Raw genomic sequence first — 288,358 nt, forward strand, 5'->3', positions numbered from 1 at the left:
GGGTTCATCCGGCCTCCAAAGTCCCCTCTCTCGGCCCCGGTCCTCTTTGTGAAGAAGAAGACAGGGGACTTGCGCCTATGCTGTGATTACCGCCGGCTAAACGCCATTACGGTGCGGAATCGCTACCCCTGCCGCTCATCCGGAGCTACTGGAAAGGTTGCGGGAGGCCACGATCTTCACCAAGCTCGATCTCCGGGGCCTACAACCTGGTGCGGATACGAGAAGGAGGCGAATGGAAGGCGGCATTCGGCACCCGATACGGACACTCTGAATACACTGTCATGCCATTTGGGTTGACCAATGCTCCCGCCGTTTTCAGCACTTCATGAGCAGCGTGTTCGAGACATGTTGGATCGGTTCGTGGTTATCTACCTCGACATCCTGATTTACTCGGTCCAGGAAAGCCACCTTCGACACGTCAGTCTGGTTCTGCAACGCTTGCGGGAGCAACAACTCAATCGAAGCTGAAATCGTCTTCTTCCGGACTTCCATAGAATTCCTCGGGCATATCATCTCGCCCGAGGCATAGCCATGGACCCATGTAAAGTAGAAGCTTTGTGTAGCTGGGAAGCCCTCGTCGGGTGAAGGATGTTCAGCGCCTACTGGGCCGCCAACTACTACGGACCTTCATCCGGGCTTCGCCACACTGACAGCTCCACTTACCCAGCTCCTCAGGAAGAAGGTTGCATTCGGTGGGGTCCCCGCAGCAAGAAGCATTCACAGCCCTCAAGAAAGCCTTCGTCACGGAACCCGTCCTGAGGCATCCCGACCCGCTCCGGCCTTTTGTGGTGAACAGACGCGTCAATGTGGCTCTGGGAGGCGGTGCTGCTACAGGCTCCGGCGAATGGTGGCACACTTTTCCTGACTACTCCCGGAAACTCAACCCTTCCGGCGCAACTACACTATCTGGGAAAAGAGTTGCTGGCTATCAAGGCTGCATTCGAGGCTTGGCGACACCATCTGGAGGGCCCGACATCAGGTGGAGGTCGAGCGGACCATCGGAATCTCGAGCACCTCACCACAGCTCGGAAGTTGAACCAGCGGCAGATCCGGTGGTCGTTGTTTTGCCGGTTCAACTTCCGCGTGACCTACATTCCCAGCGGTCACAACCGGAGGCGGATGCCCTGTCCCGCAAGCCAGAGTACCTCTGCGCCAGGACCCCCTTCCTCCACGGACAGTGCTGCGGCAGAAGCCTTGGCCGCAGCACGGAGCCAGTGGACTTGCGGGCCCAGGTGCGAGGCGCAGCGCCAGGGCGCCTGGTCGCAGCAAAGGAGGCGGAGGTGGGCCCCACGTCTCCTTGGACCTTGGAGGAGGACTTACTCAAGTTTGGGCGATTATATGCCCACAGGACCACTCCGAGCCCTCGTCATGACCCAGTGCCACGACAACCCTGCAGCAGGACATTTTGGGTTCTTCAAGACCCTCCACCTGGTGACACGGACCTTTGGTGGCCCGAGTGCGGCATGATATACATGCCTACGTGACATCCTGCGTACCGTGCCGGCAAGCCAAGACCGCCACGGGGGCCCCTCCCCGCCTCCTCCAGCCCTTGCCGACACCCCACAGACCCTGGGGGGCGCTCTCTATGGGTTTCCTGAGACCTGCCGCCGTCCTCTGGGTTCACCACGGTGCTGGTGGTGGTGGACATGCTCACCAAGATGGCACACTTCATCCCATGCCGCGGACTGCCCACAGCCGCAAAAACGGCCCGTCTCTTTCTGCAGCACATCTTCCGCCTCCATGGTCTACCGGACAGGGTGGTTTCGGACCGGAGTTCAGTTCACAGCCCGCTTCTGGAAGAGCCTGATGGCGCGTTGGAGGTGCAGGTATGTCTGTCGTCATCGCACCATCCGGAGACCGGCGGGGTACAGAGAAGGTCATCGGTATACTGGAACAGTATCTCCGTTGCTTCATCAACCAGCAACAGGACAACTGGGCCGACTACCTGTCTCTGGCGGAGTTTGCTTTTAACAACTCTCAGCACACCTCTACTCAGATGACCCCGTTCTTTGCCAATGTGGGGTACCATCCGCGGCTCTTCCCTTTGGCACCACGGACTCTCCTGTTCCCGAACGCAGACCTTCCTGACGGAATTGCATGCGGTCCAACAGTTGGTACGTCAGCAGCTGAATCGGGCAAGGAGGACTACAACGGTCCGCTGACCGCTCCCGCGGCAACGCCCCGCTGGCAGTTGGAGACCGGTGTGGCTCTCACCAAACACCTCCCGTCCGACCGCCGGTAAAGAAGTTGGACCACCGATTCATCGGCCCGTTCCCTGTCGAGGCAGTCATCAACCCGGTAGCCTACCACTGACCCTGCCACGATCATGCGGATCCACCCGTTTTCACGGTCCCTTCTGGTTCCTGAGGCCACCGAGTCCCCTTGTGCCCAACAGCACCCGTCACTGTCGCCGAGGGCGGGTCGGAGGAATCTGAAGTCCACAGCGTCTGAGACTCTCGCTGGCTAAAGGGTCGTTTCCAATATTTGATCGCGTGGAAGGGATACGGGACTGATTTCTCCTGGGTAGATGCCTCCGGCGTTCATGCCCCTGACCTGGTGCAGGCCTTCCATGAGCAGAACCCAGCCCGACCGCATCCCGATCGTCAGCCCGGGGAAGGGCCCTGCGGTGAGGATAGTGTTGTGACCCAGGTTCCTGGACCCAGACTCCTGGACTCGGATGATTCAGAAAATGAGGAGAAGACCTGGCAAGCCCTGCTTCTCTTGAGCCCTCTCCTCCCTGGCACCCACTCAAAGGGAGGGGAGGCCGCAGCCTGATTCTCCGGGCCTTCTTCTGATTTGTAGCGCCCAAGAACAGTTTTGGAGGGCGCAAGATTACGAAGGCTTGATCGGCGTGCGCAGCAGCGGAAGAGTTGGGACAAAGCCAAGTCATAATTGTCATGCAGTGACATCTGCAGAGACTATAAATAGGGCGGGACTTCCTGGTTTTTGTCTTGGACAAAGCAATGAATTTGGCGAGCTAACTATTTCATGGAGGAAGAATATATTCGTGAGTAATTCTGGCCTTATCTATAATTTCCTCGTTATCTCCAGAAACTTGGCAGGCCCGTGGGTAGACGTGGCCAGGACATGTATCTATGTAAATAAAAGGAAAAAAAAAGGAAGGCCTCTGACGGACTCTTTGCTGGGAGTATTGGGGGAAGGGAAACAGAACAAGTAGCTAGAATTGTATTTGCACAATATTGGAAAAGCAAAGAGATTCCTCCTGAAGAGAAGGTGATTAGGAAAACATTAGAATGTGCAGAAATGAATAGGCTAACACTAGCAATTAAAGAGAAGGAATAGATTATCATACGATATGGGAAGTATTTTACCAGTGGTTAGAGCGGGGAAAAAGGGAAACTGGAAATAAAAGAAGAAGACAATAAGAATATAAAATATATTAAAATAGAGATAAGAATAAAATGGCAATTGATAATATGAGTGTGATGAGAATAACTATGTTTAATGTTATTATTGTATTTGTACTAGAAGATATGTTATGAAGGAAAGGAAGAGTTACACAAGGTGTAATTGTTTAATGTTGGAAGGATGTTGCATAAAAATATTCGTACTCAGAGGACACACACACACAAATGGAAAATAAATAAAAACATTCATTAAAAAAGATTGCCAGAATTGGGTATGTCTAGGTCAATGGAAAGAAGGACTAGGGGTGACATGATAGCAGTCTTCCAATATCTAAGGGACTGTTCCAAAGAGGGAGTCTGCGAAACAATGAAGGAAGGAAGCAAGCAAGGAAGGAAGGAAGGAAGGAAGGAAGGAAGGAAGGAAGGAAGGAAGGAAGGAAGGAAGGAAGGAAGGAAGGAAGATGGGAAGGTGCTACATCCCATCCTATGATTTAGTGACATCGATTCAGCATTTAGCAGTTCAGTTGTGTGTAAACCTGCACCTGATAAGTGAAATGCATTCCATCTTTCCTCTCCCATTCTTCCAGAATTAAACATCCTTACTATTATCTAATCGAGGAGTGAAGCAAACTAGAACTAAGGAGAAATTTCCCAACGGTTATTTTTTTTTATTTATTTATTTATTTTTCACAACAGTATATATAAGCATAAGCATGAAATAACTATACAATATATAAGCATAAATATAATCATACGTATGTAATAACTATATGAAATTGGATAGAATCAAAGGAAGCATTAGGACAGGAATGGTAGGCACATTGGTGCTCTTATGCATGCCCCTTACAGACCTCTTAGGAATGGGGTGAGGTCAATAGTAGATAGTTTTTGGTTAAAGCTTTGGGGATTTTGGGAAGAGACCACAGAGTCTGGTAGTACATTCCAGGCATTAACAACTCTGTTACTGAAGTCATATTTTCTGCAATCAAGATTGGAGTGGTTCACATTAAATTTAAATCTATTGTGTGCTTGTGTATTGTTGCGATTGAAGCTGAAGTAGTCTTCAACAGGAAGGACATTGCAATAGATGATTCTATGAGTTAAACTCAGGTCATGTCGAAGGCGGTGGAGTTCTAAATTTTCTAAACCCAGGATTTCAAGTCTGGTGGCATAAGGTATTTTGTTGTAATCAGAAGAGTGGAGAACTCTTCTTGTAAAATATTTCTGGACACGCTCAATTCTATTAATGTCCGAAATGAGGTGTGGGTTCCAGATAGGCGAGCTATATTCAAGAATTGGTATAGCAAATGTTTTATATGCTCTGGTTAGTAGTGTAGTGTTTCTGGAGAAGAAGCTAAACAAGATTAAGTTTACAACTCTTAAAGCCTTTTTTGCAATGTAGTTGCAGGATTTGATAGGGCACTGCCTATTTTGACCACTTGTTGTCTGTTTGACAGGAACGCTATTATCCAATTATGGAGGGGTCCAGAGATGCTGTAGGATTTTAGTTTTAGAAGTTTGTCATGCACCACAGAGTCAAAAGCTTTACAGAAGTCTATGTAAATTGCATCTATTGCTTTGCCCTGATCAAGATTTGTAGTCCATATGTTTTTGCAGTGCAGAAGTTGTAAATTACAGGATAATTTTTTTCTGAAACTAAATTGTTTATTAGAGAGTGGGCTGTTTGTTTCTAGATTGAGGATAATGGACTGGTTGATGATTGATTCCATTACTTTGCAGGTGACGCAGCATAAATAGATTGGTCTGTAATTTTCAACTAGGCTGGGGTCTCCTTTTTTGAAGATAGGGATCACCATGGCTAGTGACCAAAGTTTGGGAAGTGAGTTGGTCATGAAAGCTTTTTCAAAAATTATGCTTAGGGGTTCTGCTATATTAGTGGAAAGCTTTTTTAAGATGGTTTCAGTTTGCAATTAACCAGTGGAACAGCTTGCCTCCAGAAGTTGTAAGTGATTCATCACTGGAGGTTTTTAAGAAGAGATTGGATAGCCATTTGTCTGAAATGGTATAGAGTCTCCTCCTTGAGCAGGGGGTTGGACTAGAAGACCTCCAATATCCCTGTGTAAGCGCGAACATTTGCGAACCAGTAGGGAAAGTAAGGACCACCCCTGGTTCTTTTGTGTAGACTTCTATCCTGGTACAGAGACTTTGTGATAAAACACTAGGACAACAATTTGTATGTAATGTTTTGGGGGAGACTAATTGCATTGGCCTCAATGCCAACCTCTTTTTCAGTCATGGTTGAGATAGAAACTGGGCCTGAAGGAAATGCCAGCTGAAATAGAGAGAGATATTTATCCTTTCTTCCTATAAAATACTGTCCGTAATAAACCGAACCTCTATGAAAGTCTGTATCACATCCTATGAATTATTGCACAAGGGTTTTCTTTGTAGTTGAACAAGCTACAGCCTCTTGTATTCCTGACTAATGCCATAAATCCACGTAGCTCTCACTCTCTCTCTCCACGCATAATGTGTCTCGTCTTGTTTACTTATTACCAATGATTTATTTATGGAACTGCATACATACATTACCTATCAAAACAGGGGGATCCTTTAAGCTGGAAATAAAGAGCACATTTGCTATGGAAGGGGCTGAAAAGGTATCTGTAATAAAGTATTGCCATTAACTGGTGGAAGAAATGTTCTTCTGGGTTCAGTTCCAAGTGGTGGTGGGGGGGAGAAAGACACTGGAAACATGGTGGCTGATTGGAAAGATGGTTTTTAATGGTGGATAGCAAGAGTAAAATTCAACCGGCTCAGACCAGCTTGGGTGAACCGATAGAGACAATTTGAATCAGTTTACCGAACCAGCAAAAAACACCCCTGGTTGGACCCTGCTCATACCCATCTGCTCGTCCGGTCACTGCTCACCCCTTCCGGCTGCTTGCCCCTTCCGGTCATTTGCCCCTTCCGGTCACTCGCTCTGCCCACCCACCCTTGGTATGTTCTGTCTCCTTTCCCACTTCAGACCCACCAGCTGGCCTTCAGCCAGTGGATTCACAGCTCTTATCAGTCCTGGCCAAGAAATCGCAGCTGCCTGCCAAAGTTCAAACAAATGACTCACGTAGCAAGACTTTCAGCTCTTTTTGAAACGGATCAGCTAAACTTTGCTTCCCGTGGAGTGAGAGCAGTCCCAAAGCTCCTTATATATCCTGTGGGGTGGGACTCCTGCCCCACCCTTCCTTTTGATGATGTCGCCTCTCTAATCTTCTGAAGCGCGGGTCAATCCAGGCTTGATTATTATTATCAGCTGGGTCTGAAGGCATAGCCTGGGGAAGGGAGGAATCAGGGGATGTCGGCCTCATTACGTCCTCCGACTGGTCTGGTTCTGGCTCCTGGAGCTGGGCCAAAGGAATCGGTGCTCCCGAGTAAGCCTTACCAGCCCTTCCCCCTCACTTTCAGAGTCACTTTCAGGCATGGGACCAGGTTCGGGGGCTGGAGTCACAACATGGTGAGACTTTTCTCCCTCCATTCACAGCGGAGTTGTTGCTCCCTTTATGGTCTCACCCAGATCTCTTCCTCCCAGGAACTGCCTTAAAGGGGCAGGCTACAGCAGCTCCTCTGTGAATGGAGGGAGAAAAGTTAGCATTCTCTCTGCCACAGAATTCAACATTAAATGCAGCAGAGAGAATCTGAACTTTTCTCCTTCCATTCACAGCGGAGCTGCTGTAGCCTGCCCCTTTAAGGCAGTTCCTGGGAGGAAGAGATCTGGATGAGACCATAAAGGGAGCAACAACTCCGCTGTGAATGGAGGGAGAAAAGTTCAGCTTCTCTCTGCCACAGCATTCACTCTGAGCCTTTCTCGTGCTCATACACACATTTTTTTTCCTACCGGGTTCTGTGGGTGTGGCTTGATGGAGGGGGGCAGTCATGTGACCAAGTGGGCATGGGCGTGAGTGACATCAAGTTGGCCACACCCACTCAGTCACAGGACCCCACCGCCAAGCCACGCCCACAGAACCAGTAGGGAAAAAGATTGAATGTCACCACTGGTGGACATAACCACATGGTTTTGAGGTCCTGGGCAAAAAACACATGGTTGAGAGAAAGAGAGAGAGAGAGATTTATAACCTCTGTTCCGCATTGAATTTGAGCTTGTATTCTGATTGGTTGTCAGACTCCCATGGGGCCATGCAGGGATAACTTTGCAAGCCTGGTGGTTGACTCTTGCTGGGTGATGATGTAATGAAAGGGCTTTGGGCAATTCCTACTATGGCTCTGCCTGAAGGAGGAAGATCTTTGTTATGTAGAATAGACTGGCCCAGTGTCAGGGTTCCAAGTAATACCCCCAATGAAATCAAACTCCAAGGCTTGCGCTTCCTCAAAGCTAACTTTTAGTAGAGATATCATATTGGCACATCTTGTTGTGCCTCGTCCTCACTCCTCTCCTCAGCTGGGCCCCTCCCATCTACACCCGGGCCTGTTATCAGACTCCGAGTCTGATAATGAAGATGAACGGCCTGTCATGCCTCCAGTCCTAGTTCTAGAAATGTCTAGTTTCATTCTTTTTCCAATGAGTTTACTTACGCTTCTCATTTGATGGCCAAAATCAATAAAGGAGAATATTTGTATCTCAGGGTTGACATGTGGGGTCCTTGGTGCTCTCTGAACTTGCTTGTTTTCTTGCAGACGTTTCATTACCAAACCAGATAACATCATTGATCCTAGTCATCAATGCTAGTCATAGGTAAAGTAAAGGTAAAGGTTCCCTTTGCACATACATGCTAGTTGTTGCCGACTCTAGGGGGTGGTGCTCATCTCCGTTTCAAAGTTGAAGAGCCAGCGCTGTCCAAAGACGTCTCCGTGGTTATATGGCCGGCATGACTCAACGCCAAAGGCGCACGGAACGCTGTTACCTTCCCACCAAAGGTGGTCCCTATTTTTTCTACTTGCATTTTTACGTGCTTTCGAAACTGCTAGGTTGGCAGAAGCTGGGACAAGTAACGGGAGCTCACCCCGTTACACGGCAGCACTAGGGATTCGAACCGCTGAGCTCCTGACCTTTCGATCGACAAGCTTAACGTCCTAACCCCTGAGCCACCGCGTTCCTGAAAATTAAATAACAGATCATAAAAAAAGATTTAAAAAATCTTTTTTTTCTAATCTCTTGGATTTGAAGCCATTTTCCCCCACGTGTTTGTTTTGGGCCCTTTAATTTTCAGAATTAAAAGAGGTAAGCTTTATTAAATTTTGAAATTTAATAAAGCTTGCTTCTTTTAATTCTGAAAATCAAAAGAATTGATTTTGATTCTGAAAAATCAAAAGAATTGATTTTGATTCTGAAAAATCAAAAGAATTGATTTTGATTCTGAAAATTATAAGTGGGTGGCTCCAACAGTGGAAGTTTGTAAAAAGAGATTGGACAGACATTTGCCTGAAATAGTTTAGGGCAGGGGTCAGCAACCCACGGCTCTGGAGCCGCATGTGGCTCTTTCACCCCTCTGCTGCTGGTCAGCTCCACAATTGATAGGGCTTTGGGTTAAGACAGGTAGAGGAAAAAGGATGCTGCCCTAGGAAAAGACTCTATGGTGGGGGAACCAGAGTCCCGGTCAGCAGAGGAAAAAGGACGCTGTGCTAGAAGGAGACTATAATGGGGGAACTGGACTTCCGGTCGGCTCTAGAATTGAATGAGGGCTTCCGGTTAGAACATTTGTGGCTCTTTAAGTATTTAAGGTTGCCGACTCCTGGTTTAGGGTTTTCTGCCTGAGCAGGGGGGTGGGGTGGACTAGAAGACCTCCAAGGTCTCTTCCAACTCTATTATTCAGTTATTATTGCCATGGACCCATCAGCGAGATTATCAAGAGCCAAGCTTCACTTACTGTTGTTACTGTTGCTGTGGTGGGTAAAAAGCAATTGTGAAGTTATTCTCTCTTCTTATTGAATGTGAGATTGGAACGTTGAATTGGTAACCAGAAAGAGCCGTGAGATTAAGTGGGGCAGACAGATAACATTTACACCAGAAAACAAATTCCGTTATATTGCAAGCTCAAAAAGTCATGTTTCGCTGGACTGTAGAGCATCAGCTAAGGGCACTCAAGAAAAACAAAAAAAAATAGACTATGGATTGAAAGCTCTTCTAGAGATTTTTACCAGCTCTGAAGAATCCAATTGTTCAAGAATTGTTTGATGCAAAAGGGATTACTCTCAGGATTATTTCTCCCCAAAAGAATGGAGAATGTGTGGCCTCGTTGACTCCTATTCCGCATTCCTGTGATCACACGCGCACTGGTCAGCTGGCCATCACACGCGCAGGAGCAGCGGAACCCGGAAGAGCGGTGTTCTGGCACACATGTGCTAGCCAGTACCCGACATTCCATGCATCGTGCATGCGCGATGGCCTGACCTGTTTGTCAGGCGTGCTTTCACGCCAGTATCCAGGTGTTTGGGTCCTGGCTCGTGCATGTGGGATGGACCGCCGCTCTTCTGGGTATCGGTGCTCCCACGCACATGAAGGTCAGCAGGCCGGGCATACTTCGCGGAATGGTTTCACGTGCCACTTCCGGCATGCAGGCTGGCACATGGGCACGTCAAAGGTTTGCCATCACGGACCTATACTATTCCAAACAGGGATGCTACTTAGCAGGTTCTGAAAGGTTGTGGAGAACCGGTAGTGGAAATTTTGAGTAGTTTAGAGAACCGGCAAATACTACCTCTGGCTGGCTCCAGAATGGGGTGGGAATGGAGATTTCGCAGTATCCTTCCCCTGGAGTGGGGTGGGAATGGAGATTTTGCAATATCCTTCCTCCAGGAATGGGAAGGGAATGGGGATTTTTCAGTATTCCTTTCCCTGCCATGCCCACCAAGCCACACCCATAGAACCAGTAGTAAAAAAAATTTGGATTTCACCACTGATTCCAGACAACTGGTTGTCCAATCTCTTCTTAAAAACCTCCAATGATGGAGCACCCACAACTTCTGGAGGCAATATTCTCCAAATCTATTCTCCAAAGCACCTTAAGGCAGGATAAGAAGCAATGGATGGAAACTAATCAAGGAGAGAAGCAACCTAGAACCAAGGAGGAATTTCTTGACAATGAGAATAATTAATCGGTGGAACGACTTGTCTCCAGAAGTTGTGAATGCTCCAACACTGGAGGTTTTTAAGAAGAGATGGGACGACCATCGGTCTGAAATTACATAGGGTCTCTTGCTTAAGCAGGAAGTTGGAATAGAAGATTGGATACCGATTTGTCTGAAATGCTATAGGGTTTCCTAACTAAGCAGTGGGTTGGACTAGAAGACCTCCCAGGTCCCTTCCAACTCTGTTATTCTATTCTGTTACTCTATTAGTCTTTGATATTTAATATTCCTACTTGAGAGAACAGCACTCTGGAACTTAAATCACAGATTGTCCTATTTCTGCCTAGGTCCTAATCTTTATATCATGAGCAGATCTGCTGAGTTAGAAACATAGAATGTTTGCCACTCCCTTCTAACACTCCTCACTGGCACTGATGATGTTACCTAGTGGGGTAATGAAACGCCTGCAAGAAAACCACAGTTCAACCCTGAGCTACATATATTTTCTTTTATCCAGTGATGGGATTCAGTCAGTTTGGGCCAATTCGGGCAAACCAGTAATTAAATCCCACCCTTTCCCACAGGGCCCCTTCCAGGAATCCCCACATGCCTCATTTTGGCTCTCAGGTAAATGCAGGGAGGCCTACTAAGCCCAAAAAGAAGGCATGGAGAGACAGCACAACCCATTGCAGCCCGTTTTCACTCCCAGGAGGCTTCACGGAGGCCTCCTAGGCCCCAAATGGGACATGGGGAACAGCACATCCCCCCCCAGCAGCCCGTTTTTGCTCCCAGGGGGGTGCAGGAGACCGAGTGCTGCCTGTCACACCCCCATGGCCATGCCCACCATGGCCACACCCACCATGGCCACGCCCACCCACCCATCCACCCAGCCCGCCAGTCATTTATTTATTTATTTTCATCAAGAATGTGTTTTATGACAGATACAAGTGTAAACATAGTTATAAACACATGGAGGAGGTATGAATAAAACAATAGGACAGGAACGGTAGGCATGCTGGTGCTCTTATGCACGCCCCTTATAGACCTCTTAGGAATGGGGTGAGGTCAACAGCAGACAGTCTAAGGTTAAAGTTTTGGGGGTTTGGGGAAGAAACCACAGAGTCAGATTGTTGTGTCTTGCCCGCTCTCACAGCAGCCGGGGCCTTCTTATCTGCTCCCGAACACGGAGGAATGTATGCCTCCCGGCCCCAGTCCTGGCTCCATGCCCAGACAAGCTGAAGAGGAGGGGGCACCTCCCGGTCCCAGCCCTGGCTCCATGCCCAAGCAGGCTGCAGAGGAGGGAGCACCCCCCGGCCCCAGCCCTGGCTCCATGACCAGGCAAACGGAGCAGCTAGACCCCTCCCCCTCCTCCACAGCATGTGAGCCTGAGGAAAGTTTATTTCCAACAGCTGCTGATTGGAGTGACCCTCGCATCAGAAGACTGGATAGGCGGATGCAACAGAAGGAAGGGAGGGGCAGGCCTTAATGAGTGCTGAGTCATGGAGCCACACCCCATGGCCTATATAAAGGATCTGCTTTCTGGCAGTCTCTGAGTCAGGCAAAGTCGAACTTATCTTGCTGAAGTCACTTACTGATCTCCTGCCTGCTCTGAGGACTTTGCTAGGACTTGGGGCAGACCTGCAGAGGCACGCCTGATTCGGATTTCCCTGACCCGGCCGTCAGCGGAGGAGTGGGACACGACACAGATAGTGCATTACAGGCATTGACCACTGTATTGCTGAAGTCATATTTTCTTCAGTCGAGTTTGGAGCGGTACACTTTAAGTTTGTATCTATTATTTGCTCATGTATTATTGTGGTTGAAGCTGAAGTAGTCATTGACAGGTAGGACATTGTAGCAAATAATTTTATGTACTATGCTTAGGTCAGACCGAAGACGGCGAAGTTCTAAGTTGTCTAAGCCAAAATTTCAAGTCTGGTGGCATAAGGTATTTTGTTGCGAGCAGAGGAGTGGAGGACTCTTCTCGTGAAATATCTCTGGACTCATTCAATTGTATTAATGTCCGATATGCCGTGTGGGTTCCAGACAGATGAACTGTATTCAAGAATTGGTCTGGCAAAGGTTTTGTATGCCCTAATTTGCAGTTCAATAGTACTGGAGAATTATTAGTAGTAGTATTATAATCATTAGGGCAGAGAACCGGTTGTTAAATTATTTGAATCCCACCACTGCTTCTATCCGTAGTTATATTTTTAGAAAGGAGAACAGGATTATTGCCTGCTTATAGTTTTCCCCTTCTTATATAGGTTTCCACCACTATATATTGATATTGATTGTTTCTTGATTGCTTATTTGTACCCTAAGGTAAAGGTAAAGGTTCTCCTCACACATACATGCTAGTTGTTCCCGATTCTAGGGGGCAGTGCTCATCTCCATTTCAAAGCCGAAGAGCCAGCGCTGTCCGAAGACGTCTCCATGGTCATGTGGCCGGCATGACTAAATGCCAAAGGCACACAGAACGCTGTTACCTTCCCACCAAAGGTAGTCCCTATTTTTCTACTTGCATTTTTTACGTGCTTTCGAACTGCTAGGTTGGCAGAAGCTGGGACAAGTAACAGGAGCTCACCCCGTTACGCGGCACTAAGGATTCAAACCGCTGAACTGCCGACCTTTCGATCGACAAGCTCAGAGTCTTAGCCAACTGAGCCACCACGTCCCTTTGTACCCTATTTGTACCCTATGACTATCATTAAGCGTTGTACCTTATGATTCTTGATGAATGTATCTTTTCTTTTATGTATACTGAGAGCCTATGCACCAAGACAAATTCCTTGTGTGTCCAATCACACTTGGCCAATAAAGAATTCTACTCTATTCTATTCTATTCTATTCTATTCTATTCTATTCTACTCTACTCTACTCTACTCTACTCTACTCTACTCTACTCTACTCTATTCTACTCTACTCTATTCTATTCTTAATGAACACTATTCATTAAGTGTTGTACCTTATGATTCTTGATGAATATATCTTTTCTTTTATGTACACTGAGAGCATATGCACCAAGACAAATTCTTTGTGTGTCCAATCACACTTGGCCAATAAAGAATTCTATTCTATTCTATTCTATTCTATTCTATTCTATTCTATTCTATTCTATTCTATTCTATTCTACGAAATTTCACTAGCGATTCTGAAAAGGCCCACCAAAGGAATCCTTGTCTTTCTCCTCTGAACATTTAATCAAAAATGTGGAATGAAAAAGTGGTCGGTCCGGCATCGCCCTTAGCTATCTCGTCACTCAATAAGCCTTGGACCTTGGGAGAATGAAACCCAAGAGGTGTGTTTCTATTTCTTTATCGATACACTTGTTTATTCAGCGTGCACCTTTCACGATCACAATCATTGCCACTTTGAAACAAATTTCAAAAGCGTCTAATCTTTTCATCAAGCTGCATGATGGATTGATTTCCTGTATTCTCCTGCTGGTAGCTCGCTGGAAATACTTTTCTGCTTGGAGGGAGCGGAACGTGTACTATAGCTGGGATCGGATTTGAAGATTGATTATTTAATTAATCAATTTATAAGCTACCCGCTCCCTCCTCCCCCCCACACACACACATCACCCAAGCAACTCTAGAGGACGTGCAACAAATTAGTCGCATGGATTAATTTAAAATTAAAGTTGTCCCATTGTTGTTTGTTTGCCATTGACTCGGGGGGGGGGGAACCCTAATAATTCTGTAATTTGTTCAGCTATAAGGTGCTTTAAAAAGGAACAAGGAACAGGAAAGCCCCTTTTCAACTGAATTTTTATAGATCTATGAATGCTAAATCCAGTAAAGTTATCCTATGACGCTAATAAGAAGGTCACCACTTACCTGAGGCTCTTCTTACCCATGCTGGCATTTAGTAAATCAAACTCTGGTTACAAATTAGAGGAGGAAATTTAATGAGCTCCACAGCCAATGTCTCTGCTTATAGATTGAAAGTTTAAATGCTATTTGGGGTAAAATTTTGGCAGAGTTCCATACTGAAATGAAAAGAAGACCACAGGGATAATCTGATTATATTGTTACATAAGAAGCCGCATTTTGTCTGTCAACTTCCATTGTTTTGTTTTGTTTTTTGCTTGAAAAATAAAAATAAAAAGTAGGGAGATTTTGTTGGGGGGGAGGGGCTGAGAAAGAAGGATTTCTTGTGGGGAGGGGATGTTCACAGAAGAAGTTGAGACAATCCTGATATCACTTTTCTTCAGGGGTCAAAACTCACTGACTTGGTTTCTGGTTATACCAACCACCATTCTTGGTGGTTCTTTTACCCGTGGTTTGCATAAAATAAAGGTTAAATTATGATGCTTCATTATGTACCATGTCTGCTAGGTTTGGAGGAGGGGAAGGAGGAGGAGGGAAAAGGGGAGGAGGAGGAGAAGGAGAAGGAGAAGGAGAAGGAGAAGGAGAAGGAGAAGGAGAAGGAGAAGGAGAAGGAGGAGAGGAGTGATGATCATGATGAACACAATAGTAGCAGGAGCCAAATACTGAGTTAAGTCTAACAGAGCTAGGTTAGTTTTAGACCAGTGGTTTTCAACCTTTTCTTTACCTTTTCTTATTTCTTTAGAATAAGTTTTTTAATTGTCATTTTAGTTTGTATTTATATGTATTTTTAATTGCCTGTGAACCGCCCTGAGTCCCTAGGGAGATAGGGCGGTATATAAATATGAAAAATAAATAAATAAATAAATAAATACCACAGATAAGAAGGAGGAGGAGGAGGAGGAGGAGGAGGAGGAGGAGGTGGAGGAGGAGGAGGAGGAGGAGGAGGAGGAGAAGAAGAAGAAGAAGAAGAAGAAGAAGAAGAAGAAGAAGAAGAAGAAGAAGAAGAAGAAGAAGAAGAAGAAGAGGAGGAGGAGGAGGAGGAGGAGGAGGAGGAGGAGGAGGAGGAGGAGGAGGAGGAGGAGGAGGAGGAGGAGGAGGGGGAGGGGGAGGGGGAGGGGGAGGGGGAGGAGGAGGAGGAGGAGGAGGATCCTTCTCTTTAAAAGTCTTGATGTTTGCTAGATGAAGTGAAAAGGTCTTTAGGACTTGGAATTTTACAAGCTTACAAAATGGAGGCTTATGAAAGAACTTCTCTAGTTACAAAACGTTTGCCACACACATTAGCAGACAAAATGGACGATATTAGGATTATTAATTAATAATTATTAATCTGGGCTGCCAATATCCAGAAAATGAATATAAGGCAGTGAAAAGTTATCGGAAATGATGAACGCCATCTACAAATATCATCCAGATATTTGTAGCCAACACAGGGAAACCATAGGAGGATTGTCCATTACTGGAAATAAAAGTGATCGCAGAAGCTTTTGGGATCGTGGCTATCTGAAATTTTCTTCTGAGAAAAAGTAACTTATTGAGAGCAGCAGTGGGTTTCCAGTATTCTTACCACTGGCTTGGCACGCTCGCTCGCTCACTTTGCACATACACACATGCCTTCTGCGCATGCACTTCGCTTGCTCACATGCCTTCCACTCATGCGCCCGGCCTCGAAAACATCCATAAATGGGATGTCATAGAACCAGGGCAGGAGAGCAGGCCCACCTGCAATCTCTGCTACCAATTCGCCCAAACCGGTACGAACCGGCTGAATTCCATGTCAGGGTTCCAAGGAACACCCCCAATGAAATAAACTCTGAGGCTTGAGGTTCCTCAAAGTTCCAATTGATTACAGATGTCACGTTGAAACTGAAAGCTTCCAGGTTTTCCACACCCAGTTGACATTTCACAGCCCTGCCCCACACCCACAAGTTCATCACATTGTCCAATCAACTCTTCACGCTCAATTGGATACAGTCTTCAGGCAGTCTCCATCAGACGCAGGCAAAAGTCCTTGAATACAGAATGTTGTTATGACTAGCTTTCTACTGCTCCAGCAACAACCCCCTCCCAACTTCAGCAGCTAAAATATGTGGCAGTTAAGAAGCAAAAAAGAAAATTGCCTTCCAAAACTGACATTCCACTTCTGATTGGGAGATTTTTCCCAGAATCTCACAGGACCAACTGGGATGACCAGACCCTAGAATCAGAGTCATAGAAGAACCAGAGTCCATCTTTCCTGAGAGATGAGAACTCCTTGGATGCGGAAATTTCACCACCAAGCTCAGAAAAGCATTTATTCTGCTGGGTTGATATAAGTGAAAATTAGAGGGGTAGAAGCATGTCAGGTGGCTTAGAAGGATATATTGGACAGGATTATCTACTCAAGAGGAAATTATTGTTCCTGAGAAGACAAAATTCTGCTATTACACTTGACAAGCACTTGTGCTCAGTAAATCCTTGGTGCTTACAGCTAAAAATCATTTACCTGAGATCAGTAACATCCTCTGGTGATCTTTAGAGATTATGAGTTCCAAAAATTCAGATGATCCTTAAAGGTAAAGGTTCCCCTCGCACGTACATGCTAGTCGTTGCCGACTCTAGGGGGCGGTGCTCATCTCCGTTTCAAAGCCAAAAACCAGCGCTGTCCGAAGACGTCTCTGTGGTCATGTGGCCGGCATGACTCAACGCCAAAGGCGCATGGAACGCTGTGACCTTCCCACCAAAGGTGGTCCCTATTTTTTTCTACTTGCATTTTTACGTGTTTTCGAAACTGCTAGGTTGGCAGAAGCTGGGACAAGTAACGGGAGCTCACCCCGTTACACGGTAGCACTAGGGATTCGAACCGCTGAGCTGCTGATCTTTCAATTGACAAGCTCAACATTCTAGCCCCTGAGCCACCGCGTCCCCTTAGATGCCAACAAAGTGCTAGAGGTTTCTGCCTCTCTTTGGTACCAGCTGTGCTCATCCTGATATGTTTAGTCCCCTAATTCTCTCCCTATTGGACAACAATGGCTAACCTTTTTGTCGTCACGTGCCCAGAGCGCACCTACAATGCAAAGCGGGTGCGAATCCACCCTTTGTGTGACCCGCTCACCCCACATGTGCGCGCAACCCACCCACACTCCTGCCACCCCCACGAATGTGTGCGTGACCCCCGCACTCCCCTGCCTCCCCTGTTTAGGGAAGAAAAATGTAGGTAATTGTAAGAGAAGAGCAGGCAAAAGTGGGGATGGAGTTAAGTCTGTCATCAGCTTAGAGTCATTAAGTTACCACAAGCTGTCCAAGTCCAACCCCTTGTTGTGACCCAGACCCAAGTAGGTAGTAATAAACTTAGTCCGTGGAAAAACAAACTTTATTCGAACAGCTGGGAATTACTTCATTCCCAGAGTCGTTCAACTCAAAGTAAAACAAATGCCTCTCAACACAAATTCCTCCGTTATCTCACAGACCTTAGTCCAATTAGGCAAACTGCCAAAGGCCCTTCCTGGCAAACGTCCAGAAGCCACAAAAACTAAGACATACATGAAGCAGAAGATGGAGCAAAAGACGAAGCTACAACGTTGTTTTCCGGCAAAGCTGAAATGTCGTTGCTGGTCTGTTTTAAGCCTTATGGGAGAGGCCAATCATCTCCTGGCCTTACTCCTGAGTTGTCCTCTCTGCTTGAGCTGCTTGAGTCGTCCTTTTTACTTCAGCTGCTTTTGCCCTCTTGCAGCTCTTCACATGCGTGCATTAGGAACAGGCTCCTCCTGTTCCTCTGCCTCACTACTATCAGTCTCTGGATGCTCTGGAGTTCGCACCTCACTGGCCCTGGCCTCACCTCAGCCTCATCGCTGTCTGACTCTGTTGCCATCTCCTTAAGCTCCTGATAGACCACAACACCCCTTCTGAATTCTGTTTGACCCATATCTGTTGCTAATTTAGCAATGAACTTAAATTGACTAGATTCTTGTGAACAGGCTGGAATAAGTCTTCTATGCTGCGACCTTATGAATAGTCCTGACTCTTTGCACCTGACAGTGACAGAGATTGACAGTGACACAATATTGACAGGTTTATGCCATTTTTCTTACTTCTTCAGTGGGTTCTGAACAACTCCATATTCAATTAATTACCGAATGAAATGCTTCGCGATTACAAGGTAAATGCAACATCCACTCTTAATATTTGTATTATTGGAGATCGCTAACTGGCACCCTAGCCTGGCTTACATTTGTTTGAATTGCTATTTGGTTAGCTTAAGCTAGCAATCAACATATGTATGTACAGACTCATCATTCTGTTTCCTTGTACGGTAAGTGACACTACAAAAGAGGAATAAGAGATACAAGAGGAAGAGGAATAAGAGTAATACCATAAATCAAGAAAGGAAAGAAGGAAAAGAAGCGATAGATAACTATTAGATAATTGATGGAGAGAGAGAGAGAGAAATGACAGAGATAGATAGATAGATAGATAGATAGATAGATAGATAGATAGATAGATAGATAGATAGATAGATAGATGGATGGATGGATGGATGGATGGATGGATAGATGAGAGAGAGAGAGAGAGAGAGAGAGATGGATGGGTGGGTGGGTGGGTGGATGGATGGATAGATAGATAGATAGATAGATAGATAGATAGATAGATAGATAGATAGATACAGAAAGACAGACTGACAGAGAAAATGATAGATAGATAGATAGATGATAGATAGATAGATAGATAGATAGATAGATAGATAGATAGATAGATAGATAGATAGATAGATAGATCCAAAGAGACAGACAGAGACAGACAGAGATAGAGATAGATAGATAGATAGATAGATAGATAGATAGATAGATAGATAGATAGATAGATAGATAGATAGATAGATAGATAGAGATAGATAGATAGATAGATAGATAGATAGATAGATAGATAGATCCAAAGAGACAGACAGAGACAGAGATAGAGATAGATAGATAGATAGATAGATAGATAGATAGATAGATAGATAGATAGATAGATAGATAGATACAAAGAGGCAGAGAGAGAGAGAAATACAAAGAGACAGAGACAGACAATGATAGAGAGAGAGAGAGAGAGAGAGAGAGATACTGTAGATATAGATATACTGTTGATATAGATATATATGATTGATAAACAAGAGATAGAGATAAAGATAGAGACAGAGACAGTGGGATAGAGGGATAGATAGATAGCTGTATAGATGTATAGGTGGTCCTTGCTGAATGATTGATCACTCAATGACCATTTGAGATTATAAAGGACATCCCAAAAGCCACTTATGATCCTTCCTCAAAGTTACGACCTTCTCTTTCACCGCTCGTGGACACATAGTGCAATTTAAGGCAGCAAGTTCCATTCCCACATCTGAATGGAGGAACTTGAGTCACATCGCTAGCGTGAAATGAAGGAACTGCCTTGCTTGCATTAAGTCGCTAGATCACTCTATTTATACACAGTTCATCTTTCAGCTTAAAGCCTCCAACCTGTTGTGGAGATATCATTACAACAACATGTATTCTATAATTAATTTCCTACTTGAGCTTCGAGCTACCTTTCTCGCACCTAGTCTCTCTCTCTCTCTCTCTCTCGCTTCCAGCTTCTTTTTCTACAAGTTGCTTTAGGAACAAAAAGTGATTTTGGTGGGTTTTTTTTAAGCGTAAGCTTCCGTTGTTTATTCCGAACCAGCTGCCTGTCATTTTTATTTTTGTCTTATTTTTTTTTTAATGGCTCCACAACAGAGTTGTGTATAATTCAATCAATACCTTGGGGCCAGCTCTGTGATGATTACAATATAAAAACAAGAATTCTCATTCTGATGTACTTGGGAGAAAGGTTTTCATTATTGCATGTCACTCCGTTACAAGATTTTATGGGACTGTACACCCCACGGGACCTTTTAAAACGTAGGAGGGTTTTGTGGGGTTTTTTTTTTACAACGATTAAACTCCGAGATAAAAGGAAGCATTAAAATAAAGCATGGAGTTCATTTCCTTTTGTCTTTGATGGATAGGAAAGAGAGAGAGCGGAAAGGGGTGGGAGAACTGGAAACCTCACCATACCTGTACAAATGAATATGTCGCAAATAAACCAGCTGCTTCTCCTACCTTTGGGTCAATGGTGGATTATCGATCAGAATAGAGATGGAAGGGACCTTGGAGGTCTTCTAGTCCAACCCCCTATTCAAGCAGGAGATCCTATATCGTTCCAGACAAGTAACTTGTCCAGTCTCTTCTTAAAAACTTCCAGTGATGAAGCATTTACAACTTCTGGTGGCAAGTTGTTCCACTGATTAACTGTTCCCACTGTTAGGAAGTTTTTTCTTAGTTCTAGGTTGCATCCCTTCTTGGTTAATTTCCTTCCATTGCTTCTTGTCTTGCCTTCAGGTGCTTTGGAGAATAACTTGACTCCCTCTTCTTTGTGAAAGCTTCTCAAATACTGGAACGCTGCTATCATGTCACCCCTAGTCCTCCTTGTCATCAAACTAGGCCAAACCAATTCCTGCAAATGTTTTTCATATGTTTTATTCACCAGGTCTGTAATCAGTGGTGGGATTCAGCCAGTTTGCACCACTTCGGGAGAACCGGTTGTTAACTTTCTGAGCAGGTTGACAAACTGGTTGTTGGGAGACATCATAAGGGCAGAGAACCGGTTGTTAAATTACTTGAATCCCACCACTGTCTGTAATCATCCTAGTTGCTCTTCGCTGCACCTTTTCCAAAGTGTCAATATCTTTTTTTGCAAGGTGGTGACCAAAACTGGATGCAGCATTCCAGGTGCGGGCATTACTAAGGCTTTATAAAGTGGTACTAATACTTGGCGGGGTTTTGATTCTCTGCCTCTGTTTATACAACAAGCACTGTTTTTGGGTTTTTTTTTGAATTTATATCCCGCCCTTCTCCGAAGACTCAGGGCAGCTTACACTATGTTAAGCAATAGTCTTCATCCATTTGTATATTATATACAAAGTCAACTTTATTGCCCCCAACAATCTGGGTCCTCATTTTACCTACCTTATAAAAAATGGAAGGCCGAGTCAACCTTGGGCCTGGTGGGACTGGAACTTGCAGTAATTGCAAGCAGCTGTGTTAATAACAGACAGACAGAGACAGACAGAGACAGACAGAGACAGAGACAGACAGAGACAGAGATAGAGATAAAGATAGAGACAGAGACAGACAGAGACAGTGGGATAGAGGGATAGATAGATACAAAGAGGCAGAGAGAGAGAGAGGAGGAGGAGGAGGAGGAGGAGGAGGAGGAGGAGGAGGAAAAGAAAAGAGCAAACTTTTGTAAACCTTGATGAGCAGAGATCACAATGGCAAGCTAGAAACACAGCTGCATCTGCAACTAAGGCAAAATATCTGTTTCCCATTTTTTTGCCAATAAAATGCAATAATCACTTGTCTTCCTTGTGTTCTCCTCTCTGCTACTTCCTCTAATAGAGACTGGTGTAGGGGTGAAGGGGCTGACCTAGAAACCAGAAAATGCTGATTTCTAGTCAGGCATGAAAACCGACTGGGTGACTTTGGGCTAATCACCAGGAGACTGAGAGTTCTAGTCCCACCTTAGGCCTGAACATTGGTTGGGTGACTTTGGACCAATCAGCAGGAGACTGAGAGTTCCAGTCCCGCCTTAGGCATGAACATTGGTTGGGTGACTTTGGGCCAATCAGCAGGAGACTGAGAGTTCCAGTCCCGCCTTAGGCATGAACATTGGTTGGGTGACTTTGGGCCAATCAGCAGGAGACTGAGAGTTCCAGTCCCGCCTTAGGCATGAACATTGGTTGGGTGACTTTGGGCCAATCAGCAGGAGACTGAGAGTTCTAGTCCCGCCTTAGGCATGAACATTGGTTGGGTGACTTTGGGCCAATCAGCAGGAGATGAGGAGTTTTAGTCCTGCCTTAGGATGAAAGCTGACTGGATGCTTTTGTGCCAGTCACTCTCTCTTAAACCAACCGAATCTCACAGGGTTGTTGTTACATGGTGGAGGAAGGAGCGCTAGGCATGTTCTGTATCTTGAATAATTATAAAGTAATAAAAGCAGGGTAAAACATCTTAGAAAATAAAAAAAAACATTTAAAAAACACCGAAAGCATAATGACCTCACGTGCTTCATGCTCTCATTGTGCTAATGTCTTAAATGTTGTGCAATAATATCCCAAGACAGCCAATATCACACATGCACCCAGACAAGGAAGGTTGAAATTATTTCACTTATTTATCAAATTTAGATGCCACCTGTCTCATTTTCAAAGAGACTCTGAGAGCAGGGGTGGGATTCAGCCAGTTTGCACCACTTCGGGAGAACCGGTTGTTAACTTTCTGAGCAGGTTGACAAACTGGTTGTTGGAAGAAATCATAAGGGCAGAGAACCGGTTGTTAAATTACTTGAATCCCACCACTGTCTGTAATCATCCTAGTTGCTCTTCGCTGCACTTTTTCCAAAGTGTCAACATCTTTTTTTGCAAGGTGGTGACCAAAACTGGATGCAGCATTCCAGGTGCGGGCATTACTAAGGCTTTATAAAGTGGTACTAATACTTGGCGGGGTTTTGATTCTCTGCCTCTGTTTATACAACAAGCACTGTTTTTTGGGGTTTTTTTTGAATTTATATCCCGCCCTTCTCCGAAGACTCAGGGAGGCTTACACTATGTCAAGCAATAGTCTTCATCCATTTGTATATTATATACAAAGTCAACTTTATTGCCCCCAACAATCTGGGTCCTCATTTTACCTACCTTATAAAGGATGGAAGGCTGAGTCAACCTTGGGCCTGGTGGGACTGGAACTTGCAGTAATTGCAAGCAGCTGTGTTAATAAAAGACAGACTTAGTCTGCTGAGCCACCAGAGGCCCTTCCTCTGTTGTCAGACAGAGGAGTAATAATAAGGTTGGAGATGCACCAGTAACATTTTTAAAGGAATCCAGTTTACTGGAGGAGGAGGAGGAGGAGGAGGAGGAGGAGGAGGAGGAGGAGGAGGACAAAAGAGCAAACTTTTGTAAACCTTGATGAGCAGAGATCACAATGGCAAGCTAGAAACACAGCTGCATCTGCAACTAAGGCAAAACATCTGTTTCCCATTTTTTTGCCAATAAAATGCAATAATCACTTGTCTTCCTTGTGTTCTCCTCTCTGCTACTTCCTTTAATAGAGACTGGTGTAGTGGTGAAGGGGCTGACCTAGAAACCAGAAAATGCTGATTTCTAGTCAGGCATGAAAGCCGACTGGGTGACTTTGGGCTAACCACCAGGAGACTGAGAGTTCTAGTCCCACTTTAGGCCTGAACATTGGTTGGGTGACTTTGGGCCAATCAGCAGGAGACTGAGAGTTCCAGTCCCGCCTTAGGCATGAACATTGGTTGGGTGACTTTGGGCCAATCAGCAGGAGACTGAGAGTTCCAGTCCCGCCTTAGGCATGAACATTGGTTGGGTGACTTTGGGCCAATCAGCAGGAGACTGAGAGTTCTAGTCCCGCCTTAGGCATGAACATTGGTTGGGTGACTTTGGGCCAATCAGTAGGAGACTGAGAGTTCCAGTCCTGCCTTAGGCATGAAAGCCAGCTGGGTGACTTTGGGCCAATCAGCAGGAGATGAGGAGTTTTAGTCCTGCCTTAGGATGAAAGCTGACTGGATGCTTTTGTGCCAGTCAGTCACTCTCTCTTAAACCAACCGAATCTCACAGGGTTGTTGTTACATGGTGGAGGAAGGAGCGCTAGGCATGTTCTGTATCTTGAATAATTATAAAGTAATAAAAGCAGGGTAAAACATCTTAGAAAATAAAAAAAAACATTTAAAAAACACCGAAAGCATAATGACCTCACGTGCTTCATGCTCTCATTGTGCTAAATGTTGTGCAATAATATCCCAAGACAGCCAATATCACACATGCACCCAGACAAGGAAGGTTGAAATTATTTCACTTATTTATCAAATTTAGATGCCACCTGTCTCATTTTCAAAGAGACTCTGAGAGCAGGGGTGGGATTCAGCCGGTTCGGAACAGGGGTGGGGTAATTTTACAACTGGTTCACCGGACTGGTAGTTACAAGAACTGGCTGGTCCCACCCACCCCACCCCGCCTCTCCCAGGAGTCTTCACGCGGCCCATTTTGGATGTGAGGTAAATGCAGGGCCCGCATGGAGGCTCTGGGAGGGTGAAAAAATGGGCATCCCAGAAGTTCAGGAAATCCAGAAATGGTCTGATGTCGTGTCCCCCTCCCCCTCCGACGGCCGGGTCTGGGAAGTCTGTATCAAGCGTGGCCACGAAGCCTCTGCAGCTTTGCCAAATTCCTGTCAGAGTTCTCAGGGCAGGCAGGAATCCAAGGTGTGACTTCAGCAAACCAGATGAGACTTTGCCTGACTCAAGGAATGCCAAAAAGCAGATCCTTTATATAGGCCATGGGGTGTGGCTCCATGACTCAGCACTTATCCAGGCCTGCCCCTCCCTTCCTTTTGCTGACGTCGCCTCTCCATTCTCCGGAAGAGGGGGCCCATCCACTGTGAAAGCCAGAAAGCATAAAAACAATTTTGAAAGAAACATGTTATCCATGGTTTGCCCATTCTTACAACACAACTGGTTTTTCATTGTTTGTGTATGAAACCAAAGCATTTAAACAGCTATTACGAGTACTTCCAAAAGGAGATGCTGGGAAAAAATCAAGTAATAATAAGCAGGATTTATTTTTTTTATTAGAACTGGATTTTAAAATTTGAATGGAACAAAGATTTAGCTAGTTTAGTCATGTCCCCCTTGTGTTTTTTTCTTAGAACTTAGAACTTAGAACTAAGGAGAAATTTCCTGACAGTTAAAACAATCAATAAGTGGAACAACTTGCCTGCAGAAGTTGTGAATGCTCCAACACTGGAAATTTTTAAGAAAATGTTGGATAACCATCTGTCTGAAATGGTGTAGGGTTTCCTGCCTCGGCAGGGGGTTGGACTAGAAGACCTCCAAGGTCCCTTCCAACTCTGTTATTATGTTATGTTATATTACAAATGCAAATGCCATTTATTTGTCAATATTGCAACCTGCCTTGTATCTACTGGTAATTAAGAGTCATCACACATGTATAAGTGGTTGATGAAAAGGCTAATCTTCACGGCTAATCGTTTTGTCAAAAATGAGAGAAATGTGAATTTCTGGTACGGTTTTACAAACCCTTAGTAAGACCACATTTGGAATATTGCATCCATATTCATCACAATATAAAAAAGATGTTGAAACTCTACAAAGAGTGCCGAGAAGAGCAACAAGAATGATTAGGGGGCTGGAGGCTAAAACATAAGAAGAATGGTTATGAGACTTGGGTACATCTAGACTAATGAAAAGAAGGACTAGGGGAGACATGATAGCAGTGTTCCAACATTTGAGGAGCTCCTACAAAGATGAGGTGGGTCAACTTATTTTCCAAAGCACCTGAAGGCAAGACAAGAAACCATGGATGGACGTTAACCAAGGAGAGAAGCAACCTAGAACTAAGGAGAAATTTCCCAATGGTAAGTGCAATCAAGCAATGGAACAACTGGCCTTCAGAAGTTGTGGATGTTCCATTACTGGAGACTTTCAAGAACACTCTGGGCAGCCACTTGTCTGAAATGGTATAGGGTCTCCTGCTTGAGCAGGGGGTTGGACTAGAAGACCTCCAAAATCCCTTCCAACTCTAATATTTTTGTTCTATGTTCTACAAATGCTGCAGTAATGTAAGCAAATTCTCTAGCACTCTTTGTTTGGAGTAAAGGCCAACAGCCCACAACCCCCAGGTCCTTCTTACAGTTCTGAGTTCTCCTCCTCCTCCTCCTCCTCCTCCTCCTCTTCTTCTCCTTCTCCTTCTCCTCTTCTCCTCTTCTTCTTCCTCCTCCTCCTCTTCTCCTCCTCCTCCTTCTCTTCTTCTTCTCCTCCTCCTCCTCTTCTCCTCCTTTCCTCCTCCTCCTCCTCCTCCTCCTCTTCTCCTTCTTCTCTTCTCCTCCTCTTCCTCCTCCTCCTCCTCCTCTCCTCCTCCTCCTCCTCCTTCCTCCTTCTCCTCCTCCTCTCCTCCTCCTCCTCCTCCTCTTTTTTCTTCCTCCTCCTCCTATCTTTACCACTCTTACCTCTCTTTACCACCCTTACCTTTCCTCCTCCTCTCCTCCTCCTCCTGTCTTCCTCACTCTTCCCCCTTTGCCATCTTTCCCCTTCCTCCTCCTCCTCACCTCCTCTTTTTTTTTCCTTTTCCCACCCTTCCCTCCCCTCCTCCTTGTCCTCCTCCTCTTCTCCTTAAACTGCCTCTCATTTTAAGGTACACTTTGATAAGAGTACCATTGCCCAACAAAGCTAAATTTGCTACGATCCTGAGATCACATTAAAAAAATAATACAGGGAAAGAATCTTGCACAAGACATGTCTCTGCTACTTCGCCTGGGGCTCCCAGCAATGGGAAGCGTTCTTACTTTACTGAGCTGCCCTCCGGTGAATTCTGCTACTGATCAGGATTTTATGATTTTCAAATTCATTATGGATCTTTTTATATGTTAGTATATTGGTTTTCGGTTGGTTTTGTATTGTTTTTACCTCCTGTGACCAGCCCAGACCCGCTCAGGTGATATGGGCAGCTATACAAATTGAATAAATAATAATAAACACAGCACTGTTGCGCTGACATCTACTTTCCAATTTCTAAAAGCTTTCTTCTCTTGAAAAATGAGCTTTTGTTTTTCTCTTATTTACGGACTACTCTTTTTTGGTCAAATTTCTCTTGGTGGTGTTCTTTTGTTTCTAGATAGGGCAGTGCAGTGGCTCAGCAGCTAAGATGCTGGGCTTGTTGACTGGAAAGCCGGCAGCCGAGGTTCAAGATCCGAATACCACGTGATGGAGTGAGTTCCTGTCCTCGCCTCAACTCCCGCCAACCTAGCTATTTGAAAGCATGCAAATGCGAGTAGATAAATAGGTACCACTTCAATGGGAAGGTAATCGTGCTCCATGACCTCACGCTAACCACATGACCATGAAAATGTTGTTAGACAGCGCTGGCTCAACGGCTTTGAAACAGATATCAGCGTCAGCAACATATCTAGATGTTGTTAGTGCCTAGAGTCAGCAACAGCTACTGGAGTAAAATCCACAGGGATTCCTTTACCATTTTATCTTTTTGCCTCTAGGTATCGCAAGGGTGTCAGAGTTTCTTTCAGAAATCAAATCCAGAAGCACATACAGATAACTGAATCAGCTGGATTCATTGACTTCTTTATATTCATAATAACACATACAATATATTTACAATACCAGCAGTTGCTTCTTCAGCTCAGATCAACAGACATGTTCACACACAAAGGCTTCAGTTTCTCTTTCTCTGCACAGAATCAGAAGCTGCAGACTAAGGCACACCCTGGCTCCAGTCTGTCTCAGCTCCCAATTGGCTGACTTAGTGGCTATGCCTATTCATTGACTGACCTTGTTACCGTGTCTTCCTAGTCATGAATATTCTGACAAAGAGGATGTGGTGGCTCAGTGGCTAAGATGCTGAGCTTGTCAATCAGAAGGTCAGCAGTTCAAATCCCTAGTAACGGGGTGAACTCCCGTTACTTGTCCTAGTTTCTGCAACCTAGCAGTTTGAAAGTACATAAAAATGCAAGTAGAAAAATAGGGACCACCTTTGGTGGGAAGGTAACAGCGCTCTGTGCACCTTTAGCATTTAGTCATGCTGGCCACATGACCACAGAGATGTCTTTGGACCTCTTCAGCTTTGTAACGGAGATGAGCACCGGTCCTAGAGCCAGAAATGACTAGCACACATATGCGAGGGGGACCTTTACCTTTATGGCAAGGGCAGTAGGGTAACATAGAATAACAAAGTTGGAAGGGACCTTGGAGGACTTCTAGACCAATCCCTTGCTCAAGCAAGAGACCCTATACCATTTCAGAGGAGACCCTATGCCATTTCACTGTTCTTTGTTCCCATCTCTTTCCCTACAAGAGAATTGCCTGGCTGTCTATCCGAATTATTTTACCACCAGTTTTGTGGGCGTGGCTTAGTGGGTGTGGTGTGGCTTGGTGGGTGTGGCTTGGTGGGCATGGCAGAGGAAGGATACTGCAAAATCTCCATTCCCACCCCACTCTAGAGGAAATATACTGCAAAAACTCCATTCCTTCCCCACTCTGGGATCAGCCAGAGGTGGTATTTTCCAGTTCTCCAAACTACTTAAAATTTCCGCTACCAGGTTCTCCAGAACCTGTCAGAACCTGCTGGATTTCAACCCTGCTATCTATGCCCCAATGTCAGGTGAGAATCATCAGGTCCACACATGAAGGTCCAATTAAACTGATGTATTGCCACTCATGTCTATGCACATGAATTTCTCTCAACTAACATCGGCACTTGCTTGGAATTAGATCATGGTCAACCGCACTCAAGGTGGGTTGGATTTAGTTTGCTTGCGACTATGTAGGGATTTTAGGCTGATCTCTCTTTTGACTCAGCCCTCCAGGTTCTGCCACCCCTTCTGCTATGTCTGTAACCTCTTAAGCATTGTTGAAGGATGGTTTGATTGAATGGAAACCCAAGAAGCATGTTAGATGCCTAGAAATGATGGTGATGATGGTGATGATGATGATAGCAATAGCCATGGCACTTAGACTTATATACTGCTTCATAGTGCTTTACAGCCCTCTCTAAGCCTATTGAGCCCAACAATCTGGGTCCTCATTTTACCGACCTCGGAAGGATGGAAGGCTGAGTCAACCCTGAACCTGATGAGATTCAATCTGCCAAACTACTGGAAGACGGTGATTAGCAGAAATAGTCTGCAGTACTGCACTCTAACCACTGCGCCACCGTGGCTTTCTGATGATGGTGATAATTTGATGACGATGATGATTTGCTGATGATGATTTGATGATGACTCCTGAGCACCTTATGACTCAATGCCTGTAACCCTGTCACATTCCCACCAGTAGAACTTCCCCGAAATTCTCCTCTTTGTAGAAATTCTTGAACTAATCAGCTTCATAAAACAAAATGAGAACTGATAGAAAGAAACACAGGGCGGCATTGCAAAGAAAGAGCTTAACTTTGGAAGGCCACCGTTATTTATAGCTATTGCTCTATTAATGGCACAGAACCGAGTTTTTTTTGTTTCCATCCTAGGAGAGCTGCAAAATCTAGTAAAAATGTCAGAAAGGTATTTGTGCTTTCAATCATTTCAAGGATACTTGTGATATATATATATATATATATATATATATATATATATATATATATATATATATATATATATATATATATATATATATATATATATATATATATATATATATATATATATCAGAAGGGAGGGAGGAGGAGGGAGGGAGGGAGGTGGAAAGGACAGGGAGGAGGAAGGAAGGTGAGAAGGAAAGAATGAAAGAAGGGAGGGAGGAGGAGAAAGAAAGAAGGAAGGAAGGAAGGAAGGAAGGAAGGAAGGAAGGAAGGAAGGAAGGAAGGAAGAAAGAAAGAAAGAGAGAGAGAAAGAAAGAGAGAGAGAGAGAGAGAGAGAAAGAAAGAAAGAAAGAAAGAAAGAAAGAAAGAAAGAAAGGAAGAAAGAAAGAAAATGGAGCGAGGGAGGCGAAGAGGAAGGAAAGAAGGAAGGGAAGGAAGGTGAGAGGGAGAGGGGGGGAAAAGAAAAAACAAGAAAACAAGAAAAAAACAAAGAGAGAGAGAGAGAGAGAGAGAAAGGAAGGAAGGAAGGAAGGAAGGAAGGAAGGAAGGAAGGAAGGAAGGAAGGAAGGAAGGAAGGAAGGAAGGGCAGGAGGGAAGGAGGAAAGAAATAAACAAAAAAGAGAGAGAGAGGAAAGAAAGAAAAAAGAAAGGAAGGAAGGAAGGAAGGAGGAAAGAAATAAACAAAAAAGAGAGAGAAGAAAGAAAGAAAAAAGAAAGGAAGGAAGGAAGGAAGGAAGAAAGAAAGAAAGAAAGAGAGAGAGAGAGAGAAGGGAGGAAGCTGAAGGAAAGAAGGAAGGGCAGGAGAGAGGGAGGAAATAAATAAGCAAGAAAGAGAGAGAAAGGAAGGAAAGAAAGAGAGAGAGAGAGAGAGAGAAATGTGGAGTGAAGAGGAGAGGAAGGGGAGCAAACCTACAGTACATGATACTTTCGTTTAACTTCACTTGTCCCGCTCTTTTTCCTGGGTCAAAAGGAATCAGAACCCTCCAGGAAGGAGCTTCTGTTGGCCAAACATTTTCCAGCTTTCCCCGGCCTCACTCCTCCCTCCCTCCCTCCTCCCCTCCCTCTCCGTCAATGTGTTCCTAACTTTCAAAACCATAATGAGGTTTTAACGATCAATAATTCCGTAATGAGAAGCTGGTAGGAGGACCACAACAATCATCTTTCGGCCAATCGATAGAGAAAGCAACGTGAAAACCCCTTTGATGAGTTTTGACTCCTCGTCGCCAATATTTTTCCTTCGCCCTCTTCCCTCGAGACAGGGCGATTTCCATCACATACGATAATCACCTAATTAAGCCGTGTGAAATGTGTCCACCTATGACACATAAAATGCAAATGAAGTGGAAGCAATGGATGTGGGGCCTGGGGCTCTTTTATTACAGCTGGAAGAAGAGCATGTAAACTGTCTCAAAACCAGAGAAAAATAAAATGTGTCTCTCTCTTTACAAAAGGAATCAGAGTAGAGCAAAATTGTTGGTTTCGAAAAGGGCTGGCAGAACACACAATGTTCAAAATGAGCCTTTTATGGCGTCCTTTTGCCGTATGCCGACCTTCTATTTCCATCAGTTCTTTTGTTCATTCTACTTCAGTTCATCCTCTACCATAGAAGTATAATTCATCGAATTAAATGAAATGCATTAAATTTATATGCCGCCCATCCCACTGTCAAGCCATTCTTCATTGGGATTAGGATAAAGAAGCTGATGGCTATGGGAGAACAGCTAAATTGGGTTGGATTTAAATTTAATACAGTGGAATTGATTGCCTAACTCAATTTAAACCAGGTTGTTTAAAACCGAAAGGCGGCTCAATTAATTGCACGTCGTTTGCATGGTTCCTCCCTCAATACTCCGTAATTTTTTCTCTTCTGCCTAAAAGTAATATATTAGGGACAGCTCTTCAAAGAGCTGAAGCTTTGGGAGATGGCCTCATCTCGTTTCTAGAGAGACGATAGATAGATAGATAGATAGATAGATAGATAGATAGATAGATAGATAGATAGATAGATAGATAGATAGATAGATAGATGATAGAAAGACAGACAGAACACAGACAGACAGACAATCATCGGTCTGTCTGTGTTCTGTCTGTAGATAGATAGATAGATAGATAGATAGATAGATAGATAGATAGATAGATAGATAGATAGATAGATAGATAGATGATAGATAGGTGATATACAGAAAGACAGACAGACAGACAGACATAGGTGATAAATAAAGATAGAGAGATAGAGAGATAGAGAGAGAGGGAGAGGGAGATAGATAGATAGATATAGATAGGTAGATGATAGATAGATGATAAGTAGGTCGGTAGATAGATAAATAGATAGATAGATAGATAGATAGATAGATAGATAGATAGATAGATAGATAGAGATAGATAGATAGATAGATAAGGTAAGTAGGTAGGTAGGTAGGTAGATAGATAAGATAGATATAGATGGATGGATGGATGGATGGATGGATAGATAGATAGATAGATAGATAGATAGATAGATAGATAGATAGATAGATAGATGATAGATAGGTAGGTAGATAGATAGGTAGGTAGGTAGGTAGGTAGATAGATAGATAGATAGATAGATAGATAGATAGATAGATAGATGATAGATAGGTAGGTAGATAGATAGATAGGTAGGTAGGTAGGTAGATAGATAGATAGATAGATAGATAGATAGATAGATAGATAGATAGATAGATGATAGATAGGTGATATACAGAAAGACAGACAGACAGACAGACATAGGTGATAAATAGAGATAGAGAGATAGAGAGATAGAGAGAGAGGGAGAGGGAGATAGATAGATAGATATAGATAGGTAGATGATAGATAGATGATAAGTAGGTCGGTAGATAGATAAATGATACATAGATAAATAGATAGATAGATAGATAGATAGATAGATAGATAGATAGATAGATAGATAGATAGATAGATGATAAGTAGGTAGGTAGGTAGGTAGATAGATAGATAGATAGATAGATAGATAGATAGATAGATAGATAGATAGATAGATAGATAGATAGATAGACAGACAGACAGACAGACAGACAGACAGACAGACAGATAGATAGATAGATAGATAGATATAGATAGATGATAAGTAGGTAGGTAGGTAGGTAGGTAGGTAGGTAGGTAGATAGATAGATAGATAGATAGATAGATAGATAGATAGATAGATAGATAGATAGATAGATAGATGATAGGTAGGTAGGTAGGTAGAAAGATAGGTAGATAGATAGATAGATAGATAGATAGATAGATAGATAGATAGATAGATAGATAGATGATAGATAGGTGATATACAGAAAGACAGACAGACAGACAGACAGATATAGGTGATAAATATAGAGAGATAGAGAGATAGAGAGAGAGGGAGAGGGAGATAGATAGATAGATATAGATAGATAGATGATAGATAGATGATAAGTAGGTCGGTAGATTGATAAATGATAGATAGATAGATAGATAGATAGATAGATAGATAGATAGATAGATAGATAGATGATAAGTAGGTAGGTAGATAGATAGATAGATAGATAGATAGATAGATAGATAGATGATAAGTAGATAGATAGATAGATAGATAGATAGATAGATGATAAGTAGGTAGATAGATAGATAGATAGATAGATAGATAGATAGATAGATAGATAGATAGATGATAAGTAGGTAGGTAGGTAGATAGATAGATAGATAGATAGATAGATAGATAGATAGATAGATAGATAGATAGATAGATAGGTGATATACAGAAAGACAGACAGACAGACATAGGTGATAAATAGAGAGAGAGAGAGAGAGAGAGAGAGAGAGAGGAAGGGAGATATAGATAGATATAGATAGATAGATGATAGATGATAAGTAGGTCGGTAGATAGATAAATGATAGATAGATAGATAGATAGATAGATAGATAGATAGATAGATAGATAGATAGATAGATAGATAGACAGACAGACAGACAGACAGATAGTTCTTGACTTAAACTGTTCTTTAGTGACTGTTCACAGTTACACTGAAAAAAGGGACCTGACCGTTGCAGCATCCCAGAGGTCATGTGATCAAAATTTGGACTTGCAGCAACTGATTCCTGTTGATGACGGTTGCAGTGTCCTGGGCTCATGGAATCCCCTTTTGTGACCTTCTGACATGGAAAGAAAAGGGGGAAGCCAGAGTCACTTAAAAACCATGCAACTAACTTAACAGCTGCAGGGATTCACTTAACAGGGATTCACTTAACAATGGTCTCGCTTAGTAACAGAAACTTTGGGCTCAATTGTGTTGGTAAGTTGAAGTCTATCTGTATTACCTTGTTATCAGGTACATGGTATAACATACGAGATTGATTGATTATTCCATTTCTATCACCACCTGTCTCAATCAATGACTTTGGGTGACTGATGATAGAGATGATGATGGTGGTGAAGATGATGATGATAGAACATAGAAAATAGAATGATAGTGTTGGAAAGACCTTGAAGGTCTTATGGTCCAACTCCCTGCTCAAGCAGGAGACCCTATACCATTTCAGAGAAGTGACTGTCCGGTCTCTTCTTAAAAACCTCCACCTACACAACTACTGAAGGCAAGCTGTTCCACTGATTGATTGTCCTCACCTCTCATCCAACCCCCTGCTCAAGTGGGAGACCCTATACTTTTCCAGACAAATCGTTGTCCAATCTCTTCTTAAAAGCCTCCAGTGATGGAGCATCCACAACTTCTGAAGGCAAGTCGTTCCACTGGTTGATTGTGCTCATCGTTAGGAAATTTCTCCTTAAGTTCTAGGTTGCTCCTCTCCTTGGTTAGTTTCCATCCATTGTTTCTTGTTTTGCCTTCTGGTGCTTTGGAAAATATTTTGAGCCCCTCATTTTTGTAGGAGCCCCTCAAATATTAGAACACTGCTATCATGTCACCCCTAGTCCTTCTTTTCATTAGACTAAACATAGCCAATTCCTGCAACTGTTCCTCATATGTTTTAGCCTCCAGCCCCTTAATAATCTTTGTTGTTCTTCTCTGCACTCTTTCCAGAGTCTCAACATCTTTTTTATATTGTGGTGACCAGAACTGGATCCAGTTTTCCAAGTGTTGTCTTACTAAGGCTTTGTAAAGCGGTAATAGATGCTCTTTAGAAGGCCAGATGCTGAAGATGAAACTCAAATACTTTGGCCACCTAATGGGAAGGAAGGACTCGCTGGAGAAGAGCCTAATGCTGGAAACGATGGAGGGCAAAAGAAGAAGGGGACGACAGAGAATGAGGTAGATGGATGGAGTCACTGAAGCAGTCCGCGTGAGCTTAAATGGACTCCAGAAGATGGTAGAGGACAGGAAGGCCTGGAAGGGTCTTCATGGGGTCACAATGGGTCAGACATGACTTCGCAACTAACAACAACAATCATTCAATCTGTCTATCATGTATCTGTCTATCCATCTGTCTATCCCTCTGTCTGTCCATCTGTCTGTCAATCTGTCCATCCATCCATCCATCCATCCATCCATCCATCCATCCATCCGTCTGTCTGTCTATCTATCTTATCCATCCATATCTATCTATCTATCTATCTATCTATCTATCTATCTATCTATCTATCTATCTATCTATCTATCTATCTATCTATCTATCTATCTATCTATCTATCTCTTTGAACTCTGGTGCTGGAGAAGACTCCTGTGAGTCCCTTGGACTGCAAGGCGATCAAACAAGTCAGTCCTAGAGGAGATCAACCCTGACTGCTCCTTAAAAGGCCAGATCCTGAAGATGAAACTCAGATACTTTGGCCACCTAAGGAGAAGGAAGGACTCACTGGAGAAGAGCCTAATGCTGGGAAAGATTGAGGGCAAAAGAAGAATGGGATGGCAGAGAATGAGATGGCTGGATGGAGTCACTGAAACAGTCGGCGTGAGCTTAAATGGACTCCAGAGGATAGTAGAGGACAGGAAGGCCTGAAGGACCTTGGTCCAAGGAGTCGTGATGGGTGGGACATGACTTCGCAACTAACAACAACAGCAAATGGATGATGATGATAATAATGATGGAGGAAGCAGGAAGGAAAATGACAAGAGAACTGGAGTCAAGAAAACATCATTCTTCTCTTGAGCATCTCAACAACAATGGCTCAGCTTATCAGAGAATGGAATTGAGTAGACCTTGATTTAAGATTCACACAGAAATTGCATGTTCCTCTTTTATTAAGTAACTACGTCTTGGGAAGATAGGTTATTTTCGTCAAAATGGTTTTTTTTTTAAAAAAAGGAAAAGAAAAGAAAAGCAGGAATAACGTTGAATTACTTGTTTATTATTAGGACAAGGAAATTTTCATTGTTTCTGCCAAATTGGGTGTTCCTGTCTTGAGATTCCCCCTCCCCCGCCCGCCCACCCCGATACCCCTTAACTTTCCTTCTGATTCAAGATGTCTCGGTCTTGCAATGAAATGTCAAATCTGATTTGGCTTTGGGAATGTAAGATACATGGTCGCCCTTGGCAGGAGCTGATAACTCAGCACTCTCTCTCTGTTGAACATGGATTGCCTGAGAGTATCTCTTGAAAAAACAATCTTACTTTGCTCTTCTGTTCAACTTAGAAAGGAGGGAGGGAGGGAGGGAGGGAGGGAGGAAGGGAGGAAGGAAGGAAGAAAGGAAGGAAGGAAGGAAGGAAGGAAGGAAGGAAGGAAGGAAGGAAGGAAGGAAGGAAGGAGTTGAGGGAGGGAGGGCAGAAGGAAAAGAAGGCAGAGGAGGGGAAGGAAGGGAAGAGACATTTGGGAGGGTTAGAGAAGGGAGGGAGGGAGGGAGAGAGAGACAAGAAAGAGGGAAGAAGGAAGGGAAGAAAGAAAGAAAGAAAGAAAGAAAGAAAAGAATGGGAGAGAGGGAGGAGGAAAGACAGGAAGGAAGGAGGGAGGAAAGAAAAGAAGAAAGAAAGGGGAAGGGAAGGAAGGAAGGAAGGAAGAAAGAAAGAAAAGAATGGGAGGGAGGAAGGAAGAAAGAAGAAAGAAAAGAATGGGAGGGAGGGAGGAAAGACAGGAAGGAAGGAGGAAAGACAGAAGGGAGGAGGAGGAAAGAAAGAAAGAAAGAAAGAAAGAAAGAAAGAAAGAAAGAAAGAAAGAAAGAAAGGGAAGGAAGGAAGGAAGGAAGAAAGAAAAGAAACAAAGAATGGGAGGGAGGGAGGAAAGAGGAAGGAAGGAGGAGGAAAGACAGAAGGGAGGGAGGGAGAAGGGAGGAGGGAGGGAGAGAGAGACAAGAAAGAGGGAAGAAGGAAGGAAGAAAGAAAGAAAGAAAGAAAGAAAGAAAAGAATGGGAGAGAGGGAGGAGGAAAGACAGGAAGGAAGGAGGAGGAAAGAAAAGAAGAAAGAAAGGGGAAGGGAAGGAAGGAAGGAAGGAAGAAAGAAGGAGGGGAAAAGGAAGGGAAGAAAGAAAAAGAAACAAAGAATGGGAGGGAGGGAGGAAAGACAGGAAGGAAGGAGTGGGAGGAAAGACAGAAGGGAGGGAGGGAGGAAAGAAAGAAAGAAAGAAAGAAAGAAAGAAAATAAGAAAGAAAGAAAGAAAGAAAGGGGAAGGAAGGAAGGAAGGAAGAAAGAAAAGAAACAAAGAATGGGAGGGAGGGAGGAAAGAGGAAGGAAGGAGGGAGGAAAGACAGAAGGGAGGGAGGAAGAAGGGAGGGAGGGAGGGAGGAAAGAAAGAAAGAAAGAAAGAAAGAAAGAAAGAAAGAAAGATGGGGAAAGGAAGGGAAGAAAGAAAGACATTTGGGAGGGATATGGAAGGAAGGAAGGAAGGAAGGAGAGACAGGAAGGAGGGAGGGAGGAGAGACAGGGAGGGAGGGAGGGAGGGAGGAAGGAAGGAAGGGAGGAAGGAAGGAGGAGAGGCAGGTAGGAGGGAGGGAGGGAGAGAGGGAGAGGGGGAGGAAAGAATTGAAGACATTCTTATAATGACATTATAATATATAATAAAAGACTTATGGTTTGCATGAAAATAATCCAAGTTTCAGGAAAATGGGAGCCCAAAACTATCTGATTTAGATTTAAGCATGAGCCCTAATTGCCCTAGATGGCAAAAAACATTTTTTAAAAAATTAAATATTCAGTACACATAGCTATTCACATTTCACCCCCTAAAGCTGTTCATAAAACTTTCAGAACATTCTACATTTGCAATACCAGACAAAAAGTTTAAACCTCTACCTACCTTTCCTACTTTAGGTATCTTTAAAAAAAAAACAAAAATATCTTCCTTCTTTCGTTCTTTGAACTCTCACTTTCCATATGCAGTTTTAAAATGCAAATTTGCCAGCATAAATATTCTTATTTCAATAAAAGCTACCAGTATTTGCACATAACTTGTCTCTTAAAATATTGTTCAGATGGGCATGTTATAAATCTTACAAAGGACTCAAACAATCAATCAAAAGCTTTCAGCGTCTTGAATTTTTCTAGCCCTCCCACCCTCTCTGTTTCCTTCCTTCCCTTCCTTCCTCCCTCCCTTTTCTTCTTTACCTCTGTTTCCTCCCTTTCTTCCCCCCTCCATTTCATTCCTTCTTTTCTTCTTTACCTCCATTTCCTTCCTTCCTTTCCTTTTCTTCTTTACCTCTGTTTCCTCCCTTACTACTTCTTTCCATTTCCTTCCTTCCTTTCCTTTTCTTCTTTACCTCTGTTTCCTCCCTTACTTCTTTTCTTCTTTCCCTATTTCCCTCCTTTTTTTCTTCTTTACCTCTGTTTCCTCCCTTTCTTCTTTACCTCCATTTCCTTCCTTCCTTCCTTCCTTCCTTCCTTCCTTCCTTTCCTTTTCTTCTTTACCTCTGTTTCCTCCCTTTCTTCTTTACCTCCATTTCCTTCCTTCCTTCCTTCCTTTCCTTCCTTCCTTCCTTCCTTTCCTTTTCTTCTTTACCTCTGTTTCCTCCCTTTCTTCTTTACCTCCATTTCCTTCCTTCCTTCCTTCCTTTCCTTCCTTCCTTCCTTTCTTCCTTCCTTTCCTTTTCTTCTTTACCTCTGTTTCCTCCCTTTCTTCTTTACCTCCATTTCCTTCCTTCCTTCCTTTCCTTCCTTCCTTCCTTCCTTCCTTCCTTCCTTCCTTCCTTCCTTCCTTTCCTTTTCTTCTTTACCTCTGTTTCCTCCCTTTCTTCTTTATCTCATTTCCTTCCTTCCTTTCCTTTTCTTCTTTACCTCTGTTTCCTCCCTCCCTCCCTCCCTCCCTTTTCTTCTTTCCCTCTTTCCTCCCGTTCTTTTTTTCTTCTTTCCCTCTGTTTCCCTCCTTCCTTTCTTCCTTCCTTCTCTCCCTCCCTCCTTGCAATTTTTTTGAAAGTGGGGAAACAGCCATTCTCTCTTTGATTCCAAGTTTTTGCAGGCTTGCAAAACAGGGCGTGGTAAGTGGAACAACCTCCTATATTCCCCCCAAAAGTCTCCATAGACTTTTAACATGCTCTTATATTCCCCCACCCCACCCTCAAAAAAATTCATGGTTCAATTTTTTTTCCTCCGTCACTGGATGCCTACGGAAACAATCCTTAGAAAAGTGATAATATTTCTATTCTTGCCCTAATGCGCTTACCGTATATACTCGAGTATAAGCCGAGTTTTTCAGCACGTTTTTTGTGCTGAAAAATGTCCCCTCGGCTTATACTCGAGTATATACGGCTTATACTCGAGTTTTTTTTCTTTTTCTTTTTTTCACATTATACCGGATGGTGCAAACTTGGCGGGCTTTTGCATTAGCGCGGGGAAGCCCTGCCGGTGCAGTGAGAGGGCGGGGCGGGGGCCTCATTTCCCTCCCTCGGCTTATACTCGAGTCCCCAGTTTACCCCAGTTTTTTGGGGTAAAATTGGGGACCTCGGCTTATACTCGGATCGGCTTATATTCGAGTATATACGGTAGCTGGAATCTCAATATAAACCCCCCACGGAGTTTTCTTGTGCTAAATATTCTATCTAGAGGCAAACCACGGACCACCACCTCCCCCATCATTTTTCTCTCTCCGAATATCAGAAAGCAGAAGCTCTTCTGTATCTTGTTTAGGGCATTTTATTCCTCTGTACTCTGTTGCATTTGAAATGCCGCGACGGTTACAAGACCAAGGCAGCTGTTGCCTGTTAGGAACGTCCCATAAATAAGCATGCAATATACCTGTCGGTCATGCTGGATGAAAAATATGGCGCACACACCTCAATAAAAAAAAAAAAAAGACTGCAGGTTGGTGTACTTTTCCTGAGATAAGGGAGACAGCGGATGTTTTAGTGTGTTTCCACCGCAGAAAAGTCTCCAGACAGTTTGTTTTCCGTTGGGCTAACCATAAAAAAGTATCAATCAATCATCGGCAAGGATAAAAGAACAAGGTTTTAAATTATAGGGCCTCTGGTGGCTCAACAGGCTAATGCAGCCTATTATTAACAGCAACTGCTTGCAATATTGCAGGTTCAAGTCCCACCAGGCCCAAGGTTAACTCAGCCTTCCATCCTTTATAAGGTAGGTAAAATGAGGACCCAGATTGTTGGGGGGCAATAAGTTGACTTTGTATATAGTATACAAAATGGATGAAGACTATTGCCTGACATAGTGTAAGCCGCCCTGAGTCTTCGGAGAAGGGCGGGATATAAATGCAAATAAAAAAAAAATTAACTCAGTATGATTTGGCAAATGTAAGGAGGAGACCTTCTTTAGCTCGGGGTGTGCCACCCGTCCTTTACGTGCTTCCTAAGGGGTTTTCCCTCTTAGTTCCTTCAGGGAATAGATAGAATTAAAAGGGGTTGAATCAAGATGTTGAGACTCTGGAAAGAGTGCAGAGAAGAGCAACAAAGATGATTAGGGGACTGGAGGCTAAAACATATGGAGAACGGCTGAAGGAATACGGTATGTCTAGTTTAATGAAAAGAAGGACTAGGGAAGAAATGATAGCAGTCTTCCAATATCTCAGGGGTTGCCACAAAGAAGAGGGAGTCAAACTATTCTCCAAAGCACCTGAAGACTTAGGACCGGGTTACTTACAGGACCGCCTACTTCCGCCGTTTGCCTCCCACCGACCCGTGCGCTCTCACAGAGAGGGACTCCTCAAGGTGCCGTCAGCCAAGCAATGTCGGCTGGCGGCCCCCAGGGGAAGGGCCTTCTCTGTGGGGCTCCCACCCTCTGGAACAAACTTCCCCCAGGACTTCGTCAACTTCCTGACCTTTGGACCTTCCGCCGCGAGTTGAAGACGTATTTATTTGACATAATAACCATCTGGAGATGCGGTGGCTTAGTGGGTAAGATGCTGAGCTTGTCAATCGAAAAGTTGGCAGTTCAGCGATTCGAATCCCTAGTGCCGCGTAACAGGGTGATCTCCCATGACTTGTTCCAGCTTCTGCCGACCTAGCAGTTCGAAAGCACGTAAAAAATGCAAGGAGAAAAATAGGGACCACCTTTGGTGGGAAGGGAACAGCGTTCCGTGCGCCTTTGGCATTGAGTCATGCCGGCCACATGACCACAGAGACGTCTTCGGACAGCGCTGCCTCTTCAGCTTTGAAACAGAGATGAGCACCGCCCCCTAGAGTCGGGAATGACTAGTATGTATGTGTGAAGGGAAACTTTACCTTAATAACTGTCTTCCAATTATCTCAGAGGCTGCCATAGAGAAGAGGGTGGATCAACCTATTATCCAAAGCTCTTGAAGGCAGGACAAAAAGCAACTGATGGAAACTAACAAAGGAGAGAAGCAACCTAGAACTAAAAAGAAATTTCCCCAGACTGAGAACAATTAATCAGTGGAAGGATTGCCTTCAGAGGTTGTGAGTGCCCCATCACTGGAGGTTTCTAAGCAGAGATCATTTGTCTGAAATAGAATAGGGTCTCCTTCTTGAGCATTGTCGTGTCCCACTCCTCCGCTGACGGCCGGGTCAGGGAAATCCGAATCAGGCGTGCCTCTGCAGCTCTGCCAAAGTCCTAGCAAAGTCCTCAGGGCAGGCAGGAGACCAGAAAGTGACTTCAGCAAGATATGTTTAGACTTTGCCTGACTCAGAGACTGCCAGAAAGCAGGTCCTTTATATAGGCCATGGGGTGTGGCTCCATGACTCAGCACTTATCCAGGCCTGCCCCTCCCTTCCTTCTGACGCCGCCGCCTATCAATTCTTCTGAAGCGAGGGTCACTCCAATCGGCAGCTGTTGGTAATTGACCTTCCTCAGGCTCACATGCTGTGGAGGAGGGGGAGGGGTCTAGTTACTCCGTTTGCCTGGGCATGGAGCCAGAGCTGGGGGCTGGAGATACTTGCTCTTCTTCAGCCTGTCTGGGCATGGAGCCAGGGCTGGGGCCGGGAGGCATGCTAGGACATTCTTCAGCGTTCGGAAGCAGATAAGCAGACCCCAGCTGTGGTGGTGAGATCGGACGAGACACAACAAGCATAAGGTTGGACTAGAAGACCTCTAAGTTCCCTTCCAACTCAGTTATCCTGTTTTTTTCTGAATTCAGCTAATATGCAATCAGTGGTGGTATCTCTTGGTGCAACTGGGGTTTTACTTCCCGGGAAGCTAATGTATGGCATTGCAAATTCATATTTCATTGCAACTCCTCCTATATGCCTTGCATAGGAACCAACCGACTCTAGGAATACCAGTTTGATGTAATAGTTAAGGCATCAGACTACAAACCAGGAGACACATGAGTTCTAATTCAGCCTTAGGCACAAAAGTGGGCTGAGTGATTTTGGGCCAATCACTAGGGGATGGTGAATTCTAGATCTGCCTTAGATATGAAAACTGGGTGACTTTGGGCCAAACACCAGTAGACAGTGAGTTCTAGACTTGCCTTAGACATGAAATCTGATTGGATGACTTTGGATCAATTACCAGGAGACTGAATTCTAGTCCTACCTTAGACATGAAGGCCAACTGGGTGAGTTTGGGCCAATCATCAGGAGACTGTGAGTTCTAGACCTGCCTTTGACACAAAATCCGGGTGGATGATTTTGTGTCAGTCACTAGGATATTGTGAGTTCTACTCCAAACTTAAGGGGAACTGCCAGAGGACTGGAAAAGAGCTGATGTAGTTCCCATCATCAAAAAAGGAAAAAAAAACAGATCCAGGAAACTACAAACCTATCAGCCTAACCTCAATACCAGGGAAGATTCTGGAAAAGATAATCAAGCAATGAATCACCGAACACCTAGAAGCAAACAAAATAATAACCAAAAGCCAATATGGGTTTGTCAAAAACAGATCATGCCAGACTAATCTTATTGCATTCTTTGACAAAGTGACAAAATTAGTGGACCAGAGGAATGCTGTCGATATAATTTACTTGGACTTCAGTAAAGCATTTGATAAAGTAGACCATAACCTACTACTAGATAAAGTAGAAAAATGTGGGCTAGACAGCACCACCACCAGATGGATTCGTAACTGACTGACCAACCGCACTCAACATGTAGTCCTCAATGGAACTATATCCACATGGAGGGAAGTATGCAGTGGAGTACCCCAAGGCTCTGTTTTAGGCCCAGTACTCTTCAACATCTTCATCAATGACTTGGATGAGGGGATAGATGCGGAACTCATCAAATTTGCAGATGACACCAAGCTGGCAGGAATAGCCAACACTCCAGAAGATAAGCTCAAGATACAGAAAGATCTTGACAGACTTAAACATTGGGCACTATTTAACAAAATGAAATTCAACAGTGAAAAAAGTAAGGTTCTACGTTTAGGCAAAATAACCAAAATGCACAGGTACTGGATATGTGGTACCTTGCTCAACAGTAGTAATTGTGAGAGGGATCTTGGAGTCCTAGTGGACAACCATTTAGATATGAGCCAGCAGTATGCAGCAGCTGCCAAAAAAGCCAACACAGTTCTGGGCTGCATAAACAGAGGGATAGAATCAAGATCATGTGAAGTGTTAGTGCCACTTTATAATGCCTTGGTAAGGCCACACTTGGAATATTTGGTCGCCACGATGTAAATAAGATATTGAGACTCTAGAAAGAGTGCAGAGATGAGCAACAAAGATGATTAGGGGACTGGAGGCTAAAACATATGAAGAACGGTTGCAAGAACTCGGTATGCCTAGTTTAATGAAAAGAAGGACTAGGGGAGACATGATAGCAGTGTTCCAATATCTCAGGGGATGCCACAAAGAAGAGGGAGTCGGGCTGTTCTCCAAACCATCTGAGGGTAGAACAAGAAGCAATGGGTGGAAAGTGATCAAGGAAAGAAGCAACTTAGAACTAAGGAGAAATTTCCTGACAGTTAGAACAATTAACGACTTGCCTGCAGAAGTTGTAAATGCTCCAACACTGGAAATTTTTAAGAAAATGTTGGATAGCCATTTGTCTGAAATGGTATAGGGTTTCCTGCCTGGGCAGGGGGTTGGACTAGAAGACCTCCAAGGTCCCTTTCCAACTCTGATATTATTATTATTATTAAATGCAAGCCAGCTGGGTGACTTTGGATGAGGCACCGGGAGACTATGAGTTCTAGTCCCACCTTAGACATGAAGGCCAACTGAGTGAGTTTAGGCCAATCACCAGGAGACAGTGAGTTCCTGACCTGCCTTAAACACTAAAGCTGGCTGGATGATTTTGGATCAGGCACCAGGAAACTTGTGAGTTCTAGTCCCAGCTGGGTGATTTTGGGCTAGTTCACCAAGTTAAAGTTTAAGCTAAATTCTTATTAATTCTTATTAATCGTTTCATAGTTCCCATCACCAATCTCTTTCCACTTATGACTGTATGACTATAAATTGTTGCTGGCAATCCTTATGATTTATATTGATATATTGACCATCAATTGTGTTGTAAATGTTGTACCTTTTGAACGTATCTTTTCTTTTATGTACACTGAGAGCATATGCACCAAGACAAATTCTTTGTGTGTCCAATCACACTTGGCCAATAAAATTCTATTCTATTCTATTCTATTCTATTCTATTCTATTCTATTCTATTCTATTCTATTCTATTCTATTCTATCCTATCCTATTCTATTCTATTCTATTCTATTCTATTATACACTGCATGGGGACATAAAGGTAAAGGTTCCTCTCGCACATATGTGCTAGTTGTTCCTGACTCTAGGGGGCAGTGCTCATCGCCGTTTTAAAGCCAAAGAGCCAGTGCTGTCTGAAGATGTCTCCATGGTCATGTGGCCGGCATGACTAAATGTCAAAGGCGCACGGAACGCTGTTACTTTCCCACCAAAGGTGGTCCCTATTTTTCTACTTGCATTTTTTTTTTACGTGTTTTCAAACTGCTAGGTTGGCAGAAGCTGGGACAAGTAACGGGAGCTCACCCCGTTATGCAGCACTAGGGATTCGAACCGCTGAACTGCCGACCTTTCAATCGACAAGCTCAGCGTCTTAGCCACTAAGCCACCACATCCCTCACATTGGGACATAACATGGATTTTTTTTACCCCTCTGACGTTTAAGGACTATTCCTTGCCAAATACGATTTGCATCATCATTTCATTTCATTTGAGCAGTATTAAACAAGGGCCAAATAAAATAAATCCACTCCTTGGATTCATCAGCTGTCTTTGATAGAGAGAATATCTGAGTTGTAATGAATCCCAGGACACAAATTCTTCTGCAGGAGCATTTCATGCATATAAAAGATTCCCCCCGCCCCCACCATCCGTTTAATGTTTCAATTCTCACTTCAGACTCAGTGGCAACCTCTGGATCCTTTCGATTTGGATAGAAATATATATAAAAAAACATGTGAACTGTCTCTTTGAAAGAAGAAGCTGAATTTCGTCTGGCATTTAAAAAAACAACTAACCAAGTATTTGTCAGTAGAAAGTCTTTTACAAACCATTCTACAGTTCCATTGAAGATGCGTTGCATTAAATCACATCTAAACTTCAACCAGAGGTGAAGCATCTAATAAAAACATGAATGAATAGAAAGACTAAATCCATCAGAAGAGAACTGAAAGGGACCTTAGAGGTCTTTTAGTCTAGCCCCCTGCTCAAGCAGGAGACCTTGTACCATTTCAGGTAAGTGACTGTCCAGTCTCTTGTTAAAAACCTCCAGTGATGAAGCACCCACAACTTCTGGTGGGAAGCTGTTCCACTGGTTAATCGTCCTCACTGTTAGAAAATTTCTCCTCAGTTCCAGGTTGCTTCTTTCCTTGATGAGTTTCCATCCATTGTTTCTTGTCTTGCCTTCTGGTGTTCTGGAAACTAAGTTGACCCCTGTTGTGCCTCGTCCGCTTTCCCCGCAGCCGGGGGCTTCTTATCTGCTTCCGAATCCTGAGGAATGACCTAGCATGCCTCCCGGCCCCAGCCCTGGCTCCATGCCCAGACAGGCTGAGGAAGAAGAAGCGCCTCCAGCCCCCAGCCCTGGCTCCATGCTCAGGCAAACGGAGCAACTAGACCCCTCCCCCTCCTCCACAGCATGTGAGCCTGAGGAAGGTCAATTACCAACAGCTGCAGACTGGAGTGACCCTCGCTTCAGGAGAATTGATAAGCGGCGTCAACAGAAGGAAGGGAGGGGCAGGCCGGGATAAGTGCTGAGTCATGGAGCCACACCCCATGGCCTATATAAAGGATCTGCTTTCTGGCATTCTCTGAGTCAGGCAAAGTCTACCTTATCTTGCTGAAGTCACTTTCTGGTCTCCTGCCTGCCTTGAGAACTTTGCTAGGACTTTGGCAGAGCTGCAGAGGCACGCCTGATTTGAATTTCCCTGACCCAGCCGTCAGCGGAGGAGTGGGACACGACAACCCCCTCTTCTTTGTGGTAGCTCCTGGCTACTGGAATACTGCTATCATGTCCGCCCTAGTCCTTCTTTTCATTAAACTAGACATTTTCTTGGATTCGTCTACAAGTAGTCCTTCACTTACAATCCCAATTGAGGCCAGCATTTCTGTTGCTAAGTGAGACATTTGTTAAGTGGGTTTTGCCCCATTGTATGACCTTTCCTTTCACTTAAGTGGGTTAAGTGAATCACTGCAGCTGTTGAGTTAGTAGAATGGCTGTTAAGGGAATCTGAACTGGTCTCTCCACACATCATCCTTAGTGAAATGTGCAAACCAGTGTCTGCATTTCCTGCATTGGATAGAGAGAAAATCTTTCTCCATCTGTCCTGGCCACTTTTTACAGAGGCACGATTGAGAGCGTTTTAACAAACTGCATCCCTGTGTTGTGCCTCGACCGCCCTCCTCTCCTCAGCCAGGCCCCTCCCATCTCCTGCTATCTGAGCCAGAGACTGATAGTGAAGAAGAATGGCCTGGCATGCCTCCAGCCCCCAGCCCTGGCACCATGCCCGGACAGAATGAGCAAACAAACCTCCCTACAGCGTGTGAGCACGAAGCCAGCCACGAGCTAGAATTGCCAGCAGCTGAGGACGAAAAGACACAGTGGACAGATCCCCGCTTCTGGAGAATGGAAAGGCGACGTCAACAAAAGGAAGGGAGGGGCAGGCCTGGATAAGTGCTGAGTCATGGAGCCACACCCCATGGCCTATATAAAGGATCTGCTTTTTGGCATTCCTTGAGTCAGGCAAAGTCTCATTTGGTTGCTGAAGTCACACCTTGGATTCCTGCCTGCCCTGAGAACTCTGACAGGAATTTGGCAAAGCTGCAGAGGCTTCGTGGCCACGCTTGATACAGACTTCCCAGACCCGGCCATCAGAGGAGGAGGGGGACACGACACCCTGTTTGGTTTGGTGGCAGAAGACGCTCAGATAGAAAGCCCCTACAGAGAGTGATGAGGACAGTGGAGAAGATTATAGGAAGCTCGCTTCCCTTTAATCAGGATGCTGCTTATAAGCTCTATGTGATTCAAGCTCGAAGCATTGTAAGAGATCCCACACACCCACTTTATCGTCTGTTTCTGCTGCTCCCCTCTGGGAGGAGATTTCGAAGTATCTATAGCAGGGCTACCAGATTCTGTAACAGCTTTGTTCTCTAGGCCATCCGTCTGGTAAATTTGCAAAATTCTTTTTTCTCGCCCTGTACATGTATACATCCTGTCGTGTCCCACTCCTCCTCTGATGGCCTGGTCTGGGAAGTCTGTATCAAGCGTGGCCACAAAGCCTCTGCAGCTTTGCCAAATTCCTGTCAGAGTTCTCAGGGCAGGCAGGAATCCAAGGTGTGACTTCAGCAACCAGATGAGACTTTGCCTGACTCAAGGAATGCCAAAAAGCAGATCCTTTATATAGGCCATGGGGTGTGGTTCCATGACTCAGCACTTATCCAGGCCTGCCCCTCCCTTCCTTTTGCTGACGTTGCCTCTCCATTCTCCGGAAGCGGGGATCTGTCCACTGTGTCTTTTCATCCTCCTGCTCTGCTGCCGGCACTTCTAGCACGTGGCTGGCTTCGTGCTCACACGCTGTAGAAGGGAGGTTTGTTTGCTCAGTCTGTCCGGGCATGGTGCCAGGGCTGGGGGCTGGAGGCATGCCAGGCCATTCTTCTTCACTATCAGTCTCTGGCTCAGATAGCAGGAAATGGGAGGGGGGCGGCTGAGGAGAGGAGGGCGGGCGAGGCACAACACATCCAACTGAGTTGTTTCTGAGTTGTTTCTCTGTGTCATAGAATATATGTGGATATATACCTAATCTTGTATTTATTTATTTCTTTTGACATGTTCATGTTGTGTGTATTGGAGGTGATGACCCTTTGAGAGCTGTATGCAAAAAAAAATTCATTTTAATGTATGCCGATTAGCGTACATTCAAAGTGACAATAAAGTTATTATTCGACTCTATTCTAAGTTTGAACTGAAACGTGCTGATTTTATGAGAGTTTGAAAAACATCTGCCCTCCATCTAGCTGGGTGGCTATTATTCACTGTTCCTTGCAGAATGACAAATGGGCTAATACCTTGAAAATGTGAAATTGCGTTAAGCTGACTAGCGTGCACACAATCAAATGCCAAATCTGTGTATCCACTATGAAAGGCAAACCAGCGGTGAAATACAGCAGGTTCTGACAGGTTCTGGAGAACTGGTAGCGGAAATTTCAAGTGGTTCAGAGAACCACCAAATACCACCTCTAGCTGGTCTTAGAGTGGGGTGGGAATGGGGATTTTGCAATATCCTTCCCCTGGAGTGGGGTGGGAATGGGGATTTTGCAGTATCCTTCCCCTGGAGTGGGGAGGGAATGGAGATTTTGCAGTATCCTTCCCCTGGAGTGGGATAGGAATGGAGATTTTACAGTATCCTTCCCCTTGATTGGGGAGGGAATGGAGATTTTACAGTATCCTTCCCCCTTGATTGGGGAGGGGATGGAGATTTTGCAGTATCCTTCCCCTTGATTGGGGAGGGAATGGAGATTTTGCAGTATCCTTCCCCCTGGAGTGGGGAAGGAATGGAGATTTTGCAGTATCCTTCCCCCTTGATTGGGGAGGGGATGTAGATTTTGCAGTATCCTTCCCCTGGAGTGGGGAGGGAATGGAGATTTTGCAGTATCCTTCCCCTGGAGTGGGGTGGGAATGGGGATTTTGCAGTATCCTTCCCCTTGATTGGTAAGGGAATGGAGATTTTGCAGTATCCTTCCCCTGGTGTGGGGTGGGAATGGAGATTTTGCAGTATCCTTCCCCTGGAGTGGGGAGGGAATGGAGATTTTACAGTATCCTTCCCCTGAAGTGGGGAGTAATGGAGATTTTGCAGTATCCTTCCCCTGGAGTGGGGTAGGAATAGAGATTTTGAAGTATCCTTCCCCCTGGAGTGGGGAGGGAATGGAGATTTTGCAGTCTCTTTCCCCTGGAGTGGGGAGGGAATGGAGATTTTGCAGTATCCTTCCACCTGGTGTAGAGTGGGAATGGAGATTTTGCAGTATCCTTCCCCTGGAGTGGGGAGGGAATGGAGATTTTGCAGTATCCTTTCTCCTGGAGTGGGGTGGGAATAGAGATTTTGCTGTATCCTTCCCCTGGAGTGGGGAGGGAATGGAGATTTTACAGTATCCTTCCCCTGGAGTGGGGTAGGAATAGAGATTTTGCAGTATCCTTCCCCCTGGAGTGGGGTGGGAATGGAGATTTTGCAGTATCCTTCCCCTGGAGTGGGGAGGGAATGGAGATTTTGCAGTATCCTTCCCCTGGAGTGGGGTGGGAATGGAGATTTTGCAGTATCCTTCCCCTGGAGTGGGGAGGGAATGGAGATTTTGCAGTATCCTTCCCCCTGGAGTGGGAAGGGAATGAAGATTTTGCAGTATCCTTCCCCTGGAGTGGGGAGGGAATGGAGATTTTACAGTATCCTTCCCCTGGAGTGGGGTAGGAATAGAGATTTTGCAGTATCCTTCCCCCTGGAGTGGGGAGGGAATGGAGGTTTTGCAGTATCCTTCCCCTGGAGTGGGGAGGGAATGGAGATTTTACAGTATCCTTCCCCTGGAGTGGGGTAGGAATAGAGATTTTGCAGTATCCTTCCCCCTGGAGTGGGGAGGGAATGGAGGTTTTGCAGTATCCTTCCCCTGGAGTGGGGAGGGAATGGGGATTTTGCAGTATCCTTCCCCCTGGAGTGGGGAGGGAATGGGGATTTTGCAGTATCCTTCCCCAGCCATGCCCACCAAGCCACGCCCAAAGTACCGGTAGAAAAAAAAAATGAATTTCACCACTGGATCAAACCCTATTAGGGGCAAACTCAAACCTCACCATTTTTTTCCAAGGAGCGAATTTAGGAGAAAGAAATTCAATTCCTGGCTGGAAAAAGGGACAAAACCGGGAAAGAAATTTCCTGAAGAACCCAGATGGCTGCTCAGATAAAAACCCACAGTGGATTTGTCTAGGTTCTTCTGCCCGATTTTAATAGTTTTTTTTTTAATTATTATTATTATTATTATTATTATTATTTAATTTTGTCATAACAGTATACACAAACATTGTGATAAGTAAAAAAAACATATCATGAAGAATATATATATATATATAAGTAAAGAATATGCATCAGCTATATTAATTTGATATAATGAAGGGAACAATAGGACAGGAACGGTAGGCACTTTTGTGCTCTTATGCACGCCCCTTATTGTCCTCTTAGGAATGGGGTGGGGTCAATAGTAGACAGTTTTTTGGTTGAAGATTTTGGGATTTTGAGTAGAGACTATGGGGTCAGGTAATGAGTTCCAAGCATTAACAACTCTGTTGCAGAAGTCATATTTTCTGCAATCAAGTTTGAAGCGGTTGACATTAAGCTTGAATCTATTTTTTGCTCTTGTATTATTGCGATTGAAGCTGAAGTAGTCATTTACAGTAGTTCTTTTGGTTTTACATCCTTGGGTGATTGAAGAGCGCTCTTAAAGCGGGACACACTTCAAATCGAAGAGCATTGGAAAAAAAGAAAGAAAAATCTCTAGAGGCTTTTGGCTCAATCAGTTGAACAGAAGCGAGAAAGAAAAGACAAGCCTTGATAATGTTAAGTTGCTTGTTCTTTTTTTTTCTTTTTCCCCTTCCTCATATAAACTTCGACGCGACTGCATTTTGCCATGCTGGGGGAAAAGTACGACAAGATGTTTGCAGATACTAAAAGAAAGAAAGCCGGCTTGATTAAAAGCAGTAAATAAACTTCAGCCAAAGGCCCCTCAGCCAGAAATCTCTTCCTTCGCCCTCTGTTTAATGTTGTGTCTTTTGCTGGCGTAAAGGATGAGATTAAGGATCACTCATTTTTAGGAGGGAGGGAGGGAGGGAGGGAAGGAGGGAGAGAGAGAGAGAGAGAGAACATGGGATGTAAAATCCATCCTTTATTTGAACCAATTAAAATTCCCAGCCTCCTTAATCAATACATTTTCAGCTATTCTCTACACTGGGTGTCCTGGGCTTTTATTCCACGCGGGAACGGTTCTTTATGGAAAGGACAAATATCAAGATGGTTTCATGGGGCGAGGGGAGAGAAAATTTAAAACCTGCAAGAAAGGAGTCTTATCTTCACTGCCCCTTTACAAACAAAGAAATCAGTTTGTTATTTTTTTAAGGGAAATTAAAAGAGAAACACAATTGGATTTAAACGTGACCGTCAGAAGGTCGCTCCCGTTTTCCAGGCTGCTGTGGTGCTTATTTTCTAGACAGATGCTGGGGAAAAAATTAGAATAGAATAGAATAGAATAGAATAGAATAGAATAGAATAGAATAGAATAGAATAGAATAGAATAGAATAGAATAGAATCTAATTGAATGGAATGGAATGGAATGGAATGGAATAGGATAGGGTAGGGTAGGGTAGGATAGGATAGGATAGGATAGGATAGGATAGGATAGGATAGGATAGGATAGGATAGGATAGGATAGGATAACAGAATTGGAAGGGACCTTGGAGGTCTTCTAGTCCAACCCCCTGCCCAGGCAGGAAACCCTACACCACTTCAGACAAATGATTATCCAACATCTTCTTTAAAATTTCCAGTGTTGGAGCATTTACAACTTCTGGAGACAAGATGTTCCACTGATGAATTGTTCTAACTGTCAGGAAATTTCTCCTTAGTTCTAAATTGCTTCTCTCCTTGATTAGTTTCCACCCATTGCTTCTGGTCCTGCCTTCAGGTGCTTTGGAGAATAGCTTGACTCCCACTTCTTTGGGGCAGCCCCTGAGATATTGGAAGACTGCTATCATGTCTCCCCTAGTTCTTCTTTTCATTAAACGAGACATACCCAGTTACTGCAACTGTTCTTCATATGTTTTAGCCTCCAGTGCCCTAATCATCCTTGTTGCTCTTCTCTGCACTCTTTCTAGAGTCTCAGCATCTTTTTTACATCATGGCGACCAAAACTGAATGCAGTATTCCAAGTGTGGCCTTACCAAGGCATTATAAAGTGGTAACACTTCACGTGATCTTGATTCTATCCCTGTTTATGCAACCTAGAACTGTGTTGGCTTTTTTGGCGGCTGGCTCATATTTAATGCTTGTCCACGGGGACTCCAAGATCCCTCTCACAATTACTAATATTGAGCCAGGTATCACATATACTGTACCTGTGCATTTGGTTTTACTTGCCTAAATGTAGAACCTTACTCTTCGAAGGAGATTGATGCAACAACAATATTGTAGATTACAATAGTCTAAACTTCTCGAGATCTTTCTGCAGCCTAAAAAGGACCCATGGGAGAAAAAAGGATGCAAGCAAACCAGCTTTCTAGCTATTTGAGATGTGCGGTAAAAAGAAAAAAAAAGAACCAAAATTGGAAAGAGAAGTCCTGATTTGTCAACAAACAGAAATCTTATTAGCCAAATTAGGTGGTCAATAGATTTATGCTCTTATAAGAATGTAAATAATGTCACAGGGGTGTGACGGCTCAGTGGTTAAAGATGCTGAGCTTGTCAGTTGCAGAGCTGACAGCCCAGGTTTGACACCCGAGTGCGCATGACAGGGTGAGTGCCCATTCCTTGCCTCAGCTCCTGTTCACCCAGCAGTTCGAAAGCATGAAATCAGTGGGGGAATGCTGTCAGTTTAACAACTGGTTCAGTGAGTGAGCTTTGCACTGAAAATGTAACATTTAGAAGCTCAGCTGCTTACCTTCCAAGTCAGCAACGGTAAGTAGAACAGCGAGGGGGGTGAGAAATCGGTTTTGCTGTGTGATTGAGATGAGCTAGAAATCAGGAAATAAGGAATAGGATGGGCAGGGGTGGGTAGGCGGGGCCAGTTGATTGTCAGAGCTACTGGTTCGGCTGAACCGGTCTAAACCGGCTGAATGCCACATCTGATGCAAAGGCAAGTAGATAAATAGGTACCACTTCAGTGGGAAGGTAACAGCATTCCTTGCACTTTTGGCGTTTAGCGATGCTGGCCACATGATCACGGAAGTGCCTGGAGACAAAAACATAGGAAGAACCATAGGAAGAACCATTAAGATATGGCCGGTCTAGAGAAAAGAAGGACTTGGGGAGGGGGGGGCACATGATAGCAGTCTTCCAGTATTTGAGAGGCTGCCCCAAAGAGGAGTGGGGGAGGTCAACCTATTTTCCAAAGCACCAGAAGACAAGGAACAATGGATGGAAACTGTTCAAGGAGAGAAGCGACCTGGAATTAAGGAGAAACTTCCTAACAGTGAGGACAATTAACCAGTGGAACAGTTTGCCTCCAGAAGTCATGGGTGCTCCATCACTGGAGGTTTTTAAGAAGAGACTAGATAGTCACTGATCTGAAATGGTATAGGATCTCCTGCTTGAGCAGGGGGCTGGACTAGAAGACCTCCAAGGTCCCTTCCAGCAATATTCTGATTCTAATTGTCCATTCCACAAACAGAAACATTTGATGCTCTGCGGAAGGAGTTCTAATATCCTACTTTTTGGAAGCAGGATAGCCAAATCCTCTCTGGGGTTTTAAAAAACAGGGGGAATAAATGCAAGTGTTTGCTGCAGGCCCCAAGAGAAATTCTACTTCATCACTGGAATCAAAGGATCAATTTCCAAATAGGTTCTTTGCTTGGCAAAATTCCACGCTCTCTGCTGTGTTTTCAACTGCCACCGACTTGTCTCTCGGTTCTTTCATAAGTACACAAATTCTAAACAAATCAACGCTTTAATAAACGTGCTCATTTGAACGGGAGGAGATTTATTCTTTTTATCTAGGTTGGAGGATCCCCTTGGGCCAAACCGCAGAGTGTAAATCATGATCCAGTTCCCAGAAATTGCAAAAATGTTGAAAAGGACTGTTTCCTTCTCCTAGAAGACTCATCCTGGATTTTTCTACAGGCTGAGATTTGATACTTGGTGCAAATTACAGACCTGGTGACAGCTTCTCTACTCTGGGAATCTTGAAATGAAGGGGAACTGGCAGGCGGCCTCACCTCACCTAGAGAACCTTTTGCCCTGAAATTGTCACAAAACTTAAGAAAGTCAATTGCAGGCTTAGGAAATTTGTGCATGCAGCATCTTAAGCTTAATTAAGGTTATCTCGGAGGAGGGATGGAATACATTGTGTTTATATCAACAAAAGAGAGAGGGAGAGGGAGAGGGAGGGAGGGAGAGGAAGAGGCAGCAGAGGGAGAGGGAGGGGGAGAACAAAAATGAAAGATGGGGAAAGGGAGGGAGGAGGAGGGATAGCAAGAGAGGGGGGAGGAAGAGCAAGAGAAGGAGACGGGGGGGAGGGAGAGAGAGGGAAAAGGAGACAGAGGGAAAGGGGAGAGAGAGAGGGAGGGTGAGTGAAAGTGAGAATGAAAGAAGGGGAGAGGGAGAGAAAGAATGGGGAAATGGGAGAGAGGGAGAGCAGGAGCAGGAGACATGGGGACGGAGAGAGGGAAAAGGAGACAGAGGGAAAGGGGAGAGAGAGAGAGGGAGGGTGAGTGAAAGTGAGAATGAAAGAGAGGGGGAGAGGGAAAGAAAGAATGGGGAAATGGGAGAGAGGGAGAGCAGGAGCAGGAGACATGGGGAGGGAGAGAGAGAAAAGGAGACAGAGGAAGGGAGAGAGAGAGAGGGAGAGAGGAGAGGGAAAAAGAGGGTGAGAAAGAGAGGAGAGGGAGAGGAAAGAAAGAAGGGGGAAGGGGGAGAGAGGGAGAGCAGGAGCAGGAGACAGGGGGAGGGAGAGAGAGAAAGGGAGACGGAGGGAAAGGGGAGAGAGAGAGGGAGGGTGAGTGAAAGTGAGAAGGAAAGAGAGGGGGAGAGGGAGAGAAAGAATAGGGAAACGGGAGAGAGGGAGAGCAGGAGCAGGAGACATGGGGAGGGAGAGTGGGAAAAAAAGAGGGTGAGAAAGAGAGGAGCGAGAGAGGAAGGGAGGGTGAAGGAGAGTGAGAACGAGAACAAAAGAGAGGGGGGAGAGGGAGAGAAAGAATGGGGAAGAGGGACAGAGAGAGAGAGCGCAGGAGAGGGAAACATAGGGGAGGGAGAGAGAGAGGGAAAAGGAGAGGGAGAGTAAGAGGGGAGAGAGAGATGGAGGGAGAGCAAGAGCGAGAATGAAAGAAAGGGGGAAGGGAAGGAGGGAAGAAGGGAGAGAGTGAGGGAGAGCAAGAACAAGAAGAAAAGGGGAGAGAGGGAGGGAGGGAGAGAGGGAGAAGGAGAAGAAGAGGGGGAAGAGGGAGGGAGGGAGATAAGGAGAGTTAGGGAAGGGAGGGAGAGAGAGAGGGAGGGAAAGAGAGAGAGAGAAGTTAATTCTGTAATCAGGTTTGGTATGTTGTATAGGTAGACCATGACATAAGAGCACAACTGAGCTCAACATTTCTGTTGCTAAGCGAGACAGTTGTTCAGTGAATTTTGTCACATTTTATGACCTTCCTTGCCATAGTTGTTAAGTCCATCTGGCTTCCCCATCGACTTTGCTTGTCAGAAGGTCTCAAAAGGGGATCCCATGACACTACAGTCATCACAAACACATGTAGGTTGCCCAGCGTCTGAATTTGGATCGCATGACCACGGAGAAGCTGAGACGGTCATAGTTGACGGTCACGATAGTTGTTAAGTGTGGGAAAATGGCCATAAATTCACTTTTTTTCAGTGCTGCTGTAAGTTTGGTCACCAAAGGAACCATTGGAAGTCGAGGACTTACTCACACAGGGCAATTGCTACAATGATTTTGACAGTGATGGGGTTCAAATAATTTAACAACCGGTTCTCTGCCCTAATGACCAGCTGGGTAGGCGTGGCTTGGTCGTCATGTGACCGTGTGTGCATGGCCAATTCAACGTCACTCACGTCGATGGGCATTTCGCTTTAGCTGTTACAATGTAATAAGGGTTAACCAGAGAGGCAGTTTCTGTAAGCAGGGCAATAAAGATGAGGCTAGAAACACCACCAGAATGTTTCCTTCCTGCCTTCCTTACAGGATTAGCCCTGTAAAGTAGAAAAAACAAAACAAAATAAGATTTCTTCCAACAACCGGTTCTCCGAACTGCTTAGAAAGTTAACAACCGGTTCGCCCGAACAGGTGCAAACTGGCTGAATCCCACCACTGGATTTTGAGCTCTGTAAGCAGTATAGCCAGTAATGGGATTCAAATCCCGGTGCTACTGGTTCGCTATTGGGAATGTGTGGGCGCACGCACTCGCTTAGGGAACGTGCGGTGCTCCTGCACATGCACAGAAGGTTCTGCGCATGTGCAGAGCATTTTTAATGACGTCTGGCCGAGTGGACGGAGCCGCTACCAGTTTGTCTGCACCGCGGCGAACCGGTGGCAACCCACCCCTGAGTACGGCAAAGCTTAAATCCGAGGGAACAAGAAGCCCACTGAAACCCACTCTGGTTTCTTCTTAATAATGTTGAGGGTCGTGACAATTTTAGGTCACTCAAAGCGGGATTTTTATGTTTATGGGTATTCATTTGAAGCTTATTACACGCCATAAAAAATATTCACGAAAAGAGGTTGCACAGTAATTAAGTCCCATCTCTTCTGTCCGTTCTTTGCACAGGAAGATAATTGCCTTCCCCCTTATAAATCGTCCGCCAAATTCTATCAAGCAAATAAACACGGTACTGTATCTTCGTAATTGTCTATTGACTGCAGTTTGCGGTATGAATTAATTTTCAATTACAAAAACTGACTTTTTATTTTGTCAACTGACAAAGGCCGGGCAATGATCTACAGCGGAGTCCTCGGCTTGTGACCACCACTGAACCCAACATTTTTGTTGTTAAGCGAGACATTTGTTACCTGAGCTTTGTCCCATTTTACGGACATTCTTGCTACGGTGCATCATTGTTAGTAAGCCGGTTGTTAAGTGAATCTGGATTCCCTATTGACTTTGCTTGTTCAGAAGGTCACAAAAGGGGAATGCATGACACAGCAACGGTCATAAATGCGAGTCAGTGGCCAGGCATCTGAATTTTGATCATGTGAACTTGGGGATGGTGCAAAGGTAGTCACTGTGAAAAATGATTGTAGGTGACTTTTTTGAGTGCCGTTGTAACTTTTTTTTTTTTTATATTCAAAAAGTTTTTATTAGTCAAAAAAGGTTTATACAAATACATTTCAGGTATGGTAAATTTTCATTTTTCTTATCTAAAATAAGAATTTTACTCAAATTTTTTAACACATACAACAGCCATATGGCAAGCAGGTGACACGAAGTAGCTAAGTTTACAAATTTTAAATACGTAATAAAGAAGAGTCAAGAATAAACAGAATATCGTACAAAGGAGAGTAAGGAAAACCAACACAATCCCAAATATCTTTATCACTTCCTAGTTTTAGATCTCAGAACTCTGGGTTCAGCCTGACCCAACTCCAGGGCCGCAACAGCGGCAGCCGCGAGGAAAGAGAAGAATAGAATGCGTGGAGAGAGGAAGGGAGGGGGAGGAGAAGAAAGGAAGGAAGGAAGGAAGGAAGGAAAAGTAAAGTAAAGTAAATTAAGAAAAGAAAAGAAAAGAAAAAAGAAAAGAAAAGAAAAGAAAAGAAAAGAAAAGACTTGGCTACGAAATGTACCTTTAAAAATTGGATAAACATTTACAATGAACTCTCAATTCCATTCAATGCAAATCAAGGCAAAGTTTGATGGCCGGCCGAAGATTACCTAAAGGTGACACATTTTTCATATATTTCTGAATTATTACCATTCCTCCTAAAATTTAAAAAAAATGAAGCATTCAATCAGCTAAGTGCATCAGTTTGATAAAAGTTATGCAAATATTTATGCGGGCCCCATCTATTATCCTGACAGTTCAGATAAAGAATTTTCTGCCAGCTTCAAAGAGACAATCTAAAATACTTTTATGTGAACCAAAGCTTTTTCCACAATGCACACACACACACACACAAAGGCAGAAAAAAAAAAAAAATTAAACAGGCAGTTTTTTTTTCTTTTTTTGCCTTGCCTTTACTGACAGTTACAAATTAGGGATATTATTTACTGTCTTCCTTCCACTTGCTGAAATAATTAACATTACCATAACACAATATTATTATAGCATTTGACTGTGGATTTCAGTGGGAGCTATTACACGATCAATTGCCGCAAAGGGATTTTGAACTCTCAACTGGGGGGAAAGACACTTCACACAGAAGAAAAAATCTACCTTGGAAAAGATGGCGAGAAAAGCAGGTTGAGATCTTTCCACTGATAGGGATCCCCATGTGTGCGTTTATATAAGTAGACTTGATATCAGTGGTGGGATTCAAATAAATTTAACAACCGGTTCTCTGCCCTAATGACCGGCTGGGTGGGCGTGGCCATGGTGGGCGTGGCCAGGGGTGTGACAGGCAGCACTTGGGAGCAAAACGGGATGTGGGGGGGGGCACGCCAACCCCCCGTGGCCCGTTTTGGGCCTAGTAAGCCTCCCTGCAGCCTCCTGGGAGCAAAAACAGGCTGTGGGGGGTGCATCGGCCCCCCAAATCCTTTTTGGGGGCTAGTAGGCCTTCCTGCAGCCTCCTGGGAGCGAAAGAGGGCCACAGGGGGGAGAGGCATGTTGCACCTCACCGCGCCATATTTTAGGCCTAGTGTTGTGGCTCCAGCCCCCCACACAAGGGCCTGGCCCCCTGCCAGAAAGTGACTCAGACGGTGAGGGGGAAGGACCATCAGGGCTCCACTCTGCAGGGCCGGCCTCTCTGGCTCAGCTCCAGGAGCCAGAGGCAGGCCAGGTGGAGGAGGTGACGAGGCCTCTGTCTCCTGTATCTCCCCCTGCCCAGGCAACGCTTCCAGACCCAGCTGTGGACAATCAGTCCTGGTTAGATCCCAGGTTTCGTAGACAAGAGAGGCGGGAACAACAAAAGAAGGGGTGGGGCAGGCCTAGAGAGTGCTGAGTCACGGAGCCACACCTCACAGGATATAAAAGCAGGAGGGGCTGCTCTACTACTTAGTGACGGACAAAACAAACTGACTGGAGAAAACTTGAGCTGAACTATTTGACTGAGCATTTGGCCTGGATTGCTGTTTGTTCCTGACTTCCTGGCTGCCCAGTGACGAGCTTCTGTGATGCTGGCATCAGGGAAGAGCTGATAGCTGCCATGGACTAAATTGCTGGCTAATTGAGTCAGTTCACGTGTCTTCTGGACTGAGGTAGGGGGGACAGAACACCTAGGCTGCTTTATTCAAGGAATGAAGGAAGGAATGGATGCTTGATGGTTAAAGCAATAACTCTTTATTAACAACTAACAGGCAAATAGAACAAGCAAACGGCAAGTCCAAGGCAGTATTACCCAGAGAACACAGCTTTCTGTCACAGCTGCTATTGATATAGCAGCTGTCAAACTGTTGGCCAATGACGGCCGCTCATTTCTCCCGCCGGCTGAGGGGAAACATCGCGGCCAATAGGCAACGTTTCTACGTTGCCAGGCAGAGACGTGGCTGCATACGCTACAAAGGCGGCCTCCCTGAAGCTTCCTGAGAACTAAAATGGGCTGCAGGAGGGGGGGGCGCTGCACCCCCCATGGCCCATTTTGGGCCTAGGTGGTCTCCCTGCACTTACCTGGGAGCCAAAATGGGGTGTGTGGGGACTCCTGGGAGGGGCAGGGAGGGGAGCGTTGGGGCCAGCCAGCAATTTAATTACTGGTTTTTCCGAATCGACCCGAACCAGCTGAATCCCACCACTGCCTTTATTGTATTGCCAATTAAAAAGACTCTATTGTAATATCTGTTTGGAGAAGGTTCAACATAATAATAATAATAATAATAATAATAATAATAATAATAATAATAATAATAATAATAATAACAACAACAACAACAACAACAACAACAACAACAACGATAATAATAATATATTATAATGATAATACCCATTATCAGATATACTGCTGGAATTGTAAACTGGACAGGCAGAGCTGGACAGCCTGGATAGGAAAACAAGAAAACTGATGACCCCGCCGCGCTCCCCTTGCTTTTGGCACGGTGGGCCCGATAGCCCTGTTTTTCACTCTCCCAAGGCTCCAGAGCCTTTCTAGGAGCCTAGGGAGGGCGAAAACGGCCTTCCCCACCCCCCTGGAGGCCCTTCAGAGGCCAAAAACAGCTTTTTTCCTGACTTCCGGTGGGCCCAGAAGGCCTGAAAATCAGCTGGTCAGCGCACGCATGCACGCCAGAACTGAAGTCGCGTGCCCACCAATATGGCTCTGTGTGCCACCTGTGGCACGCGTGCCGTAGGTTCGCCATCACGGCCCTACACCATTTCAGACAAATGGTTATCCAACATTTTCTTACAAATTTCCAGTGTTGGAGCATTCACAACTTCACTTTGTGAAGCCCAAGCGATGATCTGATCGTATGGACGACTCCTTGCCTAGTTTCCCAAACCTTTTCCAGAAAACTGGGCAGTCTTAATTTGTCAGCTGACTTTCTTATGCAGGTGGACTAGGTCTGGCTCAGCGTGAACAAAGAGACAAGAACAAGCTTCTCGGAGGAGAAGTGAAATGTTTTCAAGGGAAAAGATCTCCGAAAAACAATTGTGATCCCAATCAATCAGAATACAGCAGGAAGGGACCTTGGAGGTCCTCTAGTCCAATCCTCTGCTCAAGCAGGAGACTTTTTACCCGTGATGGCGAACCTATGCCATGCGTGCCACAGTTGGCATGCAGAGCCCTCCTTCTGGGCGCACGAGCCATCGTCCAGCTCAGCTCCACTGTGGTTTCATGCGCATGTACCTGCACAGGGGGGTCACGCATGCAGGGGGGTGGGCTGGCCCGCCCTCCCACACGGCCCACTTTTGAGTCCAGGAAACTGCAAAATCTCAACCAGCAAATGTTCAGTCTTACATATTGGAAAAAATAACCCTAACATCAAGTACAAACTTGATGGACATTACCTAACTGATGACCCCCACCCTGTCAAAGATCTTGGAGTTCTCATATCAAATGACCTTAATGCCAAAGCCCACTGCAACTACATAGCGAAAAAAGCCCTAAGAGTTGTAAACCTAATTTTACGCATCTTCTTTTCTAAAAATTCTACACTACTAACTAGAGCATACGAAACATTTGCCAGACCTATTCTTGAATACAGCTCATCAGTCTGGAACCCATACCACATCTCTGACATTAATACAATAGAAAGAGTCCAAAAATATTTTACTAGAAGAGTTCTTCACTCCTCCGAAAACTACAAAATACCTTATACCACCAGACTTGAAATCCTGGGATTAGAAAACTTACAACTCCGTCAACTTCGACATGACCTGTGTTTAACACACAAAATCATCTATTGCAATATCCTTCCTATAAAAGACTACTTCAGCTTCAATCATAATATTACAAGAGCAAAAAATAGATTCAAGCTAAATGTCAACCGCTTCAAACTTGATTGCAGAAAATACGACTTCTGTAACAGAGTTGTTAATGCTTGGAACTCATTACCTGACTCCATAGTCTCTACTCAAAATCCCAAAATCTTCAACCAAAAACTGTCTACTATTGACCTCACCCCATTCCTAAGAGGGCTATAAGGGGCGTGCATAAGAGCACAAAAGTGCCTACCGTTCCTGTCCTATTGTTCCCTTCATCAGATCAAATTGATATAGTTAATGCATATATATTTTTTTTAATTTGAATTTATATCCCGCCCTTCTCCGAAGACTCAGGGCGGCTTACACTATGTCAAGCAATAGTCTTCATCCATTTGTATATTATATACAAAGTCAACTTATTGCCCCCAACAATCTGGGTCCTCATTTTACCTACCTTATAAAGGATGGAAGGCTGAGTCAACCTTGGGCCTGGTGGGACTTGAACCTGCAGTAATTGCAAGCAGCTGCTGTTAATAAGAGACTGCATTAGTCTGTTGAGCCACCAGAGGCCCTTTTTATATATATGTATACATTTTCTTCAAAATATGTTGTTTTATCTATGACAATTGTTTGTGTATACTGTTGTGACAAAAAGAAATAAAAAAAATGGGGGAAGGGCAAAAATGGGGGGAGTGGGGGTCGCACTTGCATTTGGAGCAGTGGGGGAGTGTAGAGGAGTCATGTGCAGGTGTGCATGCACAAGGGGGATGGGGGGTCATGCACGCTTGTGTAGGGGGTGCGCACACATTGCATTACGGGTGCCGGCCAATGCCACACGACGAGAAAAAGGTTAGCCATCACTGCCCTATACCATTTCAGACAGGTGGGTGTCCATAACTTCAGTTATGAAGTACCCACCAAGTCTGAAGGCCAGCTGTTCCACCGGTTAATTGTCCTCACTTAGAATATTTCTCAATCCCTGGTTTGCTTCTCTCCTTGATTAGTTTCCATCCATTGCTTTTTGTCCTTCCTTCTGGTGTTTCGGAAAATAAGTTGACCCACTCCTCTTTGTGGCAGCCCCTCAAATATTGGAATACTGCTATCACGTCACCCCTAGTCCTTCTTTTCTCAAGACTTTGTTGTTGTTAGTTGCGAAGTCGTGTCCAACCCATCGCAACCCCATGGACAACGTTCCTCCAAGCCTTCCTATCCTCTACCATCCTGTGGAGTCCATTTAAGCTCACGCCTAGTGCTTCAGTGACTCCATCCATCCACCTCATTCTCTGTCATTCCCTTCTTCTTTTGCCCTCAATCTTTCCCAGCATTAGTGTTGTGCCTCGTCCTCCTCAGCTGGGCCCCTCCCATCTCCTCCCGGGCCTGTTATCAGACTCCGAGTCTGATAATGAAGATGAACTGCCGGTCATGCCTCCAGCCCCCGGCCCTGGCCCCATGCCTGGAGAGGAGTCAAGGAGTGAAAACAGAAACCCAATACAGCTCACTCATACTGTGTGTGTTCCTTCGATGCAGCCGTCAGAGCAGGCAGTCAGCCAAGTGGTGCAATTACCTGGACCTGCTCCCTCTGACCTCTCCCTTTCCCAGATGCCGACAGTAGAGACAGCTGAAGACAATTCAAAGTGGGAGGATCCTCGCTTCCGGAGATCTGAGAGGCGACGCCAGCAGAAGGAAGGGTGGGGCAGGCCTGGATAAATGCTGAGTCATGGAGTCACACCTCACAGCCTATATAAAGGACCTGCTTTTGGCATTCCAACCTTGAGTCAAGCAAAGTCTTATCTAGTTTGCTGAAGTCACAACTTGGACTCCTGCTGCCCTGAGAAACCTTGAAGGAATTTGGCAAAGCTGCAGAGGCTTCGTTGCCACGTTTGATACGGACTTCCTAGACCTGGTCGTCGGAGGGGGAGGGGGACACGACAGTTAGGCTGTCCTTCTCCAGTGAGTCCTTCTTTCTCATTAGGTGGCCAAAGTATTTCAGTTTCATCTTCAGGATCTGGCCTTCTAAAGAGCAGTCAGGGTTGATCTCCTCTAGGACTGACTTGTTTGTTTGCCTTGCAGTCTAAGGGACTCGCAGGAGTCTTCTCCAGCACCAGAGTTCAAAGGCTCTCAAGACTAGCCAAAACCAAATCCAGCAACCGTTCTTCAGCTGTTTTAGCCTCCATGGCCTTTAATCGTCGTAGTTGCTCTTCTTTGCACTTTTTCCAAAGTCTCAACATCTTTTCTGTAATGTGGTGACCAAAACGGGATGCAGCATTCCAGGTGTGGTAATGGTGGGTCTCTTTAGATGTTTAGATGAGATGGGAAGCGTACCTTTGGTAAAGTGACGTCGGATGTTTTTCATTGTAATGTTTTATAGCGAAATTCTTCCTCCCCTTCACCTCCAATTCAGCACTTCCAAATTTATTGCTTTTTTTTTAATGCACACTTTTCAACCTTTTCAAGCACAGAAAAGGTTTAGTGTGTGATCCTCGCTCCGAAAAAGTTTGTGCACTGACTCATGTAAAATATTTATTTATTAGCCCGATCAATCAATTGTGCTAATAAATACATTAATGGAATTAATCAATCACTCTAATTAACAGAAATGTCAACCAAGGGGCAAAATATCTGACTTGGCTCAGTAGGCAGGAAAGAGGATTATATATGGCACATTAAAGTTGCTTTGCTTTATCACTTTTTTTTATTGAAAAGCAAGCTAGAATGCTTATAAATGCATTTTGTAAATGCATAATTTAAAAAAATGAAATAAACATATAAATTGCTTCAACCTTAAGTAATGAGTATTAATGTTTGGGCAATCGTACTGACTCAGGGGTTAATATTAGTAGTAGTTTTCCCCATGAGAAAAAATATCCTGATGGTGTTTTGCAACCTCCTGGTTGATCTTGGGCAGTTTCAAAAAATGCTAGCATCAATTGTGGTTTGTGATTGGATGGGGTATATCCAGTGGTGGATTGCCCCCGATACGGACCGGTTTGCAAGAACCGGTAGTAAAACGGGTGGGAGGCTCCACCCACTGACCCGGACATAATCAGGAAACTTCTGCGCATGCCCTGTTGCGAACCGGTAGTAAAAGTAAGTAGAACCCACTCCTGGGTATAACCAGTGGTGGGATTCAGCCAGTTCACACCTATTCGGGAGAACCGGTTGTTAACTTTCTAAGCAGTTCGGAGAACCGGTTGTTGGAAGAAATCTCATTTTGTTTTTTTTCCACTTTACAGGGCTAATCCTGTAAGGAAGGCAGGAAGAAAACATTCTGGTGGTGTTTCTAGCCTCATCTTTATTGCCCAGCTTACAGAAACTGCCTCTCCGGTTAACCCTTGTTACATTGTACCAGCTAAGGCAAAGCGCCCATCAACATGAGTGATGTTGAGTTGGCCATGCTCACATGGTCACATGACCACCAAACCACGCCTACCCAGCTGGTCATTAGGGCAGAGTACCGGTTGTTAAATTATTTGAATCCCACCACTGGGTATAACAGCAAGAAACATGGGTTAGACTGAACATCAAAGATGAGGTTACCTACCTGGGTAATGAAATATCTGCAAGAAAACAACCAAGTTCAAATGTCTATGGAGATCCTCAGTCATCCAGGTCATGGTTGTCCCAAAGGTGTTTTTTTCAAGAGGCAGCTGAACTTTCTGGTTTTTCTTTGAAGGTGTTTCGCTTCTCATCCAAGAAGCTTCTTCAGCTCTGACTGGATGGTAGAGGATAGAAGGGTTTATACTCCTTGCATTTGCATTCTTTTAGCGGGTCGTTACCTGAAGGTTTATCTGTGTCATTAGGGTCACAAAGTGAGTAATGTGTTACGTGCAGTACAATGCAGTGAGCCACATGCTGATCTGTACTTTGGGGAAACAAAACAACCACTTCAGAAACTCATGGCACAACATAAGAGAACAAATCCATCAGGATTTAGATGCATCAGTCCACCTGCATTTAAGAGACAAAGGGCCACTCTTTTGAAGACAACAAAATTCACATTTTGGATAGAGAGGACCACTGGTTTGAGGGAGGCCATCTATGTCAGAATTAAACAGCCCTCTGTTAGAGGAGGAGGGATATTACAGTAGCGGCCAAAGTTGTGGAAACCTTTTGGGGAAAGTGTATTTTCTAAAACTAACTAATAAAACCATTTTGGGGGGGAGTAGTACCATCAAATTATATATCAACGGAAAGATAATTGAATCAAGAATGTAATGCAATAACTTTTATGAAGGATTTGCTATTAGAATAGCAGTTACAGGACAAAGAATGAAAGTGAAACAGGTAGAAAAAAACGAGATATACAAAAATGATCACCACGTTAATTAATCCTTAGTTGGGTAACCTTTAGCATGAATTACGGCCTTAAATGTCTTCCTATGGAGTGAACCAAGTCTTTTAGTTCTGCAGCGGTTACAATGTGAAACCAAGATTGGAGGTTTACTTCTATTAACTGGGTTTTATTGCTGGGCCGCTTCTGACTAACCAGCTTCTTTAGTCAGCTCCATAGATTTTCAATAATAATAATAATAATAATAATAATAATAATAATAATAATAATAATAATAATAATAATAATAATTTATTTATTAATAATTTAATTTGTATACCGCCCTTCTCCCGAAGGACTCAGGGCGATTTACAGCCAAGTAAAAACTACAATCAATAACACAATACAGATAAAACAATAACTAAAAAACTTATTCAAATTTGGCTCCAATTTAAAATACATTTAAAAACCATAAAACCCAATTAAAAATTAAAAACCCAATAATAACGTCTAAAAATTCTATGTCAGTCCTGCGCGGAAAAATAGGTATGTCTTCAGCTCGCGGCGGAAGGTCCGAAGGTCCGGGAGTTGTCGGAGTCCAGGGGGAACTTAGTTCCATAGGGTAGGAGCCCCCGCAGAGAAGGCCCTTTCCCTGGGGGCCACCAACTGACATTGGGTGAAGGTCTGGGGTATTCCCAGGCCATTCCAGCAGTGGAATAGGATTATCTTGAAACTCCCCCCAAAAAAGTAGTGTTATTAGCCATCAAACTTCAAAAACACACTTTTCCTAAAAGGTTTCCACAATTTCGGCCACTACTCTACATCATGTATCTCCAGTCTACAACACTGTCCTTTCAGCAGTTCCAAGAAGGCTCCACACCCATTTGCACCACTCAGGTGACCCTGAGGACACAGACAAACCTCCAAGTGACCTCAACAACTCTTTAAAAAGGATGCCAATGACCAGCTGTCCGCAAGGAATATAAATCCTTCCATTCCCCACCATCCAGTCAGAGCTGAAGAAGCTTCTTGGATGAGAAGCGAAACGTCTTCGAAAGAAAAACCAAGAATGTCCAGTTGCCTCATGAAAAAGCACCTTTGGGACAGCCATGACCTGAATGGCTGAGAATCTCTACAGACCTTTAATTATACAATTTGGGATGAACACCCTTTGAATGGTGTGGGAGTAGGAATGGATTTCCAGAGGAAAAACTGCAGGCTACAAGAAGCAAGAGCAATACTCAGGTGACATTGAGGACACTTGGAGATAAACCTCCAAGGGCTTCAACGACCTTCTAAAAGGATGCCAATGACCAGCTGTCTGCAAGGAATATAAATCCTTCCATTCCCCACCATCCAGTCAGAGCTGAAGAAGCTTCTTGGATGAGAAGTGAAACTCTTTCGAAGAAAAACCAGAAAGTCCAGTTGCCTCGTGGAGGGGGGAAACAAAGAAGCACTTTTGGGACCACCATGATCTTAGTTGGCTGAGAATCTCCAGAGACACTGAGATTTCTAGGTTTTATCAGTGCCCCAAAGGAAACATGGGCAGAAAAAAAATTTACCTCACGGTTATTATAAACTCTCCCAAGTCCCAAGCTGGTGGACAAGATTGTGTAGCTGAAAACAGCAATGTTATGATACAAAGCCTGGGAGAACCATTTTATAGATCGCACGTTGGCTCAGAAAACAATTTTTTTGTTCACGCTTGAGAAAAAAAAAAAAAGAGCAGCGCAGAAGGAGAACGTGGCGTTTAAATAAGAAGGAGGAAAAATGGGCTTGAGAACAATTCCAGAAGCCGATTAAAAATTAAAAAAGGAAGGAGAAGGCGGAGGCGTCTCAAAAGGCAAACCAGAGCCAATAATTATAATGAGAAAAAAAAAATAAATCCTAAATGCAACTCTCTCCCCGCTTTCCAATCTGCAAGATGCAAATACATTGGAAAGCCTGAACCTATTTTATCTCCTGTTGTGGTGTCATTACAATAAAATGTCCCTCTGCACCAGTTAACTAACACAATAAAAGTGGACAGAGAGAGAGAACGCTCAGTACACGGAACCTGGTTATTAACTGAGAAAATATACCAACCCAATTAAAGAACATTTTTTTTCCCATTAGCATTATGCGCTCCGGAATGGCTATCGACAAAAGAGCTTTGAGATAAATGCAGAAGTTATTCACGTCGTGTTAATTTGTACCCGCAAAAGATGCGACGGTATAAGTAATCGGCGGCCTACCGCTCTAGATGAATTCTCAGTTGTAAAGATAGTCCTCGATTTACGACACTTGATACCAGAATTTCTGTGTCAACCTCTGGAGCTGCCTGACTTTGAGGCTTCAGTGTTGCCTCAATGGAGATTATTATTATTATTTATTAGATTTTTATACCGCCCTTCTCCCGAAGGACTCAGGGCGGTGTACAGCCAGAAATAAAAACAGTAACAAATACAATTTAAAATAAACAGTTAAAAAACTTATTATAAAATTGGCCAAAAATTTAAAACATATTAAGAATTTAAAACCCATTAAAATACATCCAAAAAATTAAAATTTAGAATTTAAAATTTAAGCCAACCCCGCGCGAGTAAATAAATACGTCTTCAGCTCACGGCGAAAGGTCTGAAGGTCAGGCAATTGGCGCAAGCCAGGGGGAAGTTCATTCCAGAGAGTAGGAGCCCCCACAGAGAAGGCTCTTCCCCTGGGTGCCGCCAGCCGACATTGCTTGGATAAGGGTTAGGGGAGCGGGGAACAGAGATAGCTGCGGCAGGAGTGTGTGTGTGTGAATTTGTAGCCAAAACAAAAGTTTCCTCTGGGAACCAAGGACATTTCCACAGGTGGCTGGAGAGAGGAGGAATGACGTTACCAAGCAACCCGACCGAGCTTTGATTGGACCACGTGACTGATTGTTTGAGAAAAGGGGGAAAACAATTACTTTTAATTAGGTGAAAACCGTGGGAATAGTTAGAGTCGGTTTTCACCAGTCCGTGCCAATATAATAGATCTAATAAAACTGTTCTTTAAGAAATCTACTGCCTCGGAGTTCTATTTGCTATGGGTATGTTACTTGGAACCCTGACACTCTGTTGTTAAGCAAGATAGTTGATCAGTGAGTTGTGCCTGATTTTATCTGTTTGGCCACAGTTCAGAAAATCGCTGCACTTGTTAAGGGAATCATGCGGTCGTTAAGTGAATACTGGCTTCCGTCATTGACTTTGCTTATTGGAAGCTGGCTGGGAAGGGTGTAAATAACCCAAATTTGGATGACATGACCTGCAACCGTTGTAAGTGCGAGGATCAGTTGCAAGTCCCTTTTTTTTCAGTGCTGTCGTAACTTCAAACAATTGCTAAATGGATGGTTGTAAGTTGAGGAATACTTGCAGTTGGCTTTATTCTTTCCTGTAAGAGTTAAGTGACATCTGAAGGCCCACCATCAAGTAAACCAATTTCAGAATATTAGCCTAAGAGTTAAGAGATCCTAGATCCCATCACCAATCTCTTTCCACTTATGACTGTATGACTGTAACTTTGTTGCTGGCAATCCTTATGATTTATATTGATATATTGACCATCATTTGTGTTGTAAATGTTGTACCTTGATGAAGGTATCTTTTCTTTTATGTACACTGACAGCAGATGCACCAAGACAAATTCCTTGTGTGTCCAATCACACTTGGCCAATAAAGAATTCTATTCTATTCTATTCTATTTTATTCTATTCTATTCTATTTAGCGTTAGTCATATCAACGTGAAGTGCGGTGCGGTGGCCTAGAGGTGGAGCTCTCTCCTCAAAATCAGGAGGCTGTGAGTTCGATCCTATTAGAGGCAGATATTTCTCTCTCTCTGGGCACAATGAGAATATATCTGCTGAATAAAACTCCGCATTGGTGACAGGAAGGGCATCAGGCCAGTAAACATTCAGCTCCATTCAGTTGACCCGACTCCACCACGCGAGGGATTATGGGATCATTAAAAGAAGATGATATCAAGCTGAAGGGGGTCAATCTGGAACAGAAACTGCTAGAAATAAATCGTTAAATAGATGTTTATATCTGTTGTGACTCGTCCTCCCTCCTCTCCTCAGCCGGGCCCCTCCCGTCTCCAACCGGGCCTTTATCAGACTCCGAGTCTGATAATGAAGATGAACGGCCTGTCATGACTCCAGCCCCCGGCCCTATGCCCGGAGAGGATTCAAGGAGTGAAAGGAGAAGCCCAATAAACCTCACTCATACAGCGTGTGTTCCTTTGGCTCAGCCTTCAGAGAAAGGAAGCCAGCCAAGTGGTGGAATTACCCGGGCCTACTCCCTCTGACCCCTCCCTTTTCCAGACGCTGACAGCAGATCCAGCTGAAGACAATTCAGAGTAGGTGGACCCTCGCTTCCGGAGACGCCAGCAGAAGGAAGGGTGGGGCAGGCCTGGATAAATGCTGAGTCATGGAGCCATACCCCACAACCTATATAAAGGACCTGCTTTTGGCATTCCAACCTTGAGTCAAGCAAAGTCTTATCTAGTTGGCTGATATCGGACCCTATCGCTGAAGTCACAACTTGGACTCCTGCCTGCCCTGATAAACCTCGAAGGCACTTGGCAAGCTGCAGAGGCTTCGTTGCCAAGTTTGTTATGGACTTCCTTGACTCGTTCGTCGGAGTGGGAATGGGACACATCATCTAAGGGTGAGGACAGGAGAAGGAAGGAAGCTGAAGAAGCTTAAATAAAGAGAACTTAAGATTGCACCAAAGCCATTTTATTAGATTTGGCAGATACGGTCAACATACATTATGTTGTTGTAAGGAAAGTGAAAATTTTCGCTCTCTTCCCATCAGGCATTTGAAGTCCGTCGCTGATATCTTTTGAGGACTTTGACTTTTTTCTGAGGTCCAGATCTGACCAGAGCTTGTAGGGCCCCCTTTTTCTAAAAAAAAAAAAAAAGGGGGGGAATCTGTAGGAACTAATTTACTTTAAAAGGGAGGGCCAACTCAAGTTTGGACAAGTTTTTAGAAATGACTCCAAACTTCCGTTCCAAGTTCATAAGCCTTGGCCGCACGTGTCCCTCCATAGTTCTGTTCCTGTAGAGGGACCACAGTAATAAGTGCACAGATGTTCTTCAAAAAACCATTAGACATTTATTTTCTTCTTGTCATTGTGGTTCTGGAAAAGCATTGCCCTCTTATCCAAACTGTGTCTGATAACCGAAAAGTGAGGAACATGTACCCCTGTCCTAGTTTGGAATGGCAATTCTTGATCAATTCATTATCCAATGTAGAACAAAATGACATCCTTGTTTGATGTTATCTTCAGCAGTTTCAGGAAGCAGCTGGATGTGTGAATTTTTTTTTTTTTTTTGCCTTCAGAAGTGATGACGTCTCATTTTCTCCAGTACTGAGTGAGGAAAAGAGAAAGAAAACATTAAGGAACATTTTTTTTTAAAAAAAAAATTCCAATTATATTCAGTTTTGGTTGTCATGATATAAAAAAGATGTTGAGACTCTAGAAAGATGCAGAGAAGAGCAACAAAGATGATTAGGGGACTGGCTGTTTGTTTATTGAACTATACCTTGTGTTTGCTCTGGGAAGTCCTGACAGTTTCCTGACAGTTAAACAATTCATCAGTGGAACAACTTGCCTCCAGAAGTTGTGAATGCTCCAACACTGGAAAAATTTAAGAAAATGTTGGATAACCATTTGTCTGAAGTGGTGTAGGGTTTCCTGCCTGGGCAGGGGGTTGGATTAAAAGACCTCCAAGGTCCCTTCCATCTCTGTTGTTGTTGTTGTCTCTGTTGTTGTCTCTGTTGTTGTTGTTATTGTTGTTGTTGTTATTGTTGTTTGTTGTTGTTGTTATTATTATTATTATATTTATCTTTTACATTCATTAGTGGGATTTAAGCTGAAGTACACTGGGCTAACTAGGAACAGACTCAATCAGAGGAGGGTTTCATAAAATTTTACCATCAGTTTTGCCGCGCACCAAAAATGTGAGCAGCAAAAATGTCTTCCGCTCATGCGCATGGCTTAGAAAATGTGGCTAATTAGGACAGCATAGCGCTGGGATGGGTGGCTGGGCCTATCCGCAAATCACCACTACCAGTTTGCCCGAACTGGTCTGAACTGGCTGAATACCAACTCTGGACTCAATGCTTTCAAACTTAAGGAACTTCTGAACAGTGAAGGTTTTCAAGAAGAGGTTGAATAACCATTTGCCTGAAGTGGTAAAGGGTTTCCTGCTTGAGCAGGGGGTTGGACTAGAAGACCTCCAGGGTCCCTTACGACTCTGTCGTTCTGTTATTATAATCACAGACTCATAGGGTTGGAAGGGACCTTGGGGGTTTTCTAGTCCAACCCTCTGTCTGGACAAATGGTTGTTCAATCTCTTCTTGAAAACCTCCAGTGTTGAAGCACCCACAGCTTTTGAGAGACAAGCTGTTCTATTGATTAATCGTTCTCACTGTCAGGAAATTTCTCTTGATGTCAGGTTTGCCATCTTTGGCCTGGCGCCTCGCTGGCATCCTGCTAACAGACACTATGGGGGATGGGGGGGATGAACAAATGGGCAATAAACCTGTGTCAGTATGTGATGGGAAGCAGGGAGGGTGGGAATGACAGCTTGACAAAGAACAGAGAAACTCAGAACCAGCTTGTGGCAGCACTCAAGGCCATACACCCTAAAGCAGGGGTCTGCAAACTTGGCTCGTTTAAGCTTTGCTGGCTGAAGAACTCTGGGAGTTGAAGTCCACAAGTCTTAAACGAGCCAAGTTTGCAGACCCCTGCCCTAAAGGAATATCTCAGCGTTCTCAAAACATCTAGGTGAATCTTCATTGGCTGAAGACAGACTGGTCACGAGAGGAGGGTTGGGATGAGGGGAAACCTTTTGTATCTTTCAAGTGTGGGAAATTTAGTTCTAGACTGATTTTACTGCAGCTAGCATCTTTTAGTAAAAGAACCTATGACTTCAACCAAATGGAGTCGAGGGTCTTTCTCACCTAAGGGATCGGATTGGGGCAGGACTGACACTTTAGTTCCAGGCTGGATTTCCCTCTGAGGAGTTTCCACACATTGCTTCTTGTCCTGCCCTCTGGTGCTTTGGATAATATTTTGACCCCTTCCTTTTGTGCCAGCCACTCAAATATTGGAATACTGCTCTCATGTCTCCCTAATCCTTCTTTTCTCTAGACTAGTCAAACTCAAATCCTTCAACTGTTCTTCATACATTTTAGTCTTCAGGCCTTTGATCATCTTTCCAAAGTCACAACGTCTTTTTGTAGTGTGGCAACCAAAATTGGTCGCAGTATTTCAGGTGTGGTCTTAGTAAGGTTTTATAAAGTGGTACTAATATTTCATATGATTTCAATTCTATGCCTCTGTTTATACAACCAAGGATTGTGTTAGCTTTTTTGGCTGCTCCTGCACACTGCTGGCTCATATTCAAATGATCATCTACTAGGACTCCATGGTCCCTCTCACAGTTACTGTTTTATGAGCCAGTTTCACCTAAGTTTGCACCTTTTGGTTTTTCCTGCCTAAAGGTAAAACTTTGCTTGTCTCCACATTAAAATTCATTTTGTTGGATAGGGCCTCTGGTGGCTCAACAGACTAAGCAGTCTGTTATTAACACAGCTGCCTGAAATTACTGCAGGTTCTAGTCCCACCAGGCCCAAGGTTGACTCAGCCTTCCATCCTTTATAAAGTAGGTAAAATGAGGACCCAGATTGTTGGGGGCAATAAAAATTGACTTTGTATATAATATACAAATGGATGAAGACTATTGCGTAACACAATGTAAGCCGCCCTGAGTCTTCAGAGAAGGGCGGGATATAAATTCAAATAAAAAAAAAAAAGGGCCCATTTTTCAAGTCTGTCCAGATCTCTTTGGATCCTGAGCTTGTTTTCTGGGGTATTGGCTAGTCGTGCCAGCTTAGTGTCACCTGAAAATTTGATGAGTTCCTCTATAACTGTCTGGTTCGGTTCTGCAACCCAACAAGAAAAACACAGACTTCAGAGGATAATTAGAACTGCAGAAAAAATAATTGCTACCAACTTGCCTTCCATTGAGGACCTGTATACTGCACGAATCAAGAAGAGGGCCGTGAAAATATTTGCAGATCCCTCGCATCCTGGACATAAACTGTTTCAACTCCTACCCTCAAAACGACACTATAGAGCACTGCACACCAGAACAACTAGACACAAGAACAGTTTTTTCCCGAAGGCCATCACTCTGCTAAACAAATAATTCCCTCAACACTGTCAGACTATTTACTGAATCTGCACTACTATTAATCGTTTCATCGTTCCCATCACCAATCTCTTTCCACTTATGACTGTATGACTGCAACTTTGTTGCTGGCAATCCTTATGATTTATATTGATATATTGACCATCATTTGTGTTGTAAATGTTGTACCTTGATGAACGTATCTTTTCTTTTATGTACACTGAGAGCATATACACCAAGACAAATTCCTTGTGTGTCCAATCACACTTGGCCAATAAAATTCTATTCTATTCTATTCTATTCTATTCTATTCTATTCTATTCTATTCTATTCTATTCTATTCTATTCTATTCTATTCTATTCCCTTATCTAAGATGTGCATGGATGATGTTGCCTAGTTGGGTAATAAAACATCTGAAAGAAGGCACCCATTTAATTATTCATGTATTAACTGCAGCTAGACTTGTATTTGCACAAATTGGAAAAGTGGAGAGATTCCCATTGAAGAGAAGGTGATAAGGAAAATATTAGAATATGCAGAAATGAATAGATTAATGTTAGCAATTAAGGAGAAAGAGCAAACTGAATATTTTATGATATGGGAAGTATTTTATCAATGGTTGGAAAATAAAAATGGGAATTTGGAAACGAAGGAGACCAAACTAAGTAGAAAATATATTAAGGTAGAGATATAAAAGATGAAAATTGTTAGCATATGTATGAGGAGAATAATGATATTTGATGTCAATATGGTATTATTACCAAAAGATACTGAGAAGAAAATGAAGAGTTTTACAATATTTAAATGTTTAATATATATTTAATATATTATTTAATATATTAATGTTAACTTGAATGTGAAAGATGTGACAAATGAGGAACGATGTAGCACAGAAATGTTTGTGCCCAGATGACACACTGAATAAGGAAAGATGGATTGTTTTATCTTTGTTTTTTAAAAAATAACAAAACTTTTTTTAAAAAAAGAAAGCAACCACACTCAAAGAGCACCAAGGACCGAACAGTTCAACCCTCAGAGGTGGGTTTCAGCAGGTTCTGACCAGTTCCGGAGAACCTGCCTCTTGTGGCTCAGATTGTTAAGACAGTCTGTTATTAACACAGCTGCTTGCAATTACTGCAAGTTCAAGTCCCACTAGGCCCAAGGTTGACTCAGCCTTCCATCCTTTATAAGGTAGGTAAAATGAGGACCCAGATTGTTGGGGGCAATAAGTTGACTTTGTATATAATATACAAATGGATGAAGACTATTGCTTGACATAGTGCAAGCTGGCCTGAGTCTTCGGAGAAGGGCGGGATATAAATGCAAATTAAAAAAAAAACAAAAAACCTGTACCGGAAATTTTGAGTAGTTTGGAGAACTGGTAGTAAAAATTCTGACTGGTCCCACCCCCATTTATTCTCTGCTTCCCTAGTCCCAGATGATCGGGAGGAAATGGGGATTTTACAGTATCCTTTCCCTGCCACGCCCACTAACCCATGTCCACCAAACCATGCCACACCCACTAAGCCATGCCACGCCCTCCAAGCCACGCCCACAGAACTGGTAGCAAAAAAATTTGAAACCCACCACTGTCAACCCTGAATTACAAACATCCTCTTCTACTGGTGCCCAGTTGATGGCCGCTGAGAATGGAACTTAATTTTCCTAACAGCTTTTCTTAGTTACACCTGTCCTCCATTAGAAGATATGGCATTATCAGGTAGCTCAACCTGTGTTCCTTCAAGCCCTAATGAGACTGTATTTGGTTTCTTTCCCTGCATTGTATCTGGCGAGCTTTATCAGCCTGACAAAGTAGGGTAGAGAAGGAAGGAACAAGTTAACATTCACCTGGCAAAAAACCAAGAACAGAGAGAGCAGGGAAAAATGAATCTAAGTGTGCTCAAAGGGATACTGAGGCATAATACTTAACGCTAAAATAGCTGTTTTGAGACTGCTTTACATGAAATTATCTTGGAGGAATTTTTACAAGCCAGCATAAAAGGCTGGGCAACCTTTTTTGATGGCCTGGAGAATAATTTAGCTTTCTGAAGGGAAGTAAGAGGATTGCCTCTACCCACTCCACAAATGTGAGGAAAGAGGCACCAGATTGATTTTTCTCCTTGCTTTCCAAAGTTGTGCGAAACACGTTTCAAGCTACAGTTTTCGTGTGTTTCTCGCATCAAGGCGCTTATTGCTAATTTATGGTGCCTACTGATAATTTATCATACTTTGTGGTTACTTATTCTGTTTGAAAGATAAGTGATTTTTTTAAAAAAAATAATTTTGATGGTACGCCAATCAAGTCTGGTAAGCCATTCAGAAGAGCTCAGTAGGAGGTGAGCCGGCGGAGTTAAATGTGTCATCGGTTTGGAATCATTGCGTAGCCACAAGAGAACCAAGCCCAGCCTCCTGTAAATTCCCTCGACCCTCATCTAGCGCTAATTTAGGATTCATGTCAGGTGCAAAGAACCAGGAGCATTTCTTGAGTTCAAAGCACCAAAGAATGTATTACAGAAGATAAGGTAAGGTAAAGTAAGGTAAGGTGGGATGAGATGAGATAAGACGATAGGGTAGGGTAGGGTGAGATGAGGTGATAGGATAGATAGTGTGGGTAGAGTAGGGTAAGACAAGAGGAGAGGAGAAAAGAGAAAGGAGAAAGGAAGGGAGGGAGAGAGGGGAAGGAGGAGGAGACGGAGAGGATAGGAGTGGGGGGAAAGAGAAGGAGAAAGAGGAGAAGGAGAAAGAGGAGAAGGAGAAAGAGGAGAAGGAGGGAGAGGAGAGGAGGGGAGGGGAGGGGAGAGAAAAGAAGAGAAGAGAAGAGGAGAGGAGAAGAGAAGAGAAGAGAAGAGAAGAGAAGAGAAGAGAAGAGAAGAGAAGAGAAGAGAAGAGAAGAGAAGAGAAGAGAAGAGAAGAGAAGAGAAGAGAAGAGAAGAGAAATATTTACTGTCATTTTTTACTGTGAGCACACTGGCCCCCATTAGAAATAAAAGTATTTTGCCTGCTCTCAAACTAACTATCTATCTATCTATCTATCTATCTATCTATCTATCTATCTATCTATCTATCTTTCTTTCTTTCTTTCTTTCTTTCTCTGTATCTATATATAGAGAGAATTTGTATGGATATAAATGTCCATACACATACATAACACACAAATACATGTTATATACATTCAGATACATACACACATGTGTGTGTGTGTGTGTGTGTGTGTGTGTGTGTGTGGTGTGTGTGTGTGTGTGTGTGTATGTGTGTCCATTTTGAATATATAGCAGAAAGAGGAAACCTGAGAGAAGCCAATACATCAGAATGTGGTCAGGTAATGATCACAGCTGAACGGGCGCTATGTAAGGGTCAAGAGAATTCATGGGGGCCTGGATTTGGGTTTCTTGTGGCTGCACAATGATTCCAAACCGATGACATGTCTAACACCACCTTCCAGCTCATCTCCTACAAGCTCACAAACTGAGCGGCGCATAAATTTTGTGCAATAGGTTAAAACAATGGCCAATGATTTGGGCCAATGGCATCGTCATGTGCATTCTTTCAGAGACTCCTGGAGCTATCTATATTAAAACCGAACAGCCCTCTCTCAACAGAGGGGAAAGGATATGAAATCATCTATCTCCAGACCACAGAACACGGTCCTATCAACAGTTCCCAGAAGGCTCCGCACCCATTTGCACCCCTCAGGTGACCCTGATGACACAGATGAACCTCCAAGTGGCCTCAACGGCTCTCTAAAAAGGATGCAAACTGACCAGCTGTCTGCAAGGAATATAAATCCTTCCATTCGCCACCATCCAGTCCGAACTGAAGAAGCTTCTTGGGATGAGAAGCGAAACGTCTTCAAAGAAAACACCAGAAAGTCCAGTTGCCTCTTGAAAAAGCACCTTTGGGGCAACCATGACCTGGATGACTGAGAATCTCTACAGACTTTTAGCTATACAGTTTGGGATAAACACCTTTTGAATGGCGGGGGAGTAGGAATGGATTTCCAGAGGAAAAATTGCAGGCTACAAGAAGCAAGAGCAATATTCAGGTGACTTTGAGGACACTTGGAGATAAACCTCCAAGTGCTTCAATGATCTTCTAAAAGGATGCCAATGACCAGCTGTCTGCAAGGAACATAAATCCTTCCATTCCCCACCATCTAGTCAGAGCTGAAGAAGCTTCTCGGATGAGGAGCAAAACGTCTTCGAAGAAAACACCAGAAAGTCCAGTTGCCTCTTGAAAAAACAAAACAAAACACCTTTGGGATTATCTTGGATAGTAGCCGCCAATAGGAAACTATCACGACTTGGTGTGCTGCTCATAATACAGCATTAGAAAAAAAACCCAGTAACAAGTACGCGGCTTCCAGTGATGTTTTCCAGTTAATTAAACTTGATATCAGATCAAGAATCCTACATATTTACTTCGGGTTGGTGGCGATTGGAGTGGGAAGGAAGAGGGAGACTCAAAAACGGTAGGGTGAAACCGAAATTGGCAGGACAGTTGGTTACGCTGGCTCAGATAAGAGCTTTTAATAAGTCTCTGTTTTTGTAGAAACTGTCGACTTCATGAGTCACTGTGCGCAGGAATTAAAGCACCAATTGATTCTTCTTCTAATTAAAAGAAGAAACTTGCCAGCCGGAATCAAGAGTAACACTCAGGAAAATGTCCATGGAGATTAATACTAGAGCAACTAATAGATTTAAACTTAATGTCAACCGCTTGAATCTAGATTGCAGAAAATATGACTTCCGTAACAGAATCATCAGTGCTTGGAATACTTTACCTGACTCTGTGGTCTCTTCTCATAATCCTAAAAGCTTTAACCAAAAACTTTCTACTATTGACCTCACCCCATTCCTAAGAGGACCATAAGGGGCGTGCATAAGCGCACAAACGTGCCTACCGTTCCTGTCCTATTGTTTTTTTTTCTTTTCTTCTTCCTATATATATGCTTATACCTCCTTATATTTATTCATATATGTTTATATACGGTATAATCTTTTGTATGATTCCTACATATATTGTTGTGACAAAATAAAATAAATAAATAAAATAAATAAAAATTCTCAGTCATCCAGGTCATGGTTGTCCCAAAGGTGCTTTTTCAAGAGGCAACTGGACTTTCCTTCCTTCCTTCCTTCCTTCCTTCCTTCCTTCCTTCCTTCCTTCCTTCCTTCCTTCCTTCCTTCCTTCCTTCTTTCTTTCTTTCTTTCTTTCTTTCTTTCTTTCTTTCTTTCTTTCTTTCTTTCTTTTTCTTTTGAAGACGTTTCGCTTCTCATCCAAGAAGCTTCTTCAGCTCTGACTGGCTGGTGGGGAATGGAAGGATTTATACTCCTTGCAGACAGCTGGTCATTTGCATCCTTTTTAGAGAATCGTTGAGGCCACCTGGTGACCCTCAGGACACAGATAAACCTCCAAGTAGCCTCAACAACTCACTGAAAGAATGTAAATGTATGTCATGAAGAGCATAACGTTGGTAGAACAGCAGAACAAGAAGAAATATCTTTGCAGTGAATTTTGTCTCTGGGAGATTGGGAGTTGTAGTTTTGTCTTAGGCATGAAAGCCAGCTGGGTGACTTTAGACCAATCACCAGGAGACCGTGAGTTCTAGTCCTGCCTTAGCCATGAAAGCCAGCTGGGTGACTTTAGACCAATCACCAGGGGACTGTGAGTTCTAGTCCTGCCTTAGCTGTGAAAGCCAGCTGGGTGACTTTAGACCAATTACCAGGGGACTGTGAGTTCTAGTCCTGCCTTAGCCCTGAAATCCAGCTGGGTGACTTTAGACCAATCACCAGGAGACTGAGTTCTAGTCCTGCCTTAGCCGTGAAAGCCAGCTGGGTGACTTTAGACCAATCACCAGGGGACTGAGAGTTCTAGTCCTGCCTTAGCCGTGAAAGCCTGCTGGGTGACTTTAGACCAATCACCAGGAGACTGTGAGTTCTAGTCCTGCCTTATCCGTGAAAGCCAGCTGGTTGACTTTAGACCAATCTCCAGGGGACTGTGAGTTCTAGTCCTGCCTTAGCCATGAAAGCCAGCTGGGTGACTTTAGACCAATCACCAGGAGAGGGTGAGTTCTAGTCCCATTTTAGGCATGAAAGCTAATTAGGTGACTTTGGGCCAATCACCAAGAGACCATCCAGCCCTTTTTTCACAGCCCCAACTCACCTCACAGGGTTGTTGTTGTTGTGGGGAAAACAGGAGGAGGAAGGATATGTTCACCGTGGTGAATTATTTATAAAAATAATAAAGCTGTGCTTTAATGGACTCGCACATAAAGGAGAGCTGGAAGTTACCCTTGTCGTTTCCAAGATCCATACCTTATCTCCAATTTTTGCATTCACCTTCATCATAGTGAAGCATTTCTTGTCTCCTTGAATAAGGTTTGACAATCGGACAAGGAAAAACACAAGAGAGAACATTCCAGAAGGTCTCCCATTCCTGTTCACTCCTAATTTTGAGGGAAAGGAAGTGACCCCAATGGCTATTAAACCGCTTCGATGCCGAATTCCAGCAGCGTTACCTCATAAAGACGTCCTATCCAACGTCAGGGGTCTACATCTGATCTGGAGATTAGCCATCACAGTTCTCAGGAGAGAATCTGGTTGCCTTCCTAAGCCGGCAATCCTTCATTCTGTTAGATGAGCTTCTTGGTCTGGTTTTAGGAGAATCTCGAAGAAGTTCTTACCTGAGCAAACTTGTGGATCTGTTCCACCATCGCTGCAAAGAGCGCATGGACACTTTCGTCGATCAAACTCTGCATGTAGTGGACAGCTTCCTCGTCAGACAGATCCAGACGGAACTTGTCCTGAACCTGAGAAAAGCGAGCAACAAAATGACTCTAGATTTATGGCTACCTCTACAAGATGAGCAGAAAATTTTAATCTCTCTCTCTCTCTCTCTTCCCCCCCCCCCCACAACCTTTCTTTTTCTCCTTCTCTTTCTTGTCCTTGGTGTTGCCTGAGCTAAGTTGTTTTCTTGTAGATGTTTCATTACCCAATTAGGTAACAGCATAAGTGCTAAAAATACATTTCCTAATTGGATAATGAACTGTCCACAAGAAAACAAGCAAGCTCAAAGGCAACAAGGACACCACATGACTCCAGAGCTACAAATATTCTCTTCATCTGTCTATCATCTGTCTGTCTGTCTTCTCTATCTATCTATCTATCTATCTATCTATCTATCTATCTATCTATCTATCTATCTATCTATCTATCTATCTATCTATCATCTATCTCTATATCTTTATATCTGTATCTCTCTCTATCCGTCTATCTGTCTATCTGTCTCTGTCTGTTTCTGTCTCTGTCTGTCTGTCTATCTATCTATCTATCTACCCATCCATCTATTTATCTACCTACCTACCTATCATCCTTCCATCCATCCATCCATCCATCCATCCATCCATCCATCCATCCATCCATCCATCCATCCATCCATCCATGTCTGTCTATCTTATCTTATCTTATCTTATCTTATCTTATCTTATCTTATCTTATCTTATCTTATCTATCCATCCATTCATCCATCAGTATCTATCTACCAGTATCTCTCTCTCTCTCTCTCTCTCTGTGTGTGTGTGTGTGTGTGTCTGTCTGTCTGTCTGTCTGTCTGTCTGTCTGTCTGTCTGTCTGTCTGTCTGTCTGTCTGTCTGTCTGTCTATCTATCTATCTATCTATCTATCTATCTATCTATCTATCTATCTATCTATCTATTTGTCAAACACAACAGTATATATAAGCATGAAATGACCATACAAATTGGATACAATCAAAGGGGACATTAGGACAGGAATGGTAGGCACGTTGGTGCTCTTTTACACGCCCCTTACAGACCTCTTAGGAATGGGGTAAGGTCAATAGTAGATAGTTTTTGGTTGAAGCTTTTGGGATTTTGGGAAGAGACCACAGAGTCTGGTAGTGCATTCCAGGCATTAACAACTCTGTTACTGAAGTCATATTTTCTTCAATCAAGATTGGAGCGGTTAACATTAAGCTTAAATCTATTGTGTGCTCGTGTATTGTTGCGATTGAAGCTGAAGTAGTCTTCGACAGGAAGGCGATTGTAGCAGATGATTTTATGAGTTATACTCAGGTCATGCCTATCTATCTATCTATCTATCTATCTATCTATCTATCTATCTATCTATCTATCTATCTATCTATCTATCTATCTATCTTCCTTCCTTCCTTCCTTCCTTCCTTCCTTCCACCCCTCTCTCAAAATCAATATTATGCTCACCTTCCTCGTGTCAATCTAGAGTCACCAATTCTAGCACAAACCCAACCTTGTGAATGTAAAATCCCCATCAACCCCTCTAAAGTCAGACATTTCTATAGGTGTACAAACATGCAAAAATGTATGGATAGAGATCTATCTGCCAGCAACCTCACTCCAAAAAAAAAGGCTATCTGCAGGAGAGAAGACCTTTGAACTTGAAATCAGTTATCTGTAAAATAAGATGCCCCCTTCATACAACTTACTAATTCTCATAACCTTCTATCATTCATTCTTTTTCAACCAGAAAACTGTTCTCATCCACAGCGACCAAACAGACAACCAAACAGAAAATCACACATAGTTTTCTCTGTGTTTCCTGCAGAAATGAAAAGGAAGGGAGGGAGGGAGGGAAAGAGAAGGGGAAGGAAGAGAGGAAGAAGGGAGGGAGGGAGGGAAAGAGATAGGGGGAGGAAGGGAGGGAGGAAGAGGGAGGTAGGGAGGGAGAGAGGGGAAGGAAGGAGGAGAGAGAGGGGAAAAGGAGGATGGAGAGAGAGAAAGTGAGAAGGAGGAGGAGGGAGGAAGAGGGAGGGTGGGGAGAAGGAAAAACAGAGGAAGAGAGGGGAGGACGGAGGGAGAGAGAAGGGAAGGAAGGAGGAGGAAGAGGGAGGAGGAGGGAGAGAAGGGAAGGAAGAAGGAGGAGGAGGAGGGAGGAGAGGGGAAGGAGGAGAGAGAAAGAAGGGAGGGAGAGAGAAAGGGAAGGGAGGGAGGGAGGAAGAGGGAGGGTGGGGAGAAGGAAAAAACAGAGGAAGAGAGGGGAGGACGGAGGGAGAGAGAAGGGGAAGGAAGGGAGGGAGGAGATGGGAAAGGAAAATACGAAGGAAGAAGGGAGAGGGAGGGGAAGGAGGAGAGAGAGAAAGAAGGAGGGAGAGAAGGGAAGGGAGGAGGGAGGAAGAGGGAGGGTGGGAGAAGGAAAAACGGAGGAAGAGAGGGGAAGGAAGGGAGGGAGAGGGGAAAAGGAGGGAGGAGAGAGAGAGGAGAAAGAAGGAGGGAGGAAGAGGGAGGAGGGAGACGGGAAGGAAAAAATGGAGGAAGGCAGGGTGGGAGAGAGAGGAGGAAGGGAGGGAGAGAGAGGGGGAAAAGGAGGGATGGAGAGAGAGAGAGAGAGTGGGAAGGGAGGGAGGAAGAAGGAGGGAGAGGAGAAGGAAAAAACGGAGGAATAGAAGGGAGGAGGGAGGGAGAGAGAAGGGGGGAAGGAAGGAAAGAAGATAGGGCAGGCAGGGAGGGAAGGAAGGAGGGAAAAGAGAGGGAAGGAAGAAACAATGAAAGAAAGGGAATGTTGTAAACTTGGGTGGGTGACTTGCTTTATGACCATTACAACTTATGACCATAATGGGCAGGCTCCATTACGGTTCTAAGTTGAGGGTGACCTGTTTGTACCTACCAGCATGTGTCACAGACAGAGAGATAAGCACTCTACTTTGATTGCTTTGTAGAACAGAAGAAGTAAAGCCAAGACCCAGTTGTGCACTTGTACTGCTAAATTGGTTGCAACCTCTGTTGTGTCAAGGAAATGTGCAATTAACGTGCGATTCAATTAAGAAGGGAAGAAATTGGCGCAAGGTAAGAGATGATTTCTTTGGGAGGTCATTGTAAGATCAAGATGAATGAGGGCAGATTCCATGTAGGAAATGTCCTACAAGGCAGGTAAAATCTTGGAGAATAAGAGTATAACAGAGTTGGAAGGGACCCTGGAGTTCATCTAGTCCAACCCCCTGCTCAGGCAGGAAACCCTATACCATTTCAGACAAATGATTGTCCAATCTCTTCTTAAAAACTCCACAACTTCTGGAGGCAAGTTGTTCCGCTGAGTCATTGTTCTCACCATCAGGAAATTCCTCCTTAGTTCTAAGTTGTTTCTCTCCTTGATTAGTTTCCATCCATTGCTTCTTGTTCTACTCTCAGGTGCTTTTGGAGAATAGCTTGACTCCCTAAAGACCTTGGAGTCTTAGTGAACAATCACTTAAATGTGAGCCAGCAGTGTGAGGCAGCAGCCAAAAATGCTAACACAATCCTTGGTTGTGTATACTGCATGAATCAAGAAGAGGGCCGTGAAAATATTTACAGATCCCTCACATCCTGGACATAAACTGTTTCAACTCCTACCCTCAAAACGACGCTATAGAGCACTGCACACCAGAACAACTAAACACAAGAACAGTTTTTTCCCAAAGGCCATCACTCTGCTAAACAAATAATTCCCTCAACACTGTCAAACTATTTACTAAATCTTCACTACTATTAATCTTCTCATCATTTCCATCACCAATCTCTTTCCACTTATGACTGTATGTGTTGTGCCTCGTCCTCCCTCCTCTCCTCAGCCGGGCCCCTCCCGCCTCCTCCCGGGCCTGCTATCAGATTCAGAGTCTGATAATGAAGAGGAACGGCCTGGCATGCCTCCAGCCCCCAGCCCTGGCACCATGCCCGGACAGAATGTCAGGAATGAACAAACAAACCTCACTCCTACAGCGTGGGAGCATGGAGCCAGCCACGTGCTGGAATTACCGGCAGCAGATCCAGAGGAAGAGAACCCACAGTGGGAGGATCCCCGCTTCCGGAGATCTGAGAGGTAATGTCAGCAGAAGGAAGGGAGGGGCAGGCCTGGATAAGTGCTGAGTCATGGAGCCACACCCCACAGCCTATATAAAGGATCAGCTTGAGTCAAGCAACTTTGAGTCAAGCAAAGTCTCATCTGGTTTGCTGAAGTCACAACTTGGATTCCTGCCTGCCCTGAGAAATCTGAAAGGAATTTGGCAAAGCTGCAGAGGCTTCGTGGCCACGCTTGATACAGACTTCCTAGACCCGGTTGTCGGAGGGGGAGGGGGACACGACAGTATGACTAACTTTTTGTTGCTATCATTAAGGGTTAAATTGTACCCTATGACCATCATTTGTGTTGTAAATGTTGTACCTTGATGAAGGTATTTTTTTTCTTTTACTTTTATGTACACTGAGAGAATATGCACCAAAACAAATTTCTTGTGTGTCCAATCACACTTGGCCAATAAATTCTATTCTATTCTATTCTATTCTATTCTATTCTATTCTATTCTATTCTATTCTATTCTATTCTATTCTATTCTATTCTATTCTATACTTGTTGTATAAACAGAGGCACAGAATCAAAATTACGGAAGTATTACTACCGCTTTATCAAGCCTTAGTAAAGCCATGCCTGGAATACTGCATCCAGTTTCGGTCACCACATTACAAAAAAGATGTTGAGACTTTGAAAAAAGTACAAAGAAGACGAACTACGATAATTAAAGGCCTGGAAACAAAAACATATTGAAGAATGGTTGCAGGACTTGGGTTTGGCTAGTCTAGAGAAAAGGAGGACTAGGGGCGACATGATAGCAGTGTTCCAATATTTGAGGGACTGCCACAAAGAAGAGTGGATCAAATTATTTTCCAAAGCACCAGAAGGCAGGACAAGAAACAATGGATGGAAACTAATTAAGGAGAGAAAAAGCCGAGAACTAAGGAGAAGTTTCCTGACAGTGAGAACAATTAACCAGTGGAACTACTTGCCTCCAGAAGTTGTGAATGCTCCATCACTGGAGGTTTTTAAGAAAAGACTGGACAACTATTTGTCCGAAATAGTATAGGCTCTCCTGCTTGAGCAGGGGGTTGGACTAGAAGACCTCGAGGTCCCTTCCAGTTCTGTTTTCTATGTAGAAGAACACAGATGGTTTTGTTTTAAGTCTGAGCATTTGTGGAAGCATTTTAGCACAAATCCAAAATAAAACAGCAAGTGAAGAAGGAAAGATTCAAGTATACAATTCACAGATGGTATTTTGCATACTTGGGATTGTGTGTGTGTGTGTTTGCGCGTGTGTGACTTTCTATTAAAACTTAGACCTTCATTTAGATAGCAGTTAAAATTATAAATGCCTTCCTAATAAACAGCATCTTAGAAGGAGAAGAAGATAAAGAAATTGAGATATACCGTATATACTCGAGTATAAGCCGAGTTTTTCAGCACATTTTTTGTGCTGAAAAACGTCCCCTCGGCTTATACTCGGGTCTATACGGCTTATACTCAAGTTTTTTTTAAGCCTCGCTTATACTCGAGTATATACGGCTTATACTCGAGTTTTTTTTTTTTCTTTTTTTCACATTTTACCGGACTGAAGCCCTGCCGGTGCAGTGAGAGGGCGGGGCGGGGGAGCCGCCAGCCTTCTCAGCTGAGGGAGGGAGGGTTTCCCCAACCGGTAGGTGCCTCATTTCCCACCCTCGGCTTATACTCGAGTCCCCAGTTTACCCCAGTTTTTGGGGTAAAATTGGGGACCTCGGCTTATACTCGGATCGGCTTATATTCGAGTATATACGGTAATTTCTGCAGTGCTTCTACAGAGGCTGTTACAATTATCTTTCCAATAGCATCTAATTAAGTATAGATTTTGGACCATTTGTAAGTCCTGACACTAAAGTGGAAGGCCAGAGGAAAATGGAAGATTACAAGTTATTGGTCCAATATTGGTCCCAGACATAAAGAATGATAATTCAATCTTTTCGATTCCAGCCACAACTTTTCCTTTTAGGATTGATGGCTAAAACAGTTAGAAAAGACTCGTGGTAGATTATTTCGGACAAAGATTACTGCAGTGGGATTATTACATACAGAGATACAGAAAGATTTGATGCTATGGAGGAATGGCTGGTGAAGTTGACAGATCTTTTTTTTTTTTTATTCAAAAAGTTTTACAGAAAATTTCCCCTTCCCTTCCCCCCCTCCCCTCCCCCCTCCCTTCACAAGCCCCCTCCCCCCCCGACTTCCCGGAACGAGCACAAGGTATAGTTAAAAATAAAACAAACATATGCTAAAAAATTTTCGTCCCAACTTAATTATACCCCTACAATCATCAATTCCTAACTTCCCCCGAAAAACCTAACTGTCAGAACAATTAATAAGTGGAACGACTTGCCTTCAGAAGTTGTGAATGCTCCAACACTGGAAATTTTTAAGACAATGTTGGATAACCATCTGACTGATTTAAATTGCTCGTATTTATTAATTGTTACGTTCAGCAGTAACCCAATACTGTCTATCTTGTATTTGGTTCTCATTGTATGTATCCCAATTTTCCCCAGTTTCACCCCATCCTGTTCTTTCAGTAAAGCATCCAGATCTACCGACACGGTCTGTTTTATTGGAGGATAGGTGGGTTCAGCTGCATGTCGAGCTGCACACAGACGAACATGAAGCGAGGACCGAACACTCTCTCAATAAACTCAAACTACCCACAGAGGATATAACGTGTAGGACCTACTATCAGATAATACAGAAAGCAGAAAGTGATTTTCCAAGGCTTTAGCGAGTCTGAGGAAACACGGTAAACTGCAAAGACAGCTTTTTAAACTGATACACATCACAACTTCGTGGGATGCTTTCCATTAGTGTCAGTCTGAACTGCAATTTTTGCTCAACAGCTTGGAAGATCCCAGATAATAGAGCTCCCTCCTCAAGCAAAGATTCTCCAGGGCATTTAAACAAAATGAGCCTTTCACCATCTTTCTACTGAACTTGCCTGTCCATATGTGGCTATCAATCCGGTGTTTCTGGAATTACTGATGCCAAGACTGGTTTTACCTATTATTGAAGATGCCAGCTGAATAAACAGCAGTGAATCTGGTTTGATAAAGGTTAGTTCCAGGAAGTAGTTTACACTTCATTCGTTCAGTGGCCTTACTGCTGTATCTATCTATCTATCTGTCTGTCTGTCTGTCTGTCTGTCTGTCTGTCTGTCTGTCTGTCTGTCTGTCTATATCTATCTATCTATCTATCTATCTATCTATCTATCTATCTATCTATCTATCTATCTATCTATCTATCTTTTTCCCCAAAAATAACCCTGTCTTTATTTTTTTGAACCCTGAAATAAGTGCTTGGCCTTATTGCCATGCACTCAAAAGCCTGATTGGGCTTATTATCAGGGGATTTATTTTGGGAAAAACAGGGTATCTATCTATCGATCTCTATGCAGCTCTCATCTCTCTGTCATCTCTCTCTCTCTTATCTCTCTCTCTCTCTCTCTATGCCTACTTTATATCTATCTATCTATCTATCTATCTATCTATCTATCTATCTATCTATCTATCTATCACCTCTCTCTCTCTCTCTCATATCTCTGTCTCATCTGTGTCTACCTACTTACCTTATCTCCCCCCCTCCCCTCCCTCTCTCATCTCTCTCTGTCTACCTACTTTATCTGTCTATCTTATCTATCTATCTATCTATCTATCTATCTATCTATCTATCTATCTATCTATCTATCTATCTATCTAATCTATTCATCCATATCTCTCTCTCATCTCTGTCTTATCTCTCTCTGTCTACTTACCTATCTTATCTATCGATCTATCTTTCTATCTATATCTATCTATCCGTCCGTCCATCTATCCATCCATCCATCCATCCATCCATCTCTCTCTCTCTCTCTCATCTCTGTCTCTGTCTACCTACCTATCTTATCTATCTTTCTACCTCTATCTATCTATCTATCTATCTATCTATCTATCTATCTATCTATCTATCTATCTATCTATCTATCGTCTATCTATCACTTCTCTCTCTCATATCTCTGTCTCATCTGTCTACCTACTTACCTTATCTCCCTCTCTCTCTCTCATCTCCCTCTCTCATCTCTCTCTGTCTACCTACTTACTCTATCTATCTATCTCTATCTATCTATCTATCTATCTATCTATCTATCTATCTATCTATCTATCTATCCATCCATCCATATCTCTCTCTCATATCTGTCTTATCTCTGTCTACCTACCTATCTTATCTATCTTTCTACCTCTATCTATCTATCTATCTATCTATCTATCTATCTATCTATCTATCTATCTATCTATCTATCTATCTATCTATTGTCTATCTATCATCTATCACCTGTTTATGAATCAGTCAATCAATTATATTTAAGAACCGCTCATCTGTCTCATAGAGGGACTCTGGGTGATGCACAATAAAATATGAAAAGTATAAAAACAGTATGTGCAAAAATTGATTAAAAAGGTTTGGGGGGTGGGGGAGGTTTTCAAAACAGCATCCAAGCCCACGGCTAAGTGCTCCTTTGTGTGCCCCGAGCAAGGGGGCAGAGCTATAACATAACATAACATCAGAGTTGGAAGGGACCTTGGAGGCCTTCTAGTCCAACCCCCTGCCCAGGCAGGAAACCCTACACCATCTCAGTCAGATGGTTATCCAACATTTTCTTAAAAATTTCCAGTGTTGGAGCATTCACAACTTCTGAAGGCAAGTCGTTCCACTTATTAATTGTTCTAACTGTCAGGAAATTTCTCCTTAGTTCTAAGTTGCTTCTTTCCTTGATCAGTTTCCACCCATTGCTTCTTGTTCTACCCTCAGGTGCTCTGGAGAACAGCCCAACTCCCACTTCTCTGTGGCAGCCCCTGAGATATTGGAACACTGCTATCATGTCTCCCTAGTCCTTCTTTTGTTAAACTAGACATACCCAGTTCCTGCAACCGTTCTTCATATGTTTTATCCTCCAGTCCCTAATCATCTTTGTTGCTCTTCTCTGCACTCTTTCTAGAGTCTCAACATCTTTTTACATCGTGGCGACCAAAACTGGATGCAATATTCCAAGTGTGGCCTTACCAAGGCATTATAAAGTGGTACTAGCACTTCACGTGATCTTGATTCTATCCTCTGTTTATGCAGCCCAGAACTGTGTTGGCTTTTTAACAGCTGCTGCACTGCTGGCTCATATCTAGATGGTTATCCACTAGGACTCCAAGATCCCTCTCACAGGTACTACTATTGAGCAAGGTACCACATATACGGTACTGGTGCATTTTGTTTTTGGCCTAAATGTAGAACCTTACTTTTTCACTGTTGAATTTCATTTTGTTAGATAGCCCAATGTTCAAGTCTGTCAAGATCTTTCTGTAACTTGAGCCTATCTTCTGGAGTGTTGGCTATTCCTGCCAGCTTGGTGTCATCTGCAAATTTGATGAGTTCCCCATCTATCCCTCGTCCAAGTCATTGATGAAGATGTTGAAGAGTACTGGGCCTAAAACAGAGCCTTGGGGTACTCCACTGCATACTTTCCTCCATGTGGATGTAGTTCCGTTGAGGACTACACGTTGAGTGCGGTTGGTCAGCCAGTTACGAATCCATCTGGTGGTGGTGCTGTCTAACCCACATTTTTCTACTTTATCTAGTAGTAGGTTATGGTCTACTTTATCAAATGCTTTACTGAAGTCCAAGTAAATTATATCAACAGCATTCCTCTGGTCTACTAATTTTGTCATTTTGTCAAAGAATGCGATAAGATTAGTCTGGCATGATCTGTTTTTGACAAACCCATGTTGGCTTTTGGTTATTACTTTGTTTGCTTCTAGGTGTTCGGTGATTCGTTGCTTGATTATCTTTTCCAGAATCTTCCCCGGTATTGAGGTCAGACTGATAGGTCTGTAGTTTCCTGGATCTGTTTTTTTTCCTTTTTTGAAGATGGGAACTACATCAGCTCTTTTCCAGTCCTCTGGCAGCTCCCCTGTGCTCCAGGATCTTTGAAAGATATAGTTCAGTGGTTCTGTCACGTCTGCCAGTTCCTTCAGAACCTTGGGGTGTAATCCATCCGGTCCTGGTGATTTGAACTCGTCTAGGGTAGACAGGTGTTCACTTACCATTTTCTTCCCTATTTTAACTTGTGTTTCTAATCTGTTTTTTGTAGTGCTGTTTTTGATAGGTTGGATTGTTTTTTCCTTTTGTGTAAAGACAGATGCAAAATATGAGTTAAGTAGATCTGCTTTCTCCCTGTTGCTTGTCATCTTCTTGCCACTTTCTCCCAGCAATGGGCCAATTGTTTCCTTGACTTTTTTCTTGTTTTTAACATGTTGGAAGAAGCTTTTTTTATTATTTTTTGTTTTGTAACATTATTACTATGTTTTGACTCTTTTATGGAAGGCCAGGAGAGTGGGTCTGCCTCACCTCTAGGGGTGTAGGTGGGGACAATGATCAGATCCCATCTTAGAAATGAAATTCAGCTGGGTGGTTTTGGGCCAATCACCAGGAGATGGTGAGTTCTAGTCCCGTCTTATGCATTATAGCCAGCTGGGTGTCCTTGGGCCAGTCATTCTCTCTCAGCCCAACCCCACCTCACAGGGTTGTTGTTGTGGGGAAAATAGGGGGAGGAACTTGTGTTGGATACATTGGTTGCCTTGAGTTATTTGCAAAAATCATAAAGGCAGGATATAAGATAGATAGATAGATAGATAGATAGATAGATAGATAGATAGATAGATAGATAGATGAGAGAGATGAGAAGGAAGGAAGGAAGGAAGGAAGGAAGGAAGGAAGGAAAAGAGAGAAGGAGGAAAAATGAAAGGGAAGGAAGAATTGTTATATAGGTTCATTGCCCTGAGTAATTTGCAAAAATCATAAAGGCAGGATATAAAGTAGATAGATAGATAGATAGATAGATAGATAGATAGATAGATAGATAGATAGATAGATAGATAGATAGATAGATGAGAGATGAGAAGGAAGGAAGCAAGGAAGGAAGGAAGGAAAGAAGGAAGGAAGTTAGTTGAGCAAAGACCATTTTAAATGGCAGTGATTAACTAAGGATCCAGAAACTAGTTTTCCTACCTTTGTGACTATCATTTTAACTGAAAATTTATGGAATATTTTGCATGCTGCACATGAACTATACCTGAGCTACAGATCATTTAACTGCATCTAACCAAAGCAGAAAGAGATTTAAAAAAACAACAACAACAGGAAGAGTTCAGATCCGGCCATCTTTGATCTCATGAACACAGGGGGGGAAAAAAAATTAACATTTATCTAACCGACACAGTTCATCTAACCAACGAGGGACATGATTCTCTCTCTTTTTTGTATTTTCAGACATAAGACTGCCCATAAAGCAATAATCTGCCTCAGGGGAATAATGGATTAAGAACCTACAGAATAAATTTAGCTTTCTTTTTCTTTTTCTTTTTTTTTTCCAGACAGAAACTAACAATGCTTGGCTCAGCTCCTCGGGGCAATTTGGTATCAATGTTTAATGACCATATGTCACAGCTTTGGGGTTTTACACACACACACACACACACACACACACACACACACACACACACACACACGAGAGTGTTCGCATCAAATCCACAGCTTGTCCAAAATAGCCTTTAATAAATACCTCCTCACTGGGATATTTCATTCACACAGCTAATTATTAGTCAGTGACTCTGAAAGCTATAGTACCTGTTGCTAAAATGATAACCGTGTTATATTGTGGTGATCCTGGAATGAACGACTTGCTAGAAAAGTCACGACTTTTGCTTGTTGCAAGGCAAGCATAGAACACAGAATAACGGAGTTGGGAGGGACCTTGGAGGTCTTCTAGTCCAACCCCCTGCTCGAGCAGGAGACCCTATACCGTTTCAGACAGGTGGTGTCGTGTCCCACTCCTCCGCCGACGGCCGGGTCGGGGAAGTCCGTATCAGGCATGCCTCTGCAGCTCTGCCAAAGTCCTAGCAAAGTTCTCAAGGCAGGCAGGAGACCAGGAAGTGACTTCAGCAATCCAAGGTAGACTTTGCCTGACTCAGAGAATGCCAGAAAGCAGATCCTTTATATAGGCCATGGGGTGTGGCTCCATGACTCAGCACTTATCCAGGCCTGCCCCTCTCTTCCTTTTGCTGACGCCGCCTATCAATTCTCCTGAAGCGAGGATCTCTCCAGGCTTCAGCTGTTGGTAATTCACATTCCTCAGGCTCACATGCTGTGGGGGAGGGGGAGGGGTCTAGTTGCTCCGTTTGCCTGGGCATGGAGCCAAGGCTGGGGGCTGGAGGCACGTCAGGCCCTTCTTCTTGCTCGGCCTGTCTGGGCATGGTGCCAGGGCTGGGGCCTGGAGGCATGCCAGGACATTCCTCAGCGTCCGGAAGGAGATAAGAGGGACCCGGCTGCAGGGAAAGCGAGCGAGACACAACAGGTGGCTTGTCCAGTCTCTTCTTGAAAGCCAGCAGTGATGGAGCACTCACAACTTCTGGGGGCAAGTAGTTCCCCTGGTTAATTATTCTCACTGTTAGGAAGTTTCTCCTTAATTCCAGGTTGTTTCTTTCCTTGATCAGTTTCTGTTTTTTGGCTTTGTGTCCTAACCTCTGGTGATTTGGAAAATATGTTGACCCTCTCTTCTTTGTGGTTATTGAAACACTGCTATCTCTCACCAGACTAGGAATATCCAATTCCGGCAACCATTCTTCATATGTTTTAGCCTCCTGACCTGGATAGGAAAGTCCCATGGATGATCTAAAAAACCTCCAGTGATGGAGCACCCACAACTTCTGAAGGACAGCCCCTTCCACTGATTAATTAACAGGATAACAAGAGTTGGAAGGGACCTTGGAGGTCTTCTAGTCCAACCCCCTTTTCAAGCAAGAGACCGTACACCATTTCAGACAAATGGCTGCCCAGTCTCTTCTTAAAAACCTCCAGTGACGAAGCACCTACAGCTTCTGGAGGCAAGCTGTTCCACTGGTTAATTGTCCTCACTGTTAGGAAGTTTCTCCTCAATTCCAGGTTGCTTGTCTCCTTAGATTAGTTTCCATCCATTGTTTCTTGTCTGGGCCTTCTGGTGCTTTGGAAAATAGGTTGACCCCCTTGTTCTTTGTGGGAGTCCCCCAAATATTGAAACACTGCTATTTGGACCCATTTTCCACAGAAAAGAAAACACCGGGAGCCACAAAACCCTTCCCGTTGCCTGACTATTTCTTGAGCGGCCACAAAACTAGCATATGTAGTTGAATTAAACATTCTCTTTTCTTCTGAAATGTTTCTTTTCTTGGATTTATCCATAGTTGGCCTACCAGGGGTTGAAAAGCTCAATAAATCACTGGCGGGTGTCGCACGTTAGTGGTTGTGACACTATTTTGAGCGACAGGGAGCCGCAGCAGAGGGGTGAAAGAGCCACATAGAACTCCTGTTCTAGTCCAATCCCCTGCTCAAGCAGGAGACCCTATATCATTTTAGACAAATGGCTGTCCAATCTCTTTTTAAAAGCCTCCAGTGATGGAATATTTCTGAAGATAAGCCGTTCCACTGGTTAATTATCCTCACTGCAGGAAATTTCTCCTTAGTGCTAGATTGCTTTTCTCCTTGATTACGTTTCCATCCATTGTTTCTTGTCTTGCCTTCTGGTGCTTCAGTAAATAGTTTGCCCTTCTCACCTGTTGTGACTCGTCCTCCCTCCTCTCCTCAGCCGGGCCCCTCCCGTCTCCAACCGGGCCTTTTATCAGACTCCGAGTCTGATAATGAAGATGAACGGCCTGTCATGACTCCAGCCCCCGGCCCTGGCTCCATGCCTGGAGAGGATTCAAGGAGTGAAAGGACAAGCCCCATAAACCTCACTCATACAGCGTGTGTTCCTTTGGCTCAGCCTTCAGAGCAGGAAGCCAGCCAGGTGGTGGAATTACTGACAGCGGATCCAGCTGAAAACAATTCACGGTGGGTGAACCCTCGCTTCCGGAGATCTGAGACGTGACGCCAGCAGAAGGAAGGTTGGGGCAGGCCTGGATAAATGCTGAGTCATGGAGCCACATCCCAGAGCCTATATAAAGGACCTGCTTTTGGCATTCCAACCTTGAATCAAGCAAAGTCTTATCTAGTTTGCTGCTATCGCACTCTATCGTTGAAGTCACAACTTGGGACTCCTGCCTGCCCTGATAAACCTCGAAGGAACTTGGCAAGCTGCAAAGGCTTCGTTGCCAAGTTTGTTACGGACTTCCTCGACTCGTGCGTCGGAGTGGGAGTGGGACACGACACCACCTTTGAGGCAGCACCTGGAACGCTGCTATCACAAGCAAACAAGGATACGGTGCTAGAGATTTCAAAAATAGACTGGACAAGCATTTGACCGGGATGACATAAGGCTCCTGCTAGGGGTTGGACTAGAAGACCTCTGAGGTCCCTTACAGCCCTATGATTCTATGTTCCAAGATCACAATTCAGAAGGGGACAGATACTCCATCACTTCATCATCTCTGGTCCTTCAGGACTTATGCACCTGTCGTGTCCCACTCCTCCGCTGACGGCCAAGTCAGGGAAATCCGAATCAGGTGTGCCTCTGCAGCTCTGCCAAAGTCCTAGCAAAGTCCTCAGGGCAGGCAGGAGACCAGAAAGTGATTTCAGCAAGATAAGGTAGACTTTGCCTGACTCAGAGAATGCCAGAAAGCAGATCCTTTATATAGGCCATGGGGTGTGGCTCCATGACTCAGCACTTATCCAGGCCTGCCCCTCCCTTCCTTCTGTTGCCTCCGCCTATCAAGTCTTCTGACGCGAGGGTCACTCCAGTCGGCAGCTGTTGGCAATAGACCTCCCTCAGGCTCACATGCTGTGGGGGAGGGGGAGGGGTCTAGTTGCTCCGTTTGCCTGGGCATGGAGCCAGAGCTGGGGGCTGAAAGTACTTCTTCCTCCTCAGCCTGTCTGGGCATGGAGCCAGGGCTGGGGCCGGGAGGCATACTAGGACATTCCTCAGCGTTCGGAAGCAGATAAGAAGGCCCCGGCTGCGGTGAAAGCGGGCGAGACACAACAGCACCATCCAGGCTAGGAGTGTACAAGTATGAGGATTATATATTTTTGCCTTTGAAGAATGGAGTGCAGTGGGATGGGATAGGATAGGATAGAAATAGAATAGGAATAGCGCATGCTCACATCTACAAACCGTTGCAGGAACTGGGCCTGGCTAGTCTAGTGAAGAGAAGGACCAGGGGAGACAGTTAGCAGTCTTGCAGTACTTGAGGGGCTGCCCCAGAGAGGAGGAAGGGGGTCAACCGATTTGTCAAAGCACCCGGAGGCCAGACAAGGAATAATGGATGGAAACTGGATCAAGGAGAGATTCAACCTGGAAATAAGGAGAAATTTCCTGACCGTGAGAACAATGAATCAGTGGAACAACTCGCCCCCAGAAGTTGTGAATGCTTCAAAACTGGAAGTTTTCAAGAAGAGATTGGACAAGCCATCTGTCAGAAATGGTATAGAGTCTCCTGCTTCAGCAGGGGGTTGGACTAGATGACCTACAAGGTCCCTTCCCGTTCTGTTAATCTGTAAAGTCAATGGGGAAACCAGAGTCAATGGGAAGAAAGGCCATAGAAGGAGGCAAAATACAACTTAACAAATGCCTCAGCCCCAGACCTTTTGGGCTCCGTTGTGGTCGTAAGTCGAGGACTACCTGTCGTCCAGGTATCCTTTCTCTTTATCTCTGAAAAACACCCCCCCCTGAGATGCTGAAGGAGGTGAAGAGGGAACGGCGGGAGCTAAGTTATAATTTTCTCTTTCCCAGCGTTTGAGAATTAAGACGGAGAAATAAACGATCAGCGGCTGGAAAAATCAAGGGACGAGAAAAGTTAACACATAAACATAAACAGAGGGATAGAATCAAGATCACGTGAAGTGTTAGTGCCACTTTATAATGCCTTGGTAAGGCCACACTTGGAATATTGCATTCAGTTTTGGGCGCCACGATGTAAAAAGGATGTTGAGACTCTAGAAAGAGTGAAGAGAAGAGCAGCAAAGATGATTAGGGGACTGGAGGCTAAAACATACGAAGAACAGTTGCAGGAACTCGGTATGTCTAGTTTAATGAAACGAAGGACTAGGGGAGACATGATAGCAATGTTCCAATATCTCAGGGGTTGCCCCGAAGAAGAGGGAGTCAAACTATTCTCCAAAGCACCTGAGGGCAGAACAAGAAGCAATGGGTGGAAACTAATCAAGGAGAGAAGCAACTTAGAACTAAGGAGAAATTTCCTGACAGTTAGAACAATTAATCAGTGGAACAACTTGCCTGCAGAAGTTGTAAATGCTCCAACACTGGAAATTTTTAAGAAAATGTTGGATAGCCATTTGTCTGAAATGGCGTAGGGTTTCCTGCCTGGGCAGGGGGTTGGACTAGAAGACCTCTAAGGTCCCTTCCAACTCTGATAATATTATTATTTTATTATTATTAATTTGTCGTTGTCATATTCGCCGAGTTCCTTCTGGGGTGGCTGCATTTGGACGGCCGCCTCTTTGCTAAGAGAAGCTGGAGAGTTAAAAGACACAAAACTCTGGCGTTATTGGGTTGGAAGGAAAAGCCCAGGCAGCTTCCTTATCATCTGTGCTCTTCGGTTTCGGAGACGAAGCAGGAGTGCCCTCTCGCTGCAAGAGAAGAACGTCGGGAGGCGGTCGGAATAAGCTGAAGCAACGCGCCTTCCGCCTTTCTTTTGTCTGCCCGCACATGCCTCGTTGATCCCCAGATGCTTGCCTATTAAAAGGTCATGCTTACTATGGAAGATGCATGATGACCTATGAGACAGACCGGCTAGGTTAACAAAAAAGAAAAAAAGAAAGAAAGAAAAAAGGAATTCAAGAAATAAGGAAAAAAGAACAAGGCTGGGTAAAGGTTTCCCTACTCCCAGGCATTACCTGGAGATTGATTATTGTAAGTATCTCAGCCGCCCTTTTCTTGGGTAGGCTAAACTATATCTCTCTCTATATATATAGTAGAGAGAGGCAGTTTTGTCTAGTGGATAAGGCAGCAGGCAAGAAAGCAGGAGGTTGTGATTTCATGGCACGCCTTAGGCATGAAAGCCAGCTGGGTGACTTGGGGCCAATTACCAGGAGACAGTGAGTTCTAGTCCCACCCTAGCCATGAAAGCCGGCTGGGTGACTTTGGGCCACTCACCAGGAGACAGTGAGTTCTAGTCCCACCCTAGGCATGAAAGCCAGCAGGGTGACTTGGGGCCAATTACCAGGAGACAGTGAGTTCTAGTCCCACCCTAGGCATGAAAGTTAGCTGGGTGACTCTGGGCCACTCACCAGGAGACAGTGAGTTCTAGTCGCACCTTAGGCATGAAAGCCAGCAGGGTGACTTGGGGCCAATTACCAGGAGACAGTGAGTTCTAGTCCCACCCTAGCCATGAAGGTTAGCTGGCTGACTCTGGGCCACTTACCAGGAGACAGTAAGTTCTAGTCCCACCTTAGGCATAAAAATTAGCTAGGTGACTCTGGCCACTCACCAGGAGACAGTGAGTTCTAGTCCCACCCTAGGCATAAAAATTAGCTGGGTGACTCTGGGCCACTCACCAGGAGACAGTGAGTTCTAATCCCACCTTAGGCATGAAAGCTAGCTGGGTAACTCTGGGCCACTCACCAGGAGACAGTGAGTTCTAGTCCCACCCTAGGCATGAAAATTAGCTGGGTGACTCTGGACACTCACCAGGAGACAGTGAGTTCTAGTCCCACCTTAGGCATGAAAGCTAGCTGGGTGACTCTGGGCCACTCACCAGGAGACAGTGAGTTCTAGTCCCACCTTAAGCATGAAAGCTAGCTGGGTGACTCTGGGCCACTCACCAGGAGACAGTGAGTTCTAGTCCCACCTTAGGCATGAAAGCTAGCTGGGTGACTCTGGGCCACTCACCAGGAGACAGTGAGTTCTAGTCCCACCTTAAGCATGAAAGCTAGCTGGGTGACTTTAGGCCAATCACCAGGAGACAGAAAGTTCTAGATTTCACCCCTGCCTCTCTCTCTCTCAAACCCATGTGTTCAGCTGCCCAGGACCTCAAAATCCATGCGGTCCTATCCAGGGGTGGGATTCAAAAAATTTAGCAACTAGTTCTTTGCCTGGTTGCTGGGTGGGTGTGGCCAAGGTGGGCGTGGCCTACCCGGCCTTCTGCACCATGGTGTGGGGGCTTTTTCACCCTCCCCAAGCTCCAGAGGTTTTCCTCGAGCCTCCGGGAGGATGGAAACAGCCTCCCCGGGCTCCAGACGTCCTCCAGAGGCGGAACTTCTTGGACGTCCGTTTTTCACCCTCGCAGAGGCCCTGCACTTACCTGGCATCCAAAACGGGCCGCGTGGAGACTCCTGGGAGGGGCAGGATGGGGTGGGCGGGGCCAGCAACTACCAGTTTGGTGGACCAGATGTAAAATTATTTATTTATTTATTTATTTATTTATTTATTTATTTATTTATTTATTTATTTATTTATTTATTTATTTATTTATTTATTTATTTTTCGTATTTTTATACCGCCCTTCTCCGAAGACTCAGGGCGGTGTACAGCAGAAATAAAACATAAATATCGAAAAAAATTAAAATACAATAAACAATTAAAAATCTGATTCGATAAGCTGAAGAATTTAAAAATTTCTAAGTAAAAATTAATAAAATAGAATTAATTCCCTTAAAACCCCATTAAAACACTCAATTAAAAACTGTATCATTAGGCCAGCCCTGCTTGGTGAAAAAAGAAGGTTTTGAGCTCGCGCTTAAAGGTCCGAAGATCAGGGAGAAGACATAGCCCCACAGGTAGTTCATTCCACAGGGCCGGAGCTCCCACAGAGAACGATCTCCCCCTGGGGGTCGCCAGCCGACATTGTCTGGCTGACGGCACCCTGAGGAGGCCCTCTCTGTGGGAGCGCACAGGTCGATGGGAGGTTACTGGCGGCAGTAGGCGGTCCCGTAAATATCCCTTAGCATCCAATTCTCCTGAACCGGTCCAAACTGGCTGAATCCCACTCCTGGTCCTGTCCATCAGTACATAATAGGAATAACCCTCTACCAACTAGCAGCAGAGCTCATCACACTGCACAATCTCTTTGGAAGATTGCATCAGATCAAACTTCAACCAAACATAGCTCAGACAAAGTCCTAGGGTTTGAACATGGCCCCATGGGAGTCTGACAACAACCAATAGAATACATGTTCTTGCACAGGAAAAGGAAGCTCAAGTGCAAAGCCCAAGAGAAGGTATAAAAGCCCCTCACTCTCAACTCCAGGTGGTCAGCTGCCCAGAACCACCCAGGTGCTTCTGCTTCACCATTAAAACCATCTTTCCAACCAACCATGTTTCCAAGGGTCTTTCTCCCCACTTGGAACTGAACCCAGATGGACATTTCTTCCATCAAGAAGAAAATAAGAGGTGTATTAATTGATTGTAAGATACAAACGGAATAAGATAAAGACACTGTTAATAACTAAAATATATGAGGGGAGTTGAGAAATATACTCAATGAATGAGAAAATCAGGGTTGCCTGGACACCAGAAATATTGAAATGAAAATAAATACAGCAATGGAGAGAGATAAGAAGAAGGAAAGAGATGGAAAGGGAGAAGGAGGGAGAGAGAAAGAAGAAAGGGAAGAGGAGAGGAGGAAAGGCAGGGGAAATAAGAGTAGGAGAGGAGGTTAGATAGGGAGGAAGTAGGGAGGAGGGGGAGAAAGGAAGGGGAAGTAGAGACGGAGTAGGAGAGGAGAGAAAAAAGTAGGGAGGATGAAAGAAGGGAGGAAGAGGAGTGAGAAGGAGAAGAAAGAATTGCTGTGAAAAGGAAAAGATGAAATGGAAGAAAGGCAACTCTGAATATATTTGAATATATTAGGATAAAAATTGAAGCAGTTAAAAAAAAAGAATGAAAGATTCTTTTGAATAGTAATAAAAATGGAGAAATTAGAACTTGAGGGCGAAAGAAGTTGTGACTTAGTGAAATGAGCAAGGAAATATTAGGAGATGAATAAAAATTATGAAAAAAATATTCTGGCAAAAAAATTTTTTATTTTGTCACAACAGTATATATAAGCATAAGCATGAAGTAACTATGTAATATATAAGCATATATATGAGTATAAGTATGTAATAACTATATAAATTGGATATAATGAAAGGGAACATTAGGACAGGAACGGTAGGCACGCTGGTGCTCTTATGCACACCCCTTACAGACCTCTTAGGAAAGGGGTGAGGTCAATAGTAGATAGTTTTTGGTTAAAGCTTTGGGGATTTTGGGAAGAGACCACAGAGTCAGGTAGTGCGTTTCAGGCATTAACAACTCTGTTACTGAAGTCGTATTTTCTGCAATCAAGATTGAAGCGGTTAACGTTAAGTTTAAATTTATTGTTTGCTCTTGTATTGTTGTGATTGAAGCTGAAGTAGTCTTTAACAGGAAGGACATTGCAATAGATGATTCTATGAGTTAAAGATAGGTCCTGTTGAAGGCAGCGGAGTAACTAAGTAAAATATATTTGAATATATTGAATTGTATAAGATATGATATGGCCAATATTCTGTTCATAAACCATGTATGTGTGTTTGTGTGGGATTAAAAAATCAATAAAAAGTTGCTTAAAAAAAAAGGTTCTGCTTCCAATGTATTGGGAATTTTAAAAGAGGGCCTTTTCTTCTGGTCACACAACAATGTTATCTGATCGGATGAAATCCAGTGAATTAACTGTGCCAATTTAACCAAACTGAGTAATACTTCATATATGTATACAGACATTCAGAGCTGTTGGAAGAGGAACCGGCAACTGGATTGAATACGGAAGAAAAAAATCTGTTTTTTTAGCACTGGATGAGCTACAAATTTGCAAAAAAAAACAGAGGAATACGACTAACTCTTAACATATGTTATTTATTTTTTTGAGAGGTTTAAATTATGCGGTACCTGTGAAATCAAGTAAATTTAGAGCTAGCTGTTTTTGGAATCTTCCCCCGTGACCTTGGCACCTCCAGGGATTTTTATATATATATAAAGGCTTTGGTTCTGTAGTTACATTGATTCAGAACCAACACAGAAGCTGGAGTGCAAATTTATGCACTGCTCTTCCATCTGTGGGTGTTTAAAGCTGAGGTTTGATATCAAACGTCTGAAATATAAAAGCGTTCATTTCCTTCTGCCAATCCCTTTTGTCATTTAAATAGACCAATTTGCACCCACTGATATTTAAGCATTAGGGAGGAAATTGTCGACCAAAATATTTCTCTGTCTTGGATCACTATAGCAACTGTAGTCTTCATTAAAAGCAATCAAAGTCCACATAGTAAACTGTTCACAGAAAGTGGTATTAACATTAAGTTTGATACGTGCTCTTATTGTTTAGCTTTGATATGTGCTCCTCACAGCCAAATAATTATAAATAAATCCTTTCCTTCCTTCCTTCCTTCCTTCCTTCCTTCCTTCCTTCCTTCCTTCCTTCCTTCCTTCCTTTCTTCCCCCCTCCTTCCTTCCTTTCTTCCTTCCTCCCTTCCACATTCAGTCACATTTTTTCTTTCCCATTCTTCCATGTTTCCTTCCTTCCTTCCTTCCTTCCTTCCTTCCTTCCTTCCTTCCTTCCTTCCTTCCTTCCTTCACACCTCCTTCATTTATTCTTTCCTTCCTCCCTTCCACATTCACTCATATTTTTTCTCTCCCATTTTTCCATGTTTCTCTTTCCTTCCTTCTTCCTTCTTTCCTTCCTTCCTTCCTTCCTTCCTTCTCCCTCCCTTCCCCCTTCTTCCTCCCTTCCACATTCAGTCATTTTTTCTCTCCCATTCTTCCATGTTTCTCCTTCCTTCCTTCCTTCCTTCCTTCCTTCCTTCCTTCCTTCCTTCCTTCCTTCCTTCCTTCCTTCCTTCCTTCCTTCCTTCCTTCTGTTGGAAGAAATATCCATCTGGGTTCAGTTCCAAGTGGGGACAAAGACACTGGAAACATGGAGGCTGCTTGGAAAGATGGTTTAATGGTGGTCAGGATCACATGGCTTGAGATCCTGAACAGAAAAGGGATGAGATACTGTGCACTCCCTAGCTTTATGCTTTTTCTGAGCTTTGAACTTTCTGGGGCACAGGAAGAGTATCCTGATTGGTTGTCAAACTCCCAGGTGGTCTAGGGGTCTTAGCTAACGTTGTAGGTTGTCTCTCAAGCTTGCTTGAGCCTTGCCATGTGGTGAGTTTCTGTTGCTAGATGAGTCCTATTGTGTTGCAAATGATGGTCCATTGACAAAGGTGGGGGGATTGAGTGAGCTTGGCTGAAGCCTTAATTGCTCATTGACAAAGGTGGGGAGAATGAGTTTCTACCTTTGACCCATTGACAAAGGTGGGGGGAGTCAGGAAGCTGCTTTGTCTTTAAAACATGTTTCTCCATTTCTCATCCAGGGAAATATATTCTGCCTTTTAAATATTTTCTAAAATATTTCATTCTTCTAGGAGGGGGATGGGTGCTAAATTCCTACACTTCCTTCCTTCTTTCCTTCCTTCCTTCCTCTCTCCCTCCCTTCTTCTCCTTCCTTTCTTCTTCCCCTCTGTATCTTTCTTCCCTCCTTCCCTCCCTCTCTCCCTCCCTCCCTTCCTCTCACCCTTCTTCCCTCCCTTCCCTCTATTTCCTTCTTCACTCCCTCCCTCCCTTCACTCCAGAGGTGGCATTCAGCCGGTTCGCCTGAACTGGTAGCTGAAATCACGGGTGGGCCTCCCCACCTGCCCTGCCTCTATGCCGTCCTATTTAGGCATGTTTTTGACACCAGGTGCATGCGTAGAAGGCACGCACGCGGAGCAAACTGGTGATAACAAAAATGTGAAACCCATCACTGCTTCACTCCCTTCTTCCCCCTGCCCTTCTGGCAATACTTTAAGTGGAGAAACACCCATTCTTTGGAACAACCATGACCTGGATGATTGACCATCTTCATCGATTCCCTCCCTTCTTTCCTCCCATTTTACAACCTTTCTTGACGCAATTGTTAAGTAAATCATAGGTAAAGGTAAAGGATCCCCTCGCACATATGTGCTAGTGATTCCCGACTCTAGGGGGCGGTGCTCATCTCCATTTCAAAGCCGAAGAGCCAGCGCTGTCCGAAGACGTCTCCGTGGTCATGTGGCCAGCATGACTCAACGCCAAAGGCGCACGGAATGCTGTTCCCTTCCCATCGAAGGTGGTCCCTATTTTTCTACTTGCATTTTCTACATGCTTTTGAACTGTTCGGTTGGCAGAAGCTGGGACAAGTAATGGGAGCTCACCCCGTTACGCGGCACTATGGATTCGAACCGCTGAACTGCCAACCTTTCGATCGACAAGCTCAGCGTCTTACCCACTAAGCCACCACGTCCCCTTCAAGTAAATCATAGCAATTATTAAATTAGTAACACTGTTGTTAAGTGAATCAGGCTTTCCCATTGACTCGATTTACGGCCACGATTGAACCCCAAGTTTATGCTGCTAAGAGAGACAGTTATTGAGCTTTCCGGCCTTTCTTGTCATGAGTTGTTAAGTGAATCGCTGCAATTGTTAAATTAGTAACACGGTTGTTAAGTGAATTGGTGGTCAAAATTGGCAATGCTTTATCAAATCCTCTTCCTGTCAAGAGTGGAGTTCCTCAAGGCAGCGTCCTTGGACCAACACTCTTTATTCTATACATTAATGATCTTTGTGACCATATCTCAAGTAATTGTGTTCTCTTTGCTGACGATGTCAAACTATTTAACACTACAGACAACACTTCTATCATTCAAAACGACCTTGACCATCTAACCGCTTGGTCTAAAAATTGGCAGCTCCAAATTTCAACCAGCAAATGCTCAGTCTTACATATAGGAAAAAAGAACTCTAAAACTAAGTACATACTAGATGGACATTACCTTACAGACGACCCCCATCCCGTTAAAGACCTTGGAGTTTTCATGTCAAATGATCTAAGTGCCAAAGCCCACTGCAACTACATAGCAAAAAAAGCTCTAAGAGTTGTAAACCTAATTTTGCGTAGCTTCTTTTCCAAAAACACCACACTACTAACCAGAGCATATAAAACATTTGCTAGACCAATTCTAGAATACAGCTCACCTGTTTGGAACCCTCACCACATCTCTGACATCAATACAATTGAACGTGTCCAGAAATATTTTACAAGAAGAGTTCTCCATTCCTCTGAAAACAACAAAATACCTTATCCCACCAGACTTGAAATCCTAGGCTTACAAAACTTGGAACTCCGTCGCCTTCGACAAGACCTAAGTTTAACTCACAGAATCATCTATTGTAATGTCCTTCCTGTCAAAGACTACTTCAGCTTTAATTGCAATAATACAAGGGCAACCAATAGATTTAAACTTAATGTCAACCGCTTTAATCTAGATTGCAGAAAATATGACTTCTGTAGCAGAATTATCAGTGCTTGGAATACTTTACCTGACTCTGTGGTCTCTTCCCATAATCCTAAAAGCTTTAACCAAAAACTTTCTACTATTGACCTCACCCCATTCCTAAGAGGACCATAAGGGGCGTGCATAAGCGCACAAACGTGCCTATCGTTCCTGTCCTATTGTTTTTTCTCTTTTCTTCTTCCTATATATGTTTATATGTGTATATACTATATAATCTTTTTGTATGATGTTGTGACAAAATAAATAAATAAATAAATAAATTGATTGGTCTTCCCCATTGATTTTCCTCGTCTGAAGGTCACAAAAAGGGGATCCCGTCATCCCCGGGACACTGAAACCATCATCAAGATGAGTCAGTTGCCAAGTGTCCTAATTTTGATTACATGACGTAGCGATGTTGCAAGAGACATGAGTATGAAAAATGGTAATAAGTCCTTTTTTTCCATTGTTGTAACTTTGAATATAAGTCAAGAACTGCCTGGATGTCTTGGCTCCAAAGCATTGGAAGTCAATATATATAATTTCAACACGATGTGCCACTGGGTACCACTATAACCTCCTGTGCTAGAAATGAGAAAGTGGCTTAGACCAGGGGTCTCCAACCTTGGCAACTTGAAGACTTGTGGACTTCAACTCCCAGAGTTGAAGTCCACAAGTCTTAAAGTTGCCAAGGTTGGAGACCTCTGGCTTAGACAAACCTTCTACCTAAAGCCACATCTGTTTTTTCTCTTAACCCCCCTCCTAGAAGAATGAAATATTTCGAGAGATATTAAAAAGGCAAAATATTATATTTCTCTAAAGGAGAAATAGATGCTCCAATGCTCTTGGAGGCAGAAAGCAGTCCCCAAAGTCTTTCTTAATAGCCCCCAGCAGGTATTCTGTGACCGTTGAGAAAGATTGGGCCAGCCTATCTACAAAACAAAAGACCTCCAGCTCCAGGATGATGGCATGACCTCTCAGTACATAATAGAATTAACCCTCTACCATCTAGCAGCAGAGCTCATCACACTTAACAATCTCCTTGGGAGATTGCATCAGCCCAAACTTCAACCAAACGTAGCTCAGACAAACTCCTAGGATTTGTACATGGCCCCATGAGAGTCAGACAACAGCCAATAGAATACATGTTCTTGCACAGGAAAAGCAAGAACATGTTCTTGCACAGGAAGCTCAAGTGCAAAGCCGAAGAGAAGGTATAAAAGCCCCTCACTCTCAACTCCAGGTGGTCAGCTGCCCAGAACCACCCAGGTGCTTCTGCTTCACCATTAGAACCATCTTTCCAATCAGCATCCATGTTTCCAGTGTCTTTTTCCCGGCTTGGAATTGAACCAGATGGATAGTTCTCCCAACATTTGGTGCGATGGCTCAGTGGTTAAAGACGTTGAGCTTGTCAGCTGGAAAGCTGGCAGTCCAGGAGTGCTGCATAAGAGGGGTGAGCTCCCGTTCCTTGCTCCAGCTCCTGCCCAACTAGCAGTTCAAAAGCTTCTAGCTTCACATCGCATCTTGCCAGCCTGACATTAGCAACGGGGGAGGAGAGGAGGGAGGGAAGAGATTAGAATACATGTGGACAAGGAAGTGGGGAGGAAGGGAAGTTGTGCCCGGCCCAGAAAGTGAATTGCACCAATCCAGCACAAGAGATGGAGAAAGCACGAACAAAGGATCCGTTTCCTAAACAACCTGAGAACTTTTAATTGGACGTTGACTGACAACAGGGAATGGCCAGAGGAGAAAAGGAAAGTTAATCGTCCCTTTCTCATGCTGAGCCAACACATTCTGCCTCGCTACTTTGGTATTCATTTTTCCTTTCAGGTAGTCCTCGACTTACAACAGCTCATTCCAGTGACCGCTCAAAGTCACAACAGCACTGGAAAAAAAAAGTGACCCATAACCATCTTCCACACCTACGACTGCTGCAGCGTCCCTGTTCTGTCCCACATCTCACCTAGGAAGACCCACGAGCCAATAACGTCTGCCAGTAATTTATTTTTACAACAGATAACAGTTCTGGCAGCTACCCTCCGAATGCCTGCCAAATTTCTTATCACCTCAAGAGTCAGCGTAACTGAAGTCCGTTGCTGGGGCAACCAGGAGCTCAAACTGTAAACTGAAGTCCTCTACAAAGTTCAAATCTTTATTCCAGAAAATATCCCGGCCGAAGCTCACGAGATGCAGTTTTGTCTGTCACAGAGCCTACAGAGCAACCCCACCCGCTTTTACCCCCTGTGAGGCGTAGCTCAGTGACTCAGCAATCTCTGGCCCTGCCAAACCTCTTCCTTTGCTGCGCACGACTCTCCCTCCGATGCTGCCTGGGATCAATCCAAGATTGATCTTCATCACTCCCTATTAGTGGTTGCTCCGACACACCTTCCTCCTGCCTTCAGCTGGAGACGGAGGCCTTGTCAGCTGCTCCGACATGCCTTCCTCCTGGCCTTCAGCTGGCACCTGAGGCATTGCCAGAAAGGAGGGTCCTGGAGAGGGAGGCCTTGTCAACTCCTCCCCATCATTTACAGAGTCATCCTCCTCTGTGAGGACAGACTCGGTAGCCGGAGTCACAACAGTCCCCATGGTCACGTGATCAAAACACGAATGCCTGGCAACCAACTCTCATCCATGCAAATGAGAGTAGATAAATAGGTACCACTCTGGTGGAAATTGTCACAGTGTTCTGTGAGCCTTTGGCTTATAGTCATGCCGGCCGGAGGTGGTATTCAGCCGGTTCGTACCAGTTCGGGCGAACCGATAGCAGAGATCATGGGTGGGCCTGCCCAGCCACCCCCACCTCTATGTCGTCCTATTTAGGCACGTTTGGACAACGCTGGCTCCTTCAGAGCCAGCTCAAGCTTAATCCCTCCAAGACAGAGTGGCTGTGGATGCCGGCACCCCGGTACAGTCAGCTGCAGCCACGGCTGACTGTTGGGGGCAAGTCATTGGCCCCGATGGAAAGGGTGCGCAACTTGGGCGTTCTCCTGGATGGGCGGTTGTCTTTTGAAGATCACTTGACGACCGTCTCCAGGAGAGCTTTTTATCAGGTCCGCCTGATTCACCAGTTGCGCCCCTTCCTGGACCGGGATACCCTATGCACGGTCACTCATGCTCTTGTTACCTCTCGCTTGGATTACTGCAATGCTCTCTACATGGGGCTCCCCTTGAAGAGCACCCGGAGGCTCCAGTTATTCTAGAATGCAGCTGCGCGGGTGATAGAGGGAGCGGTTTGGAGCTCCCATGTAACACCCATCCTGCGCAGACTGCACTGGCTGCCTGTTGTCTTCCGGGTGCGCTTCAAGGTATTGGTTACCACCTTTAAAGCGCTCCATGGCTTAGGACCGGGATACTTACGGGACCGTCTACTGCCATCTTGTATCTCCCAGCAACCTGTGCGTTCTCACAGAAAGGGACTCCTTAGGGTGCCGTCAGCCAAGCAATGTCGACTGGCAGCCCCCATGGGAAGGGCCTTCTCTGTGGGGGCTCCTACCCTGTGGAACGAACTTCCCCCTGGACTTCGACAAATACCTGATCTTCGGACCTTTCGCCGTGAACTTAAGACTTATCTATTCCGTCTTGCAGGACTGGCTTGAATTTTAATTTTTTAGCTGATTTTATGGGTTTTAATTTTTATTAATTTTTTAGGGTTTGATTGTATTTTAAAATGGGGCCAAATTTAGTAAGTTTTTTAATGTCTGTTTTTGGTATTGTATATGTTTTTTGCTGTATTTTATTTTGGCTGTAAACTGCCCTGAGTCCTTCGGGAGAAGGGCGGTATACAAATTAAAATATGATGATGATGATGATGATGAAACAGAGATGAGCAGCACCCCCTAGAGTTCGACAGAGATGAGCAGTGCCCAAAAGAGATGAGCAGCGCCCCCTAGAGTCTGACAGAGATGAGCAGCGCCCCCTAGAGTCCTACAGAGATGAGCAGTGCCCCCTAGAGTCCTACAGAGATAAGCAGCGCCCCCTAGAGTCCGACAGAGATAAGCAGTGCCCCCTAGAGTCTGACAAAGATGAGCAGCGCCCCCTAGAGTCTGACATGATCAGACAGGGAAACCTTTACCTTTTACCGTAGAAACACAGCACATTTTCTACCACTTCAGCCCTCTTCTGTAAAAGCAATCTTATGGCTGAAAAAGCAAGCTGCGGACTTCATCTGCCACCAGCAGGTAATTTAATTTTACAGGTCAAGGCAAAGTGGATTTTTATCTTGTTTGAGTTTCTCAAAATATATATGGATTTCTTGTTAAAGCTTTGAGGAAGGCGGGGTGTGGGTGGGAAAATCAATCCAAGCACCAAACGCATCGCTTTTGATTTTTTTTTTCCCCTCAACAGAATCAGCTCATTTCAATGAGTTTTAGATGGTTTTTTTTTTTGTTGTTGTTGTTACAAGTATTTATTTTATTTTAGTCCAGTTAGGCTCACTGCAAACCGCTTTGTGATCTCTTGCGATGTTTCCATTCCGTTTAAGCAAAATCGATGAAATGAACAATTTAATAAAATCATACTTCTTTGGGAGACAAGTCTGGTATTACCACAGACATGTCCATGTGGTTTTCTCGGGCAATAATATTAGAAGTGATGGACCATTTGCTGGAATTATTATTATTATTGTTGTTGTTGTTATTAACATCTCTTTTATTTATTAAACGTGAAACTCAGTCAACTGAACATTCAAAAAGACATCACAAATAGCATTGACTGGTACTAATGGTTGATACGGGTTGCTGCCAGCATCCTAGGTATCAACCAAGTACCTTCTTAAGATGTACGATGTTCCAAATAGCACAGTTTTTTGCAGTTCTGCTGGTGTTATTGCAGGAAGCTGCCTGTTGTGTCTGTGCCCCCTGAGCCGGGCCTGGTGCCAGAAAGTGACTTGGACAGTGAGGGGGAAGGGCCGTCAGGACTTACCTTGGGAGCACCTGCTTCCCTGGCTCAGCTCCAGGAGCCAGAAACAGGCCAGGTAGAAGAGATAATGAGGCCTCCATCCCGACTCTTCGCCCCCCCAGGCCACGCCTGCAGACCCAGCTGATGGCAATCAGGCTTGGTTGGACCCTAGGTTTCGTAGACAGAAGAGGAGGGAACAACAGAGGCAAGGGTGGGGCAGGCCTAGGAAGTGCTGAGTCATGGAGCCACACCCCACAGGTTATAAAAGGCAGCCAGAGCTGCTGTGTCTCTTTGTAACAGGCAAATCCACTGATTAAGAGCTGAAGTTTGTTTCTAGGTGACCCACCAGCGTCGTGGAAGATAACGGAGGCTCTCAGCAGACGCTGGCTATTCTGCTGCCAGAGCTGATAGTGATGGCTAATTAAGCCATCATTCGGACGGAGGTGACGGAGGACAGAACATTGCAATTTGTTGATGTATCTTATAAAATTCTTGGACATGGTACCAATTGCTCTGATGACTGTTACATGTTTCATCCATAGCCATGTAGTTTCGATGTCCAGGTCGCGATATTTCATATGTTTCCAGTTCTTTTTCTTCGACTCTGGCATCTCCTGGTACCGCGATGTCAATAAATTATATGTTTTGGTTTTCGACAACTGTGATATCTGGTGTGTTGTGTTCCAAGTGACGATTCGTCTGTATTCGAAAGTCCCACAAGATCTCCACCTTCTCATTTTCTCTAACTTTTTCCACTTTATGTTCTCATGACTTTTTTGATACAGTTAAGTCATATTTTTTACATAATGACCAGTGGATTAATTTAGCAACAATAACAACAACAACAATGATAATAATAATTTGTGGGGTACTCAGTAATCTCTGAACTTGGTTGTTTTCTTGCAGAGATTTCATTACCTAACTACCATTGCTAGAAATGATGACGTTACTTAGTTTGGTAATGAAACGTCTGTAAGAAAACAACCAAGCTCAAAGAGCACCGCATTCCTCCTCCTCCTCTAAACAATTTTAGCACATTAACTTTTAGCACTGATGATATTACCTACTTACAGTAGGTAATAAAACATAAACCAGAAAACAAAAAAAACAAAAAAACAAAGCTCGGAGACCAGAAAGGATTCCACAATTCAACCACGACTTCCAAATATTCTTTTCTGTCGGTATTATTATAATTTATCTCCCAGTCTAACCCTCCTGGAATTTTTGAAGGAACTCTTCAAACGACAAGATGGGATCCACCACAGAGAAGGCCCTTCTTCTTGGTCTCTGTTGTGACCTAGGCTCACTTAGGCATAAAAGACACACTTAGTCTTAAACAAACCTATTTTATTTTAACAGCTGAGAATTACTTCATTCCCAACTTAGTCCAAATTAATTCCAAAACAAGTCCTTCAGAAAAAGTCCTTCGGCCTTATCACAAACCTTTGTCTTCTTTGGCATTCTGCCAAAGGCTTTTCTTGGCAAAGCCCCACGAAATTCAGAAACAAGAGACACCGACTAGAAACAAATGTAGCAACGTTGCTTTACTATAAAGAGCCCAAGAGCCTTTGCTGCTCTTTTAAGCCTTATGGGAGGAGCCAATCATCTCCTGGCCTTACTCCCGAGTTGCTTTAGCTGATCTTGCCTTCTGGCAGCTCTTCACATGCATGCACTAAGAACAGGCTCCTCCTGTTCCTCTGCCTCTCTGCTGTCTGCCTCTGGAGGCTCCGGAGTCCGCGCATCGCTCCCAGATGGCCCTGGCTCCATCTCTGCCTCTGACACAGAACCCTCCTCTGGACCTTCCCCTGACTCCAGTACTGGCCCATTGTCTTCCTCAGCCTCCTCGGTGTCTGACTCCACTGCTAGCTCCGCGGGCTGCTGGCGGACCACAACAGTCTCAAAAATGGACTTCCTTAAGAGAGGGGACCGTAATATCCTCTGCCTCCTGCATCCAGTGGGTCAAGTCGATATAACTGGAAAAATATGATCCTTCAGACTACAAGGAGGGAGCCACCTCAGAGAAGGCCCTTCTTCTTGGTCTCACCAGATGGACTTCCTTAAGAGAGGAAATCCTCAACATACACTACCTCTACATTCAGCGATGGGATTCACTTACCGCCCCTACCGGTTTGCAAATGTGAGTGCGCTCACATGCGCCTTGTCTGCGTATAAACGCAACCTTCTGCGCATGCGCAGTAGGCGCATGATATGTGAGGTCGGGTGGGCGGAGCCTCCTGTCGCCGCTACTGGTTCGCGAGATCTGGAGCAAACCGGCTGAATTCCACCACTGTTTACATTCTGGTGGGTCAGGTAGATATAACTGGGTAAAGGGCCATAATAGCTCAGGCTGTTAGAAGCCTGTTATTAGAACACAGTAGCCTGCAATTACTGCAGGTTCAAGCCCGGCCCGAAGTTGACTCAGCCTTCCATCCTTTATAAGGTAGGTAAAATGAAGACCCAGATTGTTGTGGGGGCAATAAGTTGACTTTGTAAATATACAAATAGAATGAGACTATTGCCTTATACACTGTAAGCCGCCCTGACTCTTCGGAGAAGGGCGGGATATAAATGTAAATAATAAATTAAAAAAAAAAACCCAGCCCTTCCAATAATAATGTTAGCATTTTCTCTATACTGTTTGCCTTAAGATAAGGTGTTATTATACAAGGCCAACTTTCTGTCCTTAGAGATATTGATTACGAAGCTTACACAGGGATCACAAGTTATTAGATGGAGCGATTTTCCAAAGCTGCAGGTTTTTATACTCCTTTCTACTTGCCGTTAAAGTGAAGAAGATACAGCACACAAAGGCAACGGGGGCCTCTTCTAGCGACTCGGTTATTAAAATCAATTGCAAAAAAAAAAAAATGTTGGCAAAATGCAATTTAAAGAGTCAGCATAATAAATAAATTTTCAGAGGCGCCAGGATGACAATTGTATAATGAAATCCGTTTTCTAAAAGATTACAAAGCCCTGCGAAAACCATGAAGGGAAAAAAAAAAAAAAGCTTTAGGGGTTTGACATATTTAAAGGTAATATGAATGCAGGGAGGAAGAGAGAGAGAAAAGAATAAGAGAGAGAGAGAGAGAAAAAACCCTGATTGCATGCTTTTGAACTTCCCGACAGACAGGTACGAATGAAACATGTAAGCTACACGCCTGATATTCATAATAAACTCAGCAAGCTGTGGCTTAATTGGAAGGAAACATAAGCAAAGACGGCTTATTTGTTTTTTGTTTTCGTTTTTTAAATGGAAAAGCTGGCTTCTAAGACGATGTCCAAGAGGAACACAAATACTACCACGTCAAACAACAGGGGGATCCCTGACAGAGAAAGGATGGAATTAAATGTTAAATCACAAGTTGAAAGATACAAATGAAAGCAAGTTGGGGGAAGAGAAGGAAAAGAAAGAAAGAAAGAAAGAAAGAAAGAAAGAAAGAAAGAAAGAAAGAAAGAAAGAAAGAAAGAAAGAAAGAAAGAAGGAAAGAAAGGAAGGAAGGAAGAAAGGAAGGAAGGAAGGAAAAGAAAGATGATAGATAGTAAAGAAAAAAAGGAAAGGAAAGGAAAGAAAAGAAGAAAAGAAAAAAAGATTATAAAATCCAGAATGACTGTCAATTCTGCTCTTTCATGGCCATGTTTCCACCAATTATATATCCTTGACAACTGCATTAAACATCTACTGAAAACAAACAGAAAAAAAACTCCAGAATGTCCCTCAGATAGTTATTATCTCTATTATAATACGCATACTTAGATGTCACTATTTCAACTCAATATACATAAGTGTCTAAGGGAAATTCCCAAATAATAATAATAATAAAAAATAGAGACGAGAACATTATTCTTGGAAAGATTCCTTCCTTGTGTCATCTTGTGAGGAATTCCCGGACTTCGGAAACTATATGCCTAAAATTGGGGCAAATATGGTTTGTTCAACATTCCAAATCAGATTATCTAACTAAGCCACTTACTACAAGCCTCGATGGACTAAAAGACTTCCAAGGTCCCTTCCAACAATCTAATCCCAATCCCAATCCCAATCCCAATCCCAATCCCAATCCCAATCCCAATCCCATCTAACATATTCTCCAAAGCATTTGAAAGTAGGAGAAGAAGCATGGGTGGAAACTCCTCAGAGGGCAATTCAACCTGGAAATAAGGAGGAATTTCCCAACAGTGAGAATGATTAATCAGTGCCACAGCTTGCCTTTCGGAGTTGTGGGTATTCCATCACTGGAAGTTTTCAAGAAGAGACTGGACAACTATTTGACTGGGATGGTGTGGGGAGTTGGACTAGAAGGCCTTGAAGGTCTCTTCCAGCTAGGATGGTATGATTCTATGAAGTAGGGAGCGATTGGCTTCCTCAATTCTTTCATACACTGTTTTCATCCATCATCCATCAGGCATCCTAGCACGCACACAGCACTAATTTCTGAATCTCTCTTCTTCTTTTTTTCATGAATAGATTAAATAATGAAGAAGCAAGCTGCCCATAGTCACTGCTGTCGGCCACCAGCCCCTCCAGCCACCAAATCAGAGGAGGAGGAGGAGGAAACGGGGGAGTCAGGGTCAGTATTAGGGCAACCTGAGAGCTCTGAGGGGGAAGAGGGATTGGAGCTGGCAGAGAGAGAGAGAGAGATAGAGGTGGAGCCTTGGGCCGTCCGTCAGCTCTCAAATGGAGAGTCAACAGCCCCCAGGTCTGGAGGTGGCTGATGAGGAAGAGGAGGAACAGCTGGGTCCAGTGCCTGATGTGAAGATGCGCAGAGGAGAGGAGAGGGGAAATCTATGGGCTGGTCCTTGGGACGGAGGTGCCACTGCTGCTAGCGAAGCCCCACCCTAGCTCTGGGGATAAAAGGCACCAGGTGGAGGTGAATAAATATGGCAGACAACTATTCGTCTTCCGGACAGACGGACTTGTTAGCCTGAGGTAAGAGAGAAACATTTTGCCGGGGCATGCCTCATTAAAGGAATCTTGAGTTAACTTCAGAAGGTTTGTTGTGCTTAGGGAGCCAGGTTAGAACAGTCACCTTGTAGGGGAGACGGGCAACATACAAATGTAATAACTAAATAAACTTGAAATTGAGATACAAAACGTGAATCTTAAAACTTCGGTAAGATTTGAAGGCACCGATTTTAGACCCGCAATCTTGTTCGAATTCGGTACTGCACGGGAAATTATAAAGACGGGTTGACAATATCGCTCTTCACGTCCAACTGAATTTGTGCTCTTGAAAGTCTAGACCAGGTGTCTCCAACCTTGGCAACTTTAAGACTTGTGGACTTCAACTCCCAGAATTCCTCAGCCAGTCCACAAGTCTTAAAGTTGCCAAGGTTGGAGACACCTGGTCTAGATGATGGGCATCCCTACAGCATCCCATAACACACGTATCTGCTTGGGAGGGGCGCTATATAAGGAATTGGTCCCTTACTTTTTTGACGGTCTTGTCCGGTTCAAGAGCGATGTCTGGAATGTTGGCATCCACCATCAGAGAGAACAAATTCAAAATCAAATTGGAATATCTGTGGAGAAGAAAAGGCCAATTAGGAACTAAGTACAAATTTGTGAAATGCAGAATATAAAACTTCTGCAGATCAAATTCATCACCTTTCTCAAAATCAGGACGATCCTTTCTTCAGAAAACAATAAATGTGATTGGTATGGCCAAGAAAAAAAAAAGAAAGAGGTGAACAGAGAACACCATATTTTTTTGGACTATAAGACGCACCTAAATTTACAGGAGGAAAACAAGAAAAAATTTTTTTTCTGCAAGTTGGATTTTCGCCCTCCCAGGCCCCCAGAAGTACTCTGCAGTGATCCACACGGCCTGTTTTTGCCAAAAACGGGTCCGTTTTTACCAAAAAATGGGCCCATTTTTGGGCTCTCAAGCCCTTTTTGGCAAAAACTGGCTCATTTTTGACAAAATTGGGCCGTGCAGAGCAGTGCTTCTGGGGCCCAGGAAGGGCGAACACGCGACGCGCGGAGGGCTCGGGAGGCCAAAAACGCCTGTATTTGGTCTATAAGACGCACCTAACTTTTCACCCACTTTTTTAGGAAAAAAGGTGAGTCTTCTACTCTGAAAAATATGGTACATTACAAAACAAAAACAACCAAAGATAGAATAACAGAACAACAGAGTGTCAGGATTCCAAGTAATAGATTCATTGAAAGCAAGAACTGCAAGGCAGGTAGATTCCTTAAAAAAAATAGCTTTATTAGAAATATCAAATTGGCATATATCTGGTGAAAACAAACTCTGAGGGGCCGCTCGGTTTTCACCTAATTAAAAGTAAAAGTCCCCCCCGCCATCCCAAACAATCAGTCACATGGCCCAATCAATGCAGCATCCACTGGTCTGGTAACTTCACTCCTCCTTTCTCCGACCACCTGTGGGAACGTCCTTGGTTCCCAGGGAAAAGTATTTTATTTTGACTACGTAGCCCCAGCTATCTCTAATCCCCTCTCCCTGTCCCTTGCTCCAGTGTGGCTACACGGAAGCTCCAAGATGGCTTCAGCCAGGTCAGCTTCAGGGTTGACCGAGAGGTGGAAGGGGCTTTCGAGGTCTTCTAGTCCAACCACCCTGCTCGAACGGGAGACTCTCCCCCATTTCAGGTAAAATGATTCTCTACTCTAGTCTCTTTTTGAAAGCCTCCAGTGACGGACCACCGACAAATTCTGAAGGCCAAGCTGTTTCCATTGGTTGATTGCTCTCACCGTTCGGAAATTCCTCCTTAATTCTAAGTTGTTTCTCTCCTTGGTTAGTCTCCATCCATTGTTTCATGTTTCGCCTGTTGCGCCTTTGGAAAATAGTTTGACCCCCCTCATCTTTGTGGGAGCCCCTCAAATATTGGAAGACGGCTATCATGTCACCCCTAGTCCTTCTTTTCATCAGACTAGACATCCCCAATTCCTGCAACCATCCTTCGTATGTTTTAGCTTCCAACCCAAGGGGTGAAATGCTACCAGTTTGCTGTGGTTCGGGTGAACCAGTAGTGATAAAAAACGGTGGTCTGGGCGAACCGGTAGTTAAAAAAAAGCTACCAATTCACGTGAACTGGTAGTTTAAAAAGCTACCAGTTTGGTCGAATCAGTAGTTTAAAAAAGCTACCGGTTCCTCCGAACCGGTATTTCCGACAATCAGCTGTGCCACGCGGTTTAACTTTGCTAGAAGTTAAATCGCACGGCACAGCTGATCCCCCCCCTCGCTGTTTTACTTACCTTCCCAAACCTACTTTTGTTGGACGTAGTGCGCGCTTGGCGCACGGCGTGCATGTGTGGCCAGCAAACTAGTAGCAAACCGGTTCAGATTTCACCACTGCTCCAGCCCCCTAATCATTCTTGTTGCCCGTTCTTGTTCTTTGTGTTAAGCATTCCCTCTCTTTAATTTTTCTGTAAGCACGCTTAAGGCTTTTATGCATATCCTCAGGTTGTGCTTGAGAAAATAACCATTTATTCTCTCTTCCAGCCTGCAATAATTTATTGGAAGCTTTATCTTGGTATCCTGGCAGAAGGATTTTATAACATTTATAGCACCCATGTGCCATCTAGTGTTAACATTTCAACTTCGTTTCTAAATTTTGGGGTTGGTTTTTTCTTTCCGGTCCAGCTGCTATTTTATCATTGTGATGGAATATAGGTAGTCCTCGACTTATGACCACAATCGAATCCCAAACTTCCTGCTGCTAAACGAAACATTGGTTACGTGAGTTTTGCCCCATTTTACAACCTTTTCTTGCCAGAGTTGTTAAGGGAATCTCTGCAGCTAGTTAAACTAGAAGGACGGTTGTTAAGTGAATCTGGCTCCCCCATGGACTTTACTTGTCTGAAGGTCGCAAAAGGGGATCACGTGACCCCGGGCGACCGTCATCAATGTGAACCAGTTGTTCGAGCATCTCAATGTTGATCTGTACGGGTTTGATTAAAACAAGAATATTGAGAATATTAAGAACATTTAAATACATAAAATACACGTGTTTTAGCAGCAGAAGTTACTAAAGTGTAACTCCAAAGCTGGAGGCAGAAGTGGCGTATAAAAAACTCACAAGTGGGGTGGAATGGAGTCTGGATTCCCAGAAGGGAGGGGCTGCATTCCGGAGGTGAAAGTGGCAAGGAAGCAAGAAAAGTTTGGTAGGATGGGAGAGGGTTAAATCGGTTCCTGTTAATGATTCTCAGAGTACATCTGTAGTTATGTGGTGGCCTAGAGAGTGGAACTCTCACCTCACAATCAATGTTGTGGTCCGCCAGCAGCCTGCGCAGCTGGCAACGGAGCTGGACAGTGATGAGGCTGAGGAAGAGCGTGGGCCAGTCCTGGAGGCTGGGGAAGGCCCGGATGAGGGCTCTGCTGTCAGTCTTAGAGGCTGAGGTGAGGCCGGGGCCATCGGAGAGTGATGTGTAGACTCCAGCGCCTCCAGAGACTGATAGTAGTGAAGCAGAGGAACAAGAGGAGCCAGTTCCTAATGCACGCATGAGAAGAGCTGCCAGAAGGCAAGAGCAGCTCAAGCAGAGAGGACAACTCGGGAGTAGGGCCGAGAGATGATTGGCCCCTCCCATAAGGCTTAAAACAGACCAGCAACAGCATTTGGGATTTGCCGGAAAACAACATTGATAGCTTCGTCTTCTTGCATTTATTTTTGTATCGGTGTCTTCTGAACGTTTGCCAAGAAAGGCCTTTGGCAGTTTGTCTAATTGGACCAAGGTTGGTGAGAGGACTGAGGAATTTGTGTTGGGAGGAATTTGTTTTAATTTAGTTGAACTACGTTGGGAATGAAGTAATTCCCAGCTGTTCGAATAAAGTTTTTTTTTTTTTTCACGGACTGAGTTTCCTACTACCTATTTGGGCCTGGGTCACAACAGGACCGCCTGGTAAACCTTCCATCTTGCTTTTGTAGAACTTCTTTCGGAAATACGCACTGAGTGAAACCGGGCCCCACGGCATCAGTGCGGAAGTCATGGACACCTATGTGAAAAGCTGCGGTAAGCATTGGTGCCCAAGTTCCAGGGGTCTATCTGCAGTTCAGGAGAACCTGTATTTTGATCAGGGGTTTCCTAAAAACTTTCTTTAATGATTCACTTCCACCATTTCTTTGAGATCAGCGTAATGCTTGTCCCAGGCAGCGAGTTGTCTTGTGGCGAGAAGGCTGTACTTGAGCAGGGGGTTGGACTGGATGACCTCCAAGGTCCCGTCCAGTACTGATTGATTATTATTATTGTGATTGATCTCTCTCCCTAAATTTTAGCAAGCAGTGATACAGTGAACGGTGACAAGAATGCTGGCAAGCAGGACACCATGTGCCTCCATCTCAGCTTGTAATGATGTCTTAAGTTGCTCACTTGATGTTTGCCATCCAGGTGACAACAGGTTGTCCATGGTGAATTGTCCTAGACCCCTCCAGGACAAACGAGCATAGCTTCCTAGGCACAGATCACCAGTTGGCTGGTCATCTTTCTCTATTTCCCTCTTCTGATTCTCCAGTGAAAAGGAGACTCAGAATCTGCCGGGGAGAGGATTATGGTAAAATGTATCCAGACTTTAGAATAGAATAGAATAACAGTGTTGGAAGGGACCTTGGAGGTCTTCTAGTCCAACCACCTGCTTAGGCAGGAAACCCTACACCACTTCAGACAAATGGTTATCCAACATCTTCAAAACTTCCAGTGTTGGAGCATTCACAACTTCTGGAGGCAAGTTGTTCCACAGATTAATTGTTCTCAATATCAGGAAATTTCTCCTTAGTTCTAAGTTGCTTCTCTCCTTGATTAGTTTCCACCCGTTGCTTCTTCTTCTACCCTCAGGTGCTTTGGAGAATAGCTTGACTCCCTCTTCTTTGTGGCAACCCCTGAGATATTGGAACACTGCTGTCATGTCTCCCTTAGTCCTTCTTTTCATTAAACTGGACATGCCCAATTTCAGCAACCGTTCTTTATATGTTTTAGCCTCCAGTCCCCCAGTCATCTTTGTTGCTCTTCTCTGCACGCCTTCTAGAGTCTCATAATCTTTTTTACAGCATGGCGACCAAAACTGAATGCAGCATTATTACTGAATGGTGATGGTGGCAATCTTAGGATTTCAATGAGCGCCTGGAGTCCCCACAGCAATTACTTTGCTTTAATTTAGTTGAACTACGCTGGGAATGAAGTTTGTTTGTTTTTACACTGACTGAGTTTCCTACTATCTACTTGGTCCTGGGTCATAACGATCAGGAGGCTGTGAGTTAAATCCTAGATAGAGGCAGATGTTTTTCTCTCTGGGCACAATGGGAATACAACTGCTGAGCAAAGCTCCACATTGCCAACAGGAAGGGCATCCGGCCAGTAAACACTCAGCTCCATTCAGTTGAGTTACAACAGTTCATTTAGTGATCGTTAAAAGTTACAACGGCACCAATTCTCAGCGCTGAAGCTTCCCCATGCTCATGTTATCAAATTTCAAGATGGTTGCAGTGTCCCGGGGTCATGTGATCATTTTTTGCGACCTTCTGGCAATGTTGTGCCTCGCCCTCCCTCCTCTCTGCAGCCGGGCCCCTCCCATCTCCTGCTATCTGAGCCAGAGTCTGATTATGAAGAGGAACGGCCTGGCATGCCTCCAGCCCCCAGCCCTGGCACCATGCCCGGACAGAATGAGCAAACAAACCTCCCTCCTACAGCATGTGAGCACGAAGCCAGCCATGTGCTAGAATTGCCGGCAGCAGACCAGGAGGACGGAAAGACACAGTGGACGGATCCCCGCTTCCGGAGAATGGAGAGGCGACATCAGCAAAAGGAAGGGAGGGACAGGCCTGGATAAGTGCTGAGTCATGGAGCCACACCCCATGGCTTATATAAAGGATCTGCTTTTTGGCATTCCTTGAGTCAGGCAAAGTCTCATCTGGTTTGCTGAAGTCACACCTTGGATTCCTGCCTGCCCTGAGAACTCTGACAGGAATTTGGCAAAGCTGCAGAGGCTTCGTGGCCACGCTTGATACAGACTTCCCAGACCCGGCCGTGGGAGGAGGAGTGGGACACAATACGCAAGCAAAGCCAAAGGGAAGCCAGATTCATGTTGCTAACTTAACAACTGCAGTGATTCGCTTCACAACCATAGCAAGAAAGATTATAAAAAGGGGCAAAACTCACCTAACAACTCTCTTGCTTAGCAAGAGACGTGCTGGGCTTAATTGTGGATCCTGGGACTCTGCAACCGTCACAAATATCAGCCAGTTGACAAGTACCTGAACTCTGATCATGTGACCATTGGGGATGCTGCAACGGTCATATGCGTGAAACACAATAATAATTATTTTTTTTTGGCGCTGTTGTAACTTTGGTCACTAAATGACTGTTCATAACTCGGGGAGTACCTGTACATGTTTCATAACCATCCAATCCATTGGGGACTTCAGGCCAAGTACAGTGAGTCCTCGACTTATGACAGTTCATTTAGTGACCGTTCAAAGTTACTGTTCTGTCTCCTTCCCCACTTTGGAGCAACGAGCTGGCCTTCAGCCAGTGGATTCACGGCTCTTATCAGTCCTGGCAGAGAAATCTCAGCTGCCTGCCAAAGTTCAAACAAATGATTCATGTAGCAAGACTTTAGCTCTTTTTGAAATGGTTCAGCTAAACTTTTGCTTTCCGTGGAGTGAGAGCAGTCCCAAAGCTCCTTATATATCCTGTGGGGTGGGGCTCCTGCTCCACCCTTCCTTTTGATGACGCCGCCTCTCTAATCTTCTGAAGTGTGGGTCAAGCCAAGCTTCATTATTATTATCAGCTGGGTCTGAAGGCGTAGCCTGAGGAAGGGAGGAATCAGGAGATGACGGCCTCATTACGTCCTCTGAGTGGTCTGGTTCTGGCTCCTGGAGCTGAGCCACAGGAATCGGTGCTCCCAAGGTAAGCCTTATCGGCCCTTCCCCCTCATTCTCGGAGTCACTTTCGGGCATGGGGCCAGGTTCGGGGGTTGGAGTCACAACAGTTACAACGGCACTGAAAGAAAGTGACTTAGGATCGTTTTCCACAGTTACGACCTTTTGATCACGTGAGCAAAATTCAGACACTTGGCACCCGACTCATATTTATGACAGTTGCAGGGTCCCCCTTGGGCGACCTTCTGATGAGCAAAATCAAGGGGGGTGGGGGGAGAGAAAGCCAGATTCGTTTAACAACCGTGTCACTAACTGGACAACTTGCAGGGATTCACTTAGCAACGGTGGCAAGGAAGTTCGTAAAATGGGGCAAAACTCACTTAACAGCAGAAATTTTGGACTCCATTTGCGGTGCGCTTCTGTGTTATCTCTATTTCTTTCCTCCCACCAACCCAAGCAAGCTTCCCTCCCACTGGTTCAAGTGAATTCAGTGAGCATGCCTTTGGAGCATATTTCCTTCCCATTATTTTCGTTAATATTCCTCACTTTTGTGCATTTTATTCCCCATACATCATAAAGCACCCATAAAGATGTCTAGCTCGTTTCCATCCCCGCTTCAGTTCAGGCAAGCAGGAGAGAAAGACGGGCTCGCTAGCGTGTCTTTACGTTAGCGGTCGTATTTCAAAGGCAATCAGGCTGCAAATGTTAGATCCAAAATGCTTTTCCACCTGTTCCATCTTACTACCTATTAAATTTTTTTCCCCAGCTCTCAGATACACCGAGCGAATGCAGCTCATCGCAGGTTTCATTCGTAAGAAAATTTGTGGCCCGTCTCATGGCGAGATGGACGGCAAGCCAATTCAAGGAATAAATAAAAAATGAATAAATATATTTTATTTTTATTTATTTATTTTCGCCAAGCATGCATATTATGACAGATACAAGTGTAAACATAATTATAAATATATGTAGAATAGAATAGAATAGAATAGAATAGAATAGAATAGAATAGAATTTTATTGGCCAAGTGTGATTGGACACACAAGGAATTTGTCTTGGTGCATATGCTCTCAGTGTACATAAAAGAAAAGATACGTTCATCAAGGTACAACATTTACAACACAATTGATGATCAATATATCAATATAAATCATAAGGATTGCCAGCAACAAGTTATAGTCATACAGTCATAAGTGGAAAGAGATTGGTGATGGGAACTATAAAACGATTAATAGTAGTGCAGATTCAGTAAATAGTCTGACAGTGTTGAGGGAATTATTTGTAAAGGATACGAATAAAAGAAAACATTAGGACAGGGACGGTAGGCACGCTGGTGCGCTTATGCACGCCCCTTACAGACCTCTTAGGTCAACAGTAGACAGTCTAAGGTTAAAGTTTTGGGGGTTTGGGGAAGAAACCACAGAATCAGGTAGTGCATTCCAGGCGTTGACCACTCTGTTGCTGAAGTCGTATTTTCTGCAGTCTAGTTTGGATCGGTTTACCGTGAGTTTGTATCTATTGTGTGCTCTTGTATTGTTTCGGTTGAAGCTGAAGTATTCATTGGCTGGTAGGACATTGTAGCAGATGATTTTATGTACTATGCTTAGGTCAGACCAAAGACGGAGAAGTCCTAAGTTCTCTAAGCCCAAAATTTGGAAACTGGTGCCATAAGGTATATTTTGTTGCGAGCAGAGGATTGGAGAACCCTTCTTGTGAAATATTTGCTTTCACCATCTCCTAGCTATACTGTCTTCACTGTTGGAGTACAGATAGTCCTTGATGTACGGCCACAATTTCCATTGGTAAGCGAGACAGTCGTTAAGTGAATATTGTCTCATTTTACGACCTTTTTTTGCCACAGTCGTTAAGTGACTCATGGGTCGTTGAGTGAATCTGGCTTCCTCCATTGACTTTGCTTGTCCGAAACTAGCCGGCAATAAGGTGGAATTGGTTTTCCATCCCCTTTTTCTGTAACGATTTTTCAACGTTTTTGGGTAATCTTTTTTAGCTTTTCTCCGAGTAATTGAATTTGGCTAGTTGATGCAAACTGCAAAATTATGGTATCTTATTTATTTTACCTATCAGTTTTGTTTGCAGACTGGAAGGCCTCCAAGGTCCCTTCCAACTCCGTTATTCCATTATTCTGTTATAATAAAGCTATATAATTATATAATTATTATATAATTATATAATATAATTATAAACCGTTTCAACTCCTACCCTCAAAACAACGCCCTGAGTCCTTCGGGAGATAGGGCGGTATATAAATATGATTAAATAAATAAATAAATAAATAAACGCTATAGAGCACTGCACACCAGAACAACTAGACACAAGAACAGTTTTTTCCCAAAGGCCATCACTCTGCTAAACAAATAATTCCCTCAACATTGTCAAACTATTTACTGAATCTGCACTACTATTAATCTTCTCATCGTTCCCATCACCAATCTCTTTCCACTTATGACTGTATGACTGTAACTTTGTTGCTGGCAATCCTTATGATTTATATTGATATATAGACCATCATTTGTATTGTAAATGTTGATGAAAAGTATCTTTTCTTTTATGTACACTGAGAGCATATGCACCAAGACAAATTCCTTGTGTGTCCAATCACACTTGGCCAATAAAAAATTCTATTCTATTATATAAAGCTATTATCGCATAATGCAACATGTCATAAAACGGTCCCTCGCCTGATGTTTGACTGTGTCATACAGGTCAACAGGGGGTACTTTCAAAGGAGATAAAGCATACAGAATAACTGGAAGAGACCTTGGAGTCTTCTAGTCCAACTCGCCCTTAAGCAGGAGATCATTCTGGACAAATGGCTGTGCCCACAACATCTGGAGGCAAGCCGTTCCACCGGTTAAATTTCGTTAGGAAATTTCTCCTTAGTTCTAAGTTGGTTCTCTCCTTGATCAGTTTCCAGACATTGTCCCAAAGGTGCCTTTTCAAAAGGCAACTAGACTTTCTGTTTTTTTCTTTGAAGAGATTTCGCTTCTTATCCAAGAAGCTTCATCAGCTCTGATGAAACTTCTAGAATGAGAAGCAAAACATCTTCGAAGGAAAAAAAAAGTAGAAAGTTCAGCTGCCTCTCGAAAAAGCGCCTTTGGGACAACCATGACCTGGATGATTCTCCCTGGACATTTTTCCATCCATTGTTTCTTGTCTTGCCTTCTGGTGCTTTGGAGAATAGGTTGACCCTGGGGTGAAATGCTCCCGGCTCGGACCGGATCGCCCGATCCGGTAGCGATGGCGGCGGGTGGTTCTGAGAACCAGTAGCAGTGGGCCCCCCTACCATACCTGGCTGAGCTGCACGATCATCAGAGGCTTTTTTGTTTTTTACTTTTAAAAGCATTTTTTCTTCGGCTGAAAAAATTCTTTTAAAAGTAAAAAAAAAGCCTCTGATAATCGCGTAGCTCAGCTGGGATCATCAGAACACTTTAAAAGCGTTTTTTCTACAACTTCTTCGGCCGAAGAGATTGTAGAAAAATTGCTTTTAAAGGGTTCCGACGATCAGGCAACTCAGCTGGGATCGTCAGAACACTTTAGAAGCGTTTTTTCTACAACCTCTTCGGCTGAAGAGGTTGTAGAAAAAATGCTTTTAAAAGTAAAAAAATAACAACAACAACAAAAAGTTGGCCACGCCCACCCAGTCACATTACCTCCCCCAAGCCATGCCCACAGAACCGGAAGTAACAAATTTTACCTTTCACCATTGGGTTGACCCCCTCGTCTTTGTAGGAACCGGTTTTTGGAAGACTGCCACGCTGCAAAGATGCCAGACCACCGCATCCCCAAACAGCTCCTCTATGGTGAGCTGTCTCAAGGAACGCGATTGCTCAGGGGACAAAGGAAGCGATACAAAGCCTCCTTCAAGTCCCTGGATATCGACATCACCTCCTGGGAAACCCTGGCAGGAGATCGATCGACATGGTGCACGTTGATCCACCAAGGCTATCTGTTCTGTCCCCCCACCTCAGTCCGGGAGGCACGTGAAATGACTCAATTAGCCGGCAATTTAGTCCACGGCAGCTATCAGCTCTGGCAGCAAACCAGCTCGTGTCTGCCAAAGTTTTATTTTATCTTTCTTGATGCTGGCGTGTCAACCAGGAAATCAGGAACAAACAGCAATCTAAGCCAAGTCCTCAGTCAAATAGTTCATCTCAAGTTTTCTCCAGTCAGTTTGATTTGTTCGTCACGAAGTAGTATAGCAACCCCTCCTGCTTTTATACCCTGTGGGGTGTGGCTCCGTGACTTAGCACTTTCTAGGCCTGCCCCACCCCTGCTTCTGTTGTTCCCGCCTCTCTTGTCTATGAAACCTGGGATCTAACCAGGACTGATTGTCCACAGCTGGGTCTGGGAGCATTGCCTGGGCGGGAGGGGATACAGGAGACAGAGGCCGTGTTACTTCCTCCACCTGGCCTGCCTCTGGCTCCTGGAGCTGAGCCAGATAGGCCGGCCCTGCAGAGGGGAGCCCTGACGGCCCTTCCCCCTCACTCTCTGAGTCACTCCTTGGCAGAGGGCCAGGCCCGGGGGTGGGTGGGCTGGAGCCACAACACTACCAGATGTTTGAAGACAGAAGGACAACCATAGCACACAAGAGAAGCGAGCACTCTGCAAAGCCAGAGCTGTAAATGCTGTAACAATAGTGCCCACACATGTCTGCCTGACATGTGGCAGAACATTCTGTGCCCACTGCTGCCGGTTCGGACTGGTTTGGTCGAACTAATAGTTATGATTATCAATTGGCCTTGCGAACCCACCCCCGCTCTATCCTGTTCTATATTTTCTCAGCCAATTCGCATGGCACAGCTGATTTCTGTGCTTCTGCTGTTCTACTTACCGGGGCTGCTGTAGAATGTAAGCAGCTGAGCTTCAAATTGCTGTATTTTTAACGCTGCATGCAAGTGCGTTAGGCGTGTGTGCACACAAAGCACGTGATCACCGAATTTGTTGTTAAACCGGTTGCAGCCTGCCACTGCACTTAGGCCTTACCAGCCACCTGCAGACACACTGTGGACATCCCACAACCAGTTAAATGTCAAGGTCCTCTTTGAAAACGGTGGACGAACATCATCTTTGAATGGACCAGGGGTGAAATACTATCAGTTCGCTCCAGTTTGGGCGAACCGGTAGTGATAAAAACTACCCATTCGGGGGAACCAGCAGTAAAAAAAAAAAATTTACCAGTTTGGGCAAACCGGTAGTTAGCTACCGGTTTGGGCAAACCGGTAGTTAAGCTACCGGTTTGGGCAAACTGGTACTTTAAAAAAAAGCTACCGGTTCCTCTGAACCGGTATGTCCGATGATCAGCTGTGCAGCGGGCTTTGCTAGAAAGCAGGAAATTTTGCTTTCTAGGAAAGCTAAATCATGTGCCACAGCTGATCCCACCCTCCTTGTTGTTCTACTAACCTTCCCAAGCCCCCTTTAGGTGCGCACCGCTCATGCACACGCAGCACGCATTTGTTTCAGACAAACCGGCAGTTTAAAAAGCTACCAGTTCGGGCAAACCGGTAGTTAGCTACCGGTTTGGACAAACCGATAGTTAAGCTACCGGTTACAGAAAACCTGTAGTTAAAAAAAACTACCGGTTCCTCCGAACCGGTATTTCCGACGATCAGCTGTACAGCCGGGTTTAGCTTTGCTAAAAAGCAGGAAATTCTGCTTTCTAGCAAAGCTAAATTGTGTGCCACAGCTGATCCCGCCCTCCTCGTTGTTCTACTTACCTTCCCAAGCCTCCTTTTAGTGCGCACTGAGCATGCGCACGCAGCACGCATTTGGCGCGTGGTGCGCATGTGCGGCCAGCGAACCGGTAGCAAACCGGTTCGGGTTTTACCACTGGTGGTCAATTGAACTTCTGTCATTGCTGAAGGGAGTTGAGAAAACTGGCAAGGAAATAACTCTGAAAGAATGACCGACTGGGTTACGGGTTATCATTGCCTTACACAATGTAAGCCGCCCTGAGTCTTCGGAGAAGGGCGGGATATAAATGTAAATAAAAAAAAAGCAACCACAAAATTCTAACCTGCGCAGATGAAGGAAGGCCGTGTAGCATTGCTTGCGAAACTCCTGGTACTGTTCGCTCTGCGTCCCTCCCATTCCTTCCACCATTTCCTTATTCAGCTTCATGGGTGGAGGAAGAGGTTTCGGGTCACGTCCCAGAATGTAGCCAAAATCAATGTGGAAAAGTTTGCCTGCATTGGGAACGTCAGAAATAGATTAGAATTACAACGGGTAGGGAATTTACGAGGTTCTGGTACTCAGAATAACAGAATAACTGAGTTGGAAGGGACCTTGGAGGTCTTCTAGTCTAACCCCCTGCTCAAGCAGGAAACCTTATACCGTTTCAGAGCAAGCAGTTATCCAACCTCTTCTTATAAGCCTCCAGTGTTGGAGCACCCACAGTTTCTTGAGGCAAGTCGTTCTATTGATTAATTGATGTAATAATTGAAAGGGAAATTTGTCCTTAATTCTAGGTTGCTTCTCTCCTTGATTAGTTTCCATCCATAGCTTCTTGTCCTGCCTTCTGGGGCTTTGGAGAATAGGTTGACCCCTGCCTTCACCCCACCCTCTTCTTTGTGGAAGCCCCTCAAATATTAGAACATGGCTATCATGCCATACTTTTTACTAGACTAGACATAACCAATTCCTGGAGATCTCAACTTCCAGCCATTCATTTAGAGACAGTTTAAAGTTATAATGCTCTGGAAAAGAAATTATTCCTGAATATCCAAGTTGAGATAGGCCTGACAGGAATCAGCACGAAAACATGGAAAACTGTTTACTAGGGGCTCAGGTGAGTAAAAGTAGTCTTTGACTTACAACTGCAATTGAGCCTGGAGTTACAGCTGAAGATCATGTTAGTCATTAGGGGGTCATCACATGACCATATCTGATTTTTACTGCAGTGTAGCCCAAAAAGTTAGTGCAATTGTACACTGCATACACAGAGGGCTAGAATCAAGGTCACGTGAAAGGTTAATACCATTTTATAATGCCTTGGTAAGGCCTCACTTAAGGCGATGGTTTTCCCAGTTGCAATGTCTGGCTGTGAAAGTTGGACCCTAAGGAAGGCTGAGCGCCAAAGAACTGAGGCCTTTGAACTATGGTGCTGGAGAAGACTCCTGCGAGTCCCTTGGACTGCAAGGCGATCAAACTGGTCAGTCCTAGAGGAGATCAACCCTGACTGCTCTTTAGAAGGCCAGATCCTGAAGATGAAACTGAAATACTTTGGCCACCTAATGAGATCACTAGAGAAGAGCCTAATGCTAGGAAAGATTGAAGGCAAAAGAAGAATGGGACGGCAGAGAATGAGGTGGCTGGATGGAGTCACTGAAGCAGTCGGAGTGAGCCAGTTTGCACCTGTTCAGGCGAACCGGTTGTTAACTTTCTAAGCAGTTCGGAGAACCGGTTGTTGGAAGAAATCTTATTTTGTTTTGTTTTTTCTACTTTACAGGGCTAATCCTGTAAGGAAGGCAGGAAGGAAACATTCTGGTGGTGTTTCTAGCCTCATCTTTATTGCCCTGCTTACAGAAACTGCCTCTATGGTTAACCCTTATTACATTGTAACAGCTAAAGCGAAGCGCCCATCCACCTGAGTGACATTGAGTTGACCACGCCCACACGGTCACATGACCACTTAGCCACGCCTACCCAGCTGGTCATTAGGGCAGAGAACCGGTTGTTACATTATTTGAATCCCACCACTGACCATAATGTAGGAACGAACCCATATGGGCAGGCAGCTGTTTCTAGTTTTCAGCTCTCTGGATCTGCATTTCAAAGGATCAGGATGAGATTAAAGTCAGTTTTGTTTGTGAATTCTATTGTCAGTCAGAATAAAGAATGAATGCCGGACTTGATGAATGCACCGTCTGGTATGTTATCTGATGTAATGCTACTTCAGATGCTGATCACAACAGCACAATGAGAATGAGTGCTCCTGCTTTCTCCTTTTTTGGGGCGGGGAGGCAGAAAGAGAACACTGCAGAGGCCACGGTGTGACCATGATAAATTTGGCAGAATTGTGGGTGGATTCTCAATAGGGAAACTGGGTTTGTTTGCAGAAACTGAGAGATTGCAACACCAGGGGTGAGTCTCCTATCAACACCCTCCAAGAAAAACATGCAAGGCCATCTGGTTCACCTACACCTTGTACGTTTCGTGTAACTTTAGTTCTCCAATCCCATCTACTTAAGCAAGGTGTGCAAAACCTGCAGAAACAGAATAACAGAGTTGGAAGGGACCTTGGAGGTCTTCTAGTCCAACCCTCTGCTAAAGGAGTACACCTGTTGTGGCCTAGGCCCAAGTAGTTATTACCAGACACAAGTAGTTATTACCAGAAACAAATGCAGTTTATTAGAACAGCAAGAAAGTAAGAAAGAAAATAAGAAAGAAAATAAAATAACAAATATGATATGGGGGGAAAGGTATAAAAGCGAAAGAAGACCACTAAGAAACGCTGTCTAGAAATAGGAAATATTTATATTTTATATGTTGTGTGTTTGTCATTGTGTAAAATAAAATAAAAAGAACAGCTGAGAATTACTTCATTCTCAGCTTAGTCCAAATTAACTCCAAAACAATTCCTTCAGAAAAAGTCTGTCGGCCTTATCACAAATCTTTGTCTTCTTTGGCACCCTGCCAAAAGGCTTTTCTTGGCAAAGTCCCACAAAGTTCAGAAACAAGAAACTAGAAACCAATGTAGCAACATTGCTTTCCTACAAAGAGCCCAAGAGCCGTTGCTGCTCTTTTAAACCTTATGGGAGGGGCCAATCATCTCCTGGCCTTACTCATGAGTCATCCCTTTTCTTAATATAATATAACAACAGAGTTGGAAGGGACCTTGGAGGCCTTCTAGTCCAACCCCCTGCCCAGGCAGGAAACCCTATACCACCTCAGTCAGATGGTTATCCAACATTTTCTTAAAAATTTCCAGTGTTGGAGCATTCACAACTTCTGCAGGCAAGTCGTTCCACTTATTAATTGTTCTAACTGTCAGGAAATTTCTCCTTAGTTCTAAGTTGCTTCTTTCTTTGATCAGTTTTCACCCATTGCTTCTTGTTCTACCCTCAGGTGCTTTGGAGAACAGCCCGACTCTCTCTTCTTTGTGGCAGCCCCTGAGACATTGGAACACTTCTATCATGTCTCCCCTAGTCCTTCTTTTTATTAAACTAGACATACCCAGTTCCTGCAACCGTTCTTCATATGTTTTAGCTTCCAGTCCCCTAATCATCTTTGTTGCTCTTCTCTGCACTCTTTCTAGAGTCTCAGCATCTTTTTTACATCGCAGCGACCAAAACTGAATACAGTATTCCAAATGTGGCCTTACCAAGGCATTATAAAGTGGCACTAACACTTCACGTGATCTTGATTCTATCCCTCTGTTTATGCAGCCCAGAACTGTGTTGGCTTTTTTAGCAGCTGCTGCACACTGCTGGCTCATATCTTTTGCTTCAGCTGCTCTTGCCTACTGGCAGCTCTGCGCATGCGTGCATTAGGAACAGGCTCCTCCTGTTCCTCTGCCTCTCTCCTGTCTGCCTCTGGAGGTTCCGAAGTCCGTGCATCGCTCCCAGATGGCCCTGGCCTCATCTCTGCCTCTGACACAGAGCCCTTATCCGGGCCTTCCCGACTCCAGGACCGGCCCATCATCCTCCCCAGCCTCCTCACTGTCCGACTCCGCTGTCAGCTCCATAGGCTTCTGGTGGACCACAACACCCTATACCCATGATGACGAACCTATGGCATGTGTGCCCGAGGTGGCACCCAGAGCCATCTTTCTGGGCATGCGAGCTGTCGCCCAACTCACTTGCAGCTGATCATGTGCACCCCAGCTGATGTTTGGGCCTCCAGTGTGCATGTGCACGATTCAGCGGACCCAGCTGATCTTCAGAGCTCTCCTGCATATATGCGTACATCTGTGCATGCACGCGAGAATACTTGCGCGTAGCACGCACATGTGCAGAAAGCATTAATGCACATGCATTGCACACGTGAAAACCATCTGCATGTGCAGATGGAGTGATTGCGTGCTCAACACACGGGGGGAGCCGTGTGAAACCTGCGCACATGCGGAGATGGTGTGGTTGCATGCACAACACCTGGGGGGGGGAATGCGAGAAAGCCATGTGCATGCACAGATGGTGTGGTTGCACACACAGCGCACCGGGAGGAGCTGCACATTAGTGCAGATAGCATGCACGTATGCAAAGAACATGATGCACATATCTTTTTTTAAATAATTTTTTTTATTTTTATACACAAACAAACATTTAATACATCAGTCCTTCCTTGTGTCATCTCGGTTTTTCTTCCGTGCCTCCTCCTTCTTGATATTCCTCCTATCTTCATTTTCTCTTAATCTATTACAACATCTCTTCTAAAATAACATATTTCGGTTATACCATTCTCTTATATAGTTATCTATATCTCTTTTCTAACCAATGATAAAATTGTCCCCCTATCTTAAAAGTATTCTGCATCCTCTCTTTCTTTAATTGTCAAAGTTAACTTTGACGCGAAGCGCATATCTGTTCGGCACTCAGTGAGTTAAAGGTTCGCCACCAATGCCCTATACATCGTGTGCCAAAAGCGGAGGGAGCATGGGGGGAAGTCGCACATGTGCGTGCCCACACCCATAATTCAATGTGCAACCCTGGCGCATGTTCGCACAATCCTACCGCATTCCCCCCCCCGCCACTTTTGCTATGCAATGGCACAGTGGACCCAGTAGGCCCATTTTTTTGCCCTTTCCAGGCTCCAGAGACTTTCTAGGGTCCTGGGGAGGGCGAAAACGACCTTCCACACCCCTCCGGAAGCCCTCCAGAGGCCGGAAACAGCCTGCTTCCTGACTTCTGGTAGGCTGAGAAGGCCCAAAAATCAGCTGGAGCTGAACTAGGGCAACGCTCACGTGCCCACAGATATGGCTCCGCATGCCATCTGTGGCACACATGCCATAGGTTCGCCTCATGGCCCTATATCGTTCTGGACAAATAATATAACATAATAACAGAGTTGGAAGGGATCTTGGAGGTCTTCTAGTCCAACCCCCTGCCCAGGCAGGAAACCCTACACCATTTCAGACAAATGGCTATCCAACATTTTTGTAAACATTTCCAGTGTTGGAGCATTCACAACTTCTGCAAGCAAGTTGTTCCACTTATTGATTCTTCTAACTGTCAGAAAATTTCTCCTTAATTCTAAGTTGCTTCTCTCCTTGATTAGTTTCCACCCATTGCTTCTTGTTCTACCCTCAGGTGCTTTGGAGAACAGCCCGACTCCCTCTTCTTTGTGGCAACCCCTGAGATATTGGAACACAGCTATCATGTCTCCCCTAGTCCTTCTTTTCATTAAACTAGGCATACCCAGTTCCTGCAACTGTTCTTTATATGTTTTAGCCTCCAGTCCCCTAATCATCTTTGTTGCTCTTCTCTGCACTCTTTCTAGAGTCTCAACATCTTTTTTACAGTCCAGTATCTTCTTAAGCCTCCAGTGATGGATTAAGATTAAGAATGGAGGCACCATTTAACTTTTTCCCCCCCACTTCTGCGACAGTCGTTCTTGCAGACCTGATGGCTTTGGAAATGTATCAGTGCACAAGATCTACCGTACCAGCTACGTATGCAAATATATCCCTAAGATTAATTAATGGCTCTGATTCGCTCCATACCGAGCTGGATGAGAAGTATAATTACAGTCTCGGGACTTAATTCTGTTGTCTTCCTTTTTATTTCCTCCCGCATATAAAAAACATGGATCTCTAGACTCATCATGAGGATAGGCTCAACATAAATTAGCAGTGAGAAGAATCTCTCCAAATGTTCGCAATTAAATAACTCGTGTGATTTTACAACATAGATCAAAGCCTGCTGGTTTAAAACGGTTTTGTTTTTGAGTTGTTTTTTTAATGCGTTTTGCTTTGTGTGAGTAATATCCTTTACCGGGTTTTTTCTGAGCGATAGGGGAAGTAACCCAAGGCAGTTCCATATGGTGCAACAGACTTGATTCTTGTGGGATTCTGCTTTTTTTTTCTTTTAAGTCATCTTTAAATCAAACTGTATGGAATTAATGCTGGGAATTTATACCACTTTATAATGCCTTGGAATACTGCATTCAGTTTTGGTCACCACAATGTAAAAAAGATATGGAGACTCTAGAAAGAGCGTAGAGAAGAGCAACAAAGAGGATTTGGGGACTGAAGGCTAAAACATGAAGAATGGTTGCAGGAACTGGGTATGTCTAGTCCAGGGGTCTCCAACCTGGGTCCCTTTAAGACTTGTGGACTTCAACTCCCAGAGTTCCTCTGCCAGCTTTGCTGGCTGAGGGACTCTGAGAATTGAAGTCCAAAAGTTGTAAAGGGACCAAGGTTGGAGACCCCTGGTCTAGTCTGATGAAAAGAAGGATTAGGGGAGACATGATAGCAGTGCTCCAATATCTCAGGGGTTGCCACAAAAAAGAGGAAGTCATACTATTCTCCAAAGCACGTGAGGGCAGGACAAGAAGCAATGGGTGGAAACTAATCAAGGAGAGAAGCAACTTAGAACTAAGGAGAAATTTCCTGACAGTTACAACAATTAATCAGTGGAACAATAGAATAGAATAGAATTTTTTATTGGCCAAGTGTGATTGGACACACAAGGAATTTGTCTTGGTGCATACGCTCTCAGTGTACATAAAAGAAAAGATACCTTCATCAAGATACAACATTTACAACACAAATAATGGTCAATATATCAATATAAATCATAAGTATTGCCAGCAACAAAGTTATAGTCATACAGTCATAAGTGGAAAGAGATTGGTGATGGGAACGATGAGAAGATTAATAGTAGTGCAGATTTAGTAAATAGTTTGACAGTGTTGAGGGAATTATTTGTTTAGCAGAGTGATGGCCTTTGGGAAAAAACTGTTCTTGGGTCTAGTTGTTCTGGTGTGCAGTGCTCTATAGCGTCATTTTGAGGGTAGGAGTTGAAACAGTTTATGTCCTGGATGTGAGGAATCAATTTGCCTCCAGAAGTTGTGAATAGAATAGAATAGAATAGAATAGAATAGAATAGAATAGAATTTTTATTGGCCAAGCGTGATTGGACACACAAGGAATTCGTCTTGGTGCATATGCTCTCAGTATACATAAAAGAAAATATATGTTCATCAAGAATCATAAGGTACAATGTTTAATGATAGTCATAGAGTACACATAAGCAATCAGGAAACAATCAATATCAATATAAATCATAAGGATACAAGCAATAAGGTTACAGTCATGCAGTCATAAGTGGAAGGAGATGGGTGGTGGGAAGAATGAGAAGATTAATAGTAGTGCAGACTTAGTAAATAGTTTGACAGTGTTGAGGGAATTATTTGTTTATTTATCTGTTTATTTGATTTGTTTATTTATTTTATTTTATTTGAATGCTCCAATACTGGAAGTTTTTAAGAAGATGCTGGATAACCCTTTGTCTGAAGTGGTGTAGGGTTTCCTGCCTAGGCAGGGGGTTGGACTAGAAGACCTCCAAGGTCCCTTCCAACTCTGTTATTCTATTTCTATTCTATTTCTGTTAGATAAATGAATGTAAGATGAAATATGTCCGTATAGGAAGTTGGATCCCGCAGGGCTGAAATTATATCTCTGATTGGCTTTCCAGAAGGTTCTCAATAGGAGATACAAGGATGAAATTCATTAACTCATATAGTTTAGGTGTGTCCTGCTATTCCTGTACAGTAATCCTCGAAATAGGACTTGACAATTGAGTCTAAAATTTCTATTGCTAAGTTTTCTGAGAGACATCACCCTGCCAACAAAAGTGCGTATAGTCAAGGCTCTGGTTTTCCCAGTTGCAATGTATGGCTGTGAAGGTTGGACCATAAGAAAGGCTGAGCGCCAAAGAATTGAGGCCTTTGAACTCTGGTGCTGGAGAAGACTCCTGCGAGTCCCTTGGACTGCAAGCCGAACAAACCAGTCAGTTCTAGAGGAGATCAACCTTGACTGCTCTTTAGAAGGCCAGATCCTGAAGATGAAACTGAAATACTTTGGCCACCTAATGAGAAAGAAGGACTCACTGGAGAAGAACCTAATGCTGGGAAAGATTGAGGGCAAAAGAAGAAGGGAACGACAGAGAACGAGGTGGCTGGATGGAGTCACTGAAGCAGTCGGAGTGAGCTTAAATGGACTCCAGAGGATGGTAGAGGACAGGAAGGCCTGGAGGAATGTTGTCTATGGGGTTGCGATGGGTCGGACACGACTTAGCAACTAACAACAACAAAGTGTTCTGACCTGGCCTTCGTAGAAGCAAGAAAACAAAAATCCCCACAAACAAAACCCCCTCTTTATTTACACCTTGAGAAATAATTGCATTCACCAACAGAAAGTCCAGGCAAGAGTCATGCAAGGAGTTAACTGAAACAATAGCCCTTATCGGCTCCTTATGATAAATGCAAGGCTGTGAGCTCCCAGCCCGGAGGTTGCAAATTAAGTCACTTCAAACAGAGAAATAGACAAATCTCAGTTCTGGCCAGGCAGCCTTTGTCACAGGAAACACACAAGGAGCAAGCTTTCCAGAAATGCGAAAGGTTTTTTGTGACAATCAAACCACTCCCTTTTCCTCCTATTTATTCCCCAGCCAGAGAGGGGCCAGTCAGCGCCCATGTTTGTTTTGCTTCCCAAGCCGGCTCCTTGTCTTCCGTTGTTCACCTCTCCTTTCTGCTCTGCACATACCCGCATCTGGAACAGGCCCCAGCTATTCCACCTCCTCCTCCTCACTCATCTCTGACTCCAAAGGCAGCTGCGTCTCTGGCTGGGAAATGCCAGACGGTCCTGGACAGTGGTGAAATCCAATTTTTTTTACTACAGGTTCTGTGGGCGTGGCTTGGTGGGTGTGGTGTGGCTTGGTGGGCATGGCAGGGGAAGGATAATGCAAAATCCCCATTCCCTCCCCACTCTTGGGGGGAAGGATATTGCAAAATTTCCATTCCCACCTGTTGTGCCTCGTCTGCTTTCCCCGCAGCCGGGGCCTTCTTATCTGCTTCCGAACGCTGAGGAATGTCCTAGCATGCCTCCCGGCCCCAGCCCTGGCTCCATGCCCAGACAGGCTGAGGAAGAAGAAGCGTCTCCAGCCCCCAGCCCTGGCTCCATGCCCAGGCAAACGGAGCAACTAGACCCCTCCCCCTCCTCCACAGCATGTGAGCCTGAGGAAGGTCAATTACCAACAGCTGCAGACTGGAGTGACCCTCGCTTCAGGAGAATTGATAAGCGGCGTCAACAGAAGGAAGGGAGGGGCAGGCCGGGATAAGGGCTGAGTCATGGAGCCACACCCCATGGCCTATATAAAGGATCTGCTTTCTGGCAGTCTCTGAGTCAGGCAAAGTCTACCTTATCTTGCTGAAGTCACTTTCTGGTCTCCTGCCTGCCTTGAGAACTTTGCTAGGACTTTGGCAGAGCTGCAGAGGCACGCCTGATTCGGATTTCCCTGACCCGGCCGTCAGCGGAGGAGTGGGACACGACACCACCTCACTCTGGGACCAGCCAGAGGTGGTATTTGCCGGTTCTCTGAACTACTCAAAATTTCCACTACCAGTTCTCCGAACTACTTAAAATTTCCGCTACCTGTTCTCCAGAACCTGTCAGAACCTGCTGGATTTCACCCCTGGCCCTGGATCTATCTCTGCGTCCGACGCTAGGCATCCATCAGAGCCTTCTCCAGGCTCCAAAACTGGCCCAAGTTCCTCACCAACCTCCTCATCATCCGAGTCTGCTGCCAGCTCTTTTGGCAGTTGGCGGGCCAGGACACTAAGTGAGACATTTGTTAAAGTCAGTTTTGCCCCTTTTTACAACCTTTCTTGCCATGGTTGTGAATCTCTACAGCTCTTACGTTAATAATATGGTTCTTAGGTGAAACACGGTTTTCTTTTGAGTGATCCAACTTGTTCACCACTGGTCACCATTTCTTTACCCACCTACCATCGGGAAGGAGATATAGAAGCATAGCCAGCCGCACAAACAAGCTGAACAACAGTTTTTATCCGTGGGCTGTCAAGACTCCTGAATGAGAAATAAAAGCATAACTACATAGTGTGATGGACTGCAGGGCCTGCGCAATGTGTAACTTGTTCACACTGGTGCAATAGGACTGGGTGTTTTGTTAATATGATTTATTGGGTTAGGGATTTTCTGTCTTCACTGTGAGTTGTATTGTGTTGTGGGGGTGGTACACTGAGGGAGCTCAACCAATCTCATTGTACCAGAAATGGGTTTCAGCAGGTTCTGACCAGTTCTGGAGAACCGGTAGTGGAAATTCTGACTGGCCCTGCCCCCATTTATTCTCTGCCTCCCGAGTCCCGGCTGATGGGGAGGAAATGGGGATTTTGTAGTAACCTTCCCCTGGAGTGGGGTGGGAATGGAGATTTTACAGTATCCTTCCCCTGCAATGCCCACCAAGCCACGCCCACCAAGCCACACCGTGCTCATCAAGCCACGCCCACCAAGCCATGCCACGCCCACCAAGCCACACCCACAGAACCAGTAGTAAAAAAAATTGAAACCCACCACTGCATTGTACCTATGTTGTGCAGTGACAATAAAGATTTGAATTTGTTCATGGTCCAGCGTCTTCCTCAAACCCAGTGAACGGGTGAAGGGAGGAACCAGTTTCACTGTGTTACACAGACTTAATCATTGTGCAAAGATGACAATAAACACATGTTTGGCGCAATTGGTAGTCAGCAGTTTTAAAAACATTTGCAACGACAATTGGATCACCCCCGTTAAGTCATCCAAGCCAACGTTTCCGAGACTTCGGCAGATGGGCCAAAAGGAAACAAACCTCCTAAAAGGATTTATAATAACGCCGGCATCGTTTCCAATCTGCCTAATTTCTTCTTTACAAAATAACACAGCTAATTGGCACTTGACAGAGGCACATACACACACATACACACACACATACACACGCACTATTTCGAGATCTGTTAATTATATGCCTGGGTTTGTAAGATTGTTAGAGACGTTCGACAAACATGGTAGTTATTATACACTCGGCTGCCTTCCAAATACAGTGCAAGTTCAATAAACATGTATTAGTCATAGATAATTAAGTATTGACCATAATATTAGTCAAGAATGAATAAAGAGGCTATTTCCTTTCCATCGGATCTTCAATTATGATATTAATCTGATTTTTCTCCTAGCCGAGTTTCCTTTCTATTAAGTTCTTGTTGTACAATTCCTTCCTGTCAACAACTATAAGTCTGCTCTACTGGGTGTCCAGATGCCTAGCAAAATGACAAAATGATCTGTATTTTATATCCTTTATGCCAGGGGTGAAATCTTCCCCAGTTTGCCACCGGTTCGCTGCCCCCGCATGTGCGGTGTGTGCCAAACATGTACACAGTGCGTACATGTGCAGTGCGTGTTAAACGCATGCTGCGCACACATGCCCATTGCATTCCAAATGCATGCTCCACGCATGTGCATGCACATTGTACACCAAATGTATGGTGCGCACGTGCGCATACACAATACACACCAAAGGCATGCTTCACAGAGAAAAAGGAGGCTTGGGAAGGTAAGTAGAACAGTGAGGGGGGGGTGAACAGCTGTGCCGCATGATTTAGATTCACTAGAAAGCAGGATTTCCTGCTTTCTAGCAATTTAAAATCACGCGGCACAGCTGATCATCGGAAATACCAGTTCGGAGGAACCGGTAGCTTTTTATCACTACCAGTTCGCCCAAACCAGTAGTTTTTATCACTACCGGTTCAGCCAAACCGGTAGTTTTTATCACTACCGGTTCACCCAAATCTGTAGTTTTTATCATTACCGGTTCGCCCAAATTGGTAGTTTTTATCACTACCGGTTCACCCAAACCGGAAGTTTTTATCACTACCGGTTCGTCCAAATTGGTAGTTTTTATCACTACCGGTTTGCCCAAACCAATAGCTTTTATCACTACCGGTTCGCCCAAACTGGGAATTTTTATCACTAATGGTTCTCCCAAACCGGTGTGAACCGGTAGCATTTTACCGCTACTTTAGAGTCGGGCAGAGTCGGGCAGCCTTACGGATGTCTCAAAAAACAAACACTTGCTTAAACATATTCTCTCTAGAAAGTGCATGTTGAGTAAGTTTTCACAGTGTGGAACGGGAGGTTTGGAAGGGAACGGATGGTTTATGCTTCAGCGGGGTTGTAGAAAATGCAACACGTTAATCCTTAATGTGGCTTCATCCATTGGGCACGGCCTGCTGCGCGAGCACCGCAATTGAATTGGTTAACCGGGACGACAATTTGTGAACCTAGGCTAAATTTATCCGGGAGAAGAAGAAAAATGGCTCATAGTCTGTAGAGATTCTCAGTCATTCAGGTCCTGGTTGTCCCAAAGTTGCTTTTTCCAGGAGGCAACTGGAAATTTCTTGTCTTTTCCTTTTGAAGACATTTCGCTTCTCATTCAGGAAGCTTCTTCAGCTCTGACAGGAGAGTGGGGAATGGAAGGATTTTATATTCCTTGCAGACAGCTGGTCATTTGCATCTTTTTGGAGGGTCGTTGAAGCTCTTGAAGGTTTATCCGTGTCCTCAGGGTAAGCTGAGTACTCCAAGTGGTTCCTGTAGTCTGGAATTTTTTCCTCTGGAAATCCATTCCTGCTCCCACACCTTTCAAAGGGTGTTCATCCCAAATTGTATAGCTAAAAGTCCTTAGAGATTCTCAGTCATCCAGGTCATGGTTGTCCCACAGGTGCTTTTTATAGGAGGCAACTGGATTTTCTGGGTTTTTTTCTTTTGAAGATGTTTTGCTTCTCATCCAAGAAGCTTCTTCATCACTGACAGGACATTGGGGAAATGGAAGGATTTATATTTATATCTGTAAGGACACAGAGAAACTTCCAAGTGCTTCAACGACTTTCTAAACCAGGGGTCTCCAACCCTGGCAACTTTAAGACTTGTGGACTTCAACTCCCAGAGTTCCTCAGCCAGCTTTGCTGGCTAAGGAACTCTGCAAGTTGAAGTCCACAAGTCTTAAAAGTTGCCAAGGTTGGAGACCCCTGTTCTAAATAGATGCAGGTGACCAGCTGTCTGCAAGGAGTATAAATCCTTCCATTGTTTTGGACACATTACCAAGTTTTGACACAGTCTTGAAACTCAGCCCCTCGGTTTGTCAATGGTCCGGTTTTGCATGCTGCGTGAACACAGCCAGGAAGATCTGAGCTATGGAGAGCCAGACTCAAAAATTGAACCCTGTTTTCACCTCTAGAATAGAGGCTGTCCTTGACTAATGACTACAATTAAGTTTAACATTTCCGTTGCTAAGCGGAACATCTGTTCAATGAGTTCTGCCCCATTATACGATCTTTTTTGCCAGGGTTGTTAAGTGAATCACGGCAGTTGTGAAGTTAGTAATGTGGTTGTTAAGCAAATCTGGCTTCCCCATTGACTTGGCTTGTCAGACGACCGCAAAAGAGGATGACACAAACCCGGGACATTGCAACCGTCATAAATATGGGTCAAACAGTAATGTTGTGACCCAGGCCCAAGTAGGTAGTGGGAAACTCAGTCAGTGAAAAAACAAACAAACTTGATTCGAACAGCTGAGGATTACTTCATTCCCAGCGTAGTTCGACTAAATTAAAGCAAATTCCCCCCAACACAAATTCCTCACTCCTATCGCAAACCTTGGTCCAATTAGGCAAACTACCAAAGGCCTGTCTTGGCAAATGTTCAGAAGTCAAAAATACAAAAATAAATGCAAGACGTAGACGAAGCAGAAGACGAAGCTACCAACGTTATTTTCCGGCAAAGCCCAAACACCGTTGCTGGTCTGTTTTAAGCCTTATGGGCGGGGCCAATCATCTCTTGGCCCTACTCCCAAGTTGTCCTTTTTGCTTGAGTTGCTCTTGCCTTCTAGCAGCTCTTCTCATGCGTGCATTAGGAACAGGCTCCTCCTCTTCCTCTGCCTCACTACTATCAGTCTCTGGAGGCTCTGGAGTCCGCACCTCACTTCCCGATGGCCCTGGCCTCACCTCAGCCTCATCGCTGTCTGACTCGGTTGCCAGCTCCACAGGCTGCTGGCGGACCACAACAGTAACCCCCAGGCTCCACAGTTTCAACGCTTGTTCCCGACAAATGCCCCTCCCACTGGCACCTCCTTACATCTCAGTCCCCAGGTGTGCCTTGTGAAGGTAGGTGGGGCACTCTCCTCCCTCATAGCTGGCTCTGTCTGTGTTGTTCTCGCCTTCTCTCTTCTCTCCGTGCTCTAAGATCAGGAGGGGTCCTTGCTCTTCGCCTGAGCTCTGCCTCTTCTGCTTCTCCCTGTCTGCAAGCCTTTCTATTCCTGAAAAGCCCACCCCGGACTGACCCTGCCCTTCCCCAATTTCCTTCAAGGCCAATGGAGCTGCCCTCTCGATCCATGTTGGTAGCTGTTGCAGCTCATCTTCCCCTGCAGATTCAGACTCCAACCGGGGAGGATGGGTATGACATCTTATTTATCAATTTCATCCTTTGACTGCCATTTCATCTTTTGTGTGTGCTTGGTCCCTTCCCCAAATCACACCACGGGGTTGGCAGGGAAATCGTATAAAATGAATAACGGTGACCAAATAAAGCATTTATCAAACTGGAAATGAAGCTGCCAATGTTTGCTGGCGGAATGTGACAACCGTCCCATTTTGTGAAAACGTTGGGACGCTTAAATCCACAAATTATGCCTTGTTAATTCTGCCTCCTATGCAAAGTCCTGCAATATTTTTTTTTAAAGTTTTTTATTTTAAACACATTAAAACAAGACATAAACACACAACATTTATATACATATCACTGTTTTTTTTATCAGCTTGTTCGAAGTGGTCCTTTCTTACTATTTACACATATTTTAACTTTGTCTTAATCTACTTTTATTATCTATCTTCCTTTATTTCGTCTACATTTTATTTTGATTGTCAACATTTTCCTCTCTCCTTTATTCCTCTTTCTCATTTTTCCTATTTTCCAACCATTCATACTATCTACACCACAGTTTGTAATATTCTGTATCCTCTTTCTCCTTGAGTTCTTTTGCTAGTTTGTCCATCTCTGCGCGTTCTAAGATTTTTTTTAATTAAGTCTTCTTCTGTTGGTGGGTTCTCCTTCTTCCAATTTTGCGCATATATATATATACACACACACACACATACATATATATATATACATACATACATACATACATACATACATACATACATACATACATATATACAAAATAGTTTCAGGTAGTTTCGTAACAGTCTTAACATCGGTTTAACGAGACTCGCATTCGTAGGCAAAGACACACAATTTCAAAAGGGCGTGATTTTCTTATACAGTGAAGTTGCCCCAACATTTGCCCCCGCTCCCCGCTAAAAAAGCAAATTCTTTAAATTCTTTACCTGTCTTGGTGAGCAAAAGATTATCCAGATGCCTGTCTCCAACTCCAAGTATATATGTGATCACACAATACCCAGCTGAAAATTAAAACAAAACAAAAACAAAATTAGCATAGCTCTCTGTAGATGTTATAACTCCTGAAGATCAAAATCAAACTGAAGCAAGTTAGATGATTTTATCAGAAACCTATAGGATTCTTGCTATCACTGATGAAGTTACCTAGTTGGGCAATGAAACATCTACAAGAAAACAACCAAATTCAGAGTGCACCAAGGATCTCCAGGGGCCTTTGCTGGCATGGATAAAGTTACCTAGTTGGGTAATGAAACATCTGCAAGAAAAAAAAACACAAACTCAGAGTGCACCAAGGATCTCCAAGGGCCTTTGTTAACACTGATGAAGTTACCTAGTTGGGTAATGAAACGTCCTCAAGACAATGACCAAATTCAGAGTGTACCTAATGTCTCTAATTTCCATAATTTCTAGCCCAAGATTTCATACAAGCTGTTTCTCAAAACTCTTTCCACTACTCCTTGAGCAAAATCACTAATGTATCATTTCTGGGGAAAAAAGGCTATTAGTAACCAACCCATTAAAGTAAAGCCATATTTAGAATACTGCTGAATTCCCCAACGAGCCACCGAAGTTGACCCAGAGGCTTCAAACATCCTGTGACATTCCACCAATGGCATCACTAACCTGGGCAGATGTTGTGAATCAAGAGGAATTCTCTCTTCCACTTTAGCATCAACAGAAGAAGAGAGACAAGTTATTGCAACAGCTCCTCTTTCTTCATGGGCTAACCCAGTGATGTCGAACCTATGACACGCAGGCTGGAAATGACATGCAGAGCAATCTCTCTGGGCACGCTAGCCGTTGCCCGTTGCCCTTCCGGTTTCTGGCACGCATCTGTGTGCCAGCCAGCTGGTCTTTGCAGGCATGGGAACGCTGGAAACTGGAAGAGCGGCTCCCTGGCGCAGATCAGCCATGCTCCATCCTTTAGGTTAGCATAGTGTTGGCAAACTTTTTCGGCAGTGAGTAGCAAAACAGGAGTGCAGCCCATGGGGTGGTGTTGTGACCCAGACCCAAGTAGATAGTAATAAACCTAGTCTGTGGAAAAACAAACTTTATTCGAACAGCTGGGAATTACTTCATTCCCAGCGTCGTTCAACTCAAAGTAAAACAAATGCCTCCCAACACAAATTCCTCAGTTATCTCACAAACCTTAGTTTGTGAGGCAAACTGCCAAAGGCCCTTCCTGGCAAATGTCCACAAGCCACAGAAACAAAGACGTACACGAAGCAGAAGACGAAGCAGAAGATGCAGCTACAATGTTGTTTTCCGGCAAAGGCCAAACGCTGGTGCTGGTCTGTTATAAGCCTTATGGGAGGGGCCAATCATCTCTTGGCCCTACTCCCGAGTTGTCCTCACTGCTTGAGCTGCTCTTGCCTTCTGGCAGCTCTTCTCACGCGTGCAATAAGAACAGGCTCCTTCTGTTCCTCTGCCTCACTACTTATCAGTCTCTGGAGGCTCTGGAGTCCGCACCTCAATTCTTGATGGCCCTGGCCTCACCTCAGCCTCATTGCTGTCCGACTCCGTTGCCAGCTCCGCAGGCTGCTGGCGGACCACAACAGGTGGAGCGCTGGAAACCGGAAGATCAGGTGACCGGCACGCATGTGCCAGGAACCAAAAGAGCAGTTCCCCAGGACGCATGTACACACTGGGAAGTTGAGTTTCTGGTTTCCAGCGTGTGCATGTGCCCCGGTCATGTGCTCTTCCGATTTCTGGCATGCATGAATGCATGAAGACCAGCTGGTTTTCACGTATGTGGGCCAGGGAGCTGCTCTTCTGGTTTCCAGTGCTCCCTCATGGACGTACTCCTGTTTCAGCACTCGGTGCTGAAAAATTCACCAACACTGGAATAGGGTTTCCTGCTTGAGCAGGGGGTTGGACTAGAAGACCTCCAAAGTCCCAACTCTTTTATTCTATTATGCCCCACAGCTTCTAAGGATCAATCTCAATCTCTCCATCAGGGACATACTGTAAGTGTCGCAGAGTTTTTAGAAAACCCCTGTGTTGTGACCCAGGTTCCTGGACCCGGACTCCTGGACTCGGATGATTCAGAAAGTGAGAGAGAAGACCTGGCAAGGCCTGCTTCTCTTGTGCCCTCTCCCTCCCTGGCACCCACTCAAAGGGAGGAGGAGGGGCCGGCAAGGCCTGATTTTCCCGAGCCTTCTTCTGATTTGGCAACGCCCCAAGAACAGTTTTGGAGTGATGCAAGACTGTGGAGACGTGACCGGCGCGCGCAGCAGAGGAAGCGTTGGGACAAAGCCAAGGAATGATGGTCATGCAGTGACATCTGCAGAGACTATAAATAGGAGGCGGGACTTCCTGTTTTTTTGTCTTGGACAAAGCAATGAATTTGCGCGGGCAAACTGTATCAATGGAGGGAAGACTATATTCGTGAGTAATTCTGGCCTTATCTATAATTTCCTCGTTATCTCCAGAGACTTGGCAGGCCCGTGGGTAGACGTGGCCAGGACATTTATCTATGTAAATAAAGTAGAAGAGAAGGCCTTTGATTGACTCTTTGTTGGGAGTATTGGGGGAGGGAAACAGAACACCCTGCTCAAAATACAGGTTCTCCTGAACTGCAGATAGACCCCTGGAACGTGGGCACCAATGCTTACCGCAACTTTTCACGTAGGTGTCCATGACTTCCGCACTGATGCCGTGGGGCCCGGTTTCACTCGGCGCGTATTTCCGGAAGAAGTTCTACAAAAACAAGATGGAAGGTTTACCAGGCGGTCCTGTTGTGACCCAGGCCCAAGTAGGTAGTAGGAAACTCAGTCCGTGAAAAAGCAAACAAACTTTATTCAAACAGCTGGGAATTACTTCATTCCCAGCGTCGTTCAACTAAATTAAAACAAATTCCTCCCAACACAAATTCCTCACTCCTCTCGCAAACCTTGGTCCAATTAGGCAAACTGCCAAAGGCCTTTCTTGGCAAAAGTTCAGAAGACAGCAATATGAAACAAATGCAATAAGACGAAGCTATCAATGTTGTTTTCCGGCAAAGCCCAAACACCGTTGCCGGTCTTTTAACCCTAATGGGAGGGGCCAATCATCTCTTGGCCCTACTCCCGAGTCATCCTTTTTGCTTGAGCTGCTCTTGCCTTCTGGCAGCTCTTCTCATGTGTGCATTAGGAACAGGCTCCTCCTGTTACTCTGCCTCACTACTATCAGGCTCTGGAGGCTCTGGAGTCCACATCTCACTTCTCGATGGCCTTGGCCCCACCTCAGCCTCATCGCTGTCTGACTCCGTTGCCAGCTCCGCAGGCTGCTGGCGAACCACAACAGGTCCGTAAATGTAGTTCTATTTAGGACTGGGACATCCATCGCTAAGCAATGCGGTTGTTAGGTGAGCCATGCCCAATTTCATATAGTGGTTAAGGAAATCCGGCTTCCCCCATTACAACTATGCTTGTCGTAAACCTCCTGGGAAGGTGTCACATTGTGATCATGGGACTCAGGATGCTGCCACCATGGTAAATATATGTCAGTTGCAAAATACTCAAATTTGGATCACGTGACCATGGGGACACTGCAAAGGTTGCAAGTGCAAGGACCAGTCATAAATCACTTTTCCCAAAGTGCCTTTGTAATTTCCAAGTCATTAAACTGGAACACCCATCGCTTAGCAATGGGGTTGTTAGGTGAGCCGTACGAGAATGGTCGTACCGCAAGGACTACCTGAATTTTTTGGCCCAGCACAAAATGAATCCCCAAGATAATAAAATGATCATGGAGAAAACTCATCACCTTGTGCTAATGTTGTAGTTCTATTCACTGATTGATTGGTTGGTTGATGGATACATTCATTCCTTCAAGCAGACAGACAGACATTCATACTAGGGGTTTCGGAAGAACCTCTAGCTAAGGTTCCGTGCAGTTCAGAGAACCCCCAAATCCCACTCCTGGCTGGCCTCACCCCACCCCTCCCAGGAGTCCCCATGCAGCCCATTTTGGATGCAGGTGAGTGCAGGGTGTGCGTGGAGGCTTGGGGAGGTTGAAAAACAGGCCTCCCAGAAGTTTGGGAAGACCGTAAACGGGCCCGTTTCTTCCCTCCAGAGGGCCTCCAGAGCAATGCTCTCTACATGGGGCTCCCCTTGAAGAGCACCCAGAGACTTCAGCTAGTCCAGAATGCGGCTGCGTGGGTTATTGAGGGAGCGGTCCGGAGCTCCCACGTAACACCTATGCTGCACAGACTGCACTGGCTACCTGTTGTTTTCCGGGTGCGCTTCAAGGTATTGGTTACCACCTTTAAAGCGCTCCATGGCTTAGGACCGGGCTACCTACGGGACCGTCTACTGCCGGCCTCTATCTCCCAGCATCCGGTGCGTTCCCACAGAGAGGGACTCCTCAGGGTGCCGTCAGCCAAACAGTGTCGATTGGCGGCCCCCAGGGGGAGGGCCTTCTCTGTGGGGGCTCCTACCCTGTGGAACGAACTTCCCCTCGGGCTTCGACAACTACCTGACCTTAGGACCTTTCGCCGCGAACTTAAAACTTATTTATTTCATATGGCTGGACTGGCCTGATTTTAATTTTAAATTTTAATTAAATTGTTATGGGTTTTAAATTTCTGTAATTTTATGGGGTGTAATGTCATTTTAAATTTTCTGGCAAATTTGAATCAGTTTTTTAAGGATTGTTTTAATTATTGTGTATGTTTGTTTGTATTTTATTTGCCTGTTCACCGCCCTGAGTCCTTCGGGAGAAGGGCGGTATACAAATTAAAACATTATTATTATTATTATTATTATTATTATTATTATTATTATTATTATTATTATTATTATTATCATCATCATCATCATCATCATCATCATCATCATCATCATCACTCTCCTGGAGGCTCGAAAAAAGCCTCTGGAGCCTGGGGAGGGCAAAAACATGCCCCCCCCCCCGGAACCATGGTGCAGGAGGTTGACTAGGCCACACCCACCACAGCCAGTCCCACCCAGCAATTGGGCAGAGAACCCCTTGCTAAATTTTTGAAGCTCACCCCCGATTCATACATGTAGACAGACAGACTGACATAAAAGGCTTCAAGATTCAATGGTGAACTGGCCTCTAATATTCATACAAAAGATGAGCAATCTATTGATGAAGATTCTCAGTCATCCAGATAGAGAAGTCTGGAAGTTGCATCATGGCAACTGGACTTCTTTTCTTGTTGGTTTGAAATGTTTTGTTGCTTAAGAGCTCTGTTGGTCCAGTGGTTACAACGCAGTGCTGCAGGACAACTCTGCCCATAGCCAGGAGTTCAGTCCCGACGAGCTCAGGTTTGACTCAGATTTCCCTCTTTCCGAAGTCAGTAAAATAAGGACCCAGATTGTTGGGGGCAATATGCTGTAAACCACTTAAGAGAGAGCAGTAAAACAGTATGAAGCAGTATATGTGCCGAGGTGGAGCAGCGGTTAGAGTGCAGTACTGCAGGCTACTTCAGCTGACTGCTAGCTGCAGTTCGGCAGTTCAAATCTCACCAGGCTCAAATTTGACTCAGCCTTCCATCCTTCCAAGGTGGGTAAAATGAGGACCCAGATTGTTGGGGGCAAGAGGCTGACTCTGTAAACCGCTTAGAGAGGGCTGTAAAAGCATTATGAAGCAGTATATAAGTGCTTTTGCTATTGCTATGTAAGTCTTAGTGTCAGCCTCCGCTTATTACTTTAAGTGTTTATTTACTTAGTAGAGTGTTTAACTGTTTTATCACTTCGTTAAATGTTTTATTGCTACTTGTTGTTATGTCTGATTAATGGGGTGATGGCCCCTTAAGCGCTCCGGCTGCCGTATGAGAGGAGGAGGGAAGAAGGATTCAAACAGACCGACGGGCGCAGGTTTAACGAGCACTTCTTGACAGGCATACCAACCAGAAGACAGACAGAGGAATAACATCGGAAGTAAAGTACCACGTGGCCAAATAGGAGAAGGACAATGGACTAGAACTGTTTGACCTTTGGAGGGAGGAGGGCTGAATAAGGGGAAATGTATCTGTAAGCCATATCTATTTCCAGTTTTAGCTTTGCTTCTATTGCTATCCGACACGCTCAGTAAAAGTTACTGTTTTCTGTAATCAAATGGAGTCAGGGTTATTCTTTCTTGAGTATTGATTGGAGGCAATCTGACACTTAGTGCTATTGCTTGCTTACTTGCTTGCTTCCTCCCTTCCTCCCTCCCTCCTTTTTTCCGAGCCATGGTGGCACAGTAGTTAGGATGCAGTATTGAAAGGTAACTCTGGCCAGAGCCTGAAGTTCGATTCTAACGGGCTCAATGTTGATTCAGCCTTCCATCCTTCCTAGTTTGGTAAAAGGAGGACCCAGATTGGTTGGGGGCAATACGCTGGCTTTGTAAACCATCCAGAGAATGCTGTAAAGCACTAAGGGAGGTATATTTTAAGATGTCTATGGAGATTCTCAGTCATCCAGGTCATGGTTGTCCCTTTTTTTCAAGGGGCACCTGGACTTTCTTGCTTTAATTTGAAGACATAACATAACATAACATAACATAACATAACATAACATAACATAACATAACATAACATAACATAACATAACATAACATAACATAACATAACATAACATAACATAACATAACATAACATAACATAACATAACATAACATAACATAACATAACATAACATAACATAACATAACATAACATAACATAACATAACATAACATAACATCAGAGTTGGAAGGGACCTTGGAGGCCTTCTAGTCCAACCCCCTGCCCAGGCAGGAAACCCTACACCATTTCAGATGAATGGCTATCCAACACTTTCTTAAAAATTTCCGGTGTTGGAGGATTCACAACTTCTGGAGGCAAATTGTTCCACTTATTGATTGTTCTAACTGTCAGGAAATTTCTCCTTAGTTCTAAGTTGCTTCTCTCCTTGATCAGTTTCCACCCATTGCTTCTTGTTCTACCCTCAGGTGCTTTGGAGAACAGCCCGACTCCCTCTTCTTTGTGGCAACCCCTGAGATATTGGAAGACCGCTATCCTGTCTCCCCTAGTCCTTCTTTTTATTAAACTAGACATATCGAGTTCCTGCAACCGTTCTTCATATGTTTTAGCCTCCAGTCCCCTAAACAACTTTGTTGCTCTTCTCTGCACTCTTTCTAGAGTCTCAACATCTTTTTTACATCGCGGCGACCAAAACTGGATGCAATATTCCAAGTGTGGCCTTACCAAAGCATTATAAAGTGGTACTAACACTTCACGTGATCTTGATTCTATCCCTCTGTTTATGCAGCCCAGAATTGTGTTGGCTTTTTTGGCAGCTGCTTCACACTGCTGGCTCATATCTAAATGGTTGTCCACTAGGACTCAACTTTCATGCCTAAGGCATAAGACGTTTTGCTTCTCATTCAAAAAGTTTCTTCAACTCTGGCTGGATGGTGGGGAATGGAAGGATTTGTATTCCTTGCAGACATTAGAGAGTCGTTGAGGCGACCTGGAGGTTTTCTCAGAGTCACCTGAGTAGTGCAAATGAGCACTCTGAGGACACAGATAAACTTCCAAATGGCATCAACGACTCTCTAAAAGGACGCAAGTGACCAGCTGTCTGCAAGGAATATAAATCCTTCCATCACTGCCATCCAGTCAGAGGTGAAGAAGCTTCTTGGGTGAGAAGCAAAATGTCTTCAAAGAAAAAAAAGAAAGTCCAGTTGAAAAAGCACCTTTGGGACAACCATGACCTGGATGACTGAGAATCTCCATAAATTAAGCAATGACCAGTCAGGCCAACTGAATATATTCCCTTAAGTATATTTGATTATTCATGTAATAACTGCAGCTAGAATTGTATTTGCACAGAATTGGAAAGGTGAAGAGATCCCACAGATGAAAATGTGATTAAGAAAATATTAGAATGTGCAGAAATGAATAGTTGAGCACTTGAAATTAAAGGAAAGGAAGAATCTGATTACTATAATACATGGGATTTATTTTATCAATGGTTAGAGAATAAATATGGAAGCAAGGTATAATTAAGTTAAATAAGTTAAGAAGAGAAATGTTACAACAATAGATATGTTACAACAATAGATGTGTTAAGTATTAAGTATTAGTATTAAAATAAGAGTAGATATAAATAATGAATATGGTGGTAAGCTTTAACTGTTAGGACACAAAAAAATTGTACCCAGACGACACACTGTTTAATGAATGATGAAATGTTTGCATTAAAAGAAAATACAATTTTTTAAAAAAAGTATTATAGCGTAGTGTTTAGCTTGCAACCAACAAAATGCAATGGAAAGATTTAAAATCAGCATTTTTAGAGACATACTGGGGCCACTTTCCTTTTAAAAGGAGCCCATCAAATTTCAGGTGCAGAAACTGCATAATTACAGGGAAGGTTAAATGCTTCCAAATGCAGATATATTCCCTTCTGTGCCTGGATTGCAAAATTTAAATAGCATTAGCAATTCAAAGCAATGCTGAATTAAGATACAAGAAGTGAATGGCAAATCATACATTAATGGCATTTTTTTTTCTTAAATGATGAGATGGGGAAAGAGGCTCCCAGTTGCAAATCCAGCTTTTTGAGTCAGCCCAAAAGACGATAAAGTAAAGATAAAGTAGACAAGTCTGGAACCAGTTTGGTCTAGTGGTTAAGATGCCAGGTGTTAGAAAGTGGGAGACTATGAGTTCTAGTCCTGCTTTCGGCATAAAATTTGGTTGGATGAATTTGGGCCAATCACCAAGAGGCTGTTAGTTCTAGTCCTGCCTTAGGCATGTAAGCCAGCTGGGTGACTTTGAGCCAATTACCAGGAAACTGTGAGTTCTAGTCTTGCCTTAAGCATGTAAGCCAACTGGGTGACTTTGGGACAATCACAAGAAGACTGGGAGTTCTAGTTCTGCCTTAGGCATGAAAGCCAGCTGGGTGACTTTAAGCCAGTGCTTCTCAATTATTTTCTGTCATGCCCCCCTAGGAAGAAGAAAACATTTTTCGCGCCCCCCGCGCGACTGTAAATAGTATCATGTTTGTTATGTTAGTATGTTTGCCGAGGTCAAACGCGTCCCCCTTTACGGAGCCTCGCGCCCCCCTGGGGGGGCCCGCCCCACTATTTGAGAAGCACTGCTTTAAGCCAATCACCAGGAGACTGGGAGTTCTAATCCCATTTTAGGCATGAAAGCCAGTTGGGTGATCTTGGGTCAGTCTCCAGGAGACTGGGAGTTCTAATCCTGCCTTTGGTATGAAAGCCGGCTGGATGACTTTGGGCCAGTCACTCTCTCTCAGCCCAACCCACCTCACAGGGTTGTTGTTGTGGAGAAAACAGGAGAAGGAAAATGTGTTGAATATATTCCCTGCCTTGTGTTCTTTGTAAAAGAACACAAAAGTGGTATACTAACAAATAAATAAGAAGTTTCTGCATTACAACTTAACAAGCATTTGGTTTTAAAAAGTAGCTCTCACAATTTTGTTCTCAGAACTGACACATTCTGTTTCATGCATACAACTAATATGACACCATAGAAAGACAATTTTTAACAAAAATTAAAAACTTCAGTATCAGTGACCTCTTAGATCACTCCTTTCCCAGCCAGGGTGATGATCTCTTAGGTGTACAGGACTACAAATCCCATCACGCCCACCCATACGGTAATCGCTGCTTTGGCTAAGGATGGGGTTAACTTGAACTGTGAGTTTTCTGGAGAAGTGGATTCAGTGGGAGCAATAGAAAAGATTTAAAAAGTGGGGAAAAAATGAAATTTCTTCAAAGGGCAGGCGGACCTCTGGTGGCATCGCAAACCCATCCATACTATTATAAGGAATAGCTTGGCCTAAAACTTCTTTTGGGGTATTTCTCAGTTTCCCAATCTCCCCCACATCATAGATATCATCTGGTGGCCCCCATACAAATAACAACTCAGAGTGACCCTGCTTAGCTTTCTAAGGGTGACCGAGGTTAGTTTATTGCTGCCACCTAGTGGAGAAAAAAAGTACATGTCTAAAAATGGAGTATAGCAGTGATGGGGAACCTTTTTGCCCTTGCGTGCCAAAAGTGGGGGGAACACGGGGGGAAGGTCATGCGCACGCGGTCCCACACCCAAAATTCAATGTGCCCCCATGCATAAGCACGTGACCCTCGCCCCCCCCCCGTGCGTTCCCCCTGCTTTTGGCATGCAATAGCACGGTGGGCCCACTAGGCCTGTTTTTCACCCTCCCCAGGCTCCAGAGCCCTTCTTGGAGCCTGGGGAGGGCGAAAACAGCCTTTCCCAGCCCCCAGGAGGCCCCCCGGAAGCCGGAAACAGCCCGTTTCCAACTTCCGGAAGGCCTGAAAATCAGCTGGCTGGCACGCATGATGCTGGGGCTGAGCTAGGGCAACGCTCGCGTACCCACAGAGATGGCTTCACATGCCACCTGTGGCACACATGCCATAGGTTCACCATCATGGGAGTATAAGATTATAGTATTGAAAATTGGCTGGGGAAAAAGGATCGAACTGCCAGCAGTCAGCAGAGTTAGCCCGCAATACTGTATTCTAACCACTGGGCCAACAGGGTTCAACCTCCAATCATCTCCAGCCCTGGTTCAATCAGAAGACCCACCTGGATGCTTTCTTCAGTAGCAAGGACTTCTGCCACTGGTACCGACTGGATGAACTGCATGAAACCTGGAGAAGGAGAAAGAAAAACAGGATTCTCGCAGCTAAGAAGAACCTCAAGTTTTGCCGCTTATTGCGTTTCAGGCTCGTATTCAGGGGAGAGAAATGGAAACATATTCTTTTGCAAGGTGAGAAGAGGACAAGCTGAGAAGATTGACAACCATTTATTTAGTGACCGAAGGCGAGTGGTGCAGTGGCCTAGAGGTGGAGCTCTCGCCTCACCATTAAGAGGCTGTGAGTTCGATCCTAGGTAGAGGCAGATATTTCTCTCTTTGGGCACACTGAGAATATATCTGCTGAACAAAACTCTGCATTGGTGACGGGAAGGGCATCTGGCCAGTAAACACTCAGCTCCATTCAGTTGGCCAGACTCCACCCCGCAAGGGATTATGGGATCGTTTTAGTAACCAAAAGTACAACGGCACTGAAAACGATCTTGATTTTCACACTTACGACCGTTGCAACATCTTCATATGGTCATCTGATTAAAATCCTGAGACTTGGCAACTGGCTTGTATTTATGACGGTTCACACTGTCCGGGGTGGGTGGGGGGGGTCATGTGATCCCCTTTTGTGACTTTCTGACAAGCAATGTCAATGGGGAAGCCCGTTTTGCTTAGCAACCATGTTACTCATGTAATGACTGCAGGGGGTTCACTTAACAAGCGCGGCACAAAAGGTGGTAAAATGGGGCAAAATTCACTTAACAACCATCTCACTTTGCAAGAGAAACTTCAGGGTCAACTGTGGTCATACGTCGAGGACTACTTACACCGATAAAAAAGACTTGTTGGTCGTCTAAGAAAAGAAGTGGGATTTTGAGAGAACCGATAAAACCGAATGGGAATATGATTTGGTGGAAGTCCTAGACTTATGGCCAAGACAGTTCAGTGAGTTGCCCTATTTTACTACCCTTTTTGCCACATTGTCAAGCAAACCATTTGGTTGTTAAGTGACTTGCGTGATTGTTAAGTGAATCATGCGGTTGTTAAGTGAATTGCGTGGTTGTTTAGTGAATCATAAGGTTAAGTGTTGTGTGGTTGTTAAGTGAATCATAAGGTTAAGTGAATTGTGTGAATTATGTTAAGTGAATCATGTGGTTGTCAAGTGACTCATGCATTTGTTAAGTGAATTGTGTGGTTGTTAAGTGAATCATACAGTTGTTAAGTGAATTGTGTGGTTGTTAAGTGAATCATAAAGTTAAGTGAATTGTGTGAATTATGTTAAGTGAATCATGTGGTTGTTAAAGTGACTCATGCATTTGTTAAGTGAATTGTGTGGTTGTTAAGTGAATCATACAGTTGTTAAGTGAATTGTGTGGTTGTTAAGTGAATCATACAGTTAAGTGTTGTGTGGTTGTTAAGTGAATCATAAAGTTAAGTGAATTGTGTGAATTATGTTAAGTGAATCATGTGGTTGTTAAAGTGACTCATGCATTTGTTAAGTGAATTGTGTGGTTGTTAAGTGAATCATACAGTTGTTAAGTGAATTGTGTGGTTGTTAAGTGAATCATACAGTTAAGTGTTGTGTGGTTGTTAAGTGAATCATAAGGTTAAGTGAATTGTGTGAATTATGTTAAGTGAATCATGTGGTTGTTAAGTGACTCATGCATTTGTTAAGTGAATTGTGTGGTTGTTAAGTGAATCATACAGTTAAGTGTTGTGTGGTTGTTAAGTGAATCATAAGGTTAAGTGAATTGTGTGAATTATGTTAAGTGAATCATGTGGTTGTTAAAGTGACTCATGCATTTGTTAAGTGAATTGTGTGGTTGTTAAGTGAATCATACAGTTGTTAAGTGAATTGTGTGGTTGTTAAGTGAATCATACAGTTAAGTGTTGTGTGGTTGTTAAGTGAATCATAAGGTTAAGTGAATTGTGTGAATTATGTTAAGTGAATCATGTGGTTGTTAAAGTGACTCATGCATTTGTTAAGTGAATTGTGTGGTTGTTAAGTGAATCATACAGTTGTTAAGTGAATTGTGTGGTTGTTAAGTGAATCATAAAGTTAAGTGAATTGTGTGAATTATGTTAAGTGAATCATGTGGTTGTTAAAGTGACTCATGCATTTGTTAAGTGAATTGTGTGGTTGTTAAGTGAATCATACAGTTGTTAAGTGAATTGTGTGGTTGTTAAGTGAATCATACAGTTAAGTGTTGTGTGGTTGTTAAGTGAATCATAAAGTTAAGTGAATTGTGTGAATTATGTTAAGTGAATCATGTGGTTGTTAAAGTGACTCATGCATTTGTTAAGTGAATTGTGTGGTTGTTAAGTGAATCATACAGTTGTTAAGTGAATTGTGTGGTTGTTAAGTGAATCATACAGTTAAGTGTTGTGTGGTTGTTAGTGAATCATACAGTTAAGTGTTGTGTGGTTGTTAAGTGAATCATAAAGTTAAGTGAATTGTGTGAATTATGTTAAGTGAATCATGTGGTTGTTAAAGTGACTCATGCATTTGTTAAGTGAATTGTGTGGTTGTTAAGTGAATCATACAGTTGTTAAGTGAATTGTGTGGTTGTTAAGTGAATCATACAGTTAAGTGTTGTGTGGTTGTTAAGTGAATCATAAGGTTAAGTGAATTGTGTGAATTATGTTAAGTGAATCATGTGGTTGTTAAGTGACTCATGCATTTGTTAAGTGAATTGTGTGGTTAAGTAAATCATGCAGTGTTAAGTGAATTGTGTGGTTTTTAAATGAATCATGTGGTTGTTGTGTGGTTGTTAAGTGAATCATGTGGTTGTTGTGTGGTTGTTAAGTGAATCATGTGGTTGTTATGTGAATGTGGCTTCCCCAACTCGGAAGGTCGTGAATGGGGATCACCCAAACCCAAGAAACTGAAACCGTCATAACTATGAGTCAGTTGCCCGACAGCTGAATTCTGATCACGTGACCATGGGGATGCTGCAGTGGTCGTACGTGTCAATAGCGATCATACGTCACTTTTTCCAGTGCCGTTTTAACTTTGAACGGTCATTAAATGAACGGTTGTAAGTCAAAGATTGCCTATCTGGAGAAAGCAAGGAGCAGATAAACCAGAAGGTACGTATGTGTTTGAAAGAGGATCATATCGTTTTCCGTGTTCCAAGAGGGCTGGCCTCTTTGAGAACGAGAACTTTCAAACTATAGAAGTCCTCTACTTACGACCCAGATTCAAACTTATGACGTTCCCCCTTCCCGTTCAGCATTCATAAAACCCAAATTTTGGTGGTTTGGCAACATGCCTACGTTGATCGCCATTTGCGGCATCCTCTGGTCACGCGATCTAATTCTACAACTTTGTCTAAAAGCCAGCCTTTCTTTTTGACAAAACCACATCTATACTGACTGAACCATTGCTTCGCTTAATGACTGTAGTGTTTGCTTTACAACCTCAGTGTTGTGTCTGCACTCCCCGAGCCGGGCCTCCTACCCGAAAGTGCCTTGGAGCCGGGCCTGCTGCCAGAAAGTGACTTGGAAAGTGAGGGGGAAGGGCCATCAGAACTTACCTCGGGAGCACCAGCTTCCCTGGCTCAGCTCAAGGAGCCAGAGGCAGGCCAGGTGGAGGAGATAACGAGGCCTCCTGACTCTTTCCCCCCAGGCCACGCCTCCAGACCCAGCTGATGGCAATCAGGCCTGGCTGGACCCTAGGTTTCGTAGGCAGGAGAGGAGGGAACAACAGAAGCAGGGGTGGGGCAGGCCTAGGAAGTGCTGAGTCATGGAGCCACACCCCACAGGATATAAAACCAGCGAGGGCTGCTATGCCTCTTCGTAGCAGGCAAAATCAACTGCTTAACTAAGAGCTGAAGTACTGTTTGTTCCTGGGTGACTCATCGGCTTCAAGGGAGATAACAGAGTCACTTGGCAGGCGCTCGCTAGTTTGCTGCCAGAGCTGATAGTGCCGGCTAATGAAGCCATCGCTCGGACGGAGGCAAGCGGGGACAGAACAGTCAGTGTTTACTTAACAACTGGGGTGTTTATTTAACAACTGGGGGTATTTACTTAATGACTGCTGCAAACAGCCCCTTTTACAACTTATGACCATGATGGGAAGGTTCCATTATGGTCCTAAGTCGAAAACTACCTGTATTTTGTTATTCCTCCAAGAAAGGGAGACAAGGAGAAGATGGAGGAGGAAGAGGATACATGTTGTGGTCTGTCAGCAGCCTGCAGAGCTGACAGCGGAGTCGGACAGTGAGGAGGCTGGGGAGGAACATGGGCCAGTCCTGGAGTCAGGGGAAGGCTCAGACAAGGGCTCTGCGTCAGAGGCAGAGAGGGGGCCAGGGCCATCTGGGAGTTATGTGCTGTCGTGTCCCACTCCTCCGCTGACACCGGGTCAGGGAAATCCGAATCAGGCGTGCCTCTGCAGCTCTGCCAAAGTCCTAGCAAAGTCCTCAGGGCAGGCAGGAGACCAGAAAGTGACTTCAGCAAGATATGTTTAGACTTTGCCTGACTCAGAGAATGCCAGAAAGCAGGTCCTTTATATAGGCCATGGGGTGTGGCTCCATGACTCAGCACTTATCCAGGCCTGCCCCTCCCTTCCTTCTGTTGCCTCCGCCTATCAAGTCTTCTGACGCGTGGGTCACTCCAGTCTGCAGCTGTTGGCAATTGACCTCCCTCAGGCTCACATGCTGTGGAGGAGGGGGAGGGGTCTAGTTGCTCTGTTTGCCTGGGCATGGAGCCAGAGCTGGGGGCTGGAGATATTTTTTCTTCTTCAGTCTGTCTGGGCATGGAGCCAGGTCTGGGGCCGGGAGGCATACTAGGACATTCCTCCGTGTTCGGAAGCAGATAAGAAGGCCCCGGCTGCGGTGAGATCGGACAAGACACAACATGTGCTGACTCCGGAGCCTCTTGAGTCTGACGTCAGTGAGGCAGAGGAACAGGGGGAGTCTGTTCCCAGTGCACGCATGCGCAGAGCTGCCAGAAGGCAAGAACAGTTAAGACAAAAGGGACGACTCGGGAGTAGGGCTGGGAGATGATTGGCCCCTCCCATAAGACATAAAGGAGGAGCAAAGGCATGTGAGCCTTTGCAGGAAGCAACATTGTTCATTCTCGTCGGATTAAATTCTGAAGCTCCGTTTTGACTCTGTGTGGCCTTGCAAAGCTAATTGCCAATTAGGTCTTTGGCAGCATGTCAAGGGAGATAAAGATGGGTGCTTATCAACCTTATCCCGAAGGACTGTGGCAGACTTCTGTTGGACTCTTTACAAACTATTTGTGACACATTACGGGCGGTGAATGAACAGAATTCATAGCCGTTGAAATAACAAGAGGGAACAAATTGTTTGCTTTTTACTGTCTCAGGAAGCCTAGATCAGAACAGTATATTCTTACCATGTTTTGTACTTGTAGCCAACACTTTGTAGGGCGTCAACTTCAAATCCAGGTTCTCCTTGCGTAAGAGCTGAGGATAAAAATGGTGATCGCGATGAGACATTTGCAAGCAACAATATAATTCTTTATTAGCAAAGTGTGATTGGACACACAAGGAATTTGTTGCCGGTGCGTAAGCTCTCAGCGTACATAAAAACTGTAATGCGATCAATCATGATCGTAGTCATCATAAAAATACATTCATCCTAAATCATAAGATACAACACTTAAGTGATAGTCATTAGGATACTAAATATGCAATCAACAGATCGTACTAGGAAACTAAATAAAGCAATATAAATCCTAAAAATACAAGCAACAAAGTCATAGTCATAAGAAGATAAGTGACAGCAGCAAGAATTGTATTTGCACAGCACAGGAAGAATGAGGAAATTCCTACAGATGAAAATATAATTTAAAAAAATAATAGAATGTGCAGAAATGGGTAGGTTAACACTAAAAATAAAAGACAATGAAGATACAGAATATTTTTTAAACATGGGGTTTGTTCTATCAACGCTTAAATAACAGAGGTAAAAGTTAAAAGTTGAAAGGTTATTAAAATGTATAAATAAATATTACTATTACTATGTATAAGCAAATTGATAATACACTGTTTACTAAGCACCAATGTAAAAGAAAAATGTATAATATCTACCTATATATATACATGAAGAAGAATAGTAACACAGTCTTACTAAATAGTTTGACAGTGTGGTGGGAATGAGTTGCTTAGCAGAGTGATGGCATTGGGGAAAAACTCTCCTTGTGTCTAGTTGTTCTGGTGTGCCCTATGTACAGTAATGGCCAAAATTGTGGAAACCTTTTGGGAAAAGTACATTTTCTAAAACTAGCTAACTACACCACTTTTTTTTTTGAAGCAGTACCATAAAATTATATATCAATGGAAAGATAATTTAATCAAGAATGTAATGCAATAACTTTTATGAAGGATTTGCTATTAGAACAGCAGTTACAATATAAAGAAGAAAAGTGAAACACGTAGAAAAATGAGATACACAAAAATGATCACCATAGAAAAAACGAGATATACAAAAATGATCCCCATGTCAGTTAATACTTAGTTGGGTAACCTTTAGCATGAATTACAACATCTTCCCATGGAGTGAACCAAGTCTTTTAGTTCTGCAGCTGTTATAATGTGAAACCAAGATTGAATGATGGTTTCTATTAACTGGGTTTTATTGCTGGGTCGCTTCTCACTAACAAGTTTCTTTAGTCGGCTCCATAGATTTTCAATTGGGTGAAGGTCTGGGCTATTCCCAGGCCATTCCAGCAGTGAAATAGGATTATCTTGAAACTCCCCCCCAAAAAAGTGGTGTTATTAGCCATCAAACCTCAAAAATACACTTTTCCCAAAAGGTTTCTACAATTTTGACCACTACTGTAGTGGCAGATATACTGTAACAGAATAACAGAGTTGGAAGGAACCTTGGAGGTTTTCTAGTCCAACCCTCCGCTAAGACAGCACCAAGGACTCCCACAACTTTAACGCTTGTTCAGGATGGGACGGAGTCCTTTCCCATCTCAGTTAAACATTTAATAGATCCCCTCCTCACCTTCCATTTCCCCTTGGAACAAACTAGGTTTGCAAACATGGCCAGGGCTCAATAACTACATCGCAAAATGTAACTACACCGCTCCAATCTTGATTGCAGAAAATATGACTTTAGTAACAGAGTTGTTAATGCCTGGAATGCACTACCTGACTCCCTGGTCTCATCCCAAAATCCCAAAACCTATAACCAAAAACTATCTACTATTGACCTCACCCCATTCCTAAGAGGTCTGTCAGGGGCGTGCATAAGAGCACCAGCGTGCCTACCGTTCCTGTCCTAATGTTCCCTTTGGTTGTATTCAATTTGTATGGTTATTTCATGCTTATACTTATATATATTGTTGTGTTTGACAAAATGAATGGATCGAAATACATAAATAAATAAAAATAAAGGTCACCTTGTCCATCAGCGAAATGATCTGGAGAATGAGCTGATCTTGACGTAAGTCATCCCCGTGTTTGAAGATGACAGGGTAGCTATCCCCGTCTTCGGTCTTGAAGAACAGCTGAGCCGGCATCAGGGCACTCTGATCAAAGAAGAAAAGAAAAGGAGGTCAAACCAGCACATGCGTGCAGGTGTGTGTAGGTGCACACTGGAAACCCAAAGACTAACTGGTCGGCGTACGCATGCCTGTTTTTTGGGCATTTTGGGCAGTTTTTCAGGCCACCTTTGGGGTTGTTTTCAGGCTGTTTTTGGCCGTTTTTCAGGCTGCTTTCCAGTGCTCCGGTGCCCACAAAGAACAGCTGGGTGCATGTGCCCAGAGAGAGGGCTCTGCGTGTCACCTGTGGCCCAAAAACGTCCTGAAAACAGTCTAAAAATGGCCCGGAAAGCAGCCTGAAAAATGGCAGGGAAAATGGTCTGTTTCTTGGCCATTTTTCAGGCTGTTTTCCAGCGCTCCGGTGCCCACAAAAAACAGCTGGCGATGGCGCACATGCCCACAGAGAGGGCCCTGCGTGCCACCTCTGGCCTAAAAATGACCTGAAAACAGCCTGGAAATGGCCCGGAAAACAGCCTGGAAAATGCCTGTTTTTTGGCCGTTTTTCAGGCTGTTATGAGGCTGTTTCCCGGCGCTCCGGTGTCCACAAAAAACAGCTGGCGATGGAGCGTGTGCCCACAGAGAGGGCTCTGCATGCCACCTCTGGCCTAAAAATGGCCTGAAAATAGCCCGGCCACAGGTTCCCCATCACAGGTCTAAGAGGCAACTACTTCCATTGGGTGGAAAACACGGGTCGGTCTCTTTCCCAGAGTACGGGAATCGGCAAAATAAAACTGTACACTTGTAATACAATAAATACAGATCTTGATATACAGCCACTCTTCCATTTGAGGCCGTACTGAGAAGAAGTAACTTAGGACCACTTTTTTGCCACACTGTCGTGTCCCACTCCTCCGCTGACGGCCGGGTCAGGGAAATCCGAATCAGGCTTGCCTCTGCAGCTCTGCCCAAAGTCCTAGTAAAGTCCTCAGAGCAGGCAGGAGACCAGAAAGTGACTTCAGCAAGATAAGTTCGACTTTGCCTGACTCAGAGACTGCCAGAAAGCAGATCCTTTATATAGGCCATGGGGTGTGGCTCCATGACTCAGCACTCATTAAGGCCTGCCCCTCCCTTCCTTCTGTTGCCTCCGCCTATCCAGTCTTCTGATGCGAGGGTCACTCCAATCAGCAGCTGTTGGAAATAAACTTTCCTCAGGCTCACATGCTGTGGAGGAGGGGGAGGGGTCTAGCTGCTCCGTTTGCCTGGGCATGGAGCCAGGGCTGGGACCGGGAGGTGCCCCCTCCTCTTCAGCTTGTCTGGGCATGGAGCCAGGGCTGGGACCGGGAGGTGCCCCCTCCTCTTCAGCTTGTCTGGGCATGGAGCCAGGACTGGGGCCGGGAGGCATACATTCCTCCGTGTTCGGGAGCAGATAAGAAGACCCCGGCTGCTGTGAGAGTGGGCAAGACACAACACACACTTACAACCATTGCAGCATCCCGATGGTCATATACCGTATTTTTCAGAGTATAAGACACTCCAGACTATAAGACGCGTCTACCTTTTTTGGTGAGGAAAACAAGAAAAAGAAATCTGCCTCTGTCTCCCAGCAATTTTGCCTGTTGCAGCAAACTGCCTGTTTTACTTTCGTTTTCGTTTTCAACATAGCTTGATTAGCACAAGGAAAAAAAAAAGTCTGCTCCCAGCAATTTACCTCCTTGCAGCAAGCAGCCGAGACCCGTGCAAAATAGCTGAGAGTCGAGAGGCCGATTCCAACAATCAACTTGGGCTAATTAGGCTGTGCTGAAGCTGAAATGGGCTGTTTCTTCTTGCTGCTTGCTGCAAGGAGGTAAATTGCTGGGAGGCAGAGACCAAAGGGTGGGGGCCAGTGGGTAGGAGGAGCTACATTTGGTGTATAAGACGCACCCAAATTTTCACCCCCTTTTAGGGGGGAAAAAAGTGTGTCTTATACTCTGAAAAATACGGTATGTTCATTGCCCAGAGTTATTTGCAAAAATCATAAAGGCAGGATATAAAGTACCAGTAAACAGATAGACAGAAAGACAGATAGATGAGGAGGGAGGGAGAGAGGGAGGGAGGGAGGAAATTCAAACCATTAAAATTAACAGGCAGAACCTGGGTCCTACTCTTTGTGCTGAGAAATGGAATATAGGGGTGAGCATGTTTGATAATCCTTTTGGTCCTCAGCTCTCTAGGGCTCAAAGAGCAACTACCGGTAGTTCTCTTGAAGTTTGTTGGCTGATTTTTAGTGTGTTTATTGTAATAGCTCGATGTGGGATATTGAAGAAGGCTAGTTGGTTGAAGAAGAGGTTGAAGGAAGGAAGGAAGGAAGGAAGGAAGGAAGGAAGGAAGGAAGGAAGGAAGGAAGGAAGGAAGGAAGGAGGGAGGGAGAAAGGGAATGGAAGGGGTGGGAGAAAGAGAGAGAGAGAGAAAGATAGAAAGAAAGAGAGATAGAGATAGAAAGATAGAAAGAGAGAGAGAGAAAGAAAGAAAGAAAGGAAGGAAGGAAGGAAGGAAGGAAGGAAGGAAGGAAGGAAGGAAGGAAGGAGAGAACGGGAGGGGAACGGGAGGGAGGAAGAAAGAGAAAGAGAGAGAGAAAGATAAAAAGGAGGGAGGGTGGAAAGGAATAAAGGAAGGGAAGGGGAGGGAATGGAAGGGGAGGAAGAAAGAGTGGGAGACAGAGAAAGAGCGAGAGAAAGAGCGAAAGAGCAAAAGAAAGAGCGAAAGAAAGAAAGAAAGAAAGAAAGAAAGAAAGAAAGAAAGAGCGAAAGAAAGAAAGAAAATCTAAGCCAATAAAATTGGCAGGCAGGGTCTGGCTTCTACTCTGGAGAATATCAACATTTGTGTCTTGTATAAAGGAGAAACAGCTTCAGTCATTTGTCTCCTGCATCTTTTTTTGAACATTTCAATGCTACTTAAAAGGGCACAATAATGTGATTGGAATTGAATGGAACGGAAAGGGGTGGGGGTAGAGGGGTAGGCCACAGCCATTGTTTTCTAAACTGGGGGAGGGAACACAAAAGGAGGATAACTTTAAAGCAATTAACTCTCTTCCCTAATTAACTTAGATGGCAATTCCATTTTAAATGCCCTTTCTGAAGAAAAAAGCCTAATTTGTTTAGTTGGCAATTTGTCTCTCATAAAAAGAACAGGAAGAAGGGAGTGGGGGGGAGAGAAATCAATTAGCCTCTGCAAATAAATGTACCGTATATACTCGAGTATAAGCCGAGTTTTTCAGCACGTTTTTTGTGCTGAAAAGCGCCCCCTCGGCTTATACTCGAGCCAAGCCGTTCAGCCCTTCCTCTTGCAGCGAGTCCTTTCTACCGCAGGCAGCTAGCTCTCGTTAGTGCGCATGCGCACTTATTCCTATGTGGACACACGCACACCCCTCACGCACAATTACCCGCGTTAGTTATAATTGTTGACAGCGTTGACAGAGAGGGCACGAGGAGGCGAGGCAAGGCAAGGGACCCCGACCGAAGAGTTATAATTGTTGACAAATACACACGCAGGGAGCGAAGAGTGAAAACCCTCCCGGGTTTCAAGCGAAGGAAGGAGGCGCCTGGCTACACACCCGCCCCTTCAAAGAAATAGCTGGCATTCCTCATGGTGACGGGCGCAGACACACACACACACACACACACACACACACACACACACACACACGCTCGCCCTCCTAAATTCATTTCCCCCACCCCACCCCACCCCTTTTTTCTTGGCTGCTTCTTCTTTTTCTCCTCCCCGGCGCGCAGGCCGCCTAGGGCTCTCCTTACCCAGCCCGTGCAAGTGCGGTCAGCTGCCAAATCGCGTTCCTCTCCTCCCACTGAGGAGGTTTCAAGCTCTGGATTTAAATACAACGAAAGGGGCGCTGGGGCTACAAACAAGACAGGGAGGGAGGGAGGGAGGGAAGGAAAGGACGGAGGGAGGGAGGGAGGTCGAGGAAGCGCAAGAAACTTGTCAGGTAAAACTCAACAGGCAAGGCGGAAAAAACAGGGAACTGGGAAACGCCCCAACTAGGGAGAAAGGAAGGTGGTGTTTTTTTTTAAAAACAAAAGTCCCGAAACCCAGCGACGGAACCTTTTCAAAACCGGCTGCCGAGCCGAGAAGTGACGGACGGACGGACGGCCGACTCATGAGGCCAGAAGGTAGCCCAGCCGCCTCGTCAGGCTTTTCTCAGTTACTGCGGCCCGCTCTCCCTCCCTTCCGTGGCGGTTTAGCAGGGCTGCTTTGGAAGAGCCTTAAACGAGCCCGTCCTCAGCCACCTCCCTTCCCTTCCTTGAGCCTCCAGCTCCAGCAGCAGTCTATCCCGGTAAGAATCCGCCCGTCTACCTTCCCGGAGACTGGCCGGCCCGATCTCCTCCCTTCTCTAGCGGGCAGGTGTCTAGGGCTAAAGAACCTTGAGCTCCACCACCCCTCTCCTTCCCTTCCTTCGAGCCTCCAGCTCCAGCAGCAGTCTATCCCGTGGATCCCAGCAGTCTATCCCGTGACGAACGCCTCCCGTTTGCCTTCCCGAGCCTAGCCGGCCCCGCCTCCCTCCCCTCCGTAGCGGCTCAGCTGGGCTGCGAGCCCGCCTCGGTCGCCCCTTCGCCCGGCCCTTTGCTGGCCTCGCCTGGGCAGGGCTGGGCAGAGCCGGTGACATCACCTCCACCGCCCACCCGTTGCCGTCCGCCGTCCGCCGCCGCCGCCGCCGCTGCTCGCCTCCGTCCCTCCCCTCCGCCTCCTCCAGCAGCCAGCAGCGTGGCGGGCGCTCGGCGCGCAGGGCCGGGCTGGCGGCGGCCTCTCCTGGCGGCAGCAACGGCGGCAGCAGCATCAACAGCACCAGCAGCACCAGCGGCTCCCGCAGCAGCCCCGCAGCCGCCTCCTTCCCGGGCGCCACCTGCATGAGCCACCGCAGGCGACAAGCCGCCCATCAGCATCCAGGAGCACATGGCCATCGGCGTCTGCCCAGGTCCCATCCGCCCCATCAAGCAGATCTCCGACTACTTCCGCGTTTCCCCAGCGGCCTCCCGCCGCCGCTTTGCTCAGCCGAGCCTCCTCTCTCTCTCTCTCTCTCTCACACACACACACACACACACAGAGACTTCTAAAGTGGGTTTAATGATATTAGAGACCCTTATTGCCCTGCCAAAAAAAAAAAGAGCCACCCCAACGTCTATGAAAATTAACCTTCTCTTCCAAGAGACACTGTGCAGGGTATTTTCACTGTTGGTGTGCATACAGGCTTAGATTTGTGCTGGGTTCTTAGTACTTAGAGCACTGACCTTCAGAGGCACCCTGGTCCTTGGAAGCTAAAGGAGGACTCATTTTCATGCTTGCAGTGTTCAATTTGGGAAGGGCATCCAAAGAAGTGGTAGATCCTTGTGTGTCCAATCACACTTAGCCAATAAAATTCTATTCTATTCTATTCTATTCTATTCTATTCTATTCTATTCTATTCACTCACTCATTCATTCATTCATTCCTTGTGTGTCCAATCACACTTGGCCAATAAAATTCTATTCTATTCTATTCTATTCTATTCTATTCTATTCTATTCTATTCTATTCTATTCTATTCTATTCACTCATTCATTCATTCATTCATTCCTTGTGTGTCCAATCACACTTGGCCAATAAAATTCTATTCTATTCTATTCTATTCTATTCTATTCTATTCTATTCTATTCTATTCTATTCTATTCATTGTATTTTGTCAAATACATATTAAATAATTATATAAATATAAGCATGAATTGAATACATAAAAGGAATACAACTAAAGGGAACATTAGGACAGGGACGGTAGGCACGCTGGTGCTCTTATGCACGCCTTACAGACCTCTTAGGAATGGGGTGAGGTCAATACTAGATAGTCTTTGGTTAAGGCTTTGGGGATTTTGGGAAGAGACCACAGAGTCAGGTAGCACATTCCAGGCATTAACAACTCTGTTACTGAAGTCACATTTTCTGCAATCTAGATTGGAGAGGTTCACTTTAAGTTTGAATCTATTGTGTTCTCGTGTATTGTTGTGGTTGAAGCTGAAGTAGTCATTGATAGGAAGTACATTGTAGCAGATAATTTTATGAGCTATGCTCAGGTCATACCAAAGGCGGCGTAGTTCTAAATTTTCTAAAGCTGGGAATCCTCCTTCCCCCTTTTGCACTTTTATTGTTTTTCGTTCAAATAAATATTCATGTTATTTTACTTGGCTCTATCTTTATTTTTTACATTGACCAGTAGCTGCCTCATTTCCCACCCTCGGCTTATACTCGAGTCAATAGTTTTTCCCAGTTTTTGTGGTAAAATTAGGTACCTCGGCTTATATTCGGGTCGGCTTATACTCGAGTATATACGGTATTTCTCAGTTTGATGTGAGCTAGTCCTTGATCTCTCTTGCTTTGAGGACCTGTATCCTGCACAAGTCAAAAAGAGGGCTGTGAAAATATCTACAGACCCCTCATATCCTGGACATAAATTATTTCAACTTTTACCCTCACCAAAACAAGTAGATACAAGAACAATTTTTTCCTGAATGCCATCACTCTGCTAAACAAATAATTCCCTCAACACTGTCAAATAATTTACTAAAAATATATTTCTATTCTTCTTCTCATCCTTACTAGTACCTATCTCTTCCCACTTATGGCTACATCCATGTTGCCTGTATCTTTCAATTTATATTGTTTTGTTTGTTTTGTAGTATGATTTGATAGCTTATTAGTAACCTTGACTATCACTAAGTGTTGCATCGTTCTATTCTTGATGAATGTATTTTATTCTCCTTATGTACATTGAGAGCATATGCATCTGTAGGAATTTAGCACCCACCCACCTCCTAGAAGAATGAAATATTTTAGAAAATATTTAAAAGGCAGAATATATTTCCCTGGATGAGAAATGGAGAAACATGTTTTAAAGACAAAGCAGCTTCCTGACTCCCCCCACCTTTGTCAATGGGTCAAAGGTAGAAACTCATTCGCCCCACCTTTGTCAATGGGCAATTAAGGCTTCAGCCAAGCTCACTCAATCCCCCCACCTTTGTCAATGGACCATCATTTGCAACACAATAGGCGACAGAAACTCACCACATGGCAAGGCTCAAGCAAGCTTGAGAGACAACCTACAACATTACAACCAATCAGGATACTCTTCCTGTGCCCCAGAAAGTTCAAAGCTCAGAAAAAGCATAAAGCCAGGGAGCGCACAGGATCTCATCCCTTTTCTGTTCAGGATCTCAAGCCATGTGATCCTGACCACCATTAAACTATCTTTCCAAGCAGCCTCCATGTTTCCAGTGTCTTTGTCCCCACTTGGAACTGAACCCAGATGGATATTTCTTCCAACACATCAAAGACAAATTCCTTGTGTGTCCAGTCACACTCAACTAATAAAGAATTTTATTCTATGCTATGCTATGCTATGCTATTTCTATGCTATGCTATTTCTATTCTATTCTATTTCTATGCTATGGTATGGTATGCTATGGTATGCTATGGTATGCTATGCTATGCTATGCTATGCTATGCTATGCTATTTCTATTCTATTCTATTTCTATGCTATGCTATGCTCTTTTATTTCTATGCTATTCTATGCTATGCTATGCTATTTCTATTCTATTTCTGTGCTATTCTAAGCTATGCTATGCTATTTCTATGCTATGCTACGCTATGTTATGCTATGCTATGCTATTTCTATTCTATTTCTATTCCTATTATTTCTATTTCTATTTCTGTGCTATGCTATGCTATTCTTTCACACAGGGAAAGTTGAAGCCGTAAACTCTTTTTTTTTCCTAAAGTGATCAAATTTTGTTTTCTCAAATTCTTTCCCTCTCCTTGCAATTCCTCCTCCAACAACTATTCCTAAAACATCTGCAGCGGTGGTGGGTTGCTACCAGCTCGCCCCGGATTTCCACAGACATTGATATATTTACATCTTCCATGTCACACCGACTGCAAGACCGATCCGTCTTGTTACCTTGAACAGAGTGGCTTTCTCGGGAATTATTCCTCTGATTTTCACTTGGGGTTCCAGAGGCAGCGGGATGGGTTCGATATCTGATAAATTCATCTTTTCATTGTCTGCCAGGAGAATCTGCAATTTCTCATTCTAGAAGAGGAAAAGATAAGCAACAAGGGAGAATATATTATATGCAAATAAGAATCCCATTTTTTAAAAAAAAAAAACAACCCACAATTGTTTAATGCTCAGAATTCTTTTTGTTGTTGTTTACATTTATATCCCGCCCTTCTCCGAAGACTCAGGGCGGCTTACAGTGTGTAAGGCAATAGTCTCATTCTATTTGTATATTTACAAAGTCAACTTATTGCCCCCCCAACAATCTGGGTCCTCATTTTACCTACCTTATAAAGGATGGAAGGCTGAGTCAACCTTGGACCTGGTGGGACTAGAACCTGCAGTAATTGCAGGCAGCTGTGTTTTAATAACAGGCTTCTTACAGCCTGAGACACACCGCGGCCCATTGAGCCACACCGCGGCCCAGAATAACAGAGTTGGAAGGGTCCTTGGAGATCTTCTAGTCCAACCTCCTGCTCAAATAGGAGACCCTATAGCCGTGATGGCGAACCAATGGCACATGTGCCAGAGGTGGCATATGGAGCCATATTGGTGGGCAAGCCAGCTCAGCTCTAGAGTGCATATGCACGCTGGCCAGCTGATTTTCAGGCCTTCTGGATCCACTGGAAGTCGGAAAACACACAGTTTCCAGCCTCCGGAGGGCCCCCATGAGGGTTGTGGAAGGCCCGTTTTTCGCTCTCTGCAGACTCTAGAGCAGGGGTGGGCAATTAATTTTTATCAGGGGCCGCATGAGAAGCCTGAATTGTGTCAGAGGGCCACCAACTTTCTTTCATTGTAAAATACTTAAATTAAATATTTTGAATAGCTGGTACTGATAATCAGAAGAATAAAGCACTCTGTAAATATGTATATTAGGTTATGTGAAACTGTGGTCTATTGGTTAAATAAGAAAAACAATTATTGAACCAGTGCAATTTATTTTTTAATTTGTTAATCTCCACAAACAATAACTTGTAATGCTTTCCACCTCATGTTACCTCTTCAGCGAGAATAATCCAGTCTGTTCTGGGCTTGAACAAGGGCATTGAAATCTGGCGGAATGTCTGAAGTGGCTATGCGAAGGACAGCTGAGAGGTGGTCATCAGTCATAGAGGATCTGTGTTTGGATTTGTTGAACTTCATAACTGAGAATGTCTGTTCACATTGATAGGTAGATCCAAAGAGGACTAGGATCCTCTGAGCATGCCTCCTCAGGTGTGGAAAGTTCTCCTCTTTGAGGCGGAGTAAAAGTCCAGCAGTGAGACTGACTTGAAGTGATCTGCCAGATGTGTGTCAGACTGCAGATCAATGAGTTCCATCTGAACTTCACTTGGTGCATCATCCACACTGCAGTTGAAGGGAGAAGAAACCATGTGCATTTCACTCTCAAGAGTTTTGAAATCTTGAAATCGCCTTGAAAACTCTGCATGCAATGCTTCTAACATGGTTGAGTACTTTTGGAGGTGATCACCTGATCTTTTGGCTTCCTTAAGTGTTGGCAAGTGGGTCAGAATGTTGTCCTTCACTTGGCTTGAGAGAAGCTGTAGTTTTCTCATGAAAGCCTTCACTGCACTGTACATCTCATGCACAAAAAGGCCCTTGCTCTGCATTTTGACATTTAGTTCGTTCATTAGTGCAGTCACATCCACAGCGAATCCGAGGTCTGCCAACCAGTTGTTATCTGAAAGTTCTGGGATGTCATGACCTTTCTGAATACAGAACTCCTGAATCTGGTCTCTCAGGTCCCAGACACTTTTCAGAACCTTGCCAAGGCTGAGCCACCTAACAGTGCAGTGATAGCTTATGTCACCATGTTCAGCCTCAGTTTCCTCCAACAAAGCAACAAACTGTCTGTGATTTAAAGCTCTTGCTCTGATGAAATTAACTATTTTAGTGACAGCATCAACGACATGTTTCATTTTTAACACTGTCTTACACAACACTTCCTGATGTATGATACAATGCAAAAATGTCAATTTCTGATCAGGGTTAATTTCTGTCACTTTATCCTGCATTCTCTTTAAAAGTCCAACATTTTTCCCTGTCAGATTTGGACAACCATCTGTTGTCACACCTGCAAGCTTGTCCCATTTCAGTCCTAAAATGTCCATACATGCATTTACCTCTCTGAACAAGTCATTACCGGTGGTTGTCCTTTAATTGACTGCATGGCTGCCAACTCCTCCGTGATTTGAAAGTCTGCGGTTATCCCACGTAAGAAGATGAGCAGCTGGGCAGTGTCACGTACGCATAGCTCTCATCCAAAGCCAGAGAAAAAAAGTCAAAGTCGGCCGCTCTGTTCTTCAGCTGAAGTTCTAAGTTCCCCGCAATGTCCTCAATCCGCCTCGTTACAGTGCGTCGGGAGAGTGAAACGTTCTCAAATGCGCCTTTTTTCTCTGGGCACATCAGCGCAGCAGAGTCCAATAAACACTCCTTAATAAACTCTCCGTCGGAAAACGCCTTACTTTTTCTGGCGATTTTGTGAAATGACATAACTTGTCCTGACGGCTGCATCTCTGGGAGTGTGAAGTTTAGTGAAAAATCCTTGTTGGGTTTGTAGTTTTGCAAGCAATGCATCAGACTCCCTTGCACGCTCTTCACCAGACAGATTTCTGTATTTATCTTCATGCTTGGTGGTGTAGTGGCGATTCAAATTATATTCTTTAAACACAGCAACCTGTGTACCACAGACTAAGCACACTGCTTTGCCTTTAATTTCTGTAAAGAAATATTTGGAAGTCCATGTTTTGTTGAAAATACGGCATTCGTTATCAACTTTTCTTTTCTTGGGGTGTGCCGACATCTTGGGGATAACCTGGCGAACAGCATCACCTTCACTCACACACGTGTATCGCTGAGTGAAGGTGCTACGTCTGACGTTCGTATTTAACGATTTTCAAAATAAAATTTCAAAATAAAAGTTAAAAAAAAAGTTTAATTTATGGTGTTTATGATTGGCCTCACGCGGGCCGGACAGGGACGTACAAAGGGCCGGATGTGGCCCGCGGGCCTTAATTTGCCCAGGTCTGCTCTAGAGGCTTTCTAGGAGCCTGGGGAGGGTGAAAACAGCTTTTTTCTTTTTCTTCTTTTTCTTCTTCTTTCTCCAACACCCCCGGAAGCCTTCCGGAGGCCGGAAATGGCCCGTTTGCCAATATCCGGTGGAACCGGAAGGCCCATTTTTCACTCTCCCCAGGCTCCAGAGCCTTTCTAGGAGCCTGGGGAGGGCAAAAAAACAGGCCTATCGGGTCCACCGTGCCATCACGTGCCAAAAGCGAGGGAGCACAGGTGTGTGTGTGTGTGTGTGCGTGGCGTGCACATGCAGGGGGGTTGCATAGAATTATGGGCGTGGGTACATGCGCACACGACCCCCCCCCCCCGTGCTGCCACCACTTTTGGCACGCGATGGCAAAAAGGTTAGCCATCACTGCCGTATACCATTTCAGACAAATGGTTGTCCAATCTCCAGCGACCAGTTGTTCCACTGATGAATTGCTCTCACTGTCACACAACTCCTCGAGAGAATTATCTGTAGGAATATGGCCACCTTGGTGACGGAGTCGTATCCTTCCAAATATTAAGATTCCGGAGATGTGCAATTTATCCATTTTTGAATGTATTTTCTTTAGCCAAAAAATGCCGCAACATGCAGGGGTATATTTCACAATAGTACAGAAGTGAGTACACTCCCCTCACATTTTGCAAATATTTAAGTGTATCTTTTCATGTGACAACGCTGAAGAAATGACACTTGGCTACAATGTAAAATAGCGAGTACATAGCTTGTATTAAGAGTGTAAATGTGCTGTGCCCTCAAAATAATGCAACACACAGCCATTAATGTCTAAAGTGCTGGCAACAAAAGTGAGTACACCCCTAAGTGATAACGTCCAATTGCGGCCCAAAATGTCAACAATTTGTGTGGCCACTGTTGTATCTTGTCCGCTCTCACCGCAGCCAGGGTCTGCTTATCTGCTCCCGAACACGGAGGAATGTATGCCTCCCGGGCCCAGCCCTGGCTCCATGCCCAAGCAGGCTGCAGAGGAGGGGGCATCCCCCGGCCCCAGCCCTGGCTCCATGCCCAGGCAAACGGAGCAGCTAGACCCCTCCCCCTCCTCCACAGCATGTGAGCCTGAGGAAAGTTTACTTCCAACAACAGCTGATTGGAGTGACCCTCGCATCAGAAGATTGGATAGGCGGAGGCAACAGAAGGAAGGGAGGGGCAGGCCTTAATGAGTGCTGAGTCATGGAGCCACACCCCATGGCCTATATAAAGGATCTGCTTTCTGGCAGTCTCTGAGTCAGGCAAAGTCGAACTTATCTTGCTGAACTCACTTACTGGTCTCCTGCCTGCTCTGAGGACTTTGCTAGGACTTTGGGCAGAGCTGCAGAGGCAAGCCTGATTCGGATTTCCCTGACCTGGCCGTCAGCGGAGGAGTGGGACACGACAGCCACCATTATTTTCCAGCACTGCCTTAACCCTCCTGGGCATAGAGTTCACCAGAGCTTCACAGGTTGCCACTGGAGATCTCTTCCACTCCTCCATGACGACGTCACAGAGCTGGTGACATATATATATATATATATATATATATATATATATATATATATATATATGTATGTATGTATGTATGTATGTATGTATGTATGTATGTATGTATGTATCTATATATATCTATACATATCTCTATATCTCTATATCTCTATATCTCTATATATCTATCTATCTATCTATCTATCTATCTATCTATCTATCTATCTATAGGTCTTTGGTTATTGTTGTCTTCATCTTCAGGCTAGGTGTTTACAGCTTCGTGCTTCTAGGAGAAATGTGTGATTGCAGCTGTTTCTTCCTTTTAACTGCTAGTGGGGGGTTGAACTGATTGGGTGAGAGCTTGGCTGTGCTCTGATTGGATGGGGTTTTTTTGTGCTCTGATTGGCTGGGGGTGTGTCCTGTTTGGGTGGAGGCGTGGTTGTGCTCAGATTAGTCAGTTGCAGGGGGATTTGAGCTGGTGAGCTGCATTGCTGTTGTTTGGCTTCGTGGTCGTGGTCATGCTACATCTTCATGGTGGGTGTCAGTCTGCTGCATGTATGGATTGGAGGGGTTTGAAATGGCTAATGTTGCAGCTGCAGTCTGGCTTCTGGTCCTTGATCATGCTTCATGATCAGTGTGGGTTTGGGTCTGCTTTCTGGGTGGATGTGTGGTGGTGACATGCTGTGTGGACCTCATGAGTGTGGGTCTTGCGTCATTCTTCCTGTTAGGGACTCGTTTGTCGATAAGGGCGGGTTTCCAAATGGCTGGCAGGCAGGAGGTATCATCTCATTTATTCATGCTGTGTGGGCGTTTTTCTATCTCGATGGCTTCTCTGATTATTCTGTTGTTAAAGTGTTCAGTTTTGGCGATAGTTCTGGTCTTTTTAAAGTCAATATCATGTCCTGTGGCTTTAAGGTGTTGGACCAGGAAAGAAGTTGGCTCCTCTTTTTTGACTGAGTTCTTGTGTTCTTCAATGCGTGCACTTATTCTTCTGTTGGTTTGTCCGATGTATGTGGTGGGGCAGGAAGAAACAGCTGCGATCACACATTTCTCCTAGAAGCAAGAAGCTGTAAACACCTAGCCTGAAGATGACGAATGGGATTTCATCGAAATGTCGCCAAGACACTTCCAATTTTATGCGGGAGACAACCCGAATAACCAAAGACCTACATACAAACACCCGTGAAAACCTCAGAAAACAAATATATATGTATGTATGTATGTATGTATGTACGTATGTATGTATGCATGTGTAGGTCTTTGGTTATTCGGGTTTTCTCCCGCGTAAAATTGGAAGTGTCTTGGTGATGTTTCGATGAAATCCCATTCATCATCTTCAGGCTAGGTGTTTACAGCTTCGTGCTTCTAGGAGAAATGTGTGATCGCAGCTGTTTCTTCCTTTTAACTTCTAGTAGGGGTTTGAACTGATTGGGTGGGAACTTGGCTGTGTTCTGATTAGGTGGAGGTGTGTTCTGATTGGTTGGGGGTTTGGCTGTGCTCTGATTGGATGGGGGTGTGTTCTGTTTGCGGGGGGGGGCTTGGTTGTGCTCAGGTTCGTCTGAGTTGCAGGGGGATTTGAGTTGGTGAGCTGCATTGCTGTTGTTTGGCTTCGCGTTCGTGTCGTGCTACATCTTCATGGTGGGTGTCATTCTGCTACATGTATGGATTGGAGGGGTTTGAAATGGCTAATGACAGCCCAGCGATCTACTCGTGAGCTTCGATGTCATATCCCTCTTCAGCCAAGTGCCAATCAAAGAAGCCTTAACAGCCATCCAAAACAAATATAACCCCCCCAAGCACATCCTAGATCTGACCAATCACTGCCTATCCAACACATACATCATCTAGAATGGACAAAAATACAAACAAACAGAAGGAGCACCCATGGGATCACCCCTCTCACCTGTCATTGCCAACCTCTACATGGAACACTTTGAAACCCAAGCTCTAGAAAAATGTGAGCACAATCCCAAACTCTGGCTCAGATACGTAGACGACACCTTCATAATCTGGCCACACAGGAAAGAAAAACTGAACAACTTCCTCATACATCTCAACAGCCTACACCCCAAAATACAATTCACCATGGAAACAGAAGCTAACAACCAACTTCCCTTCCTTGATGTTTTAGTCTACAGGAAATCCAATGGCTCCCTAGGACACACCATCTACCAGAAGAAAACATACACAAACCGCTATCTGCACACATTCTCACACCACCACCCAGCACAGATTGACTCCGTAGCCAAGACATTCATCTCCAGAACAAAATGCTTAGCTGACGAACAACACCTAAAAACCGAACTACACACTCTCACTAACGTACTAACATCCAATGGATTCCAAAGAAATAAGATTACCAAACTAATCCATAAAGAAACCCCCACTAAAATCCAAGACATAACAAGAAAATGGCAAAGCCCTCCTCCCATATATAAAAGGCACCACAGACAGAATCAGCAAGATCCTCCACAACACAACATCAAGACAGCATTCTGCACAAACCAAAAAATATCCACCATCCTAAGAAACCCCAAAGACAAAATTGACTTAGAAAATCAAGGAGTATATGAAATCCCATGCACCGCCTGCAGCACCACATACATCGGACAAACCAACAGAAGAATAAGTGCATGCATTGAAGAACATGAGAACTCAGTCAAAAAAGAGGAACCAACTTCTTCCCTGGTCCAACACCTTAAAGCCACAGGACATAAAATTGATTTTAAAAATACCAGAACTATCGCCAAAACTGAACACTTTAACAACAGAATAATCAGAGAAGCCATCGAGATAGAAAAACGCCCACACAGTATGAATAAACGAGATGATACCTCCCGCCTGCCAGCCATTTGGAAACCTGGCCTTATCGACAAACGAGTCCCTAACAGGAAGAATGACGCAAGACCCATACTCATGAGGTCCACACAGCATGTCACCACCACACATCCACGCAGAAAGCAAACTCAAACCCACACCGATGATGAAGCACGACCACGGACCAGAAGCCAGACCGCAGCTGCATCATTAGACATTTCAAACCCCTCCAATCCATACATGCAGCAGACTGACACCCACCATGAAGATGTAGCATGACCACAAATGTGAAGCCAAACAAAAACAATGCAGCTCACCAACTCAAATCCCCCTGCAACTCAGACCAACCTGAGCACAACGAAGCCCCCCTCAAACAGAACACACCCCCAGTCAATCAGAGCACAGCCAACCCCACCATCCAATCAGAGCACAGCCAAACTCCCACCCAATCAGAAAACACCTCCACCCAATCAGAACACAGCTAAGCTCCCAACCAATCAGTTCAAACCCCCACTAGCAGTTAAAAGGAAGAAACATCTGCGATCACACATTTCTCCTAGAAGCACAAAGCTGTAAACACCTAGCCTGAAGATGACGAATGGGATTTCGTCGAAATGTCGCCAAGACACTTCCAATTTTACGCGGGAGAAAACCCGAATAACCAAAGACCAACCGACATATATATATATACATTTATATATACATTTAACATAAAGGTGAGATACTGAGAATGGTTATAAATTCGGTTTCTTTCTTTTTATTTGCTTTTTCATTCGGTGAAACATCCAGGTTTTGGGTTGTTTTCATTCAGTCGGGTGCAGAAATTGAGAGTTTGGGTACTTAGTAAAGGTAAAGGTTCCCCTCACACAAATGTGCTAATCATTCCTGACTCTAGGGGGCGGTGCTCATCTCCGTTTCAAAGCCGAAGAGCCAATGCTGTCTGAAGACGTCTCCGTGGTCATGTGGCCGGCATGACTCAATGCCAAAGGTGAACGGAATGCTGTTACCTTCCCACCAAAGGTGGTTCCTATTTTTCTACTTGCAGTTTTTACCTGCTTTCGAACTGCTAGGTTGGCATAAGCTGGGACAAGTAACAGGAGCTCACTCCATTACGCAGCACTAGGGATTCGAACCGCTGAACTGCCAACCTTTTAGTCAACAAGCTCAGTGTCTTAGCCACTGAGCCATCACGTCCCTGTTTGGGTACTTAGCTGGGGCCAAACTTAACAGAAGGGGACGGTTAGCCAGGTAACAAGGAAGCAAAGATGCTGGAGATGTTTAATTAACTTTAGATGTTCATGGAAACAAGATTTGTTTTCACCCAGGTGCTTCTCACAGGTGAAGTTGGTTCCTGGTCCATTGCTAATTGTATGGACATTCTTACCTTCTTTTTCCGGTTCCCACTTTCACGCTGCACAGCTTTCATTAGATGGACCAATCGATCTACAAAGGTTTGTTGGGCGGCCAACAAGGATCGCATCACCCGGACGGATTTGTCACCCTGGGAAAATCAGGAGACAAAAAAAGTTCTTTTCTTTCTCCCTTCCTTCCTTCCTTCCTTCCTTCCTTCCTTCCTTCCTTCCTTCCTTCCTTCCTTCCTTCCTTCCTTCCTTCCTTTTTCTCTTTCTTTCTCTCCAATTTCCTTTCTTCCTTCCTTCTTTCCTTCCTTCCTTCACTCATTTATTTTTCTTTGTTTTTTCTTTTTCTCTCCTTTTTCTCTTTCTTTCTCGCTTTCTTTCTCTCCAATTTCCTTCCTTCCTTCCTTCCTTCTTTCTTTCCTTCCTTCCTTCACTCATTTATTTATTTTTATTTCTTTGTTTCTTTCTCTTTTATTTTTTTCTTTCATTCTCTCCCATTTCTTTCTTTCCTTCCTTCCTTCTTTGCTTTTTATCTTTTTTTCTTTCCTTTTTCTTTCTTCTTTCTTTCTCTCTCTTTCTCTCTCTCTCTCTCCTTCTCTCCCACCCTCCCTTTCCTTCCTCTCCCCCCTCCTTCTTTCCTTCCTCTCCCCTCCCTCCCTCCCTCTGTCCATTCCTTCCTTTACTTCCTCTCTCGGCTTTTAGCAATTTCTTTCTGAGTAGATAACAAATTGTGACATTTGCTCCACAGAAAATGTTTGTTCCTTCCCACATCCACCCCTTCACTCCCCCCAATGTATAATGTAATCAAAGCTGCCTATAGTAAGAAGGTGGCTGACTGACCTTCTCGCTTTTCCACAATTTTGTCAATAACAATCATTCTAAAAGTGAACATAAGCCAATTTGCACTGAGAGAGGTGGGAGGGGTGGTGGTTGTAGAACGGCAAGGAAATCCATGATAAATGGAAGAGCAATAGAAGAGAATATTTGCAGGTCAGGGTTGAAATTAGGGGTCCTTTGTGCTCTCTGAGCTTTGTTGTTTTCTTGCAGATGTTTCATTACCCAACTAGGCAACATCATCAGTGCGAGAAGGGTACGGAGTACGCTCTCCAAAAACGAAACACCACCTTACCAGCAATCAATACCCAGATAAGAAGATTAACACTAGGCCAACTTCAAGAAGTAAACAATATCCCAATCAAGAAACTACCAACTCTGATAAACAAGCCAAGGAACACATCACCCGGATGGATTTGTCACCCTGGATAAATCAGGAGGCAAAAAAAAATCTATCTATCTATCTATCTATCTATCTATCTATCTATCTATCTATCTATCTATCTATCTATCATGTACCTATCACATCTATCTATCTATCTATCTATCTATCTGTCTGTCTGTCTGTCTGTCTGTCTGTCTGTCTGTCTGTCTGTCTGTCTATCTATCTATCTATCTATCTATCTATCTATCTATCTATCTATCTATCTCTATTCTATCTAATCTATCTTCACCACCATATCTATCTCTCTCTCTCTCTCTCATCTATCTATCTATCTATCTATCTATCTATCTATCTATCTATCTATCTATCTATCTATCTATCTATCTATCTATCTATCTATCTATCATGTACCTATCACATCTATCTATCTATCTATCTATCTATCTATCTATCTATCTATCTATCTATCTATCTATCTATCTTTCTCTTTCTTTCTTTCTTTCTTTCTTTCTCTTTCTTTCTTTCTTTCTTTCTTTCTTTTCTTCTCCACCTCTTCCTCTTTCCTTCCTTCCCCTTTTTCTTTCTTCCTTCCCCTCTGTCTCTCTCTCTCTCTCTCTCTCTCTCTCTCTCTCTCTCTCTCTCTCTCTGACAGGGCACACCATTTATATTTAAATAGAGAGCAAACTGCACTCCCTTCAAGCATGATGAAGTCATCTAGTAGGATAATGAAACATTTGCAAGGAAGCCACCAAGCTCAGAGTGCACCAAGGACCAAACGCAATCCAAATAGAGCTGGAAGGGACCTTGGAGGTCTTCTAGTCCAACACCCTGCTGAAGCAGGAAACCCTGTAACAGTTCAGACAAACGGTTGTCCAGTCTCTTCTTAAAAACCTCCAGTGATGGAGCACCTACAATTTCTGGTGGTGAGCTGTTCCACTGGTGAATTGTCCTCACTGTTAGGAAGTTTCTCCTTAGTTCCAGATTGTATCTCTGCTTGATTAGCTTCCATCCATTGTGTAAATGAAGACTCAACAATCCAGGCCAAAAGTATTTCAAAAATGTTAAATCATGACAACTGGACCAAAGTTGGCCTGGATGATTGAGTCTTCATTTATATATTGCTTTTCATTTTGGGAAGAAGCACCCCCCCTCCTCTCATTCCAACGACTCTCTGCCTACCCAAAAAAATTATATTGATCGAAGAAGTTACTTGGATGAGCATCTCAGTTTTAATAAACGTTGCTCCAGTGGCCATGGTTTTTCAGAATCCGCACAATGTAACTATGTGAGACAAGCCAGGAGCAAATACAGTAAACAGAGGTTTAAAGTGTGGTTTTATCTACAAAGAATATATACTTACACGTACTTTAGTCAGACCTCAAACAAACAGCAATCAGCAATTACAGTATGGAAGCACACATGGAGAGAGAGATACGCCCCAACAAGGCCTCTTCTTATTACAGGCTCTTAAAGTGATATCAGCCCAAAAACTTTGCTGACTCATTCCCAGCATTATATCATCGTAGCAGCTGGTCAGCTCTTAAATCGTTACCCTCACATGATTTAACATTTTTGAGATTTCCATCCATTGTTCCTTTTTTTTGCCTTCTGGTGCTTTCAACCCTGAGCTACAAATATTATCTTTTGCTTCTTGTCTGTAGTTTTCCCAATGTCCCTCTTGCACAATGGGGGGGGGAAAAATAATCCTTACCTTTAAGAGGGCTTGACTAAACCTACGCATGACGTTCAGGTACATTTCGTGAGTTTTGGGATCCCTCTGTTGTGTGTCTTGGTCTTCACACTCCACAATCACGTACCTTTCATGAGGACAACAAGAAGCTGGGATGACCGGTGGAGAAACAGCCGCAAAGGACCAGTTTGGGGAGACAGTCTACATATGAACCAAGCTTGTAAGCTAGCTTCATATGTTACATTAACCCTGTTAGTTCACTGTTATTTCCAATGGAATAAACCAAAATTCGCCATGTAGCTGTAACCTTCAAAAACCACCAACAAATCATTTGATGTTGTTCAATCTATGAACCCAGACAACACAGGTATTCCTCGAACTACGACCACAAATTGAGCCCCAAATTTTTATTGCTAAGTGAGAATATTTGTTAACTGAATTTTGTCCCGTTGTATAACTGCTCTTGCCACGGTTGTTAAGTCAATCACTGAAGCTGCTAAGTTAGTAAAAGCTGTTGTTAAGTGAATCTGGCTTTGCTTGTCAGAAAGGGGAATCACATGATTTCAGGATGTTGCAACCATCATAAATATGAGTCAGTTGTGCCAAGCATGTGAAATTTGATCATGTGACCCCGGGGATGCTGCCACGGTTGTAAGTGTGGAAAAATGGCCGTATGTCAGTTTTTCAGGGGTGTTGTAATTCCGAACAGACACTAAATGAACTGTTATAAGTTGAGGACTTCCTGTATCTCCCTCAAGCTGGGTTGATAGTATGATTTTTTTTTCCAACGTTATTTCATTCCCACCTGCAAGAGTTTGGATTGCAAAAGGAAAACCTCATTTGATTCTTGTGGTGGTTCAAAATTCTTTCTTACATCAGCCTACCAGAAAATGCAAGCGAATAACAGAATAAGTGTTGTGTCTCGCCCGCTTTCACCGCAGCCGGGGCCTTCTTATCTGCTTCCGAACGCTGAGGAATTTCCTAGTATGCCTCCCGGCCCCAGCCCTGGCTCCATGCCCAGACAGGCTGAGGAGAAGAAGTACCTCCAGCCCCCAGCTCTGGCTCCATGCCCAGGCAAACGGAGCAACTAGACCCCTCCCCCTCCCCCACAGCATGTGAGCCTGAGGAAGGTCAATTACCAACAGCTGCAGACTGGAGTGACCCTCGCTTCAGAAGAATTGATAGGCGGTGGCGACAGAAGGAAGGGAGGGGCAGGCCTGGATAAGTGCTGAGTCATGGAGCCACACCCCATGGCCTATATAAAGGATCTGCTTTCTGGCATTCTCTGAGTCAGGCAAAGTCTAACATATCTTGCTGAGGTCACTTTCTGGTCTCCTGCCTGCCTTGAGAACTTTGCTAGGACTTTGGCAGAGCTGCAGAGGCACGCCTGATTCGATTTCCCTTACCCAGTCGTCAGCGGAGGAGTGGGACACGACAATAAGAGAGATGGAAGGGACCTTGGAGGTCTTCTAGTCCAACCCCCTGCTCGAGCAGAAAACCCTGTACCATTCCAGAAAAATGGTGGTCCAGGCTCTTCTTAAACTCCTCCAGTGATGGAGCACCCACAACGGTAATGGACAACCCACAACTGATTAATATCAAGAAACTCTGTGTTTCTGGACTCTTATTAAAATTGTACCGGGGACAATTTTCAGTACTGAGAAGTTCAAAAAGTTACTTACCAGTACAAATAGTTTGCCAGTGTGGAATTCTTGCATGCTCGTGATATTAAGAATGTACAAAGGTCTTGCTGGAAGAAAAAAAAAAGAGGTTTTTTTTTAAAAAGTCAGGAATTTGACAGATCTAAGATTTCAAATCAATCAGAATAGAGCTGGAAGGAACCATGGTGGTCTTCTAGAACAACTCCCTATCTATCTGTCTGTCTGTCTGTCTGTCTGTCTGTCTATGTAGGTCTTTGGTTATTCAGGTTTTCTCCCGTGTAAAATTGTAAGTGTCTTGGCGACGTTTCAACAAAATCCCATTTGTCATCTTCAGGCTAGGTGTTTACAGCTTCGTGTTTCTAGGAGAAAAAAAAAGATATCTATATCTATCTATCTATAGATCTATCTATAGATAGATCTATCTATAGATCTATCTATCTATATTACTATCTATAGATCTATCTATCTATCTATCTATCTATAGATATAGATCTTTCTATCTATCTATCTATTTATCTATCTATCATCTATCTCTATATTCTGTCTGTCTGTCTGTCTGTCTGTCTGTCTCTGTCTATCTATCTATCTATCTATCTATCTATCTATCTATCTATCTATCTATCTATCTATCTATCTATCATCATCCATCCATTTTCTATCTCTATCTGTCTCTATCATCTATCTATCTATCTATCTATCTATCTATCTATCTATCTATCTATCTATCTATCTATCTATCTATCATCCATCCATTTTCTATCTCTATCTCTATCATCTATCTATCTATCTATCTATCTATCTATCTATCTATCTATCTATCTATCTATCTATCTATCTATCTATCTATCTATCCATCCATCTACTTATCTACCTACCTATCCATCATCCATCCATCCATGTCTGTCTGTCTATCTTATCTATCTATCTATCTATCTATCTATCTATCTATCTATCTATCTATCTATCTATCTATCTATCTATCTATCTATCTATCATCTTCAGCAATCCATCTGTATAAAACCACAATAAAATTGCAATTAAAAAAAAAATCTTAATTGCAAGTACTCTAGAGCTGGGCAAATAACCAATATGATGTTAGCTACTGAAATGGGTGACAAACAAAGTAAACAAACAAACTATAAATGAATGAAAGCCATGACTTTCCTCTATCAACAAAGCAGTGGAGAAGTTAAAACAAATAACAGAATAACAGGGTTGGAACCTGGAGGTCATCTAGTACAACCCCCTGCTCAGGCAGGAAAACCCTCTACCATTTCAGACAAATGATTGTCTAATCTTTTCTTTAAAAAATCTTCAGTGGTGGAGCATTCACAACTTCTGAAGGCAAGCTGTTCCACTGATGAATTGTTCCAAATGTCAACCCTATTGTTTTAGGTTGCTTCTCTCTTTGAATAGTTTCCATCCTTTGTCCTGGAAGTAATGATCTTACAATCATACTATACATAAATGATCTTTGTGATCATATCTCAAGTAATTGTGTTCTCTCTGCTGATGATGTCAAACTATTTAACATCACCGACAATACATCTACCATTCAAAAAGACCTTGATCGTCTAACTGCTTGGTCTAAAACTTGGCAACTCCAAATCTCAACCAGCAAATGCTCAGTCTATTGGAAAAAAGAACCCAAATACTAAGTACATGCTTGATGGACATTACCTTACAGATGACCCCCACCCTGTCAAAGACCTTGGAGTTTTCATATCAAATGACCTAAATGCCAAAGCCCACTGCAACTACATAGCAAAAAAGGCTCTAAGAGTTGTAAACCTAATCTTGCGTAGCTTCTTTTCCAAAAACACTACACTACTAACCAGAGCATATAAAACATTTGCTAGGCCAATTCTTGAATACTGCTTGCCTATCTGGAACTCATACCACATTTCAGACATCAATACAATTAAACGTGTCCAGAAATATTTTACAGGAAGAGTTCTCCACTCCTCTGAAAACAACAAAATACCTTATTGAAATCCTAGGCTTAGAAAACTTAGAACTCAGTCGCCTTCGACAAGACCTAAGTTTAACTCATAGAATCATCTATTATAATGTTCTTCCTGTTAAAGACTACTTCAGCTTCAATTGCAATAATACAAGAGCAACCAATAGATTTAAACTTAATGTTAACCGCTTTAATCTTGATTGCAGAAAATATGACTTCTGTAACAGAGTTATCAGTGCTTGGAACACATTATCTGACTCTGTGGTCTCTTCCCATAATCCCAAAAACTTTAACCAAAAACTTTCTCCTATTGACCTCACCCCATTCCTAAAAGGACTATAAGTGGCGTGCATAAGAGCACAAACGTGCCTACCGTTCCTGTCCTATTGTTTGTTTCTTTCTTTTTTTCTTCTTCTTATATATATATATATATGCTTATACTTCCTTATATTACCTCATATATATGTTTATATATTATATAATCTTTTTATGTGATGCTTATATATATTGTTGTGACAAAACAAATAAATAAATAATAAAAAAAGGGCCGTGGTGGCTCAGGCTGTAAGATAGCCTGTTATTAAAACACAGCTGCCTGCAATTACTGCAGGTTCTAGTCCCACCAGGCCCAAGGTTGACTCAGCCTTCCATCCTTTATAAGGTAGGTAAAATGAGGACCCAGATTGTTGGGGGGGCAATAAGTTGACTTTGTAAATATACAAATAGAATGAGACTATTGCCTTACACACTGTAAGCCGCCCTGAGTCTTCGGAGAAGGGCAAAATATAAATGTAAATTAAAAATAAATAAATAAATAAAATAAAATAAATAAAACAATCAGATCAATCACATTTGTAAGTCTGGTTTTAAAAAAGGGCCCGGCTTCAATTGTATGATTGTGGCTTTCGTTTTGACCTTTTTCAACACATATCTGGATCCAGATACCTACAGTAGTGGCCAAAATTGTGGAAATCTTTTGGGGAAAGTGTATTTTGGAGGTTTGATGGCTAATAACACCACTTTTTTGGGGGGGGAGTTTCAAGATAATCCTATTCCACTGCTGGAATGGCCTGGGAATACCCCAGAGCTCCACCCAATTGAAGATCTATGGAGCCGACTATTTATTTATTTATTTATTTATTTATTTATTTATTTATTTATTTATTTATTTATTTATTTATTTATTTATTTATTTATTTATTTATTTATTTATTTATTTATTTTATTAGATTTTTATACCGCCCTTCTCCCGAAGGACTCAGGGACTAAAGAAACTGGTTAGTCAGAAACGGCCCAGCAATAAAACCCAGTTAATAGAAGCAATCGTCCAAACTTGGTTTCACATTATAACAGCTGCAGAACTAAAAGACTTGGTTCACTCCATGGGAAGATGTTGTATGACTATAATTCATGCTAAAAGTTACTCGACTAAGTATTAACTGACACGGGGATAATTTTTGTATATCTCATTTTTTCTATCTGTTTCACTTTTCTTCTTTATACTGTAACTGCTATTCTAATAGCAAATGCTTCATCAAAGTTATTGCATTACATTCTTGATTAAATTATCTTTCCAGTGATATATAAATTTATGGAACTACTCCAAAAAAAAAAGTGGTGTTATTAGCCAGTTTTAGAAAATAAACTTTTCCCAAATGGTTTCCACAATTTTGCCCGCTGCTGTACGCACATGCAGGCAGAAACAAAAGGAACTGTTTACTCTGCTCACCTCAAGGTTTTCATTCTCAGCCGATTCTTTCGTTTTTGCAGTTGGTAGCGGGGAAGAAATAAGGGGCAGAGGGCTTGTGATGATCTGTGAGCTGAGGAGAAGGGGGGAAAAACAAGAAGATGAGAGAGAGAAAATTCTGATGTACAGTATTCTGGGGAAAAAAATGTCAATGGGTTCGTGCTTTAAGAAATGAAAACAGTTGCAATTAAAATATCTGCACGTGTTAAAAGAAGAAGGGAAAAATTATACTTGGTTTCAATATGAGCAACTACGTGCTAGATGGAAGGAAGATCAGAAAATTGGTATAGCGCAGAATGAGGAAAATTTGGTAAAGCAAATTAGAAATCAGTCTCAGGAGCATATAAAGAGATTGTATAATGTGTTACTTGAAATAGATTCTGAAAGGGACTTGGTAAAGGACTGTATGATAAAGTGGGCACAAAATTTTCAGGAGCCAATATTATTGGAAACTTGGGAAAAAATTTGGGTTAGAAATGTTAAATTCACACAGGCACAGAATTTAAGAGAACATTTTTATAAAATGTTTTATAGATGGCATTTAGATCCTAAGAAACTATCGTGTATGTATCCAGATATGCAAGAAAAATGTTGGAGATGTAATTGTGATGACGCTACATATTTTCATATTTGGTGGACTTGTAAGGATATTAAGGCCTTTTGGATAAAAATTTGGTGGATTTTACAAAATGTTCTGAAAAAGAAGGTAAAGTTCCTGCCGCAATTTTTTCTGCTGGGAATTATTACGGACTGTACAGTAATTGAGACTAAATTGATTTCAAATCTAATAACAGCAGCAAGATTACTGATAGGACAGTATTGGAAGAAAAAAGAAGTACCCATAATAGAAGAATGGATATTGAAAGTTGCCAATTTGGCTGAGATGGCGAAAATCTCAGCCTTTTTGAAAGACAATACGCAAGAAAGATACTTAAAGGAATGGAAAAAAATGGATTGACTATATTCAAACCAGATATCAGACTAAGAGTTATCAGACTGCCTTTGAATGATTAGGATGTATTATTTTTGATTGTTTTGGGGGAAGTTAGGAACTGATGAGAATTGTAGGAGTATAACTAAGTTGGGAGGGAAATTTTTTTAGCATATGTTTGTTTTATTTTTAACTACACCTTGTGTTTGTTCTGGGAAGTCAGAGGGGGGGGGAAGAGGGGGGAAGGGGGGGAAATTTTGTAAAACTTTTTCAATAAAAAAAAAAGAAATGAAAACAGAATAACACAGTGGGAAGGGGCTTCGGAGGTATTCTAGTCCAGCCCCTTGCTCTAGCAAAAAACCCTATATTGAAAGGAATTGAGTTGAAGTATTATTTATTTTATTTATTTTATTTTTATTTATTTTATTTTATAAAGTTGAAGAGTTTGTAGAATTGAAGTTAATATTTTTTTTTAAAAAAAAATGATGGTTATAAATCCGGGATGTCCAAACTTGGCCCCTTGAAGAGTGATGGACTTCAACTCCCAGAATTCCCCAGCCAGCAACTTGCTCATATTTATCGCTCATGCTGGCTGGGGGATTCTGGGAGTTGAAGTCCCTCACTCTTCAAAGGGCCAAGTTTGGACACCCCTGTAAATTAATTGAATTAATTTAATATAGTGAATTTGTCAGAAAATAGGATTCCGTTTTTATTGGAGTCATCAAAGAATACTTTAAAATGGATTTCTTGTCTTGGCATTGCAAGAATATTGCAGGCTCTGGCTCACATGATTTGGTCATGTCCTATCATGGCCTCAGTTTGGTTTCAAGTTATAAGTCATGTCAATATAGTATTGGAGAAAAAATATTTATTTATTTATATTTATATCCTGCCTTCATTTTTTTTTTAAATAAACAACTTAAGGCAGGGAACATACCCAATCCTCCTACTTTCATTCTATTTTCCAGCAACAACCCTGTGAGGTAGGTTGGGCTGAGAAAGAGTGACTGATCCAAAGTCACCCATCCAGATTTTATGCCTAAAATAGGATTAGAACTCACCATCTCCTGGTGATTGGCCCAAAGTCACCCACCCAGCTCTCATGCCTAAGGCAGGACTAGAACTCGCAGTCACATTGTGATTGGCTCAAAGTCACCAGCCGGCTTTCATGCCTTAAGGTGGAACTAGAACTCACCATCTCTTAATGATTGACTCAAAGTTACCCAACCGGCTTTCATGACTTAAGGCTGGATTAGAACTCAAGAGATTCCTGGGCCAAACACACGGAGGCTGTGAGTTCTAGTCCTGTCTTAGGCGCAGAAATCGCTGGATTACTTTGATTCCTACGTCAAGTGCCTGATCTTCGGACCTTTCGTCGTGAGCTAAAAACATATTTATTTACTCAAGCGGGACTGGCATAATAGTTTGATTTTATATTGGGGTTTTATTAATATTTTAAATTTTAAATTCATTTTTAACTATCAGCCATTTAGTAATTGCTATATTTTAATTCCTTTTAATTGTATATATCTTGTATTTTATTTCTGGCTGTACACCGCCCTGAGTCCTTCGGGAGAAGGGCGGTATAAAAATTTAATAAAATAAATAAATAAATAAATTCATTCACTCTCTCTCAAACCAACCCACCTCACAGGGTTGTCATTCTTGGGAAAATAGGAGGTGAAAGGAACATTAAGTATGCCCCCCGCCCGAGTGTATAAAGTAATAAAAGCAGGGTAAAATTCTAATCCGATTATAATAAATTCCCACAGCAAACAAAGGGAGCAAACTAAGCCATGTTCCTAAGCGTATAAAATATTTTAAAAAATTCAAACACATTCATGAATGTGTTTGAATTGCCCTTCGTTGCGATTTTGCAATTACATGTACACTTTCCGTTGCAAACGTACAACCTTCTTCAATAATGAATTGTTGTTTTTTTTAAAAAAAATGTGAAATCAATAGCCAGCGCTTGTGAAAAAATGTACATATAACTTCCTTGGCTGCCAAGAATTGTTTCCTGCAATGCAATGCCTCGTTTATGATTTTGCAGTTAACCTTCCATACATTTGCCTCCCGTAGAGGATTAATTATTAATTTAATTATTTCGAGGTAAGCACATTTATTCAGAAGTAAACCACGCAAACCAGGGTCCTGCTGGGTTGAATGGATGTCGCTTCCTCCTTGAGGAGATTTAAAAGAGCAAACTGCAAATATGAATACCCGTAATTGCTTGATAATTTCAAAATGGTGGTAGGCTCAAATCTTTCTTTTACAAGCGGGCTGTTTAGCAAGGTTAGATAGACTTAGGCTTAATTAAGCAAACCACCTACAGGAAGTCCTTAAATTATGACCGGTCGCTTAGTGTCGGTTCAAAGTTACAATGGACCTCCTTGCCAGGAGGGCGGCCGGGGGCGAACGGACAAGCAGCCCTTGACTTACAAAAGTTTATTTAGTGACCGAAGTTACTGTACTTTTTGAATAGAATAGAATAGAATAGAATAGAATAGAATTTTTTATTGGCCAAGTGTGATTGGACACACAAGGAATTTGTCTTGGTGCATGTGGTCTCAGTGTACATAAAAGAAAAGATACGTTCATCAAGGTACAACATTTATAACACAAATGATGGTCAATAATCAATATAAATCATAAGGACTGCCAGCAACTAAGTTACAGTCAAATAGTCATAAGTGGAAAGAGATGGGTGATGGGAACGATGAGAAGATTAATAGTAGTGCAGATTTAGTAAATAGTTTGACAGTGTTGAGGGAAATATTTGTTTAGCAGAGTGATGGCGTTTGGGGAAAAAACTGTTCTTGTGTCTAGTTGTTCTGGTGTGCAGTTCTCTATAGCGTCGTTTTGAGGGTAGGAGTTGAAACAGTTTATGCCCTGGATGCGAGGGATCTGTAAATATTTTCACGGCCCTCTTCTTGATTCATGCAGTATTCAGGTCCTCAATGGAAGGCAGGTTGGTAGCAATTATTTTTCTGAAGTTCTAATTATCCTCTGAAGTCTGTGTCTTTCTTGTTGGGTTGCAGAAATGAACCAGACAGTTATAGAGGTGCAAATGACAGACTCAATAATTCCTCTGTAGAACTGGATCAGTATCTCCTTGGGCAGTTTGAGCTTACTGAGTTGGCGCAGAAAGAACATTCTTTGTTGTCCTTTTTTGATGATGTTTTTGATGTTAGCTGTCCATTTTAGATCTTGTGATATGATAGAACCTAGAAATTTAAAGGTTTCTACTGTTGATACTGTGTTGTCTAGTATTGTGAGAGGTGGAAGTATGGAAGGGTTTCTCCTAAAGTCTAAGTATAGTTGAAGTATAAGTTGAAGTATAAGACACACATTTTTTCCCCCTAAAAGAGAGTGGAAACGTTGGTGCATCTTGTACACCGAATACAGCCATTTTTGGCCTCCTGAAACCCCGCCCTGTGAGTTCCATTTTTGCCAAAAAGAGGCCCATTTTTCGCAAAAAACGGGATACGCAGAGGGTTTGGAAGGCCTGCAGAGTACTCCTGGGGGCCCGGGAGGGCAAAACCCAGACGTACTAAGGCTTGTTTTCCTCTTCAAAATCTTGGTGTGCTTTATACTCCGGTACATCTTATAGTCCGAAAAATACAGTACGATGCAGAGGTGAAATCCAACAGGTTCTGACAGGTTCTGGAGAACTGGTAGCGGAAATTTTAAGCAGTTCGGAGATCCGGTAGTGGAAAATTTGGAGAATCAGCAAATACTACCTGGCCTCAGAATGGGAATGGATGGGAATGGAGATTTTGTAATATCCTTCCCCTGGAGCGGGATGGGAAAGGAGACTTTGCAGTATCCTTCCCCTGCCACGCCCACAGAACTGGTAGTACAAAAAATTGGATTTCACCACTGGTACAATGGCACTGAAAAAAGTGACTTATGACCTTTTTCACTCTTACGTCCATTGCTGCATCCCCACGGTCATGTGATCAAAATCAAAATGGGCAACTGACTCATATTTACGACCGTTGCAGTGTCCTGGGGTCACGCGATCCCCTTTAGCGACCTTCTGACAAGCGAAGACAGATTTACTGAACAACCGTGGGATTAATTTAACCGCCGCAGTGATTCACTTAAACAACACTGGCGAGAAAGGTGTTATGCTCCCGTCGGGCGTCTGAATCTGCAGGGGAAGATGAGCTGGCACAAGAACTGACAGCGAGGGAGAAGGCGGCTCCATTGGCCTTGGAGGAAAGTGGGGAAGGGCAGAGTCAGTCCAGGCAAGGTCTTTCGGAATTAGTAAGGCCTGCAGGCAGGGAGGAACAAAGGCAAGATTCACAGGAGAGGCAGAGCTCAGACGACGAGCAAGAACCACCCCCTCCTGATGCAGGGCTTGGAGAGTGCAGAGAAGGCGTGATTGTTGTGGTCCGTCAGCAGTCTACGGAGCCGGCAATGGAGTCAGACAGCGATGAGGCTGAGGTGAGGCCAGGGCCATTGGGAAGTGAGGTGCGGACTCCAGAGCCTCCAGAGACTGATGGTAGTGAGGCAGAGGAACAGGAGGAGCCTGTTCCTAATGCACGCATGAGAAGAGCTGCCAGAAGGCAAAAGCAGCTCAAGCAAAGAGGACAACTTGGGAGTAAGGCCAAGAGATGATTGGCCACTCCCATAAGGCTTAAGACCAGCATCAGCATTTCAGGTTTGCCGGAAAACAACGTAGCTGCATCTTCTGCTTCGTCTTCTGCTTCGTATATGTCTTTGTTTTTGTGGCTTCTGGACGTTTGCCAGGAAGGGCCTTTGGCAGTTTGCCTAATTGGACTAAGGTTTGTGAGATAACTGAGGAATTTGTGTTGGGAGGCATTTGTTTTACTTTGAGTTGAACGACTCTGGGAATGAAGTAATTTCCAGCTGTTCGAATAAAGTTTGTTTTTCCACGGACTAAGTTTATTACTACCTACTTGGGCCTGGGTAACAACAGTGATCAGTACAGATGGAGCAGGCTACTCACGAGGAGTGACTTGGGGGTGGGAGGGGGACAACTGGGAAACTTTGGCCTCCGATCATTCAGCTTGGAGGCTAAAGACGCAGCATGGCCTTCTCCAGTTCGAAGAGACATTTGTTCGGCAGGCTGAGGCAAAGAGGCAGTCCCGGAAGCAGCGAAATCTGGGGGCTGGGAGGGGGACAGAATGTATCTGCCCTCCGTGTGGAAGGGATTGCCACTCTCGAATTGGCCTTTTTAGCCACACTAGATGCTGTTTTAGGATCTCTTTCCAGAGCACGATACCATAGTGCATAAGAGCAATGTTCCCTTTAGTTGTATTCATTTTATGTGTTCAATTCATGCTTATACTTATATATATCATTTAATATGATATTTGACAAAATAAATAAATAGTCTTTTGAGACTGAAGGATGCCCATGCAATGCCAATGAAAATGGTGTCTAGTGTCACATGATTGCATTTTATGGTGGTTTTCCAAAATCTGGCATTTTTCCCCCCCTATTTTCAGCAGAACCGACGACGCGTAGCAAGCCATCTGTTCACGTAACAAATGTGGTATTTCGGTGAATGACCATGGTGCTTGTTTTACGACCACAGTAGCCACAAAGAAAAGATCATAAAATCAAGCCAGTCTGATAGGTAACCCAATTTACAACCGTCGTGACTTGCAACCATAGTGGGCAGGCTCCATTCTGGTCGTAACTCGAGGCGTACCTACTTAACGTCCAGCAAATCTTTCACCTACCTTTCTATTTCAGGAGCAGTGACTCCAGAGGCGGCCATACTCTCCGAGACGGATCCTTGAGTTTCCTTCTTTGTGGGCTCCAACCCACTTTTGATGTCATCAAAATTTTCATATTTCAAAGCTTGGACAAGCTGCAGCAAATACATCAGCAGATCCTGGGGAGAAAACATGGGAAGTAGAGAAATTTGATATGGGAAATGATATATATATATTTACAATGAGGAAGGGGCCAGAAAGGGTTGAGGTGGGCTAAGAAGGGGGAAGATAAAGACTGTTATTAACACAGCTGCTTGCAATTAATGCAGGTTCAAGTCCCACCAGGCCCAAGGTTGACTCAGCCTTCCATCCTTTATAAGGTAGGTAAAATGAGGACCCAGATTGTTGGGGGCAATAAGTTGACTTTGTATATAATATATACAAATGGATGAAGACTATTGCTTAACATAGTGTAAGCCGCCTTGAGTCTTCGGAGAAGGGCGGGATATAAATGCAAATAAAAAAAAAACAATAATGGCATCTTCATTATCATCATTCCTGCCATAAATTGAAGAGAGGGCTGGCTGAGGAATTCTGGGAATTGGAGTCACTTGCATGTCTTTGCTTTAAAACAGGGGTCGTCAACCGTGGAGACTTTAAGACTTGTGGACTTCCAGTTCCCAGAATTCCTCATGGTGGCTGGAGAATTCTGGGAGTTGAAGTCCACAAGTCTTAAAGTCACTTGCATGTCCTTGCTTTAAAACAGGGGTCATCAACCGTGGAGACTTTAAGACTTGTGGACTCTTCCAATTCCCAGAATTCCTCATGGTGGCTGGAGATTTCTGGGAGTTGAAGTCCACAAGTTTTAAAGTCAACAAGTTTGGAGATCCTGGCTGAGGAATTCCAGGTGTGAAATGGTATAGGGTTTCCTGCTTGACCAGCGGGTTGGAATAGAAGACCTTCAAGGTCCCTTCCAACTCTTTTATTCTCTTATTCGCGAAGATTTTACCTGCCTTGCAGGACACTGAGCCTGGCTAGGTGGCTCAGTGGTTAAGACACCGAGCTTATCGATCAGAAAGGTGGGTAGTTCGGTGGTTCATATCCCTAGTACAGGTCTCCTGTGTGAGCAGGGGGTTGTAGTAGATGACCTCCAAGATCCCTTCCAAGTCTGTTACTGTTTAACCTTTTCTAAATAGAGTCTGTCCTTGTTCACCGGAGGCTTTTTAAGAAGAGCTTGGACATTGTTTGGAATGGCACAGGGTTTCCGGTCTGAGGAGGTGGTTGGACTAGAACAGGGGTCTCCAACCTTGGTCCCTTTAAGACTTGTGGACTTCAACTCTGGGAGTTGAAGTCCACAAGTCTTAAAGGGACCAAGGTTGGAGACCCCTGGACTAGAAGACCTCTCAGGTCCCTTTATTTTTTTATTTATTTTATTATTATTTATTTGATTTTTATACCGCCCTTCTCCTGAAGGACTCAGGGCGGTGTACAGGCAAAATAAAACGAACAATACAAAGTACAATTTAAAATGTGATTTAAAAAACTTGTTTAAATTAGCCTGGAAATTTAAAATTTACCATACATTAAAAACCCCATTTAAAATTGATAAAAATTTGACATTAAAATTCAATTCAAGCCAGCCCCGCACGGATGAAAAGGTGTGTCTTCAGTTCGCGGTGGAAAGTCCGAAGGTCAGGTATTTGGCGTAAACCCGGGGGAAGCTCGTTCCAGAGTGTGGGAGCCCCCACAGAGAAGGCCCTTCCCCTGGGGGCCGCCAGCCGACATTGTTTGGCGGACGGCACCCTGAGAAGTCCCTCTCTGTGAGAGCGTACGGGTCGGTGGGAGGCATGTGGTAACAGCAGGCGGTCCCGTAGGTACCCAGACCCTAAGCCATGGTGCGCTTTAAAGGTCGTAACCAACACCTTAAAGTGCACTCGAAAGGCCACAGGTAGCCAGTGCAGTCTGCGCAGGAGCGGTGTTACATGGGAGCTACGCGTAGCTCCCTCTATCACCCGCGCAGCTGCATTCTGGACTAACTGAAGCCTCCGAGTGCACTTCAAGTGCACTTCCAACTCTTGTCATCCCGTTACCTCATCATCCGCTTGCTGCAATCTGGCCACAGCATAACGGCGCACGGTTGGGTTGGTGAACTGGGAGGACAGAAGCTCCAAGGAATCCTCCACATCCATCGGCTTCCATTTGCCCAGGAGTTCTAGAGCTTGCTTTGCTTCTTGAGGAAGAGACCAGTTGACGCACTTCAAGAATTTGGTCAAGGCCTGGGGATCAAAAGTCAAGACATCGGTCAACGTCCCTTTCCCCAATGTAGAGGCGACATCAAGCAAGAAAAGAGTATTTTTTTTTTAATGGAATGTCAGAAGAGACGATGGGCTGATCTTACAACAAGCTACAGGCAGACCTCTTAAAACTGGGACTTCAAATTCCCATTGATAAGTTACACGGATAGAAGAAAAAACCTCTGTTGTTTAGGATTGGCCTGTTGTTTAGGATTGGCCTTGGTGCTCTCTGAGCTTGGTTGTTTTCTTGCACGCATTTCATTATCCCTCATCAGTGCTAGAAGTAGTGGAGTTTGCAGGGAGGGTGGGGAGGAGGAGGAAGGGGAGGAAGAAGATTGATGCTCTGTGAGCAGGGCTGAAATCTAAATTTTTTTGCTACCGGTTCTGTGGGAGTGGCTTGGTGGGCATGGCTTGGTGGGGAGAGGGCGTCATGTGGCTATGTGACGGGAGATCAAAAGACAGAAACTCACTAACAATGTTCTGCTTGAGCAGAGGGTTGGACTAGATCAGAGGTCTCCAACCTTGGCCAGTTTGACCACTCTGAAGATCAGCTTCTGGGAAGGGAGGTTTTGCTTCTTGTTCTCAGAGAAGGTCTATCCTCTCCCATCTCATAGCTCAGAGGTCTCCAAACTTGGTCCTTTTAAGACTTGTGGACTTCCAGAGTCCCTCAGCCAGCAAAGGTGGCTGAGGAATTCTGGGAGTTGAAGTCCACAAGTCTTAAAGTGATCAAGGTTGGAGACCCCTGGCCTAGATGACCTCCAGGTCCCTTCCAGCCCTGGATTATCCTCTGAAGCTGCATCTAGTGCCAGGTTTGTACCCCTTCCTTCCTCTCCTCCTTTCTTCCTTCCTTCCTTCCTTCCTCTCCTCCTTTCTTCCTTCCTTCCTCTCCTCCTTTCTTCCTTCCTTCCTCTCCTCCTTTCTTCCTTCCTTCCTTCCTCTCCTCCTTTCTTCCTTCCTTCCTTCCTTCCTTCCTTCCTTCCTCTCCTCCTTTCTTCCTTCCTTCCTTCCTTCCTTCCTCTCCTCCTTTCTTCCTTCCTTCCTTCCTCTCCTCCTTTCTTCCTTCCTTCCTCTCCTCCTTTCTTCCTTCCTTCCTTCCTTCCTTCCTCTCCTCCTTTCTTCCTTCCTTCCCTTCTTCCTTCCTTCCTTTCTTCCTTCCTTCCTTCCTCTCCTCCTTTCTTCCTTCCTTCCTTCCTTCCTTCCTCTCCTCCTTTCTTCCTTCCTTCCTTCCTTCCTTCCTCTCCTCCTTTCTTCCTTCCTTCCTTCCTTCCTCTCCTCCTTTCTTCCTTCCTTCCTCTCCTCCTTTCTTCCTTCCTTCCTTCCTTCCTCTCCTCCTTTCTTCCTTCCTTCCTCTCCTCCTTTCTTCCTTCCTTCCTTCCTCTCCTCCTTTCTTCCTTCCTTCCTTCCTTCCTTCCTCTCCTCCTTTCTTCCTTCCTTCCTCTCCTCCTTTCTTCCTTCCTTCCTCTCCTCCTTTCTTCCTTCCTTCCTTCCTTCCTCTCCTCCTTTCTTCCTTCCTTCCTTCCTTCCTTCCTCTCCTCCTTTCTTCCTTCCTTCCTTCCTTCCTCTCCTCCTTTCTTCCTTCCTTCCTTCCTCTCCTCCTTTCTTCCTTCCTTCCTTCCTTCCTCTCCTCCTTTCTTCCTTCCTTCCTCTCCTCCTTTCTTCCTTCCTTCCTTCCTCTCCTCCTTTCTTCCTTCCTTCCTTCCTTCCTTCCTCTCCTCCTTTCTTCCTTCCTTCCTCTCCTCCTTTCTTCCTTCCTTCCTTCCTTCCTTCCTTCCTTCCTCTCCTCCTTTCTTCCTTCCTTCCTTCCTCTCCTCCTTTCTTCCTTCCTTCCTCTCCTCCTTTCTTCCTTCCTTCCTTCCTTCCTTCCTTCCTTCCTTCCTTCCTTCCTCTCCTCCTTTCTTCCTTCCTTCCTTCCTCTCCTCCTTTCTTCCTTCCTTCCTCTCCTCCTTTCTTCCTTCCTTCCTTCCTTCCTCTCCTCCTTTCTTCCTTCCTTCCTCTCCTCCTTTCTTCCTTCCTTCCTCTCCTCCTTTCTTCCTTCCTTCCTTCCTTCCTTCCTTCCTTCCTTCCTCTCCTCCTTTCTTCCTTCCTTCCTTCCTCTCCTCCTTTCTTCCTTCCTTCCTCTCCTCCTTTCTTCCTTCCTTCCTCTCCTCCTTTCTTCCTTCCTTCCTTCCTTCCTTCCTCTCCTCCTTTCTTCCTTCCTTCCTTCCTTCCTCTCCTCCTTTCTTCCTTCCTTCCTCTCCTCCTTTCTTCCTTCCTTCCTTCCTTCCTTCCTTCCTTCCTTCCTCTCCTCCTTTCTTCCTTCCTTCCTTCCTTCCTCTCCTCCTTTCTTCCTTCCTTCCTCTCCTCCTTTCTTCCTTCCTTCCTCTCCTCCTTTCTTCCTTCCTTCCTCTCCTCCTTTCTTCCTTCCTTCCTTCCTCTCCTCCTTTCTTCCTTCCTTCCTTCCTTCCTCTCCTCCTTTCTTCCTTCCTTCCTTCCTTCCTCTCCTCCTTTCTTCCTTCCTTCCTTCCTCTCCTCCTTTCTTCCTTCCTTCCTTCCTTCCTTCCTTCCTTCCTTCCTTCCTCTCCTCCTTTCTTCCTTCCTTCCTCTCCTCCTTTCTTCCTTCCTTCCTCTCCTCCTTTCTTCCTTCCTTCCTCTCCTCCTTTCTTCCTTCCTTCCTTCCTCTCCTATTTAATGTATGACTGTTTGTTTTAATGAACTATACCTTGTGTTTGCTCCGGAAGTCGGGGGAGGGGGTTTTGGAGGGAGGGGGGAAGGTGGGAGAGGGGGAAAAATTTAATTGTTGTTCTAAAACTTTTTCAATTAAAAAAAAAAAGAAAAGAAAAAAAAAAGAAAAATGCTTTTAAAAGTTTTTTAAAAAACACCTCTGATGATCCTGCAGCTCAGCTGGGGCGGGAGGGAGGGATTTTTGCTACCGGTTCTCCGAACCACCGGCCGCCATCGCTATCGGATCGGGCGATCCGGTACGAACCGGGAGCATTTCACCCCTGTCTGTGAGGTTCTTGCTTTCTTGCAGATGTTTCATTACCTAACTAACCAACATCATCAGTGCTAAAAGTAGTGGAGTTTGCAAGGGGGAGGAGGGGGAGGAGGGGGAGGAGGAGGATTGGTGCTTTCTGAGCTTGGTTGCTTTCTTGCAGATGTTTCATTACCTAACTAGGCAACATCATCAGTGCTAGAAGTAGTGGAGTTTGTGGGGAGGAGGAGGTGGAGGTGGAGGAGGAGGAATGTGGGGTCCTTGGTGCTCTCTGAGCTTGGTTGTTTTCTTGTAGACGTTTCATGACCCAACTAGGTAACATTATCAGTGCTAGAAGGGAGTAGGGTTTGCAAAGAGGAGGAGGAGGAGGAGGAGAAGGAGGAGGAGGAGGAGGAGGAGGAGGAAAAGGAGGAGGAGGAGGAGGAGGAGGAGGAGGAGGATTGGTGCTGTCTGAGCTTGGTTGCTTTCTTCAAGATGTTTCATTACGGACTTCCGGGTGGCTCCACCTCTTCGCTGAGCCCTAATTAAAGGGGCTCCGCACTGAACATCGTAAAGCCAGGAAAAGCCGGCTTTAATCTTTTTCCCTGGATGAAAGGGGAAGATAAGAGCAGCAGGAAATGTTGGTAGACCTCCCCAGAGGCTTTGTTTTAATTAAGCAGAGCTTCGAAGGGTCGACGGGTCCCATAAATATTCCTGCCATAAGCTCCGACTTCAGTGCGCTCCTGCAAAAGCAGGAAAAGAAGAAAGTGTCCATCTCTGCTAATTGTCTTATCTTTATGGATCTCTTTAAGCAGACGGAATGAGTGCCAGCGGACAATTATTGGATTGCAAGTATTTTTGATTTCCTGACTTCTACCTTCTAAAAAAGAGAAAAAAATTTTTCCTTTGTTTTAATTGACTCTTAAAGATGGCGCCTGAACGGGAGTGAAAGTGACGAATGGAATTTCAAACAGTCTGTGCAACTAAGAAGATAAGAAATGTTATGTGTGGATTTTAATGAAGTGAACTGAGCTCTCCTATACTTAAAGGGAAAAGAGAAGTTTCTAGACTTATATTTTGTGAATTTTAAAACTGAAATGGCTACTAAACCACCTAAGACTGGGGGCAGAAGGGTTCTGAACCAGCTTTAGAAGATCTGATTAAAGAGCAAGGAAAGTGTCTGAAGAAAGGTTTAAGGAGATTATGGATAATAATGAGAAAATAAGAGAAGAAATAAAGAGAATAATAAAAAATAAGAGAAGATATCTTGATGGCTTTACAAGGTTTGGCAAAAAGACTGGAGGAGGTGGAGGAGGAGGTGCAAGAAATTGTTCAGTCAAATCAACAAATAGAAAATAGAATGGGGGGAATGCAAATCAAATTGGATAAAAATGAAGATCAAGTGGTGGTGATGCAGTATAGAATGATGGAAGGAGCTCTGAGAATTAGAGGTTTGAATGAGGAGAAAGGGAAGATTTAAAAAATTTTATCAGAAGCTCTGGCTGAATTTATTGAACTTGATCCACAAGAGGTTGCTTATCAAATTGACAAAATTTATAGAGTTAATTCTTGGATTGCTAGGCAAAAGAAACTTCCTAGAGACATTGTGGTTTATTTTTTGAAAAGAACAGTGAGGAATCAAATTTTGCAAGTTGCTTTTCAGAAAAACTTGAAAATAGGGAACAGGAGTTGAAGGTTTTGAAAGAGATTCCTCCCAAGATGTTAAGGGATAGGAAAGACTTTACATTTTTTACACAAGAACTTAAGAAGTACCAGATTCAATTTAGATGGGAGGTTCCAGTTGGCTTGACAGTGTATTATCAAGGAAGGAGATATCGTATTGACACAGTGCTTAAGGCCAAAGATTTTCTTTCTACAGTGCTGAAATTTGAAATAGAAATAATACAAAAAAAAATTCAAGAGACTCAAATGGGTGTGGAAGCTGAGGTGATTCCAGTGATGTTCCCACCAGAGGAACAACCACAAGAACAAAGACTGACGAGGGGAGCCCTTAAGCGTAAAGAAAAGGAGCAACAAACTCAAAGTAAAGTTCAGGATTCTGCTACAGAAGCGGTGGGAGGAGCACGGCCGAAGATACGGAGGACGATCTTCAGTTGATTGCTCAAAGGCTTCAGCAGCCCAGTAATGGCAAATAAAATCTTGACTTGGAATGTCAATGGTTTGAACTCAGCTCAGAAGAGAAGAAAAATATTTCATTATTTGAAACAATTTAAAATGATGTTATTTGCTTACAAGAAACGCATATTAAATTATCAGATCAAAAGTACCTAATAAACTCAAAGTTAGGTAAACATTTTGTTGCTTCAGCTTTGGAGAAAAACATGGCATAGTGGTTTATTTGAGAAAAGATATACCAGCCAAGTTAATAGAGGCAGATATTCACGGAAGATATATTGCTATTGAACTTACAATAGAAACAAAAAGGACTCTCTTGCTTGGTATATATGCACCCAATCAGCAACAAGAAAAATTTTATAGAATGTTATATGATAAGTTGAATCTATGGGATTATAAATCGTATTATATTGGGAGATTGGAATGGAGTAATAGATACACGAAAGGACAAGAGAATTTCTTCCAAGAAGATACCTGCACATGCAAAGCTGCCTAAATCCTTTTTGATATGATAGAAGATTTTGAGTTAAGAGATGTATGGAGACTGGAATTTGGAGGAAAGAGACTATACTTTTTCTCTGATAGGCATCAATCCTTCTCACGTATTGATTTTATTTTAATTTCTAATGATTTGCTTTTTAGGGTGAAGAAAACTAAGATATTTCCAAGATGTTTGTCTGATCATAGTCCTGTTTGGATGGAATTGCAATATGGAAAAGAGGGTAGAAGAACTTGGAGATTAAATGAAAATTTGTTTAGATATCAGGATAATGTAAATCAATGTAAAAAGCAGATGAAAGAATTTTGTGATTATAATTTGAATAATGAAACATCGATAGAAATGGTTTGGGACTCAGTAAAGCTTTTATGAGAGGTGTATTAATATATCTTAATAATAGACAGAGAAATAAGCAACAAAGACAGCGTAGGTATTTAGAAGAGGAAATTTATAAGAAACAACAATTATTAATACATAATCCACATGATCAAAAACTTAAAGATGCAATAAAGTTACTACAGAATCAATTTAATATGATAATGGCTGATCAGGTGGCAACAAATATACAATATGCCAAACATAATACTTTTGTAATGCAAATAGACCTGGTAGGTGGTTAGCATATACTTTGAGGAAAAGACAAAACCAACGTACTATAGAAAAAATAGAATATAAAGGTAAAGAGAGATATCAACAGGATAAAATTAAAAAAGCTTTTTTAGAATATTATACAAATTTATATCTTAAAGATAATATATTGAATAGGGATATTGATAATTATTTGAAGGAATATAAGGTTAAAAATTTAACTTTAGAACAAACGGATGAACTGAATCGCCCTATAACCTCGGAAGAAATTATTTTGGTAATTAAACAATTAAAATGGGAAAACTCCTGGTACGGATGGGCTCACAGTTAGTTATTATAGGAATTTACAGGATGAGATGTTAGGTCCACTTAAGGAATTATTTAATCAGATACAACTAGGAGAATTCCCCTCATGGAGAACCTCTTTTATTTCATTGATACCAAAGAGGAACAGGATTGTTCTAAACCTGGGAATTATAGGCCAATCTCACTTTTAAATAATGATTATAAGATTTTGTTAAAATAATAGCTAATAGATTAATGTTGATTCTGCAGCGAAGAATTCATAATGATCAATCTGGATTTATAAAAGGGAGACAGATGAGGAATAATGTTAGGCAGATTGTTAATTTATTGGAGTACTTAGAAAAGAAAATTTTTATTCCAGCAGCATTTATTTTCTCGATGCAGAGAAAGCTTTTGATCGATTGCATTGGGATTTTTATTTAAATTAATAGAAAAGATGCAATTTGGAGATGGTTTTTAAGAATAATTAGGGCATTTTATGGAGAGCAAACAGCACAGATTATAATCAATGGTAGCTTAACAGAACCTTTTAAGATTGCGAAAGGAACAAGACAGGGATGTCCTTTATCACCATTATTGTTTATTTTAACTCTAGAACCATTATTGGATAAAATACGAGAAGTAAAGGAGATAGAGGAATTAGAGTTAGACAGTATGAATATAAGTTAAGAGCTTTTGCAGATGATTTGGTGATTACTTTAACAAACCCTATAAATTCTAGTAAATCTTTGTTGGAAATAATTGATCAATATGGGAATGTCTCAGGGTTTAAGGTAAATCAGAAAAGACAAAAGTGATAATAAAAATATGGCCAGACAACAGAAAGAAAAACTAGAGGAAGTAACAGGATTTGAAATTGTAAAGAAGGTTAAGTACTTAGGGGTTTATATTACGTCATCAAATGTGAAATTGTATAAGAATAACTATGAGGTTTTATGGCAAAAGTTCAGAAGGAGTTGATTGTTTGGAAAAATTGCAATTATCTTTGCTGGGAGAATTGCTGCTATTAAAATGAATGTTTTACCTAGATTTTTATTCCTCTTTCAGATGATACCAATAATTAAGAAAGATAAGAATCTTGAGGAATGGCAGAAGGAATTAACAAATTTATATGGGAAGGTAAAAAGCTAGGGTTAAAATGAAAATAATTCAAGATTCTCGGAAAGGGAGGTTTAAAATGCCTAATTTTAAATTATATTATGAAGCAGCTGCTCTCTCTGCAATAAGTGATTGGTTTAATTTAACAGAGGACAGAATTTTGAATATAGAAGGTTATGATTTGCTATATGGATGGCATGCATATTTAATTTATGACAAAAAAGTGGATAAGGCCTTTAAAAATCATGTGCTAAGAAATGCCCTTCTGCGTGTTTGGAAAAAATACTCTTATAAATTAAATTATAAGGTTCCTATATGGGCAAGTCCTAGACATACAGTAGAAAATATAAACATAGAACAGAATCAGGAAATGATTACATATAAAGATCTTTTGTATACTGAAAGAGGTAATTTGCAGTTAAAATCTCTGCAAGTATTAAGAGAGGAAGGGAAAAATTATACTTGGTTTCAATATGAGCAACTACGTGCTAGATGGAAGGGAGATCAGAAAATTGGTATAGAGCAGAACGAGGGAAATTTGGTAAAGCAAATTAGAAATCAGTCTCAGGAGCATATAAAGAGATTGTATAATGTGTTACTTGAAATAGATTCTGAAAGGGACTTGGTAAAGGACTGTATGATAAAGTGGGCACAAAATTTTCAGGAGCCAATATTATTGGAAACGTGGGAAAAAATTTGGGTTAGAAATGTTAAATTCACGCAGGCATAGAATCTGAGGGAAAATTTTTATAAAATGTTTTATAGATGGCATCTAGATCCTAAAAAATTATCGTGTATGTATCCAGAAATGCAAGCAAAATGTTGGAGATGTAATTGTGATGACGCTACATATTTTCACATTTGGTGGACTTGTAAGGACATAAAGGCCTTTTGGATAAAAATTTGGTGGATTTTACAAAATGTTCTGAAAAAGAAGATAAAGTTCCTGCCGCAATTTTTCTTGTTGGGAATTATTACGGATTGTACAGTAATTGAGACTAAATTGATTTTAAATCTAATAAAGATTTAAAATCTTTAATCTTGCAGCAAGATTACTAATAGGACAATATTGGAAGAAAAAAGAAGTACCAACAATAGAAGAATGGATATTGAAAGTTGCCAATTTGGCTGAGATGGCGAAGATATCAGCCTTTTTGAAAGACAATACGCAAGAAAAATACTTAAAGGAATGGAAAAAATGGATTGACTATATTCAACGTAGATATCAGACTAAGAGTTATCAGACTGTTTTTGAATGATTATGATGTATTATTTTTGATTGCTTTTGGGGGAAGTTAGGAATTGATGATTGTAGGGGTACAATTAAGTTGGGATGAAAATTTTTTAGCATATGTTTGTTTTATTTTTAACTATACCTTGTGCTCGTTCCGGGAAGTCGGGGGAGGGAGGGGGGTTGCGAAGGGAGGGGGGAGGAGGGGGGGAAAGGGGGGAAAAAAAATTTTGTAAAACTTTTTGAATAAAAAAAAAAAAGATGTTTCATTACCTAACTAGGCAACATCATCAGTGCTAGAAGTAGTGGAGTTTGTGGGGAGGAGGAGGTGGAGGTGGAGGAGGAGGAATGTGGGGCCCTTGGTGCTCTCTGAGCTTGGTTGTTTTCTTGTAGACGTTTCATGACCCAACTAGGTAACATTATCAGTGCTAGAAGGGAGTAGGGTTTGCAAAGAGGAGGAGGAGGAGGAGGATTCGTGTTCTCTGAGGTTGGTTATGTTCTTGCAGACATTTCATTACTCAAGTAGGCAACTTCATAGCACATGATAGGACACCGATGATGTTACCTAGCTGGGTAATGAAACATCTGCCAGAAAACAACCAAGCTCAGAGAGCACCGCGGGTGGCCCCACTAAGTAACTCGGTCATAAAATGCAAACATCCCACGACCATGGTGCTTCGTGACAGAACTTCCAGTTGCAGTTGTTAAGCGAATCGCTTCAGGTCATTAAGCAAGGTTGCCCTCTGAAACCTCCAGCCAGAAACCGCTGAAAGAAGGTTACAAATGAAGACTGAAGGGACTTTGTGACTGACCTACCGTAAGCATGAGGACTGGCCATAAGTACCCATCCCGTTAAAGACCTTGGAGTTTTCATGTCAAATGATCTAAGTGCCAAAGCCCACTGCAACTACATAGCAAAAAAAGCTCTAAGAGTTGTAAACCTAATTTTGCATAGCTTCTTTTCCAAAAACACCACACTACTAACCAGAGCATATAAAACATTTGCTAGACCAATTCTAGAATACAGCTCACCTGTTTGGAACCCTCACCACATCTCTGACATCAATACAATTGAACGTGTCCAGAAATATTTTACAAGAAGAGTTCTCCATTCCTCTGAAAACAACAAAATACCTTATCCCACCAGACTTGAAATCCTAGGCTTAGAAAACTTGGAACTCCGTCGCCTTCGACAAGACCTAAGTTTAACTCACAGAATCATCTATTGTAATGTCCTTCCTGTTAAAGACTACTTCAGCTTTAATTGCAATAATACAAGAGCAACCAATAGATTTAAACTTAATGTTAACCGCTTTAATCTAGATTGCAGAAAATATGACTTCTGTAACAGAATCATCAGTGCTTGGAATACTTTACCTGACTCTGTGGTCTCTTCCCATAATCCTAATAGCTTTAACCAAAAACTTTCTACTATTGACCTCACCCCATTCCTAAGAGGACCATAAGGGGCGTGCATAAGCGCACAAACGTGCCTACCGTTCCTGTCCTATTGTTTTTCTTTTCTTCTTCCTATATATGTTTATATGTGTATATACTATATAATCTTTTTGTATGATGTTGTGACAAAATAAATAAATTAAAAAATAAAATCTTTCCACGCTGTTGTAGGTTTGACCAGTAGCTGAACGAGGGATTGTTAAGCAAGGATCACTTAGTATATCTCATTCACTTAGGAATTGTAGCGCGTTCATCGACATGGTGCAGTCCATCTCATTAAGGACATTGCGAGAATAATGATTTTTTTTTTCAATCGTATTTTGTTGCACTACGGATGTTGTTTGTGGCACTCAAATGCATTTTTAATTTTGCTTAGTCTCAGGGACGCAAGGCTTGAGGAAGGGACGATAAATATTTTAAATAAAGAAATCCATATTCATTGGTTTTTCACAGGATGAGTAATCCCTGTTTGCTATTGGGATTGTCTTTCTTTTTTTTTTTTTACAGATCTGAAGTTTTTTTTTTAAAGTCTCAAGAAACACTGACTTGGTTTATTAGAACGGCATTAGCAACAAAGGCAGGGAGGGGTGGGATTCAGTTGGTTCAGACCGGTTCGGGCGAACCGGATGCTAAATTAACATCCGGTTCGCTGAACCGGTAGTTCCAAGGACTGGCTGGCCCCGCCCCGTCCCTCCCAGGAGTCTCCAAGAGACCTGTTTTGAATGCCACATAAGTGCAGGGCCCATGGGAAGGCTCTGGGAAGGTGAAAAACAGGCCTCCTTGAAGTTCTGGAAGTTTGGAAACGAGCCCGTTTTCAGCCTCCGGAGCCTGGGGGAGGCCATCTTATTTATTTATTAATTTATTTATTAATCATATTTATATACCGCCCTATCTCCCAAGGGACTCAGGGCGGTTTACAGGCACTAAAAACAGATAAATAGAATATAAATACAATATAAAACATTTAAAAAACTTATTCTAAAGCCCGTCCAATTAAAAATAGAAATAAAACCCAATTTAAAACCCAAAATTTAAAATCTAGCTCAGTCCTGCACAATTAAATAAGTATGTTTTAAGCCAGGAAGGTCCGAAGGTCCAAAGCTGACGAAGTCCGGGGGTAGATCGCTCCAGAGGTGGGAGCCCCACAGAGAAGGCCCTTCCTGGGCGTCGCCAGACGCCATTGCCACGCTGACGGCACCCTGAGGAGACCCTCTCTGTGAGAGCGTACGGACGGTGGGAGGTATTCGGTCGCAGTAGGCGGTCCCGTAAATAACCCGGCCCAATGCCATGGAGTGCTTTAAAGGTGGTCACCAAAACCTTGAAGCGCACCCGGAAGGCCACAGGAAGCCAGTGCAGTCTGCGCAGGATAGGTGTCATATGGGAGCCACGAGGGGCTCCATCTATCACCCGCGCAGCTGCATTCTGGACTAACTGTAGCCTCCGGATGCCCCTCAAGGGGAGCCCCATGTAGAGAGCATTGCAGTAATCCAGGCGAGGCGTCACGAGTGCGTGAGTAACCGTGGATAGGGCATCCCGGTCCAGAAAGGGGCGCAACTGGCGTACCAGGCGAACCTGGTAGAACGCTCTCCTGGAGACGGCCGTCAAATGCTCTTCTAGAGACAGCCGTTCATCCAGGAGGACGCCTAAGTTGCGGACCCTCTCCATCGGGGCCAATGACTGTATAGCTGACTGTACCGGGATGCCGGCATCCACAGCCACTCTGTCTTGGCGGGATTGAGCTTGAGCCTGTTTCTCCCCATCCAGACCCGTACGGCCTCCAGACACCGGGACAGCACTTCGATAGCCGTTGGGGTGGTTCGGTGTAGAAAAGTACAGCTGAGTATCATCCGCATACAGCTGATACTTCACATCGAAACCACTGATGATCTCACCCAGCGGTTTCATGTAGATGTTAAACAGAAGGGCGAGAGAATCGACCTCGCGGCACCCACAAGTGAGGCGCCTCGGGGCGACCTCTGCCCCCTGTCAACACCAACTGCGACCGGTCGGAGAGATAGGAGGAGAACCACCGATAACGGTGCCTCCCACTCCCAATCCCCAACCGGCGCAGCAGGATACCATGGTCGATGGTATCGAAAGCCGCTGAGAGGTCTAATAGGACCAGGGCAGAGGAACAACCCCTATCCCTGGCCCTCCAGAGATCATCTACCAACGCGACCAAAGCCGTATCCGTGCTGTAACCGGGTCGGAAACCGGACTGGAACGGGTCTAGATAGACAGTTTCATCCAGGTGCAAGGGAAGCTGATATGCCACCATACTCTCTACAACCTCTCTACTCTCTTCACCCTCCCAGAGGCTCGAGGAAAGCCTCCGGAGCTTGGGGAGAGCGAAAATGCCCCACCCCCACCCCACCCCAACAGCCATGGTGCAGGAAGCCAAATGGGCCACGCCCACCAAGCAACCAGAGAGAGAATCGGTTTCTAAAATGTTTGAATCCCACCCCCCCGAATGAAGGGTTTGAATTCTTCTGTCTCTTTTGAAGAATCCTAAGGATGTTTGTCTTTGCCCTCGGTATTATTGCTATTGAATAATCCCAAGTATTAATAAAAGGGGGATGGGTGGACTGAATGACTCAAATCTTGGCCTCTCCCACTTCAAAAGCAGAAACATTTCAACGCTGTTTGGGAGAAAGAATTGTTTACATATTGTGGTGGTTTTGGTGGGTCTCTGTTTCCTGCAAAATTGCCCTGGTGTTGTGTCTGTGCCCCCCGAGCTGGGCCCCCTGCCAGAAAGTGACTTGGAAAGTGAGGGGGAAAGGCCATCAGGACTTATCTTGGGAGCACCGGCTTCCCTGGCCCAGCTCCAGGAGCCAGAGGCAGGCCAGGTGGAAGAGATAACGAGGCCTCTGTCCCCTGACTATTTCCCCCCCCCAGGCCACGCCTTGAGACCCAGCTGATGGCAATCAGGCCATGCTGGACCCTAGGTTTCGTAGGCAGGAGAGGCGGGAACAACAGAAGCAGGGGTGGGGCAGGCCTAGGAAATGCTGAGTCATGGAGCCACACCCCACAGGATATAAAAGGCAGCAAGAGCTGCTGTGCCTCTTCGTAGCAGGCAAATCAACTGCTTAACTAGAGCTGAAGTACTGTTTGTTCCTGGGTGACTCATCGGCATCAAGGGAGATAACAGAGTCACTTGGCAGATGCTTGCTAGTTTGTTGCCAGAGTTGATAGTGCCGGCTAATTAAGCCATTGCTCAGATGGAGGCAAGGGGGGACAGAACACCTGGAATCTAAAAGCCTGATGAACTCTTAGGGCCGTGATGGTGAGCCTATGGCACGGGTGCCACAAGTGGCACGCGTAGCCATATCAATGGGCACAGAAGCTCAGCTCTGGTGCACCTCCGTGTGCCAGCCAACTGATTTCCGGGCCTTCTGAACACCCCAGAAGTTGGCAAACAAGGCCGTTTTTGCCCTCCCCAGACTCCTAGAGAGACCCTGGAGGCTGGGGACAGCAAAGAACGGGCCTTCAGGTCCCACCGGTAGTTGGCAAATGGGCTTTTTTCGGCCTCCGAAGGATCTCCGGGGGTGGGAAAAGGCCGTTTTCACCCCCCTCCCCAGACTCCTAGAAAGGCTCTAGAGCCATGTTAGATAGAAACATGGGCCGAGTGGGCCATCACTCGACAGGAGTGGGGGGACCAGGGGGGTTGTGCGTTCATGCGCGGGGGCAGGGTGCATAGAATTATGGGTGTGGCCACGTGCATGTGTGCCCCCCTGCCTCCCTGCCTCCTGGCACGCGATGGCAAAAAAGTTACCCGTCACTGTCTTAGGCAAAAGAAGCTGTTTTTCTTTTTGCTGCTGTTGCAATTCCTTTCCAAAGGGAAGGGGATTTTAGTGAAGTTCTTTAGGGAGAGAAATGTTAGGTTCTTGCATTGATTTAGGGATCAGAGGGGAATAGGTGTGCAAATGACCTTGGCTTTCCTTGGATGACTCTCAATTAAAGTCCAAGGGAAGGAGGAATTCATCCTGTGAGAGCTTTCCGAATGGGGAAGAGAAGTAGACAAGGAGGCTGCAGAGTAAAGAAGTATTAATACCAAAAGGCCTGAGGAAGGGAGGGAAGAAAGGGAGGAGGGAGGGAGGAAGGGAGAAAGGAAGGGAGGGAAAAAACTGAGAAGGAAGGAAAGGAGGGAGGGAGGGAGGGGAAAAGGGAGGGGGAAGGAAAGGAGGGAGGAAGGAAGGAAGGGAAAAGGAAGGAGGAGGAAGGAAAGGAGGGAAAAGGAGGGAAGGAAAGGAGGGAGGAAGGAAAGGAGGGAAAAAGGAAGTGGGGAGGGAGAGAGAAAGGAAGGGAGGGAAAAAGGGAGGGGGAATGAAAGGAGGGAGGAAGGAAGGGAAAAAGGGAGGGAGGGAGGGAGAGAGAGGGAGGGAGGGAAAAAGGGAGGTGGGAGGGAGAAAGGAAGGGAGGGAAAAGGAGGGGAAGGAAAGGAGGAGGAAGGAAGGAGGAAAAGGAAGGAGGAGGAGGAAAAGGAAGGGAGAGAGAGAAAGGGAGGGAGGGAAAAAGGGAGGGGGAAGGAAAGAAGGGAGAGAGGGAAAAAAGAGGGGGAAGGAAAGGAGGGAAGAAGGAAGGGAGAAAGAGAGGGAGGGAGAAAGGAAGGGAGGGAAAAAGGGAGGAAGAAAGGAGGGAGGAGAGAGAAAGGAAGGAAGGAGGAAGGAAGGAAAGGAGGGAAAAGGAAGGGAGGGAGAGAGAAAGGAGGGAAAAGGAGGGGAAGGAAAGAAGGAGGAGGAAAGGAGGGAAGGAAAGGAGGGAGGAAGGAAGGGAGAAAGGGAGGGAGGGAGAAAGGGAGGGAGGGAGAAAGGGAGGGGAAGGAAAGAAGGGAGGGAGGGAAAAAAGGGAGGGGGAAGGGAGGAAGGGAGGGAGAAAAAAAGAAGGAAGGATGGATGGAAGAAAGGGAGGGAGGGAAGGAGGGAGGAAGGAAAATCTTTACCAGAGAAATATTACTGCAGAGAAAGTTTACAAAAAAACCTCTTCCTGCCATCTAGAGGTGGCCGTAATTGCTGCACTCCAGATCCGGTACTGTCATGCTGGAACATGATGCTTTTAGTCAATCAATACAATAAAAACCAATTATTGCTGTCACATTTTCTGGAGTGACAAAACGGGCAGGAACGTTTCGCACGATTACAGTTCAAGCCATAAAGAATGAACATTGTCCATTTGCGACTTTAGAAGAAAAGAAAAAAAATCCAATCCAATGCGTCCATAGACCTTCTGAAACCCATCTCACCTACATCTCCTCTAATATAATTCCCAGAACTTCTCTTGCTTCCTGGCATTTGATTCCTCTGAACCTGCTGGGAATCACAGGGCCCAAATGTCCGGAATTATCAGGTTAGGAACAATTGCAGTTGTAAGTCATAGCAAGAGTACAACATGCTAACACTTTTAAGCTTCTGCGCATACCTTTTCTTTTTTCTTTTTTCTTTTTTATAAAAAAGTTTTATTTTTACATTCATATCCAACAACTCTGGGAAGTCCGGGGGGTGGGAGGGTGTAAGGGGGAGGGGAATTGGGAGGTGGGTTGAGGGTAGAGGATGGAGTGATGGTTAATGTACAGGGATTATTGAAGATGTATAAATATAATTAATGTAGGGTCGGGTCTGCCCAGTTACCATTTTAGAACGGTGGGGAGGGAGAAAAGAGGAGAGAGTAGGAGGTAGGAAAGAGGAGAAGAGGGGTAGAAGAGGGAGAAGGAAGGTGTAGGGTGGAGGGAGGAGAGGATGTAGATAAGAGAAGGAGAGGAAGGTCTGGAAAGTAGAAGAAGGTAGAAGAGGGAAGAGAGTTAAAAGGAGGGGGTGGTGACTGGGCAAGCCCGACTAATTGCATACCTTTTCTTGATGGGTAAGGTAGTATCGAAACTTCCACACCAAGTCCTGTTCTTCGTACGTTAGTTGCTTTGTAGGTGGGTAACTCACGATGATCTAAATCAAATCAAATCAAATCAAAACAAAGCAACACAACATTTATGGACTGCTTCAGAGTGATGCGGTGGCCTAGAGGTGGAGCTCTCACCTCACAATCAGGAGGCTGGGAGTTCGATCCTAGGTAGAGGCAGAAATTTCTCTCTCTGGGCACTGGCGACAGGAAGAGCATCTGGCCAGTAAACACTCGGCTCCATTCAGTTGCCCAGACTCCGCCCCGCAAGGGATTATGGGGTCGTTGAAAGAGGACGAAGATTTATGGACTGCTTCCTTTCCACAACCAGAAGAAAGCATCTCCCCAGAGATGCAAAACCAATTCCCACCTGCCCCATTTAAAGATACCTGAGATACCAACCAGATATTGTAAATTAACATGAATTAAACCTTACTGTGATTGGGTAGTCTACGGTTTAATGGCCGTAATAAGAAGACTATCTCTAGATTAAGGATACAAGTAAAACAAGTTCTGACTGACTGTGTCCCACATGGTCCAACTACAATTAACCAGTGGAACGACTTGCCACCAGAAGTGGTGGGTGCTCCATCACTGAAGGCTTTCAAGAAAAGACTGAATAGCCACTTGTCTGGAATAGTATAGGGCATGCTGGCTGGAGAATTCTGGGAGTTGAAGTCCACCACTCTTCAAGGGGCCAAGTTTGGATACCCCTGGTATAGGGTCTCCTTCTTGAGCAAGAAATTGGACCAGAAGGCCTCCAAGATCCCTTCAAACCCTGTTCTTCTGAATTCTGTATAAACATGACAAAATTAAATAAAGAATAATTCACACCTTTTTTAAGGAATAACTTACATTCAGCTGATCTCGGGTAGTAGCATTGGGTTTAAGGTCATGATCCGAAGGGCCGCTTCTTAAGCTCCTGGCAAGCTTGTGATGTTTGCTTTCCACCAAGTTCTCCTTTAAAAATAACAATTAGAAAACAGATCGGTTTAAAAATCAATTGCAATGACCTGTGTACAATATTCTCTGCTCTGAACTGACGGAAGTTGAGAAGATGCAGAATTTTATGCAAGACCATGACCAAATTAATTGTGAGGGTTCAACGATTCAGGGAGGATGAGGAAGGAAGGAAGGAAGGAAGGAAGGAAGGAAGGAAGGAAGGAAGGAAGGAAGGAAGGAAGGAAGGAAGGAAGGAAGGAAGGGAAAGGAAAGGAAAGGAAAGGAAAGAAGGAAGGGAAGGAAGGGAAAGGAAAGGAAAGGAAAGGAAAGGAAAGGAAAGAAGGAAGGAAGGAAAGAAGGAAGGAAGGAAGGAAGGAAGGAAGGAAGGAAGGAAGGAAGGAAGGAAGGAAGGAAGGAAGGAAGGGAAGGAAGGAAGGGAGGGAAGGGAAAAAGGAAGGAAGGAAAGGAAAGAAGGAAGGAAGGAAGGAAGGAAGGAAGGAAGGAAGGAAGGAAGGAAGGAAGGAAGGAGGAAAGAAGGAAGGAAGGGAAGGGAAAAAGGAAGGAAGGAAAGGAAAGAAGGAAGAAAGGAAGGAAGGAAGGAAGGAAGGAAGGAAGGAAGGAAGGAAGGAAGGGAAGGAAGGAAGGAAGGAAGGAAGGAAAGGCAGGCAGGCAGGCAGGCAGGAAAGGATGGGAAGGAAGGAAGGAAGGAAGGAAGGAAGGAAGGAAGGAAGGAAGGAAGCAAAGAAGGAGGGATGGAGGAAGGAATTTATAAATTTTACAATTGTGTTAGAAATATTGTATAGAGAATCATACGTGATTTTACTTCCAACTGAATGAGTAAGTAAAGGAGGGAGGAAGTTGAACTCATGGTAGCCAAGAAACATTTAAGCCAAGAATGGCAGAACAGAAATTGATCCTTCCCTACTCAATAGTCCTCCCCTGACATGGTTTCAGCGTAGTCTTGCAAATAATAATATCAGTATAATGTCTAACTATACCACTAAATAAAGATGTGCAATGATGAAGAGGGTTAGCCAAAATCAATTGCATTTTGAAAAAGGGAAAGGCACTGTGGATGTGAAAGAAAGAAAATTAATGCTTGATAATTATTTTAAAGATAACTTTAATTAGTTATTGTTGTTTTAAGTAGGAAGATAAAAACTAACAAAAATAATAGATAAGGTAGAAAAGAGAAAATGGCTAGAAAGAGAAAGTAAACCCAACAGCACAGAGAAAGAAAAAGGTGAAAAATGACTTTCTTTTACTACAGATATAAGTATATAAGTGTATGTGTGTGTGTGTCAGAAGTGGGTTTCAGCAGGTTCTGACCAGTTCTGGAGAACCGGTAGCGGAAATTATGAGCAGTTCAGAGAACCGGTAGTAAAAATTCTGACTGGCTCCACCCCCATCTCTTCTCTGCCTCCCAAGTCCCAGCTGATCGGGAAGGAATGGGGATTTTGCAGTAACTTTCCCCTGGAGTGAGGTGGGAATGGAGATTTTACAGTATCCTTCCCCTGTCACACCCAAGCCATGCCATGCCATGCCCGCCAAGCCACGCCCACAGAACCAGTAGTAAGAAAAATTCAAACCCACCACTGATGTGTGTATATGTACGTATATGTATGTTTGTGTTTGTGTGTGTGTGTATATATAATACATATACATTTAAATCAATCTCTTCATCTAAGGTCACAAGGTATCTTCCATTTTTCTATTTTCTGTTATTTTTTTAAAATTCTTATATCACAATTTCATTTATTTTTTTTTCCTGATTCACACAGAAAGTTGAAAGGATCTCACCGCTATCATTGCTCAAATTTCCTTCTTTGTCAGTTTTGTTGCTGATGATTTTGGGCTCAAGAACTGTTTGAAACGTGAGCCGTCTTCAACTCTGGAACCCCTCTTTGTATATTCACCTGCCCCAAGGCTCACAAACCGGTATTTCTTCCCAAATTCCACCTGCCCCAAGGGATGTGGTACCCAAATATTCTTACCATGGACATCTGCGGATCTGGAACCTTCACAATCTCGGAACTTGTGTAAATTGGAGATGCTTCATCGCCATCCTAGGTTAGAAAGTCAAAGAGAAGTCAGTGAAAGCAGCTAAAATAGCCGATTTTAACCGGACAGATTCCAGAAAGACGACTTCCTTGATTTTCCTGGAAGAGATTTTGCTTCTTCGAAGACATGTGAAGCTTCTTGGATGAAGAAGCGAAACGTCTTCAAAGAAAAACCAGAAAGTCCAGTTGCCTCTTGAAAAAGCACCTTTGGGACAACCAGGACCTAGATGACTGAAGATATCCATTTCATTGGTTTTTCTGCTTTTATAGAATTATATATATATATATATATTTATTGGCCAAGTGTGATTGGACACACAAGGAATTTGTCTTGGTGCATAGGCTCTCAGTGTACATAAAAGAAAAGATACCTTCATCAAGGTACAACATTTACAACACAATTGATGGTCAATATATCAATATAAATCATAAGGATTGCCAGCAACAAGTTATAGTCATACAGTCATAAGTGGAAAGAGATTGGTGATGGGAACTATGAAACGATTAATAGTAGTGCAGATTCAGTAAATAGTCTGACAGTGTTGAGGGAATTATTTGTTTAGCAGAGTGATGGCCTTCGGGAAAAAACTGTTCTTGTGTCTAGTTGTTCTGGGGTGCAGTGCTCTATAGCCTCGTTTTGAGGGTAGGAGTTGAAACAGTTTATGTCCAGGATGCGAGGGATCTGCAAATATTTTCACGGCCCTCTTCTTGATTCGTGCAGTATACAGGTCCTCAATGGAAGGTAGGTTGGTAGCAATTATTTTTTCTGCAGTTCTAATTATCCTCTGAAGTCTGTGTTTTTCTTGTTGGGTTGCAGAACCGAACCAGACAGTTATAGAGGTGCAAATGACAGACTCAATAATTCCTCTGTAGAATTGGATCAGCAGCTCCTTGGGCAGTTTGAGCTTTCCGAGTTGGCGCAGAAAGAACATTTTCTGCTTTTATTGTCTTAATATTTAGTGTGTGTGTATGTGATATGTATGTATGTATGCATATATATATATATATATGTATGTATATAATTAATTAGTCCTAATAGAGTTATAAGATACCCAGAGATGGCAGCCACAGAAGGACTACATGAATTGCAAGAACTGAAGAAGCTTCTTGGATGAAAAGTGAAATGTCTTCAAGCAAAACAAGAAAGTCAAGTTGCTTTTTCAAAGACTGCAACTTTGGGACAAACATGACCTGGATGACTGAGAATCTCCATAGAATGAATGAATGAATGAATTAATTAATTAATGGGTGAATGAATAAATGAATGAATGAATGAATGAATGAATGAATGAATGAATGAATGAAATTACATAGCCAGACTAAGCTGTGAATCGGGAAACCTTGATTCAGTCCGCACTTGTTCAGGCTTCAACAAACCCTTCCTTGTTCCACTCGGGAGATTTTACAAAACCCGAAGAATATTACATTCTAAATTACCATATTTTTTCAGAGAATAAGACGCACCTTAGTTTTTGGGGAGGAAAATAAGAAAAAAGCTGATTGGCAGGTGGATTGGCCTCCCGGAATAACCCCAATCAGGTGTTCCCAGAGGTGAATTTTAGGAATAGATTCCTTGGTTGTGAGCTCTGTGCCTTGCTTTTTTTTCTGCCTCTGAAAGCCTCCAAAAAAGCTTCAGAAAAAAAGCCTCTGAAGCTCTGTTTGGAGGCTTTTTTTCTGAACCTCTGTTTGGGGGCTTCTTTTCTGAAGCCCTGTTTGGAGGCTTTTTTTCTGAAGCTTCGTTTCTGAAGCTTTTTTTCAGCCTCTGAAACCTCCGTTTCATCAACCGGCAAGCATTACATACCTTCTCATAATACACAATGGCGTATTCTTTGTCATCGCATTTGACGCAACGGAATTCAATCATCAAGTACATAAAATTAGAACTTCGCTTCTCGCTCTGAGAATAAGAAGGAAGAAGAGAAAAAAAGCTGTGTGAATCATTTGCAGCTTTAATTTGCAAAATCAATATAATTCATGCCGGTATTTATTCGCTGTCTTTATCTCACCTTTATTTCTTTATCAGGAACTCAAGGTGGTGAATGCACGTAATACTACTCCTTCCTCCTCCTATTTTCCCCACAACAACAACCCTGTGAGGTGTGTGGGGCTGAGAGAAGAGAGGGACTGGCCCAAAATTACCGAGCTGTCTTTCATGCCTAAGGAGGAACTAGAATTCACAGTCTCCCAGTGATTGGCCCAAAGTCACTCAGATGGCTTTGATGCCTAAGATGAGGCTACAACTCACAGTCTCCCAGTAATTGGCCCAAAGTCACCCAGATGGCTTTCATGCCCAGGGCGGGACTAGAACTCACAGTCTCCCAGTAATTGGCCCAAAGTCACCCAGCTGGCTTTCATGCCCAGGGCGGGACTAGAACTCATAGTCTCCCAGTGATTAGCCCAAAGTCACCCAGCTGGCTTTCATGCCCAGGGTGGGACTAGAACTCACAGTCTCCCAGTAATTGGCCCAAAGTCACCCAGCTGGCTTTCATGCCCAGGGTGGGACTAGAACTCATAGTCTCCCAGTGATTGGCCCAAAGTCACCCAATGGCTTTGATGCCTAAGATAAGGCTACAACTCACAGTCTCCCAGTGATTGGCCCAAAGTCACTCAGCTGGCTTTCATGCCCAGGGTGGGACTAGAACTCACAGTTTCCCAGTGATTGGCCCGAAGTCACCCAGATGGCTTTCATGCCTAGGGCGGGACTAGAACTCACAGTCTCCCAGTGATTGGCCCAAAGTCACCTAGTTGGCTTTTTTGACTAAAGCAAGACTTAGAATTCACAGTCTTTAGGTTTCTGAGCCAGCACCTTAACTACTAGGCCAAACTGGCTCTTAGCAGAGAGATAGAGATAGTTTTCTATTAACCTCTTTCAGGATTCCCCCCCCCCCACACACACACACAATTTTTGAGTTCCCATTCTAAAGAATCTCACATCAGAAATCCCATCGAAGTCTTCCCCAGGTCGACAGAATCCATGGAAATAGGGGTTGGGCTATGGCAGGGGGTCTGCAAACTTGGCTCTTTTAAGACTCGTGGACTTCAACTCTTGAAGTCTGGGAGTTGAAGTCTGAAGTTGAACTCTGGGTGTTGAAGTCCACAAGTCTTAAAGGAGCCAAGTTTGCAGACTCCTGGGCTATGGGAATCGCTCTTCCAACACAAAAATATGCTCTTTGGTGTGAGCATCATGAGAACGAACGCCTGGATCTACCAAAGGAGAAAGTTTACGGCAAGATGCCACAAACACTGGTAGATCTTCACAAGCACCTTCGTGTCATTGGCAGCAAAAACAACACCACCACCACACATACCGTATATTTTGTGTCATCTTGAAAACCTCTAGCAATGGACACCCACAACTCTGGGAAGCCAGCTGTTCCACTAATTGTTCTCCCTATCAAGAAATTTCTCCTTATTTCCAGGTTGAGTCTCTCTCGGCTGAGCTTCCACCCATTGCTTCTTCTCCTGCCCACAGGAGAAAGCTCTCTTCCCTGGGACAGCTCTTCAAGTATTGGAAGATATTACCCTGTCTCTCCTAAGCCTTCTTTTGTTAGGCTAACCATACCTAGTTCCATTAGACAAATTATATTAAATCCAACTTTATTTTCCAATGTTCTCTTTGATGCGCTCTCAGTACCCACCGCTCAGGGCATCTGTTGTGGTCCGCCAGCAGCCTGTGGAGCTGGCAGCGGAGTCGGACAGTGAGGAGGCTAGGGAGGACAATGGGCCAGTCCTGGAGTCAGGGGAAGGCCCGGACGAGGGCTCTGCATTGGAGGCAGAGATGGGAGCGATGCACGGACTCCGGAGCCTCTAGAGGCAGATAGCAGAGAGGCAGAGGAACAGGAGGAGCCTCTTCCTAGTGCACAAATGAGAAGAGCTGCCAGAAGGAAAGAGCAGCTAAAGCAAAAAGGACAACTCAGGAGTAAGGACAGGAGATGATTGGCCCCTCCCATAAGGCTTAAAAGAGCAGCAACGGCTCTTGGGTTCTTTGTAGGAAAGCTACAATTGTTTCTTATCTCCTGTTTCTCAACTTCATAGGGTTCTCGCCAAGAAAAGTTTTTGGCAGGGTGCCAAAGAAGAGAAAGGTTTGAGATAAGGCCAAAGGACTTTTTCTGAGGGACTTTGTTTTGGATTTGGTTTGGACGATGCTAAGAATGAACTAATTCTCAGCTGTTCTAATAAAATATGTTTGTTTAGGAATGATTGTGCCTGGTAATAACTACTTGGGCGTAGTCAGAACAGCATCCACGAGAAATAAAAAGAGAGAGACAATCAAGATGGTGGCCACTGCATGATGGAAGCCCATCTTCTTTTCACAGGAGGTGGAAGATGTTAAAATAGGGGCCTGAGTACAGCCTGGATCAGATGGTTTCATCTGCCACCACTTTTTTTGAACACCTTTACAGATTGAACATCCTGTCTACAACACAATCCTTTCAGTAGCTCCAAGAAAATTCCACACCTATCTGCACTCTTAATTCAAGTGACCCTCAGAGCACAGATAAACCCAAGTGGCCTCAACGACTTTCAAAGAGAGAACTAATGACCAGAGGACTGCAAACAAATGTGTGCACTCCTTCTGCCAGAAATGATGAAGCTCCTTGGATGAGAAGTGAAACGTCTTCAAGGAAAAACTAAGAAAGTCCAGTTGCCTTTTGAAAAAGCACTTTTTGAGGTACCCCTATAGATCTCTCTGATATTATTCAGAGGCCAGCCAAATATCAGCCCAGGCTCATCCTTCCTCTGTCCCAAATTACACAGTCGTAAAGAGGACTGAGGTGGGAGGGAGAGGAGAAGAAAACTGAAGAACATTCCGTGAAGATTCAGCACCGGTTGTCCACCGCTGTTTCCCAATTAGCCACAGCTTCAAAACTCATCAAGGCCCATGACGTACCTCGTTGATCATTTCAATTTCTCGAAAAGTCAACCTATCCAGCCAATCGACTTTGACCATGTGCCCCTGCCTGTGAGATTTGGTGAGCTGGAAGAAAAAAGTAGAAGATTGTTATTTAGCTGGACAGAAGGAAGTTGCCATGCTGAAGATACTACACACAGGCATATGTGTATATTCTCATTGATTCTCTCAGTCTCGTTATCTAGCTATCTCCCTATGTATCTATCTATCTTCATATCTATGTATCTATCTTCGTATCTATCTACCTACGTATCTATCTACCTATGTATCTATCTACCTACGTATCTATCTACCTTCATATCTATGTATCTACCTTCGTATCTACCTACGTATCTATCTACCTTCATATCTATCTATCTACCAATGTATCTATTTACCTATGTATCTACCTATATCTACCTATGTATATCTACCTTCGTATCTATCTACCTATGTATCTACCTACTACCTACCTACCTACTCATCCATCATCTATTTATCTCTATCATCTGTTATCTATCCATCCATCCACCCATCCATCCATCCATCCAGAGCCATGGTGGTGCAGTGGTTACATTGCAGTATTGCAGGCTAACTCTGCATTCCATTGCTAGGAGTTTGATCTTGACCGGCTCAACATTGACTCGGCTTTCCATCTTTCCGAGGTCAGTAAAATGAGGACCCAGATAGTTGGGGGCAAGATGCTGACTCGGTAAACCGCTTAGAGAGGGCTGTAAAGCACTGTGAAGTGGTATATAAGTCTTAAGTATTATTGCTAGAGTGTTCACAGCTGTTCCTATCGCCACCCCTTGCCATAGTTCAATGCACTGAGGCTATTAAGCAATTCAGATTATGTCAAACTAAACACGATTTCATTCCCAAGGGCAACTTTTGATCTAAATATCTGTTTCATCTTCCACTGAAAACTACACAATTGAGAAAAGTTACTTGATCCAATCACTGGTGTGGCCTTCAACTCCCAGAATGCCTCAGCCTCCATGGATGGACTTCAGCTCCCAGAATTCTTCAAGCACCATGCATCAGGCCAAAATTGAGAATGACACATGCTAATTCTTCCAAGCTGAGTCTTTTTTGGTTTCACACATCTAGACCAAATCTTGCCAGGCTGAAGACTCTACTATCTGCCTCTACAATATACTCTAGGAACTATTAGGGAGGAACCGTCTTCACCGTCTTTCTCTCACACATGATATCCGGGCTGAGTTGCCACCTACTCCTCTGGAATGCAGCCCCTCCCTTCTGGGGATCCAGACGACTTATCATTTCATCTCAGAAAGTGAAAGTGAAAGCAAAGCAAAGAATGCAGGTAAGGATCACGTGCAGACCTTTTTTTTTCTCTAGCTTCGGCTCCTCATCTTTCTGGCTTCAGCTCCCTCTAAGAGCTCAAGTAGCATGCACAAGGATCTCCTGTCATTTTATCCTCACAACAACAGATATCATTGAACTGAGGCATGAAGGAGGATGGGGAAGAAGAAGAAGGAGAAGGAGAAGGAGAAGGAGAAGGAGAAGGAGAAGGAGAAGAAGAAGGAGGAGGAGGAGGAGGAGGAGGAGGAGGAGGAGGAGGAGGAGGAGGAGGAGGAGGAGGAGGAGAATAGGAGGAGAAGGAGGAGGAGGAGGAGGAAGAAGAAGAAGAAGAAGAAGAAGAAGAAGAAGAAGAAGAAGAAGAAGAAGAAGAAGAAGAAGAAGAAGAAGAAGAAGAAGAAGAAGAATAGAATAGAATAGAATTTTATTGGCCAAGTGTGATTGGACACACAAGGAATTTGTCTTGGTGCATATGCTCTCAGTGTACATAAAAGAAAAGATAAGTTCATCAAGGTACAACATTTACAACACAATTGATGATCAATATATCAATATAAATCATAAGGATTGCCAGCAACAAGTTATAGTCATACAGTCATAAGTGGAAAGAGATTGGTGATGGGAACTATGAAACGATTAATAGTAGTGCAGATTCAGTAAATAGTCTGACAGTGTTGAGGGAATTATTTGTTTAGCAGAGTGATGGCCTTCGGGAAAAAACTGTTCTTGTGTCTAGTTGTTCTGGTGTGCAGTGCTCTATAGCGTCGTTTTGAGGGTAGGAGTTGAAACAGTTTATGTCCAGGATGCGAGGGATCTGCAAATATTTTCACGGCCCTCTTCTTGATTCGTGCAGTATACAGGTCCTCAATGGAAGGCAAGTTGGTAGCAAGAAGAAGAAGAAGAGGAGGAGGAGGAGGAGGAGGAGGTGGAGGAGGAGGAAGAGGAGGAAGAGGAAGAAGAAGAAGAAGCTGATGACAACTAGCCCAAAGTCAAGGCAAGGATGGCTTAGAACAGAAGTCTCCAGACATGGTAACTTTTGGATGTCAACTCCCAAAATTCCTCAGCCAGCCATACTGGCTGGGGAATTCTGGGAATAGAAATCTACAAGTGTTAAAGTTGCCAAGTTTGGAGAGCCCTGGATTAGAACATAGATCTCTTGGTTCTTAGCCCAATATTTTCACCATTACATTACATGGATTTTTTTTTGATTTTTTTTTTTTGTTTACATTTATACCCCGCCCTTCTCCGAAGACTCAGGGCGGCTTACAATGTATAAGGCAACAGTCTCATTCTATTTGTATATTTACAAAGTCAACTTATTGCCCCTCCAACAATCTGGGTCCTCATTTTACCTACCTTATGAAGGATGGAAGGCTGAGTCAACCTTGGGCCGGGCTCGAACCTGCAGTAATTGCAGGCTTTTGTGTTCTAATAACAGGATTCCCACTCAAACTACACAGAGGTAAACTAAAGAGCCACAGAATGCTAAGAAATTGGTTCTTTGGAGAAAAGGTTGACTCCTTCTTGGTGGCAGCCCTTCAAATATAGGAACACTGCAATCATGTCACTCCTAGTCCTCCTTTTCACTAGTCTAGACATACCCAATTGTTTGCATGGGTAAGTCTACATGGGCACATGTTCTTGAGACAATAAAACCAGCATTTTTAGTGAACAAGACCAACTTGAAGTGCTCAGAGATGGCAGCAAATCTTGCACTGGGATTAACCTTGTAGCAGACTTGGCCTTCCAACGTGTAAAGCCTTCAACACTGTTCCTTTCCATCATTACATCTCAAGCACGTCCGCTTCTTACACAGCTGTATTTTTGGGGGTACTTTTCAAAGACTCATCAAGACTCAGAAAAACATCAACAGAAGATCAAACATGCCAAGTTCCTTACGGGATTAAATGGAAAGCTTTTAAAATTAGGAATAAACATCACACAGCAATCTCATTGAGGGGAACTGGTCCATATCAAAATGCAAATAAAATAAAATAAGAATAAATCATTCCAAAAAAATAAAAAACTTCAAAAACCAGGATGGCAATATTAAGCACACTTCTACACACTTCTGAGGTAACAGTTTTAGTCAAAACGGTTAAAATATGATTTCAGAAAAACCAGCAGCAATCGTAAGCGGTTATCCATTCAATTAACTCTTCTACGCTTTGGGGGTCATTAGAAATGCAATTTTTTTTATTTTATTTTTGCTCTACCCTAACCATCCCATGCTCCATGCGTTTTCCCATAGATATGGGGCTGTATCCCCCAAATATGGCGGTTTATGCCTTCTAACCAATCATTTAAGATAAATATATACACTCCGAGGTATTAATGTGATGGGAAAAGGATAAAAATTAACCATTTAACCCAAAGCTGTTTTTTTCAGGAGGCAACTGGACTTTCTTGTTTGTTTTTCTTTGAAGACATTTCGCTTCTCATCCCAGAAGCTTCTTCAGCTCTGACTGGAATATAAATCCTTCCCTTCCCCATCATCCGGTTAGAACTGAAGAAGCTTCTTGGATGAGAAGCGAAATGTCTTCAAAGGAAAAACAAGAAAGTCCAGTTGCCTCCTGAAAAAGCACCTTTGGGACAACCGTGAGCTGGAGAACGGAGAATCTCCACAGATTTTGTGTATTTATCCATTTATTTGCTCCTCGTTTTATGAAATGTGCCTAGTTTTTGCGACTAAATAGACTTTAGGTATATACAGCTTGTCCTTGACTTACCGCAGTCTGTTTAGTGACCATTCAAAGTTACGCAGGCACTGAAAAAAAAGGGCCGTTTGTCACACTTACGGCCGTTGCAGTTTCCCCCATGGTTACGGGTTCAAAATATGGACGCTTGGGAACTGGTTTCACATTTATGACGGTTGTGGTGCCCCGGGGGAGGGGGGGGTGTCACGTGATCCTCTTTTGCGACCTGCTCACAAGCAAAGTCAAAAGAGGAAAAGACAGATTCAACTTTACGACCGTGTCACTAACTTAACAACCCTGGTGATTCGCTTAACGAGAAAGGCGGCAAGAAGAGTTGTAAAGTGAGACACAAGTCACTTCACCAAGATCTCACTTAGCAACGTAAATGTGGCGCTCAACTGTGGTCGTTAAGTCGAGGACTAGCTGTACACAGGATCCTGAATGTCAATTAACAACCAAGAGAGGCTCCTACATCGTGCTAATCCATTAAAAAATTAACAATGGCTGGCGCTCGTCAAACTTAGTGTGCCGTGTAACTATAATTGTTCCGTCTTCAATTAATCGGATTAGGTACGTTACAAGACACTCAACACTTCCAAATTCTGCACCTCGATAATTTTTTTGCCATGCTGACATTATCGAAAAGGTCCATAATTAAATGGAAACCCAGACAGAGTAAATATCAGAAGACGAGAAACCTCTAAAGATGGTTGCCTTTTGTTCTTGTTTTATTAAATAGTTCCACTAAACTGGAGATGAGTGAAGAAGTGCCCAAGTAGTTATATCTGAGTTCTTATTAATAGGAAAATAATATTTATGGTCACTGGAGACAAATGCTGCCCCTTTAAATTAGTAAACCGTAATCTCTTTCTGATTTATTACAGAAAACAAAAAAAAAAGTCTGAGCCAAGCATAAGAAGGGAGATTTGCAGCAATAAATGAGACCCTTAAATTTATGGCTAAATTTTATTTCTTTCCAGTAACTAGCTAAACCCAGAGGCCCTTGGTTGAGATGGGCGGCTATAGAAATGGAATAACTAGATAGATAAATAAATAAAAATATCTACCGTATTTTTCAGTGTATAAGACACACCTTTTTATCCCCCCAAAAAAGGGTGAAAATCTGGTTGCATCTTATACACCGAACGTAGCCCCACCCACCTGCTGCCCCCCACCTTTTGGAGGTTATCAGCCTCTGTGCGTTGCACAGCCACGCATCCTCATGAAAACGGTCTTACATCTGCCGTGGCGCTTCAAAGGGCCGCACTACAGTTGATCAGCGCTGTAGGCGGCTAGTAGACCGGTGCCTCTATTTTTAAAGAAGGTAGACTGGTGCCTCCCAAAAAAAGGCAATTAGTAGACCGGTGCCTCTATTTTTAAAGAAGGTAGACCGGTGCCTCCCAAAAAAAGGCAATTGGTAGACCGGTGCCTCTATTTTTAAGGAAAGTAGACTGGTGCCTCCCAAAAAAAGGCAATTGGTAGACCGGTGCCTCTATTTTTAAAGAAGGTAGACCGATGCCTCCCAAACAAAGGCAACTGGTAGACCGGTGCCTCTATTTTTAAAGAAGGTAGATCGGTGCCCCCCTGAAAAAGGCAATTGGTAGACCGGTGCCTCTATTTTTAAAGAAGGTAGACCAGTGCACTCGCAAAAAAGGCAAGTAGATCGGTATGGCTCTGCTAGACTAAAGCAACCCTGGTAGACCCGTCTGTTTCCTGATTAGAAAAAAGAAATTTTTTGGGTAAAAAAAACTCACAGTGACTCTGAAAGAATTGAACAGAAATGGGCTGGAAGCCAGATCTGCTAGAGATGTTTCTCTCAGGCCGACTGAATCGAAACTGGGCCCAACAGGAAGGAGGAAGGGGCGTGGTCAAAAAACTATGACGCAGATCCAGCTGTAGCAGAAGTGTGGACATGTCTGACCGATACCTCAGCCTAACTGGAGAACTGGTAGCTTGCTGGGCGCTGCGCAGGAGGTGTAAGGCAAGGCGCTGCCACCCAAAAACTGTTGCCGCGATCTCTGCTGCCTGGAACCGCCCAAAACCGCGATGCTCTTTCTTTGCCTCTACACACCCCATTTTTGGAAGTGGGGAAGCAGCGGAGATCTCCAGGTGGCGGAGATCGCGGCAACAGTGTTTTTGGGTGGCAGCGCCTTGCCTTTTGGCCCCTGTGGAGCACCTGCTTCACCAAGCAAGTCCCGACCTCCATGCTTCCCCAGGCCGCTCCTGTTATCAAAATCTGAATGTAAGTGAGGACGCCGCTGATCCTGATGCTGGTAGGCAGAGGCAGAATTCTTTTTTTTTCTTGTTTTCCTCCCCCCAAATTAAAATGCATCTTATACTCCGGTGCGTCTTATACACTGAAAAATACGGTAGTCAACTATGGCTGCTCAGAGAAGCTAAGCAGAGTCGTCCTTGGCTACTAATTGAATGGGCAATCATTAGGAAATACCAGGGCTATCATCTAAAAATTCCACAACAATATTAAGAAAAATGTATCGGGACAGCTACAAAGAGCCAAATATGTCTAGTTTTTATATGCTACAGTAGTCCTCAATTGACAACAAGTTTGTTTAGTGACCTGGTCAGAATATTCATGACTGGGAAGGCATGCTAGCAAGGTCAACCAATGAATAGGCATAGCAACTAAGTCAGCCAGTTGGGAGCTGAGACAGACTGGAGCCAGGGCGTGTCTTGGTCTGCAGCTTCTGAGTCTGTGCAGAGAAAGAGAAACTGAAACCTCTCTGTGTGCACATGTCTACTGATCTGAGCTGAAGAATCAACTGTTGGTATTGTAAATATACTTTATGTGTTATTATGAATATAAAGAAGTTAATGAATCCAAATCATTCAGTTATCTGTGTGTGCTTCTGGATTTGATTTTTGCAAGAAACTCCGACAGACCTTTTGCAGTGACAATGGGACTGAAAAAGGTGACTTACGTCCATTTTTCACACTTATGACCGTTGAGGCATTCACACGATCCAGATTCAGAAGCTTGGCAACTGGTTTCACATTTATGACTGTTATAGTGTTCCGGGATCGTGTGAGCCCGTGTGACCTTCTGATAAGTAAAGCCAGATTCACTTAACAACCGTGTCACTAAGCTAACAACTGCAGAGATTGTTAGAAGGGGAGTAAAATGGAACAAAACTCTCTTAACAACTGTCTCACTTAGCAACAAAAATGTTGGGCTCAATTGTGGTCCTAAATCGAGGACTACTTGTATATATATTAATTCATCTGCTCCAAGCATGGATCTTAAGTTATTATCAAAACCTGCATTAAAAAAAAACAACCTCTTATTAAATCCTGGTCTGGCTGACACTGGGTATGGCCCAGGGGTGAAATCCAGCAGGTTCTGACAGGTTCTGGAGAACCAGAAGCGGAAATTTTGAATAGTTCGGAGAACCAGCAAATATCAACTCTGGCTAGCCCCAGAGTGGGAGGGAATGGGGATTTTGCAGTATCCTTCCCCTGGAGTGGGGAGGGAATGGGGATTTTGCAGTATCCTTCCTCTGGAGTGGGGAGGGAATGGAGATTTTGCAGTCTCCTTCCTCTGGAGTGGGGAAGGAAAGGAGATTTTGCAGTCTCCTTCCCCTGGAGTGGGGTGGGAATTGAGATTTTGCAGTCTCCTTCCCCTGAAGTGGGGTGGGAATGGAGATTTTGCTGTATCCTTCCCCTGGAGTGGGGTGGGAATGGAGATTTTGCAGTCTCCTTCTCCTAGAGTAGGGTGGGAATGGAGATTTTGCAGTATCCTTCCCCTGCCATGTCCACCAAGCCACGCCCAGAGAACCGATAGTAAAAAAAAATAATTGAAAACCACCATTGGTTTGGACCCCAACTTAAAACTATTATATGCCTTCTTTGACTCAGCACAATACATGATCATCATCATTGCGGGTTGTGAATCATGGTTTAAAGCTTGTTATATAACGTAAGGCAACTAAACCACAGTTTAGCCCAATGCTGAAACCCCTATTATGAAGCTCAGGAGGGTTAACAAATACGAGAGAAGCAAACTGGCATTTGAACAAATCGAAGAAAGCTTAGATTAGGATGTTAGTCCTTAGGAAGTTTTGCAACCATGTGCTTTTCCAAAGACTGGTGCCAACAAGCCATGGTTCCTTGGTACTTACTTCCTCCAAATATTCCTCGCTTGAGGCCTACATTGAAAAAAATATTAGCTGCACATTTCAGACATGCAACTGAGATCTTTACAGATCTTTGAATCCTCTGTTCTTCCTGGAAACATTAACCTTGATTTAATGGCGTCAAAGGTTAAGCAATGTGGTTAACTTTAGCCAGAGGGATGTGGAAAGCAGAAAACGGGTCACTTTTTTTGGGCCTCTGCAAGAGTTATCCCAAGAAGTTATCGTGTCCCACTCCTCCGCTGACGGCCGGGTCAGGGAAATCCGAATCAGGTGTGCCTCTGCAGCTCTGCCAAAGTCCTAGCAAAGTCCTCAGGGCAGGCAGGAGACCAGAAAGTGACTTCAGCAAGATATGTTTAGACTTTGCCTGACTCAGAGAATGCCAGAAAGCAGGTCCTTTATATAGGCCATGGGGTGTGGCTCCATGACTCAGCACTTATCCAGGCCTGCCCCTCCCTTCCTTCTGTTGCCTCCGTCTATCAAGTCTTCTGACGCGAGGGTCACTCCAGTCGGCAGCTGTTGGTAATTGACCTCCCTCAGGCTCACATGCTGTGGAGGAGGGGGAGGGGTCTAGTTGCTCCGTTTGCCTGGGCATGGAGCCAGAGCTGGGGGCTGGAGGTATTTCTTCCTCTTCAGCCTGTCTGGGCATGGAGCCAGGGCTGGGGCCGGGAGGCATACTAGGACATTCCTCCGTGTTCAGAAGCAGATAAGAAGGCCCCGGCTGAAGTGAGATTGGACGAGACACAACAGAAGTGTCACAAAAGAAGCAAGGAACAGCCCCAAAGATGAGGCAAGGTGAAGAAATACAGCAGTGGCCAAAATTGTGGAAACCTTTTGGGAAAAGTGTATTTTGGAGGTTTGATGGCTAATAACACCACTTTGGTGTTGTTGTTTTTTGGAGTTTCAAGATAATCCTATTCCACTGCTGGAATGGCCTGGGAATAAATAGCCCAGACCTTAACCCAATTGAAAAATCTATGGAGGCAACTAAAGAAACTGGTTAGTCAGAAGCGACCCAGCAATAAAACCCAGTTAATGGAAGCAAACATTCAATCTTGGTTTCACATGATAACAGCTGCAGAACTTGGTTCACTCCATGGGAAGACGTTGTAAAGCTTTAATTCATGCTAAAGGTTACCCGACTAAGTATTAACTGACATGGTGATCATTTTTGTATATCTCGTTTTTTCTATGGTGATCATTTTTATATATATATATATATCATTTTTTCTATGTGTTTCACTTTTCTTCTTTATACTGTAACTGCTATTCTAATAGCAAATCCTTCGTAAAAGTTATTGCATTACATTCTTGATTAAATTATCTTTCCGTTGATATATAATTTTATGGTACTACTCCAAAACAAAAAGTGGTGTTATTAGCCAGTTTTAGAAAATGCACTTTTCCCAAAGGAAAAATGTTTCCTTAAAAACATTTCACTTCTCAACATCTTCAAGGAAAAACAAAGCCCAGCTACCTCTGGAAAAAGCACCTTTGAGACAACCATGACCTGGATGACTGAGAATCTCCATGGACCAGCTATGACAGGGGTCTCCTACCTTGGTCCCTTTAAGACTTGTGGACTTCAACTCCCAGAGTTCCTCAGCCAGGTTTGCTGGCTGAGGGACTCTGGGAGTTGAAGTCCACAAGTCTTAAAGGGACCAAGGTTGGAGACCTCTGAGCTATGAGATGGGAGAAGATAGACCTTCTCTGAGAACAAGAAGCAAAAGCTCCCTTCCCAGAAGCTGATCTTCAGAGTGGCCTATGAAGATGGAAATTCCCCATGGGAACGTCATGTTCCTATCACTGCAAAAGATAGCATGGAAAGAGAGGTTCAACCTTGGTGACTTTTAAGACTTGTGGACTTCAACGCCCGGAATTCCTCAGCATGGCTGGCTGAGGAATTCTGGGAGTTGAAGTCCACAAGTCTTAAAGTCGCCAAGATTGGACATCACTGGCATAGAAGGTCTGCAAGATGACCCCACTTCTACGGGCAATCCGACATTAACTGGTCCAAAGACAGCATGAATTACAAAACTATCGATGTTTTATTTGAGTCTCAACAGAGAGATAAAACAGAGTTTCCTGTCTTTTATTCTCACAAGAACGCTTAGCTGTTTCTAAGGCTCGGACTAGAACTCACCATCTCCTGGTGATTGATACAAAAATCACCCAGCCAGTTTTCATGCTTAAGGTAGGACTGTGAATTCACAGTCTCCTGCTTTCTAGCCAGGTGCCTTAACTACTAAACCAAACTGTCTCTTTAACTCCCGGGAATGAACTCTTGGTTCAGTTCATGGCTTAAGTCTGGTTGAGATCCTTCTCAAACAATCATGGAGAATCATAATCATAATCAATCATACACTATTAGTAATAGAATAACAGAGTTGGAAGGGACCTTGAAGGTCTTCTAGTCCAACCCCTGCCCAGGCAGGAAACCCTACACAACTTCAGACAAACGGTTATCCATTTCTTAAAAACTTCCAGTGTTGGAGCATTCACAACTTCTGCAGGCAAGTTGTTCCACTGATTAATTGTTCTAACTGTCAGGAAATTCCCCCTTAGTTCTAGGTTGCTTCTCTCCTTGATTAGTTTCCATCCATTCCTTCTTGTCCTGTCTTCAGTTGAATTAGAACAATAAAGAAGGAGAGTTCCTTCTTACCTTGGCTAACCGACTCATCTTGTCTTCTGAAAACGTACTGCTTGTTTTCCCAGGAGTCTTGGTGGGCTCAGAACCATCGGCCTCCACATTGGGCCATACTTTGAGATCATGCATCCCTTGACGGAACATCCTATGAATGGAAGGGAAGATTTAAAAAGACGGCTATAATGGAGTGGAGTGGAGTGGAGTGGAGTGGAGTGGAGTGGAATGGAATGGAATGGAATGGAATGGAATGGAATGGAATGGAATAGAATAGAATAGAATAGAATAGAATAGAATAGAATAGAATAGAATAGAATAGAATAGAATAGAATAGAATAGAATAGAATAGAATAGAATATTGGAATGAAGAATCAACTAGAATAGGAATAGGGATAGGGATAGGGATAGGGATAGGGATAGGGATAGGGATAGGGATAGGATAGGATAGGATAGGATAGGATAGGATAGGATAGAATATTGGAAGGAAGAATCAACTAGAATAGGAATAGAACAGAACAGAACAGAACAGAACAGAACAGAACAGAACAGAACAGAACAGAATAGAATAGAATATTGGAATAAAGAATCAATTAGAATAGGAATAGGAATAGGAATAGGAATAGGAATAGGAATAGGAATAGGAATAGGAATAGAATAGAATAGAATAGAATAGAATAGAATAGAATAGAATAGAATATGCAATGGAATAGAATAGAATATGCAATGCAATGCAATGCAATGCAATGCAATGGAATGGAATGGAATAGAATAGAATAGAATAGAATAGAATAGAATAGAATAGAATAGAATAGAATAGAATAGAATAGAATAGAATAGAAATATTGGAACCAAGAATCAACTAGAATAAGAATAGAATAGGAATAGAATATAACAGAAAAGAACAGAAGAGAATATTTTTTATTGGCCAAGTGTGATTGGACACCAAGGAATTTGTCTCTGGTGCATAAGCTCTCAATGTACATACAAACAACAAAATAATAAAATCATAAGACACCAACAGGAAAATGTCCTATAGAAAAGGCGAGAACAAGAATAGCAATTATAATAACATAGAGCAGTTAGAAGAGAAGGAAAAACCACTCACCCATATTTCCCAAAGAGAGAGACCGTTGTGCCCCCCACAGGGACCGCTTTCCCAGGTCCATAGATGTCCCATATTGTGAATGCCACCTGAGCATTTCGGGGCAAATCAGGGTATTTAACTGGCAGTTTTAACCATTCATTCCAGCTGAGGAGAAAAGTTAAGTTTTAGTTGAGATTTATAACCTTCTAAACCAGGGGTCTCCAACCTTGGTCTCTTTAAGACTTGTGGACTCCAACTCCCAGAGACCCTCAGCCAGCAAAGCTGGGAGTTGAAGTCCTCCAGGCTTAAAGTTGCCAAGGTTGGAGACCCCTGGTTTAGAGCCTCAAAATCTGACTCAGTTATTGAACCCCCCCTACACTATTTAACATGATCAATCCACTTAATTTTCATTGCCGTCGCCACAATGTATGACTATCTTGTGGGAACTTCTGGTTGTGCTCTTGAAACAGGGGTCTCCAACCTTGGCAACTTGAAAACTTGTGGACTTCTAGAATTCCTCAGCCAGCTTTGTTCTGAGAGTTGAAGTCCAGAAGTCTTAACATTGCCAAGGTTGGAGACCTCTGCTCTGAAAGACACATCTCGGAGACGTCCTCACCTGTTATAATTCCAAGAAAACAACAAGGATACATCCAGGATACAACAACAAGGATACATCATTATACATCTTGATGAAGGAAGGGTCGCCTTTTCCCTACAGATAGTCCTCAACTTATAACAGTTCATTTAATGACCATCCGAAGTTGCAACAGTACTTGAAAAAAGTGACCTTTGACCATTTTTCACACTTACAAACCACTACAGCATCTCCGTGATCACATGATTAAAATTCAGACATTTGGCAGTGTCCTGGGGTTATGTGATCAGTCTAGTGAAGAGAAGGACCAGGGGAGACAGGATAGCAGACTTTCCAATATTTGAGGGGCTGCCACAGAGAGGAAGGGGGTCAATCTGTTTTCCAAAGCACCTGAAGGCCAGACAAGGAATAATGGATGGAAACTGACCAAGGAGAGATTCAACCTGAAAATAAGGAGAAATTTCCTAACAGTGAGAACGATCAACCCATGGAGAAGAAGTTGCCTTCGGATGTTGTGAGAGCTTCATCACTGGAGGCTTTCAAGAAGAGACTGGACTGCCATCTGTCAAAAATGGTGTCGGGTTTCCTGCTTGGGTGGGGGGTTGGACTAGATGACCTACAAGGTCCCTTCCAACTCTGGTATTCTGCTTTTGTGACCTTCTGACAAGCTAAGTCAATGGGGAAACCAGATTCACTTAAAACCGTGTTACTACCTTAACCACTGCTGTTGTTAAAATGGGGCCAAACTCACTTCGCAACTGTGTTTGTTTAGCCCCAGAAATTTCGGTCTCAATTGGAGCTATAAGTTGAAGACTACCTGAATTATGATTATAAAGTTTATGGATTCAATTATTATGGTGACACAGTTGTTTGAAAGATCTAAAGCAGAGGTCTCCAACCTTGGCCACTTTAAGACTTGTGGACTTCAACTCCCAACTCTCAGCTCTTCAATTCTGGGAGTTGAAGTCCACAAGTCTTAAAGTGGCCAAGGTTGGAGACCCCTGATCTAAAGGACCAGCTTGTAGACAAGACTACCTTGGAAAAAATCAACCCCAGCGGTTGCCAAAAGTCAACTTCAACCTGATGGTACATGATCATTTTGAAAAATAGTTCAAAAAGCACATACCAAACCCTAGAGTCACCACCATATATACCATATATACCATTTCCCCAAAAATAAGACCTTCCTGGATAATAAGCCCAGTCAGGTTTTAGAGCGCATGTGCTAAAATAAGTCATTTTTCCCCCCCTGAAAATAAGCCCTCCCAGAAAACAAGCCCTCCCTGAAAATATTTAAATGAATGCACAGCTGGTCCCCGCCATTTCCTCTGGTTAGGGCTAGGGAGACAGAGCTGGAAATCAAGTAAGATGGCAAGAGGAGCCCCGTCTTGCTCCACGCACCCCAAAATAATAAGACCTCCTTGAAAATATGGCCAAGCGTTTATTTCGGGTTGAAAAAAATATAAGACAGGGTCTTATTTTGGGAGAAACACGGTAGATATCTCCACTAAACACACCCCTTTGTGGAGTTACAAAGTTTATGGCAGGGAAGTCCCAGGTAACAAAATGGTTAAAAGGTGGATGGAGAGGTTCAGATGAGATTGTCCCAAAGGTGTTTTTTCAAGAGGCAACTGGATTTTCTGGTTTTTCTTTGAAGACGTTTCGCTTCTCATCCAAGAAGCTTCAAATGTCTTCAAAAAAAAACCAGAAAGTCCAGTTGCCTCTTGAAAAAAAACACCTTTGAGACAACCAGAACCTGGATGACGGAGAATCTCCATAGACGTCCAGATGAGATCTGGATGGAAGGATTTATATTCCTTGATGACAGCTGGTCATTTGCATTCTTTTACAGAGTCATTGAGGCCACTTGGAGCTTTGTCTGTGTCCTCAGGGTCGCCTGAATTGGTTCAAACGAGTGTGGAACCATCTTGGAACTATTGAAAGGACTGTATTGTAGAGTGAAGATAATGTTGAGAGAGGGCTGTTCAATTTTGACATAGATGGCTCAATGACTCTCTAAAAGGATGCCAATGAGCAGCTGTCTGCAAGGAGCATAAATCCTTCCATTCCCCACCATCCAGTCAAGAGCTGAAGAAGCTTCTTGGATGAGAAGCAAAATGTCTTCAAAGAAAAAACCAAGAATGTCCAGTTGCCTCCTGAAAAAGCACCTTTGGGACAACCATGGCCTGGATGAGTAAGAATCTCTACAGACTTTTAGCTATACGATTTGGGATGAGCACCCTTTGAATGGTGTGGGAGTAGGAATGGATTTCCAGAGGAAAAACTACAGGCTACAAGAAGCAAGAGCACTACTCAGGTGACTTTGAGGACACTTGGAGATAAACCTCCAAGGGCTTCAATGACCTTCTAAAAGGATGCCAATGACCAGCTGTCTGCAAGGAGGATAAATCCTTCCATTCGCCACCATCCAGTCAGAGCTGAAGAAGCTTCTTGGATGAGAAGTGAAACGTCTTCCAAGAAAAACCAGAAAGTCCAGTTGCCTCTTGGAAAAAACACACCTTCGGGACAACCTGGATGATGTGACCCTCCACAGACGTCCAGATGGGATTTTTAGAATCTACACCATTGATCCTCAACCCAGAAGACTTACTTCCACCTGGTGCTAAAAGCTTTGTAGGACGTCCGGACAGGGAGAGCGAGAGGTTTTCCTTCTGCAAACACCTGGCAGGTGACGTAGAGGTCAGAACACGTTTCTTGGTACAGCCCGGAAAACCTCAGCATGGGGTTTTCCAAAACCGCTTTGTAGCTCTTCTGCTCTCTCTTCCCTTCCAAGCTGCCTCTGAGTGGACAAAGCAGAAAAAAACAAAAGATTTGAGAATGATATCGTTATTACTGAACGTGATAACGGGAATCAGTTTGGTGTAGTGGTTAAGGCACCAGGCTAGAAAGCAGGAGACTGTGAGTTCTAGCCCGAAGCATGAAAATTGGCTGGGCGACTTTGGGCCAATCACCAGGAGACGTTGAGTTCTAGTCCCATCTTTGGCATAAAAGCCAGCCGGGTGACTTGGGACCAATCGCCAGGAGATGGTGCGTTCTAGTCCCACTTTAGGGATGAATTCTAACTGGGTGACTTTGGACCAATCAGCAGGAGACAGTGAGTTCCAGTCCCACCTTAGGCATGAATTCTAACTGGGTGATTTTAGACCAATCACCAAGAGACAGAGATGCATCTTGCAGGACAGGGGTAACCAGGCATCCAGCAAGAGAAGAAACGTGACCCAGGTCATTGCAAAGAAGACCTCTCCTCCCTCCCCTACTATTTGCAAAGCAGGGACCCCTCCTCCTGTATCAGGTCATTGCAAAGCAGGGAACCCCTCCTCCCTCCCCAATTATTTGCAAACCAGAAACTCCCCACTTCTGTCCCAGGTCATTGCAAAGCAGGACCTCTTCTCCCTCCCCAATTATTTGCAAATCAGGGACCCCTTCTTCCTCCCCAGTTAACTGCAAAGCAGGGACCCCTCCTCCCATCCCTGGTCTTTGCAATACAAGGACCCCTTCTTCCTCCCCAGTTAATTGCAAAGCAGGGACCACTCCTCCCTCCCCAATTAATTGCAAAGCAGTAACCTCCCCCCCTTCTGTCCCAGGGCATTACAAATCAAGGACCCCTCATCTCTCCCCAGTTAATTGCAAAGCAGGGACCCCTCCTCCCATCCCTGGTCTTTGCAATGCAAGGACCCCTTCTTCCTCCCCAGTTAATTGCAAAGCAGGGACCCCTCCTCCCATCCCTGGTCTTTGCAATACAAGGACCCCTTCTTCCTCCCCAGTTAATTGCAAAGCAGGGACCACTCCTCCCTCCCCAATTAATTGCAAAGCAGTAACCTCCCCCCCTTCTGTCCCCGGGCATTACAAATCAAGGACCCCTCATCTCTCCCCAGTTAATTGCAAAGCAGGGACCCCTCCTCCCATCCCTGGTCTTTGCAATGCAAGGACCCCTTCTTCCTCCCCAGTTAATTGCAAAACAGGGACCCCTCCTCCCATCCCTGGTCTTTGCAATACAAGGAGCCCTTCTTCCTCTCCAGTTAATTGCAAAGCAGGGACTACTCCTTCCTCACCAATTATTTGCAAAGCAGTAACCTCGCCCCCTTCTGTCCTAGGGCATTGCAAAGCAAAGACCCCCTCCTTCCTCCCCAGTTAATTGCAAAGCAAGGACCCCTCCTTCCTCCCCAGTTAATTGCAAAGCAGGGACTACTCCTTCCTCACCAATTATTTGCAAAGCAGTAACCTCGCCCCTTCTGTCCCAGGGCATTGCAAAGCAAAGACCCCCTCCTTCCTCCCCAGTTAATTGCAAAGCAAGGACCCCTTCTTCCTCTCCAGTTAATTGCAAAGCAGGGACTACTCCTTCCTCACCAATTATTTGCAAAGCAGTAACCTCGCCCCCTTCTGTCCCAGGGCATTGCAAACCAAAGACCCCCCTCCTTCCTCCCCAGTTAATTGCAAAGCAAGGACCCCCTCCTCCCTCCCCAGTTAATTGCAAAGCAGGGACCCCCTTCTCCCTCCCCAATTATTTGCAAAGCAGTAACCTCCCCTCTCCTGTCCCAGGTCTTTGCAAAGCAAGGATCCCCTCCTCCCTCCCCAGTTAATTGCAAAGCAGCGACCTCCACCCCCTCCTCTCTCATGCCAGCTCGTTGCAAAGCAGTGACCCCCCCTCCCCTCCCCAAACTCTGAGCCCTGGGACAGGGCAGAGCCTGCGCTGGGGCACTCACATCTTCAGCTGCACGTTCAGGTCCAACTCGCAGCTGTAGACATAGTGGAACTTCTCCGCTTCCCCCATGGCGGCTGGTGCGCCAACCCTCCCGCTGCTCTGTCATCGGCAACCAGCTGATGCTTTCGCCCGCCTCCCTCCCGCCGCGCTCTTCCAAGCCGTCCAATCCGCGGCTGGAGGGCGGGGTTTAGCTCCCCCGGGGCGCGGTCTCATTGGAGCGCGCGCGCGCGCGCGTGCGCCCCGCCCCACTCTGACGTTAGAGAAAGGGCAACGAAACCCTTTCCTCGTTGCGAGGCGGCTTTCTTTTGCCCGATGCTAAGATGGCGGGCTTGGGTTGTACGGAAACTGGGGTGGGGTGGGGGAGCAAAGATGACTGCGCCCACGGGAAATGGGCCAAGATGGCAGCGCCCAGTGGTTTGGGGTTTTTTCCCGTACAAAAAGATAAGCTTAGTTACTTTACTTTCTTTTATTGTCAGTGCACCTCGTACCATTAAGTTAAGTTCAGTTCAGTTCAGTTCAGTTCAGTTCAGTTCAGTTCAGTTAAGTTAAGTTAAGTTAAGTTCAGTTCAGTTAAGTTAAGTTAAGTTCAGTTCAGTTCAGTTAAGTTAAGTTAAGTTAAGTTCAGTTCAGTTAAGTTAAGTTCAGTTACTTTACTTTCTTTTATTGTCAGTGCACCTCGTACCATTAAGTTAAGTTCAGTTCAGTTCAGTTCAGTTCAGTTCAGTTCAGTTCAGTTAAGTTAAGTTAATCAAATTTATAATTAAATTAAATTAAATTAAATTAAATTAAATTAAATTAAATTAAATTAAATTAAATTAATTAAACCCAACCCAACCCAACCCAACCCAACCCAACAAAGGCAGTTTAATACTGGGTGAGCTGGAGTTTGTTTTCTTTTTGTCCGTAGATATGTATTTTTTTTTTCCTAAGTGGGCTATGAACTTTGCACTTCCAGACACTGCAGCCTTCTGAAGCAGTGGTGTTTTTTTTCCTTTCCCTTGTCTTTTTAAAATAAATATTATTTTATTTTGAAAGTTGTAAGGAAAAAAAAGAGGGAAATTGAATACATATTAAAATAAAGTAAGAAAGAGAAAGTTAAAGTGCTAAAAGAAAAAGAAGAAGAAGAATGGAATGGAACAGATAGTTTAGATAGATAGATAGATAGATAGATAGATAGATAGATAGATAGATAGATAGATAGAAATGGATATAGAGGATAGATAGGGAGAGAGATATGATATAGTAGGTGGGTGGATGGATGAATGGATGACAGATGGATGGGTAGACAGACAGACGCATGGTAGATAGACGATGGATGGATTGGATGGATGGATGGAGAAAGGATAGGTATAGATATAGAAATTGATAGAGATATATAGTGAAATAGAGAGATGATAGAATGGTTGATGGATGGTTGGACAGACATAGATAGAAGATAGAGGATAGATAGAAATATAGAAATGGATATAGATATAGAGGATAGATAGGGAGAGAGAGATGATATAGTAGATGGGTGGATGGATGGATGACAGATGGATGGGTAGACAGACAGACAGACACATGGTAGATAGACGACGGACGGATGGATGGAGAGAGGATAGGTATAGATATAGAGGATAGTGAGATAGAGAGATGATAGAATGGTTGATGGATGGTTGGACAGACATAGAAAGAAGATAGATAGAAATATAGAAATGGATATAGATAGAGAGGATAGATAGAGAGAGAGACAGTCGTGGGTTGCTACCGGTTCTCCCCGGATCAGGTGAACCAGTAGTGGCAGTGGCGGGAGGTGCCGCCCACCTGCCTCGATGTGTCTGCGCATGCACAGAAGCGTTGCGCGTGAGAGCACCCACAAGGCTGCAAGCAAACCGGTAGCGACAGAAATTGAAACCCACTACTGGAGAGAGAGATGATATAGTAGGGGGGTGGATGGATGAATGGATGATGGACAGACAGACAGACAGATGCATGGTAGATAGATGATGGACGGATGGATGGATGGATGCAGAGAGGATCAGTATAGATATAGAAATGGATATAGATTATAGGGAGATAGAGAGATGATAGAATGGAAGGATGGATGGATAGTTGTACAGAGATAGATAGATAGATAGATAGATAGATAGATAGATAGATAGATAGATAGATAGATAGATAGATAGACGATAGAGATAGATAAATGAAAGATAGATAGATAGATAGATAGACATGATAGATAGATAGATAGATGATAGATAAAAGATAGATAGATAGATAGATAGATAGATAGATAGATAGATAGATAGATAGAGATAGAGATAGAGATAGATAGATGATAGAGATTGATAAATGAAAGATAGATAGATAGATAGGTAGGTAGGTAGGTAGGTAGGTAGGTAGGTAGGTAGGTAGGTAGGTAGGTAGGTAGATAGATAGATAGATAGAGATTTTATAGTCTAGTTTACAATCTTACAATTCTGGCATTTCCTGCTAGTTCCTCATTCACCAACCTTTCAGTTTCTATACACAGCTGCCCTTCAGCCACTAGAGATAAGGACTATTATGGACAGCCCAGTTTGCAGATCAGACAAGGTGTGGAAGGAGAGCTAGCAAAGGTAAGAACTGCCATGCAACAATCACAGAATCCATACAAGTCTTAGAAGACGTGGAAAACAGCTTGGCTCAGAGGAGGCTGCTGGCAAGAGACGGAATGGGAAACTGTGCCTAAATGATTGCATTAATAAAGATTTTGCAGTCATAACACAGGCATGCTTGAGCAGGGGTCACCAAACTTTCGGCCCTCAGGGACCACTAAATGTTAAATGTTCATAATGTTAAATCCCGCGGGCCACTAATACGATCTGCCTAATGACTGGCTGGGTGGGTGTGGCTAGGTGGTCATGTGACCGCGTGGGCATGGCCAACTCACTCACGTTGAGGGGCTCCTCATCAGCCTCTACTCGCCTCTCCCCTCCAAGTCACTCCTCGCCTCCCCGCCTGGGCTCCTTGGGGCCCCAACAGGAAGCAGTTGTTGGAGCTAAGCAGCCACCACGAGAAAGATTTGGCAAAACAGTTGGCTCAGTTCAAATTGGATCTGGCCAAGAAGGCCAGGACTACGAGCGTAAGCTTTCCAAACAAAAGTAAGACCTGCAGGAGTACAAGGCCAGGTACAAGCACCTGGAGGCTCAGCGGGCTGAGATGGTCAGTCAGTTCCAGGCCATGATGCAGTCCCATTGGAACGAGGCCCGCCGGCTCTTCGCCACCAGCAGCACTTCCCTCCAGCCTTCACCCAAAGCCTCACACCAGGTGGCTGAAGCAGACCCCAAGTTGGAATTTCTGCCCCCACCTCTGACCTGCACAAAAAGACCCCAAAGGGGGAGACTCTCTGCAGCAACACAAACATTCATTGCACATATCCATCCCAGGGGCGGTAGTTTGAGGACCCCTGATTTAGTGCAATATAAAAAATGTAAATAATTTTTCTGCGGACCACCATTGGTGACCGCTGTGCTGGAGGGATATGTGTGTCCTTGAACATTTCACTGCTACATAAGTTTCAAAATTCTTGATTGTATGTATTCAATTATTAAATTTATCTATGCCACCCTGTCTTAACCACAGGGTGATTCTGGGCAGCATTAAATGATAAAGAGGAATTTATAACGAAGCCGGACTTTCCTGCGGCTTTTTATTATGAAATATTAGCATTCTACTAGATAAATAATTGTACAGCCCAGGAAGCAAATGTTATTCTTCAACAAAGAAACAATTAATGACTTCTGAGATGGTCAAATATCTCGCCAGACGCAGCTCGGGTTGTTGAATAAATAAATATTTCAGTGCAGGTTACGGCATCTAATTGCTAACGGTTAGGTAAGAGATAATGAATTCTCAGCTCTCCCTGCATGTTTTTATTGTTGAAATGCTAAAATCACACTGTGATAGAAAAAATGAAAGCAATGCTTAGGCTGTAAGTTCACAAATGCATTGTTACAGTCTCTGATTTTTCCCCGATGATGAGAGGTGGCTCCTGCGATATTACTAAGCGTGGAACTAGAATAGAATAGAATAGAATTTTTTTATTGGCCAAGTGTGATTGGACACACTAGGAATTTGTCTTTGGTGCGTATGCTCTCAATGTACATAAAAGAAAAGATATGTTCATCAAGAATCATAAGGTACAACAACGATAATCATAGGGTACAAATAAATAATCAGGAAACAATATCAATATAAACCATAAGGATACAAGCAACAAAGTTACAATCATAGAGTCATAAGTAGAAGGAGATGGATGATGGGAATGATGAGAAGGTTAATAGTAGTGCAGATTTAGTAAATACTTTGACAGTGTTGAGGGAATTATTTATTTAGCAGAGTAATGGCATTCAGGAAAAAACTGTTCTTGTGTCTAGTTGTTCCGGTGTGCAGTGCTATATAGCGTCGTTTTGAGAGTAGGAGTTGAAACAGTTTATGTCCAGGATGTGAGGGGTCTGTAAATATTTTCACGGCCCTCTTCTTGACTCGTGCAGTATACAGGTCCTCAATGGAAGGCAGGTTGGTAGCCATTGTTATTTCTGCAGTTCAAATGATCCTCTGAAGTCTGTGTCTTTCTTGTTGGGTTGCAGAACTGAACCAGACAGTTATAGAGGTGCAAATGACAGACTCAATAATTCCTCTGTAGAACTGAATCAGCAGCTCCTTGGGCAGTTTGAGCTTTCTGAGTTGGCGCAGAAAGAACATTCTTTGTTGTCCTTTTTTGATGATGTTTTTGATGTTAGATGTCCATTTTAAATCTTGCAATATGATAGAACCTAGAAATTTGACGGTCTCTACTGTTGATACTGTGTTGTCTAGTATTGTGAGAGGTGGAAGTATGGAAGGGTTTCTCCTGAAGTCCACCACCATTTCTATGGTTTTAAGTGTGTTCAGTTCCAGATTGTTCCGGTCGCACCACAAGGCCAGTCGTTCGATCTCTCGTCTGTATGCAGATTCATCTTTGTCTCGAATTTCTGGATCCTTCCTTCCTTCCTTCCTCCCTCCCTCCCTCCCTCCCTCCCTCCCTCCCTCCCTCCCTCCCTTCTGTTCTTTTTTTTCTTCCTTCCCCTTCCCCTTTCTCTTTTCTCTTTCCTACTTTATCTTCCTTCCCTCCCTTTTCCTTCCTTTTTTCTTTTACCTTCCTTTCCTTTCCCTTCCTTCTTTCTCTCTCCTTCATCCATGCTTCCTGCCACCCTCCCTCACTTCTATCTTCCTTCCTCCCTCTCGCTCTCTCCCTCCCTTTCTTCCTTTTCCTTCTTCCTTTCTCCTTTCTTCTCCCTTGCTTCCTGCCACCCTCCCTCTCTTCTCCCTTTCCTTCCTTCCTTCCTTCTCCTCTCTCCCTCCTCTCTTTCTTTCTTTCTTTCTTCTCCTCTCTCCTTCCTTCCTTTGTATTTCATTTTATTTATTTCTTGCTTCTTCCTCCCTCTCCTTTCTTTCTTCCTTCCTTCCTTCCTTCTTTCTCTCTCCTCCCTCCCTTCCTTCTTTCTCCGTCCTCCCTCCCTCCTTCTTTCCTTCTTTTTTTCTTTTTTCTACCTTTACCTTCCTTCCTTCCTTCTTTCTCCCTCTTTCATCCCTGCTTCCTGCCACCTTCTCTCCCTTCTATCTTTCCTCCCTCCCACTCTCCCTCCTTTCCTTCTCTCCTTTCTTTTCTTTCTTCATTTCTTCTTCCTTGCTTCCTGCCATCCTGCCTTCCCTCCTTCCTCTCTCCCTCATCTCTCTCCTTCCTTCCTTCCTTCCTTCCTTCCTTCCTTCCTTCCTCTCTCTCTCTCCTTCTTTCCTTTTTGACTTCATTTTATTTATTTCTTGCTCCTCCTTCCTTCCCCCTTCTTTCCTTCCTGCTTCCTTCCCTTCCTCCCTTCCTGCTTCCCTTCTTTCTTTCCTTTCTGCCTCCCTCCCTCCCTCCCTCCCCCCCTCCCTCCCTCCCTTCTGTTCTTTTTCTTCCTTCCTTCCTTCCTTCCTCTCTCTCTCTCCTTCTTTCTCTCTCCTTCCTTCCTTTCCTTCCTTTTTCTTTTACCTTCCTTCCTTCCTTCCTTCCTTCTTTCTCCTCCTTCATCCATGCTTCCTGCCACCCTCCTCACTTCTATTCTTCCTTCTTCCCTCTCTCTCTCCTTCTTTCCTTCCTTTCCTTCTTCCTTTCTCCTTCCTTCTCCCTTGCTTCCTGCCACTCTCCCTCTCTTCTCCCTTTCCTTCCTTCCTTCCCTCCTTCCTTCCTTCCTTCTCCCTCTCTCCCTCCTCTCTTTCTTTCTTTCTTTCTTTCTTTCTTTCTTTCTTTCTCACTCTCTCCTTCCTTCCTTTGTATTTCATTTTTTTTATTTCTTGCTTCTTCCTCCCTCTCTCCTTTCTTTCCTTCATTTCCCTTCCCCTTCCTTCTTTCTCTCTCCTCCCTCCCTTCCTTCTTTCTCCGTCCTCCCTCCCTCCTTCTTTCCTTCTTTTTTTCTTTTATCTACCTTTACCTTCCTTCCTTCCTTCTTTCTTTCTCCCTCTTTCATCCCTGCTTCCTGCCACCTTCTCTCCCTTCTATCTTTCCTCCCTCCCACTCTCCCTCCTTTCCTTCTCTCCTTTCTTTTCTTTCTTCATTTCTTCTTCCTTGCTTCCTGCCATCCTGCCTTCCCTCCTTCTATCTTTCCTCCTCCCTCCTTCCTTCCTTCCTTCCTTCCTTCCTTCCTTCCTTTCTCTCTCTCTCTCTCTCCTTCTTTCCTTTTTGACTTCATTTTATTTATTTCTTGCTCCTCCTTCCTTCCCTCCCTTCTTTCCTTCCTTTCCCTTCCTTCCTTCCTTCTTCCCTTCCCTTCCCTTCCTTCCTTCCTTCCTTCCCTCCCTCCCTCCCTCCCTCCCTCATTTATATTTATTTATTTGAAAGATCTGTATAACTGCCATTCTTCCAACCAACTCTGAATGGCTCCCCATCAAAAGTTGAAACAGCTACATTAGAAACTACAGAGACGCTAATGTGCAAAACCATTTGAACAAGTCTACACTTCAACACTCACTCCCCACCCCCTTCGAAAATAACAAAAGAGTGTAACTTGCACTGAATTTATTTGGCCTTTTACATAAAGCTTCCAACCATTTGTAGGGTTATCCAAGTGTGTATTTGGAAAGCCTAGTGGTTGATGTCATTAAATCAAGGATCTGCAGGCTCCCTCTTGATCTATTTCGGCAGTGAAAATGTCTTTCCTTCCAAGATAATCTGTAACTCAAAACACACACACAAAAAAGCCACAAGTGGGGGTTTCTAACATTTGAGAAAGCCAACTGCATGTTTATCTGTCGTGATAAATTGATACAGATTTGCGTGGTACAAATGTTCTTTGTTTGGATGACTTGAGATAACAACGCAAGTATTTTATATCTCCATCAAGGGCGACATTAATATCATCAGGATATTTTCTCCATCAGACAGTTTTACACCTTTCAAATATCGGATCTCTGTGCAATATTTTATACGTATAGCCTTCTCTCAGGTTGCTTTTAAGTCTATCGATCAAGAAGAATAAAAGATTTCAGTCAAAAGTTATCTCTGGAAGGAAGTCTTCCATCAGCTTTGTGGGTTTTCTAGGCCTCTTATTCTTTCTCTTTTATTCATACACATGTAGTTTACCTCAGCAAGAATTTTTTTTTTATTTCTTTTTGTCACAACAGTATACACAAACAATTGTCATAGATAAAGCAATATATTTTGAAGAAAATATATACATATATGTAAAAAAATTATGCATCAACTATATCAATTTGATATGATGAAGGGAACAATAGGACAGGAACGGTAGGCACTTTTGTGCTCTTATGCATGCCCCTTATAGCCCTCTCAGGAATGGGGTGAGGTCAATAGTAGACAGTTTTTGGTTGAAGATTTTGGGATTTTGAGTAGAGACTATGGAGTCAGGTAATGAGTTCCAAGCATTAACAATTCTGTTACAGAAGTCATATTTTCTGCAATCAAATTTGAAGCGGTTGACATTTAGCTTGAATCTATTTTTTGCTCTTGTAATATTGCGATTTTGTAATATTGCGAAAATTTCTTTTGCATCTAATTATACCAAAGCTGCCACAAAGAAGAGAGAGTCAACCTATTCTCCAAAGCAGCAGTTACCAACTGGTCGTCCGTGGACCACTGGTGGTCTGTGAGAAGATTTTGGTGGTCCACAGAAAAAATTATTTGGATTTTTTACATTGCACTAAATCGGGGGTCCTCAAACTACGGCCCCTGTACTGGATACATGCAATGAACATTTGTGTTGCTGCAGAGAGTCTCCCCCTTTGGGGTCTTTTTGTGTGGGTCAGAGGGGGGCAGAAATTCTGACTTGGGGTCTGCTTCAGCCTCCTGGTGTGGGGCTTTGGGCAAAGACTGGAGGGAAGCGCTGCTGGTGGCAAAGAGCCGGAGGGCCTTGTTCCAGTGGGACTGCATCATGGCCTGGAACTGGCTGACCATCTCAGCCTGCTGAGCCTCCAGGTGCCATTACCTGGCCTTGCCCTCCTGCAGGTCTTCCCTCTGCTTGGAAAGGTTGGCAGTTCGAATCCCTAGTGCCGCATTACTTGTCCCAGCTTCTGCCAACCTAGCAGTTCGAAAGCACTTTAAAAAATGCAAGTAGAAAAATAGGGACCACCTTTGGTGGGAAGGTAACAGTGTTCCATGTGCCTTTGGCATTGAGTCATGACGGCCACATGACCATGGAGACATCTTCGGACAGCGCTGGTTCTTCGGCTTTGAAACGGAGGTGAGAACCACCCCCTAGAGTCGTTAGTGCTAGTCGTTCCCGATTCTAGGGGGCGGTGTTCATCTCCGTGCTTTCGAACTGCTAGGTTGGCAGAAGCTGGAACAAGTAACTGGAGCTCACCCTGTTACGCAGCACTAGGGATTCGAACCGCTGAACTGTCGAGCTTTCACTCGACAAAAAGAGAGGAACTGATATTCCCCATCCAGTAGGGGAGCCAAATAAGGTGTGTGTGTGTCTGTGTGTGTATGTTTGTGTGCATTCTTGCTTCCTCCAGTGACTACCAGATCTAGGACACAAAGATTTCAGAGACCATAGGATGGCAGGAGAGAGACACTGAAGTGTTGTCTCTGGTGGTTATGTGCATTTTTGCAACCTTGATCTTGCACTTCTACAAGAAAGCAGAAAGCAGAGCAAACAAACTTGACAGATAAAATATATGTAGTCCTTGACTTACGAACAATTGCCAGGCTCAGTTATGGTCATTAATCAAGGACTACCTGTATGAGTCCCCTAAAAAGAAATACTGAAATTCAAACATCAAAATATCTGGACTCTCCAGAAAACTTCCAGATGGTAGGCTACTCTTCTGATGTATTCTGAAGATTTAGGAACGAAAAGAAATTTGGGGGTTCTATGTTTGGATGAGAAGAGCTTTTTTTGGGGAGGATACCCCCACAGGAAAAGATGGTTGCCCATTCCCCAGAGGTCCCCAATGGCTTTTGTAAAGCTAATGACATGAGAAAATTCAAGTTACACGGCTTAACATTGACTTAGACCTCCTATATCTAATCATCTCAATTGGGTATTCACTTCTTAATCCAAGTCATTAATCTCCCATGCATGCCTTCACTTATTATTCAAAGTTCTGTATTATTCTGTAGGCTGCAAAGAAGAAGAAGAAGAAATGCTAAGAAGATTGATACTTGACAGAATGTTTTTTTAAGGGTCTCTGGGAGAGGAGGAGAAGGAGAAAGAAAGGAGGAGGAGGAGGAGGAGGAGGAGGAAGAAAAAGAGGGAGAGGGAGGTGGAGGAGAAGGAAGAAGAAGGAGGAGAAGAAGGATTTATATATTATACATTATTTATTCTACTTATTTATTTAAAACATTGATAAAGCGACCCATTTTCTTACCAACTTTAAAAACGAAAAATGTGCTAAGAAGATGGACACTTAAAATGTTTTCTTAAGGGTCTCTGGGAGAGGAGGAGGAGGAGGAGGAGGAGGAGGAGGAGGATAGGAACAAAGAGGAAGAAGTAGAGGAAGGAGGAGGAAGAATAGAAAGAAGAAGGGGAAGAGAAGGAGGAAGAAGAGGAATGAGGAGGAAGAAGGAGGAGGAAGAAGGGGAGGAGAAGGAGGAGGTAGAAGAAGAAGAGAAGGAGGACGAAGGAGATGAAGTAGTATTTATACATTATTTATTCTACTCACTTTTTTATTTAAAACATTGATAAAGCCACCCATTTTCTCACCAACTCTAAAGAAGAAAAAAGTGCTAAGAAGATTGACACTTAACAAAATGTTTTTTAAGAGTCTCTGGGAGAGGATGAGGAGAAAGAGAAAGAAAGGAGGAGGAGGAGAAAAAGAAGAGGAAGGAGGAGGAAGAAGAGGAGGAAGAAGGGGAGAAGAAGGAGGAAGAAGAGGAAGGAAGAGGAGGAAGAGGTGGAGGAGGAAGAAGAGAGAGAAAGAGGAAGAAGAGGAAGGAGGTGGAAGAAGGGGAGGAAAAGGAGGAGGAAGAAGGAAGAGAAGGAGAAGGAAGAAGAGGCGGAGGAGGAAGGAGAAGAAGTATTTATACATTCTTTATTCTACTCTCTTCTTTATTTAAAACATTGATAAAGCCACCCATTTTCTCACCAACTCTGGGTGGCCCCCAATCAAAAGTTAAAACAGCATGAAAGCCGCATTAAAGCTATAAAACCCCAAACACATTAAGAAAATCGGGTTTGCATCTTTGCTCACATCCCTGCACCTCCTAGGCACAATTTTTTGCAGGCGAGAAGTCTATTTGAAGTGGATACTGGTGCATTTCCAAAATGTTATGTCCATTTGGTCAACAACACATTCAAACACCCTCCGGTTTGATGAAAGAAATTTGTGGTGGGTTTTTCTAGCAGACTGGGTGTTAGTTCACCAACAATTCCTTCCTCCCTCCCTCCCTTCTTTCCTCATTTAATTATTTATCGTCTATAATCCTCGTCACCGAGAAGAGACGGAAGGAACTGGGGAAAAACTGAGAGCTTCAAAGCTTTTAATCTTCATCAATGCAAGTAGTAGAACCAATAGTAAACTCATTAAGAAGATTTTTAAGAAGTATATTAATTTGGAAAAGGAATTGAGGTGCAGGCTTCTTTAAAAGAGGTTTTCCTGCTACTTGGTTCGGCAAAATAAAGAAAGAAAGAAAACAGTGAATTTCACGTGTTGAAATGCCAGTTCTACATGCTTGAAAAACAAATGCACTAATTAAAAATCGGCGTAATAATCTATTTTTTTAAAAAAAATAGCATTGTTCTTTTAAGGCCATGATGGCAAACCTATGGCATGCGTGCCATAGATGGCACGCAGAGATGGCACGTGCCATAGATGGCACACGAGCATTGCCCTAGCTCAGCTCCAGCACACATCCGTGCGCTAGCCAGCTGATTTTTGGGCCGTTCCAGTCCTACCAGAAGTCGGGAAACAGGCCATTTCTGGCCTCTGGAGGGCCTCCGGAGGTGGGAGGCAATTTTCGCCCTCCCCAGACTCCAAGAAAGTTTCTGGAGCCTAGGGAGGGCAAAAAATGGGCCTACCCAGCCCACCGGGCCATCGCATGACAAAAGCGGGGGGAGCATGGGTCGTGCGTGGGGGGGGGGCACATTGAATTATAGATGTGGGCACGCACACACACGACCCGCCATGCTCCCACTTTTGGCACATGATGGCAAAAAAGTTAGCCATCACTGCATTAAGGCAGGGGTCTCCAACCTTGGTCCCTTAAAGACCTGTGGACTTCAACTCCCAGAGTTTCTCAGCCAGCTTTCCTTTGGAGACCCCTGTATTAAGGCATTTATATCAAAAGTTTTCTGGAAGGCATATTCAGGTATCGACCACTAGATGGGGACAAAGCACAAGAATTGGAAACTTTTCCACCCAACATCAGGTAAAGTTTAAAACAAAAAAAGCATTTGTGTGTGGGGTGTGTGGGGGGGGGGATGGGTAGATATTTTTAAAACCGAACAACTAAGGAAGGGGAAAGACATTCACATCAATGCAGAACTAAATCTCTTTGTTATTTTATTTTTTTTTAAACTTCAAAAGAACAACGGACATCTAACCACTTGCTCTAAAACTTGGCAACTCCAGATCTCAACCAACAAATGCTGAGTCTTACATATTGGAAAAAAGAACCCAAACACTAAGTACATATTTGATGGACATTACCTTACAGATGACCCCCATCCCATTAAAGACCTTGGAGTTTTCATGTCAAATGATCTAAGTGCCAAAGCCCACTGCAACTACATAGCAAAAAAGGCTCTAAGAGTTGTAAACCTAATCCTGCGTAGCTTCTTTTCCAAAAACACCACACTACTAACCAGAGCATATAAAACATTTGCTAGACCAATTCTAGAATACAGCTCGCCTGTTTGGAACCCTCACCACATCTCTGACATCAATACAATTGAGCGAGTCCAGAAATATTTTACAAGAAGAGTTCTCCATTCCTCTGAAAACAACAAAATACCTTATGCCACCAGACTTGAAATCCTGGGCTTAGAAAACTTGGAACTCCGTCGCCTTCGACAAGACCTAAGTTTAACTCATAGAATCATCTATTGTAATGTCCTTCCTGTAAAAGACTACTTCAGCTTTAATTGCAACAATACAAGAGTAACCAACAGATTTAAACTTAATGTTAACCGCTTTAATCTAGATTGCAGAAAATATGACTTCTGTAACAGAATCATCAGTGCTTGGAATACTTCACCTGACTCTGTGGTCTCTTCCCATAATCCTAAAAGCTTTAACCAAAAACTCTCTACTATTGACCTCACCCCATTCCTAAGAGGACCATAAGAGGCATGCATAAGCACACAAACGTGCCTACCGTTCCTGTCCTATTGTTTTTCTTTTCTTCTTCATATATATATATATATGAAGAAAACAAATATATGTATATGTATATGTATATGTATATGTATATGTATATGTATATGTATATGTATATGTATATGCTTATACCTCCTAATATTTACTCATATATATGTTTATATACTATATAATCCTTTTTATATGATGTTGTGACAAAATAAATAAATAAATAAATAAAATAAACATCTTGAAACAGGTTCCTGATTAGACTGAAAAGAAATTTACGAGGCATTTCGTAGTCATCCCAGCGCAGTCGCAAATGCGTACCTTGAATTTATACTCCGCTCACTGAATTGCAAGTCTCTGTTTACTCCACACGGGAGACATTGGTGTTAATTCATATGAATTATGAGTTAAGTACTCTATATGATTTGATATTATATCCCTTGTTGCATCCAAAAATTTAGGAGCTCGACTTTGTGCCAGGCACCGGGCTAGAAGTCCCGAGACTCGTGAGTTCTAGTCTTGCTGTAGGAATGAAAGCTAGCTGGGTGACCTTACACCAGACACCGGGAGAAAGTGATTTATAGTCTGGCCTTAGACATTAAAACCAGCTGGGTGACTTTGGGCCAATCACCGGGAGATAGCGAGTTCTAGTCCCGCCTTAGGTACAAAAAACTGACTGGGTGACTTGGGCCAATTACCAGGAAACTGTGAGTTCTAGTTCCACTTTAGGCATAAAAGTCGGATGTGTGATTTTGGGCCAATCATTCTCTTTTAGTTCAACTCACCTCACAGGGTGGTTGTTGTGGGGAAAACGAAAAGGAGAAAGGACTACAGTAGAAGCTCTGGTCACTAATGCTTCTGATCACAACCAAATAAGGTGTTTTTTGTAGGCGCCAAATTTCCTGTTATTTGTTTACAAACAACAGCGACCCATATGTGGCCGCTGCATTAATTTTGGTTAGGTTCGGGTCATGACTGCAAATCGGATTGCAACCAAAGCTTTGGAACGAATTATGGTCGTGACCAGAGGTTCTACTGTATTAGGCGGCCTTGAGTTGTTTATAAAATATTAATGAAGGTGGGATTTAAATCAAATATTGGTTAAATCGACTTGAATGGGATTGTAATAAAGGCTTTAGCAACTGTCTTTTGTTTTGAATTTCTCTGTTTGGGACAAATATTCTCATTCATTCCATTACTTTGACACACCTAGACAAACTCAAACACTTATGCATATTCATATAGATATACATATACATATACATATACAGTTAAAATATTTAATTTAAAGCTAGAACAGTAAAGTGTATAATGGGCCAGAACACACAGTTGTCACTGATTAGTTGGAGAGTGCAGGTATGAGGCAATCTACGTTATGATTGGTTGCTGGGTGTGAAGGGGGAGTTTCCCTTTTTTCCCGCCTTTTTCTTCGGAGTGTTCTCTATGCTGTTCTGAAATTTACCTCATGATTTACCTCATGATGTAGTGATGTGCCTGACTATCTCGTTTGCTGTACATATAGACGTAAAATATATTTATTTATATAAAATGACGTTTGGGTCAGCGTCTCTGATTCCATTTGGACACTGGCTTCACAATTCCCTGACATATACATATAAATATACATATGCATATTCATATAGAAATGGAAATGGGCTGGTCACATAGCAAGAAGAACTGATGGCAGGTGGACCAAGGCTGTCATAGAATAGATCCCTCTTGATCAAAAGCCTCCAGGAAAGAGATTTAAAACAAGATGGAGCGGGGACATCAACAAGTATGGCGGGCCCAATTGGCAAAAGAAAGCCAAGGACCGTCTTCGTTGGAAACATGCAGAAGAAGTCTTCATCCTGCAGTGGACGGACAATGGCTAAAATGATGATGATGATACATATACAACTGAAATGGAAAATGGGCTGGTTACATAGCAATAAGGACTGAGGGCAGGTGGACTAAGGCAGTCATAGAATGGATCCCACTTGATCAAGTGCATCCATGGAAGAGACCTAAAACAAGATGGATCGACAATATCACAAGTATGGTGGGCCCAATTCGCAAAAGAAAACTAATCACCATCTTCATTGGAAACACACGGAAGAGGCCTTCATCCTGCAGTGGATAGGCAATGGCTAAAATGACGATGTGGAGAATATATATCCATATTCATATACGAATGCCTTGACCCAAATCAGTCCATTTTTGTTGTAGAATGAAGACTGCAAAACAGCCTTTTCAGCTGAAAATGTTTGGCACTGTGCTATTGCGGTCTCTGAGGCTGGATGTTTCGGTACCTAGAAGAGGAACTGAAGAGGAGAAACAGCTGGAGGATACATGTGACATTTGGCATGCATTTGATGAGGATCTCATAGCACGTTTTATTTATAAATTTCTCCTCCAGAAATTGTCACTTTATCTCTAGTCATCTCAGTCTGCGGGATCCCGACTCTTGTCTTAGAAATAAAGCTGGATTTTGACTGTTGCACTAATTTTATTTGGACATTTAACCGGATTTGGATGCCGCAAGTCAAGGATATATAGTTAACGATGGCCCCGTCGCAGATTTTCTTCATATAGGTAGTCCTCAACTTACAATTAAAATTGAGCCCCAAATTTCCCCTGCTAAGCCAGACAGTTGTTTTATGAAGTTTGCTCCATCTTACATTCTATCGGCATCCTTCAGTCTCAAAAGACCATGGTATCGTGCTCTGGAAACAGCATCTAGTGTGGCTAAAAAGGCCAATTCAAGAATAACAATCCCTTCCACACTGAGGGCAGATACATTCTGTCCCCTGCTCAGTCTCCACATTTCGCTGGTTCCGGGACTGCCTCTTTGCCTCAACCTGCTGAACAAATGTCTCTTCGAATTGGAGAAGGCCATGCTGCGTCTTTAGCCTCCAAGCTAAACAATCGGAGGTCAAGGTTTCTCAGTTGTTAATGTCCATTCCCAGGGCCTTTAGGTCCCTCTTGCAGATATCCTTATATCACAGCTGTGGTCTCCCTCTGAGGCGCTTTCCCCACACTAATTCTCCATACAGGAGATCTTTCGGAATCCGACCATCAGCCATTCTCACGACATGCCCAAGCCAGCATAGACGTTGCTGTTTCAGTAGTGTATACATGCTAGAAATTCCAGCACGTTCCAAGACTGCGCTATTTGGAACTTTGTCCTGCCAGGTGATGCCAAAAATATGTCAGAGACAGCGCATATGAAAGGTGTTCAACTTTCTCTCCTGCCGTGTGTAAAGGGTCCAAGACTCACTGCAGTACAAGAGTGTGCTCAGGACGCAGGCTCTATAGACCTGGATCTTTGTATGTTCCGTCAGCTTCTTATTAACCTATTTTACAACCTCTCTTGTTAAGTGAATCACTGCAGTTGTTAAATTAGTAGCATGGTTGTTAAGGGAACCGGCTTCCCCATTGATTTTGATTGTCAAGAAGATCACAAAGGGGGATCAACATGACCCCGGGACATCGTAACCATCAAAAATATTTAGCCAGTTGCCAAGTGTCCAAATTTTGATCACGTGACCCTGGGGATGCTGCAGAGCCCTCATCTTGAACTTAAATAATTAATTTATCTATCTATCTATCTATCTATCTATCTATCTATCTATCTATCTATCTATCTATCTATTTATTTATTTATTTATTTATTTATTTATTTATTTATTTATTTATTTATTTATTTTTCTAGACCGCCCTTCTCCCGAAGGACTCAGGGCGGTTTACAGCCATATAAAAAACAATATTACAAACATTAAAATAATTTAAAATGAAATAGTTAAATTTAGGCTAACTCCTTAAAACCCATTTAAAATTCCCAATTAAAACTATCAGGCCAGTCCTGCGCGATGAAACAGCCATGTTTTCAGCTCGCGTCGGAAAGTCCGGAGATCAGGGAGTTGGCAAATACCAGATGGTAATTCGTTCCAGAGGGTTGGAGCCCCCACAGAGAAGGCCCTCCCTCTGGGGGTCGCCAGCCGACATTGTCTAGCCAATGGTACCCCAAGGAGGCCCACTCTGTGGGAGCGCACTGGTCGCTGGGAGGCCGTCGGTCGCAGTAGGCGGTCCCGTAAATAACCAGGTCCCATGCCATGAAGCGCTTTAAAGGTGGTAACCAATACCTTGAATTGCACCTGGAAGATCACCGGAAACCAGTGCAGCCTACGCAGGAGTGGTATTATATGGGAGCCTCAACTTGCTCCCTCTATCACCCGCGCGGCTGCATTCTGGACCAGCTGAAGCCTCCGGGTGCTCTTCAAGGGGAGCCCCATGTAGAGAGCATTACAGTAGTCCAGATGGGAGATGACAAGGGCATGAGTGACCATGCATAGGGCATCCCGGTCTAAGAAGGGACGCAACTGGCGAATCAGACGAACCTGATAGAAAGCTCCTCTGGCGACGGCCGTTGTTTGATCTTCCAACAACAGCCGTGCATCCAGAAGAATGCCCAGATTGCGGACCTTCGCCGTGGGGGCAAATGACTCGCCTCCCACAGTCTTCATTGGAGCTGAAGATGTTACCGAGCCTGGTAATGAAAAATTCAGAAACCAACCCACAAGCTGGAAGAAGAAACCTCCAGTCTAGCAATTCATGTTTTTCTTCTTCGATTCCATTTCCAAACAGAAAGGATAAGGGTTTTGTTTTGTTTTTTTATGCCAAGTTGCTTCTTCATATTTCAAATGATGCCAGGCACACAATAACAACGAGGGATCCAATTACGGGAACCTGATCAAGATCTATTTTATGACTTTGGCTCGGTTTTGTAATGTTGATTGTGGAGCATCAATAAGGATTTTTACTATGCTGCTGGACAACCATTAGATGGCAGGAAAGATGCATTTATTATTATTATTATGCAACATGAAATCACAGCTGCCTCTCCTTTAGCTGTGTTGGCCTTTGTATGCATCGAATTCTCAAGTTCCTAGGATGTCGTAATGCATTGGTGTAGTAAGTGTGCTGATCCTAGCAGCGTGGCCTTTTTGGAGGAGGGGGAGGAGGAGGAGGAGGAGAAGGGGGGAGAGGGGGAGGGGAAGGACAACTGTGGGGTTTCTGGCGTTCTCTGAGCTTGGTTGTTTTCTTGCAGATGTTTTATTACCCAACTAAGTAATCTCATCAGTGTTACTGTAGAATGGAGTGGAGATTGTGGCGTGGAGGAAAAGGAGGGCTGTGGGTTTCCTGATACTCTCTGAGCTTGGTTGTTTTAATAATAATAACAAAGTTGGAAGGGACCTTGGAGGCCTTCTAGTCCAACCCCCTGCCCAGGCAGGAAACCCTACACCATCTCAGTCAGATGGTTATCCAACATTTTCTTAAAAATTTCCAGTGTTGGTGCATTCACAACTTCTGCAGGCAAGACGTTCCACTGATTAATTGTTCTAACTGTCAGAAAATTTCTCCTTAGTTCTAAGTTGCTTCTCTCCTTGATGAGTTTCTGTCCATTGCTTCTTATCCTGCCTTCAGGTGCTTTGGAGAATAGTTTGACTCCCTCTTCTTTGTGGCAGCCCCTGAGATATTGGAACACTGCTATCATGTCTCCCCTAGTCCTTCTTTTCATTAAACAAGACATACCAAGTTCCTGCAACCGTTCTTCATATGTTTTAGCCTCCAGTCCCCTAATCATCTTTGTTGCTCTTCTCTGCACTCTTTCTAGAATTTCAACATCTTTTTTACATCGTTTTTCTTACAGACATTTCTTTACCCAGCTAGGTAACCTCATCAATATTGGAAAGGAGTGGGGTGTGTGGAGAGGAGGCGGAGGAAGAGGAGGACTGTGGGGTTCCTGGGTGCTCTCTGAGCTTTACTGTTTTCTTGGGAATGGGGTTTGCTCCCTCTATATAAAGTTTGTTCTACAGAGAGCAAACCCCACTAAAAGGGCCTCTGGTGGCTCAGACTGCTAAGACAGTCTGTTATTAACACAGCTGCTTGCAATTACTGCAGGTTCAAGTCCCACCAGGCCCAAGGTTGACTCAGCCTTCCATCCTTTATAAGATAGGTAAAATGAGGACCCAGATTGTTGGGGGCAATAAGTTGACTTTGTATATAATATACAAATGGATGAAGACTATTGCTAACATAGTGTAAGCCACCCTGAGTCTTCGGAGAAGGGCGGGATATAAATACAAAAAAAACCAAACCCCACTCCTTTCTAACAGTGATGATGTTACCTAGTTGGGTAATGAAACATCTGCAAAAAAACAACCAAAAATAGGAGAGGCACCAAGGACCCCACAGTAAACAACAACTTAATCAAGGAACACCCTAGAACCATGATGGCGAACCTATGGCACGTGTGCCACAGGTGGCATGCAGCATCCTCTCTGTGGGCACACGAGCCGTCGCACCAGTTTAGATTTGCCACGCATGCGTGCACACCTCCCGCTGGCCAGCTGGTCATGGGGTCTCTGCTGCGCATGCAAGGGGGCAGGGTACATGTGGGAGTCCATTTGTGCATGTGAGGGGGTGGGGCACGTGGAGAGGCTGCATGCATATGCGTGGGAGGCAGGGTGCATGTACAGGGGCTGCATGCACATTGCATTTTGCGGGTTTGGGCATGCACGGATGCTCTTTGGGCACTCGGTCCGGAAAACATTAGCCATCACTGCCCTGGAACATTCCCATCTTCACCAACACGGCAACCACTGGTATATAAACAGAGACCAAACCCTGCTCCCTTCGAGAACTGATCATGTTACCTGTTGTGCCTTGTCCTCCTCAGCTAGGCCCCTCCCGTCTCCTCCCGGGCCTGTTATCAGACTCCGAGTCTGATAATGAAGATGAACGGCCTGTCATGCCTCCAGCCCCCGGCCCTGGCCCCATGCCCTGAGAGGATTTCAAGAATGAACAAACAAACCTGATAAACCTCACTCCTACAGCATGTGAGCAGGAAGCCAGCCACGTGCTAGAATTACTGACAGCAGATCCAGCTGAAGAGAATTCAAAGTGGGAGGATCCTCGCTTCCGAAGATCTGAGAGGCGAAGCCAGCAGAAGGAAGGGAGGGGCAGGCCTGGATAAATGCTGAGTCATGGAGCCACACCCCACAGCCTATATAAAGGACCTGCTTTTGGCATTCCAACCTTGAGTCAAGCAAAGTCTCATCTAGTTTGCTGAAGTCACAACTTGGACTCCTGCCTGCTCTGAGAAGCCTTGAAGGACTTTGACAAGCTGCAGAAACTTTGTTGCCACACTTGATACGGACTTCCTAGACCCGGTCGTCGGAGGGGGAGGGGGACATGACATTACCTCCTTGGGTAAAGAAAGGTCTGCAAGAGAACCACGAAGCTCAGAGGAGCACCAAGGACCATACAACTACAGCAACTGATAGGACAAAAAGAAAGCAACCCGAACTTTTGTCTACCTTTGGAAAAAGATGTTAAAAAAGGGGTTCTCTTTGTGCTTCCAAATATTTGATGGAGGTGAAATCAGAAGCTCTTGAGCAACCCCAGTGAAGACAAAGTCTCTCAACCGAGCCCTTCTTCCTCCTTAATGGTGCTAGGAACCTTTTCTTCTGCCTTCACTGTGCTCGGAATTAGTGCCAGGTTACTTTTTTCCCATTAGGGCAGTAGTGAAATCCAATTTTTTTTTACCACCGGTTTTGTAGGCGTGGCTTGGTGGGCAAAGTGTAGCTTGGTGGGCTTGGCAGGGGAAGGATACTGCAAAATCTCTATTCCCTCCCCACTCTTGGGGAAAGGATATTCCAAAATCTCCATTCCTTCCCCACTCCTGGGGGAAGGATACTGCAAAATCCCCATTCCCTCCCCACTCTTGGGGAAAGGATACTGCAAAATCCCCATTCCCTCCCCACTCCTGTGGGAAGAGTATTGCAAAATCCCCATTCCCACCCCACTCCAGGGGAAAGGATACTGCAAAATCCCCATTCCCTCCCCACTCCTGTGGGAAGAGTATTGCAAAATACCCATTCCCTCCCCACTCCTGGGGGAAGGATATTCCAAAATCTCCATTCCCTCCCCACTCCTGGGGGAAGGATACTGTAAAATCCCCATTCCCTCACCACACCTGGGGAAAGGATACTGCAAAATCCCCATTCCCTCCCCACTCCTGCGGGAAGAGTATTGCAAAATCCCATTCCCCCCCCCCACTCCTGGGGAAGAGTATTGCAAAATCCCCATTCCCTCCCCACTCCTGCGGGAAGAGTATTGCAAAATCCCATTCCCTCCCCACTCCTGGGGGAAGGATACTGCAAAATCCCCATTCCCTCCCCACTCTTGGGGGAAGGATACTCATCACAACCATGTCAGTTTTGACAGTAGCTGAAGCGGAAGGAGGGGGGAAGGCTGCCTAAGGAAGACATGGCGAGGGGAGGGGAAGCGAAGGGGTGCAATCTAGATAGATATACAGTCTTTAGAGGGAAGGTGGGAGTTTGAAATGATAGGCTAAAGGAAGGGAGGGAGGGAAGAAAGGGAAGGAATTGAAATGGTAGGGTAGGGAGAGAGAGAGAAAAGATGGGGAAGGAGAAAAAGGAAGAAAGGAAAGAAGGGAGGAAAGAAGGAAGGAAGGAAAGGAAGGAAGGAAGGAAGGAAGGAAGGAAGGAAGGAAGGAAGGAAGGAAGGAGAGAGGGAAGAAATTGAAATGATAGGGTAGGGAGAGAGAGAAAAGATGGGGAAGGAAGAAGGAAGGAAGGAAGGAAGGAAGGGGGAGAGAGGGAAGGAATTGAAATGATAGGGTAGGGAGAGAGAGAGAAAAGATGGGGAAGGAGAAGAAGGAAGAAAGGAAAGAAGGGAGGAAAGAAGGAAGGAAGGAAGGAAGGAAGGAAGGAAGGAAGGAAGGAAGGAAGGAAGGAAGGAAGGAAGGAAGGGGGAGAGAGGGAAGAAATTGAAATGATAGGGTAGGGAGAGAGAGAAAAGATGGGGAAGGAGAAGAAGGAAGGGAGGAAAGAAGGGAGGAAAGAAGGAAGGAAGGAAGGAAGGGGGAGAAAGGGAAGAAATTGAAATGATAGGGTAGGGAGAGGGAAAAAAGAATGGGGAAGGAAAAAAGAAAGAAAGAGAGAGAGAGAGAAAGAGAGAGAAAGAAAGAAAGAAAGAAAGAAAGAAAGAAAGAAAGAAAGAAAGAAAGAAAAAGAAAGAAAGGAAGTAGGGAGAGAGGAAGAAGTTGAAATGTTAGGGTAGGAGAGAGGGAGAAAAGAATGGGAAGGAAAAAGAAAGAAGAGAGAGAGAAGAGAAAGAAAGAAGAAGAAAGAAAGAAAGAAAGAAAGAAAGAAAGAAAGAAAGAAAGAAAGAAAGAAAGAAAGAAAAGGAAGGAAGGGAGAGAGGGAAGAAGTTGAAATGTTAGGGTAGGGAGAGAGGGAGAAAAGAATGGGGAAGGAAAAAAGAAAAAAAGAAAGAAAGAAAGAAAGGGAAGGAGGGAGAGAGAGAAGAAATTGAAATGATAAAGTAGGGAGAGAGGAGGAAAAGAATAAGGAAAAAAGAAGAGGAAGGAAGGAAGGGAAAGGAAGCGTGAGCTTCAATGGACTCCAGAGGATGGTAGAGGACAGGAAGGCCTGGAAGAATCAGTGATGGGATTCAGCCAGTTCGCACCACTTCGGGAGAACCGGTTGTTAACTTTGTGAGCAGTTTGGCAAACTGGTTGTTGGAAGAAATCATTAGGGCAGAGAACCGATTGTTAAATTACTTGAATCCCACCACTGGGAAGAATGTTGGCCATGGGGTCGGGACTTTGCAACTAACAACAACAGCAGAATAATAACAATAATAACAATCTATCAAAGGAGTCCTCCATTGTCCAACAAGGAGTCCAACCTTAGCAAATAGGGCAGGACAAGAAGCAATGGGTGGAAACTAATCAAGGAGAGAAGCAACCTAGAACTAAGGAGAAATTTCCTGACAATTATAACTGGACCAGTGGTGAAATCCAATTTTTTTTACCACCGGTTCTGTGGACGTGGCTTGGTGGATGTGATGTGGCTTGGTGGGCATGGTGTGGCTTGGTGGGCATGGCCAGAGGAGGATACTGCAAAATCTCCATTCCCACCCCACTCCTGGGGAAGGATATTGCAAAATCCCCATTCCCTCCCCACTCCAGGTGGAAGGATATTGCAAAATCCCCATTCCCACCCCCACTCTGGGGCCAGCCAGAGGTGGTATTTGCTGGTTCTCTGAACTACTCAAAATTTCCACTACCGGTTCTCCGAATTGCTCAAAGTTTCCAGTACCGGTTCTCCAGAACCTGTCAGAACCTGTTGGATTTCATCCCTGAACTGGACTGCAAGAAAACCACTAAGCTCAGAGACCACCAAAAACCATTCATTTCAACCCTGAGCCATCAATATTCTCCTAAATATGTCTGTCTTTTAAAGAAGAGATGGGACAATCCTTGTCTGAAATGATATAGGATTTCCTGCTTGACCAGATAGTTGGATTAGATGATCTCCAAGGTCCCTTCCAAGCCTCTTATTCTGTTATCTACTGAAATCATTTCCATATTGTTCCTGAAAAGAAGAATAACCTGAATTTAAGACCATCTCATGAAAAATTACAAGAATAGACAAAAATTCCTGCACTTCTGCCCTTTGTCAGCCTATGAAACCAACTCTTTCTCAAACCAATTATGGAAATTTCCCCCCCACGAATGAAAGCTTGTATGCTTGATATATGCAAAGCCAGCACAATTTTTTTTTGAGAAGTATATTAGTGGAATTAATAGCCACTAATTAAAATTGTCAGTACATTAAGATATCCCATTTACAAAAGTATGGGATTCCCATCTGCCTACTTCAGCTATTCTGTCTCTCAAAATAAATATAAGAAAATAGAAGGGGGAGGAGTGTAGGAAGGGGACAAGAGAAAGAAATGGTTACACAGTGAAATGATGGCGAATATATCTGTATATTGGTTGAGTGAGAGGGTCTTTGCTGCTCTCTGAGCTTGCTGGGGTGGGAAGACACCCACCTCCTAGAAGAATGAAATATTTTGAGGAATATTTTAAAAGGCAGGATAAAATATCTCCTCTAAAAGAGAAAGAGAAATCTTAAGGGAGAAAGAAACACAGAGCCCCAGCTCCCAGCCCCCAGAAGATATTTGGTGCCTATTAAAAAAGACTGGGCCAGCCTGTCTACAAAACAAAAGACCTTCAGCTCCAAGATGATGGGATTAAGACATGACCTTTTAGGACAAGGGTCTCCAACCTTAGCAACTTTAAGGCTTGTGGACTGAGCTTTGCTGGCTGAGGAACTCTGGGAGTTGAAGTCCACAAGTCTTAAAGTTGCCAAGGTTGGAGACCCCTGCTTTAGGACATAATAGGATTAGCCCACTACCATTTAGCAGAAGACACAGAGCTCACTACATTGCACAATCTCCTAAAAGCATTGCATCATCCTCAGAAACGTCAACCAAACTTAGCTCAGACAACCTATAGAGCCAGCTATGACCCCTACATAACCTTTACATGGCCCCACGGGAGTCTGACAACAGCCAATAGAACATATGTTCTTGCACAGGAACAGAAAGCTCAAGTGCAAAGCCCAAGAGAAGGTATAAAAAGCCCCCACTCTCAAATCCATTTTGTCATCACTAAACCATCTTTCCAATTTTGTCTCCAGTGCCTTTCTCCCAGCTTGGAACTGAACCAGATGGATATTTCTTCCGACAATTGTTTTCTTGCAGACGTTTCATGACCCAAACTAGGTAACAGCATCAAATCCAAATCCCAAACATGCCAGGGAATTTCTAGAAGCCTGGCACTCTAACAAATCAGCCATCAATAGACACACACAGACATTAGCAACAACTACAGACTATGCAAAAGAAAGTTGCTAACAAAAAGTGTGTATAGTTAAGGCTATGGTTTTCCCAGTTGCAATGTATGGCTGTGAAAGTTGGACCATAAGAAAGTGCCAAAGAATTGAGGCCTTTGAACTCTAGTGCTGGAGAAGACTCCTGCAAGTCCCTTGGACTGCAGGGTGATCCAACTGGTCAGTCCTAGAGGAGATCAACCCTGACTGCTCTTTAGAGGGCCAGATCCTGAGGGTAAAACTCAAATATTTTGGCCACCTAATGAGAAAGACGAACTCATTGGAGAAGAGCCTAATGCTGGGAAAGACTGAGGGCAAAAGAAGAAGGGGACGACAGAGAACGAGGTCACTGAAGCAGTAGGCATGAGTTTAAATGGACTCCAGAGGATGGTAGAGGACAGGAAGGCCTGGACGAATATTGTCCATGGGGTCACTATGTGTTGGACACAACTTTGCAACTAACAACAACAACAATGTAAAAGAGACCAGGCAAAAAGAAAACAAAGACTCCAGCCCCTCTCCACCAGTGATTAGCACCCAGCTCAGCATAGATTAATTCCAAAATTATCATCAGACCAACAATACCCCAATCAAGAAGTTGCCAAGGAAGCCATCAGTAAACAGCCCAGCCAAAGAATCTCTACCCACAAGGACAGGCCAAGCTACCAGAATATAACCACTCCCCTCCAGCACTGATGAAGTTACCTAGTTTGGGTAATGAAACGTCTGTAAAAAACCCGCAGAGCTCAGAGACCACCAAGGACCCCTAATTTCAACTCTGAGCTACAAGTATTCTCCTTTATTGATTTTTTGTTGATTTTGTCATACAGTATATATAAGCATAAGCATGAAATAATTATACAGTATATACGGTTGAGTGTAGCATTGGATGTTTATTTGGGATCTCCTCCCTTTTAAATTGTTATCAAGGAAAGTTACACAAGAGATTCTAGCAGCATTTAATCCACCATTTCCTCAATTTAAATCCCTTTCTCCACCCTCAAGGGTGGAAAATACCAGGCATGGAATAAGATGTTTGGTAAGTTCATTGAAGTGATTTAAGCTCCTGGGGAAGGGGGAAAAAAAAAGGACGAGATTTAAATCTAACAAATAAATAGCACTTTGGAAATTCTCCAGATAATAAGCAAATAGCGCTTATCCAAAAGACTTACTGGTACTAATGCTCAGGGCTTGAAGCGATGAGAAATTTAAGGGTCAAATTCAGTATGTGAAGAGTTATAACTCTTCAGAATGGCTCTTTTCACACAAGTCATCCACATCAGGAAGGAAGGAAGGAAGGAAGGAAGGAAGGAAGGAAGGAAGGAAGGAAGGAAGGAAGGAAGGAAGGAAGGAAGGAAATCAGATGTTAGAATAGGCTAGGGAGAGGGAGGAAAGGAAGGAAGGAGGGAAGGAAGGAAGGAAGGAAGGAAGGAAGGAAGGAAGGAAGGAAGGAAGGAAGGAAGGAAGGAAATCAGATGTTAGAATAGGCTAGGGAGAGGGAGGAAAACAAGGAAGAGAGGGAGGGAGGGAGGAAGGTCAACTGGAGGAAGGAAGGAAGGAAGGAAGGAAGGAAGGAAGGAAGGAAGGAAGGAAATAAATTTACAGTGTTCAAATGTTTTTTTTAATAATAAAGAATGGGATAAAACCATCCTAAACTCTTTATATTCTTGTTCATACCAGTTTTGCCTACCTGACTCTGTTGTTTCAGCATTCTTAAAATTTCAACCATGGTCTTTGCATATCAGATGACCCCTGCTTTTATCCAAAGTACTGACCAACATTAGTAGCTCAGGGAGAGGAGATGTGTGGGTGTGTGTACGTACACACACACACACACACACACACACACACACACACACACACTGTTGGAAGGAAAATCCATCTGGTACAGTTCCAAGCAGGGAGAAAGACACTGGGAATAACATGGAGTCCGATTGGAAAGAAAGACTGTTTATTGAAGAGCACAATCAAACCCACGGCGTGCAGTTCTGGGACAGCAGACCAAATGGTTGAACGAGTGGATGGAATTTGATAGGTTTCTGTGACTTTGAAGTCTGAACTTTTTCTGGGGATTGTTTAATGTAGTCAGCTTTTGTGTCTTTTGCTATTTCAATGGTGGTGGGTTAATCCTGTTTTTATTTTATTTTATTTTACTTTATTTATTTATTTGTCGAGTACGTATTAGATTATATATATATAATCTAATGGATTGAATACATAAAATGAATGCAATTAAAGGGAACATTAGGATAGGGATGGTAGGCATGCTGGAGCTCTTATGCACGCCCTTACAGACCTCTTAGGAATAGGGTGAGGAATGGGGTGAGGTTATGTCCTAAAAGGTCCTGTCCTTTTTAATCCCAACCTGGCACTGAAGGTATTTTGTTTATGAATAGATTGGCCTGGATTTCTTAATGGCCCCCAAATCTTCATCTCTAAACATTTCTCTTGGAAGCTGTTTTATTATGCAGGAGATTGGGGGCTGGAGCAGGTTTCTCCATTCCTCCTTTGGGGAAATATCCCCAAGTATTTTACCTTTGGGGAAATTCTGCCTCTTTTAATATCCCCCCAAAATATTTCATCCTTCTAGGAGAGGTGGAGGGGCTTCCCACAACACAGAGACCAAACCCCACTCCCTTGTAGCACTGATGATACTACCTAGTTGGCAGGGGTGAAATCTAAAAATTTTCCCTACCGGTTCTGTGGGCATGGCTTAATTGGTGGGCGTGGCTTGGTGGTCAGGTGACTGAATAGGCATGGCCAATAATAATAAATAATAAAAATGGCCTCTGTGGCTCAGACTGCTAATGCAGTCTGTTATTAACAGCAGCTGCCTGCAATTACTGCAGGTTCTAGTCCCACCAGGCCCAAGGTTGACTCAGCCTTCCATCCTTTATAAGGTAGGTAAAATGAGGACCCAGATTGTTGGGGGGGCAATACAAGTTGACTTTGTATATAATATACAAATAGAATGAAGACTATTGCTAACATAGTGTAAGCCGCCCTGAGTCTTCGGAGAAGGGTGGTGTTGTGACCCAGGTTCCTGGACCCAGACTCCTGGACTCGGATGATTCAGAAAATGAGGGAGAAGACCTGGCAAGCCCTGTTTCTCTTGAGCCCTCTCCCTCCCTGGCACCCACTCAAAGGGAGGAGGGCCGGCAACCTGATTCTCCCGGCCTTCTTCTGATTTGTAGCGCCCCAAGAACAGTTTTGGAGTGACGCAAGATTACGAAGACTTGATCGGCGTGCGCAGCAGCGGAAGAGTTGGGACAAAGCCAAGTCATAATTGTCATGCAGTGACATCTGCAGAGACTATAAATAGGAGGCGGGACTTCCTGGTTTTTTGTCTTGGACAAAGCAATGAATTTGGCGAGCTAACTATTTCATGGAGGAAGAATATTTTCGTGAGTAATTCTGGCCTTACCTATAATTTCCTCGTTATCCCCAGAAACTTGGCAGGCCCGTGGGTAGACGTGGCCAGGACATGTATCTATGTAAATAAAAGGAAAAAAAGGAAGGCCTCTGACGGACTCTTTGCTGGGAGTATTGGGGGAAGGGAAACAGAACATTTTGTCCAAGACCTGACTAAAACATCTTCCACCAAAGATGGATCAGCAGCAGGTACAGCAGCAGTTAGAGCAGCTACACGCGGCTAATCAACAGCTCCAGCAGCAAGTGGCTCACTTGGCAGGCCAACTTGCTGCCAGGAATGTGCCTGCAGCCCCCATCCTCCCACCTCCTCCTCGCCGCAGTGCCCGATAAGCGAGCCGGATAAGTTTTCTGGGCAGCCTGAGATGTTCCCGACCTTCTTGGGACAGTGCCAGCTCTACATGGCTATGAGGCCAGAGGATTTCCCAGACGACCGGGCTAAGGTGGCCTTCGTGATTAACCTTCTTTCCGGCTCGGCTGCTCGATGGGCCACGCCCTCTTGCTCCAGGACAGCCCCTGCTGGCGGACCAACAGCGTTTTGGCAGCACCTCGCACCATGTATGAGGACCCGTTCGAATGCTGGCGGCAACCAGGCGCCTTAAGGAACTCCGTCAAGGGAAACGCCTGCAGGAGTACATCGCCGAATTTCATCTTTTGTGCCAGGACTCTGACTGGAATGATGCAGCGCTGGTGGGCCAGCGTTCAGGAGGGACTCTCAGAGGAATTGCAAGACGAGCTGGCCCGTGGAGGCGCCACGGACCCTCGACAACTTGGTGCCCTTTGTCTCCGCCTCGATGCCCGTCTGCAACGGCGACCGTCCCGTCGCACCCCGGGACCCTCCGTCGACATCTGCACCCCACTTCCTGCACCCCAGCACCCAGGGTCGCCCACGTTTGTAACCGCTGCGGAAGAGCCCATGGAGTTGGGAGTGGCCAGACCTCGCCTAACAGCCCAGGAGCGGAACCGAGGCGCCAAGGGGATTGTGCCTGTACTGTGGGAGCCCGGCCACCGCTGCTTCTTGCCCCAGAAAGCGAAGTGGGGCACGACGCCGTCCCGAATCACAGCGTGACCCATCGGAACGGAGCAGGCCCGACCTGGGAAACCCTAGGTCGGCACGCATACTAAGCCAGTGCGGCATGATATACATGCCTCACGTGACATCCTGCGTACCGTGCGGCAAGCCAAGACCGCCACGGGGCCTCCCGGGCTCCTCCAGCCCTTGCCGACACCCGACAGACCCTGGGGGGCGATCTCTATGGATTTCCTGACAGACCTGCCGCCGTCCTCTGGGTTCACCACGGTGCTGGTGGTGGTGGACATGCTCACCAAGATGGCACACTTCATCCCATGCCGCGGACTGCCCACAGCCGCAAAAACGGCCCGTCTCTTTCTGCAGCACATCTTCCGCCTCCATGGTCTACCGGACAGGGTGGTTTCGGACCGTGGAGTTCAGTTCACAGCCCGCTTCTGGAAGAGCCTGATGGCCGCGTTGGAGGTGCAGGTATGTCTGTCGTCATCGCACCATCCGGAGACCGACGGGGGTACAGAGAAGGTCATCGGTATACTGGAACAGTATCTCCGTTGCTTCATCAACCAGCAACAGGACAACTGGGCCGACTACCTGTCCCTGGCGGAGTTTGCTTTTAACAACTCTCAGCACACCTCTACTCAGATGACCCCGTTCTTTGCCAATGTGGGGTACCATCCGCGGCTCTTCCCTCTGGCACCACCGGACTCTCCTGTTCCCGAAACGCAGACCTTCCTGACGGAATTGCATGCGGTCCAACAGTTGGTACGTCAGCAGCTGAATCGGGCAAAGGAGGACTACAACGTCCGCCGACCGCTCCCGACGGGCAACGCCCCCGCTGGCAGTTGGAGACCGGGTGTGGCTCTCCACCAAACACCTCCCGTCCGACCGCCCGGTAAAGAAGTTGGACCACCGATTCATCGGCCCGTTCCCTGTCGAGGCAGTCATCAACCCGGTAGCCTACCGACTGACCCTGCCACGATCCATGCGGATCCACCCCGTTTTTCACCGGTCCCTTCTGGTTCCTGAGGCCACACCGAGTCCCCTTCGGTGCCCAACAGCACCCGTCACTGTCGCCGAGGACGGATCGGAGGAATACGAAGTCCACAGCGTATGAGACTCCCGCTGGCTAAAGGGTCGTTTCCAATAATTGATCGCGTGGAAGGGATACGGGACTGATTTCTCCTGGGTAGATGCCTCCGACGCTCATGCCCTGACCTGGTGCAGGCCTTCCATGAGCAGAACCCAGCCCGACCGCATCGATCGTCAGCCCGGGGAAGGGCCCTGCGGTGAGGATAGTGTTGTGACCCAGGTTCCTGGACCCAGACTCCTGGACTCGGATGATTCAGAAAATGAGGGAGAAGACCTGGCAAGCCCTGTTTCTCTTGAGCCCTCTCCTCCCTGGCACCCACTCAAAGGGAGGAGGAGGGCCGCACGCCTGATTCTCCGGCCTTCTTCTGATTTGGCAACGCCCAAGAACAGTTTTGGAGTGACGCAAGATTACGAAGACTTGATCGGCGTGCGCAGCAGCGGAAGAGTTGGGACAAAGCCAAGTCATAATTGTCATGCAGTGACATCTGCAGAGACTATAAATAGGAGGCGGGACTTCCTGGTTTTTTGTCTTGGACAAAGCAATGAATTTGGCGCGAGCTAACTATTTCATGGAGGGAAGAATATATTCGTGAGTAATTCTGGCCTTATCTATAATTTCCTCGTTATCTCCAGAAACTTGGCAGGCCCGTGGGTAGACGTGGCCAGGACATGTATCTATGTAAATAAAAGGAAAAAAAAGGAAGGCCTCTGACGGACTCTTTGCTGGGAGTATTGGGGGAAGGGAAACAGAACAGGTGGGATATAAATGCAAATAAATAATAATAATAATAATAATAATAATAATAATAATAATAATAATAATAATAATAATAATAATAATAATAATAATAATAATAAAGTATACAAAACTTGGGAGCACACCAGTCTACCTTCTTTAAAAATAGAGGCACCAGTCTACTAATTGCCTTTTTTTGGGAGGCACTGGTCTACCTTCTTTAAAAATAGAGGCACCGGTCCACTAATTGCCTTTTTTTGGGAGCGCACCAGTCTACCTTCTTTAAAAATAGAGGCATCGGTCTACTAGCCGCCTACAGCGCTGATCAGCTATAGTGCGGCCCTTTGAAGCGCTGTGGCAGTCATTTAAGGCCATTTGCAGCTATATCACCACCGAGAGCTTCAGGGACAGAGAAGAGAAACAGCAAGGCATGAGTGGTGGGGAGGCAGGGATTTTTGCTACCGGTTCTCTGAACTACCCATCCCCATCGCTACCGAATCGCGCGATCTGGTCCGAACCAGGAGCATTTTACCCCTGCTAGTTGGGTAATGAAATGCGTGCAAGAAAACAACCCCAGTTCAGAGAGCAGAGACCGCAGATAAACATGGCTAACTCTACTCCATGGCCAACCCTCCACCTACCTCCATCTACCTCCATGGTCTTGATAGATCCAAATATCCTTCTCTAGAGAAGCTGTTCCCCAAATATTTTGGGGACCCCCCTCAGCTACTCCACCTACGTTTCTCATCTTCCCGTTGCCGTCTTCTACCCCCACCTTCCCCTCTTCATCTGAGTCTGCGTGTCCATGTTTTCACTAATGTCCCGAACATTGATGCTGCATAGCTGATGATTATTTGCCGGAGTAACTTAACACAGATCGGCAAGCTGTTCCCATTTGTTAAATGTCAAAAAAACACATGTGAGTCACTTAGCTGCCAGCTGGTACTTGTGAAAGCAGGGGACAAATGACACTCTATCAAGCAGCAGGTCTTCAGAATAGCAGCCCAGCTCCACAACCGTATTTCGGTTGTGTTTTTAACAACAGAAGCAAAAAAAAAAAAATGAGACCTATATGCCCCATTGCACACTCAACTCCAACTTTCATTTTCAATCTAAACCAGCAGTGGGTTTCACATTATGCTACTATCGGTTCATCCCACACATGCACATTTGTGTCATGCATGCACATGCCCGGTTCACACATGTGCCTGCCTTCCAGACATGCGCTCAGCCTTTTGTGAATGTGCTTTGCTCACACACGCAACTTCCGCACATGCGCCTAGGGTAAAAAACATGCCTAAATAGGATGGCATAGAACCAGGGCGGACCTACCTGCGATTTCCGCTACTAGTTCGGACGAACTGGTCTGAACCAGCTGAATACCAACGCTGGAAGTTTTTAAGAAGAGATTGGATAACCATTTGTCTGAAGTGGGGTAGGGTTTCCTGCCTAAACGGGGGGTTGAACTAGAAGACCTCCAAGGTCCCTTCCAACTCTGTTATTCTAAAAGAGATGAAACAGCTGAACAAGAAGGAAAACAAGCAAGGATTGACAATGCTCAGGTCAGTTCATGAAGTCCCTTCACTCGTCTGAATTTTTTTTTCATTGCCTAGCTTAATATCCGTTTTCCGGCAGCAATGAACTCTCTTCCAGGTAAGATGGCCAAACCTATCTGGATGGCTCGTCAACATGAGAGAATCTATCCATGTAATCGCAGTTAATCATGCTTGCAGTCCTTAACGGGGTGTCAGTGTTCCAGAAAAAAACCCCAACTCCAAGTAAAAACTCCGACGCAAGCATTTTTCAAAGTTCTATTTACTAGGATAGGAAAACTGGCACATCTAGGAAAACCCAAATCTGAGAGGTCCAGGTTTTCCCTCAGTAAATCAAAAAAACCCCAAACCATCCCCTCACTCTTCAGTCGATCACATGCTCCAATCGCCAACCGTCCCATCGCGAGACATCACTCCGACCACTCCTTCTCCAGTTCAGCCTGACCTTGACCGATAGGAAGAATGCTATTATGTCTAAAGACAACCCCTCTTTGGACCTTTTGACGCGAGCTGAAAACATTTTTGTTTCACCGTGCAGGACTGGCCTAGTGGGGTTTTAATGAGGGGTTTTATTGGTTTTAAGTTATTCGACCAACTCTAAATATTCCTTTTAAACTGGCCTTAAAAATTGTACTAACTGTCTTTACTTTGGCTGTAAACTGCCCTGAGTCCTTTGGGAGAAGGGCGGTATAGAAATTGAAACAATAAATAAATAAATCCCCCCCTCCTACTTTCCCACACATGAGAAAGTGGCAGGACGGAAGCTTCCGGCCTAGCATGGCTTCCAAAGCTGACGCGGTGCTCTTAACTGCAAAAAAAAAAAAAAAAACCCACAAAGATAGTAAGAAGTGAAATTGGGTAATTGAAGGGAAGCAGGAAAGAGAAATCACTTTCGGATGTGACATTTTTTAAAACACATTTCATCTGACAAAAAATTGAAACACATTTTTTTGAAACAAATAAAACCACCCTCCTTTAACTCTGTCGCGGAAAGAGGGAACCCTCGTTGCAGAATAGCAGAATAATAGAATAACAGAATTGCAGAATAACAGAGTTGGAAGGGTCTTCTAGTCCCAACCCCTTGCTCAAACAGGGGACTCTATGCCATTTTAAATTTTATTTTTTTTAATATAAACATTCCATCTTTCCTTAAACTATATGTCGTCTGGGTACAAATATCTCTGTGCAAAGCCATCAAAATTTACAACAGCATTCATTACATTGATATTAATTCTCTGATCTTACAATTGTGGTATTGAACATAGTAAACCTATTTATTTTTCCCTCTTGACATATCTTCTAATAAGAATATAATAATATTAACCATAATAATCCCAATAGTCATAATAATAACAATCATATTGTTTACATATCTATCTTAACATATTTTCTACTCTTCTTTAATCGCCTACTTTTATTTCCAACTTCCATTTTTATTCTCTAACCATTGATTAAATAATTCCCATATCGTATAATATTCAGGTTTTTTTTTAAAATTTGCATTTATATCCTGCCCTTCTCCGAAGACTCAGGGCGGCTTACACTATGTTAAGCAATAGTCTTCATCCATTTGTATATTATATACAAAGTCAATTTATTGCCCCCAACAATCTGGGTCCTCATTTTACCTACCTTATAAAGGATGGAAGGCTGAGTCAACCTTGGGCCTGGTGGGGCTTGAACCTGCAGTAATTGCAAGCAGCTGCTGTTAATAACAGACTGTCTTAGCAGTCTGAGCCACTCAAGTTTGTTCTTTGTCCTTAATTGCAAGTGTTAATCTGTTCATTTCTGCACATTCTAATATTTTCCTAATCACGTTTGCATCAGTAGGGATCTGTTCACTTTTCCAATTTTGTGCAAATACAATTCTAGCTACAGTTAATACATGGATAGTTAAATATGCATTCTCTTTATTATAAATTTCAGGTAAAATCCCCAACAAAAATAGCTCTGGTTTCAAATCATTTAAATCATTTAGACAAATGGCTGTCCAATCTCTTCTTAAAAACTTCCAGTTTTGGAACACCTATGATTTCTGGAGGCAAGTTGTTCCTCTGGTTAATTGTTCTCACTGTTAGGAAATTTCTCCTTAGTTCCAGATTGGGTTCTCTCCTTTATAAGTTTCCATTCATTGCTTCTTGTCTATGTGTAACTATACAACTCATGAAGAAATCAGGGAGAATAGGAGTATGCAAAGTTATATAACAGAATAACAGAGTTGTAAAAGAACTGGAAGGCCTTCTAGTCCAACCCCCAGCTCAAGCAAGAGACCTTATACCACTCCAGACAAGTGGCTGTCTAATCTCTTCTTAAAACCTTCCAGTCTTTGAGCACCCACAACTTCTGGTGGCAAGCTGTTCCACTGGTTAATTCTTCTCATTGTCAGGAAATTTCTCCTTAGCTCTAGGTTGCTTCTCCCTTCGATAAGTTTCCATCTGTTACTTCTTGTCTTGCCCTCCGTTAGTTGATGACTTTCATCCTCCAGCAGAGATGAGCCCCCAAACGCCGTTTACAACTCTGATATTCCTCTATTTTAACTCCCCTTTCAGGCGAAAAAGCAAATGTATACAATGATAAGTTGACTTCACTTCTCCTCGGGATGTGACTCTCTTCCATTTGACTTCACTCATCTTTCAGAAAGTGACAGCATAAATAAGGGGGATTAAGGCTCTGTTTGTCCTTCATGCTATCATTATTTTCGTTAAGAAATAATAATGCCTGTGTTTCCCCGAAAATAAGACTGGTTGTTATATTAATTTTTGTCCAAAAGATGCATTAGGGCTTATTTTCTGGTTAGGTCTTATTTTGGGGGAAATAAGGTACTAATTGCATCCATTTGGCTGACAATCTTAACTGGGGCTTATTTTGGGGGTAGGGCTTATATTACGACCATACTGAAAAATCATACTAGGGCTTGTTTTCCAGTTGGGTCTTATTTTTGGGAAAACAGGGTAATAATAACGTTAGGCTGTTTCTTGCAAGAGCTCAAAGGTTTGTTTATTTATGTGTGTGTGTGTGTGTGTGTATGTGTATTTGTATATGTACATATGTGTGCATAAGTATATATGTGTATGTATGTGTACACACAAACACACACACACACACACACACACACACACACATATATCCAAAAATAAGACATCCCCTGATAATAAGCCCAATCGGGCTTTTGAGCGCATGGCAGTAAGGCCAAGTGCTTATTTCAGGGTTCAAAAAATTATAAGACAGGGTCTTATTTTCGGGAAACACGATAGACAGACAGACAGACAGACAGACAGACAGACAGACAGATAGATAGATAGATAGATAGATAGATAACCAAAGACCTACATAGATAGATAGATAGATAGATAGATAGATAGATGAAAAGAGATTAGATAGATAGATAGATAGATAGATAGATAGATAGATAGATAGATAGATAGATAGGTAGGTAGGTAGGTAGGTAGGTAGGTAGGTAGATGGAAAGATGATAGATAGATGATAGATAGATAGATAGATAGATAGATAGATAGATAGATAGATAGATAGATAGATAGATAGATAAATAGATAGATAGAAAGACAAGATAGGTAGGTAGGTAGGTAGATGTAAAGATGATAGATAGATCGATAGATAGATAGATAGATATAGATGTAAAGACATGATAGATAGATAGATAGATAGATAGATAGATAGATAGATAGATAGATAGATAGATAGATAGATAGATAGATAGATAGATAGATAGATAGATAGATAGATAGATAGATGGAAAGAGAAGTTAGGTAGGTAGGTAGGTAGATGGAAAGATGATAGATAGATGATAGATAGATAGATAGATAGATAGATAGATAGATAGATAGATAGATATAGATGTAAAGACATGATAGATAGATAGATAGATAGATAGATAGATAGATAGATAGATAGATAGATAGATAGATAGATGGAAAGACAAGATAGGTAGGTAGGTAGGTAGATGGAAAGATGATAGATAGATGATAGATAGATAGATGGAAAGAGAGATGATAGATAGATAGATAGATAGATAGATAGATAGATAGATAGATAGATAGATAGATAGATAGATAGATAGATAGACAGACAAGATAGGTAGGTAGGTAGGTGGAAAGATGATAGATAGATAGATAGATAGATAGATATCCAAAATATCCAAAAATAAGACATCCCCTGATAATAAGCCTAATCGGGCTTTTGAGCGTATGGCAGTAAGGCTAAGTGCTTATTTCAGGGTTCAGAAAAATATAAGACAGGGTCTTATTTTCGGGAAAACATGGTGTGTGTGTGTGTGTGTATGTAAAATGTGATCGTCAGTAACTCAGCTCACCGTTCTAACTGGCCAAGCAGTGTTTTAACATTTTGCTGCTTGAGTCAAATATTTTTTTTAAAAAAATATTTCCTCCCTCCGTCAATGTGCTGTCCTCACCGCTTTCTGTATTAGTCATTTTGAAAGCTGCTCTTTATGGCTTAACTTGCTGTTTTCCCAGGTTTACTCACACAAATCTCAATTAGCATCTTATCCTTTATTGTTTCCTGCTGCAAAGTGAAGCCACAGTTAAGAAGATAAGTGTACTGCTGATTTAGATAACTACAGAAAGTAGCAATCCATCAGATTGCTGGTTGAGTGATGTGGCCGTGCAAGTTTTCTTTTTTTTTTCTCCATAAAAAAGTTTTATTTTTACAATCATATCAAACAGCTCATCCAATGTACAGTTATATACAATTAGTCGGGCTTGCCCAGTCACCACCTCCCTTTTTAACACTCTTCCCTCTTCTACCTTCTTCTACTTTCCAGACCTTCCTCTCCTTCTCTTATCTACATCCTCTCCTCCCTCCACCCTACACCTTCCTTCTCCCTCTTCTACCCCTCTTCCTTCCTCTTCTCCTCTTTCCTACCTTCTACTCTCTCCTCTTTTCTCCCTCCCCACCATTCTAAAATGGTAACTGGGCAGACCCGACCCTACATTATTTATATTTATACATCTTCAATAATCCCTGTACATTAACCATCACTCCATCCTCTACCCTCAACCCCCCAATTCCCCTCCTCCTTACCCCCATCCCCCACCCCGTGCAAGTTTTCTTAAAGCAATACTTTAAGGCCAAGTCAATGAAACGCAAGTAGTATGCACTTTTTTTTTTTTTTTGCAATTCACGGGTAAAGATGTATTAATTTACTTACCTACTTATTTATTTATTTATTTATTGTAGGAGATGACTAGACCAGAGTCCGAGGGAGGGGTCAAATATGTCATCAGTCTTGAGTTTTTTTGCCCTCAAAAGACATCCAGCCCAACTTGACTGTTAAAGGTAAAGGTAAAGGTTCCCCTTGCACATACGTGCTAGTCGTTGCCAACTCTAGGGGGCGGTGCTCATCTCCGTTTCAAAGCCGAAGAGCCAGCGCTGTCCGAAGACATCTCCGTGGTCATGGGGTTATAAAATCATTCAGTGTGGGGTTATAATCTTAATTTCTTAGAAGAGGTTAAACTCTGTCTGGGCTTCTGTGGCTCAGACTGGTAAGAAAGTCTGTTATTAACAGCAGCTGCTTGCAATTACTGCAGGTTCAAGCCCCATCAGGCCCAAGGTTGACTCAGTCTTCCATCCTTTGTAAGGTAGGTAAAATGAGGACCCAGATTGTTGGGGGCAATAAAGTTAACTTTGTATATAATATACAAATGGATGAAGACTATTGCTTGACATAGTGTAAGCCGCCCTGAGTTTTCGGAGAAGGGAGGGATATAAATGCAAATAAACAACAACAACAACAAACAACAACATCAGACCTTGGATGGGATTCAGCCGGTTCGCGTGAACCAGTAGTGGCAACTAGACGTAATGCACGAGCAAAGGGCATGCGCGGAAGGCCGTGCGGACGCGTGGACGCTCACATTTGCAAACCGGTAGGGAAGGTAATTGAATCCCACCTCTGTCTTCAACGTCTAAACCTGCCCCTTGTTATCTTCACTTCTAAATATCTTCCAACTCAATCAACAGAGGCATTTCTGGATTTTAATGGAAATTTTGAGAACTGCTTAACAGGACTTATTTTACAAGCTGGCTGAACAGCTCCACTTAAACGCTATTATGTTGATGGCTCCTGCTGACAATGGCTTTAGCAGAAAATGAGGAATCAGACAATACCGGACGAATATTTTATTGCCGAGCTGCGGGGGCACGAGGGGGATTTAATATCACTGTTCTTTGCAACATCCACTTGTGCTAACACAGCACTGGGAGCCCCTCCCTGTGAGTGTGTTTCTCCCACTCCTAAAGATGTGACACATTTGCACAAAAGTCACCTGTTTTGTCATGGAAATGGAGTGAATAAATTGAATCCCAAGCGAGGCCTTGACAACTCTCCAAAGTCAGCAGTTTCTCATGCAGCCAAGGGTGACCCTAAAAGAAACAGTAGCTGCTTCTGGATGATGTACTCTTATTTACATCCCGAGTAGCAGACTCATGGTTGTTGTTTCACCTTCTGCTCTTCTTTTCGTTTTCGTTTTTGTTTTCCTTGTCCTGACCCCATCTGCCAGCCTACCAGTCCGGTTCCTCATACAACCAGAGGTGGGTTTCAGCAGGTTCTGACCAGTTCTAGAGAACCGGTAGCGGAAATTTTGAGCAGTTAGGAGAACCGGTAGTAAAAATTCTGACTGGCCCCGCCCCCATCTGCCTCCCAAGTCCCAGTTTATCGGGAGGAAATGGGGATTTTGTAGTTACCGTCCCCTGGATTGGGGAGGGAAAGGAGATTTTGCAGTATCCTTCCCCTGGAGTGGGATGGGAATGCAGATTTTACAGTATCCTTCCTCTGGAGTGGGGTGGGAATGGAGAATTTACAGTATCCTTCCCCTGCCACGCCCACCAAGCCACGCCCACCAAGCAATGCCACGCCCACCAAGCCACATCCACAGAACCGGTAGCAAAAAGTGTTGAAACCCAATACTGCATACAACTCTGTAAGGCAGGATAGAGAAGAATAGTCTACGAAGAAAACACTGAATAACAGAGTTGCAAAGGGACTTTGGAGGTCATCTAGTCCAACTTGCTGCTGAAGTATGGGACCCTATACCACTTCAAACAAGTGGCTGTCCAGTCTCTTCTTGAAAGCCTCCAGTGTTGGAGCACCCACAACTTCTGGAGGCAAGTTGTTCCACAGGTTAATTGTTCTCACTGTTAGGAAATTTCTCCTTAGTTCTAGCTTGCCTCTCTCCTTCATTAATTTCCATTGTATCTTGTCCTGCATTCAGGTGCTTTGAAAAATAGGTTGATCCCCTTCATCTTTATGACACCCCCTCAAATATTGGAAAACTGCTATTGTGTGTCCCCTAGTCCTTCATTCCACTAGACTAGACATACCCAATTCCTGTAATCGTTCTTCGTACATTTTACCCTCCAGTCCCCCAATAAACTTTGTCGCTCTTCTCTGCACTCTTTCCAGAGTCTCAACATCTTTTTTACATCGTGGCGACCAAAACTGCATGCAGTGTTCCAAGTGTGGCCTTAACAAGGCTGTTGTGCCTCGCCCGCCCCCCTCTCCGCAGCCGGGCCCCTCTCATCTCCTGTTATCTCAGCCAGAGACTGATAGTGCAGATGAAGGGCCTGGCATGCTTCCAGCCCCCAGTCCTGGCACCATGCCCAAACAACGGAACAAATAAACCTCCCCCCCCCACAGCGTGTGAGCATGAGGAGCATGAAGCCAGTCACGAGCTAGAATTGCCGGCAGCTGGAGGGTGGACAGATCCACACTTCCGGAGAATGGAGAGGCGACGTCAGCAAAAGGAAGGGAGGGGCAGGCCTGGATAAGTGCTGAGTCATGGAGCCACACCCCATGGCCTATATAAAGGATCTGTTTTCTGGTATTCTTTGAGTCAGGCAAAGTCTAATCTGATTGCTGAAGTCACACCTTGGATTCCTGCCTGCCCTGAGAACTCTGACAGAACTTTGGCAAAGCTGCAGAGGCTTCGTGGCCACGTTTGAGACAGACTTCCCAGACCCGGCCGTCAGAGGAGGAGTGGGACATGATAAAGGCATTATAAAGTGGCATTAACACTTCACGTGATCTTGATTCTATCCCTCTGTTTATGCAGCCTAGAACTGTGTTGGCATATTTTGGTAGCTGCTGCACACCGCTGGCTCATATTTAAGGGATTGTCTACTAGGACTCCAAGATCCCTCTCACGGTTACTGGCATTAAGCCACTTTTCACCTAGTCTGTACAGAACAGTATTGTGACAAATAAGAAGAAGCTGAATCCATGGACTGATTTTTTTTACTTATGTGAGAAACAGCATTAAACCAACAGGAGTTGGAAGGCCACAATCAAAATCCTTCCAAGTCCTTTCAATCTGTAATCCTTTCAAACTATATCTGTAGCTTTAGGCTGCTTTGCAAAGCAATGCGGGAGATTAATATATTATCATAGAATCTTTGAATTGGAGACCACCTACCCAAATCCATGTCAGCAAATAATAACTATTTTTTATTTTATTCATTTATTTTTATAAGCAACATATTCAACACACTCTCCTCCTTCTATTTTCTCCACAACGGCGATCCTGTGAGGTGGGTGGGGCTGAGAGAGAGAGAGAGAGAGAGGAGGAAGAGGAGGAGGAGGAGGAGGAAGAGAGAGAGAGAGGGGGGGGGGAAACTAGCTCAAAGTTACCCAGCTGGCTTTCATGGCTAAGAGAGAACTAGAACTCACCATCTCCCGGGGATTGGCCATAAGTCACCCAATTTTCATACCTAAGATGGGACTAGAACTCACAGTCTTCTGGTGATTGGCCCAAAATCACCCCGTTGGCTTTTTTTCCCTAGGGTGGGACTAGAACTCACAACCTCTTGGATAATCTGCTGTTCTAAGTAATGCTTTCTCCAAGTTACCAACAATGAGTTGGTTTGCTTAAGAAGCTAACTCTTAACTTCCCCTCTTTCTTGATTTGGGTGCCTGCCTGTTTGTTCTAATTTCATGTTATCGTTTAATCCAGGGGTCGGCAACCTTAAACACTCAAAGAGCCACAAAAGTCCTAACTGGAAACCCCCCTGTTCAATTTTGGAGCTGACCGAAAGTCCGGTTCCCCCACCATAGTTTTCTCCTAGTGCGGCGTCCTTTTTTCTCTGCTGACCGGAAGTCGGTTCCCCCACCATAGAGTCTCCTCCTAGCACGGTGTCCTTTTTCCTCTACCTGTCCTAACCAAAAGCCTTATCAATTGTGGAGCCAACCGGCGACAGAGGGATGAAAGAGCCACATGTGGCTCCAGAGCCTCAGGTTGCTGACCCCTGGTTTAGTCCCTCTCTTGCTCTGTCAATTAAACCATTTGACAGTAGCCCCATCTAATGGCCCATGCTTGAAAAGAAAAAAAGTTGTTGCAGTGTAAGTGTTGACATATCAAGGGTATCGCGTCCTCCATTACTTAAACTTCCAATTGTGGCTTTCGTGATTTTGAGGAATGTTTATGACTGACAGTCCTTTCTTTACGACGCTATCCTTCAAGCTCTGGCTGATATCGAAGAGAATGATCACCGGGGCACTTGATAAAATGCCAAGATGCCATTATTGTCAGGAGAACATTTGGAGCGTTTGAGGTCCACATCAATTTATCTCAACCAGTGGATTCAATCGCTCCAGGACTTCGCAATCGCAGGGCTTCTAGTGCAGGCACATGGAAAGGAAGAGCCCATCTCAAACTGACCATAAGTAAATGTTATGGAGATGGGTTGCGGTGACATCATTCAACCTTGGAATTTGCATTCTGTTTCAGGAAAGGATAGAGGGAATTGAATTATTTTCTCGCCTGGATGTGGTTTATGGATATCAAGCTTCATCCTTCTGAAGATGCTTTGAGATCATTGGGGCGGGTAAGGGGCAGGAAATAGAACGCACAGAATTAAGCATCCCAGATTTGCAACACAAAACCTCAAACTTTCAGGACCTTTGCCAGATCTTGTCGTTGGACTCGGGTGGTGTCAGGGAGAAATGTTCAAAAGATAATTCATTCAGGAGAATAATTTCCAACTTGCCTGGTTGTGCTAGAGAAGCAAAACAAAAGCATCATCTGTTTTTTAGTTTAATTTCCCTCCCAAAGAGTTGAATCATATTACTGTTGTGGTCCGCCAGCGGCCTGCCGAGCTGGCAACGGAGTCAGACAGTGATGAGGCTGAGGAAGAACATGGGCCAGTCCTGGTGGCTGGGGAAGGCCCGGATGAGAGCTCTGCGTCGGAGGCAGAGGTGGGGCCAGGGCCATCGGGGAGTGATGTGCGGACTCTGGAGCCTCCAGAGGTTGACAGTAGAGAGGCAGGGGAACAGGAGGAGCCTGTTCCTAATGCACGCATGAGAAGAGCTGCCAGAAGGCAAGAGCAGCTAAAGCAAAGAGGACAACTCGGGAGTAGGGCCAAGAGATGATTGGCCTCTCCCATAAGGCTTAAAAGACCAGCAACGGCATTTGGGCTCTTTGCCGGAAAACAACATTGATAGAATTGCTCCTTGTCTTGCTGGATTTATTTCTTGTTGGCATCTTCTGCTTTTGAACTTTTGCCAAGAAAAGTGTTGTGCGTCGTCCTCCCTCCTCTCCTCAGCCGGGTCCCTCCCTCCTCCTCCCGGGCCTGCTATCAGATTCAGAGTCTGATAATGAAGAGGAACAGCCTGGCATGCCTCCAGCCCCCAGCCCTGGCCCCATGCCTGGAGGGGATGTCAGGAATGAACAAACAAACCTCGCTCACACGCAACCATCAGAGGAAGTCAGCCACGGATTGGAATTGCCTGGGCCTGCTCCTTCTGACTCCTCCCTTTCTCAAACAGCAGAAGACAATCTAAAGTGGGAGGATCCTTGCTTCCAGAGATCTGAGAGGCGATGTCAGCAGAAGGAAGGGAGGGGCAATAAGTGCTGGATAAGTGCTGAGTCATGGAGCCACACCCCATGGCCTATATAAAGGATCTGCTTTCTGGCATTCCTTGAGTCAAGCAAAGTCTCATCTGGTTTGCTGAAGTCACACCTTGGATTCCTGCCTGCCCTGAGAAATCTGAAAGGAATTTGGCAAAGCTGCAGAGGCTTCGTGGCCACGCTTGATACAGACTTCCCAGACCCGGCCGTCAGAGGAGGAGTGGGACACGACAAAAAGTCTTTGGCAGTTTGCCTAATTAGACCAAGGCTGGTGATAAGACTGAAGAATTGTGTTATGAAGAATTTGCTTTGATTTAGTTTAGACTACGCTGAGAATGAGTTAATTCTCAGCTGTTCTAATAATGTTTGTTTGTTTTTGAACTGATTGCATCTACTACTACCTACTTGGGCCTGGGTCACAACAATTACTAGGCAGAAGGTAGATAATTCTACTTTCTACTCTGCAGAATAAAAGATTCCGAGTCACCAAGTAAATTTTATTTATGGAATATCTTGGTTTATGCCCACTCTTGTACCATTCAATTTTTCAGATACTGTCTTGCAAAGTGTGTTGATTTTTATCTTCTATTATGCATTGTTGTTTTTTCAGAACAATGTCCATGGAGATTCTCAGTCATCCAGGTCATGGTTGTTCCAAAGGTGCTTTTTCAAAAGGCAACTTTTTTTTTTGCTTTTTTTTGAAGATGGTTCACTTCTCATCCAAGAAGCTTCTTCAGAACTTCTTGGATGAGAAGCGAAACGTCTTCAAGGAAGAGCAAAGTCCAGTCGCCTTTTGAAAAAAGCACCTTTGGGACCTCTCTTTACAATGGTCTTTCCATCTTTTCTTGCCTCTTGGAGACAAGAATAAGGTTGAAACCATAATCATGCCAAACTAGAATTTGAAATGACCATTGAAACCTCAAGCCCAGCTCCCTGTGTACTTCCTTCCTTTCTTTCTTTCTTTCTTTCTTTCTTTCTTTCTTTCTTTCTTTCTTTCTTTCTTTCTTTCTTTCTTTCTTTATTTATTTATTTATTTATTTATTTATTTATTTATTTATTTACATTTTTATACTGCCCTTCACCTCAAGACTCAGGGCGGTGTACAGCCGATAAAACAACAATAAACCAGAAAAATTTTAAAACAACCAAATTTAAAAATCTAATTTAAACGCCGTATGTTAAAAATAGTTAGATAAAAATTACAGATAAATAAAAAAAAAACCCTATTAAAAGCCCACTAAAAACCCGCAATATTTAAAATCAATCAGGCCAGCCCCGCTTGGTGAAAAAAGAAGGTCTTGAGCTCGCGCTTAAAGGTCCGAAGATCAGGCAGAAGACGGAGTCCCACCGGCAGCTCGTTCCACAAGGCCGGGGCCCCCACAGAGAACGCTCTTCCCCTGGGGGCCGCCAGCCGACATTGGTTGGCTGACGGCACCCTAAGGAGGCCCTCCCTGTGGGAGCACACTAGATGCACCGGACGATGGGAGGTAACTGGCGGCAGCAGGCGGTCCCGTAGGCAGGCGGTCCTGTTGTTTTGTTAGTACGCTGTGTCTGACTCTTTTTGATCCCATGAACCATAGCACGCCAGGCCCCCGCTGGTCTCCACTGTCTCGTGGAGTTGTCCAAATTCATATTCCTTGCATGGATGACACTATCTAACCATCTCATCCTCTCCATCCCCTTCTCCTTTCGCCTTCCATCTTCCCCAACATCGGAGTCCTCAATGAGTCATTTCTTCTCATAAGAGGATCAAAGTATTTGAGCTTCAGCTTCAGTATCGCTCCTTCCAAAAGACAGTCAGGGTTGATTTCCTTGAGGATTGACTGATTGGATCTCCTTGAGATCAAAGAATCTTTCAAGAGCCTTCTCCAGCATCAATTCTTCGGCGCTCAGCCTTCTGTATGGTCCAACTCTCACAGCCAAAGTAGAATGAGCTCATCTGGTCTTGTTTCCTGCTTAGTTTACCTGGCAAGGCTGTCAACTCACTACTTAGGATTAGCCCAGGTGGTTCAATCCAACAGGGTTGGCAAGCACAGGTTCTTTCTCTTCAATAATTCCATCACCTGGAAATATTCCTTCTCTGTAGCAAAGCCTCTGGAAAACGGTTCCCCCTGAGATCTCAGTGGGTTCCATCTTGCTGGAGTTTCAGAAGGCCTTGAAGATTCATCCATTCACCCAGGCCTTTGGCTTTGGTTGAAGCCCCTTTTTGAGTAGTGTGGGTCTGGTTTTTTGTTGTTGTTGTTGCCTGTGTTGGAAGAAATATCCATCTGGTACAGTTCCAAGTGGGGAGAAAGACACTGGAAACATGGAGGCTGATTGGAAAGATGGCTTATTGATGAACAGGACCACATGGGTTTGAGGTCCTGGGCAGCTGAACACATGGAGTGGGGAGTGAGACGTATTTACACCCAATCTTGGGCTTTGAACTTGAGCTTCCTGTTCCTGTGCAAGAACATATATTCTATTGGCTGTCATCAGACTCCCATGTAGGTCATGTTTGTCGGAATCAAGTTTGGTTGAACCTTGAACTGATGCAATGACCCCTGGTGATTTCCTAATTCAGTGAGTCCTGCTGCTAGATAATCCTATTATGTCCTGGAGGGTCATGTCTTAATCCCATTACCCTGGAGTTGAGGTCTTTTGTTTTGTAGATAGGCTGTCCCAGTCCTTCTCAATGGACACCAAATATCTGCTGGGGGCAGGGAACAAAAATTCTGCGCTTCTGTCTCCCTTAAGATTTTTCTTTCTCCTTTAGGGGAAATTTTAAATATTTCCTAAAGGATTTCATTCTTCTAGGAGAGGGGTGGGTGCTAACTTTCTACACCTGCCATCTTTCGTTCCCTCCTTGCCATTTGCTGTTTTCTGTTTTCAAATAGCTTTAAAAAGGTAAAGGTTCCCCTCGCACATATGTGTTAGTCTTTCCGACTCTAGGGGATGGTGCTCATCTCCGTTTCAAAGTCGAAGAGCCAGTGCTGTCCGAAGACATCTCTGTGGTCATGTGGCCGGCATGACTAAACGCCAAAGGCGCATGGAACGCTGTTACCTTCCCACCAAAGGTGGTCCCTATTTTTCTACTTGCATTTTTTACATGCTTTCGAACTGCTAGGTTGGCAGAAACTGGAACAAGTAACGAGAGCTCACCCCATTATAAAGCACTAGGGATTTGAACCAATGAACTGTCGACCTTTTGATCGACAAGTTCAGCATCTCAGCCACTGAGCCACCGCATCAAATAAATAGCTTTAGAAATAATAAATAAATAAATAAATAAATAAATAAATAAATAAATAAATAAATAGATAGCTTTAGAAGCAGCCTTAATGCCAATAAATTCAACTTCCTACTCGCTGCCGGAATCTAAATTAAGCATCTCAGTTCATATCAGGGATGAATTCAGCAGGTTCTAAGGGGTTCTGGAGAACCGGCAGCGGAAATTTTGAGCAGTTCGGAGAACAGGCAAATGCCACCCCTGACTGGCCACAGAGTGGGGTAGGAATGGGGGTTTTGCAATATCCTTCCCCCAGGCGTGGAGAGGGAATGGGGATTTTAACATAACATAACATAACAACAGAGTTGGAAGGGACCTTGGAGGCCTTCTAGTCCAACCCCCTGCCCAGGCAGGAAACCCTACACCATCTCAGTCAGATGGTTATCCAACATTTTCTTAAAAATTTCCAGTGTTGGAGCATTCACAACTTCTGAAGGCAAGTCGTTCCACTTATTAATTGTTCTAACTGTCAGGAAATTTCTCCTTAGTTCTAAGTTGCTTCTTTCCTTGATCAGTTTCCACCCATTGCTTCTTGTTCTACCCTCAGGTGCTTTGGAGAACAGCCCGACTCCCTCTTCTTTGTGGCAACCCCTGAGATATTGGAACACAGCTATCATGTCTCCCCTAGTCCTTCTTTTTGTTAAACTAGACATACCCAGTTCCTGCAACCGTTCTTCATATGTTTTAGCCTCCAGTCCCCTAATCATCTTTGTTGCTCTTCTCTGCACTCTTTCTAGAGTCTCAACATCTTTTTTACATCGTGGCGACCAAAACTGGATGCAATATTCCAAGTGTGGCCTTACCAAGGCCTTATAAAGTGGTATTAACACTTCACGTGATCCTGATTCTATCCGTCTGTTTATGCAGACCAGAACTGTGTTGGCTTTTTTAACAGCTGCTGCACACGGCTGGCTCATATCTAAATGGTTATCCACTAGGACTCCAAGATCCCTCTCACGGATTTTGCAATAGCCTTCCCCCAGGAGTGGGAAGGGAATGGAGATTTTGCAATATCCTTCCCCTGCCACACCCACCAAGTCACGCCCACAGAACTGGTAGCTAAAAAAATTGAATTTCACCACTGGATCATATAGCTGTTCACACACTGCTTCAAAATTTCACTCTGGGAAGGGAAAGCCCTTCATTTCTACGGGTCATTGGTTCTACTCTCAACTAACTCTTCCTGTTTAAAAAAAAAATATTTTCTAATATTCCATCAGAATCTGCCTTCCTGTAATGTAAGACTATTATTTTTGTGCCCTTCACCGTGGGATGGCTTGACTTTCTTTCGTGTGACAGCTCTTCAAATCCTTAAGAAGTGTTCTTGGCTGATCTCCACCTTGTCTTTCATTCTGACAATTAAATATATTCCACTCTGTCTCCTCTCATGGGCCTGAGCTTTTCACACTCTTTGCTTCTTGTCCCATTTGTCATCTGGTTCCATTTCTTTGGAATTTTCTAAAAGAACTTTAAGAAGAGACTGGACAGCTGTTTGTTTCGAATTGCATAGGATCTCCTGCTTGAGCAGAGGGTTGGACCAGAAGACCTCCAAAATCCCTTCCAACCAATGGTGAAATCCAATTTTTTTTTTTACTACCAGTTCTGTGGGTGTGGCTTGGTGGGCGTGGCTGGGGAAGGATACTGCCCAATCTCCATTCCCACCCCACTCCAGGGGAAGGATACTGCCCAATCTCCATTCCCACCCCACTCCAGGGGAAGGATACTGCCCAATCTCCATTCCCACCTCACTCCAGAGGAAGGATATTGCAAAATCTCCATTCCCTCCCCTCTCCAGGGGAAGGATACTGCCCAATCTCCATTCCCACCCCACTCCAGGGGAAGGATACTGCCCAATCTCCATTCCACCTCACTCCAGGGGAAGGATACTGCACAGTCTCCATTCCCACCCCACTCCAGGGGAAGGATATTGCACAATCTCCATTCCCACCCCACTCCAGGGGAAGGATACTGCACAATCTCCATTCTCACCCCACTCCAGGAGAAGGATATTGCAAAATCTCCATTCCCACTCCACTCTAGGGAAAGGATACTGCAAAATCCCCATTCCCTCTCCACTCTGCGCCAACTCAGTAAGCTCAAACTGCCCAAGGAGCTGCTGATCCAATTCTACAGAGGAATTATTGAGTCTGTCATTTGCACCTCTATAACTGTCTGGTTCGGTTCTGCAACCCAACAAGAAAAACACAGACTTCAGAGGATAATTAGAACTGCAGAAAAAATAATTGCTACCAATCTGCCTTCCATTGAGGACCTGTATACTGCACGAATCAAGAAGAGGGCCGTGAAAATATTTGCAGATCCCTCGCATCCTGGACATAAACTGTTTCAACTCCTACCCTCAAAACGACGCTATAGAGCACTGCACACCAGAACAACTAGACACAAGAACAGTTTTTTCCCGAAGGCCATCACTCTGCTAAACAAATAATTCCTCAACACTGACAGACTATTTACTGAATCTGCACTACTATTAATCGTTTCATAGTTCCCATCACCCATCTCTTTCCACTTATGACTGTATGACTATAACTTGTTGCTGGCAATCCTTATGATTTATATTGATATATTGACCATCAATTGTGTTGTAAATGTTGTACCTTGATGAAGGTATCTTTTCTTTTATGTACACTGAGAGCATATGCACCAAGACAAATTCCTTGTGTGTCCAATCACACTTGGCCAATAAAAATTCTATTCTATTCTATTCTATTCTATTCTCTGGGGCCAGCCAGAGGTGGTATTTGCTGGTTCGCCGAACTACTCAAAATTTCCGCTGCCAGTTCTCCAGAACCTGTCAGAACCTGCTGGATTTCACCCCTGCTTCCAATTCTATTATTTTATGTCCTAACCAAACACAGCCCTCTGAATTGGAGTCAAAAAAGTGTGCTTAGAAGGTTACGTTCCTTTCCCTTCCCATGGTACTAATGAGATGCTTGACTTACAGTTCATTTAGTGACCGTTTCAAAGTTACAGTGCCATTTTTCACACTTGCCACTACTGCAGCATCCTCCTGATCAAAGTTCAGACGCTTGGCAATTGACTCATATTTCTGACGGCAGCAGGGTCGCGTGATCACTTTTTATGAACGCCTCGGCAAGCAAAGTCAATGGGGAAGCCAGATTCACTTAACAACCGTATTACTATCTTAACACCCGCAGTGATTCACTTAACAACAAAATGGGGGCAAAATGCCCCCCCCCCCAAAAAAATGGAGCAAAACTGACTTGACAAGTGTCTCACTTAGCAAGATAAATTTTGGGCTTGATTGTGGTTGTAAATTGAGGATTACCCATATAACGGTGTTTGAGGGGGTCCTTGGTGCTCTCTGAGGGACGTGGTGGCTCAGCGGCGAAGACGCTGAGCTTGTAGATTGAAAGGCCGGCAGTTCGGCGGTTCGAATCCCTAGTGTGTGTAACGGGGTGAGCTCCCGTGACTTGTCCCAGCTTCTGCCAACCTAGCAGTTCGAAAGCAGGTAAAAAAATGTAAGTAGAAAAAATAGGGAACCACCTTTGGTGGGAAGGGAACAGCCTTCCGTGCGCCTTTGGCGTTGAGTCATGCCGGCCACAGGACCACTGTACCTCAGATTGCCGGGTGTGAATCCCTCTTTGTGAGGTGGGGTCATAGATGTCAGATGGGCTTGCTGGTCGCGTACCTGGCTCCTTGCTGCGTGACAGCGGCCCTGCCCGAGCTCCTGGAGGTGCTTGCCGGGGTGGCAGTGGAGACCCCCAGACTTTTAGTCATGGGGGACTTTAACCTGCCATCTGCTGGCTCGTCATCGACAGTAGCTCGGGAGTTCATGGCCTCCATGACGGCCCTGGACCTGACTCAAGTAGTGGATGGCCCTACTCACATCGGGGGAGGCACACTGGACCTGATTTTTATCTCTGGTCAGTGGTTGAAGGATCTGGACTTGGGAGATATAGTCACAGAGCCTTTGTCATGGTCAGATCACTCTCTCCTTCGCCTGGACTTTCTGACCGCTACCCAACACCGCAGGGAGACGGAACCATTACGTTGGTACCGTCCCAGGCGCCTGATGGACCCAGAGAGGTTCCGGACGGAGCTTGGGCCATTCCCTGAGGGTCTGGCTCACGGCACGGCAGAGGAACTGGCCGCAGCCTGGGAACGGGCTGCGGCTGGGGCTTTAGACCGTGTCGTGCCTCTGCGGCCTCTGACCCGCGCAGATCCCAACCGGCTCCTTGGTTCTCCGAGGAGCTGAGGGGGATGAAACGCCGGAGAAGACGCCTAGAGAGTTCTTGGAGGTCCAGCCGCTCAGAGGTTGATCGGACACTAGTTAGATCCTATACTAGGACCTACCTAGTGGCACTGAGGGAAGCGAGGCGTTGCTACGCCTCCTCCTCATTGCGCCGGCAGATAACCGCCCAGCTGCCCTGTTTGGGTGACCCGCTCCTCCTTCACCAGGGGAGCGGATGACCCGCTGCAGGGACGTGCTGAGGAGTTTAACGGTTATCTATACGATAAAATCGCTCAGCTTCAGGACGGTCTGGACCAAAATTGTGGCGATTCGGACGGGCGCCTGAGGGCGGTCTTGGTGATATTGTTTGGGATGAGTTTGACCCTGTGGCTCCGAGGACATGGACAGGTTGCTGGGTAGATTGAATGCCACCACGTGTTTACTGGACCCGTGCCCTCCTGGCTGGTGCTGGCCACCAGGAGGTGACACGAGGCTGGCTCCAGGGATTACGAGCGCTTCTTTGGTGGAGGGAGTCTTCCGCCGCCTTGAAAGAGGCGGTGGTGAGGCCCTCCTCAAGAAGCCTTCCTGACCCGCTGTTTTAGGTAATTATCGTCGGTCTCCAACCCGCCGCGCGAAGGTTGTAGAGAGTATGGTGGCATATCAGTTTCCCCTGCACCTGGAGGAAACTGTCTATCTAGACCTGCTCCAGTCCGGCTTCCGGCCCGGTTACAGCACTGAGACGGCTTTGGTCGCGTTGGTGGATGATCTCTGAGGGCCAGGATAGGGGTTGTTCCTCTGCCCTGGTCCTATTAGACCTCTCAGCGGCTTTCGATACCATCGACCATGGTATCCTGCTGCGCCGGCTGGAGGATTGGGAGTGGAGGCACCGTTTATCGGTGGTTCTCCTCCTATCTCCGACCGGACACAGACGGTGTTGACGGGGGCAGAGGTCGCCCCCGCGCGCCTCACTTGTGGGGTGCCGCAGGGGTCGATTCTCTCGCCCCTTCTGCTCAACATCTACATGAAGCCGCTGGGTGAGATCATCAGTGGCTTCGGTGTGAGGTACCAGCTGTACGCTGATGACACCCAGCTGTACTTTTCCACACCCGGCCACCCCAATGAAGCTATCAAGTGCTGTCCCGTGTCTGGAAGCCGACGGGTCTGGATGGGGAGAAACAGGCTCA

General features: G+C 44.1%; 1 protein-coding gene across 2 annotated transcripts; it reads right to left on the minus strand.

Moving 5' to 3' along the window:
• Positions 1-70,349: 70,349 nt before the first annotated feature.
• On the minus strand, positions 70,350-236,532 carry PIK3C3 (phosphatidylinositol 3-kinase catalytic subunit type 3). 2 transcript variants are annotated; one of them, XM_058171419.1, is made up of 26 exons: positions 236,424-236,532; positions 234,311-234,499; positions 231,126-231,269; positions 230,039-230,168; positions 227,365-227,391; positions 219,210-219,296; positions 216,120-216,215; positions 214,253-214,324; positions 212,172-212,276; positions 211,271-211,363; positions 194,961-195,146; positions 192,895-193,049; positions 186,229-186,319; positions 182,558-182,625; positions 180,897-181,002; positions 177,993-178,109; positions 169,162-169,293; positions 161,109-161,237; positions 159,093-159,162; positions 153,731-153,795; positions 145,803-145,887; positions 143,115-143,189; positions 127,756-127,924; positions 115,319-115,409; positions 80,505-80,630; positions 70,350-70,991 (listed from the first exon to the last, which is right to left on the minus strand). In XM_058171419.1, the coding sequence occupies exons 1-26, from the start codon at positions 236,489-236,491 to the stop codon at positions 70,977-70,979; spliced, it is 2,691 nt and encodes an 896-aa protein (XP_058027402.1). In that variant the 5' UTR covers positions 236,492-236,532; the 3' UTR covers positions 70,350-70,976. The 2 variants fall into 2 exon arrangements, with proteins under 2 accessions (XP_058027402.1, XP_058027404.1); XM_058171421.1 differs by lacking the exon at positions 227,365-227,391.
• Positions 236,533-288,358: the final 51,826 nt, after the last annotated feature.

The sequence above is a fragment of the Ahaetulla prasina genome, chromosome 2 (assembly GCF_028640845.1).
Source record: "Ahaetulla prasina isolate Xishuangbanna chromosome 2, ASM2864084v1, whole genome shotgun sequence".
Classification (NCBI taxonomy): Eukaryota; Metazoa; Chordata; class Lepidosauria; order Squamata; family Colubridae; genus Ahaetulla; species Ahaetulla prasina.

Excerpts from the sequence above, each read along its gene's own strand:
- PIK3C3 (XM_058171419.1), bottom strand. The coding sequence starts at position 236,491 with ATGGGGGAAGCGGAGAAGTTCCACTATGTCTACAGCTGCGAGTTGGAC. Across the intron at positions 216,216-219,209 it reads AAATTGAAATGATCAACGAG|AGCGAGAAGCGAAGTTCTAA; the intron begins GTACGTCATGGG and ends TCTTATTCTCAG. Across the intron at positions 153,796-159,092 it reads GGCTACAAGTACAAAACATG|GTTTCATGCAGTTCATCCAG; the intron begins GTAAGAATATAC and ends CTCCTTCTCCAG.